General features: G+C 42.7%; 4 protein-coding genes across 6 annotated transcripts; 2 read left to right on the top strand and 2 right to left on the bottom strand.

The window, feature by feature from the left end:
* The first annotated feature begins 55,301 nt into the window (after positions 1 to 55,301).
* EEPD1 (endonuclease/exonuclease/phosphatase family domain containing 1) lies at positions 55,302 to 117,879 on the top strand. The gene is made up of 7 exons (XM_050330563.1): positions 55,302 to 56,402; positions 90,476 to 90,527; positions 106,216 to 106,326; positions 109,607 to 109,741; positions 111,002 to 111,134; positions 117,075 to 117,269; positions 117,376 to 117,879. The coding sequence occupies exons 1-7, from the start codon at positions 55,549 to 55,551 to the stop codon at positions 117,573 to 117,575; spliced, it is 1,680 nt and encodes a 559-aa protein (XP_050186520.1). The 5' UTR covers positions 55,302 to 55,548; the 3' UTR covers positions 117,576 to 117,879.
* Positions 117,880 to 118,014: 135 nt separating this feature from the next.
* On the top strand, positions 118,015 to 193,511 carry ANLN (anillin, actin binding protein). 3 transcript variants are annotated; one of them, XM_050330519.1, is made up of 25 exons: positions 118,015 to 119,602; positions 169,766 to 169,919; positions 170,295 to 170,564; positions 170,980 to 171,326; positions 172,018 to 172,237; positions 173,162 to 173,355; positions 173,495 to 173,602; positions 174,152 to 174,272; positions 175,163 to 175,279; positions 175,814 to 176,040; positions 176,577 to 176,725; positions 177,047 to 177,194; positions 177,815 to 177,950; positions 178,280 to 178,462; positions 180,169 to 180,295; positions 181,223 to 181,271; positions 181,351 to 181,407; positions 182,905 to 182,943; positions 183,321 to 183,342; positions 184,357 to 184,469; positions 186,115 to 186,168; positions 189,092 to 189,178; positions 190,716 to 190,823; positions 192,780 to 192,952; positions 193,339 to 193,511. In XM_050330519.1, exons 1-25 carry the CDS (start codon positions 119,585 to 119,587, stop codon positions 193,460 to 193,462), a joined length of 3,345 nt encoding a protein of 1,114 aa, XP_050186476.1. In that variant the 5' UTR covers positions 118,015 to 119,584; the 3' UTR covers positions 193,463 to 193,511. The 3 variants fall into 3 exon arrangements, with proteins under 3 accessions (XP_050186476.1, XP_050186485.1, XP_050186495.1); XM_050330528.1 differs by lacking the exon at positions 182,905 to 182,943; XM_050330538.1 differs by lacking the exon at positions 186,115 to 186,168.
* MATCAP2 (microtubule associated tyrosine carboxypeptidase 2) lies at positions 124,871 to 153,265 on the bottom strand. The gene is made up of 7 exons (XM_050330575.1): positions 153,052 to 153,265; positions 145,226 to 145,908; positions 136,252 to 136,395; positions 133,964 to 134,096; positions 132,458 to 132,763; positions 131,841 to 131,938; positions 124,871 to 128,026 (listed from the first exon to the last, which is right to left on the bottom strand). The coding sequence occupies exons 1-7, from the start codon at positions 153,074 to 153,076 to the stop codon at positions 127,865 to 127,867; spliced, it is 1,551 nt and encodes a 516-aa protein (XP_050186532.1). The 5' UTR covers positions 153,077 to 153,265; the 3' UTR covers positions 124,871 to 127,864.
* An 811-nt stretch (positions 193,512 to 194,322) lies between the features above and the next one.
* AOAH (acyloxyacyl hydrolase) lies at positions 194,323 to 275,965 on the bottom strand. Its single transcript, XM_050330552.1, has 22 exons — positions 275,791 to 275,965; positions 275,253 to 275,407; positions 263,540 to 263,635; positions 258,560 to 258,620; positions 257,355 to 257,454; positions 249,266 to 249,325; positions 243,577 to 243,647; positions 241,542 to 241,602; positions 240,964 to 241,034; positions 239,707 to 239,755; positions 239,259 to 239,307; positions 238,035 to 238,129; positions 229,967 to 230,058; positions 227,513 to 227,595; positions 221,178 to 221,214; positions 220,076 to 220,150; positions 213,709 to 213,881; positions 210,932 to 210,990; positions 210,792 to 210,851; positions 209,118 to 209,214; positions 205,255 to 205,331; positions 194,323 to 198,472 (listed from the first exon to the last, which is right to left on the bottom strand). Exons 1-22 carry the CDS (start codon positions 275,913 to 275,915, stop codon positions 198,344 to 198,346), a joined length of 1,875 nt encoding a protein of 624 aa, XP_050186509.1. The 5' UTR covers positions 275,916 to 275,965; the 3' UTR covers positions 194,323 to 198,343.
* Positions 275,966 to 287,638: the final 11,673 nt, after the last annotated feature.

Below are 287,638 nucleotides of genomic sequence, written 5' to 3'. Positions count from 1 at the left end.
TTGACATGAGCCAGCAAAGTGCACTGGCAGCCCAGAAAGGCAGTCATGTCCTGAGCTGCATCAAAAGCAGCGTGTCCAGCAGGGTAAGGGAGGGGATTCTGCCCCTCTACTCTACTCTGGTGAGACCCCACCTGGAGTACTGCATCCAGCTCTGGGCCCCCCAACACAGGAAGGACTTGGACCTGCTGGAGCAAGTCCAGAGGAGGCCATACAGATGACCAGAGGGCTGGAACACCTCCTGTGAAAACAGGCTGACATCACTGGGATGTTCAGCTTAGAGAAGACTCCATAGAGACCTTAAACCAGTCTTCTAGTACTTAAAGGGGCCTTACAAGAGAGCTGGAGAGGGACTTTTTACAAGGGTATGGAGTGATAGGGCAAGGGGGAGTAATGGTTTTAAAGTGACAGATGGAAGGTTTAGGTTGGATATTAGGAAGAAATCCTTTACCATGAGGGTGGTGAGGCACTGGAATAGGTTGCCCAGGGAAGTGATGGATGCCCCATCTCTGGAAGTGTTCAAGGCTGGATGGAGCTCTGAGCAACCTGGTCTAGTGAAAGGTGTCCCTGCCCATGGCAGAGGAGCTGGAACTAGAAGATCTTTCAAGTTCCTTCCAACCCAAACCATTCTCTGGTTCCTCACTAAGAGGTCAGCTTTACTTTATATGTGCTGACAGCATTCAGGCTTTTACCTGGCTAGGAAAGGCCTCTGTGTACTTTGGAAAGTCATCTAAATTGTAGTTTTCTTCAATTTTCCTTCTGGAAACACAGAAGTCTGTCCCCCTGCAGAACCAAAATTTTATTTTCTTGCAGGAGATGCAGGCAGGAGGAAGGGTCTTGGCAAAATGGATGGACCTGATTTGTCCAGCTTCAGTGACTGAGGGTCCTGACACCTGGCATGGTGTGAGCTCCCTTCCCTCTCTGCTGCTATTTCTGTTGGTTTAGACTCCACATGGGACCTACTGAACTCCCAGAAAACTAACCAAGAAAATAAGAGAGTAGCAGAGTAATTTCATTGTGTCTGGAAACCTTACAGAAAGTAAGTTCAGACTAAATCTCTGTAATTCCCAAGGCTTTGCATCTCCATTCCTGTGTGCCAGCGCCTGGTGGGGTTTCTCCCCTGTGCCCCCAGATGGATGTGGCCTAGTGCCCATGTGCTGCACCTTCCCAGCCACAGCCCCTGGTCTGCCTGCACAGCCCTGTCCCCAGTATCCTGACTGCATCACAGCTGATGCATCTTCCAGATAGTTGTAATTAATAGATCTTTCCCCGGAGGCATTTCACCGGGGGGAATAGCAATCCAACACTGCTGTTTCGTCAGCTCTGACTGCAGAGCAGCCCGGGCTCGTTTTACTCCATTTCTCATTGTTTGCCAAGCTCCTGTCTCACAGAAACGTCAGCCTTTTTGTTCCATCCTGCACAAAGAGTGCATACTCCAGTCCTCGACACTACAACCTAATTCTTTGAATTGCAAATAAGGGCAGCAGTTCCACACCTGTTCCTAGGGTGTTCAGGCTATGCGTGCTTAACAGTTCTTTAGAAATAATTTTGAAAGTCCCTTCTGCCTTGAATTTGCCTTTGGGTACCCAAGATTTGTCTGTTCCTGAGGGTTTGCACCTCGTACTAAGAGGCACCAGGGAAGAAGTGGCAGGTGATGACACACAGAGGCCACTCTGAAAGCTTTTTGGGTGATGTTTGCTTGCTGTAGGTGCCCACCTGATTTGCAAACCCGATTACAGTGAAGAAACTGCAGAGAAGAGAGTGTTGAATGGTGTGTAGTGTTTGCCAGCAGTACAGTGGAAGAGGATTTGCTGACACCTGAGTTATAAGCACACCAAAAAATCATCTTTTAGTCCCTGGAACATGCAGTACTCCCCCAAACCACACTTAATGGGCACAAAGGTTCAAATCATGGGAATGGCACAAACCACGAGGAACTGATGTCTGCCCCTATTTAAGCAGCAGGTGGCAACATCCTCTGCCTGATGAAATTCAACTGGGGTTTCATGAAGAATTTGTTTATCCTTCTCTTGGAGCAGGAGAAACCTCAGACTGTTTGAAACCTCTGCCTTTCTCAAGAGCACCTTGGCAGTGCCTCCAAAGGAAGGAGTGCTGTGGAAGTGCACCAGGGAAGCATCTTGACTTTAGTACTACAGTTCCTGTTCAGAGAAGGGGTTTTTTAACCCTGTTGGTCAAACGGCATTCACTGAGCATAAGCCCAAGTCAATCACTGGTGTGCAAAGGCACATGGGAATGCCTCCACGTATACTTACACTTTCCCTGCACAGTGGCTTTAGTAGGTTTGGGAAAGATACAGGAAAAAAGCTTTCCCTAAACACAAGGATGCGGACAGGTATATGTTTTAATGGCTTCTCAAATGGGCAATTGAGAAAAACGTCTTCCCATTCCCAGAATTTCCCTGCAGGGCAGCTAGGTGACCCCCAGGACTTTCCTCCTTATTGTCCTGCTCTTGTTTCTCCAGTCTCCTGCTTGAATTCCCCATGTCCATACCCTGATCCTCCAGCCCTGGCTTTTTCTTCTCCTGCTCCTACAGTGACCGATGTGTCTGTGGAAAAAGACCCCACAAGGCAGCCTCCTCCCCACCCATCCTGTTCTTATCCTTCACCCTCCCACTGTTCCTTCCTGCCATTCACCTCATCTCTCCTCTCCTCACTGTGCCTGCAACAGCTCCTTGTGCTGAGGGTTTTGTTGCTCCAGTGAGCAAGAGGATGACGAGGCAAAGCCACTCAGGAACTGCTGTGCTGGGCAAGCAGAGTTCAGCCCTCCTGAGCTCCTGTTCATGCCTGTGCTCCAGCTCTCCACCTTCTTCCTGCAGGTGTTGGGCACAGGGACTGCTCAGCTGTCCTGTCTGAGACTGGTTCTGGCCTGCAGGGAGAGGTGTCCTGATGCCGAGGTGGGGTGTAGCAGAGCCGTAGTCCCGTGCGTCCTGGATGCATCAGATGGCAAGCTGGGTATCCATCCTGAAGGACATTTTAAAGCATCTCTCCTGCTTACTCATGCTGACTTTAATGATGCATTATTTTTTCCTGTTGAAAGGGTGTTACTCTTGCTGCTGTTCTTTCTGGCTCCCGCTGCTAAATCTCAGCATCCTCCTGAAGTCTTGTGAGGGCCTTAGCGAGCTGCAAGCAAAACACTCTTAAATATGAATTCAGGCTCTAACTTGAAATATCCTGGCACCCCATGGATATCCTGGCTCTCTGGCTTTATCACAATCCTTGGGACCACAAACTCGTAACTGGTCCACAGCTGATAACTCAGGCATCTTTGAACCTCAGCTTCTGAAAAACCTTCTGTAGACCCACTGACACACCTCACTGTTTGTTTCTGTGAGCTTCATCCACCATAATGCTCGGTCTCAGACTGGTGGGATGGGGAAGGGCATTTGGGATTCATATCTAAGGGGTAAGACTGTAGCTAATATTTAAATGGGAGCTGCTTGAAGAAGCCTAAAATTATGATACTCCAGGCATGGGAGGATACAGGCAAAGGGCCCAGAGCCCACACAGTGTGGTTTAATGGTATGATTTCTAATTAATCAAAGAGAACACCAGTAATTTCTTCTATGTGCCGCCTTCGCCTTACATCTGAAGCATACTCAGTCTCCACTCTCCAGCTCTTCTTTTTGAAGGATAGTCCTGAGGGCCAGAGGCAAGGTCACATATTGTTTTAAAGACAGAAGAACTAAAAAATTAAGTGAGTTTATTATGGAGAAAGAAGCAGCCAGAAAATTAAGTCTGATCACGAGATCATGGTACAACAGAAGGCCTGTAACTCTGCAACTGTGCAGACAGTAAGTGCAGCCCAGAAATTCCTGGAAATTGTGAAAGAGACATACATCACGCTGTTTTAAGAGATACTAAAATATTTCTGTCCATAAAGACAGATGGTCAATAGTAGATGCCTGAAAGCCCAGGGAATTTCATTTGATTTGGGCGAGGAGGCCAGTTTATGAAGTCACAAAGTGACTGTAAGTAGTGAGGATCCCTGTGTGCATTGGCAATAGGCAAGCTTCCACTTTCTATTTCATCTTCTGCTCTTGTGTTTGTATTTCTGGCATGTGATTCATATTGCTCTTTTCCATTTGCCTCAAACTTTTCCTTTTAAAATCTGCTCTAATCATTGTTCTTCCTAAATTCCAGTTTTACTTGTCTTCCTGTCTTTCCATCTTTAGCGACAATCCCCAGCCACATGTGGCTACACGGAGAAAGCATGCAAACAAATGTTTCCATTTACTTAAAAATTTATTTTCATTAACATAAAAGGCAAGAACTTAACACCTGCTCCTTCTTACTTGATGATATCGATTCCTCTTCTGTGTGCTCTTCCTGCAAGAGAATTTGTAACCCATAGCCCTGTCTGGACGTGGTGGTCCCATTTGGCAGGAATCTGGAGGAGATGGATTGGGTCTGGATCTACAGGAGACAGCGTAACCCATGCAAGTCCACCTGAGGGCATGGAGAGAGCTGCCCACCACCTTTGCAAAACCTCTGTCTGTCACCTTTGGATTGTCCTGGAGGTCCCAGAAAATGGGAAAAGACAAATGTCACACCTCACTTCCAAAAAAACACTCAGAAGAACTGTATGTAATTCCACGAGGACAAATGCCAAGTGCTGCAAGGGGGAAGGACCGACTCCTGAGAGCAAAACTGGATATCTTGTGACTGAGAAATGAGGGATGTTGACACTGTTTAAAATGCTAATCAAGAGCAATGTCCTGTATGTCTTTATTCATGTGAGTTTTTGTAGAGACACTGTGTGTTTATGTACAGGACATAAAAAGCTGGCCCTGGTTTTGCACGGTAAGTGGGAATGTCCCTCAGCAGCTGGTTTTCCCCCTGGACTCGGCCTTGTCCCATGACTAAGCAGGGTTTCCTGAGCTCCTGGGTAACTCTCACTCAGCCTTTTTGGATAATGACTCCTTACTGGCAGTTTCTCTGTTTCCTGGGAATGTTTGCTCTTGTTTGCTCATGTTTGCTCCTGCAGTTCCTCCCATGGTGCTGCAATGGCTCACAGGTGACCGACCCAGCAGCTGGCCCTGGGGAGGGCAATGCCCTCTGGGGAGCCTGGGGCCATGGCTGGGATAGGACTATGGGATAAGTGAATGCTGTCTCCCTCTTCTCTGGGCCTCTGGAGCAGCCCTCAAGACCCTTGGCTAGAGGGAGAGCACAGATGTTCAAACGCACCCCCCCAGCATCCACAAGCTGCATATTGGGGTATTTACATCACAGTGTCTGAGTGGCACCTGTGCCCAGTTCCCACAGAAAGGCAGCTACATGGCCAGATGTTACAACTCCACTGACCTAATTCGGGATCAAGGGTCTGGCACCTGCCATTCCTGCCGCGTCTCCCAGCATCCAGGAGACAGGAGCAATCACCCCAGCTTCAGGCTGGGCTGTCCCTGGACACTGCTGCTGTGGCTGTGTGGTGCAGCAGCACCCAAATGTGCAGCCAGCAGGGTGTCCGCTGTGCTCCAGCCCGGGATGAGCGCCGGATGCTGGGTGCACGCCTCGGTTTTCCGGCGTGCTGAGCCGATTTGCTGCACTCTGTGATAGCGCGGCATGCTGGGTTTTCACTGAGGGCAGATTTCCCAGAAGAGGGATTTCTGTCAGGGATATTAAGTCCCCGCTGGTTCGAGCTGAGTGCTTCAAGCGGCTGTCACTGGTGTCTTAAAAATAGAGATATCCTTATTAATATATCCCAAAGACTGAAAAGGTCCTCGTTCTCCAGCCAAATATGTCATCACCCATGCACCAAGCGTCACCCTTCCTGCCACAGCCTTGCTTGAAGGCTTTGTCTTTGTCCAGAGGAGAGTCAGGAGGTTGCACCCTTTTCTTCAGGAGCATTGCTTTGTCAAAGAAGAGTTTGGGCTCATTGAAACCCCAGGGGTTTTCACAGACCTTGGCCTTATTTTGATGCCTCCCAAGAAAGCCAATGAGTTGCATCCCTGTGTTCCCCTGCACATCAGTCAGAGTGGGCTGGGGGCCAACCTGGCCAACCTGGGTCAGGCAGTACCTACAAAGAAGAAGGTGTACAGGCAAGAAGTTGATAAATAAGCCGTGCATAAAGTGCTACCCACCTTGGGCATGTAGTGACAGGACAAGGACGAATGGTTTTAAACTGACAGGTTTAGATTAGATATTAGGAAGAAATTCTTTGCTGAGAGGGGGGTGAGACACTAAACAGATTGCCCAGAGAAGTTATGGATGTCCCCATTGCTGGTAGTTGTTGCTCTGGCCAAATCCCAGTCTCAGTGATGTTTCTACCGCCTATGTGGGGAGTCAGCTGAAGGTACTTTTTCCTTCTTTTTTAAGTTGGGATGCTGCTCTCATGTGCCTCCTTTTTCGTCACCAGAGCAATTTATCTCCATCTAGATTTTCCAGGTTCATAAATGCTGGTGGATAAAAGCGCACCAAAGGCTTGGCCATGGATTGTCAGTGGAAGGTGTAGCAGCTTCCACATGTGTTCACATGCCTCTTCCAAGCATGTGAAACACCGCTCATTCCTGAATAGTGATGCTGGCTTACCACAGATCCTGTGGAGATTTTTTTTGCCTGAAACCTGACTCAGATGAGGAGAATGCACATGAGGGTCCCAGTGACTTCTCTAGGAGGTATTGGCCCTGCAGGGACCCCCGTAATTCTTTTTTTTCTCTGTCACACCAAGGGCAACAGCATGGGGACAGGTACACTGGGTTTGGAGTGCTGAGTGCAGGCAGAGGTCCAACCCCCTGCCTCTCATTTGCTGTTTTATCATCCAGCTCTGCATCTGGCACGTCCAATTCCAGGTATGAGGGCTCAGGCATGCATGAAAAAGGGCTCTGCACAGCCAGAGACCTGTGACCAGTCTTCACGTATTGTTTATCTGAAAAAAAACCCCACGATTTTGCATTATTGTTGTCCTTAACCCACATTTGCTGTCCCTCCTAATTCCTGCTGTTGTTTACAGAAGCACTGGGGGAGGGTTTCAAGCACACTGCTGTGGCTCTGACCCTGAAGACTAAACCCCACGGAGAAATGCTGTGGTTGGTTCAGCCGCAGTGTCCCGGGCTGGGCTGCTGGCAGCTGGAACTCGGCAATCCTGGCAGTGGGCCCAGCTGCTGTTCCCGGCTCATGGCAGCCACCAGCGACTAGCTCACACTGCGGAGGCACCAACTGTCCCTCCTGGAATGCTGAGGGCGGAAGGTAAAAATACCTCCTTAGTCACACACTTGTGAGATTCCTGGACGGAAGATGCTAAAAACAGCACAATGGTTTTGGACGAGCTGGGTTTCTTGGTAGTGCTGTCTGCAATTAGCCTTCCTCCTGGCTGTGCACTGAAATAGGGGTGTGGGGTTAGGGCTGGGGGAAAGCGGTGCCTCCCTGGGGTTGCATGCTGGAAGATGCACCACCAGTAGACCTGCCTTTTTCCAGCTTTCCTTTTGCCTTAATTAATCCAAGCAGAAGATCTTCACGGCCAAAAAAAAGGATGCCCTGAAATCATGAGGCTGGTTGGGAGGCAGAGCAGGGGAAGGGCTGGACCAGCCCCTGCTAGTCAAGGATACCAGGGCTTTATATGAGAAAGGGCATTTTAATAGTAAGAAGTGGTAAGTAAGAAACAGACTCACCCCATGCATATAACAAATGGAAATTCTGAAGGAAATAATATAGTGGGGGAAAAGCTGGTTTTTTTCTCCATGGGGTAAGGTGAGGAGAGGAATATCTACCTTCCCAGAGCTGCTCAACTTCCCTGAAGCAGCACAACAATTTGGGACCTCCCTATCCAGGAGATGCCTGGAGTGAGGAGGAACTTGCCCTGCCTGGGAGGAAAGATGCTCAGCAAACGCAAAGGCTGCACATTCCTGGAATGTTCCCTAAAACACAGAAAAACAAGGGATGCTATACCCATTATAGGCAAACAAGAGTAGAAGTTTAGGAAACTCTTTTACATGGGAAAGCCAGAGAGCTGTAGGATATCCTTGCTGTGGTATAAATTGCCTTTTGTAAACCACGAGTTTCATCCCTGTTTATTTCAGTTGTAAGTACTTTCTAAAAATACAAAAAATGAAGATGGCAGGAGAAGGAAAGCCAACCCCTGAAATAAAGCAAGGAGGGAAGAGAAGACAAGAGACTTGTTTGCTCCTATTCCAGTGAGTTGCAAGAGCTGTCTCAGGCAAACAGGCTGCCTGCAGCCTCAGCTCCTTTCCTCCCTCCCTCATGCCTGTGCTGGGGAGCTTGCAGGAACCTGGCTGCCAGGGCCTGGGTGTGACAGGGGGTGGGCACCTGCACTGAGGAGGATGAGCCCTGTAAATAGAGCAGAAACCCCTCTGTGCCCTTGGCATCGCTCAATCCCGGCTTCCTGCAAACGCTTCCTCTGGCTGCTCAGGGCCCTGCAGCAGCCGGGATGCTCCCCTGAATAAACACAGACAGATTTGGTGGATGCTCAGGCTGAAGCAGCTGGAGCGTGCTGAGACCTCAGAGGTTTGCATGTTGGCAAGAGGTGCTGCATCTTGCCAGTGCTGCCCCACACCAGTAATGGCTGTTGAAACCCTCAGTGATGCCAGGGCGTCTCCTGTGGTTTCTTCCTGAGGCCTGACATGGAGTGCGAAACAACGAGAAACATTGGAAGGCTGAGCTGTTAGTAGACAGCTTCTCATTAACTCCTGAAAGAAGAGTGTGGCCCTTTTCCCAGCCAAGGAAGGCAGCAGGGCTACAGTGAAGGGAAAAACATGATGAATGCCATGTCCTTGGCAACTCTGGATTTTGAGTTTCTACCTCAGGGAGGCAACAGCCTGTGAAAAACGCTTTTGAAAACCAGTTGCCAGATAACCACTGGATGAAGCAAGATGTAGCTTGGGTCACCAGTCTTTGGGCTGAGTACCGTGGCTGCTTTCCACTGCTGATGATCACCCAGCAGGCACGCAGCTCCCCTTCAGTGAGCTGTGGGAATAGAAGGTGCTGTGGCAGCATGCCCAGCTCCCGGCAGTGCTGCTCTCCATCACCTCCTCAGGGGCCAAGCTGCCCGTTCCTCATGCAGGGAAAAAGGTCTCTGTCTGGTGGAGGCAGCTGAGATACAGGGTGAGGGCATGAGAGCAGCACAGCCTTGCCCTGTGAGGTCTCTCAGCAGTGCTCCTGCATGTTATCTTAACTAGCATGCATGGACAGGGGAAGCCAAAGAACTTTAAAAATATCCATCTACCTGCTCTGCAATGTCAGCTGACTGCTCTCTGGGAACAGCTGCTGTGGAAAGCTGTCCATCCCAGGGAGCCGCTCTCGCAGTGCAGGCATGAGCCCAGCGGATGGGAAGTCACGGGAAGGAATAGTAAATTAGGAACCAGAACCCTTCCCATTTATTTTTAGCAGCAGCAGCGGCCAGTGGTGTTTACAGGAATTTCTTCTTCTTCCTCTGTGTTCCTGCTGACTTCCTTCTTGGTGATGTTACGGCCTCGGTCAGCGTGACATGCAATCAGATGCAAAGCAGTGAATAAGCCCTTGCCCGACCATGGGGAGGTGTGGGATGAGGGGCTCTGGCATGGCTACTGATGTGGGATGCTTCAGTCTTTTGTGTGCCCATGCTTAGACTGAATGTCTTAATCCTCAGTGATGTCGATCACAGCTTTCCTCAAGTCAGACCTTGCTTAGAGTTCAAATCATCCTCCTGAAACTAAAAAAAACGTCCCCAAATCTCCATCCCCACCTGCCTGTCAAAGTCACTGCACTGGTGGCAGGAGCTGCTTGTGCACTGCCCCTCAGGCACCAGTGGCAGGTGGCAGCAGGGGATGCTCCATGAGGATGCTCTCTTCAGGGAGAAGCGGGAAAGCAATTGCAATTTTATGATGTGTTGGGCCCTGCTGGGAGCCCCTCATGCTGCTCCAGATCATGCAATTTCATTACCGCTTATCAGCACATCCTGTTTAATTAGCCCACTTCTCAGCAGTGGGAAAGAGATAGTACTCCAAAGCCTTCTACATCAGCTTTCCTGATCTGAATGGGGCAGAGGCTCCATAAAACCTTTAGGCATGAGAGCTGCTAGGAAGCACACCAGGCAGCATCTCACAGCAGTTCCTGCTTCCCCTTCCCTGCAGGCAATAGCAAGCCTTGCCTTCCCTCTCTGCCTGTACCCCCTGCTTCCCCTCTCCCTTTCCGGAGGGGCCTTGTCCCAGTAGGAAACCCATGTACACCTGGTGCATTCTGGCTCAGGGCATCCAACCTCTCCTGGCACAGAGTTCTCAGCACTTTCCTGGAGCAATTACAGTGAGTTACTGCTGACCTCCATCAGCTGGGGCTTAATTCCCAGCAGCTGCCAGCTGTGGGGACAGGTTATAAAGGGGCCTGAAGGCCCTCTCCTAGGCAAGATGTAAAGAGTTTGGGATTGTTTTAGTGCCTTGGGCAAGTTTCTAGTCTGTCAAGCATGCTGTTGTATGGGGGACTTCAGAAGAGATGTTTCAGCATCCAAGAGCAGGGATGGCAGGTAATTCATGCTGCAGAGAGTGGGGGGCTGGGGGGGAGGGGAAGAGGGGGGAAGCTGAGGTTTTAAACAAGAAATGTTGCTTCCTGGTTTTATTTCTTGTAGACTAAGCCCTAAAATTTTAGATACCTCTGTTCTTGATTTAAGTGCTTTTTTTGTGAATGGTTTGGGCTGTAATCTGTTGCGTAAAAGCTCCTCACACAGCATGCTTTACCTCCTAAATGTGCCTGAGTGTTGGTATCCTTGCAATGGAAACTAAAACAGAAGCAGATTATGGGGTCTGGTGGTAAAATGAAGCATGAAGGGCTAAGGTTTTAAACACCCCGTGCCATGGAGCAGCTGGCTTGCAGCTCTGCAGGAACAAAAGGGTTTGTCTGGACAGCTATCAGGAGGGAGGGATGGTGTTGTGAGGTGCTTTGAGGCTTGCCTGCAAACCATTTCAGAAAGATGTAAAGGGCAACAATTTTCTGCCTGCAAAAGAGGCTGAAAGTAATTGTTCAGAAAACAGCCTTTGGAGATGAACAGGAGCCTAGGAACATAGTTTGGCTGCAGGAGCATTTGAAGAGGGTTTGGTAGCACTCCTGAGTGAGAGATGTGCAAGGAGCTGTGTACCTGGATATATATATTACATGCAGCTGAACTCAGGAAGCCACCAGTTCACCTGGACCCCTGGCCCAGCTGGTTCATGTGGTTATGCAAACTCCTGGTAGTTTTTCGTCTTCTGAAGGCTTCCTTATTTCTTTCTACTCATTAAATCAGAAAAAGAACAGCTTCCAGCACAGTGGTTTGAATGGTGAAGCGTGGGTGAGATTTTGGGGTGAGAGTGATCTGTGTTCTTTGCCTGTTATCTCTAGGTAGGTTGTACAGGGAAGGCATGATCATGTCTTTGCGCCATGCATTACATGACCCTTGTGTAAATCAGAGGGGGCACGCCTGCAGTGTTCAGCAGAAGACATTCTCTTACTGGTTTGAGCTCTTGGACACAAGAAATTGTGCTGTTGTTGATGTTTGTGATCTTTCAGTTACCAAGGTTTTTCACTTCCTAGGCTTGTGCACAGATCTAGACACTGTGTTTGGGTGATGGTTTTAGGATGCTTTTGGAACAGCAACAACTACCAGCTGCTTGTGGTGTTGTGGAGAGAGAGAAAAAATTCCTCTTTCCCAGCCTTTACGGAGAGAAAAGGGAACAACAGTTTGTCTTTTATTCAGACATTGCAATGGCAAAGCTTGCTGCTGCAGTAGGCAGTGCTCCTGTGCCCACCCACTGGGGAACGAGGGCATGTACAGGTTGTTTTGATGGGAGATACTGACCGGGGTACTGGCCCTTTGCTTGAAGTGGTTTGGGATCACTGTGTGGGAAGCTGCTACTGATTTGAGGTCAAGGCACTCCAAAAGCCCCCGTGCCAAGGTGAGTCACTTCTTGACCGAGCAGGCGATGAAATGAGCTGCCCTCGAACCTGGTCAGTGAGGCTGTGACCAAACATTGCCTCACCGGTTGTGCCCAGGGGACCTCCGCTGCTCCTGTCCTACAAACCTGGGCAGGGCTCCAGGTGACCCTGTGATCTGTTCTTAGAACCAATAACAGCAAAACAAGCTCCTGCCCCAAAAATTCTTGTCTGGGCAAGAACCAGAGTCTTTCCGCATCTGCCGTGCTCGCTGGCTCCTGCCATCTTGTCGCCTCTCTTGAGGACGAGCTGCACAGAGCTGCTTTCCAGAAAACACCGCCGTTTTGTAATTGTCTTTGGCAAGGGAGACAAGTTCTTTGCAGTTGTCTGAACTTTGCATTTGTTTAAGCAATTTACAGCCGTGTTGCTCAGAGGGGTCATTTGTGCAAAGCTGAATAGCTGCAAGGTTGGAGAATAAATGTCAGCCTCTCCACTCTTGCCTCCACCAGCTGTGGGTGATGCAAGATGAGCTTAGCTTCGCCCTGTTTAATGAGTCAGTGAACCCTGTATCTCTCCTGATCTATGGGATGACATCTAAAATGAAAGCTTATCTCCCAGGGCTGCCTGTTCCCCGGGCAGCAAGAGCCATGCCTCCATGCCTGCCCTGCAGCAGTGGGGAAAACAGAGAGCTTGGTCTTCTAATTCAAGGGAGGGAGAAGGTTGTGTCTACTAGCTCTGTAACAGTTAGTTTTTTATTCTAAATAAAGCTGCTTTGGAGATGGCAACAAACAGCACCATTGGACACTTGCAGGCAGGGGAGGCTTGTGCCAACGCCATGACCAGAGGATCTCTCTCCTTATTCCTCAGCCAAGGCTGATTCCTTCTGGGTCTTGTGACCTTCCTTGTCTCACCCAGCAGCCTTTAACACTGGAGGAAACCTCTCTATCCCATCCTCCAGGACAGTAATAAAACCTCTGCCAAGTGTGTAGGGATACTCTGATCAAGGGTTTTTCTGAGGCCTGTGGTGAGAGAAAAAGTGAAACATGTTTATCCATGAGATGGAAATATCAACTAGCACAGGATTGTGTTTACTCTTTATGTATGCATAATGTTGAGCACTTATATTACTTCCTAGAGGAGGCAGCTTTAGGACCAGTGAGGTGTCCTGCTGTTTCACCCCAAAAAGAGCTCAACAGCATCTCTCAGAGAATGCAGGCAAAAATTCTGTTTGCTTCCAGTTAATAACTTGCAGAGCCCTCATGAAAAGAAGGAACCACCTGAAGCTAGCAGATGCTACCAGGCAGTGATTCCCACAGCTCTGATGGTGCAATACAGCTTGCTGGCTAGCAAGAGACATGTTTGCCAGGTTGGCAGCCCCCGTGCACCCCAGCCCTCGCTGCAGACTCCAATCTGGGGGTTTATGCTCTGTGCCTGAAAAGTGAAAGACTTCCTGCTCTGAACATTGCCAGGCTGCTCAAACGATTTGCATGACAAGGGGATGTTGGGTTTCCCAAAAATATCTTCATTGCATCTCTTAGGTTTCATTTCCCTGTGGTGGCTGCTTTCGCAGACGCCTACACTTCCACATCCATATGCACACACGTTCTGCCTGCCGCAACAACAAGCATCCCAGCAGCCCAGGCTGTGTGAAAACTGGAGCCAGACCTCTTGCCTTCTGTTGGAGTAAGCCAGAATTTCTGTTTTGCATGGTGTCAGGTGGTGCTGCTCCTCTGTCCTGCTCGGGGACCCAAAACCTGTGGTGCACGGCAGGGGAGAAACAAACCCAAAGCCTATAAAACCCTCCCAGCCAGATGATGTTCTTTGCTCACAGTTCAGCTTTCTTTTTGGGTTTATGAAGCAGTGCAGCGGCAGCACCTTTATAGGCTCCTCTTTGTGCTGTCTGCAATGTTATGCCCTTTATGTTTTCAGGTTTCCCACATGAAGCAACACAAAAGCAGGGGAACAACTTCCTTATGGATGTGACAAAACACGATAGAAGCCGCACCCCTTTGCTCCTTGGAAGTGCCTGTGAGATGCCTGTGATGGGCAAAGAAGATTTTGGGAAGTGTTGCTGGCTTCTGTGGAATAGCCTTGACAGTGCTGGGAAGTGCACAGAGCTCCCCATGCCACCAATGGCAGGATCAGAACCTCCACTGTGACTCAGGGCTGTGGAAACAGCCCAAACCACTGTCTGGGTGGGAGCTCAGACTGCGCTGTGTCTTGCTGGAGCAAGAAAGAAACAAACCGAACACTCACCTCATTAAAAACCCCAGAAAAAGTCCCGGATTTTTTTCTAGCAAGACTGAAACCCCAATATGCAGAGCACAGCCCCAGCCTGGCTCACTGCCCAGCAGTGTATTAGCAGGCCCTGAACCAGCAGGAGAGCCCCACTTCCCCAGAGCATCCCTCGGTGCAGGTGAGAAGGTCCAGCCAGGCAGCCCTCCTGCAGTCTCCATACCACGTGCATGTATACCTGCAGCACCTCACTCCAGACCTCCAGCCTCCCATGTGCCACAGACAGGAACCCTTGGCTTTGCCAAAGAAAGGATGCTCTTGTAAGCTGGGGTTTCTGTTCCAGCCTTGATGGGGCTGGTGACTCATGGTCCTACTTTGGAAACTGTGACTGGATTAGCAGCTAGTTGTTCTTCTCCTTTGTCCTTTGTGCCTCATTTACCAATTTAGCCTCTAATCCGAGGTTTTCACTTTCTGTCCAGAGCCCTTTGTTCCTATCTTCCTGCTTTGGCTTTGCCTTGACAAATCTCACTTAGTTCTTTAATTTGTTGACTCACATTGTGCCCTTGGTCATTCCAGACAAAATCCAGTCTGGGGGCTTCCAGAAATGCTTCTGGGAAAAGAGAGAAAGAAGCTGGAGTGCACCTGTCCACCTCCAGCCCTGCGCAGGGACACGCACGCACCACCCCACAGGCAGTCCTGGCAGGGAGTGTGGGGCAGTGTATGTGGTGATGCGCTGGCAGGGCTCTCGGAAAGGCTGGTTTGATCATGTGGGCTTTACTAACAAGCACCACCAGGCTTGCTGTGCTGAGGAAAAATTGCTGGTTTTGCTCCCTCCTGCCCACCTTGACACCTCCTCTGTGGCAGTGGTGGTGAAAAGAACTGCCATCTAGTCCTTCAAATTTTCCTGTGTGTAAGGATATGGCAAAACCATGCTATGATGGGGAGGATGAATCAAGTATTTCTCAAGGGAGTATTGCAGCCCCTCTTCATGAGCAGAGCTGCTGGTGTCCAGCCAGCACCATGATGTGTGGTTTACTGATTGAGCAGAGTAGGAAAGGGAATGACATCCCAAAGTGCTACTTCAGAGAGGAAAAACTTGTATGATTTTAAGAGAATGCAAAAAAAAGTTAAAGGCAGTGATGCATCTGGTGGTCTGGTACCAACAGAGACAGCAGCAAGACCCAGTCCATGCTGTCCCCTCTCTCCAGGACCAAAGACTCCAGGTGCTGGGCCATGTTCCCCATCAAGCACTGAGGCAGGGAACATGGAAGTGGTTGCTCAGGACATCCTTAGTACTCTGGGGTTTGGCAGGAAGGTGCTTCCTACCTCCTACATACTCATGCTTGAGGTACCCTATAGTAAAGAGAGAATTGATACTAATGCAGTAACCTGGGAGGTTGTTGTCTTTAGTGTGAAGCAGAGTCAAGTCAGTGTTCAGCTGCAGCTGATGAATGAGCCGTTCATGAGATAAACACGCCATTTGGTGAGTAGCCAGAGCATTAGTTAGCATTTATGTAGGGAAAGTTCAGTCTTGCAGAAGTCGGTGCATGACTGGCATAACCAGAAGTGCAGGGACAGCTAGACCCCAAAAGCATAGCTGTTTGCCTTTGCCTGCAAGAGGTATTTTTCTGAGCACAGCTGGCAGAGTTTGGACGGCTTGTGCTTCCCAAGGGATTGGATCAGAAGCAGTGAGATCCTGGATTTGCAGACATGACAGGGAAGCAAAGGCCCTTCTAAGCTGACTAAAGCTCTGAGAGAAGCCAGATGCCCGTGGCAAGGTTGTGTTTCAGGAGTCCCTATTGCAAAAAACGTGCACTGTCTGAGAAGTAAGTTCGGAACTCACCAGACCCACCTATACTATCGCTGCCACTATGGTGATCCTCTGTAGTTCATAGCTGTGTGTAGCTCTGCAGCAGCAGAGCTCAGAGATGCTGCAGAAGGGGAGAGGAGCATTTCACACATGGGGAAGCCGAAGCAGGCAGGAATGCTGGTGCTCAAGGGTCACTAAACTCATCTCTCCCTTGTCTCTCTACTCCGCCGGATGGGCCCCTCTGCTGGCTGCCGCTCTAAAACCAGAGCAGCTGTTGCCTGTCATGGGAGCAGGAGAGCTGGGCAGGGTATTAATGCTTCTTAATTAACAGTCTGATTGTCCAAGTTTCTTTGCTGGCATTGAAATGTATTCCTCACATAGCTATGCTCTATGCATTGCAAAATGGCCACTGCTGCTATTTTTACATGTGTTTTCTGAACTGTTTTTCATTTTTCTGTGCATCTGTTCCTTGCATGATCTTGCTGGGTAGCCAGCGAGGGTGAAGTAAGAAAAGGGAAAACGCCGCAGTTTTCCATTTGGGCAGCTTTCTCCAAACGTTAAGAACCCCCCTGGAACTTTGGTCTTTTTGCTGTGTTTACGGTGGGCACCCCCCAAAATGGTGTCATCTTAAATCACTACTCTCTGTGAAACGTGAAGGCTAAGCTGTGGTGGTTGGCAGAGATGGCAGGCACAGTAACCAGTGCCAGCCTCCCTCCAGAGCCCCCACGGCGCCTCCGCATCTTCCACTTTCTCCTTGCTCTTCTCCGCCAACTGCTGCATGGAGAGGTAGAGGTGGGGGGAAGTGGATGTAGTCCATTTAATATTATCATCTCCTTGCTCAGAGCAGCTCTTCAGTGTACGGTTTGCTCTTGGCAAAAGGGAGAGCCGTGCCATGAAGGGCCTTTCTGCCCACGCACCACGATCCTGCGTGGTTGGAACCAGGTTTGTGCCGGGCAGGAGGTGCCACCTTGCAAAGCCCTGGAGCTGCTGCCCGTGGGGAAAAGCAACCCTAGGAGCAAGGCTGTGCTGCCTCTTTCTGTACAGAATGGCAAAACACAGGTGTCCCTCACTCTCTGATTTTTCTCCTTGTGAGGGATTTAGATATCTTGGGAACAAACAGTTCCCAATGTGATGGTGTTTTGTGGCTGGAATATCTTGACACCTTAGATGTATGAGTGAATCTAGCTGTTGCTCATTCTGTGCAAACATTTACCAGACAAATATTTTTGACTCAGGCTGCCTTCAGATATGGGTCATACCCAGGTCTCCTCTGTAGCCTGTGGAGAGATGTTCCTCCTGAACATAATTCCTGCTCAAAATCACACTCTGGTCTTTTTTTCTCTTCACAGATTATGACCTTTAATAATAATAATGACTAAACTCAACCTCTAACAAGAGTGATTAAATCATTGCCTTGGTCTCCTGGGATAGATTCAACCTCCATATGTCCAGGAGGTGCCCTTCAGTAATTCCATGCCAGTGACAGGCTGGTAGGAAGTCATTGCTGCAGAGGCTGTGGCACAGAGTGGGGCCTCTTGGCTCCTTTGGTGTGGGGTGGCAGAGACATCACTGTGCAGATAAAACTGTATGGCAAGAAAGACTGAAGAAGCTGGAGGTGGAGATAGGTCGTATGGCAGTAAACTGAAAATTTTTGGTAGGGTACAGGGAAGCTTTGTTTTTAGGTAGCAGTGATAATACCTGGAGAGAAAGCACTGGACTCTTCTGTGCAATTCTATTGCTGTCTGACATCTGATGGCGAGCTATTTCCTCATCCTGTATTGCCATCCAGGCTTGGACTTCCAGTTTAATACAGAAAAATACAGGAAACAATTCAGGGAACTTAAACAAAATGCTGAAAGGTGTCTTAGCATAGCTCTCATCTCAGGTAAGCCCAGAGATGGACTTTTCCCCTCTGCTCTACCTATTAGGGGTTTTTTTTCTGCTTCCTGTGGGCAGAACACCAGTGTGCTCAGGCTGCATTCTTCCCTTGTTTCTTCAGAGCTCTGCACATAGTCTGGCTTGCTCCCTTGAGACAAAAGGGCAAAGAATCTAAAGTTTCTCAGGCGCAGACCTTATACAGTGTCTGTCAGACTCAGCTTTTCCCTTCCTGGTATTTTATATGATATTAATGGGTTTGGGTTGGTTCACAAGCCAAAGCTTCCATCTAGGCTTTGGTCCCAGAGGAATTCGGCAGTTTAGCTTCTCCCTGCTTTGGAGAGAGGGAATAAATCCCCATCCTTTGAGTGCCATGCTGTGCAGAGTTCCCCATATTTGGGGGTGTTAAAACAGCTGGATAGCATATTTCTGAGCTCAAGGAAAGAGTTTGGAAAGCAGGAAGCATTGGCTGCTCCCACCAGAGTCAGGTGTGTAACTCCAGCTGACCTTCCAGGAGACAGTGTTAGGCCAATGCCCAGCAGTTTTGAAAAATCCCACTCCTTTAAAAGTGGCTTCATTGTGGGCTTCTCTGATCATCACAGAAAATAATTCAAGCCAAGACACTTCTACTGGTAGGAAACCAACCCAACTGTGAAACATCTAGAGCAGAAAGGAGAAAGGGGGAAACTCTGCTGCTTTGCAAGGAAGGCAGAGTTTTCCTGGGCTTTATTTAATTGGAGATGATTAATATTCCCCTGTTGCTATAGCTCCTCTGGGGCTATTCCTCTCTGCCATGATTTTCGTTCAGCATGTTTTTAACGCACTCTTTGCATATCTGCTATTCACATCTGAAAGCACCCCCTGCAACATATGAAAGGCAAGTGGAGGAGGAGGATGGAAAGTTAGGAGCACAGATGACTTTTCAGGATGCACTGAGAGGCTGTCTCTGGAGAAGACCTGCTGGCAGGTAGTGCTGGGAAGCTGGTTAAAGGCTGTGCCGTAAGCCAGCAGGCAGGGAGCTGGGAGGTTGGCAGGCATTTCAGCATGTCCCAGTTGACATCTGGTGCAGGGAATGAGTGGGAGGGGAGGAGGGGAAAAGGCAGCCTGATTTCTCAGAGTTAGCTGCCAGCTTCTTCACCTTCACCGCCTTGCCAGCTCCTAGAGTTCAAAGTCGTGAGGCAGCCCATCCTTTGCTTGAAACTGTGAGTTGCTATTATACCATGGAAACATCTTTATCTCCTCAGCAAAAAAGCAATATGAAATGCCTGGCTCTTTCTGTGGTGGTGGTAAAGGCATTTTTTTCAAGCGCTGTTCTGCAAGCAGGAGGGCCAGAAACACAGGGATGATGAGTAAGAGCTGATGCTCTCTCGCAGTGGTCATGAGGACCAAGCTCCCACTGCTGGGATGCTGCCCAGCAGAGAATCCAGGCAGTATGTGTTGCTTTGGTATATGGATCTTTCACACTTCCTATGGATTTCTTGTGTTTGGACGGCCCCAACCCAAAAGTCTGACATAGTAAAACTCCTGTCATGTACTCCTAGCTAAGCTGAGTGGGAGAAATGTGGCCTCACTTCTATACTAGTAACACCAGCACAAAATCTGACTGGGCTGTGGGGTTGTTTTTGTTAAAATTTATCTTTGCTATCAATGAAAGTTAAAGAGGATTGGGGTTCTCACGTGTTTAGATCTACCTACCCTGTTGTATTTTGTTTCTTAGCAGTAAACACTGGGGTTGGTCAATTATTCCTGCCTGCTGCAACCTCCTCATCTTACGTTTCTAGCACCTGTCAACTCAGACAAAATCTGTCAGCAGAAGTCCAAGTGCACTTCCTGACCTGCCAGCCCACCCAAAAACATCCTAGCCATCCCAGCTGGCTTTCCTCGACCTTCACACAGTGCTTGCCAGATCAGATAAATCTTTTTCTGATGATGAAGGGGCATCTATGTCTATATGGGGCATCTGTGCACACATTAAAATTCTTAGGAAAAAAAAACCCTAAACGTGTTGGTCAGTGGGAGAACAGATAATTCCAGGAACAGTCTAACATTGCAACACTTGCCATTTGGAAAAGGCATGAATGGTCAAATTTGTGACCCCAGCACAGGGTAGTTAACAGTGTCTTTTGGAACCTTTTCCTCTCTCTGCCTGCAGAGACAAGTCAGGAGGGCTCTCAAACCTCATGAGGAATCTGTGTCCCACCTGCACCTAAAATTTTTTTGATGTTACAGCTATTTCTCTATGGGTTTTTTCAGTCTTCGCCTCCTTCAATGTGTGCTGTGTTTTAGCAGATGCTTGTGTATTTTACAAGCCACCTTTGCATATGGAACCAAGCTGCAGACAATATAACAAAATCTGTTAGGCAGACCGTTATACCACTGGAGTATAAGGCAGCTTTAGAGAGGAGAGACAGCAAGAATATCTCAGTGATAAACCGCTTTTGTAAAGGATTTGCAGATATCTGTAAGAAAATCAGCAGTAGCCTTACCTTTGTCATCAGTTTCTGGACTGAAATACAGAGAGCAAAGACTTGATTCAGGATGATCATAGTTGTTGGTTGCATACTGAAAAACAAGCCTATTTGGTCATTCATTAACCAGAAAGAAGCAAACAAAACAGAAGATCGTTCATTCAAGAGGCAGTTTGTGCTTACTGAGTTGAAACAAATGTCCTTATTTGATTTTGTGAAGTAATTTTCTAAGCAATTAATTTCATCTTTAGCCCTGGTAGTTATGATATGCTGACAAATGTTTTTCTACAGCCCAGGTAATGGCAAATGACTTTTCCACAAAAACTCAGCTGGTCTTCTGGGAATTCTGTTTTGCGAAGAGATGACAGTTGAGTGAAATGGGCTTGCCCAAACCCTTTTTCCAGTTTTACCTTGGTTGGACACCATCACTGAAGACCAGAAATTTGATCATTGAAGTTTTAAGAATACCTGCAGACACACGAGCCTGTGGGGCAATGAGTCAGTTTAGTGTGGTTTTGCACCCATCAGAGCTGCCTGCTGCTACTCTTGTCACCCCTTTGAGATGTGAGAAAAGATTTGGGCATGGTTAACCTGTGTGTAACTCCTGCACGAATAAGAGTAAGGTCTTGGAATGCTGAAGCACTAGCGCACATTCATAGACCCAAGTCTTATTAGTCAAAATAGGTAAGGTTGTGTTTAATGTCAAGAATAGGCTCCAAGAAACATTCCTTTCTAAGAAAACTGATTAGGGACCTTTGGAAACCCAGAGTCCCTCTCTGCAGGGAGGCCACTGAAGTCCTCTTGATTTCAGTCATCATCATCACAGGCATCCTTGAATACATCCCCTCGTATTCAACTGTTGTGTTGGTTCAGGAAAACGCAAAGGGAAGAACACTTTTATTACTGAAGACCCATTGCAGGAGCTGTTGTGGGAAAGATGCTTACAGTGAGCACTGTGTGTTGTGTGAAGTTCATGGTTAAGGCAAGGAAAACGCTAGTTCTTGCAGGCCAGACACTGGTGCCACCTAAGGGATAGTGCCTTGTCACAGACTGTGACAGTCTGTATTGACTATATAACACCAGAGGCTTCCTGTAGATCACATCTCTGTCTTTTAAAGAGGATTACATGTGGACAACTTTTGACGGAGGAATGCAGAAAAGAAATCCTGGATCCAGTGCTAGCAGCATTTCTCTGTGCAAACTTTAATTTACTTGATTCTGGAAAACTGCTAGTGCTTTAACTGTTGCCTAGAAGCTGGCAAAGACAGTCCTTATGCCTGAGGGGTTTGCAGGATCCCTGCCTTTTTTTTTTTTTTTTTTTCTTTTTTAAGGAGAAAAATTTACAAATATTTCTTAAGTTTGTACCGATATGAGTAGCAGCAGTCAGACAAGTCTTGGTCTCTTGCTGACATTTTGTGGTGTGGAGTTACCTAAGGAATGGACCAGCCCCATGTCCACTAATCCTGCAAGTGCAGGCAACCGCTGAGAGCCAGCCAGGATGGATTTAATCCAATGGCATGATGAGATGAGGTAACATGGACAGTGAGGTTTGGGCTGAGGAACCCTTCCCTCACGGCTTGGCTCCAAATGTGTATCCCCCAGCTTTTGTCCCTGGACCCACTGACTACAACCATCGAGTCGCATGTCCCGATGTTTCCCCATGCCTGGGAAGCTGTAGTCAGACAATGATGGCTCAGTATGGGTAATGAAGATCTATTTTGGGGAAGCAGGTCAGATCTGAGTGTGAGCGTGTTGGTTCCCTGCGTGCGTCTGCCACGGCAGAGCTGTGGATGGGCTGACATTTCAGTGCATCCTGTTTACACCACAGCCCAGACAGCAGGAGAAGTATTTTTAAACAAAAATGCAGATTGCATTGTAATCGCTCTACGTTAAGGAAACAAACATTTTTGCGACAATGCAAAACCAAACATTTGCTCGAGATTTGGGATTCCTTTCCCTTAAGCTATCTGCAAAACATAAACTCTGACTTTTTCCCTTCTCTTCCACTGATTTCTTCACCACAGTCCTGTGGCATGTTAAATGGAGAAATGTTTGCCATAGGTAACAGTTTCACATTTTTGCATTTTATAGCATTCCAAGAATTTGATTGCTGAGCATTTTTTGTTTTGAAATGTCAGGCGCATCTGTCTGCATCAACTGGCTGCAGCTTGCACTGAGAGCAATGCCTGTATTTTGACAACATCTTTACACTGAAAGAGAGGGGAAAAAAAAAAACCAAAAAAAACAACAAAAAAAGGCACAGGCTAAAAATTATCCTGGCTGCTAAAAATACTGCAGACAGGAATAGAGAATTCACCATGCTGTTTTTCAGACTCACGTGTGCTTTGAGTTTATTATAGGATTAGAGCAGCCAAACTATGCTGAAGGCTGTGGTTGAGTTTCTATTATAAGTCTGCTTTTTGGCTTCTCCCCCAGACTGTAAAAGACCTCATAATGCTGCAAAATCCATAGGTAGGCAGCCTTCAGGATGAAGGTGTAGATATAAGGCAGTTGCTTTGCTTTCTCCAGCAGATTTTGAAGTGGGGTGCCTGGAGCAGCCTGGCTATTGTGAGCATTGCACCCTGGGCTGTGCCTTCCTGGTGGCTGCGGGACTGGGGATCCACTGCTGTTGGCCACCTTGGCTTGGAAAGAGCTTGCTGTCACTGTAATGAGGGATGGATTTTACCTGTCCCACGTTATGGCCCTCACTGTACAGAACCACGATGGCAGAAAACCTTGGCTAAAAACTGGGCTTTGTCCTACCAAAGTGTTTTGTCCTACCTTTGTCCTCCTCAAACTGCTGAAGAGGACTAAGAGGCAGGTGGGACAAAAAAGCTTTTTGTAGAAACACTTAATTGGGAAAGGAAGTCAGTGACAGTGTTTGACCAAAGGCATACAGCAAAATAACCCACCCAACCCACTGCTGCCTTTCCGCATGACAGGAATTTGAAAGAGTAAAAGTTTCAAGATGGCTTCCAAGCAGGGATTGATCCCCTTGAGGTGTTACATTGGGCTGATGCTGCCTCATCATCCTTCCTGCTTTCCCTTCCTTTTCTTTTATTTCTTTTTTTTTTTTTATAATGTAGTTTTATTATTCAACATGCAGAATACACTATTTTGCAGGAACTCAATCTATAAAAAGCAACAAGTACGTTGGAACCTTGCCTCTGCTGGGAGCAGCTCTGCCGCTCTGAGTTACCAAACTCCGTTTGCAGACTGTGTGCCGAGAAGGGCAGGAGCAACACCTGAGGGGACTAACCCAGATAATTTGAACAGCGCTGTCTCTTTTGCTGCCATCAACAAAGAATGGCTGCTGTGGGTCATTGCTGTAAAGAGGCAAGCGGGCAGATCATCAGCCATCAGCTTTCCAAGTGCTAAAACCTCACAAAGAGCCCAGCTCGTCACCTGTGCTCGCACCATTGCGCCTCTTGGTCAGGCCGCATCTGCGACGTACAGGGGTTTCGAAATACCTTGCAGCTGGTGGTAATGATAATAAGGCTAATAAATAGACTGGTTGCTTGTGAAATGATCATTTGTTCCAAAATAGTCTTTATTAATAGCCCAGGGATGGCAGTGGCCATCTGGGGCCTCAGCTATGCAAACTGTTACAAGAATTTGCTCAGGCTCTGCTTTGCTCTGTGGCTGATGTGGAGCTAAGGCTGCTGCTGGTTTAGACCTGGGTCAAATGGGTGCTAAAATTGGGAAATGTTTCCTTGGTGAAATCTATTTCCAGTCAAAACATCTATTTGTTGCTCTGCATATTTCATAACACGGTCACGAAAAGCAGGAAGGGGAATATTGACCCCTTGAGTACAATATGTCTGACTCTACGAGACTTACCCCCTTGAAGAACTTGGCCTGCTTTATTTCTTAATGACATTTTTGAGCTAATTAAAACCCTCCTGTGCAGATAAGCAAAAAGGAAAAGAAGAGGGAAAAAAAAAGGAAAGAAAGAAAGAAAAATCCCTCAAGTCTCCCCCAAAGGAGGAGGTCAAGCAATGCCATAAGCTTTGATGAATGTGCCCATTTGTCTCCTCCAGTGCGAGGCTATCCAGAGCCACGATATTTCCCTGATAAAAGTCAATAGCAAGTCCTAGACTCACAATGTGGTGTGCAGTTTTCCTGCTTTTCCTTTTTCCTTCTCCCATTTCCAGTTTAAGGATGAGACGGCCTGTAGCAATCCCCATGTCAGTACCAGCGATGTCAGCTGGTCTCATGCAGGCAAGGAACTGCAGAGCCATCCCAACAAGACCTGCTCTATCTGGGAGATAACTGGACCAAGGGACCAGCTCCTGGGAGAGGGCAGATCCATGCCCACACTTTAACTGTGGATGCAGGCACTATTAGCTACCCAAGCTACATATTAGCAACAGAACAGGGCCAGGACTGCTGTCTTCATACTTGATTCTCGTTTTCAGATGCAGATTCAGAAATGCAAGTCTGAGAGTCTGAGACCATGCCTTTTTGCCTCCCACTCACCCGGTGGTTCGGAACAGTGGCGTGTCGGGATGTGAGGGCCAGATGCTCCTGCAGGGTGCTTTGGCATATGTGACCCAGGCACCTGAGGAGGAAACCAAACCAGAAGCTTCCTCCACATGCATATCAAGACAGTCTGGCCCCATCTAGGGTGGCCCAGACCAATTCTCAGCCCTTGTGACAGGGACAGTCAATCTCAGCGACCAGACCAGACCTCATCTGAAATAAAACCTTTGAACTGCTTATAGTGCAGAGGCACAAGCTGCTTTGGTCCACCGCTCCATTCCTATCATGCTGAATTACTTGCTAATTATAGCCATGAGGCAGACCTTTTCCTCCTGCCCTGCTGAGCTATGCCAGCCCTCCTAGCGAGCCCCCTGGAAGGTTTACTGGTGCCTGTTACCATCAAGTGCCAGGGCTTCATCCTAGCACACAGCTGGCTCTGCCTGCACTCTGCCAGCAAGGGCCTGTTACATTTAAAGCTTGCCAAGTTTTAGTTTTAGAAGCAAAGGCTGAAGGTGTGCTGTCCTCCTACACACCCTGCTTCTCCCTGGCATGTGGCTTTTGTGGTGTCTGAAGAGAATCACAGGGAAGTGGTGGCAGAAGGGAAGACCACATATCCCCACCACTGGTGCAGGCTGGGGAACAGCAGAAATCCCATGGAAAGTGGGTCATGTGTGAGCAAATCCAGAGCTGTTTCATTGCACCCTCAGTGACCGTTTCGGGAGATATTAAGAGATGCAAGATTTTCTACAGCTGAAGTCAAAGCTGTCTGCCAATAATAGACATGTTCTTTCTCTTTAGTTCGCCCACGCAGGTTGATCTATGTTTTTTATTAAAAATTATGGAAGGCACTTTAAAGTTATAATGATTGAAAAAAAAATAATATAACTGTTCCTTCCGTATGTTGTTGTTGGATTTGGGGTTTTATTTGGCTCCACTGTATTTTTGGCTTGGCTTAGAAACTCCATGCTTGCCTGGTCTGTTTTTGCTGGCCTTTCTGTGAATATATGCTTTGTACACAGGGGGAAAATTAAGAGCAAAATGTAATTTTCCCTGGGGTTTCTGATAAAATATTTTTATTTTTTCCTTTCTCCTGTGGCTACTGCCCATGCCACAGGTGTGGGGAGCTGCTTTTGGGCACACAGCACCCCAGAGAGTTGTGTGCAAAGGGGTAGGAGAGGTGAACAGACAACAGCCTAGGCAGGGTAGAAGGGAATGAGAGACTAGGGAAAAAGGACAGACAGATGAAGCAAAAGGTAAGGAGATGTGGATAGGAGGATAAATAAAAGGGGAATCTGGAGCTGCATTCCATGCTTTTAAGGTGAGGCTAATGGAGGTGCCAAGTAGACAAATACATGCAGAGAACTATATTTAGAGACACCTACAGGTGCACACAGATAAAAATATCTCCTAAGAACTTATAAATGGTTTGAGCAAAATATAGCAGTGTATAGACACATCAAAACCAACAATTAACTTCTGAATTTGGTACTCCTCAGTACACGTATCAGTGCTGATCTATAAATCCAGCACAGATCCAACAGACCCACTGTTCTCAAAATAGCCTCTTATTTTGACCCTGTTACATAGTGTTTGCAAAAATCAGGAGGTAAAATACGATGTAGGTAAGTGAAGTAAATTGCATAGAAAGAGAGGTGAATGATGTCCTACAGGGCACTGCGCTGGAGGAAACTTGGTGCTTGCAATTCTTTATCTCTGGACACTGTGAAGATGAGGTCTCTAACTGCAATAAACACTTTGTAAGGGAAGGGCCCATTGGGACACCAGCTGGGCACTTTGGTCTTCGTCAATGACATCTGTTCTCTGGCTGCACACCTTGCTCACCTGAGCATCCCTAGTGCCCTTTAATTAGAAAAATTAGAATTACTTGGGGGGGGGGAATATCAAAAAAGGAAAATAATGTTCAGCTACCTACACTGAACACACTTTTCAGATATTTTCTGGTGTTTGCTGACAAGGAGTTATGCTGGAAAAAGGGGAAACAAGGAACTTCAGTACTGGTGTAGGGCATAAGACTCTGAAGGGATCCCTGCAGCAGAGGCAAAGGCATCCCTCGAGGGACAAGCATGCTACACTAAAGCAGACATCCATTTGTAATCAAACAACAGCAAATGCAGTAGGATTTGAGTCCTTTTCACAGGATCCAAGGAAACTCCCAAACCAGTACTAAACTACTCCTTAAAAATTAAATTCAAAAGTTTAATATTGTGTGTGTCATAGCAGAATGTTGGAACTGTGCCAGGGCCCTCAGCAAGCAGGCAAAAAAGACAGCTTATATCTTATAGCAAGTTCTGATCTGGGGGCAAAAAGTTATTGGCTTATGCAATGTCACCTGCAGAGAGTCATGAACCCCCTGAGAACTTTAATCCCAGTGAGTGCAGAGCGAGATGCTATGGGAAATGGAAAATTTTTCTGTAAGTTTTCCAGAAGTCCCACTTTCTGGATTATAGAATGTAATGTACCCTGGGGCCTTGGACTCTTGATTTTGACCAAATGGTCTCACACCAGTGCCTGAGGCAGGGGCTGGGGCTCAAGGGATGCCCCTCATCAAGCACCCCTGCAGACAGAGAAGTCAGTGGCTGAGGTATCATCTGCATTGTGGTGTGCACCACAAATTCCTTTGGGTTTGCTTTGTCAGCTTTGTTTCTTTGCAAAGAAACACTGCTATAAAGGACCTTTTGTCTTGTTTTGTTACAAACCTGAGTTCTGGTCCAATACCCATCCTCTGTAGAGAACAGTCCCAGTGCTTGGCTCATGCTTTTATCTCTTTACTGGCTGAAGGCAGGAGTAAAACACTGAAACTAGACTGGAAATCACAGGGTAGTCCTGACCCAACATCTGCCTGTTTATCACTGAGAAAACATAGAAGCACTTCAATTAAATATGAAAGCCCCCGGTCTCTGTAATCCAGTACTTTAAAACACTTTTATTTTTTTTTATAATTTTTTTTTTTTTTAATGCATGTCCACATCAATCGTTCCCACAGTTTTTGCTTTCTGCCCATGGATCAGCATTTCCCTTCTGGCTCAAAAGTCTGATAAGATGTCAAAAGCTGGGCTGCAGCCAGATAATCAGGTCACCAAGGCAAAATTCAATCAACTATTTTTTTGACCAGTGTCACCGTGGCCCGAACAGACCCTGGAGCCGCAGCTGCCTGGCAGCTCTTGTCTCCTGATAAGCTCAGGGCTGATCTGCACGCAGTTTTGGCACACATTTAACCATTTACATCTTGCTGTGTTCATGTGGGCGATGGGTTTGCCTTGTTCTCCCTGTGCCCAGGCCGGTGGCTGGCTGCCAGCATGGTCCCCATTTGTGTGTGCCCCATCTCCGGTGTGAGTGCCTATCAACAAGTCTAAGGATAGGGTATGCACAGGTGTTTTCTGGGTGGTTCATGGCTCTCATCTGCTCTGTCTTATGGATGACTGGGCTGTCCTTGGAGTCCTTGTGAACTGATGGGGTCTGTACCATTCGGTACCACGAGGTAATACAGCTTTTTCTTTGTTTTAAAGCTGCCACCTTCATGTAAAATCCAGGAAAAAAAAAGATAGTGAAGGGGCTGCAAGGATCTTGTGGCTCAACAGGTTTCAAAGTGATGCTTTCTTCTGCTGTCAGTGACCAAGTTTAGCTCTCCAGACTGGCCCTGTCAGGAAAATTAGCTTCTCCTGCTGGTGTCTAATCCAGAGCCAAAGCTGAAAGATGAGACAAGTTGATTTTCCACTGGGTGCGTCTTAATATTTCATTGCCAGCGTTGCACAAGCAGCACTTTCCCTGCATTATAAAATGGCATAAGAGGGATGCAGAATCCCAGAAACAGGCATTGTTAATTTACATCTTACAAGTGTTGTTTGTCAAATACAATCGCTGTAATTGCTTGCTTTCCATTTCTGAAATGTGCTAGCAATAAACTGAAAAAAATAATAGCATACACATATTTGGCAAGCTCTTTCCAAGGTTTTGTATCAGTCCACTGCTGGATTCAGTCATAGATGATTTGAATTTTTCATGCAACATCTTGCTTCTTAAAAATATCTCCTTTCAAAACCAAAACCCTCAAAATAATTTGTGAAAACCTTCAAGTTGTTTTAAATTTTATTCAAAAATTTTTCATGTAGTGTGAAATAGGATTTTTTTGGTAAATGAAAAATGTTGTGCTTGTTGAATTAAAACTTCTCCAGCATTTCTGGTTAAATGAATACATACTGAGCCAGAGCAAAATGGAATTATTTTTTCTTAACATCCTTCTCCACAGACACATTGGAATAAAATAGCCAGTTGGTGCCCAACTGCCCTGCTCATCACAGCTTGATCACTGTCCAGGCAGATACCATCCCAAATTAATTCTCATGGCACCCAGTGGCAAATACAGAAGACCAGAAGCCCATGATTATAGGACAGCTTTTCTAAGACTTGAGGATCTTTCACTTACACAAAACCCAGTGGCTGCTGGGATTCTCAAAAGCATTAAAACTTCTACTGAAATAAATGATACCATTGGGAATTGCACACTGGGCCATGTGGCTGTTCATCACAATTCCCTGAGTGTGTCTTGGAGGACATCAGAAGCATTACAGTCTGGTTATCCTTCTGCTTTCCCTCCTTAGGCAGTCTTTAAGTTTCTTTCCTAAAAACTGCTATTTTAAGTGAATGAAGCAGTTGTTGCTCATCCTAATTGATTTTAGCAGAACTTAACAGTGCTAATTAGCTCTCATACACCTCCTTCCTGTTTTTATCTGCTGCTGTTGAACACAGAGGAGAAGCCATCAAATGAAAACCCCACAACATGGTGGATTTCTCTGCTAAAACCTCTCCTGTGCAGCGAGGGGATTAATAGTAGGTGATGTTATTAGCTGTAAATCCAGGTCCCCAGGCTGGCTCCGCTTCAGTATGTGATTGAACATTCCCTCTTCCTGCTCAGTAATTTCTGTCTAATGCCACCCCACCCATTGCTGATCCTCTTTTATAACGGGGCCGTCAGTCACGGCAGATCTGGCCAGCGACCTGCAGGATGAGGAAGGCAGTGAGGGTGTTTGCTGGAGACGTGTAATTTCCCTCTGGAAAAGGGAGGGAGAAAGGGGAGGGCTGCAAACTTCCCCTCTAAGAAGTGCAGCTGCCCGGGAGAGAAAGTGGAGAGAAAACAAAATAAAAATAACATAGCAGCATTGCAAAATGCAGCAGTCCTGCAGAGACAGTCAGTTCTTGTTCAGCCTTCATTTGCTGATTGATATCACTGGTGCTTCCCTGATGGGATATTTCAGTTTACTACAGCTCTCTGTGTTCATAAGCCATGTGTTTCTTTACCATTTATCTTCTCAGATGTGGACACAGAGGCAATAAAAGGTGAAATGCCTTTGCTAAGGTCATGGAGCAGATGTAGGAATTGGGAACAGGTGTTTTCTCAGATACCTTCTCCTTTTAAGCAGGACAAGGCAATGAATTTTGACCAAGGCACTCCAGATGGTTTTAGTGGGGCCAACAGAGCACCTACAGCTGTGTTAGCTTCTTCTTATTTCCATTGTGCAGCTTTCTGAGACACTGAAAGAAAGGTAAGAGTAAGTACAGTCCCACAGACACAAAAAGGACTATCACGTGCATCTGGAAAATATAACCTTGGGCCAAATGTTGCAGGGCTTTCTGGTCCTCCCTCACCCTCATGCCAGGTAGGGGCCCCATACCCTGGGGGTTCTGGGCATGGGATGCATCCAGCATACACTAAAATACTCCAATGGACAGTTTGGGAGAGAAAAAGCTTTGAGATGGAAGGCTGATAAAAGTAGCAGTTTGCCACGTCAGGGTCTTGGTCCGTGAACTTAACCCTCATGTCATTTAGAAAGGCCCCTGTTTCAAGGGTGAAAAGTTTCCTGTGAGATCTTTTTGCTGCCAAAGTTTAGGGAGAAGGATCACTTCATCAGCCCAAATGGGGTAGTTTCTGCAGGAGGCTGCATCGCCTTCTTCCCGATTTCAGGCTGAGAGGGAGGGAAAAGCACCCCAACACCGGGGTGATCTGGGATGCCTTTCTGGCCAGCTGAATCACGAAATGCACCTTGGTATTTGCAGCTAGAAAATTACTGTTAAAATTTACCCAGCCGACTCACTGGATCAAACATCTTGGGTATGCAGCTACTGCTGCTTTGGCTTCAGGGCAGTTTTGTTGCTTTATTCAAGCAATGAATTGCACTCAAAGTCTGTATTTATTGTGTCCTTTTCTCCCAGATCCTATATGGTCCAAACGTTTTCATCCACTCACATTCCATAAGCTTTTCACTTTCTTCCTGGACCTTATTAAGAACATTTCTCAGGTTTCATCTTTGGAGGGAAGTGATGCACGTTGTTTGAATTCAAGGCCGACACATGGAATGTTTTTGTCCACTAGCAAAATTATGATGAAAAGAAGAAGAATGTGAAGAAATTCTCTTATCAGACTGACCTTTGCTGGCAGAGATTTGGAGTGACAGAGGCTGGAAGAACTGACCCCATGACTTTGACCAGCTAAGCTCAATGGCTTGAAATTAGACTTTTTGCACCCATTGGGGGAGTAAACTTGAGTGCAGTGAAGCCATCAAATACTTTTCAGCTCTGATGGGAAAGCAGCATTCAGGCATCTCATTAAGCACTGGGATATTTTTTGTGTAGTTTCTGTAAGGGAATCTGTAAAATCTAGTTCATGGATGCATGGGGCAGTACTCAGGAGATTAAAGATAAAAAAATTAGAGTAGTTTACTTGTCCTGTGTCTCTTGTGACTACAAAAATGTGCACAGGAGAGTGGGGAGAGAGTTGAAAAACTCACCCAGGGCTGGGGGGTTGATGCCGCAGCATCTGCCTCACAGTGTTGACATCAACGACCAAATTATTTTTCCCTCTTCTTGTCTGGCTGCTATAGTAGTACAAAGGGACCAATATCTGCCTTCATGTGGTTTCATAGAAAAAAAGAGCCGTAAAAACGTCAGCAGTTTAGGGGCTTTCCACCTTTTGGCACATTTCTGAATCTGGGCCTTGGAGTTGCGGAAGTGAGGAATCCATGGCTGGCAATCTTCACCTGCACATATTTTCAACTGGGCTATCCTTGATCCCTTCATGCTGTGCCTTGAGGTTAAGGTCTCCAGGCTGAACATAAGCAATTGGACAGCCTGGGGATCAAGTTTCCTTTAAAACAGTGTAAGCCATAAAGAGTTTAAAAAAAGAAAAATCTGCCAGATTGGGCAAAGGCAACAAAGATTTATAACTCACTGATTTATTCTTTTTAAAGTTTCTCTTTGTCCCTATGTTAAATATTTTCCCTTTCAGCCACTTTCACTGGTCTAGCACTGCCAAACAAAAGGAATAGGAGCACTCCAGGGAAATAACTGGCAATGTGGAGTCTTCCTTCACCTGACACATACTGAGCTTAAGAAGTAGTGACTTTCCATCATGGACCTCCTGGGTCTTTCAGCCAGGTTCAGAAACCCATGTAATGCTCCAAGAAGAATGCATGTCTGGAAGATATAAAGCAAGCTGTGGAAAAAAAAACGGGAGTGAGGTGGAAGATACCCAGCTTTCTATAATTGGAAGTCAGAGTATGTGTGCTCCCAGCAGCTGTGAGTAATTATATTTTAAGGGGAAAAAAAAGCAACCTAATGGGTTCCAGCCTGCCTATGGTGGCACCATGCTTTTGAACAGCCAGGGTACAAATCGCAGCAGCTCCAAAATTTCATTTACAACCCAGCGACCAGGAAATTAGCAGGATGTACTGAAGATGTACATGTTGCCACATGTTGCCAAAAGTGTCTACCCCCGCCCAGTGTACAACCACTGGAAAGGCTCCATTCATCTCTGGAGCGGGGACATTGGCAGCGCTTGCTGCTGCTGCCACTGCTGCAGCTCTGTACTTAACCCGTTCTCATATCTGGCATTAATGACTTCTAGGATAACTGTAGTGGTGTTGGGTTTCCCCCCCCACCCTTTTTTAAAGCAGGTTTTCTGTTCCCACTGGGACCTTCCATATCTTATCCGTTCAGGAGGCAATACTAACAAGAACAGGAGTAGTGTCTATTTTTGGGGAATGTCAATCAGGCAGGTTGAGGTGCCACTCACGGGGCCAGGTCTGCAGTGATCTCATGAGATCTATCATGCTTGATATGACTGTGAGTGTTGGGATGCTGAACAGCATTAGGAGCACAAGAGCTCTGAGGAACCAAACCCTAGCTACAGAGGAATGGCTCCGGGGTGTGGGGAGAAAGAAATTAAAAAATCCTGCTGAACAACTGCAAAAAAGTCAGTTCTGAATTTTATAACTCCACAAAACATAACCTTTTATGACATGATAAATTGCATTTGAGTAGGACTCCCGGGGCTGAAGCAGCAACAGGAGTCCTTGGGCACGCATAAAGGTGGCTGCAGGTTTTAGCCATGAGAACACCTTGGGTCATTAGAAAAGCAAGTAGGACTTGAGAGACAGTAGAGCACAAATGTTGTAGGGCTTGAAATTAAAAGGTATGCTTTTATCTAGGAAAGGGGTAAGCCCCGGGGAAATTAACTCTGTGAAAAGGAACGTATTTAGGACAATCAGTGCTGGGAGGGGATCTGGAGAGGAGAATTTCCTACCTGCCTAAATGAAATTTTATGTATTGACATCTGCCCAGGTAGACCCCTATTTCAGGCAACTGTTAGAGGCCAAACAGATCTTCCTTTTAACTTCAATTCTTTCATCAGAAACACAGGGCTCAACCAAAATATATTATAGAGAAAAAGATCTTTTGCATGGCAGAATTGAAGTAAAATGACTTCAATTTTTTATGCCCTATGTTTCTAAAAATATAGACGACTAATAGAAATCATAAAATATTCACAAAGTCAGTAATCCATGTTTACAGATAATGCTGAATTACATCCAAAGACATTTTTAAATGGGAATTTAATGGATGTCTTCGAACAGAATGAGAAGTTTCTTCTCAGTTCAGTCCTCAGAGAAGGAGCTTTAGGGAATTGCTGAAGTCCATCATCGTAGCTTTGCCAAAATCTACCATGTAATCCTGAACAGAACATCCCTCTGCATCCACAGAGCACCTTCCCTGTTAGGAGCTGGTTACCTACTTAGATGGTGTTGTACCATACTGGTGATTTTGGCAGCATGCTGATTTCCTGATATCCAGGAAGATAAAATAGCATTTTTTTCTTTTTTTTGGTGGATGAGAGGAGCTTTGTGCCAGGGAGTCACCGAAAGCTAGACTGTGGGTTTGGGAGAAAGAAGCAGGTCTGAGGTCCTCTCTCTCTCTATGTGGGCTGTGTGACCCTGGGATTGGTGCGAGATGGAAAGGGTTGTGATGCCAAAGGATCCCAAGCAGAGGGATGAGTACGGCTGGCTCTCCTGAAGCAAGTTCCATTTCAAAGCAGAAAACACTGACATGGTCTTGAAAAGCCTGGGGTTTGACATCCAGTTCTATTCCTGACCAGCTGAATATCTTAGGCAAGATATTTCACTCCCCCACAGCTCAGTTTTCCATCTGAAAAACCTACCTGCCTGAGTTTTGCATCCCGTGGTGGGGCTGAAGGACTGCCCAGAAGGTACGTGTGACTTGGGAGCAGGAAAGCAGCCGGCATTCCCCTGGGTCAGGAACACCTTGAGGAAGCAAGCTGGCCCAGGACTGCAGGTGTTCCTGGGGAATAGTCTCAGGAAGACTCTAAAAATAACATTAAAAAAAAAAAAAAGAAGTCTTCTATGGTGACAACATGGTTTCATTTGCTGCAGTCTCCCAAAACTCTGGTACTGAAAGTAGACATGGAGCAACACAGGGCTTTAGAAACTCAGTATGCTTTTTGAAGAGGTTTGCAAATCTACCTACATTTTGAAATGTTACATTAGGGTTTCTAGGGCGGTCCATTAGTCTAGATTAAAGCATGCTCTAGCTAGAGAACAGATGATGATCCAGGGATGAAGTAATCTTCCCTTTTCCTTCTGAGAGTCAATATATTTTCCACAAGGTGCAGGCTGTTAGGGGTTTATTAGGCTGTTTCTCTTTCCCCTCTCAGCTTCTAATTTCAAAATAATTTCTATATAGTTCGCTTCATAGTCTGACTACCATTTCCCCCCACATTATTTTCTTCCTGTTTACCTTTTTTTATTCCACATGTAGAAATGCATGAATCTAAGCCAAACTTTCCAATCCATAATACCTGAGGGGATCTGAAATGAGGTCAGAGAAATTCACCCATCCCTGTGAGATAATCCTACTTCTCTACAACATTGCTGGATGTACTGCAAATGCTGTAGGCTCTTGTTGGAGGAGGAGGCATGCTAACAGTACTGATGAGGGAACTGTGGATATGTTAAATGGAGACAGTCCACGCACAAGAAAATCAGCATCAGTCCTGCTTTGGCCATTCCTCTCTCTGGGAAGAATGCCTTGTTGGACTTCTCTGACTTCCTTGCAGTAAATCTGGAAAAGACATTGCTGTAGCAAACCAGTCAGCCAGGTCTTAATGGTTGTCACACTGCTGAATGCCAAGGTCATCCAGAAAGTCACCAGGGACAGTCAGGGAAAAGCAGATCTCAACACTTCAAAGGCACAGGCTGCCGCCGTTGGAGCTAGTTTCTCCTCTTCACGCTGGGCCTCAGCGCTTTCTGCCAAGCATGAAGGAAAATCTGCGAAGTGAGTTAAGATTTGCAGTTTCAGAACATGAAGAATAATTTCCTTCACGGTTGCCAGGGCAGGACCGAAGGCAAGGAGCTGGGCAGCACTGACTCCCCCACACCAAGGGCGGCAGCAGCAGGTGGTTACCCCTCTTGTTCCTTTGCAAGATAAGCCATTTCGATTCCTGATGCTGGGTGTTAAATCCCCCTGAAAACACGGTGCCAAAGGACAATTGCAGTATGCTAACAAGGTCCAATCCTTCACTTCAGAAAAAACGTGGCACTGAAGAGAACTTCACATTGCACTCATAGATATGTGCACTGGCTCAAACAGACCTTGATGCTGCAGACACACAGAGTTAGGGCTGAGGCTGTCTCAAGGAATCCTTGTAGTTTCTAAAAGCTTTCTGAAAGAGGCATTTCCATCCTCTTTTGCTCATCCCTCTTGATGACTCAGCCTGCTTAAGACAAGCTCAGCAGAAATCACTATCCCCTCTTCATCTTCTGGGTTATGCTTCCCCCATGGCCTCTTAGTTGGGCTGGTAGAGCTGCTTCCAAGGACATGGGTTACCCATTCATAACAGTGATGGGTGTTAAAAATAACATCCCAGAAAAGCCTCTGGGGAGAGGGAGGCCAATGGAAGATTTGGCTTTGAGGCTGATTATTATAAACCAGTTCTTATTCCCTCTTGGGAGCTGGAGAGGTCTCCCAGGCTTTTTTTTTCCACCCCTCAATTTTTCTTCATCTTTTTCTCCTTCCCCCACCAATTTGGATCTGGAGAGATAAGGCAGTTGCCATTTGACAGATCAAAAAGCCCTGATGCACCCCCAAAATTCACATTGTTCCCATCTGGGAGACATCAGTGAGATCAAATAGGAAGTTCCCCCTTCTTGCACAGTTCCCAAAACATCCTGTACTTCTGATAAGGGCCATCCTCATGAACAAGATAAACACATGGACAGTTTGAGACACTCGAGCAAAGTTTGCAGCTCCATACATGCAGCTAGTCTGGGTGAAACCAGAGATATTTTCCCCATTTTGGAGCTGATCTGTGGACCCTGATGCTCAGTCTCCTCTGGTGCACAGCCCTTCACAGGTCCAATCTCAGCACCTGGCTGATATGCTGGGCTCAGGCATGCACAGAGGTCACTGGAGCTTGTCAAAGGGTAACTTAAGTGACATAGACTTGAATGTCAAACAGAGGAAGGATGGTGGATTCCAACTGGTTGAAAAAGCAAGATTCTGGCACAGCCAGAGCAACACTGTTGCTCTGATGAGTTAAGTGGGAGTGCATGAGGCAGGAGGAGGAATATACAACTCTTCCCCAAGTAAGGAAAGCTCTCAAGCTCTGAAATGCAGTTCTGAGTCAAGTAGTGGAAGGATTAATCATTTTAGCTTTACAGCTGAGCTGAAGATATAATTCTAAACCAGTTTGGTCCGACATACCCTGGCTGAGGAAATTACATTCACCAAGTTTATACTTGCTTTTTTTAAATAGGAAGAGCTCTATTTACATACCAGCCAGCACCGTCCTTCATAATAGGAGGATAAAGCCACCTTTCTTTGACTCAAATCTTCATGGATCCATCAGCCAAAGAAGATCCCCTCAGCAAATGAACTGAGTGACACTTAGTCTTTCAAGGTGATCCAACTTCCCTGTGAAGCTGAATGGAGAACAAATGACACCCTCATGAGCCAGGGAATGCTGTGTGTGATGGACAAACATCCTGTGGTGGATGACAACTGTGTTTTCATGTCCAAGCAAAAGCCTTGAGGTTATGGGAGAGGACAGATGAGACATTGCAGTGAAACCACAGTGAGGAAGAGCTCTGTGCTCTCGCCCTCAGAGGTGTGCCACTGCGGTTGTACCTCTGGTCACAGCAAATCCACAAAGGCGACAGGTGATGTTCAGCCTAAAACACCACACCTCTGTGGAGCAGCCCAGGCTGACAGCTAATTTTTGCACCACGAAGAAGAAAGTTGGTCTCAGCCAGAAACTCCAGCCTTACGTGACTCTTTTGCACCGCCGATATTTCTGGTAGGAAGACTTGTACTCGTGGGATCTGTGTTTCTGCCTCCTACTTCCATTGCTACAGCAGAGAGCACCACAACCTGGTTTACAGTTCAAAGCATTTGCTCTGATGCAGTCTTGAGTCTTCACGGATTTGGGTGTTAAAGTGTTTCCAGTAATAGGTCACACCATGTTTGCAGGTTTTATTAACTTGGATAAAATATGATAAATCTTATTTAGCTTTCACAGTGTATGCACTCTGCAAATGCCAACTGATCTGGGTTTAAAAACAATCTAATGCTACAAAAAACAAAGGAAGATAATTATTTTTAGCTCTGATTCAATGCACAGCAGCAAGGCCCCTGTATATCATAATGAGGAGGGAGGAATGAGGAGGGAAAAACAGCCTTGGAGAAAAGAGGAAAAAAAAAAAGAGAAAGAAAAAAAAGGAGAAGATGAAACTTCTTAAACTATTATTGCCTCTGTAGTCTTCTTATCTTGAGCACAAGAAATAATTGAATTACTGTGCAGTAATTACTGGGCTAATGAGGGCAGACAGGCAATTGCAATATTCTCAGAGTTTTATTCCTTCCCTTTCCTGAAAATACTTAAAATAATTGGTAAACAAAGTGGGGTATTTATAAATACAGACAGACTATACATCCCAAACCGGTACAGCTAAGTAGGGATAGTGGAAAAAAAATTATTTGCCTAGGATTTGGAGACATTTCAAGGAAAAGCTTTCCTTGAAGAAATAGTGCTGTATACCATCAAACTTCACAGCTTGCTGTTAAACACCCAAGCTGCTTTAAAAACTCGACTTGAGGATGCTGAATATATAGTTTTAACTCTTAATGAGGTGCTAAGTGGCTCAGTAATTTATTTCCTTCCCAGGGGCTAATGATCATGTCAGAAGGGAAAGGGCAGCTATCAGCCTTGACATTTCAGTGATCCCCATCAGGACTGGAAGAATTATTACCACCTTGTGTGCCACAAGGCAATGAGCTCTCCTGATGTCAGCAGCACAGTGGATTTTTTTGTTTGTTTCGCTTCCTTATTCATGTTATAGCAGCCTCTGTTATTCCTAGCCAGGTCTAAACACTGCAGGCAGGATGACAAAGAAGTAGCCTGTGCTTGGGGAAGCTTGTCAGGCAATCTCAGGAAGATGAGGAGCTCCCACTGAAAGCCAAAGCCATGCCAGCTCATTAGTGCACTATGGGGAAAACATCTCCTAATGACGTGGGATGCTAGCTACTCTCTGCCTTTTTTAAGCATCAGGTTTTCTAACTCAGCACAGGTCATCTCTAATCACTGTGGGTTTTAAGCCTCGGCAGTCAGCTGCTTTTGAGCAGAGCCTCTCAGAGCAAAGCTGGGAGGAGTTTGCAAAGGCTTTCTTAGTACAGACCAGGCTGAAGTCAGGAGAAAGTAAATATTTCATTTTATTTTCGTTTGCCTTATGCTCTATGTAGTCTATTATGGCAAGCAGCAGAGTTTGTAGCCTTGTGTGGCTACAGAGTCTAGTCTAATTTTGCTGATGGAATTGCCTGTTCAGTGAGATAAGGCTAAATCTTAATGATTTCCATGACGAGGACAATACAAGAAGCCAGTCTGTCTGCAAGGTGGGAGGCACTACGAAAAAGTTACTACTTAAGCATACTAATAATGATAAAGTATAGACAAGCTCTTGTTCTTCTGGGGTAAAAATGAGCTGTGTGGGCTAGCACAGAATCATAGAATGGTTTGGGTTAGAAGGCACCTTAAAGATCATCTAATTCCAACCCTCTGCCATGGGCAGGGACACCTTCCACTTGGCCAGGTTGCTCAAAGCCCCATGCAATCTGACCTTGAACACTGCCAGGGCTGGGGCATCCACAACTTCTCTGGGAACCTCATACATGTTCAGCTTCAGCAGTAAGATAAAGTGATGGATGTATCTCATTATGCTGGCAAGTAACAATGCATGTGCTCTGAAGATGTGAGTTTGTGTATGGTCAGGTCTACAGGTGGGTTTTTTAAGGTGACTGTGGAAAAAAAAGCCAGCTGCCTCAGGCAGGAGCTTTCAGAAAGGTGAATATTTAGATAAAAAGTACATTGTATTGTTTTTTCTCTTCTTTTCCCCCCTCCTTCTTTCTTCCTCCCTCTTGCTCACATCTGCTCTTTGTAACCACTTTCCACAAAATTTTTAGTATGAAATATCGCTACAGTTCTTGTCTTACTATAAGGTAACTTTGGTGAGACTGGTGTTAGCTCCAGAGAAAGAAAAATGTGGCCTCCTGATTTCCCTGGGTAAGGTAGGCTTTCTCCATGCTGCATTGTTTGGCAGAGCCTCGTGTTTCAGCTCTCCCACAACATAATCCCTGTCTCAGTGAAGATGAGATCACAATAAAGGCTTGTCATAACTGTTGTCCAATTATGTTGGTCTGTAAAAACAGCTCCAAGTGAACAAAAATAGCTTTGACAGTGTGAATTACAGTGCTCAGTTTTATGACTAATTTCAATGCCTTGCTGTGATAGCTTAGTTGCTGTCAGAGTTAAGACTATACTATACCTTGGTAACAGATATGAAACTGGGATTTAGGCCCATCTTTGTCTTCGTGTGTTTTTGAAATGGACTTTGCCAGATGTCTTTTCCACCCTGCAGTCCAAGCTAGGAGGAGGTACAACATTTTTCCTGCTCTGTCATCGTGGCCGTTTTAAAGTTGTTATTTATTTATTTCAAACTGCCTGTCTCCCTGTTCTCACTGCCTTTTGTAGCTGTTTCGTAGAGCATCTTTTCCAGAGGACAGGACCAACAACTGCTGCTTTCATTGCTTGTCTTAAAGGATGCTGCTGAAAATCCCAGCTCCTGCAGCTCTGTAGGTCATGATGCTGAGGTCAAGCAGCCTCTTAGAAGCCAGGCAAATGGAAATTTCTGAAGAGGTCTTTTTCCAGCCAAAGAAACACAAAGGTGAACACAGGACCAGGAAGGGAATGGTTGTACAAAAAAAAAAAATAACCTCTGCTACAGAACTAGACTGAAGTTCTCCTTGTTTGTACTCCTACCCCTCACACTCTGCAGTACGGTTAGATGTGAGCAGCGTACTGCATAAATGTAGCTGAGGACTAATCCTGGCTACTTAGTCGTGGGGTTACAGGATGTGATCTTCCAGGGGTGTATTGCATTTTTAATTGGCTCTGCATTACTCGTTTGTACTCTGTCATTTGTCACACTGCAGGAGACCATTTTGCAGTGCCTGTGCTTTGTTCTGTTGCATGTCACCTCATCCAAAATTAAACTTCAAAATAGAATAAGTATTATCCTATCTGTTGAGCATTAAGTATTGAATAGGTGTTTTAGCAGAAGTTAGATGCTACAATTCATTCTGACATAGTGAAGGATAAAAGGGATAATAAGAAGCCCTTACATAGCTAAGCTTTTTATGAGGGAAGCCTTATGGTATATAATTTTATCTTGTTAATATATTAATCTAAGAGCCAGGTGGCCAAGATTTCATAGTTCAGAAATAAAACCATCATGAACAAGGGTTCAAATGCAATACATATCCAAAAGCCATTACAGTACAGTGAGGCTTAATTTTCATGTGCATACATGAATTCCTGTCTATCTGTCCTGGAAAAGTCGTGAGCTGGCAGGAGAGGGTACTGAAGGAAGAAAATATTTGCTTTGACTCTTGCAGTACAAATGCAGTGTCTGGATGATGTTTCTCAACATTCTTTTTTCTCAACATCAACATTTTTGTCCTGTCCAGCTTGACTTTACAGGATTGTCTGCATGTAGCAAATGTTCCAGGGGCAAGGAGAAAGCCTGGGACAGATCAGGCTCTGTGACTTCAGGCATGTCATTTAATTCCCTAGTTTTTTCAGTTGTAAAAAGAGGTTAATGGTTGTAACAAAGATGTTATGAGGAGACATTTCTATGATTTTTCCAGAGGCACTTAGATTAGAAAGACTGGGGAAAGGATCTCAGCAGATGACTTCCAATCCCACACTGTTAGTTTTCCACTTTTCAGACCTGCTTCTTTTGGATCATGGCAGAGCAAGTACCTCTGAGCTTTTTGTTCTGTGACCTGGGATTATCAGAATTCTCCAGGGAAATACCTTCACTGGTAGTTTTCCAAAAGGTTTCTTCCTTGCATGGCCTATCTTGGAAACAGAGGAGACCTACTTAGTATATCTGAACCTTGCTGTTAGAAGAAAGGAGAGGAGATAAAATGCTCTGTGTGATTGAGCATATTCAGATATTCAGTGTTCACTGACCATATTCAGAGATCCATCATCCCTTGCTTTATTTGCCTAAGCCCTCTGGCCACTGCCCTGCTTCCCACAGTCTGAGAAAGAACCATCAGGATTTTATGTATGGTAAGAAGACTCATCAAAGCTATACATTCACTGGCTGGCCCCACTCGAAGACATTTATGCTCAGATCTTCCAGGCAGATTAGTTTCATTATTATCCATTACTGTCAAACAATTTCTTAAGTGAAGAGACCAAAAACCTGAAATCTCACTAACAGAGAGAGGTTGAGGCCTCTCTCTTCTGCCAAGGCTCTCAGACTTGGGATCGTTACAAAGGCAGTAATCTGGGCACAGAAGTGAAGAGACAAAGCTCTGAGTGTTTAATGTCTTCATTAAAAATGAATATATTTTATGAACATTCTGTTCTATATGTAATTTCACTTTGCTATGAGATCCCAAAGTCTTGGCAATGTTAACCCCCTGGAGCATCACTCACCAAACAACACAAAGGCACAGGTTCTCCTGGACTTTCTAGGACTACTCAACTTATACTTTGAAGGAATCCTAACTAGTATTTGAGGGAATAATAATTAAAAAAACCCCACCAAGAACAAACACCACCTTCCCCAAACTATTCCTCAAAAAGAACCTTGAAAAATACTCTATGTGGCCTTTATGAAACAGATAACCAGTCTTCTGTACAGCTGCTGATTGGAGAAATCTCACGATTAAAAAAATGACAGCACAGAACTTTTTCCATTAGCAGGAACTGTCCCTGTGTACAGCTTCTGTATCCCCTCAGCTGGATGAACTGTCTATATGTGTAGTCTCTTCTCAGTCTGACAGATCACCAGTCTCCCAAAAGTACAAACACCTGAGCTACTATGGCTCAAGAAATGAGGTGCTGAACACGAGCAGCAGCTCTCCAGAGTTGCTCCTTGTGCAGACACAGCATTAGTTACCAAGTCAGCTTTGAGTGCATCTACTCCCTTGCTGCAAAAAGATTGAAGCTCCTCCTCAGACAACTGCTAAGGTTAAATGGAGCATGGCTGATAGCCCTGAGACCTCAGAAGGGCATGATCTGTTTTATTTCCATCACAATTTTCATTATGAAACAACATTCCAGGGAGCAAAATTAATTTGAAGTGGTAGTTAAGCTTGATTAGCTACGACTAGTTCAGAAAGCTGGAGGCTGGGTCATTTTAAGATTGAACACACTAAATGTTTATTTACGGTTTGGTATGAGGCAAAAATAATGGCGACAGTTCTTCACCAGGAATCCAAATCAAGCATTTAAACTTGTGTGCATCTCATCTGTCTCTATCCTGAGTTCCGATTTCCCCCCCACCCCTAGTCTTTTCCTGACATTTTAAAGCATTAAATGTTAATGTAATTAAGCGCTAATTTAACTGCATCCTCTAACAAACACAGCATGCATTTTTGTCATACTCAGAAAGTCTCACAGTAGTATAAGAGTTCAGTTTCCTCAAATTTTGTAGCCTCTATTTCCAAAAGTGATGCCAGGAACCAGTATGTGTGTCATCAGCATGTGATGTGGATGTAGCTGTGGACATTTTAAAGCTGAAAATGTCGCCAGTGTTCTATTGTCTCATCTGCACTGAGCCCTAGGCTATCCTATTAACGCAATTAATCACAATAAATACCATAAAAAATCAAAGATATTTATTTTAGATGTTAACAAATATAATGACCAGAAGCTAGTGAGGATTGTTTCATCCAGTACCAAGCAGAATCATAACATGACTTTAGCATTTGATAATACATTTGATTCTGTTTTCTTCTGAGGGATGGCAGATCCTGTTCACTGTGGGAGATGGAGATCCATCTGTGTTATTTCTCTTCTAGGCTATGGTCTCCAATGAAGAAAGGTTTCCTTTCCTGATGCACAGGTATCTGCCCCTTTCTATCCCAATGTGGGATATCCCACAATGACTATGCTCACATCATGGTGTCTGTGTTTGGAGAATTAAGGGAGAACATTCCTGTTGTCAATCACGGTAACTTTTGCAAAGTAGTTGGCTGAAGCTGGCTAATTTCTAGGACTTCTAAGCACACACATCCCCTTCACATAGTAATCATAGCAACAAAAAGCTCTCAAACTTTTTAGTAAGGAAATGTTCTATTGTTTCATTTTACTGTAATTAAAGCCTGCTCTTTGCATTAGAAAATCAAATTCCATTTACAAGATGAATAATTCCCTTGAGTTCTCTTTGCTTCCATTGTTCTGAAACGATCGAACTTCTCCCTATTTGGCAAGAGAAGCCCGACTGTTTTTCTTCTCTCTTAAAATTAACCCCATGTATCATGCAGAGTGATAGGAGAATAAAACCCCTGTGACGCTGCTGGTTGAAGGCTGCCTTTTTTCTCCTTCCCTAGAGAAGGTGCCTCTCCTTGTCTAGGAAGTCTCACTGCTGTACCATTTCAACAGAGCTTTGATTCAGGACTTGTGCATTTTACTTGTAGACTATTAACAAACCCCTATATCCATTCCTGCAGAATCAGAAACCAATCTTAATTATTTGGAGCAGATGGATGAGGATTTTTTGCTTGTTTCTTTTTTTTTTTTGGATCTAGCTTAGATCACATAACTTCTTTAACCATCAAAAATAACATACAAATGTCAGCTCCTTCATCAGTTTAAAATGGGATGGTTATCCCTGCAGATCTGCAAAAAGTGGGTATGAAACTACCAATGCCATACAACCCATCCTCTATTCCCTTCCAGTCCGTCTCATAGCTGTGCTGTCTGCAGCTTACCAAATCCCCACTAGCTCCTATTTACAAAGACAACAAGTCCAAGATCACCATTTTCTACAAAGCTGCTGCATAATTTGGAGTGAAGGGGAGATCAGCTAGTCTGACCTCCTGGTCAAAGTTGCTTGGGACCACATATAGTTGTGTTTCAAATACCTCCAAGGATGGCAATTCCTCAGCTTCTTTGGACTCTTTGTCCTTGGGCTGCACCACTCTCCTCAGGATATTTGTGGGGGAAAGATTGCTCAAAATTTTCTGCTGAAATTGAATACATTTCCACAGTTTAATGTTATGAAAATTAGATTTATTACCCTTAATAAATAAGCCATAGTTAATAGTGACAGATTTTCTCCTCTTGCACCCAGACATGAGGGATATTCTCCTCTATCTCAGCAATCCAAGCACTGAATTTGAATCTTAACACAACTTTAATATTTCAGAGGCATGGCCAAGGGTCTCTTGGTTGACAGGGAGAGCAAAAAACCCACAGCAGTGAGCTGGCAAAGCCTTATGAGCAGGAGATAAAAGAGGAGATAAAACTCTGAATATGCTGGGATGCTGAGAGAAACCCTTATGCCATCCCATGCTTCTTCAATAAGCTCAGCCTCTAATGCTGCTCCTCTGCCACTTCTAGCTCCAGGTCATAAATAGCTCCAAAGAGCAAGGGAGGATGCCAAGAGAAAGGTGAGTAGGTGGCACAGAAGGTGGGAAGCAAAGAAAATGGCTTCTCCTGGATAATTTGCTCATGGATATTTAACAGGTCTGACTATGAGCCACTTGTGATGGCAACATATGAGTCAGGGAGCTGTTAAATGAAATCATAGGCAAATTGGAAGACAGCATGGAGAGTACTGGATATCTTATCTTAACACTATAGATCAGTCAAACACTACAGATTTTTCAAGGCTTTTGGGAAAAAAAAAATCCATAAAAGCCTAGGGTTTGTTTTGCTATGAACAATGAGGTGGAAACAATTGTTTCTTGTCGGAAATGTCCAAAACTTTTACCAAGAGAGACTATCCTAATAAAGGAATTTTTGTTGTGATACTCCAATTTTGTAAGATTTTTTAAAAAGCTTAATTAGACATTTAAAATCAAGATTGTAGCTGACTTTTCACTGAGTGTTCAAGTTCTGGAAATTAAAATTACTTTATGCAATCTTTTTGAACATTTTGATTTAAAAATGTGAGTTAGAGAAAGCATTGTGAAATTCTTGGAACATGAGAGAGAGACCTGTCTTGATGTTTATATAACAAAGTGTTGGGTTTTATTTTTGTTTGTTTGTTTTGTTCTTTTGTTGTTGTTGTTGTTTTTTCCACACTTAGTTTAAGGTAGCACCAATTCTTGTCTTGCCTTTTTGCTTTCATGCACCACACCTAGCCTGATTTCCTGGGAATATGTAATCCTTCCTGCAATATGAGGGGAAGAATGTCCCTGCCACTGCTGAGGGACTTGTAAACACCTCAAAGTACTTGTCTCTGGGTACTTACTTTGGCTTATGAGTGGAATGTTTTTTCTGGGCAGTGCACCCCACATTGTACCTGCCACAGCCTCCACTCAGCAAACCCAAATGAAATTCAGAGCTTAATGAAGGACAAAATACAGTGCATTCCCTGATTCGAATGATTTCTTCTCTAACAAGGTTGCTTTCATGATTTGTTCTTGTGATACAGTTATCACTGTGGCTTAAACAATTACATAAATCCAAAAGGAATCTGAAAGTTTGAGTCACCTTATCTAAAAGTATTGAGGACAAAAGGATGCAGACAGAGCAAAACTTCTTCCCCATTTCTTTTCAGTCCACTGCAAAGACGATGAGAACCCTTGAGTGTTTGTCTTTGGTAGAATTAGCGCTTTCAGAACCAGATGGTATCAAGGTCAATTGATGTGAATACTATTTATTATCCCTGCCAATTTATAGAGTGCATGGCTCCTTATCTCAAACACACCCTGTGAAGGCCACATGCTGATACCCTTCCTCGAACTGGGCAATCCCTTACCCTTCAGCTAGTCATAATTACACTAGAGAGAGCTGGACTCAGTGAGGGCAGTGCAGATGGCAGATCCTTGTGCACGGCAGGCAGATGGTAGGCTCAGGTCCAAAGACCTCACAGAGCTGAGCCAGCAGCCGTTAGGAACCTGCAGACCCCCATTGATGTGACAGATATAATTCCTGCATCGAAGTTCTCTAAAATAAATGGAGACCATTCTGGGTTCTATTTTAACCTGTCTTTCTAAAACTCTACTGTCCTATGCTAGTAGGAGTAATGACTGCAAGCAGTGAAATGCAGTGGAAAAGATAAACAGTATGAGTGATGTCTTGTTTTGGTGAAAATCAGTCTCCCCATCCCTGCAGCGTGAAGGGGATAGTTCAGGTAAGTCATACCTGGCACATCTAACGGTCTAAGAGATGAAATATGTCTAGGCAACCTAATGACTTTGCTAAGGCATGCTGGATGTCAGGCAGGACAAGGGAACTGGCATATCCAAAAGAGGTACCTGACGTTACCTGACACTCTGAAACCCAAGGCACCAGCTCGTGAAACATCACCATGCAGTCAGCCCTGCGCTAAGTGTGGAGGGAGTTCACATCCAGTTTGGGATGGCAGTCCGATACAAACTGAAGGAGCAGTATTTTTCTTACAAGGGGCATTTGATTTCCACGGTTTGCATGTGTGCATGCATGAGAAACAGTCAGAGTCAGCAACCGGCACCTTTGGGACAGGACCTTAGTCAGCTCCAGTGAGTCATCTGTCCAACCATTTCCCTGAGTTTATTGACCCCACTGAATGTCCCCTCTTCCTTCTGTCCTGTGTTAAGGGTCATGCTGGTGGGATACCAGCATCCCCTGATGTCACTTGGTAGGTATCAGGATAGGGATGCCCAGCACCTCGCAGTGTCAGGTGACAAGAACGTCTCCTGAGTCATGGGAGAAGCACCCCATGTCCCATAATTGCAACTGCATAGGCTAAAGGAGACATGCTCCATGACTAATATGGGAAGAATGCGGCTCGTTTACTGGCTGGCAAGAGTGTGTGTGTGGGACATGGCTATATGTGGTGTGAAATCAGAATTAATCAACTGCATGCTTCGGGATACTAGGGAGAAGGATTAAAACCTGATTTCAGGATATGCAGTGAGATTGCTTTTGAAGTAGGAGGTGCTGGAGCCATTCTTAAACCACAGCAAAGTCTGAGAATCCATCACAGGAAAAACAGGCATCCCACAAAAATCAGAACAATGTTTGCTTAGAAATTACAGCCAACCAGTATCTGATGTGTTGTTTTCGAGGTGAGTCATGGTAACGAGCACACCAGGTGAACAGGAATGAATGTCCTGCAGAGCATGGGGAGCTCGTGCTGCTGACATAATGCAAAGGCTTGCATTAAATGGCAACAGCTATTTTGCCTCATGGCTTTTCAAACTTTGAAAAGCCTCTCCAAAGCACGTGTTATTTGGCTAGAACAGGGTTTGGAGATGTGGATGTGACCTCAGTCAAAATATCACACACAGTAAAAAGAACACTCCACATCTTATGTAATTTAAACTCTTATTTAGGAAGCAAACTCCTCACCCCAGGCTATGCAAGCTTTTTTCCTGTCCAGCTGTACTTCATAGTCCCTGTGTTTCCAATTATTAGAGTACATATTACTTGGCATAAGCAAGGACTAGGATCTAGCCTTAAACCAGTAAGCACTTCAGGGTTGTGGGGTTTGTTCTGGGAGAACTGTTTGGGTTTTGCAACTTGTACAACATCTGGCAGTAATTCACCAGTACTTTGGCATGGTGGTTCTAAGCATCATGTTCTTGACTGTAACTGTGTCATTGCATAGGTATTTTCCTAATCATGGTGTTGGGACTCATGGGATCAGTTAGAAACAAATTTTGGTCTCTACCTAATGGGCCACCCTCCTGCCTCACATTTACGTTTTCGAGCCTTTCCTCCCCCATCTGTGGCTCAGGTATTCCTCGATTTGAATGGATGCTGTGGATTTCTCCTCTCTAGGATTCTACCAAAACTCATCTTTTCAGTTTTGGAATGTCCCTCTGACCTGTGAACACTGTTTTGAATTTTGAGCCCACCTGCCCAAGTGCTTGCATGCTCCCTGGATCAGTGTCACCCACACATTTTGTGAGCGTATGCTCTTCCACACCCTCTGTCATTAGTCAGCTGCTGCTTAAGCCAGTTCCTTAAGCCAGTCACCCTTTCAAAGAAAAAAGTGAGTTTGTTTTTTTAAACACCTTATTTTCTTCCAAGAACTTAATATCCTTATTTGTGTACTTATTTATAACTAGGGTCTTTCCAGGGATCAAAGCTAGGTTTAATGGATCATTAATGGCCATTCATTTTTGGTTTTAAATAGCTCAGTGCTGTTCAATCCAGGTGCTTAGGGACTTGCTTGTCCTCCACTGGTCTAGTATTGCTCAGATGCTCTGCTGCCCATTCCCCCAGACACTGGCTGATCTGAGCTCACCTCTCTCCTCCAAGCAGCCCTCCTACAGGACCTGGTTCTAGAGGCAGAGCTCTTCACTCTCCTGATTTCCTTCCTCCTTTATGCTTTCATTTCAGCAAACCTGGCTGTCAGATGGAGAGCCATCCGAGTCACTTCCACCAACAGGGCAGGTCCGCCTGCTCGCGTAAATCAGCAGAGCAGCTTTTTGAATCATTCTGGGCATCCTTCCTCTGTCTTCACGGGAAGGTGTTGGATCAAACTATCAACAGAAGGTGTTGAAATAACTAGGCAACTTGCGCTCCTTCTCAGGGAGGCTCCTCAGAGAAGTTCAAAGTCCTCTGGGAGTGGTTGAGGCCATTAAACCATTTTAATTGTTGGTGCAGGACTTGAAATGTGAGAGACAAATTTCTCAGGAGAGTATTGCAGAGATGCTTATTTTTGCAATATGACATGTTTTGTGTGAAAAGTCTTAATCAAAACATTTACTGTCTCACAAACCAGTGACCTGACCCTCAACAGATCTCTAGAAGGCTTTATACTGAGGCTCTGTCCTCTGCAGGTCTCTGAGAATTTGGGGCTAAGGGAAAGTTTGACTCTACTTTGTGGTTTATTTTCTTCTTAGCAAGCAGAGGCTTATGCATGAAGAGACAAAGACAGGAAGCAAACTTGGCACAAGTAACCACAGAGAGACCTGACTGACCCCTGCTTACATCTGGGAAAATTAGGAGAACTCAGAGTCCAGTTTCTGCCTATCTGAATAATTTAAGGGTCTAAAGCACAATTGTTCATGTGAATGAGAAGTAGAGACGAATCTCTTTAGTTTCATAACAAAAGAAAACCAAACCAAAACAAACCAAAACAAAACAACCAAAAGCAAACCCCCCAAACAGCAGAGGTTGTAAGTAACATATGTCTGGGCAGAAATACATTGGCCGCTACAGTAATTGCAGAATCACCGAATTAAAAAGCTGTATGCACCAGTTAACTAATGGTCATGAAACACTTTGAAAAGTAAAAGGTAAACTTGAAATGGATTTTTTAAACATTTCTCTACAATTTGTTAACAAGAAAATTAATTATGGTAACCTGGTAACTACAAGGAAAGGATAAAATGACAAATAATGCCAAATGATAATTTATTCAGTGAAACAGCAGAATGATCAGGAGATAGGTCTCAACATTTATCATTATTTCTGGCACTACACACCAAGTTATAATGCTTTTGATACACCAATGTTTAGAAAAGACTAGTGAATCACACTCCCTGTGAAGCCTGTGTTTCACTACAAGTTATTGAGCTGACTTGCTTGCATTTTAAATCCCTATCTGCCACCAAGAGGCATCAGCTAAAGACCTCTGAAGGGTAAGAGGTCTATATATGAAAGGCAGTGTTTGAGAAGCTGGCAGTTCAACTGTTGAAACCAAAGCGCTGTGTGAAGTGCTGAAAGCTATTCTGAACAACCCTTTCCAGCATATTGGTTTATCTTTCCTCTTCTCCCGCTTGGCTCTCAAGGTGCCTAAAAATCTAATTGTCCGTACCTTTTTCACAAAAATCCACTTGATGCCTGCCTTTGGGTGGAACCACAGAAAGCTTGCCTAGGGTGAGAGCTTAGACACTTAGCTCAGAAGTCATCAGCTCTGACTCTCCCCGTGCCAGATTCACACAGTACTGATTTGTGGGCATTTTCACTAGAGGCTTGCCAGGCTAGGCCTCAAAGAAGATATCAGCTGCCACACAGGTCCACCACATCCCATGTTTCTTATCTGGGAAGTTCAGGAAATTAAACCACTCGAGGCTTGGAGCAGGCAAGCTTCTGTAAGTGTTGCCTTGATGACTCTGCCTGGGGTAAAGGAAGGACTAGATTTTTTAATTCTTTCCCAGCCTTGTGACCCAAGGGGTGTCTGAGTAATTAAGTGTCACCTCAGGTGTGCGAGATGAGAATCAAATACCCCCTGCTGCCTATGGAAGCTGGAAAATGCATCCCAAGCTCTGCTGGAGAACATCTTCTCTAGCTTGGGTTTCTCTTGTTTCCCTCTGGGATGAGCCATCCCACTGTGCACTGGTGAGCCAGCGGTTGAGAGATCTCCTGTGGGAGGGAGGGGTCAGGGTTTCAGACTCAACACCAACCAAAGTGGAGCCCTAATCAAGGTATGAGGATGAGTCACTTTTGCTCACTCTTCTGACTGTATTTCTCTGTAGGATGTGACACTCGTAACCTGGCAACACAGCACTGGTGACATCACTTTTTTTTTGCAACAAGTTTGGCAGTCATGTAAAATGCCTTACAGGAAAAAGAGCTCACACCATAGACATTTGATTCCTAAGAAAAAAGTCACGTGGTTGTGTGCTCTGCTACTCTGCTTCTCATCCCCTAGCCGTGGATTTTATTAGATTGTGGGCTAATTTCAGGCAGATTTGACAAAGGTTAAATGTCTCAAAAATACAGAGTTTCTAAAAGAGCCACAAATATTGACGGTCATCTAGAACAGAGCTATCTAGATTAGTGGCCCCATTGAGAGACTAATGGATATTCATTTTTATTCATATAGATCATAAAATCAACAAAGGAAAGAGACACCAGAAATCAGACTCTGTAAGTCCCACTGCTCATGAAATTGCTAACTCCTACTTGTTATTAGTTGTCTTCATAAAAGCTGCCTGTCTTCTGCCTCAGGCACCTGTTACAAGTGTTACTGAAGATGTCCTTGCAGAAGGAAAACAATTATTTTAATAGCTCCTTTAAATAAAAGCACAGGCACTGCAGTTAATCAGCTGCCTTTCTCGAGTCCTTGACCATTAAGAACCCAGTGCAGCAGGACTGAAAACGCAGTCCCTAGAGGTGTGACTGCCAAGCCCCCTGCCCCCAAAGGCTGTGAGAAGAGAGAGCTGGAAAAGGTGCTGCTATGACATGGTGAGCTGGTAGAAACTGCAATTTCTGCCTGAAGGCTGAAGGCAAACTCTGTGTGTTTCTGTTGAGCAACATCTCCTGGTTGCTCCTAGCCCTCATCATAGAACAGAGTTTATATGATTAGAGCTTCTGCACTATAGATGTGGATGTTGAAAAATATAAAAATAGATGAATAGATTTTTTTAAGACCATCTTAAAATGCTAAGAAGTTATGCCTTTATTGGCCTGCAAGCTGATTCTTTGCATGAAATAAGCCAATAGACCTTTCTCATCAGTATCTATCTGCTCCCACTCCATCATTACAGGTTCAAGCAATTCCATATCATTCTTAAACATTGTATTTGAAGGCTTGAAGTGCTGCAGAACCTGCTTTCTGATGGAAGAAGTTCAGTTTTGTTCTTTCCTCTCTGAAGAATTCCTGCAGGGAAGAGGAGTTCAAGACCTCCAGAGCTGGTAAGCAGGTGACACAACCTTACCCTTGCATTTCTTGTGTGCCTGGCTGCTTGTCCTGGTGCCACCCAACCATCCAGAAACCTGTTTCACTAGCTATTTGGGGGGACAGAGTGCGAGATGTTGAGTCTAGGAGTGGAGTTGATAGTGGCAAAGCAAGTCCAAGACCAACAAATGGCCACTGGACAGGAATAAAACCGTTGTTCCCCAGCTGCTCACTTTGTAACACTATCCAGTGAAACACAAAACCACTTTGCATGATGCATGAGGGCTGCTCCCAAGGGCCTTTTGCAAGTGTCCCCTCTCTCTCACTGCTGGAGCCTGCCTGGCCCTGTCTCCTCAGATTCACACCCTCAGAGCAGCAAAATTCAATTTTGCTGTCGCTGAGAGCTTTTTAAGCCAGCCCTGGCCAGCAGCCAGATGCAGGGAGTTGCAGATCCTGAGGAATAAACCATGCACGGCATCTCTGAGCCCTCTAACCTGTTGGGGCTGACAGAGATCCAGGAATACCCTATTTGTGACCCCTTGCTACGATAAGTGCCAAGCAGGCCATGAAGGATACCTGACAGCTGGTGAACACCAGCAGACCATGATCGATCTTTTCTTGAATAAATTTAAATACACTGAGCTCAGGATTGGATGAAAGACAAAATCTAGTATTTACCCAGGTTTCACAAGATTTATTTTCTGTTGCCTAAACTGTCTGTCAGTAATTTCAACATTAGTTTTTCAATCATTTACTGACTGAACCCCATTTTTAGCTTTCTCATGTTAATGGACTGCATAACTGATGTCAGGCCAGCTGATTAACCTTTTTTTTTTCTATTTTTTTTTCCTTTTGAACCTCTGAAAATATAAACCAAGCCTGTATTTTCACATCTTTGGGCGCTTCAGAGCTCAATAAGACTCTTGTAATTGTCGACAAAGAAAATAAGGGTAAAGAAAATAAGGGTAAATGGCTAATGGAATGATAACCCCCCCATTCTCCTCCTTGCAGTTCATATTAGCACGGGGTTATACCCAGGATTAGGTGATGGGACACTTGGTGCATCTCTCTGACCTCCACATCTCCAGTTGCATCTAGTTTCACAAGTTATTTTGGAGCTGCAGATTCAAGAAATGTTGAGTAGTTGCTGACAACAGAAAGTTCTGGATGAGAGGGATATCTGTTATTTTCTTTCTGGAGATGCTCCTGTCTTCTCTCTGTAACATGGAGAACCTAGTGCTACCTGTAATGTAGATGATGCCTCACCTGAATTTTGGTGCTTTTCAGCTTCAAAACTTATTTAATGAGCCTGGACCAATTCAAAACAACCTGCTGTAGAAAGCAAAAGAGTGTGTTCTCAATTGAGATAACAGCTTGTGGAGCTATTACCATAATAATGCCGCTTCAAAAAGAATACTTGTTTCAATGGTTAATTGTTTCCAGCTCTGTGCTGGTACCATCCCAGCAGGAATAGGCCCAGCATGACTTCTGCTGCATTGGCTGCTGTTATCGCAGTGCACAGAGCACTTTCCAGGAGACGTGGAAGCATTTAATCACCTAAGCAAGCACTTTCTCCACTCCAGCAGTCAGCAGAGAGCCAATACCCTAATGCAGCCAGTACCCATTCCCGTAATGACAATTTTCTAGCTCTATTGCTCAAGTGAACAGAAGAGAAATGTGTGATCTGCAGCAGAGTATCTAGTGCCAATGCTAAAGCACCAGTGCCCTGTGCAGTCTGAAAGCCTGGTGCAGCCTGGGCTGCACCTTGCGCACACAACGTTCTCCTTCACCAAGAAGATGAACGAGTTCAACTTTTTATTTCGGGTGGACCCAGATAATTTCCATTGAAAAATACATGTATAAGCCACTATTACAAGCTATTTCCATTTTCATTAGAGGGGCAACCAAGAGTCTTGACGTTGAAAATATATGTGTACCATCTTCTGTCCAGCTAAAAGAAATATATATTTATACTGTCAGCAGCAGGCAGCAGCAGGGAGTGTACCTGGCATCTGTAAGCATATGTTGCTCTTTCTTTCAGTTTTCCTCCCCCTTCCTTTCAATTACACCCACCGATTATATTTTGGATTCATTGACATTGCAGTCACTCCTGTGTGGGCACAGTCAAGCTAGTTTCAAATGAGCTAATTTGGCTACAGATAGCATTGCAGACAGCGCAGCATGGGACTGGATGCTGTAGAAGCTGGGTAAATAGTTCAGCAGCTACACCAACATGGATTGTGGTGGGCTGCTGAGGTTCCCAGGCCACAAACAAACTATATTAAAGCTCAGGCACATGGATGATACACAGTCATGATTTCAGTGCAGAATAAGGTTACTCTGGCTTGGAGAACAGCTAGGCACGCAGCAGACCAGGGTCCATGGGCTGAGGCAGACCCCGTATACAGACCTGGTATGTCCAAAAGCATCATTCTGCAGGGAGTTTTAGTTTGATGAGCACTCTCACAATTGCTTGAGATGTCAAAAAAAAAAAAAAGTAAAGAAAGAAAAAAGCAGACTTCACCCAGAGGTATGAAAGCATAGTGCCCTGTAAGAGCACAAAAAAGCCCGTTGAGATGACTGATGAGGCTTTCAGGAGTTTTGAAAACACACTTATTCCCTGCCACTGCCAGCTGCACGGAGGCAAGCCCAGGGAACTTCTGGGACAAGAATGCTGCAGGGAGCGCCTGAGCATCCGACACGTCGGCGTCCTTTCACCTGGAAAAGGGAAAAGCCTGCCTTTAGCGGCCAGGTGACAGCAGTGGGGACATTCTTAGTCCGCTGTGCCCAGGGGGCAGAACGCCCACGCATGAAAGAGAAGGTCAAGCCTCCTCCTCCTCGCCCCCCCGCCGGGGCTCGGCACGGAGCCGGGGCCAGCACCTCGCTGCAGGGAGCCCCGCCGGGGCAGCCGCCCCATTCCCACTGCCAGGGCCGGCCGGTCCCCGCCGTGCCTGGGCGGGGGCGGGCCCGGCAGACGCCCGGGGGGCGGAGGCGGCAGCGGCGGCCCCGCCTCGCCCGCTGAGGGGCGGGGGCTCCCGCCCAGCTACTACTACCGCCGGCGGGGCACGGGCAGTGGCAGCGGCCGCTGGGAGCGCCGGGGGACGGGGAGGCGGCGGGCGGGAAGCGGCTGCGGCGGCTTCTCTGGCGCCGGGGGAGCGGCGGTGCCTCCTGAGGAGAGCGGGAGGAGGAGGAGGAGGAAGGGCCGGGGGGGCCCCTCCGTGGGTCCGCTGATCGAGGGCGCGGTGCGGGGTCTGTCCGCAGGTGCCCCGCAGCCGCCCGGTCTGTCGCCGGCCTCCCGCGGAGGTCCATGAGCCGCGGGCGGGCAGCCCCGGCAGCGCCCCGCGCCCGCTCCCCCGGCTCCGGCAGCGGCCCGAGGCGGAGGCGGTGAGATGGGGGGCAGCCTGGGCTGCCACCGCTCCATCCCCCGCGACCCGGCCGACCTGTGCCACAGCCGCAAGTTCAGCGCGGCGTGCAACTTCAGCAACATCCTCGTCAACCAGGAGAGGCTCAACATCAACACGGCCACGGAGGAGGAGCTGATGACCCTCCCCGGGGTCACCCGGGTGGTGGCCCAGAACATCGTGGAGTACCGCGAGTACATCGGCGGCTTCAAGAAAGTGGAGGACCTGGCGCTGGTGAGTGGGGTGGGGGCGGCCAAGCTGGAGCAGGTGAAGTTCGAGATCTGCGTGAGCAGCAAGGGCAGCTCGGCGCAGCACTCGCCCAGCTCACTGCGCAAGGACCTGGCCTCTGAGCACCACCTCTCCGCCACAAAGATCAACATCAATACCGCCACCCCGGCACAGCTCATGAGCATCCGTGGCATCACTGAGAAGATCGCCAACAGCATCGTGGACTACCGTAAAGAGCACGGGCCCTTCAAAAGTATCGAGGACCTGGTGAGGATGGACTGCATCAATTCCTCCTTTCTGGACAAAATCAGGCATCAGATTTTCGCAGAGCGTTCCAGGCCCCCTTCGACAAACACCAATGGTGGCCTCAACTTCATGTCCAAGCCTCACCCCAGCCCTACTTCTCTAAGCCTCCAGAGTGAGGACTTGGACTTTCCTCCTGGGGGTCCAACCCAGATCATATCCACTCGCCCCTCTGTGGAGATGTTTGGGGGGGTGAGAGATGGCAGACCTGTTCTGAGGGTGGCCACTTGGAATCTGCAAAGCTGCTCCATTGAGAAAGCCAACAACCCAGGTGTGCGGGAGGTCGTGTGCATGACGCTGCTGGAGAACAGGTAAGAAGGCAGCACCTGATTTGCAGGCCCAGCTTCATGTAGGACTGTACATTGATACCTTTGATGTTTGGGCACTGTAGAGTCCTGTTGTGATCCTAGTGGGACTCATTCCTTCGTAGGATTACTAGATGTTTCCCACTTCTTGCATGGAACCCTGGTTGAATCATAATGCTGGGACTGTAGTGACTGTCCCTTGATAAGGCTGCTGTAATACTTGATAGGTAGCAGACCTTCTGAGGAGATATGTGTATACACATCTGTGCAGGGAGGAAGACTGCGCTGTTACAGTCGGGTAGGCCTGTTAATGGTTGATCAAGGATTGTTTCTCCAAGAGCCTTTTGAACAAGCCTTGGAGAACCGCCTTTCCTGCCAGAAGCTGGGTGGCAGTAGCAGGGCAAGGGCTGTGTGTAACAGGCGTGGAATGGCACAGCTCATCCTGCAAGGGTGACACAGCTTGTTAATGAGTGGTCATGGGGCATTTGCTGAGCTGGAGGGACTGCTCATCCTTGGGGAGGAAGACATAGGGCAGCTGCCTGGGGAGTCACTGCTGTCCCTGTGCCAGGTGGGCCCCTGATTGCACTGAGCCTGTGGGCATGGAGCAAGGTCTGTTGGTGGTGTGGCCAACTGGGGTGGTGCTTCTGGTGTTAATGAAAAGCTGAGAGTTTGCTTTTTGTTTTCTGTAATTGGGCAAGAGTGCTGGGGATGTCTGTCTTGCTAAACTTTGTGCTTGATCCAGCAATGTAAGAATGCAATAAGGATTTTGAAATAACTCCCACCCTTTCCTTTCCATGTGTCAAATCTGTCCCAGCTGATCTGGCATTTAGTTTACAGCATCAGTAAAGTAACTTTTCTCTCTGGCTGTCATTCAGACTTCCAGCTGGAAATGAATAGGGACAGGAGACTGTTGGACTTCTGCAAAAGGGATATTGTGGGGATGCGAAGTGCTGATGAACCATTAACTCTGGTGCACCGTGAGCTCTGTCCTTTTCCAATAATATGCTGAAATAATGACTCTCTGAATAATGCAGTTGCAGAGGTCAGGCATGCAAGAAGGATGGTGACAGTGATATGACATCCTGAGCTGCAGTACCGTGTTTGTGGTCAGGGATACCTCTGCTCTGCACTGCCTGCAAACATCTGTCATCTCACAGCCATCACTGTCTGATACCCAAAATGGAGATGACAGACCCGCAGGGGTATCGAGGTGTTATGCTGATGGCTTCAGCCTAACATTTTTCAGTATTCTGCTTCTCTAGGTCAGATATCCTCTACTTCCCCTTTCATTGCCACTCTTGGTTTGCTTTTTTGTGAACAGCTGGTTGGCTGGAGTGGACCTTAGGATGAAGTCTAGTGGGATTGGGCATCAGGGTGGGGGGCAGAGGCAGACAGACCTGCTGAGGAAAGAAACTCAGGCCTTCACTAGCCTCAGGATTATTGTAATAATCCAGTTTTGGAAGAAAAGTGACTGATTTATTTTTAATTATATCTATCTATCTATCTTAGGGATTTTTAAGGACCTTATCCAGTAAAGTGTTGTCTCTATTGCGACTTCAGCATTTTGGGGAAAGAAACTCAAACAAAGTAGTCCACCTATTACAAAAACTAGGCAGAGAGAATGCCTTCTAAAATAAATTTGCCTTAGCCAAAGCTGGCCCCAGCAGTGTGTTTTATTTTTGCTCTTAAACTGCACGGTGCTTTGTTTCATCCAGATTAGCAACCAGGCACTCAGTTGTGCTGGGTGCTGTGAAAGGTCTCCCTGATACTTTGAAGTGTCAAAGGAGCCTGATATAAGTACTTGTTTTTGTTTTGTTGCACGCATCTGTGTCATCAATCACACAGGGAGAGTACGATGCAATTGTTTGCTGTACTTGATCCGATTTGTGGTAATGTGAGAAGCTGGAAAGAAACGAGAGTAATGTGCATCCACAGACAAACCTGCAAAACTTTCCTGGGAAAATAAACGTGGGATCAGAAAAAATCGACATGATGCAGGAAAAAAGTATATGGTGGGAAAAGCCATACTCAGCACCTCAGAAAGGAATTTCCTCTAGCTTGTGCGAGCACTGCTGAGGTCAGTGGAGCTTTGCAGCTGTAAAATGGCCTTAGCTGAGGCCATAAACTGCCTTTTTTCAGTGTGTGAGCTTTGTGGTCTCCCTCCAGGCTTTGGTTCTATACCCTGGGAGCAGATAAAATGCCTTGCAAACTAATCTTTGCCCAGGTAGATCAGCTTCAGTAGTCAACTGGAGAAATTAATCTCTTGCTCCTGCAAATGAGAGTACACCACTGCACAGGGCTTACCAGCAATTTAGCCTCACAAAATCCATAAATCAAGTGCTCTGTGCGCTCAGTCCATTTCTCACATGTTCCTGAAGTCTCCAGCTATGACCCAAGCTGTTGCCCAGAGGATCTGAAGGCTGTTTGGCCTGACAGTAGGTAGATGCTCTCATGAGTTATGCTGATGGGCACCTGCTTGCTGATTACTTTGTGCACAGCTGCCCTCATGTACATAAGTAAGTGTGCTCCTTCATGCTGGTCCCTAATAGTCCAGGGTGGTGTCAGGTAGTCTGGGATGCTCTCAGGAGCTGGAGTACTGTCTTGTTGCAGAGCTTCTGTTGGAGGACCTGCCTCACCTAGCTTTTTGAGTTCAGAAATAAAGCACAGCAACTCAAGAAGAGTAGTAAAACTGTGAAAAGACCTATAAAGAATCTCAATTTTACATACTGAGGACTTTTATGCCAGTTAAAAGGCTGCTCTGGGGCTTGCTTTGGGGTTTGAATTTTGTTTGTTTATTTTTATTTCTGCTTGGTGTTTTGTTTGGTTTTGGTTTTTTTCATGACCACTTCAGAGCAAGTAGCTTTAAAACCCCTTTGGCTTTTTCTTTCAGGTATTAGCAACAGGGAAAAATACTGTGCATTTCCAGGTGAGGCTAGAAGATGAAGGTCCTCCTGTCTTCCAGCCCTTTATGTCCTTTTCAGTGAGGGAACAGTTGTGCAGAAAGAGGGCCAAACCTTCATTCAAAATAAACAACAAGAAAGAAAATGTCATATTGTAATCTGCTGAAGGGAGGAGAGAAAAAAAAAAAAAAAGGAAAGCAACCCAAAATCTTCACGCTTGTTACCAGAAGTGCTAAATTTCTGAAGAGCAGTGAAGGGAATGTATACTAAATCAGTAAGCATGACTACTACTGCTAAGCTATTTTGAAATTCATTACTGCAGTACAAAAATGAAATACAGCAAGGTCCTCACCCTCTTTTCTCATATTACAAGGATCTATGTTTATCACAATGTTTGAAGTGAAGGAGCGAGGTGTTTTCATTCAGAGGACTAGAGGGTAATTTTAGAAGAGCTTAACATGATGAACGAGGATGTGAGCGTGACACATAACTGGATTGAAGTATCAAATCTGGGTGGAATTTGCCCAAGCCTGTGGTGTTTCTTGTAGGTGTTGTTCAGCAAATCTGGGATTTATTGACAGGAGGGCAGAGTTGGTCTGGCTCAGGGGATGTAGATCATCCCCTCCAGCTGGCCTCTGTGTCCTCCGCATTTTTGGGCAGGATGAAGAAGTCAGCTGCTGCTTCTCACAAAAAAAAAAAAAAAAAAAAGGTAAGGATAGCATGATCAAAGGGCAAAGGCAACAAGTGTTTTTGTGGGGAGGATAAATAGCCCCACCACAGATGTTTCCTCTGGTCAAGGTAGGTGGAGGTACCCCAGGGCTGTTCTGCACCCCAAGTCCATAGGGAAGGGCACTCTTTCTACTCCTCACCTATACCTGCCTCAGGCCTGTCCCTCCTTGCCATAACCTAAGTTTGTGACTCCCACAACACCCTGTGACCTCTTTCTCTGACTGTTTAGTGTTGTAGTGCCAGCTGGGTGACCCTGTCAGGAAGCCTGATGCAGGCATGTGCGACACTGACACACAGGGCATCCTAAAGGTGCATCCTCTATTTGGACTGCTTGCTTGAAAGTTTGCTAGTAGCTGGAGGCAGCAATCAGCTGTGCACCTTTCCCAGCATGGTTTGCAGCAGAGGTTTTCCAACTGTTTTTTGTTGTGCTGTGTAATAGTGAGTGGTAACTTTGTGAGGGCCTCTTAGCTATATTTTGTTTTCTTTGCATTTGAGTAAATGAAAATTCATAGAGGGTTTGAAAGCCAGAACTTGCACTCTATCTAAAGGAGGGGGACCGTGTGTCAGGGCGATGGTGGGGTCCCAGGGTCCACAGAGCTCAGCTCTGTTTCCTTCTAGATGCCAAGCAGTTCAGGCTGCTCTTTTCCTCTGCTGCTTGCTTTGGTCAGCTTCTTGGTGCACTTATATATTCTAGATGCAACAGGTATATGTAATAAAGCCTTAACAGTTGTTGCAAAAACTGCAGAACCATAGAAGAGCCCAGGTTGAAAGTGACCTCAGAATATCTGGTCCCACCTTTCATGGGAAGGGAAGCCTAGATGAAATTATCTAGCACCATGTCCGGTCGCACCTTGAAAACCGCCAGCACTGGGGCTCTTCTGCATCCCTGGGAGGTTGGTCCAGTGATTGATTCTTTTCACTATAGAAGAATTATTTCTTGCATGCCTGCAGTGTAACAAATACCAGTGCCATTATAAGGCTTGTACTTAGCACTGATGATTTTTTTTGTTTCACCTTGGCTTAATTTTGTGGGCAGGAAACCTTAGGAATGTGTCAGCTCCTCTTTCTCCCCCAGCTTTGTAACTGGTTAGTGTTTTCACTTCAGTTAGATAGAAGCGTAGAGATCTCTCAAAGGGAAGAAATTAACCTCCATTTCTGTGTCTGAGACTTCAATCGGTGTTCCAGCTGGGGGTACAGTAGGTAAACTTCAGCCCAAAATTGCATTCTGGGTGGCAGTGGGTAGACAGGCAATCCCTGGGTAACCCTTGCTGTGCCACCATACTTAGAAGTTCCTCTTCCTAGACCTATCTACCCCAAGTCACCCTAAGCACATCATCTCATCACCTAATAAAATGACAAGCTTCTGAACCACCCTCTGAAGCAGCCTCTTCCTATTAAGAGATGAGGAAAAAATTCAACTTGTTCAGGTCCCTTCTCTAGGCACCGAAGGTGAGAGAACCACTTTCCCATCGCTCCCCTACAATAAATAGCAGAGTGGGTGTTTTGCTTTCCTCTTCAGTCTCTTAGTCTGGGCTGAAAGGTGGGGTTGCTACGAGGGGCAGTTCTTTACTACTGGGGCTTGATGCTTTGCTTGGGAAGGGTTTGTGGTGTGGTATCTTGCCTGATGGCTTGTAGCTGTGTTTTCCCATCAGGATGGCAGAAATGGATTACACCACCACCACCAAACAGACATCGTAGTAGTGTATCATAGTACTACTGATGGCTGTACTTGCATGCTTTGGAGACTGAGTACCAGGTTGTGTTTGTTATTTCTACTCTGTCGCTGCAGCTCTCAGTGGTTGGGCAAAGCCCCGAGGTGGGTCTAGTTTATGTCTCTTTCTTTATACAGCCACTTGGTTTTTCTCCATTGGGTTAAAACTAGGCTGGAGCCTTGCCAAAAACAATTCCCCTGCAAGAAAAGATCAGGAAAGAGGGCCTGGCTCGAGTAACCTGACCGTGCTAACAAGTCTTAAAGGGCAAAAGAACAAATACACCCTCTTCTCCTTATGTAATAGAAGGGAAATCCTGCCTCCTGCAACTTCAGAAAAAACTTGAGAAAAAAGGAATTGTTAGATGATATCATCTATGTGCACTCAACAAAGGGATTTTAAGGAGCAGCAGAAATAAAGATGCATGTAAAGCCACCATTAATTTGCACTTTCTAATACTTCCGGGGACAAAAGAAATGGGGTGATGGAAGAGCTGTTGTTTTTAGGGTTGGCTTTTTTGTTGTTTTTTTTGGCCTCCACCTGCATGAGACCAACAATATTTTACTTACTGGGCACTACTGGGAGACTTAAACTACCTTCTACATACTGGCATACTGGCAGGGGAAAGCAGCAGGATCTTCTCAGGTCATACCCTGAGTTATGTAGTTTTCCAGTGAATTGAAGCTCTACTGGTTTACTCCGTTTCAGGATTTGACTCATTTCTCTGTCTGTGTAAACCCACATGAAGACTGTGGAGCTCAATGCCAAAGAGCGTAACTATCTCCCTGGGGGTTAGGGCTCCTCTGCAGTACTGCACCCATCTTGGACGGGGGTTCCAGCTCCTCTCAAGACTGCTGCTGGGGGAACAGGTGATGTCAGTTTCAAATGAATAAAATAATACATTAATTAAATTCCATTTCCAAACCTCTGCTTCATATGGGTGCAGTACCGAGACCCTCTGTATGGGTATCACCTGCTCCTCTTGCAGGAGGATGTATGGTTGCAGAATATACTTTGCAACTCCTCAGTCTTTTCAGGAGAAATCAAAAGTAGTGGGTGCACTTACAGCAAGATCATGAAGGGTGTACTCCATCCCTGTATCCAGACTCTTGTGTCCATGGCATCTGGAGCCATGTACTCTGCAGGAGAACTCGGAGGTGAATGCACTGAGCTGTTTGATCCCTCTTGGTCTATAGCTGTGAATCTGGTGGGTTTGTCGCAGTCCCCACAGCTTTTCTTCCTCAGACATGGCCCAGACCCTTGAAATTACCCCTGAGTAGCCTTCCCAGGGATTTCCTGTTTTCAGTTGAGTCCTGGGCATCGTGTTAACTTTGAACAACTGCCTCACCCTATTCCTTGAACATTTGAGAGGCTTCATCTAACCAGTCATTTTTAGTTCATTTATAATTGAGAATGTGGCTGGAAGAATGGTATAGTTAAAGGCTGGCTTATCCGTATAAAATAAACCTAAGTTTTTTCCTCCTTTTTAAACTTATAACCATAACCCACCACTTTTACTTGTGCCATAAAGCTTGACTAAAATGAAACAGATTAGTAGGGGAAACATTGGTTCCTATATTACTATTTCTCCCAACATGCGTAATTGATACATCTGGCAGTACTTAATGGCCACATAGTTTCAGTCCAGGCCTGCTGGGCTATTCTGCTCACATATTTCATGTCACTGGATTCATGTTGCAGATCACAGGTATTTTGGTAAGCTAGAGCTGCCAGCTTACTCCTGCAGATCCTTTAAGGTTTGCTGTACTCCATGTGGCAGAGATTAAATGGGATGGCTGATTTATGGTAATAAATTGGTGAATTATTAAGTGATGCTGTACAGCCTGCTCCTGAATTGTGAGCAGAGGCCACAAGACTATAACCTCATCCTGCTTTTCAGAAAGCATGTGCTACATGACTGTAGAAGACAGATTAGGTAGCTACACATAGGGCTCCATCCTGTAAGCAGAAATGTTTAATGCTTTGTGATTTTTCTGTGATTTGGGAACTCGGGGTACAGCTGCAGGAAGGGTGGTTTTCTAGCTTTGTCTTTGAAAAGACTAACAGGACCATTCCTGGAGCCGAAAGATGCTGTTGCTGTTCTTACTAGGAAAGAAAGACCAAGGAACTACGAACATGGGAATTAAGTACTTTGAATTCCTGACAGGGTCCAAGCAGTGACTTGGTCAGTCCCTATTCACTAGAGGAAAAACACTGTCTCTGAAACCGAGTGCTGGTCTATCTTACTGTGAACACAGGTCTCCCCAGTTAAATGAGGACACTTGGGAGGCAATCTCATTTTTACAGATTTAGCTTCACGCTTCTTGATGGAGTTGGGCTTTGGCGTGTTTCCTACAGCTGCGTTGTTAGGAGGACCCTGCTTCTTCAGTCTCTAATTAGTGTTTCTCTGGGAGTCTTGCCCAAATCATGATTTCAAGGCTTGGCCGGATGAGCAGAGAGGAGGTGATAGGGCATAGATTACAGTGTGCATGTAACTTATTTTTAAGTCGCATTGTTCTGCATTGTGATGCAGGTGTAAGCTGACAGGCGGAGGCACGGAGTTCCTTACTGAAATAAGTACAGCATGCTGCAGTAATTTCTCAATGCTATTATATGTTGTGGTGATATAGACAAGAACTGTGGCACGTTATTAATAACAGTGCTTAAAAATAGGAACTCAGTAGCTTCTTCACTTCCAGATTTTTTTTGTTGTTGTTTTACAGAGGGTCTGTGCTTTGTTTGAATACTAGCTGGCAATTCCCACTGATTTATCGGAGTACGAAAGTGCACAGTGGCTTTGCTGAGGGAGGGTGAGACCTACTGGAGACATTCTTTCTCATCGTGGTCCTCTCCCTCATCTTGGACCTGCGTGATTCTCAGTGGCTTCTGAAATGCCCTATAAGGCATTGAGAGAATGGTGGGCATCATATCAACAGCAGATAAATACAAAGGGAATAGGAAGCTGTGGTAGAAAAGGATGTTTTCTGTGAATAAACTGTTTCATCTCACCCCTAGCGCACGCAGCACATATCTGTGTCCTGACCAAGCTGTGTGGCATTTTCAAATGGCACGAGTGTTTTTTAAACTGCTGGGTCACTGTCGGGGAGGCTGAGTGCTGCTGACCTCCTTTCCATCCCTGCTGCTGGGGGTTTGTGCAGGCAGGAACTCGGTGTCAACGCCAAGCTGTTATTTCCATTGCCTGTGGTAAAATTATTAGAGGCCAGTGAGTAAGAGGAATATATTTACCCTGATGTGCCTCACGTGTGTGCATGTTCTGCAAGTTCAACTGTGTATAAAAATACAATTAAAACCACAATTCCTATGGAAAAATGCATTTGGAACTAGATTGTCATCTGTGCTAAGGATGGCTGAGAATATTGTGGTTACTGAATGTACTGTGTTTGCGTTCAAAAATAATGGAATAAATGCAGCCTCCTTGTGCAGAGCAGATTGGAGTTCCTCTGACTGATGCTGTCTGAAAGGGAGCCTCATGGCTATGCAGGCTGTCTGTCTGTCTGTCCTGTCCCCATGTCTGTCACAGAGTGTGGGGGTATAGTTAAAGGGCACAGTAATGTCCTTCTTCTCTTTGTGGTGAACATCCCAATGGGCAAGGCTATACCTGAGAGCAGTTCGTGCCATTGGCTTGTACACATGGATGAAGAGGAGGAACTGGAAAATTTCCTTTTCCTTCTGCGTGGCTATTTTTTGCTCTGTTTTTATAGGCGTTTCAGGTAACGTGCTCGAGCTCCTGTGCGAATTTAGCTACAACAGCTGTCCAGGCCGTTCACAGCTGAACGGGTTTTTAATGGGTTACTGAACAGCTAATTGATCAGCTCTGCCTTTGCTGTGTGTGGCAGTGGCAGCAGCCTGCCTGCCCTAAATCCCTGGTGCTCTCCTCACGCCACCAGTCCCGCGCAACTGCCCTTCCCTTTGCTTCGCAGGGTGGTGGTGGTGGCATAAACCTCTCCGGGCTGCAGCGTAAAGAGGCTGTTGCTTTTGCCTTCAGACTTATCCTTTGACTCCCTGATATTTTTAGCTCTGTTGTTCCCCCTCCGCTTCCGTGCCGGCCTGTTGGTCGCAGTCCTGCGGGTGTGGAGGCGCAGGCGCTCGGCCGCTTGCTCCAGGCTCACTGGAGGTCACTGCCGGTCACTGCCCTCCCTCCCTCCCTCCCTCTCCCAGGCTTGGCTGGCACAAAGGTTAGTCACCTTCCCGCCGAACTGGAAGCAGTGAGCTGTTGGATACACCCGCTGGATGTTAACTTAAAAACCTTATATTTGGGTTCTTTATTTATTCTATTTAAACAAATGAGAGTTAAATGCGGTTCCATTTCAGCGCCACTGAATTGCAGGGCGTTGTGACAAAAGCAAGAGTCTTAATTTGGTATTGAAAAATGAACTGTAAAACAGGCAAGTTTTGCTTTTATACATGCAAGGCCAGTTCAACAGGTTTGCTGTCAAACCTACTGCTCATAACATTTAAAATGACTACCTTACTCCGCTTTTTTTTGTCCTTCTAGGCAGACAAAAGTATGGAAAAGTGTGAAACCCTGTCAGGGAGGATAGTCTTAGCTGGGAACAACCCATATTAGTTGTTTTAAAACTGTCTGCTTTTCTAACAGGACAGGAATTTTCCGGTGGTAATACCGTCTAAGCTAACATAGGCAGATGTGGCTCTTCCACTCAAGTCGGGACCACTCTGAGAGAAATCTTTAAATTGTTCCCCTCTTGTGATGTGTGGGGCTGACATGGTGAGGCACATACTAGCCCCACTGTACGTGGGAGAGAAAGCACACCGTGTCTGCAAGAGATTCTGCCCCATAAATAAAACACCAGAGCCACAGCTGAATTAAGTGCTAAAATAAATGTTACTGTCAGGAAAATGCTGCAGTGGTACCTGCCTACCCTTTGCAACCTTTATTCTGACCAGCCCAAGTTTTCCTATGGTTTTGGCAGCAATGGCAGTGCAATTTTTGGTTTATCTGTCTATATCTTCCTGCTTGTCCTTTGTACAGCTCTTTCCTTTATCTCTAGCTGTGTTTACAGTCCTCTTTCACAATCAGTGGAGACTGTGCTACCACCTCTGCCCGCTGTCCTCCGTGTTGGCTGCTCTGCTGGAAACACGGCACTGAGCAATGAGCAGCATGTGGCCTGGGTGAGGGCGAAGGGATTGGTACTGCTGGCAGACAGCACAGATATATTTCCAACGCATCCCAGAGGGATCTCTTGGTAAAGATTACCCTTTGGTTACCAAAAAAACCCCCCACTATATCTTGCTTTAATTGCTTCTGAGTTCTTTGGTGCAGAGCAGCACTGCAGAAAAGCAAGTCATGGCTTAAAGGACAAGATAAAGTTTCTGGGGCTGAGCAGTCCTCTGTCATCAGCTTGTGGATTTAAGAGATATTTGGACAATTTCCACTCAGAGCTGTTGTCAGTAAAAATTCTGAAAGCGTTGCTGGTGGATGGAAGCTGTGCAAAAGCCATCTCCAAGCATGTGGTGTTTCGCATTTCTTTTTTTAACTGAGAGCACTTGGACTTGGCTGTGGTTTGACTTGCTTCTCCATCCATTTCTGACTTTTTTTTAATGCATGTGTGTGTAGAATACAGTAGCTTTTTTGAAGATCTATGTGCAAGGATGGTGACCTTCTGTTTTGCCCAGATGTGCACTCAGATTTGGCAAAAAGAAACTGAAAGTTAGAAACTAGGTAGATATCTCATATATTGGTTGTGTGTAGGCTGAAAGGAAATTGCCTCTTAAACTTGCTTCTATCTTTGACCTTATCTTTGAAGCTTGCTCTTGCAACCTGAACGTGACCCCCTTCCATGTCCTCTTTCCAGTCCTACTGAACCTAAAGCTTTTCTCCAGCTTCACTTGACTTTTAAATTGTCTTGCACTTCCAGTTATTTCAAATGCTTCTTGATCAGGCCTTTGCCTTCACACCCTGAGGGTTGAATGACTTCAGTTTCCTTGGATCATCTGTGATACTTCCCCTAGGTCATTCTAACACTGTTTTCTTGCTCCAAGATGTGCTGCAGCATTTCTTTCTCCTCTGCTGAGGCCTCTTTTCAGACAGTTTGAATATCAGTACGTTTTAAGATATCTCAAGTTTTAGGCAAAACCTGCTTGAAAACTGCAGCTTTGCCTTTTATTTTAAGGGGGGTATTGGGAATTCTTGCAATTAGAGGAGGCTTCTGTACCACTGCTTTAAAGGAAAAAAGTATTTGTGTTTTTGATTTCTCTTCCTCGGAGGTATGAAAAACTCTGCAGAAAAACAACTTGTCAGCTTCCTGATGTGCATGACATGGAATTATTTTTAACTTCCTAGAGAAGTTGTTTGAAAGGGGTTTGTATGTGTGTTAGGCACTTGGCAGCACGAGCGCTCAGTATTTTTTTCCCTATCTGATTATGCTGTATGGGCGCGTGCTGCACCGACAGTTTACGATTCCTCTTCCATATGCATCTTATCTTCCCAAAGATAGTGTCTGGAGACATCAGCTCTGTGAGGAGAGACTGATGAATTTATATCAGAAGAATCTTTTTGTCTAGCAGCTCTTCAACACAGCACACTGTTCAGAATATCTCTTAAAAATAGAAAGTACTGGCGGAATATATCAGCTTTGTCACGGTGGTGCCGTTTATCATCAAGTGCCAACTTGATTTGGTTAATCCTTGGTATTTGTAGGAGAAAGCCTGAGTTGCCCATGCAAGGCTCCCTGTGCCCCAGTTTTTAAAGTACTTATCGGTATGTTTTGGGGGATTGTTTTGAAGTCTTAAGCCAGATCAGCACTAAGAGTGTGTACTCTCTAAATTCGTACCTAAGTGTGTTTGTCACTAGAAATGTAAGTATGATAGTCTAAAAACTGCAGTTCTTCTGGAGCAGAGATTTGCATGTGTATTTTTCTGCTGCAGCCCAATTTCATGTATTGGGGAGCATGAATTCACAATCCAAAAAAAGCACAGAGAGTGTTGCTTCTGTTTTTATTATTCCCTGTGCTTGGCTCAGGTTTCACCTCCCAGATCTACTCCTCAAAACTGGAATGTTCTTGCAAATGCTGTCAAATCTTGAAGCTTTTTCCCATTGAGTTGGTGGTTAAATTTTGAGCAGTTTGATTATTCCTTGTTTTCCTCTTCCTGAGTATTTCATCCAGTCAAGCACTCCTGCATGTTTCCCTGTCACCCTGTTTTTACGTCCTGTTTTCCTTACTGGCATTTTGCCTTGTGGGTGCAATGAACGGCAAGCTTGATATATTTTAGTGCCGTGTTATTGTCTATAGGTATTAAATCACTAGTTTGATTGTTTTTATAGATTGTTTCTATGGCACAAGTTTAGGAGGCAGTCACGCTAACAAAGTCTGTGTGAGGCATACCTCTTCAAATAATCTGAAATGCCTTCCACGGAGAAATGATTGCTTCATCCTCAGAATAATCAAGAAACAGGAATGGAATCAGTTTATAATATCAGGTTTATAATTTCTCCTCCATGGACTTTGTAGGCCTGCAAGCATGTAAGCACCATTAGGAAGAATTACTGGTAGCCTCTTTATGTTGCTTTATGTCCTCTGTTGAACCCAATAAAATTGTCACTGGGGCTCAACATTCAGTGTTCTTACTTCTGCTCCCTTTGGCTGTCTTGCCACCTTCACTGTTTCTCCACTGGTTTTGGGGGTTTATCACCTCTTCAAGCTTGAGAAGGTCTGTGGCAGGCTGGAGGAAGGCATGACATCACAGTGGCTGGCAGGGCATCAGAGTGAACCGATGGGGAGCATCTTCACGAGTATCCATGTGATCCTGCTTCATGCCCTGCATATAGTTTGTTAAGAGCTGCTTTATGTGCCTTGGAGCTTGTTACAACACATGCAAATCATATTGAAAGCTGTATGAGACATAATTTTGCACCACTGTGGGCATCCCATCAAGCACGATCTCCTCCTGTCATTCCTTTCCAACATAGAATTGCGTTTCAGCTCCAGTGTTTGGAGAACTCTGGGTCTCATTCCCATGAAAGTCTGGCATTTCTAAGACGGTTTAGTGCTGAAGCCCCTGACCTCAGTAAGGTTAAGGATCTGGATTACTCAATTAGCACCCAAAGCCAAGAAAGAAAAAGCTAAGCTCGAGCCACCATTCCCCACTTGGCCAGGGCCAGTCTGTGTGTGGGGTTCTGTAGTCCTCTTGCATCCTTATGCTGTAAAGGCCATTTTTATGTCCAGACGTCCCCAAGCCTGGCACACAGGAGTCCTCTGTGACTGGGAAGCTTTCAAAACTCCTTCCTGCGTGTCATTGTGTAGCTAGAAGCCGGGATTGCTTCCAGCTCACTAAAGACACTCCAGCATTGTTCCCTCCTAATCCCCTCCTCCTCACAGAGCATGGTTTTTCAGAAGGCTAGCATGTCCCCTTGTTGGCTTTCCACGCAGGGACATAAACAGCAGTTCGTGGGAATAACGTAACCCTGAATTAGCGATGAGCCAAGGTGGAGGGCGGCTATATGGTGTGATGGTGGTATGAGCCCTCGGCTCAATGGAGTGCTGCTGCTAGTGAGGATGCCTGGATAGCTGGGCTGGCTTTGTGGCGGGGCTTCATTTCCCTGCTTGCTGGCCCGCTGTCAAGAAGCATGAATGTTCAGGCCGGTGGGGCTGCTGGGTTTCAGCAGGAAGAAATGCCACCCCCCTCTCAACCTCGCTTGCAGTCGCTTGGGGTATGATTTGCTATTGGTTTGCCATTTCTCTTTGTGTGCTGGTAGCCAGGGGAAATAAAAGCAGGTTAATGGGACAGGGAGGAGGATGCTTTCTACTGAACTGGCCTTTTTTTTCCCCAAACACAGATTCAAGGGCAGAGTGAGAACAATGTAATGAATATATAGATATATTCAAATGTCTTTACAAGGACATCTTTTAGTCCAGGGATTTGACTCTGGAGGTTTGGATTGCATCATTTCTAAGACAGTGGCCTTGAGGTTAACTCACCTCCTACCTGAAGGTGCTGCTGCAGCAGCCCAGCTATCGACACGTTCACATGCCCAAGGAGAAAGAGCAAGTAAAGGATGAAAAAACTTTATTCCAGCTAAATTATGTTACCTCTTCCTGCCTTCTAGCAGGTCAGGAGCCCAGGTGAAATGAGGTACTTCTCCTGGTGCACCTGGCTGTGCTGCTGTTTGCTTAGCTGCCCCTTCTGATGTTACTAGCTGTGTGTGTTTGGAATGCTTAAGGAGATGATTTGAGGAGAGGGAAGCTGAGGTTGAATTAAAACTGTGGTCTGTGGCTCACAGAGGTGTGCTGGAGAAGCTCATACGCACAGTTTGATAGTTTAGGTTTTTTTCAGGGTTTCTCCTAATGATAAGAACCTGGAAACATCTATAACCATAAGCACCAGGCAGCATGGGTAGAATCCCTAAAGCAATGGTGTATAGATCTTGCAGCCTCCGTTTGCAGGGTCAGGATCTAACTTTAAAGTTTTGCCTGTTCTGAATGTTCAAAAATGGTGAAGATAGTTTCTAAAAAAAAATAGCAGAATTAATTTGGAACTACACTTACAAATTTTGCAGACTGTTGTGATCTGTAATCTCACGCTTTTTGCTTTCATCCCTCAGAGCCATGTCCTGTGGAAAATGCTGTGTTCCCTGGAGATAGGACAGCTAAAGCAGGTAGTTGGTAGGATGCCTCACAGCCAGATCCCACACTGGTAGGCATGATATTAGATTGGATATTAGGAAAAATTTCTTCACTAAAAGGGTTGCCAAGCATTGGAACAGGCTGCCAGGGGAAGTGGTTGAGTCACCAACCCTGGAGGTATTTAAAAGATGTGTAGATGTGGCATTTAGAGATGTGGTTTAGTGGTGGACTTGACAGTGTTAGGTTAATGGTTGGACCTGGTGATCTTTGAGGTCTTTTCCAACCTAAATTACTATATTATTCTATGGTTTGCCACTGCCTGCGCTGAGCTTTAGGTCGTGCAATGGTATGACTTAAAGTGCACAGCAGTTGGGAGGCACATTGCTGCACCTCCTCCAACTAACCCACATCCCTTTTGCCTCTCACATCCTGTAGACACGATGGGTGTTTCCCATCTTGAAAGGGTTTCAGAGCATTATTATGTTTTGGGATGGGGGTAGGGAGAGAGAAAAGCAAAAGGCCGGCACCCTGGCTCTGCTGACTTTAGGACATCAGGTGGTTTGCCTGCCACATGAGATTTCTTCAGTGCAGAGCTGGCAATGAGGTGGTTTGTGGTGGCATTGGCTAATTCATGACAGCAGTGTTTTACTGCTGGGGGGTGGCAGGGAGCAGATTGATCCCAACAAAGTGTTGGCTCACCTCCTGGTGTTACCAAACTTGCTTCGCACGCTGTCTTTGCGTCTGTGCATGCACACATCACCCCTGCTTGCTCATCAGAACAGGTTGTCTCTCCAGCTCTGGCTTTCTTACTGTGTGTCAGGGCAACGGGCATTTTCTTGGGTGCTTTATGACTGAGCAGAAACTCCACTCTTGTTACTGGATATGCACAGGGGTAAGGGCTTCTTACAAGGCTGGAAAAAAGCTGAGTTGTCTTTGTCTTTCACGAAATAGCGGCTGGTATCCAATAACCTGGTTTTCTTTATATAGGCAGAAGTTGTGCCATTGGCTGCTCACTGCCTGTGTGTGCCCACTCCTTCTGCGTGATCTGCAGACTTCAGCTGGTGCAAAGTTTTTAGTGATCCTCATTCTGCTCTTTGGGGCTCTGAGAAGAGAGCAACATCCTGCAATCCAGCCCAGGGCTCTCCCTTTGCAGTGAAAGGAGGAACTTCACTGCTGAGGATCTGCTCCAGTGATTGCTCAGCCTCTTTCTGTCCATTCTGACTACTAAATTCTGTAATTTTTTCCCCCTGAACTATTTGTGCTTTTCTCTGAAGAGGAGAAGGACAATTTCAAATTCTCCTTTCTGCTCCCTTCTTCTATTCTTCTTTTCTGGGAAAGCTGTCCTTAGCATTTTTCTCTGTGCTTGCATCATTAAGTGTTACATATGTTGTCATCTCCTCACCATGCTCTCCTAGAAGAGGAAGACATGAATGCAGACTCTTCTTGTTTGTAGCCTTTCTTTCTCAAGAGTACTGCTTCTTTCCTCATCCTCCTGTGTCACTACGTGGTCATTTGTACGTGTGGCAGTGTCCCAAGTGGGACCACGTGAGCTTGCAGTCATGGCCTCACTGGGCATCCTATGGACTGGGTAAGAGGTTGGCTTTGACCTGTGGTGTCACCCAGAGACCCGTCCTACCTGTCTGCTCCATTAGGAATCAATTTTTCTTTCCTCAAACTCCTTTCCACAAGGATGGTGCTGCTTCACAATGACCTTATTGGGGGTGAGATGACAAATTGTAATCTTGTGCTCAGCCTTTTTCTTCAGTGAAAGTGGTTGAATGCTGCCATACCTGCTTTCTTTTCATCATCTGTGACATGGCCAGTCTTTTCCTGAGTATTGGGGTTTCAGGTATTGGGAAAGGGGGTGTGATTTGTTATCATTTGCTTAGTATTTTACTGCTTAAACTAGTGGAAGACTGGTGAGCATCTAAGGGACTGTAGGCAGTTCTGTTGTAGATTAAGATTCAGGAAGCCGCAGGTGCCTGATTGGCATCATGTGTGAGAGCAGCCAGCCCACTGGGGAGACAGGTGCCTTCTGAGATGCTGTTCCATGGACTCCCTTTCATTAGGAGACAGGTGTGGAGGCTTTGCTTCTTGCTGGGTATCCTGGCCACCTTGTTGAAGTGATTAATGTGGCACTGTGTCTGGAAGCTTCAGTACCTGACTTGTGCTGAACAGCTGCATAAAACCGTTCTGCTTAGCCAAGGTGAATGGCAAGGGGAGTTAGTCAATGGCATCTGCCTCCAAACCCCTCTCTTTTCTGAGCCTTGAATTTAGTCATGGAGCAATACACAAGAAAACAAATAAAATCACCTTTTTGATGCATGTATGCTAGAGTTATGCACTATTAAAGGTTCAGTGAACGCTATTAACCTTTCTTACACTGCTAGGACTTGCAAAACATCAGTAACTTTTTTTTCCCTGCCCCTTACACCAGTACAGAGACTGTATGGTGTGTGTGCTATTTTTCTCTTTTCTCTGTAAAGCAAAAAAAAAAAGACGGGTTTTTTTTTTTTTGCTTAACCAAGGGAGATAAGAGAACTTCCTCTTATTAAATCCTGTGACAACGCAATCCCGACCACATATTATCCAAACCGAATTTAAGCACACAGAGACATCTGCCTTCGGCAATTTTTATTTTTATTAGTGAGAGAGAGAGAGAGAGTCAGTGTTTCTCCTCTTTAAATATGAATCCTAGTAACCCCTAAGATGTCTGGCTGGATCCCTGCCTGTGCAGGGTTACTTCAGTTCAGGGAATGCACACTGCCGCAGCTCGTGTCAAGCTGCATCCACTCGCAGGCAAAGCGCCTTAAATCTTTGCCCTGCGCACGCTGCATAGCACAAATAAGAAGATGGTGAGAATCATGTGTTTGACAAAATCTCCTTTCCGTGGCTCTTTGAAAAGCTTTAAAAAGATTTTTTTTTTTTTAAATCCCCAACAAGCTCACATCCTTTTAAATTTAGAAGGATTTGGGGTTTTGCTTTCAAGTTTACCTGTGCCCTCTCTAAAGGAAAACCTTTGGTGACAGAGCTGACATAGCAGAATCATGTTTATTTTCCCCTATTACACTTCTAGTGAGGCAGATGTGACAAGTCCTCCTTGCTTTAGACCTTAAATCTTTTTTATTTTGCTTAGAGGATAGCAGCAGGCTGGTTAAATAAAATTCCTGCATAGACACAGCCCTCTGGAATTTATGTAATGGTCATTTCTACAACTTTCGATAGTAACTGGTTACGTACCTGCATGCTGGCTGTGGAGTGTGACAGTTGTGACAGTTTGCAGGTGTCAGTGTTTAATGAGAGCTCTGTAATGAAATTAATGACCCTTCCCATCCTCCCAGCCTGTGTGATTTCTGAGGTGTTCTGCTTTTGGTTTGATTTTTTATTTATTTTTATTTATTTTTTAAATAGCATATGGCCATTTAAAATTAAGCTGTAGGTGTTCAGGGTTTGGGGATTTATTTGATGCCCTTTTGAGAAAGACATAGCCTAAGACTTCTGCTGCTTAAGGAGAGTCTTGCTGAGAAGAAGACTGTGACACTTCCTGTTGCTGTCCTGCGCTTCTAAACTAGCACTGGTCATCCACCGGGTTTTTGCTTCTACCTCCACCACCATGGTTAATCCTCCACAAACCAGGGTTTGCAAATTGTAATCAAAATTAGAGGGAGGAACTATTTGGCTAAATGGGGCGGGGGGAAAGGGGATGCTACAAAAATCAGAGCAATGATCCAAATAGCAAAGCGTAAAAGCTGAAGTAATGAATAATGTATTAATGCTCTCCTTAAATCAGAAGTAGGAGCCCTTTACACCATATAATTAGCACTTATATAATGTGTATGCTTTCTTGCACTGTAAAATGTCTAAATGAGGCACTGAAAAGTGAGGTGGTCTAAGAGAAGAAGGGACTGTAGCCACTCTGGTTCTGTCCCATATCCATCTCTGACACAGTGCTGGATAAGTACCATCACTTCTCTGCAGCTTCAGGCATATTGTGATTGCCAGTGAAGGGGCACATGTTTCTGAGATCCACCCGCTAGCTGCTTGTTACTCTTTCTCAGCACCCGGAGCTGATCCAGGTTAATCTGGGAGCTTCTTGTCTGCCAAGTAAATTGGCTTCACTTAAACAGCTGCTGAATGCAGCTCACTGAGCAGGAGTGGTGACTGCTCAAATCATGTTGTCTGCAGTTGCAAGAGACTGACAGACTATGATCTGGCTGCATGTGTTGGGAACATCACCACTTGCTGCCTCTCTAAAGCATATGGAGGTCCGCAGGGAATAGAAAATAAAGACACTAACTTTAAATTACACAGGCAGGAGAGCTGCTGCGTCGTGGGGATATGGCATGGGGAGAGGTTCCTTGGGTGCTCACCTCTGGCATTTGGTCAGTGCTGCTGCTCACTGAGGAAGACAGAGCCCTGCAATGCAGCCATCCCAGGAGGGTGGACGTGGCCAGCATGGTCGTGGTGCTAGCACTGGGAACAGGGTACCTGGGCAGTGCTGTTGTGTTTCAACGTGATGCTGTTTTGCCTGCCCTTGTTCAGCCGTGCCACGCTATTCCCTATGAAATCAAGTATCACCTGGAGACTGACACTACAGTGCTTTTGTTTGTTTGGTTGGTTTTTATTACTCTGACAAATGCAGTGGTTCTATTAGTCATAAAGTCACGACTGATGCCATTGAACTCGCAAGAATGGTCCCAGAAATGACATGGGGTCCTGGCTTTGTGGTTGTTCTGCCCATCCACCCAGAGGTTCAGGAGGCTCCACTTGGATAGCAGTCTTCTTGAGCTTCCACAGCACATGGACTTTTCCTTAAGACCGAGGAGAAACTGTGAGCTGCCATGCTCCTGTGCACAGTCCTCAGCTGCAGGGAAGCATTTACTGGGCAGGCCACTGTATGCAATGTTTTTGCAGACTTTGACTGAAAGATGGTTAATCTGCTTTTGTAACAGTGCCCGTTACTGCTAGTGACATAAGCTTCTGTGTGTGTGTACCCACACAACACTCTTGGTTTGAAACTTGTTATTACACATATAAGCAGTCCACAATTTAAAACTTTCAGTGATATCTTCCATGGCAGAAACTTTGGATTGTTCCTCTTCTGTAGGAGAAATAGATCATTTTGATGAGGTTCCTTAACTGATGAAGTTTGTCCTTATCTCAAAGTCATGAGATACTAGAACTAAGTGGCTGCTGTGATGAGCGAATGTAAAGTAACTCAAATGTGCTATTTTCTAAGTACATATTAGAACAAGGGAAAAAACCTTCTGTTGTGCTCGCTTCAAGAAAACTTTTAAGATGGCACACTAATAAAACCATGCCAGAAAATGTCACAGAAGTTAGGAGCTAGGCAGAAGCTCAAATAAAGGATTAGTCGCCCTCCGCCTCCCCCATTCCTGAGGTGTGACTGACACGACTGTGGTGGTGAGTGAGACATCTCTTCTTTAGTATTTTTCAGTTGAATGTTTCACAACAGTGAGTCATCTTCTGTGGAAGGCACGTCAATCTAAACAGCAGGTTACAGCCCTGGAAGCCTGGGAACCACCAAATAAGATGCATATATGGACAGTGGTGGCATCCTGTTAGGTGAGACGAGAGCAAGGGGGAAAGCAGAGAAGCTGTTTGCCTTCTTTACTATGTGCCTCACTCTGTCCTCTGAAGAATCTGGCACAATCTACTGTTGGGTGGGAGAAAGAAAACATTACTTAACCCACGTATCTAGTTGGATAAGCCTTTTCCTTTGTCAACAAAAACCATTGTGGCAGTATATATTTGCTACACAGGGTAATTATCCTTTACGATGGGTAATAACTTATTATGCTCTATAACAGTACGTAATTTGAGGGAGTGGCTGCTGTGGCAGATGGTAACCCTTCAGTCCTGAAGATCCTGAGGAAACTCGTCTGCATCAACAGAAGCCCATAGCCTAGCACTGCAGGTAAAACAGCCCCTTGCTTTAGTACAAGCGGGCAATTGGCTGGTTTGGAATCTTCAGAGCAGACATTAGAAGAAGCTCTCTCACTCAGAAGCTGGGGCAGCACTGGAAGATGTTGTCTCAAGGTGGTGGAGTCAGTGTTTTGTAGGTTTTCAAGACTCAGCTGGGTGAAGCTACCGCTGACACCTCACGATAATCCCGTGTTGAGGGCATTGTTGCATCCAGCAGTGATGTTTTCATCTTTTGACCAGCGTTCCTGTGTTTGTGGTTCTGTAGTACTACTGGAGACAGACATGCAGGATTTGATTGGTAGAGAATTCTACCACACACGGTCTCAAGGAATTTTCTGGGATGCAGTAGCAAAAGTGAATGGTAGCAGCCTGTGTAAACAGGCCATAGTCTGCTCGGCTATGTGTTTATATTGCATACTTTCTTTTTGAGTGGTCTCTCCCTTCTGCTTAGTATATCTCTGCTGGAAAGCTCTGCCGGCAAACTGAGCAGAGGCTGGTTCGAGCACAGCAGTTGGCTGGGAGAGTGCCGACTCAGCCAGTTTTTCTGACTTTGAGAACTGCGGACGGATTATATTTGCTCCCGGTTTAGAGTTACAGCTATGTGATGCATCCCCTGGACGTTTAAATCAAAACCTTTCCGTGTTACTCTGATACTCAGAGCAAAGGCTATATGCGGATGTGGCTTTTGGCTAACCAGGGGCTTAAGCTTCATGTAACCCTCATCACACTTCAAAGTCGTTATTAAAGTACAAAACAACTGGACTGATAGAAAGACCGTCTGGTCTGCTATTTGGGTTAAAGTTATATAAATGGCACTCCAAATGCCCCATAAGCTAAATTCCCTATTCTAATGCAGTATCATGTGATGATGTAGATGAAGCTGGTAGGATACTTTCGAAATTAGCTCTTGGAAAGGAGGCTTTTAAGTTCTTACCGTTATTTGGCAGGTAGTTTTCTTATCTAATTTGTGCTTTTTGCATGCTTTTACAGATGCAATTTCAGTATGGGCTGACTGTTATTTTCTGACTATAATATTCTCTTCATGTCTGGAAACCTGAGAGTGTAGCATCACTGTAAACAAAATTCTTTATGGCTTGACAGCAACACCACTTGAGAATAGCCTTACTGAGTTGTCTTCTGTGGCTTTACTGACATTTAAAGGCTTCAGTGCATGCAAGATGGAGGAGTGTCATCTTCTCTGGTATGTGAAACTTTTTCTGCCTTTGCTCCCTCTGGCCTGCTTCTTATCACAGTTTTCCGTTTCTTTGCTTCGCAGTTTGGACTGTGCAATTGACCTCAGTTTTAGGAGGATGAATGTTCCTATTCATTCAGAGCTTGGGTATCAAATTGTTCTGCTTTCAGTAATCTTTAGGTGGGCCAGCTGAGTGATAGTTTTGAGGAATTCTCATCTATTGTGACCTTCCCTTCACCATATGGTATAAATGCTATAAAGAGAGCAGCCCAGTTGTTGGCAGTGGGTCCTGACGCCATTCCTGTGTGTGATGCAGCAGATGGCTGTGCTGACTGACGCTCCACTCTGTTGACGTGCAAACTGGATAGTGTTAGGCTAGGCCTGTGCTGGAGACTTTTGTCAGAGTAGTAGTGCAACAGTGTTATCTTGTTAAACCCACACTTTCCACCTCCTCATGGTGACAAAACCTCAGTCACCTTGACAAAGTCTTTGGATGCCTGCCCCTTGCTCTTGCAGAGCACTGCGGTGTCAACGTCTTGCCACCAGCTTCCAAAGCTCCACTGTAAGAACAGGGGTGGGCTGGATTTTGCCCACAGAGTGGGAAGTTCTTAAAACGTGTGGTCTGTCTGCTAACACAGATTCTGCTTTGTTTTCTACCTGTTATAATGATGAACTTCATTTTAGCCTTTTTGTCGAAACGTCTTTGAGTTTGTAAAGCAAAATAAGCTGCTCATAAAAGAGCCGTGGAGAGGAGTACACTTGACCAAAGCACTGCTCTTGGTTTCTGTAGTGCTCTTTTCCCCTCATCACAATGCTTCTCACCAATTTCTTAGTGTCTCTCTGAGCAGTCATTGTGTATGTTTCTCTATTTTAATCCCTGTTGTTTAGCCTCCTCTGCTGCTTAAACAATTCCACTTTGGCACAAAGTCTTCTGCTGAAGATGCTCATATGAAATGCCCAATTGCTGTGGCGCTCTGCCAGCCTCTTCGAAGTAGGAGCCAACTCTTGAGGGTCAATCTCTTTGTTAAGAGTGTGCTGTGGAAAACTTTGAAGTTCTGTATCCAAATTCAGCCAGGAAGCTTCAATACTCTTTGCACAACACCAGGCTAAATACTACCGGTGCTCAGACATCACTAGCTGATCATGGTTGTACTACCATAAAACTGCAGAATTGCTCTTGAGCATGTGATTTACAGAACTTTAATTTCTTTTTACAAAGCTGACTTTCGTTGTATACCTTTGTAAGGTTTTTAACCGGATAAACTCATTTCTCTGAGATGAGGATGTGCATGTATGGCAAAGTAATATTGCATTAAGTTTCTGAGATTGAATGACAGGCTTTCACATAGGAGCTTGATTGTGCACTCTTCATGTACCTGACGGAGAAAGGGAAGCAGATTATTTTAAATCACTTTTTATTTCTTCCCAGTGTTTTGCAGGGACATAGAAGGAGAGTTTTCAAGTAGAGTTTCAAGCCTCCCAAGGCCCCATAATTTTATTGGTAGCTTTGTAATACATGGCAGAATAGTAGTGCAGTGGTGTGCCCTTTCCCAAACATGTCCATTTGATTTAATTAAGGACTACTCAGTTTTTCCATTGCTGTAGTAGGGCAGGACTGAGTAGGAGAAGGTGCTGTTTCTGGAATTAAGACACTTTACCCTAGCAAGGAATGATTCAGAAACTCCAGAAAAAGAGCCAAATGCCAGAGTCCGTGTACACTATAACATAATGCCTATATTTGGAAGCTCTAAGTCATCTTTGATTTTTATGACCTTCTAAATTTTTGTTTTCAGTCTTGGTCTCCTCCCTTGCTGGACAGATTTGAATAATTCAATGCGAGTTAAATAACTTGCCCATGTCCAGTTTTAATGACTCAGAAGAAATCAATGTTGCTGCAAACACAAAATTCTCTGTGAGACTCTCTCTTCCTACCAAATTATAAGGAAACAGGCATCCTTTAAAAGATTAAAAAATAAAAACCCAGTGACTGTGAACATTATACAGAGGATTTTGCCCAAGTTCAAAAGCACTGAATGTAAGATGAACTGTTTTGAAGAGACAGTATTGCTCTTAGCTAAATATAGTAAGAAATGACATATGGAAGAAGGAAAATACACTTTATCATTATATAAATTAAACTAAAACCCAACTTCTGCCCCCCCCCCTTTTTTTTTTAAATGCAGGCAACTGATTTTGGTTTGCTGTCTGTCAGAAGTGAGTTGCAACAACTCGTGTATTTTTTTGTGAGTCAATGTAACACACACCCCCTGCCACTTGCAGTAGTACTCTCTTCTGCTGCCTGAATTATCATGTAGCGAAGTGTTTGGCACAGGAGCAAGCAGTGAAGTGGGAGGTGGAAGTGGGAACAGAGAAGCCTCCTGGACTGTCACCCTGAGTTTTGAACGATGTTGTAAGTTAAACTGCATTGCCACTGCGTGTATCTGTTAGTCTCTGTTAGCAGATGTGTAGAGACAAGATTGCTCCGTTCAGTATAATTTAATATAGGTATTTGATTTGCTGCTTCTTTATTCATTAGGTTACTATTCTGTAGTCATTATGTTACTGGCAGTCCTGGGCCTTCTGTGGTTTCATCTCATGTGTTTGGGAATTTGGGGCATATTTTCAGCTGCAAGTCTATTTTAAACTCTCTTTTTAAATTAATAATTAAAAAAAAAAATCAGCAAATTACGGGTTAGAACAAATTGATCCTTTTGAGCCATTTGTCTAATTAACCTTTGCCTCTCAGGAATCAGGTTTGGTTCTGTTCAATCAAGTGCAATGTATCCCAGCTCTTAATAACCAGCATTTCTTCTGAGGACATTAGAAGTCTTCCCTGACTTTTACTTTTCTAACTGCTCCTACTCTCTTGGCATTGTGCCAGTTTGCAGAGACAGAATTGGAGAAGAACAGGGAAGAATAATAATGGGATATCAAGAGAAAAGGCCATAGGATGGCCTGTAACTTAGGCAAGTGTTTCTAAAAACTGCAGTTAGCACAGGGCTTGTGTTTTCTCCCGAATGGAGATGGGTTACAAATCTTTCTGAACGTAATAATGAGAGAAAGGACAGTATTTACATGCTCATTGCCTGCACACAGAGGATGACCCTTCTGTGACTTCCTCTAGTTTAAAAGTTCTAGGGGATCCTCAGAAAGACTTTATGCAAGTGGAAATGATGTCCCGTCTCCTTCCCCTTTACCTGAAAAAGGAAAGAATTAGGCCTGAGATGTGATCCTCTGTGTGGAGGAAGAGGTAAATAGGATGCTTCCCTGTTGCTCCTATTCCCCTCTCTATGGTAGAAACGCTCAGAATTTGCACGTGTCCTTGATAAACATCAGTGCCTCACAACTTGGAGGACACCTCTTCTTGGTAGATGGATAAGAATGATGTTTCTTTAGTGTCACAGGGATTGTGGAAGTTTTGAGCAGCTCCCTTTTTATTTTGCTGTGTGTGACCTTCTCTACTTACTGACGTAGTAAAAGTCTATGTGCACAGCATCATGGATTTCATCCATTTGGAAAGACCTTGTGTAGGGTGTTCCCAAGGAGGTGGTCAAGAAGGCTTCCAGGTCTCATTATATATGGGCATTCACATGCTTTCTGCAGCTGGTTGTGGTTTGAATTATTTTCTGAGCATGTCTTACTCCCTTACAGAGTGCTAGGAAGAAGTTGGCTGTTTTCGCAACCTCCCTCTTTGGTTTTGCTCTTGTGCATTGGGAATATACAATGCTCAGAGTTTATGAATCATCATCCTGTTCCTGCAGTGATATAGCTGTGCTGAAACCATAGCATTAGTTGAACATAAATCAGACCCTCAGTGCAAAGTTCATAGGTCAGCAAAAAGATGTCTTTGCTGTAGGCTTTGGAAAGAGAACAGCAAGGAGAGAGCATCCCTGAACCCAGGGAACCACTGAACTGGGAAAAGAAAGGAGCGAACTCTTTCAGTTGCCTCCTGCCTGCCAGCTTGGGTAATGCTGCTGTTGCCCCCCCTTCAACTCTCAGTAGTAACCATCCATAATTCATGTTTTCCCTCTTTTAGTTCCATTACAGTTTCCTTTCTCCCCGTGACAAATACTCAAATCACTCACATAATGCAATAGATCCGCGAATGCAAACATCAGAGGAAGAGTGTTTGTGTGGCCTGTGCTGTGCTGCCAATTTGCTTGATGGATTGCAGCTTCACTGCTCCTTCCATTTACTCCTGGTTCCCTTTCCAGCTGTAGTGCCTTGATCTACTTTTTGGTTTCAGACCACGCTGCAGGGAAATCAGTGATGATTAGACATCAAAGAATATACACTTTCATCTGAACGAGGAAGCTGCAAAAAAAGTAGCCCTAAATAAAATTTACCTCTGTCTATATGAATGTGTTTATAAAATTATATATAAAATTTATATTATCTATTTTATGTGCATCTAGAGTATAGATTATAAAAATACATTTCATATAATTATATACTAAGTAAATATATTTTTTTAAAGGAAATGCAGCTCTCTGATTTTATCATAATTTCTTCTTACTGTAGATACATTTTTTTTTCCTGAGAATCTTCCAATTCATATTGTTGTGTCATTAGCTGGCAGCTAGTCCCAAAGCAATATGGCATGATATTCCCATCCAAGTTCATCAGCTTACTTCATAAGCTCTCCAGTGGCTTCCAGCAGCTGTTAAGACGTGGCAGTGGACCCAATTTTTCCTTCCATTTAAGGAGTGATTGAGAAGATGCAGATGCTTTTATTGGAGAAGGAGAAACTGAATTTTTTTTTCCTTGTCAGACTTCACAGGGATAGATGGAGGAAGTTTATGAGGCTGAAAGTCATTAAACATGCTTTTTTTCCTTTCCTCCTTCTCCTTTTGTTTTTATGGGGGTGTGAGCAAACAGGGTCTAAGGGGTGAAAAGACAAGTTTGTAAATGGGATATGCCAGCAAAAATAAGGTGACTTTTCACAGTGCATGCATTGATGGATGTCTTAAAGGCTGCAAAGGGACCCCATTTAGGTCACCCGTTGCCCTGGTCAGTGTGGGCATCCCCAAAAAGGGAGCAGCACAGATCATTCTGCCCCAGGGTGTTCAGAGACTTGCTCTGCTGTCATCTCACCATGTTAAACATAGTCTGCCGTGCTGCTGGTGGGAGCACCTGCCTTTATGCAATGTAATCATCACTGGGGCAGACAGAGTCAGGAAACAAAGCCTTGAGTCTCATTAGGCATTAGCAGCAAGGGAAGAATTCCATCATCAGCTCTACATTCAAAACAAACACCCAAACAACAACAAAAAAATGCACAAACCCCACAACCCCCCCCTGCCCTTCCACATACTACCACCCCCTGCCTCTCCCCCTTCCACCCCTCCCCCATTTTTTAAGCCATAAGATCTATGTTTTCCTGTGTTTGTCCCTTTTGGGCTGGTACCTTTCCCCACCCTCCATGTGCTCCCCAAAGCAGCACATGCTTGATGGCTAAGCATCTGCCTGCGCTTAAAACGATTAAAAACCAGTTAATCACAGCCCTTAACCTCAGGCTGTCGGCAGCTGGCTGCATCAGGGACGCACCACAGCCCTCACAGTGAACACATACCCATGTTGGTAGCTTCCCCATCCTTATTGTTACTCACGCTGTCATCTGGCAAGTGCCAAAGGAAAACGAGGGGCTGTGGTGCAAATGATGATGAGTGTGCCCTTCCACCAGCAGAGCTGAAGACCAAGGTGAGGTATGGGGAGAGGAGCAAGCTGATGGGGAGGGCTCCCTTTCAGGTACCAGGTAACATTAGCACAGCTCAACTGCATTTTTTTTTTTCTGTTCTTCGTCCAACTCTCATATTTCATGCCCATCTCTTAGAGCGGAGTTGGTTTATAAATAAAGCCAGTTTGAAAGGTTTGCAAATATACTTTTAGCCTACAAATTTGATGACCCAAGTGGTCTTGTCTTGTTCTTTTTGTTAACTAACTCTAATTTGAGTCTCTCATCAAGCGCTTCAGTTATGTGTGTCCATCACACTCTGCTCTTGGATATGTAAGTCATCCATAAAACTTCACTATGGGCCATAATGTGGTTATGGGGTCTTATCTTAAGAACAAAGAGGAAAAGTTTGTTAACTAAAAGGGAGGGAGAAGGAAATTATTTAATGTTGTTCAAAATGATGCTTTGGGATTGAGCGATTTTTGCATGGGCTGTTTATAATAAAGTCTGTGAGTCAGATTTGGTACAGCTGTATGCTGAAGATGGAGACAGAAAACTAAGAGAAGTCAAATGGCATTTCTTGGTGATGTTAAATTTAGGCTTATGCAGTGGCTAATAGAAAGCATGAGGCTTTTGGGAAAACTCAGGCCTTGAGCAAAGATGTATAAGCTTGCAAAGCAAACCGAGACTAATCCACAGCTCGTGTTGCTGCTGGATGACACGTCTGGGTTGGTGATGTCTGGCAATGAGCCACATGCTGTACCAAACCCCAGGTGGAAGACAGGCAGCACTGATTGTCCAGGGAGCTCTGCTTTCAGGCCTAAGGAGGGAAAGAAAAGGAAAATGGGACTATTGCTGTCATGCCTGGAGACTCACCATGTGTGACCTGTTTTCAGGCTAAGAAGGCGTCCCAGGCACTGGGAGTGCCAGCTTCTAGCTGAGGTCTTGCTGCTCTACCTTGGCAGCTGCCCTGCATCCCTGCATCTTACAGCTTTTGTAGGACACCGCCGTGAGGCCAAGTGTTCGCTTAAACACTTTCTGACTCTCTGATCGCTGTGCTTATTGCTTCACATTTTCCTCACTTCCTCCTCTTTCCCTTTTAATCAAAATTACCAGGTTCTGCACTTGGTGGGAACGTCAGCTCCGTGCTGTGCTCAGCTCAGCAGGCACGGGTCACTGTGCTCATTGATGCAGGGCTCTGCTCTGGAGACCCTCTGTTGACGGTGGCGGCCAAGTGACCCGTGTCTGTACTGGCTGCAATTCTAATTCTGTGCAGGGGTGATCCAGAAACTGGCTGTAATTCTAAAACCTCTCTACCCCTAAAACACCCTCCTAGTTGGTTTTGGAGGAAGCAGCTTCTCTTCCTCAGGTGACGACCTCAGGTGCGTTCTGCGTGGATGGATCTAGAATCTGCCTTGTGCGGTGGCCTCAGTCCATTCCATCTGCCCTTGCTGCAGATCGCTTCGCTGGTTTGCAGGCAGATGATCCTGCAGTGGTTCTTAGGAGGGTCCCGACATTCCCTACTGCGAGAGCAGATGGGATTTTGTGGGCAATGTGGACTCAAGCTGGGAAGTGAAGCTCAGTGCAGATTAAATGTGATCGTGATGGCTCATGGTGAATAGGAATGCACAACCAGCAAGGGACCCATTGGCAAGTTTGCAGTGTTGCAAAAGATTTATGAAAAGACTTACATTATTCCTGGGTACGTGTGATTAGAGAGGGTAACCCAATGTTTTTAAGTTAGAAGGCTTTGAGGAAAGGATTGCAATGATACCCTGAGGCATAGAAGTGTGCTGTAGCTATAGGCATTTGCTCAGCACTGTGACTAATCTTCTGGAAACCAAAAGGAATTCCCTTAGAGGAGAATGCTGTGCATCACTCGCAGCCAAAAAAAGAGGGAGTCATGTGTTTCCTTGACAGCACATCATGTTTGCATATTTTTACTGCTGGAGGAGAGTCCTTCATCCTGATCACTTGCATGTTTTCAGGTATTTTGAGTGTGCCTGGGGTGACAGGATATTAATTTCAATAGCTTTGTTTAAATAGATCATGTAAGTAATTGAGCCCATTAGTATTTTTAGTAGGGTTTCAGGTTTAAGCAGGGCTGTTTTTGTCCAGTCAGTATAGTTACTCACATTACAGGTTTCTTTACCACTATATTTTAAAGCTGGTAGGTTAGAGCAGGCTCTCCAGGAAACAACAGGTTTATTTGGGAAATATGATTTTTCTATGACTTTATTCGTGAGTTAATGTTTGCATAACGTGGATGAGAGTGAAAGAATTTATGCCAAGGATATATGAAAAGAGCAAGGAAGTGTCATATTGAGGCAGCAAGAACTTGGGCTTCAGTATTGGCTTTTGGTAACTCTCCTTGCATTTTATTAGAGATTTGTTTGGGGTTTTTTTTAATTAGAGATCTTCCCTCCACCCCTTTCTCAGTCACTGAGATTTTATTCTCATCTACTTTGAAATCCTTGGTGAACACAAAAACTACAAACAGCAAATGAAGTTATGAGCTGCTCTCAGAGGTTGTAAGATTGCTATGTAATGCTTAAATAAGCAACCTGATTTCTTTCTGAAACACCAGACACCCAAAGCAGCAGCCTTAAAAGAAGCTGCATTTCCAAGCTGACATTGCATCAAGTAGCACATACTAATGTTACTTGGCATTGCTGGAAGAAGTAGCAGTAAATAACTGGTTATCAAAAGCAATTTTCTAGGTAGTGGACCATAATCCAGTGGGCAGAGACAGCATCTATGATGGTGCTTTAAGGAAAGAAGGATCTTGCAGCTGGTTGTATAAAGGCTGATATTTGGATTTGCTGATTCCTTTTGACCCAATAAAAATACCTGGTGTCACCTGAGGAGAAAAGAGTAAAGTACTGGGCAAACATTGATCTCTCAATTTTTAACAGTAGAGGAAGTCTTTTTCTCACCAGGAATAAAACCAGTGTTGCTGCAAATCATGTAACAACTTTGAATTGAGATTTGATTCTGGCCCTGCATATGCAGTACCTCTGCAGGATGTAAACCCTTCGTATGGGTTCTGCACCTCTGAACAAGAACACAGCATCTCCGTTTACATAGTGAAGTAAAGTAAAAAGATTCCTGCTCCCTGCTTCATTACTTGCTTCTGTGTGACCCTGTATACTTTGTTTTAATTAAATGCATACCTGTTGTAAAAGTTCTTGTGGGGCTTTACAGGTGTAAATGGGAAGGAAAGTAGGTTTGTACAGTAGGATGATGATCTCTAATGGAAATGGTACTTCCATTTGGGGCAGTCTGCTTGTTTCTTCTGAAGCTATTGAGTGTCAGATAAATCACAAATAACATTCTAGAAATAAATCAGTCAATTGGTAGAAGCATCCACAGCCTTGACTGATTTGATTAAGTAATCAAAAAGTCTCTAGCTTGAAAAAAGACAAAAGTAATTTGCATGACAAAACCCACACTGTTGTCCAGCTCACAGATGGGAACGGCAAAATGTTAGATTTTACTGTGTGCACACAGATTTGAAGCCGTCTTTGCAGCAGCCCAGCTAGCTGTGAGCATCCTGGGTGCTTCCATGTGTGTGTTAGCCCACCTCTGTCTCACCCAGCCTGCGTTTTTCCAAAGTGCAACAGATGGGTCATCAAAAATGAAGGGGTGACCACTGAATTCAGAGCCAGGTCTTGATTGTGGCTGCACTGCCACTGCCTGTGTTACTGGACTTTGTTCTCTAAGATGCATCAGACTAGGCTGCTTCTGAGTTGGACACAATACTGCGGTGTTCTTTAAATGGAGGTGCCTTCTTTGCCTGGTGCCCATCCCATCTTTATTTTGCATGCTGGCAGAATTGCAAGGAAAAATATGTTTTAAAAATACCTTGTACTGGCTTTGTACTTTCCCTCAGTGCCTTCCAAACGTTCAGCTGAACTTTTGTGTGCAGCCCAGTGTGTTCACCAAACAGTAGTACAAAGTTGCATATCCCCTGCTACTCTAGTGGCTGGGCTTTAATGGAATACCTTTTTCATTTTCCTGATTATCCCGTTGTTTTCTGAACCATCTCTACCCACTTTATCTTAGTAATAATAGCCTCTGCAGACTGGAAATCTATTGTCTGGGGCTATTTTATAATTCATTGGATGTAGGCTTTTTATGATGCCTTGAAGACATCTGTAAACTAGAAGTCCATTAAAGTGAAAGCACATTTGTGTTTAGGGGTTAGGCTGTGTGTTTCCACCTGCAGTGGAAAGCAGTAGAAGGACAGGACTACAGCAATGTTTTGCCAGCTGCTGTTGCAGGATGGATGTGCATACTTAACATATAAGGTGCCAGTGGATGTTCAAGAATTTTGCAATATTTCTCTGAAGTTTTGAAAGGCTAATAAAACTTTTTGTTGTATATCCTTTGGCAGACTTCTATGTTGACTATTCACACTGTCTTGAATATAAGCTTTTAACTATACTGTCTCTTTACTGTGTATGTCTACAGGGTGGTGAGATCATTTAAACAATATTTATATGCATCATTTCATTCTTCTATTGCCATGGAAATGCTTTTGTATCCCTGGGTAGAGGAAATTATCCTCTGGAGTCCAAGGATAATATATTAAGTGACTGTTTTTAAGACTGGGTAAGGAAAGTGAGCAGCTGGAGTTGCAATACAGGTCTACTTCACGGGTAAAAAGCTTGCCAGCTTTCTGTAAGCCTGGCTTGGGGCAGTGCAGCATGATGGCAGCTTCTGCCCTTGTGGGGGGAGGACTTAAGGGGATGATGCCAGGATAGGTGGGTTGAACCACCCTGGGACAGTGAGGTTCCTCTCTCATTTCATTAAACTGTATGGTGAATCTAAATGCAATTAGGCACCAATGTGGGGGAGTCCAGCTGGTTCTGGGCTCTCTGTAAGCTGAGAAATCCTAAAGATGGAACTTCTTACACCTGGCAGAGGGTTAACCAGGGACAGTAGGACTGTAACACAGAGTGGGTTTCCTGTTAGGAACGTCAGTCGTATTGTGTTAGGACATGTGTCTGTGTGTCCAATCATGAGCTGTTATGATAGTAGTAAACCAATGCTGTGTGTACATGTGTCACCCAGAACTGTATAAAGGTAGATGCACTGTTGCAATAAAAAAAGCTGGTATCCTGAAACCCATGTCGCCTCCTGCCTTGTCCGCGACACATCAAAGCTGTAGAGAGCTACATTTTAGGTGGGCTGAATCTCAGCTGTAAAGTAGAATCTCAGTCCTAAAGTAGATGCCCAGCTCTATAAGTAGAAGTGCTGTTGATCCCTTCTGCTCTCTGGCCAAGGCAGCTGCTGTGGGCACTCGATGGGAAGTGCCCAGTGATGGGGAGGTATGAGGTCTGGCCTTGCCAGTGCTGCACAGAGGGGAAGAATCCCCTCCTTTGACCTGCTGGCAGTGCTCTTCAGGTTCATTCCCCTCCTGTGAGCCCTTCAGCTTGACAGGGATGCAACAAAATCTTTTTCTGAAATTCCTTAGCATGAAAAAGATTGGACCTTCGCACTGCACAGGGACACGTGCAAGTAACTGAAGTTGAAGGTGGATGGATGATTTTGAATTACTCATTAAACTGACTATGAAAGATTAGATGTTATATAAGGTTCTTTTATATATCCTGATTTTGCTGTGATTTTGCCTGTCTTACAGGCCAAAATCCTGCTTGAGTAACTCTGATAATCTTTTTGAAGTGAATGAAATTCAGTGTGCAGGATTTAGCCCCTAGAGGTGAACTTAGAAAACATTCAATAGGTGAAGAAATTTGGGGTTGATCGGCAAAGGGCATTACAAGAATAACAACCATGGATTATCTCTCTACCCTACTTTCAAACAGTGATGCTCATTTCCCTCATCTCTCCCTCAAATTTCTTCAGCTGGGTTGTCTTAATTACTGTACCTCATATATAATACTGCAAATCCTTGGGAATGACTATCATAGGACTTGTAGAAACGTGTTGATACTGAAGAGTGAAGTTGACTAAAACCGATAGAATTGTCTAGAATATTCTTCCATGTTTGTCATTCAGAAGATCCTCTGGGTATTATTTTGGGGTATTAAAAAAAGTAGTGATTAATGCAGTTTCTCTCTGTGTCGAATTCAGATATGCTTGTAATTTGGAAACCAAGATACCTGTTTAGGATTGCTGATTCAAGGCAAACAAAGTAACACTGTCTCTGTTGCTTTGGTTTGTTATATTCTGAGCATGTCTTGTATCTCTTTATGAAGAGAGAAGATGAAAAGAGAGCTTCAGTTCTGCTGTTACTTGTGCTTCTGTAATACTTGCAATGGGGTGAATCATTCTTTTTTTCTCGCTGTTTTTTTCTTACAGTATCAAGCTTTTGGCTGTGCAGGAGCTGGTTGACAGAGAAGCGCTGGAAAAGGTATTTAAAAATATCTCTAATACAACCGTTGCAACACATTTAAGCTCTTAAAGCCCTCTGTGTTTGTCGTGCTTCCTAACTTCATGGAAAATCACACAGCGTAAAATAAGATGTCTTACTAGCTGCATAGTGCATGAAAGCAGAAGGGATATGTTTTGTCCAAGCCGACCATGTGTTTTTGGTGTTCTCTGACTGTACAACAAGCTTGGGGTAAGCAATGCTTAATAATAAGCAGTAAATAATAAAACCTGGTGTTGCTCCACAGCCAAGGTACTGCAAGTACAGCAGCACCCTGGAGGGCAGGTTTAGATCGGATATTGGGAAGAAATTCTTTACTATGAGGGTGGTAAGGCACTGAAACCGGTTTCCCAGAGAAACTGTGGATGCCCCAACCCTGGAGGTGTTCAAGGCCGGGTTGAATGGGGCTCTGCACAACCTGGTTTTGAAAAGCTAATATAACACTGTGCAAAGAAGACATGGTTCTCAACCACTCATTGTGCAAAACAGGTCAATATTCACAAATTTCCATCATTGGCAGCAGTTGGATTCTCTAGCACCTCACACCCTGTAGGCTTCTCACCATTCCATCGGACCGGTACCTCCCTTTGGCCCAATGCCTCCAAAAACATGGCCTGGTGAGGTCAAGTAACCTCAGCCTGGTGGGAATGGCTGTTTGAGGCATTGTCTGGAACTCTGCAGGAAGCTCTTCAGAAAGGCTCAGCCTCAGGAAAATGATCTTTCTAAATTGAGCTCTCTGAATATTTGATATCCTCTTTCATACAATGCCAAGCTTAATGAATTTAAAAGGCCATTTTAGCTCTCTGTAAAATAACAGGGTGGAATTATGTAAGTTCAAAGAAATTTGCTGTCTTTATTTTTTAAATACAGGAGAGGAAAAAGAACATAGACTAGAACAAAATCCCTTGTACAACCTGCTTGCAGAGTCAGATTTTGGGAACATGTACCGTCATGTTTTCTATTGTTACATCATTATTTATCAGCATTATGATGCTGGAATACATTATATTGTAGGCATACAGAATATTATTAAATGATAATATTTTAACATCCATTGTAAGATGATTTTTTTCTGGGTTTTGAAGGGAGGTTTTCTTTAAGAAGGCTACGAACCTAAAATAACCTAAAAGCGTTTTTCCTATAGGACACTTTCCAGTGTGTCATACATGGTTTTGAACTTTGGAAACTTTCTTATTTCTAAAATTTGATGCCCAGCATTGAAAGCGTTGTTATATATTTTGACACTTGCATGGAAACCCGGAGTGAGTAGAAGCCCACTGTTGAAGAGCAGTGCCTCCTTGAAAAAACCTACTGGGCACACTAGTGTTTGTGCTGCAGATGAGCTCCATTAAATCAAACCACATTGAGGCTGAGTGCATTTGTAGTGAGTCTCTGGAGAACCAGGGCCTTGAGACAGTGTCATAAAATTATCCGACCATGCATAACACAGATGGACTGTGGGATGAGGCACGTGAGGCAACAGACTGTTGGAGCAGGCTGCTTGAACCGTTGGGGTCTTGAGAAGATGGGAACCCTCTGTGGAAAGACTTTCCCCTTCGGGAGAGCCTTGCTCTGGTGTAGCAGAATACTGCTCTGCTTCAAAAGCTGCATGTCCTAGATTTGCTGGTTTCTTACTGCAAAAAGGTTTCATGCCAGTCTGACTATCTTAGATACTGAAGTGTCTTTAAATGTTTTTCCCACCTTGACCATTGAAAATAAACTGAACGCACAGTGAGGAGCTTTGTGCCATGCAAAGACTCTATTTGTTTAATTTCTTAAACCCTAATGTTTTGGCGAATTGTGCCAAAATGGCCCCTTTAAGCCAAAGATCTACCACACTTGGCGGCATTTATGCCTGGGGTTGCCAAGACAGAAGGTATGATTGCCAGGGTTTAATTACAGCTCCTCCTGGATTGGGACAGGTTTGACTGACCCTTGGATGCTGTTCATCAACTGGCTTGTTTTTCTGGGGAGCTGTGGGTGCCTGTAAACACCACAGATTGGGGTGCTGCTTGTGGAGCTGAACCCCAGCACCACACTTGTTAAGAGGAACAAGATAATAATAATTTATTTCAGCGAACTAGGTCACACAAGAAGAACAAGAGTGTTTACCTAGTGAAAGTTCTGGGTCAGAGATGGGCTTGTTTGTGTTTGTTTTGGCCATGGCCCATCAGACCCATCCCACCACAGACTCCCTGTGGGCGGTCTTACCAGCAGCTTAAAACGAAGCACATGCTTACCTGTATTTTATCTTGCCTTGAACCTTCAAATCGATCTGTTTGCTTCCCCCTGCCTCCTCCCTGAACTTGCCCCAGCTGCTGTGGGATCGCATTACTTGCATGCCTTCGATTCAGAAGGTTTGCTGCCATTTACCGAGGGCAGTAAAGAGCACAGATGGCAAGATGCCACAGGAGAGCTTGCAGTCAGGCCAGCCTCGTCCCCACGAGGGTTCAAGGCCACTCAGGCTTTACAAAGAAGTATCTCGGGCACGCAGGCTTGTTGATGCCAAGATCTGTATGAAACATCGCTTCCTCTTCCAGAAGCACCGCTCTGGGAGAGACTCCCAGAGACACTCTTGCCCCAGTGTGTTTTTGAGTACTTTGCTTGATCTAATTTTGGGAAATCCTTAATTGCAGATGAAGACTTCTACTTGGCAAATGTTAATTGTATTTATTTGGGGAAGGGGAAAAAATAATTCTCCCGAGGAACACGCTGTTTTTGTAGTTGAAAAATAAATCTGTTTGAGTAATTAGCAGATCGAACTGCCCAGCCAGGTGACATTTCACATCAGTTGCTGTTTTAGCATTTTAAATCTGTAGTCCTATTCCATAGGCAACAAGTACACTAAAACAATTGTTCTCATTTGTGCTTGATGCCAGTAGGTTGTGCAGGAAGAGTCATCCATCTTGTAAGAAAAATAAAAATATTCTTTGCATTCTGTCAAGTGTTCCTCCCTGCATCTCTCAGGTATTAACAGGGGCTCTTGAGCTTGTTTCTCCTTCAGAGGCAGGTTGTAGAGGAAAGTTAAATAATCTGTACAGTTTAGTGATCCCTTTTATAAGGTAAGCCTTCTTTGGGAACAAGCAACAATAACCCATTATTTTCCTATTTGTGTATTCATGAGTAAATGCATCTGCTGTAACTCAAGATGAGAAAGGACTGTCTACTTGACTCTAAAGACAGAGACATTTTTTGGCTTCTTATCCAGGAAATGTAAATCATGTGATTCTGAGCTGCAGTTTGTAAAGTGTGGAATTCATTTGCAAAGTGATGATTATTCTGCTTGAAGTTGGAAGTGATCTATCAGACTAGCTTGAGAGAAACACTGGGTGGGCTGAAGGATAATAGGAATTGGGGTAAGAAATTTGATTTTGTTTAGGGATGATCTTCTTGAAGTTGATCATAACTTGCAGCTTGAAAAGCAGGGCAACATAAATTTTACTTTTAAGGTCTGGCTGTGACAGTGATGACAAAGGGATCTATGTCCAAGAGGTCGGTGAAAAGAAAGTGAAAAGAACAAAGTAATTACCAGTAGGCTTGCACTGTCTGTACGGGAATTTTCACCTTCACTGGAGAAGTTTTGGAAGTCACAAATCAAGAGGGATTGAAGGTCTTTCACTGGTGCCTGTGGCTGTGAAGTACAGTGTACGTTCTCTGGGCACCAGAACAGGCAGTGAAGTACCTTCTATCCCTCTCAGCACAGGAAGGGGTCTCTTCTGCCTGCTGGCCAAATCTTGCTTGGTCATCCATTGTGCATCTCTGATGGAGATGATAGAATGAGAAAACTCTGATCAGCCTTCTCCCCCAGAGAGACTCCCTTGCCCCGTATAAAGAGTGACTGCTCTGTCTTCAAAGACTGCTCTTCTTCTTAAAAAAAAAAAAAAAATTACCTTGTTGCATAAAATGGAAAGCTTAGTACTGTAAGCAAGCAGTCTCTACAGTCTGTGCTCCTTTTTTGGCATTTCCCACCTCCCTTAGAAGTACTAATGACTGGAGTTGTCTCCCATGATGTGCAGTCACTCTCCTGCATTTCCTTGGCTGTAGGAATGTCTGTATTTGGGAGATATTTGCTAAACGCAGCCCTGTCCCATCACACAGAATTTTCATGCTGTGCCTGAGGAATCCATGAAGCACAACTGGTGTGATACCGAAGGGGTGGTGTTATTTTACTAAAAGAAATTTAACATGCCTGCCATTGATCAGAAGCACTTATGGCCTGAAGGGAAATGCATTGAGTACTGTTGCCCATTTTTACAGGGTAAGAAGGCACAGGAGATGAGGACAAAATGGAGTGCTTGTTCCTTTCTAGTGGCATTACTCTGATAGTACCATTTCAGCTGCAGTTAAAAACAGACTTGTAAAATGCTGAGCTGCACTGGGCATTCCCTGCTGTAACCGCCTTCTTTCTACACAGTACATGGAGAATTTTAACTAAAAATTTGCTTTTGTTTTCTTGATCCAGTGTACTGTTTCCTCCAGATATTATCAGAACATAAAAAGTGTGACGTCAATTGAGGTTCCAGAATTTCCAGTATGAAATGCATCTGCTGGAGGTTTTTATTTATCTTTTGTCTGCTTTTGAGTAGATTGAGCCAGATCAGTGTTTAATCATGATTAAGCCCATTGTAATCTCTGTTCTTTATAAAATCCCTCTCCAAGCAGAGCAGGTTGTTTATTTGTGAAAGGTTATCCCTAGGAGCTTTTCTGCATTTGAAAGAGAGGTGCTGTTTTCCATTTGCAGGGATAACATGGTTTCTTGCTTGCGTGGATATAAATATGGTTATATGTGCATTAGATGTGATTTTTGTTTTGTGTTGGTTTGTTGGGTTTTTTTTGGCTGAAGCAGACATGTACACCAGAGATGCAGTTGGTTCAGGACTGAGTCTTTGTGTGCGTATTTTTTATTGCCATAATCCTCCTGTACAGGGTGAGCCCCATCTTGCAATCTTGCTTTGCTTTGAGCTGATGGTTAAAAAAGACCATAAGGCAATTTACAATGAATGAATCAGTTGCTGTAAAGAAGTTATATTTGCTGCCTGTTCTTAGAACTATCCTTTTCAGAAACCAGCTGACCCCTTTGAAAACCAAGTACATTTGGCTGTCCTCTAGAGTCAGATAAGGAAACAGCAGTCTCACTTTCAGAGAACAGGAAAAGGAGATGTTGACTTGGCCATTGACTCAGTCGGGACCTTTGTTCAGCTTCTTCCAGCCCTGTCACTGCCTCATTTTTCTGCTCCCCATTTCTAGAGAGGACGGGTGGAGTCAAGTCTTTCACCATCCTCTTTGCCTAGTTCAGCTGGGATGGACTTCTGCATGATTCATCAGCTGGGGTAGGTCCTCCTGCCCTGTTGTTTCAAAGCCACCAAGGAGTCAATGATTAACCACTTAGAGTAAAAGGAGGTTATTCCAAATTGTCCAGCTGATTTAACTTTAATTCTTTTTCTCACTTTAGTCCCTATTACTCTGCTCTTTTGCTTTCCCACACCCTCCATTTTTCCCACTATCCCTTGTATTGCTTGTTTATCTGAATGCATGTAATACTCAGGAATGCAAAGTATTAATTTTTTTCAAACTTCATCCCCTGGGGTCACAAAAGCTAAGAGTGAAGGGAAGTACAGTTGTTATTGGGAAGGAATTAGTTTTGTCTGAGTAGAGCTGGAAATTATGTTGACAGGCTTTTTCAGTGTTATCCTATCTACTAAACTGACTTAGGCATCTGCAGCTATACAGTGTTTGCTTCTGGCCTTTCATATTTTTCTCCTTTCTGTCCTCTAGGAGGGATCTAGATGGCTAGAAGCGTAAGGAGATGTATTGGTGGACCTTACAGCTGTGGCCAGCTCCATGATGATTTCAGTAGGTTTCTGCAGGAGGACTTCTGACTATTTTGTCTTTTCAGGCCCCTCAGCTGCAAACTCTTTGTCACGTGGCTAGCAGCATTAGAAGCACAGGCTTTCATCTACTAGAATTTCTGGTGTCTTTGATCTTGGCTGGATCGCTTTTTCTCTTTAGTTGTATTACCTATCTATTTTCTCATGATCAGTGGACTTCAATGAACAAAACACTAGAAGCCATGCTGTACACACCACAGGGAGCTACAAAGAAAATTCTCTTAAAATTCTGTCCTTTATGAGGTGTCTTCTTCTCTAAAGCACAGGTGTGCCTCTCTGAACAGTAGTGGTATGGAGATTGTTTGCTATAATAGCTGGGCATTCTTTTGTAAGGTCTGGTCTTATCCCCAAACAAAAGCCAAGGTCACCCAATAGTGAAATCCTTCTCTACACTTCCAGAACAGGTAGAAACAAAAAAATATATGTTCCACAAGTGCTGGCAGGTATTAAGATTTGGTTGTGGGTTGTAGGAGTAATAGGAGTCCTTAGTCAGTCCTTTTTCCTGATTTTTTTTTCTTAGAAGATGACAAAAGGCAAAGCAAGTTCATAGAACAAGGCCAGTCCTGTAGCCTCTGTGGAGGGCATGCCAGTAAGGACAGACAGAAAACCATGTATTATTACTCATGCAAACTTATAAATAAAGCATGTGCTATTTCAGAGAGGAATCAGTGTCAAACTGGGTTCTTTAAATTAAGGGCTAGAGCTGGGAAAAAAAAAAAGAACAGGTGGATGAGATTTTTTTTTTAAAGGTGAGATAACACAGCCTAATGTTAGCAGCCTAGAAACGATCCTCCTGATAATAAGCATAAAAAAAAAAAAAAGAGTAATGGATTAAGAGGTGAGACCAATTTAAATAACTTCACAGAAAGTGGCACAGTGTTCTGTAGGCCGGTGTAATCAATGCCTGAAGGAAGAATAAATACTTGAGGCTGTCAATGGTTCTGAGTCACATTATGTGTTTCTTTCTTCCTTGTTTTTGTGTTCTTACCCATGGGAAAGAATGCTTGCTCTAAGTAGAGATGTAAATCAGCTAGGGAAAACAGTAATACTAACAGTAGGAAAGAAATGAAGCCAGAAAACACCCAACTCACTTGCCATCACCTCTAGAAATTAGTAAATTTTTATCATGGGAATAGAGAGAGACCTAGTTATTTTAAGTGCTTAAGCAGCTTTCCTTGATTAATAGCATACAAATATTGTGATTTACCTCTTCTCTTTCCGTTTTATTCGCTTTGCTTTTGTATTAGCACGTTTTTCCTGCCTTCCCTTCTCCTGTGGCTGAAGACAGCGTGCAGATCAGGAGATTCAGGTCATGGCAAATCGATAGATCTCACTGGTTGGTTTGTTTGGGCTGTTTTGAATTGGTGAACAAGAAACTATTTAATATCACTTTTGTATCTCGTGTTTCACAGGATGATTTTCTATTTGCTTTCCATATTAGGGTCTGGGTTCTGATAAACTCATTGTCACCTCATGTAGTCCTGGGTGGGTAAGGTTGTACTCACAGTGACGTTGTTTTAGACCGCACCAGAGAAATCAAATCTTGAGTTTCATGAGAAAAGAGTCATCCCAGGAATTAAACAAAAAACAAAAGAAAACAAAAACAACGGCAAAAAAAGAGGGGTTCCCAAGAAGCCACTGACTCCTGGTTGGCCAGTACATTACATCTAGTCCAAATTAGCACGTAGTTCAGGTCTCCGAACAACTGCTGCGTGGATGTTCGTGATTTTCATGATTCTGTGATTTTATCACACCTTCCCAGTTGAGCTGGGTACTGTTTTATGACAACGTAGTGGAAGTGTTTGAACTCAATCCCTCACCTCTCATAAAACCAGCCTGATGAAAAAGATAGCCTCATAGTCATTAGGGTTTCTTTTTACTCTTCCTTATATCACATCAGTCCTCTGGCGTGTCATTATAGCTGTTAATGATTATACTGCCTACATATGAAAAATAAAACACTCTTTTGAAAAGACTTCAAGAATAAATTGCAAAGATTTGTGCCCATCCTTCATGACCTCTTGAGCCTTAATTCCTGTGTTATGTTTAAAAACAAAAAGAACGTCCTCAAGAGTAGGAAAAGAAGTAGTCAGGAAATGTCTTCTGCCAGATGAGTCTGTCTCATGAAGTATAAGTTCAAAGCTCAGCTTGTGAATGGAAACGTGAGAAATTAAGAACCCACAAAACTTCTCCTACATGGAGGCCTGCCAAATATGGACATACTCTTCCATAGGGAAAGGGCAGCATAGACTTCCACCAAGTATCTATGAAGATACCTTCGCATTAAATGGCAAACTGTATGAAAGATAGTGAGCATTCCATTTTGACAATAGGTAGCTGAGCATCCCATAATTCTTTACTAGTGACCCGAGCACTTAAAATGTATTGAGGAGTTATTGCATTGCCTCTCTCAGTTGTTGTTTTGCTGCTCTGTACCTAAGGTTCTTCCCTGTCTTCCTTTTGAAGATCTATAAAAAGACATTATTTATATAAATAATCACTTTTGTTTAGGGTGAAGGTAGGAGAACAGGCCAGTGAATGACCTGCATTGTTGTCCCAGGAACACTAATTAAAGGAGAATTTTATGGGCTACAATCTGTTTTTTAATCATATATTCAAAACTCAAGAAAGTAATTTCCTCTTAGATATTACAAAGAATTAAACAGTTGGGTGGCTGTGGTGAGCTATAATTCATCTGGGAGGGCAGTGTAGAAACTCACTGCTAAGTTTTTCCAAAATAAGTACCCAAAAGGGAAAGCAAATAATGTGAGAGTGCAAACTTAGGCTCCTACCAGTCCCCAGCTGATCCTGTAAACCCTGACTTAAAAAAAACCAACAACCAAACCCACAAGTGATTTGATTCAAACAGGTTTGTATATGGAAACAAACCATTGCACACTTTTGATAACTGAGATAATGTCAAGCTTATCAGCATAATTATTTCCCGCACATTCATGAAGTACAATAGGTGAGTAACACAGCGGCGGCAGGAGAGAGGCGCGTGTCCAGCTGGATTCACATCCCTGGGCAGGTTCAACAGAGAGTCAAGCTCATGAAGTGGCTCAGAAACCTGATGTGGGAAACAATGCCTTTGGTTTGAAAAGCTTTCCAATCCTGCCAGGCATCGTTTAGCTGCTGCCAGACCGAGGGGTGCCTAAATGATGGGGTCCTCTGATGCTTTGCCAACCAGGGCCCCTCTGCAGACACAGAATTACACCCCCTCTAAAGCAGGCAGAGGGACTTGGACAACTTAGTTTCTACCCTATGTATAGTTAGGCTTGAAAAATGATCCTTGCTCGTTCTATCTCCTCTGAGAAGCTCAGTCCCAGAGGGTTTCCTTTCTTAAGTAAGCTTAGTAGTGTTTTTTGCAGCAAAGCTGGGAACTCAGGTCACCACAACACTGCTGGGTGGTGAAACTGCAGCATGGTAAGTGTTTACTCTGCAGTCCATAACGTGGTGCCTGGAGCAGTCATTTAGGAGCTGAGAGAGAATCTGATCTTCAGAGGAAAGAAATCCTTCCTCTGTGAGTGTCTGAATTACCGGTATGCTCTTTAATAAGCAGAAGCAGCACATTTTCTACAAAAACAAATGAGTTCATCTGGAGTTGAAGCCATAGGTGCCTTCAGATGGACCAAGCTTTGGGACCCCAGTTTGCATGCACATTATGCCAAGAAATGATCTTTGTATGTCCATAGCACACAAAAGTATGTAGAGATACTGACTGTACTTACAGGTACTGTATTATTTCTGAAGAAAGACAGTGTTGAATATTTGGCTTTGCTGAAGGGCTTTACCTTGATTTCACCTCTCACAAAGTTTATAGAGCTTTTTGAAGGATGCATTAGATAATGTTTGTGAAGAACGTGGAGGGTAGCAAGGATTTATTCAGTCATGAATCTGGATGTTTTGGTTTAGTTCTAGGAACAACAAACCAGTACATAAAGGTTGGGAAGGTATTGCCCGAGGTCTCAATGACCCAGTACAAACAGGACACACTAGCATGGCCAAAGGGGTAGATCAGCTTTCCATGAGTAAATCTGTGACTTTTGCCCTTTCAGTGGATTGGTTCCTTATCTTTTCTTTTTTTTTTCCATCCTAGAATTTTTCTCCTAAGCCTTATATTTTTTTATTATTATTATTTCTTCAGCTCTAACTCCGTTATAGACTTATGTACAATATGAAGAAGCAGAAAACCTTTTCTATCACAGATGTATACATATGGCTGAGAATGAAACTGATTCCCTGGCGGGGGGTTGTTCTCCTTTGAAAACATCCATAATTATCTGCCTATTAGACCCCCATCTGCCTGCCAAGTTTTATTTGTCCTTATATAATATCAACACTTGAACCACACAAACCATAAACATTATGCCGTCTTTAATGAAGTCTTCCTAGAAGGGACTAGTTTAATGGGCATGTGAAAAATCTTGTATCTTAACATAGCATCACTCGAACTTCCCCTCATGCTACTTTTATGGTTCCTCAGAAGAGAGTTTGTGAGTGCTTCCCCCATGGCAGTGGATTCATCTAGTTCTTGTGTGTGTATTTTTTTACTGTGTTGCAAACAGGAAAAGGATATGCTTGAAGGAAAGGCAAACAAGCAATAAAAGGCCTGAGACAACACTCCTGCCAGTGGGAAGTGGGATCCAATGCCGAGTCTCTGTTTCAATCTTTAACCACAATAACGCTTCCTTCCGTGCTGTTACCTTTGGTTATAGGAGAATCCAGATGTCACTGAAAGACCGGATGCTCCTCTGTGTCCCCTTCCTGAGTTGCTCCAGCCCGTGGGAAGTCAATTCAGTGTTATCTGGCTGCAGAAATGTGCTGAGCATCCTGGCCCTGCTGTGTCTGGCATCCCCTCTTGACTTGCCTTGTGCTGTCCTGTGTGTGCTTGCACCAGGATAACAGTCCTGAAGCCTCTGACCTTTCCCTACCCCTACCTCAGTAGCCACTTCCATAAAATTGAGCACCCACAAATCTTTCCACCCCTTAACTCCACCTATTCCGATTCCCAAATGTGACCTAACTCAACAGTCTGCTTCTGGAACATTGGTATCAAAACAGGAAGTTTTGCTTGAAAACCAAAGGTGTTGATTTCAGCTTCTCAGAGGTATTTGTAAGTGTTTCTGCTCCCAACTTTCTGAGTCAGGCTTCCTTAGGGTGCCCCAACTGTAGCTCTATCCTGTATGTGGTAGATTGATTTTGGATTATGGGTGGGTGTTCAAGTCTGCTTGAATGAGAAATAAAAGTCCAGTTGGATGAATAAAGAAAGGGTAATGTGCATTTAATTTTTAGTTTATACAGTACACAGGGATGGAGCAGAGAAGTCATGTATGCATTAAAAGATGGATTAAAAAAGAGCAGTGCTAGATGGCCTCATGAAGCCACTATTAATTTTGTTGTATATTCTATGGGAAATATATTAGACCATGTTTCAGGATGAGAGTTTTATTGGAGAGAGTTGGGGAGCTTCTCCTCGGGTGCCACTGCACAATTTAAATGGTATATCTTAGAGATCTTCTGTTTACCCTTTCCAGAAGCACCAAATCCATCACTGTGAGATGCTCTGTAGCACAGAACAGCCCTTGCCTTGGACTCCAAATTTCTTTTGCCATGGTGATGGGGAAATCTTTACTAATATGACACCTCCACCCAGCTGAGATGATAAAGAATTGATAGAAGTCACTTATTCTCCTCTGGTACTCATTAAACCTGCTCCCTCTAGTGCTAGCTAAAAGAAAAGTAACTGTGTATATGTGACATTTAGAAAGGGAATATTTATTTCCTAGTTCTCATCTCTCTTCTTCATTAAGAAGAATGAAAATCACCTTTGCTTTGGTGAAGCAGGTTGTTGTTTACCCTGACTGCAGTGCCCTTTTAGGCCTGAAAGCTTACATTTAATTTCTTTGAGTGCCTTTCTGAAGTTCAGGTGATGATTACTGCACCCGGATGAACAGTGCCATAACAACAGGCTCACCCTGGAAGTTCCTCACCTCCTCACTGCTGCTTCTGTCTTCACTCTTCTCACAGCTGCTGCTCTTATTCCAGGTCTGAAATGATTATTAAACCCTAAGACATTGTTTTCCTGGATCACATTTAGTTTCCTCAGGGTTTAGGAGCTTTTTGAGCAAAAGGTGCACCTCAACAGAAGTCGCTGACTCAGGGTGGTCCCGAGAGCTGGTATTACAGGAGTAACACTAATCAGGCACAGATGTTCAGCATGGAGTGGTGTCATCATCTGTCAAGGATGGCCCTGCTGCATAAAGGGAACTGGATGCACAAATAGCGCCCCAAAATAAAACACAGAGTAACCAGGGCATCCTGCAGAAGAGGTGGTGAGAGCTGCTTATGGGCTACTGCAGGGTGCTCGCTGGCAGCTCTCCTAGTGGGCAGTTACTGCACTTGAAGAGATCTAACTTTATGCACAAATTAGATGCTTTTGCTGTCAGTGTTTGCAGTGTCCTGGGGAGGCAGGTAGGTGTGTTAGGGAGTCTATAACTTCCTCATAATCTCCAGCATGTGCCAGCCCAGCATATGTTCTTTTATGCACTCCCAAATTAATTCAAGACCCCTTACCTTCCTCTCTCCAGTCCCTCCTCAAATGCGCATTTCTCCAGCTTCTCCAGCTGCCCTCTGTTCTTTTCCAGTATCAGTTATAAGTTCATTCTTGTACCTATCTCTGCTTCTGGACAGGATGGAAGGAATGGGTGCCAGCCCTTTATCAGAGTGGACAAAGAGCAGTTAATGTCTTTTGATCCTCCCTTCTTGGGAAAGTGATGTGTTGCTGATGAGCAAAAGCAATGGAGCTTGTCCCTGTTCCTGCAGTGGTGGCCCTTGTTGGCACCTTGCACGCCAAATGGGGGCAGTCATAGAGTCATAGACTCATTTTTGGTTGGAGAAGACCTTTAAGATCATTGAGTCCAATGGGCAGGTAGGTACCTGGCAGAAGGCGGTTTGACCTCTCACAAGCACAGGCTTAGAGTATGCCTCGGAGCCTGGTGCCGCCACGTTCCTGCTCCCTGCCTATCTGCCTATCCCACAAAAAACCAGCACCCAGCTGGAAGAGAAACTGCGGTGGCACAGCCGTAATACAGGGCATAAGTAAATAAGCCCTGGTACTGTGGGTCTTATGGTATGCGTGTGAGCTTTGACTCGGTATGTGTAGCATGTTGTGAAGAAGCTGATTAAATTTCATGAAAATTGCAGCCTGAAAGGCTCTAGAGAAAAACAAAACTAGAGCTTTTTTGTTTAAGAGGATTTGGGTAAAATAATAATAAAAAAAAATTGTTTTCATTTACTGAGATTTTAATTTTTATTTTTCTTTACCACCTGAAGAATTTCTTCTCAAAGGGATTGGCGTAGGTCTAACTTAGCTTTGCAAAGAGAAAAGGCTTTTTTTTTTTCAGTCTCATTGTGGGCTAGGAACTTGTCTGTATATTTTTACTGCATGAGGGAAAGCGTAATGTTGGTTGACGTTGGGTTTTGTGGGCAGAACAACATGATTTGAAAAATGCCCTTCTCACTTCAGCAAAAAAAACCCATTACCTCAGCAAGTATGCTGTCACAGCTTCAAAATCTGTAAGCCCTGGAAAATGGGCACAGACTGAAGTCAGCTGCTGTAGGCCAAGTTCTCCATTGCTGCAGCCATACCCAGAATGGGCTGATGGCCTTTTTTTCAGAACAAACCGTGTAATCTTATTTGTCATCTTTTTGTTTGCACAAAGTTAAGTCAAGGCCTTAAAAAAAATCAATTTGGAGGAAACAAACTATTCAAACTAGGCGACTGCAGGTGCTCTTTTTAATAAAGTGGTGGTTTCTGTAGGATTTATTCACTCCTGTCATATGCTTTGTGCTGGCTGGACTTTCTAGGCAGCTGCAACCCAGAGATAAGTTAACTCTTTTGTCAGGTTACAGTTGAACTCCTAATTTTTTTTTTTTTCTGATTTAAGTTATTTAAATGTTAAAAAAACTCATTCACCAAACTCACCCTGTTCAAAGACATCAGAGTGGCACCAGGAATGAGTAATTATTGCTACCGTGATTTATTGTGTTTGTTGGGGTAGCCCCTGGTGATCAGTTGAGAGCCAGGCTCTGTTCCCAGGCCATGCAAACACTCTGTGTGCCTCCTTGTTCTATAAATCCTCCCAGCCCCAGCACTACCTGAAGGTACATAACGGGCAACAACACGGTGTGTTAGTGTGGCATCTTGAATAAGAAGCCCCAGCAAGCCTCTGCACGTCAGAAAACTGTTTTAAAAGGTGTGCCACGTGTTTTTGCTTCCGCTGTGCAGCCAAAATAACTTTTGGCCTTCTGAAGCAAAAAAGGGTGGCTGGGTTGTGTGTACCTGAAAATCACTGCTTACAGCTTCAGCCTCCAGGATGCTGAACTTGCAGACAAGGCAGTCAGTGCAAAAGCAAGATTTTATTTTCATTTTTGAATCAAAACATAAACATGAAAATAACTATTCCATAATTTTACTGGTACCTATGTAGGAAATTCTTATATCCATGCAGCTCTGTAGCTCTTCAAACTGTGTTTAGGATGTCCCACAGCAAAGAGTCACTGTGTATACAAAGTTATTGTTTGCCTTGAAAATCCATCATTAAATTGCTGCTTGATCTGGAGTGACATTCTGGATACAAGATTTTGTCTTTCACTGTGAAAGCCTCTGCATTTCAGCACAGTTTCTCCGGTGTCAGAACAAAGTGATGCTCTTTCACTAGGGATGACTTTTAACTATCCCCTTTCCACGCAGCCAGAACCTGCAGCACAGCCAGGGTGTCTGATTGCTGCCTATCCCTGCTAGTTTCTAGGCTGAGCCTTTCTGGAGCCAATATCAGCTTTGCCAAGGAGTCTAGCTCCTCCTGTTAAGCTTTATTTTAAAAACTCCTGGCACAAAGTATTGCCTATTGTCCACATCAGTGAGTTCCAGATTCCAGAATTTCCAGGATGTTTTTTATTATTATTTATTTATTTATTTATTTATTTATTTATATGTCAATCTCAAGATGTTACTCAGGTGGGCTCAGGGGTTCTCCACGGTGTCCATAGTTACAGTATCCCTGATCTGCTGGGTATTAGGGTGCAGCCTCTAAAGGTCTGACCATGTGCTTTTACATGTAGTGGTGTGTGAGTGCTGTGGCTGTACAGCAGTGACCAGGAAGACAAATATCTCTGGGGAGCATGAGAGGGACGTGCTGGAACTGCGTGTGAGTGTGCAGCCCCTTCCCTCTTATATGGAAGTTCTCAAGCACATGTCCCTGGCATGAAGTCAGAGGAGCCTTAGCCCCTAAACACCAGCTACTGAGCTTGGCCTACACCCTTCCTCTTGTGTCATGCCGGTGGTTGCATTTTTGGAGTGGAGCCAGCAATGCTGTGGGGGCCTCCTGACCCCTGGGAGTATTCAGCAGCTGTTTGTGAAACCCTTGGCAGGGATGGGATATGGTGCAGTCAACATCTTTGAAAGCAGCACAGAGGCACCCCCTTTCCAATCACGTAGCTTTGGAGGGGAAGGAAAGGGTCTGAGGAAGAAACATTCTACTCACAGCATTTGCAATGAAGTTATTTTAATTTATATTTTTCTCCACATGGGGGGTGAGTCAGCCTGGGATGTGGCTCAGATAGACCACCTCCTTTGTGAGCCTTCAGGGAGGGCAGAGAGCACAACCTGTGCTCCATGGTGCCTCTTACCAATGCTTTATTACATGCTTTATTTTGAAAATTTTTAAAAACCCTATGAAGCTGATCTTTTTTTTTTTTCCCCCTCTTTTTTCTCTCTCTAGTTTTGTATGGAGCTGAACCAGCCGACGCTGCCAAACATCCGCAAGTGGAAGGGCCCTAGAGGATGTTGGAAGGGTGTTGTTTCCGAGAAACCCTCAGGCCAGCTACACAAGGTACATTAATCCCTAAGTCTGAACTTTGGCTTTGCTTTCTTTTCTTCCTCTAACTAAGGACATATTTTGAATGTTTAAGGCAGCACAATGTTGCAAATCCTCTTTGTCAAGGTTTGCACTTCTTGTTTTTTAAGCTGACTGTTCCTATAGCTTTCGATTTGACTTTGTGACTGATGTTTTGGAAGAACTGTGGTGTGCTTGTAAGGAAGAAGGTGTGTGTGTATTTGTGGGAGGTATGGTGGATAAAGGCAATACAGAAATACAGAAGAAAGGCTACACATTAGGGCAAGAAAAGAGCCCTCAGTTTTGCCCTTGTAGGCAGCAGTATTTATGAATTTTTTTGTGCTGATCACCTGAGGTTGTTCCCTGGTGCTGCACTGGATGGCATTTGTAAGGGCTCCCCATTTTCCTAGTCTGCAGAGGGGCCATGCAGCCTGCCATCCTCACCTGGAAAAGATTATCTCCCACGTTCTCCAGAGTGCTTTGCACAAGCATTAAAAATGCTGTGGACACCATTTGAAACCTGCACCATGCTGCACTGTGCTTTTCCATGCAGCATCTTCTGCTGTGGGAATATTCATATATAATGTAGAGAGGTACTAGTTTATATGGTGGTGGCAGCTGCACCTGCTGCCTTTGACAGTAGTCAAGATATAGCTGCATTGGGCTGGACATGACTAACAGTGCCCGGAAGCAGTCTCTCCCAAAGGAAATGTCCCTTTTTTTCCCTTTAAGGGAGCTAATGAGTTTTCAGAGCAAGGTCCTCCTTGAGCTCAAGCCTGTTGTTTGCTGAACAGGGTCATTCCCATGATGCAGTCATCAGAGTGGGGATGTTGTGGTGGGGTAGAAGTGGGAGCAGAGACCTGTTATGTAATAAGTGGTGCCTAGCAGTACATGGGGCTGTCTTGAACAAACTCTTTGATCTAGACTGATCTATTCTGAGCACCGCTGTTATTGTGGCTTCAGCTGTGTCCTGTAACCATGCTGCTTGGAATCCACATTTCCTTAATTTGGCTTTTCCAAATCAGGTTGCATCACTGTTCGCTGGTGGTTTTCGGTAGGTGCCCCTCTTTTTACTGCCCTTCTGAGTAAAACCCAAGAATGAAGGGGAAAAAGAAACTGGTCTCCACCTAAAACCCACCACCTGAGCAGCACAAGGACTGGACTGTAGCTACCACTAGAAAGGCATGGAGGGTCTGACTGTGTCCAAGGTTTAATACAATTCACACTTAATTGCAATGCACAGTGCAAATGCCCTTCAGGACATTTTTATTCCTGGCTGGAGTTTTCCTTTGGGATCTCTTGGTAGGCCAGATCATTAAAACTCTGAATATAAATAGTTGTGCAAAACTGTTTAAGTTGTTCCCTCCAATTTTTGGTTTTTTCCCAAGAATTATTAATAAATGTATCAGAATTTCTATGTTAAATCCAGAGTCTTCCATCAGTTCTTTCTGGAACTCTATTTCCAAAGATAAAAATGGCAGTTTTGACTATGGGCTGAGTAAATAAAAATTATCATTCCCCTCGGTTTACTGGTAGGGAAATAAGGATGAACGGTTCCCAAAATTATGAGAGAAATGTGTGGCCAAGCTAAGAATAGAAATTTAATCTACTGACTCTTTAGCTGCTTTAACAGAAGTCTGACTGTGCTGGAGAACCCTCCAAGAAACCAAAAAGTCTCTTCTAACACTGGGGCTGGTGAACGAGCTGGTCAGGTTTGAACACCATGTACACAAATGCAATGCCTTGAGGTAACACAGTGTAACCTCACGAACAGAGCATCTTGGCACAAACCAATCTCAGGAGGCTCTGCAAGGCTAAATAATGCAAAATAGTGGATGGTGCTTCAGGCTTGTGCTTCCATATACTCCAGGCATTTGGCCTTCAACCAGGCAATGACTTTTGACCACCATGCTGATGTGAAGTCTGGAGCCAGGAAATAGCAAACAGCTGTTGATAAGAGTTTTATTCTTCCACATCTTTTCCTGTAGCAGTTATCAGACCTTAGACTTCTGACTGGTGGAATAATTTTGTCAGTATTTAAGGGTTAGTTTTCAAAGGAGCTGCCAAAGAATTTTAGCCAACCTTAATACTTTCAAGGCTCCTGGGAAGTCAGTGGAGCAGTTAACACTTTTTTATTGCAGCTGAAATGGAGAAAACTCTTCCTTCCAATGGATTTAACTATGATTTGCTAAGGGAAGCGTGTTTGAATGGTGCCAAGGAAAATGGTGTCTGGGTAATGGGAGGAGAGGCTGAGAGGCTTTGAATTAGATACTGCTGCTGGTGCGACCAGGGTAGGCAGCTTTCTGAAAATGCCAATTCTTTGTCACAAAGTTATCAAAAAAAAACCCATGCAGGATGATAGAGCTGAAAGGAGCACAGAGCCGAGTGTGAAATGTTCAAGCTGGAAAAGAGACGGCAGAGATTGACAGGGCTGAGAGGTCTAGACCAGATTTCACGCCAAGAGACTGAAGGGGCCAAGGTATTTTTAGCTTGCAGGCGACAGAAGGCTGTGAGATGGTGTACGGCCTATGGAGAATTTCCGCAGCATTGTCTACTGCAAGTCCTAGCAGTCACCCAGTGAGACCACAAGGCACCGAGCTCATGGTTAGAAAAATAGTCCTATGGGTAAAGAACTACCTCACCTGCTCAGAGGAATCCAATGCTTTGCCTGTACTAGGAGGAAACAAGGATCACATCAGCCCAAACACACACCTGAGAGGCAGCATCTCTCACCCCTCTGGTGGTCCTGAACATGCCCTGCCTATACAAAATAAAACAGATTAATAAATCCTTGGCTGGACCGAGCAGTGCTAAAATTACCTGAGTGTCCAAAATTACCACTGTGCAGGTGTGAGGGGCTGTGAGTAGCATAGCAATGCATGTTTCAGCTTGGCATGCTCAGTTTTCAGTGGAGTCAGTGGAACTGCCCAGAAAGTGTTCCTCCCACATCTGGTGGAGGGTTTGGCTGGGGTGTGATAGAGAAGCGTTTCCACCTGTTCTCTGTGTCTCCCACTGATACAGCCTAGGATGCTATTCCTCCTTTACACACAGTGAGTTGGGCTGCCTTCAGCAGGCACCATGCCTACATATAAACCTGCATCATCTTCTACCACCTCTCCATATTTTGGGAGTGATGTGTGCCAATGCCAACAGAAATAGAAGTACTAGAAACTTGCAGGTGCAAGTTTCATCTGTGGGGCTGAATTTGGGCAGAGTGTTTTGGTTTTGCCTTCTTACGATTGGCTTTTCTTTTATCATTTTTTTTTTTTAATTCCAGGGAGTTGAATATTCTGGCTTCCTCTGGGATACAACAGCTGGCATTGAGCTGAAAGATGCCTCATCTCAGGAGAGCGCACAGACTAACGGCAACGGGAGGCACTCATATCCTCACCCGTATCTTGCACATTTCAAGGTAACTGCCACTGTGCCAGCCGACCCTTGCAGAGCTTTTATTAAAAAGAATTTGGGTAAGATGAAAAGAGACACAGACCTCTAACAGATAAAAATTTGCGTGAGCCTTTAACCGATGTCATCACTGTCCCATGGCTTGATTATGGACAGGTGCTTAGTGGACATACGGTAGTTCAACACAGTCAGTCCTTTCCCTTGGTCCTGTGACAGCAAGCTCGGCCACAAGGGAGCATTTGAGGATGTGAGGGTCAATGGATCTTCAATAGCATTCACAGCCACTGAGAGTCTGACAGAAGTCACCAGTCACCTTGTTCGGCTTTTACCAGATTAACACAGGCAGGATGAGGTGTGTATCCAGCAGCAGCCAGCCACAAGGCTGTTACTCTTGTCAGTGCCACAAAGAGAGATAAGTACAGGGAGAATGGAGATTGATTATATATATATGTATATACATGTGTGTGTGTATAAGGCACAGTGCTGCAGAGAGACTCAGGCTAGCCTATTTTATGTTGCTGTCGTACTGCAGAGTTTCCATTATAAAGCTTTTTCACTAGGCTGAATCCATCTAAAAGAATGTCATCTGTTTTGGAAACAGTTTTTGTACATAAGCTCGAGCAAACATACGAGCAGAGGGAGCCGATCTCTGCACAGGCTGTGATGGAGGAGTCCAGTTTGACATCTCTGGTGATGCTTTGAGAGAAGCATTGAGCAAATAATTATGAATAAATAAATTATTAGTAATTAAATAATTATGCAAATAGGTCAATACTAGGAGTAAGTATTACTTGTTCCAAGTGATTCCCAGAAGGTAAGAAGAAGATTGCAGAGAGCCAACAGCTCCTTTCAAGGTACATTAAGTTTCTTGGTTAGCCTCTGTGACAAACCAGGGCTAATCACAAGACAGGAGTAATTAGCCCCTATAATGACCATGACATTATTTGTAGCTTATTAATAACTGGTTTTACATAAACTGATTTTCATAAGCAGCTGACTTCTTTCTGCAACTGTGGTGGAAGGGAGCTGTTTGCTTATGCAAACCAGTTTCCCCAGAACTGAGAGGCTTTCAGGTTAAGGCAAACAAAGCTGCAAAATGCCTCCCTCCCCTTCCTCCATGATACAAGACACACAACATACATAGTAGAGGGAGTCCTAGTCCTCCAAATTTACAGCCGAAAGTACTGGGAGTAGGCACATGGTTTTGCTTTGTGACCTTCTGTGCCCCCTTCCTACATGGCATTGATTTCTCCTCCTTCCTCCCCAGGTTGGAATGAATGATCTAACGGTGGTTAACCTTCACCTGGCCTTGCCATCCTCGGCAGGAGAGAATACCGGGAAGAACCACGACAGCCACAAACTGGCAGCCTGTGCGCAGAGTTTGCAGGAGACTCTGAAAGGTAGGGCAGGTTTTTTTCCTGCCAGCTGTCACGTGCACACTGGCCTTTACCTAATTAAAAGGAATTTTAAAAAGAGTAAAATCTGCTTCTTTGAGCATTTCATAAATATCCTCATCAGCATCACAATTGTCTTTACCTACATTTGTATGATGCATTTGAATGATGCATAGCATGACAAATGTGCTTTTCCTTTTCTCCTTGTCTTATAGTCTTTCCTAATTAACACAAACAGCACAGGGAATCCTACTGGCTTTGACATAATTTTTTCAAATGAAGTTCCTTCTGATTTTATGCTACTGTAAGAGCAAGTTCTGCCAAAGGAAGAAAAAGACACTTGAGTTGAGACCCTATTTTAAATGCTTTGTGGAAATGACACCTAACTGATATCAGGACAAAGCTTAATATTTTTTTCCCCAAGAGAAATAGGTTTTATATATTTGCTTTTTGGACAATTGAAAGCTCTTTGGAAAACCCAGTGCAAATCAGGAGACAGCTGCTAATGAGAAAAGAGTGACACCAGAATGTAGATCTGAACTTGAGCAATGTAATAGGCAGTTGGATTTCTTTACCTCGTTCCTGCAAATTTGCTTCTTACTTTGAAGCTTGCAAATTATATTCAGTTTCCTATGAAGCAGAACAAAACATTTCAGATGTTGCTGATCTTCTTATAGGAATATAAAAATCTAGCCCTTTATTTACTGCTTAACAAAGATGTGAAAGAGTTGCAAGGTTGTACACGTGATGATTTTCAACTTGGCCCAGTTTAACAAGGCTGGTCACTTGGAATCGTTAATATCCCTCTTGTGTAACACCAGAGGTATTTGCAGTTTTCATGCGTGTTGTATTGTTGTTCCTTTCGAGCTGCAGAAGTCAGTCAGAGCTATTTTAAGTGCTACTGATTAAAGTATTTGTCCACTTACTTTAAAATTGGAAAGGATGAAGGTGAACAAAAGGATTGTTTGTTTAATCCCCAAAGGCTGAACTGAGACACAGATAAGTGTGTAGCTCTTCTGAAGTCAGTTGAGTTGCACTTCCACTCTGTCTAAATTTAGATTGTTGGCATTCTCTTTATTTCATGTTTTAATTTTCATATGGGAGGCTCATTACTGGAGCAAGCTTGTTCTTGGCTTACTCTCTCACAAAAGATGAGATTCAGATTCCTCCAAACCTGTGTGATGCAGGTGTGGTTTCCTAAACAAATGGGAGTGCACATGTGTTACTTTGAAGTACCCTGCCAAAATGAATGTCATGCTTAAAATTACTGCCACCCTTCAGTTTCTTCCAAATCACTCCACAAAATATGGGTAATAAGAACTTATTTGTCTGTGGGTACTGCAGTAAATTTGAGTTTCTGTTCCCATTTTGCTAACAGATGCCTGTTTAACTGTCCTTTCTTTTCATGAGGAGGCACGTGAGCATCTGAGGAATGTTGTTTACTGTTTACTAGCCACAGCCTCCTGTAATGCAGAACACTAATGTACCCATATTTCTCCATTAGAAAAGTGGGTCCTGATTCCTTTTTGCCCCTCTTTCTTCCCCTGCATTGGTACTGGAGAGACGTGGTGGCTGTTGGCTGCTCATAGCCTAACTCTTTGCAGCAGCCCTTCTGTCTTCTCTCAGGAATTCCACCACTTCGTCTTCAGTGTGGTGAGCATGGGCAGCACACAGGTGCTATTCTGAATGCAGTGGTTGGACCCAGGGCTCAGGGTATTGGATGGACTGAGAGCAGTCCTGAGGAGAGGAATTTGGGGGGATTGGTGGATGAGAAGCTGAACATGAGCCAGCAATGTGTTCTTGCAGCACAGAAAGCCAATCCCATCAAAAGACACATGGTCAAGGGAGGTGATTCTCCCCCTGTATTCTGCTCCCATATGACCCCATATGGAGCAGTGCATCCAGCTCTGGGAACCCCCAACAGAGGAAGGACATGGAGCTGTTGGAGCAAGCCCACAGGAGGGCCATGAAGATGGTCAGAGGGCTGACCAGACGGTCAGAGCATCTCTCCTATGAGGAAAGGCTGAGATAACTGTGGTTGTTCAGTCTGGAGAAGACTTTGGGGAGACCTTATAGCAGCTTTCCAGTACCTAGAGGGGGCCTACAAGAGAGCTGGAGAGAGACTTTTTGCAAGGACATGTAGGGGTAGGACAAGGGAGAATGGCCTTAAACTGAAAGAGGGTAGATTTATATTAGATTTTAGGAAGAAATTCTTTACTGTGAGAGTGGTGAGGCACAGGAACAGGTTGCCCAGAGACGTTGTGGATGCCCCATCCCTGGCAGCCTTCAAGGCCAGGCTGGATGGAGCTTTTAGCAACCTGATCTAGTGGAAGGTGTCCCTACCCATGGCAGGGGGGTTGGAAATAGGTGATCTTTAAGGTCCCTTCCAACCCAAACCATTCTATGACTCTGTGATCTTCTCCCACGTGGCTTGGCCATATTCCAAATGTTACCTATGCATCAGACACTAGGCTTACAAGACCTTTGAGAAGTGGTAGGGAGCCGCTTAGCAGGCAGTTTATGATCACATGCTTCTCAACATCTGCACCTCACTCTCTTCAGGAAGGATTTGGAGGTTTAAGGGTCTGTTTAATTCATGAGGCAAATCATTCGGGGCATGGAAAAATCAGGGAGAGTGTCCTACAGGTGTCCCTTTGGACTGCAGCAAAGCAAAGGAGGGTTTCACGGTTCCTGCAGGGAAGCAGATTTTCAACACTGCAGACTTTCTGCAGGCAGTGTCAGTCCCTCAGCTGATCGCATTGGCACACCAGAGCTCAGCCACTGCGGCACAGGGCTGAGTTAAGGCAGTGATTTGCTTTGCTGGCCAAGAGCCACCCGCAGGCACTGCTAAAATTCACTGGTGCTTCGGTGAGTTTGAAGATGCATTTGCAAACCTGAGGAGTTCTCTGTTGACAAGGACACGGTTGCTTTGGGCCCAGTGGGTCTGAATGTGTGTGGGAGCGCCACTGAGAGGTAATGAATGGGACACGTGCCTGGCTGCTGCGTGCTGTATGCCACCACATCCAACAGATGGAGGCTCTGGGTCTTTGTGGACAGTACAGTCTGTGTCAGTGGCTTTTGCAGCAAAAGATGGCTTGGTAGCAGAGCACCTGCTGCTCTGTCCTGTTGGAGGAGGAGGGGGACCAGATTGCATCGGCCGAGGAGCCTCTGGCTCCTGAGGAGAAGGAGAATCAAGCCCTGCCAGGTTTAAACTTGTTAACTCCAAAAGAGGAAAAAGCACAACACAGCACCAGTAGCATTGTCTCGATTTTCTTTTTTCCCCCCCATCTCATTGTAACTCTGGATATCATGACTGCAGTTTTTGATCAGTAATCATCCCTTGTTATGAGAAAGAGCGTGATTTCTTCTGGAACTTTTGCTGAGTTTGGCTGAGAGCCATTGAGGCTGATCTGTGAGACCCCTGAGAGCTGCAGCTGCTGTGGGCAGCGCTGCTCCCTCCCTCTGCTGAGAGACCCAGAGGTGTCCAGTTAGGCGCAGTCACGCACTCGGGAGGATCCAGGCGGGTTCACTTCCTTCCCTCCCGCTGTTTGATGTCTGTCAGGATCTTGGGAGGCAGACAAGACACGAAACCTGGCGTGCATTGACGTTGCTGTCGCAGGAGCTGGCAGAGGTAGGAGCAAGGCTGAGAGCGAGCCAGGACAGGGGGAAGTGAAGTTGGTGGTTGTCTAGAAAATTGGTGTTGCTTGCTCTTCCTTGCTTAGCACAGGGCTGCCTGATATATTCCCCACTGATTTGCAGCCTGGGGAGCCCCAGAAGCTCCTGAGAGAGGGGGACCAGAAGCAATCCTTTCTCTCCCCAATGGCAAATTGAGCTCCAGCCTCGTTAACATGCACCAGCCTATTCCTTCTGTCAACTTCACGCTGTGTAATGATTTTATGCTTAGTTATTCTGCATGCAAAAGCTTAAATAGGTGAAGAATATAGTGATTCCCTCCCTGGGCAGTTAGCTGCAGACTGACTTCTTACCTCCTTCTGAGCACACATCCAGGTGCTGGGTCTTTTAGCCTCTGCTGTTTCTGAACTGTCTGGAATGGAGCAGTCAGTTAAAATTTTCACTTGCGAGTATGGTGGTTTTTTTTAGTAGATTTTTCATGTGAGGGAAATAGGTTTGAAGATTTGCTAAAAGAAGTGAGTAGTACAGAACAGAATGGAATAGATTTTGTGCAGAATCAAGATACTGCTGTTCAGATCCCTGCCTCTCTGTCATTTTTAAATGTCCCCCAAGGATGTGCTCCAGAGATTTCTGTAATGGCCCTTTCCCACTTATAAGGCCAAGCTGAAAGCAGGGAAGGAGCTGAGTGCTGCCTGAGCCATTAAGCAAGTGTTAGTACTGAAGGACCAAGATGGTGCAGCTGCATTTCCAGCTTCCTGGTCCTGCCAAGCAAGAGATCTTGCAAGAGATTTTTGTGATGAGAGGCATGCAATAGCACCAGCTCACAGCAAGCACTGTCATCCCATTAAGCAAGCACTGATTTTTCTTTTAAGTTCTGAGTGGAGCTTAAAACAACTCAGGTTGAGATTCAGGTTTTTTGTTTCTTTCAAAGATGGGAAGACTGCTGTCAGGAAAACTTTATAGAATAATATTTAAGCTTCATGTTATTTACAATATGATTTGTGACTTGCAAAGGGTAGAGAAATCACAAATATTTTCACTATTGCCCCCCTGCATCTTCACAAACAGCATGTTTTGAAGCATTTGTAAGTCATATGCTATCAGTCTTGCTGCTTTCGTGCCCTTTCCCTATTCATCTTTCTTGCACTGCAAGACAGGAGTGGAATAAATTTTGTTGTTGAGCTTGTGCTCCCTCTCCTGGATAGCGACTTCTACAGCAATAGCACAAAATGAGGTTCATCCAAGTGCACTAAGTATGGTAGATCAACCTGCCTGTCCATCCCAGCCCCTCCCACACTTCACTCCCAGGAAGGAAAAAGCTTATAGGCTCTCCTAGTTTTGTTCTCTGAAGTCAGCTTTGGGATAGTTTTTTTGTGCACTTGTGCCTCTTTTTTAGCGTCTTTCTTGGCTTTTCCAGCACCAAGTTGTAACACAGCAGCATCTCGATCTAGGAAACCCACGACACTGTGGAACTAGGAAAGCACAAATAGTGGATATGAAATTAGGGTCAAGAGGTTTCCTTTCTCACTCATTAGGGTTGGAAATACAATGTAACAAATAATTTTCTGTTCACATGAAGACAGGATTGTTTTGCGAGCATTTTGAGTCATTGCTTGTGTTTCCTTGAAAATTGAGCCCTAGGCAAAAATCTGAAGTATTCCAAGTTGAGCACTATCCCTTCAGTCAGCCAGGCAAAGGAAAGCTGCTGTAGTCAGGGAATGTCTGAGCGGTTTCTCAGTATTTCTTCTGCCGTCAGGCTTGCAGGCTGCTCATCAGTCTAATTCCTTGGGATTTCTCAAATGCAGAGGTTAGAATGAGCACTGCACTTTTGAGACTCTGATACATACCAGCATAAGTCTGTGTCTTCCTGAGTTCCTCACTAAAGTGTCCTTGACTTTTACAGAAAATCTGTAAAAAGGCAATGTCAGGTCAAGTTAAAGCAAATATGTATTTCTTGCAGAGGAAAAAAATAAAAAAACACCTTACAAAGTCACAGATTCCTAAAAACCTCTAAGATAAGAACTGCTTGTCTTTGAGTTTGTCACTATCAAAAGACACCAATATAAATTGTATTATATTTAAAAACCAACATCAAACATGTACCAGGTGGTTTTATTGTCATGAAGAGAATGGCCATGAGTAAATAGCCAGTGAAAAAGGCTTTAAGCAGCATTTCTTTCAGGAGTTCAGAGTGCAGTCAGCTTTGCTATTCAGTATTTGTATTTTACCTCCTCCCATTTTTCCACTCTCCCTCTTGTACTTCAGTGATGGATGTCCATTCCTCCCATCCTTTTCTATTTTTCTGTTTTCTAGGGGAAAAAGATGTAATCATCCTCGGAGATTTTAACCAGGCCCCAGACAGCAGTGACCATGACATCCTGAGGAAGGAGAAGTTCCATCACCTGGTCCCTTCCAGCACCTTCACTAACATCAGCACAAAGAACCCACAAGGGTCCAAGTCGCTGGACAACATCTGGATCAGTCGGAGCTTGAAAAAGGTTTTCACAGGTACAGTTGCTTTTTAGTGAGGCTGTGTGACCTCTAGTTAGGTTAGCAGTTTGTGTCGAATTTGGGCAGTGTTACTTACCTTTTTCTCTGGTTCTTTTTGATGCAGGTCACTGGGCTGTTGTGAGAGAAGGGCTTACAAACCCATGGATCCCCGATAATTGGTCCTGGGGTGGGGTGGCTTCAGACCACTGCCCAGTGCTCGCTGAATTTTACCTGGAAAAGGACTGGAACAGGAAGGAGGTGACACGGAATGGGAATGGGGTGACGGTTGAAAGGAACGACTCCCACACTAAGCATGAACGATGACGTGAACTTGAGGGTGCCTCTTCTGCTACCTAGGGAGCAGTCAAAAGCTCTGCTCACTCACGGCTCTGTGGCAGAGCAGGACTGGCTTTCCCTCTCCCTCCTTCCTGCTCTCCTCCCTGCGCTTAGAAAGCATCAGCACTTCTTTTCAGTGGCCCTGGCTCTGTTCCCCTCCTGGACCATTGTGGACAGTGTCTCATGGCAGCAGAGCAATCTGCAACTTTTTCTGGGGACGCAGTGGACATTTCCACACCTGGAGATTTGGATGAGAATTGTACAGAAAATAAAATGTACTTTTAATACTGTACAGGATCTTGACTAAAATGCAGCTGAGCGGGGCTTTGCTGTGAGGGTGAGGTGGGTGTGATGGTTATTTTCCTTTGCCTCTTTGTAAATTGAGGTAATAAGAGAAGCCCCAAAAAGAGAGAGACAGTGGAAATTCTTGGCGGCTTGCAAATGCCTTGCAAAAGCTGCCAGAGCAGGTCCCTTTGTGACCTGAAGTGAGATCTGAGTGGTCCCCCCGCTCAACCTTCATTGCTGCATAAGCCTGGTCCAGTCACTGTGATGTGGAATCTAAATACAGTGTATGGTTATCATGCATATGGCAGGGATGGGGTCTGCTTCTAAGGAGGTTTGGTTCAGTCCTGGCTCGGGGACACTTCAGTCAGGACCCTGCCACAACAGCACTGGGAATGGAGCATTAAAATTGCCACCTACGTGATTTTTTTCAGTAACAATTAATAAACAATTCTAGTGACCCAGAAGGGAAACATACCAGGACTGGAAAAAGCAATTCAGCATCTGCAAGAGAAATTGGTGGAGTGTGAAAGGCGCTGAGCTGCCCACTGACCTTCTGCTCTGGGCTGTAGATGACCACACATTTTGCTGCTGAGCAGCAAGGGAAGTTCTCTGGCATGACTCATTGAGTTATAAAGGGAAAACTACTACTGCCAGCGATGCCAGAACAAAGGAGATTTAGTAACTGAGGGGTATAGAGTAAACAGTACCATATTCTTGCAGCATTTGAGATATCATCTCATTTCTAACAGCTCAATAGCCATAATAAACAACTCATTTCTCAACAACTAAATAAATTCACATACAAACACGCACAGTTCAACAGCTTTTCTGTCTGTATGCAAAACTAAATCCAGAACAAGGTGGAATAATCTGGAGGTGACTCTCAGACTGAGGGAAGTTTCATGGACGTTTCAAGACTAAAACCTCAGAGCATCAGACCAAAAAGGTATCTTTAGTTGCTTGCCATTCCCTGTTGAAAATGGGTGGTGCAGGCATTTGTCTCTGGTCATTAAAGAAGCCAGTGGGAGATCTTTGCTCCAGCTTTATTCTGGGTTCTTGCTGCTGCTTTGTCCTTTCCAGTCAGGCACAATTTTGCTGCCCTTAACTTGAGCAGCACCAGATCCCCCAAGAAACTCTCGCTGGATCACTGCAAAATACAGGTGAAGACACAATAGACTTGCCTTTGTCAAATAAATATCACATGAGGTGAGAGGCAGTAAAATTCCCAAAAATGCACTCACTCTCTTATATCAGCTAGTGTTAGGTAGGGTTTCCCTACTATAAATATATTTGGAGGCTGGAATGACTTTATAGATCTAGAAATAAAACTCAGAAGGGCCAGATCCCATTTGTTCTGCTGCAGATGTAAATAAATGCCGAGGCACCAAAGCCTAGAGAATGACCTGCAGCCTTCTGTGTGGGTGATTGTCTGCAAGCAGCAGTGCTCACAGGTGCAGTAAGAACCAATGAGTTGCCTATTAGCAAGGGCTGCTGGTGGGAAAACAGCGGAGTCACCTTCATAACCCACGTGTGAGCTGTAGGGAAGGTTAATGAGGCTGGTCTGTAGCCCGGAGGTTGCTCAGCCTAATGGAGAGCTCTGGAAAGGTGGTTATTTGGTGGATAAAAAGATGCCTTGGAGTAAGATGGGCCCTACAGAGTCAGAGGGAAGAAGATGGAGAAGTTGGATACCCACAGGTGGAGTTCTGCCTTGAATGGAGCATCTGTCTGAGGTATGTGCCTGGTTACTTCATGTTGGCAATCAGTAGTGCCTCACAATCTTGGTGGTTTCACTCTTGTTTAAACAGCTTGCTTTGCCTGCTTTTTGTGACATCCTTGGAGGAGGATGCGGTGGTTGTGAGCCTGATGGATATTGGAGTTCCCAAGAACATCTGTTGTGTTGTGGTTGTTCAGAAACTGAAGTCGTGGCTGTCTCCCTCCTGCAACTGCAGGCGCCAACCCAAATAGCAATTTTATTTCAAGATGTTTCTAATAGAAGCTGAGCTGGCCCAGATTTCTGCAGCTTTATTGCCCAGGCAGTGCCAAGGCTGGCAGCAGCAAAGGAGGTGGCACAGAACCAGTGAGCCTTTCCTGCAAAAGGCCAGATACAGGCTCTACACCTTACACATTTTGGGGTTTAACTTTTCTTAAGGCAATTCATCTTGCCTGCACACAGTGATGTTTGGTGGAGCTCTTCTTTGCCCACTGCATGTGGAGCCTGGCCACTTACTTACAAGGAAGTACTGCCTCTTTCCTCCTCCTGACACATGCCAGCCTCAGACCTCCCCTGGACAGGTGACGTGGTGGTGGCTGATGCACAGCACGTGGTCCCTGCAGTGTCCTGTGGGGCTTTTTAGAAGAACTTATTTGGCAAATGTCCATTTGGTCACTTGGCTTTGCAGTGTTGTTGCACTGCAGTTTTGCAAACCATCTAAAAAAATGGAGGTGTAATACAGGAGGAACAATTTGGAGAGCTGCTAAAAACCTCTGAGGAGCAAACATGACTAAATATATATCCTGGAGATGAACTTTCTAGAACCATGTTGTGGCAGAAGTGAGTGGAAGCTTAATCATAACCAACCTTGGTCTTGGCACTCTTGAGCCTTTGTGGGAGTCAGTACTCAGTGTTTCTAGAAAATTACAGAAATGGGTCAGCCCAGGGGATTTCATGGTTTTCCTGGATATCTAAATGCCTCCTTCTGGGATTGAGTTGATTTTTGATTTTAAAACTGCTGTCTTGAAGGAGCGTGCTGGCCATGGGCAGGAGCCTAAATGTGATAGGAAGCAAAGCTCCTAGGGACAGCAGCTGCTGTTCACCAGGAACGCTTAGGGTCATGAATTCAAACACTCAGAAATTAGGGGGAAATGTCCCATATTTAGCTCATGAGCATTTCATTAGCTGCAGGAAGCAAGGCAAAACCATGAAGGCATTTCCTGGCCTCTGCCTCCCCTTTCAGAGTTCACACTTTCATACGGAGTTTCTAGATGGGAAAAGCTTTGTAGGAAGGAGGCTTACATTCATCTGTGTTTCCAAAGGAAAACACAAAGTTCTTCCCCATGTGAGGAGTTACACTGGCTGTGAATAAGGGCTCTCGTGGGAAACACAGCTTGCAGCAGCTTTTTTTATCCCCAGAAGAGATGCAGCAGTGGGTCTGTGTGAACTTGCTGCCCTCAGGGTGACTTGAGGGCCTTGCCAGCAGGCTGCACAGCTCTCAGTCACCATTCAGCAGTTCGGGGTTGTGTCCCACGTTCTGCAGAGCAGGACACAACCACAGCTGCAGATGGAGCCCTCATCTGCTTACTGTTTTTTTTTAGGTTTTTGAGCCGTGAGTAACTCTGTTATCTGGAAGTAAGAAAGTTCCAGTGTAAAATCAAAGTAGCTAAAAGGACTTACTCCAGAGTACCCACAGGTTATGTGTACACTTAGGAAATACTGTGGGTGAATGACCCTTTGATGACCTGTCTTTCTGGCCATCTCATAACACTGCGTGATATGTTCCCAGGCTGAGGAATGTCCAAGTGTTATCTGTTTATCAGCTGTGTGAAAGGCCTCATTTAAAGAGAAAAAGAAATGGAATGTGCACAGACTTGAATTGCAGTGTTGCTCAAACTTTGTGTGAAGACACAAGGAGCACCAGCACCAGGCTCTCGGAGCACTTTCCCACCAGTTTGAAGGTTAATGGCCTTCAGGAAAGCTCTTCCTTCTCTAGACCATTGCTTGAGACCTCCTTAATCCCTTGGCACAGTGGTAGACGAGAGGGGCTGCCTTGCAGCTGAATGGTTACTTTCCCTGCTCCTGTTCCTATTGCTTGAAGTTATCAGCCTGCTCCCACAAGTTCACTCACATATGTGCCTGGCTGGGCACCTCAGTTCTCTTACATAGTCTCATTTGGGGGAACCTTAACCTGATTCCCTCAGCTGTAGGACTATTACTCCTTTTCCTCGTAATTTTGTGGTCATGTCACTCTTCCTCTTTGTACACGAGGCTTTCCCATCTGCTTTAAAGGGACCTCTCACCATGTCCTCATCCACCCAAGTGCTCCCTTGGGTCAATAAGGTGCTGGAGGGAGAAGCATTTTTGCTAGGTTTCCTCCTGCCTTCTGGCCTGTGCCTGGGGGGATGTATGGAGGCATCTGTGCAGACCCAAAGGGTGGCAATACTGGTCAGCTGATACACACAGTGCTTTTCCCTGTCTGTCACCTCTGGGACATGGAGAGTGGTACGCCCTGCTTGTAGCAGCGTACTCTGCATGTAGCAGCATGCTCTGCTTTATGCTCAGAATTCAGCCTGTCCCAGCAGGCTGGGGACCCGCAGTAGCTCCTTTCTGTCTGCAGCAGGAGGATGGTGATGTAACTGTCAGGGCTCCAGGTTGGAAACGTGTGACCAGAGCTACACTTTTTCACTTCAAAACAGAAGGAAAAGGATCTCTTTTGCTCTTACTACAGCTGGGCACCTGTGCAGGAGCCTCAAAGAATTGGGGAGGGTAGAGGAGATATGTGAGAGATTGCAAATGGGGGGATAGCAGGAGCATCGGCAACAAATCGGCAGGAATGGCATGGGGGTTCCCTGAAGTGACTCATGCCTAGGACATAGCTGCAACATGGGGGGTCCTAAGGAGAAGGGTGGAGAAATGTCTGACCAAGGATGCTGAGAGCTGGAAGAGTGTGGGGCTGAGAGGCTGGGAAAGGCAGAGGGATGGAGATGAGGGAGCAGATGGAGGAGTGAATCAACAGCTGGAGGCTTCTCCACATGGTCCTATGTGCTCGGTGACAAATCTTGCCCAAGCCTGGAAAAGCTTCTTTGCTGAAATCTGTAAAGGAAAATCAGAATTACAGGGGATCTCAGCTTTACAATAGTGCCAGGAGAGGAAGGGGAAGAGGTTGACTTACAGATCACCTGTGGATTTTTTGGTGGATGGGAGTGAATTGACTTACTTTCTAGGCTTGGAGATGCATGATGTGGTAGCGAATATATTCCTTAGATAAAAAGGAAGGTGAAGGACTAGGATTAAAAAAACACAGCCTGAAAGATGAGTGCTAGAGTCCAGGACAAAAGTCGAACAGGAGAAATAAGGCAGTAAGCTGGAGGAAAGAGCCTGACAAGTCTCTTGTTTGGGATGCGGCACAGGATGGAAATCAGGCCCTGATGTTTATACTTGAGACCCTCCAAGCGCCATTTTCTGGGTGTTGCTGGGACAGGAGCTGGACATGAGCCCAGCTCTGCTGTATCAGAGTAGCTGTGCAGGGGGCTGGTGTTGGCATGTGCTTCTCCAAAGCCCCCCAGCACCACACAGGCCAGTGGAAAAGGTCCCTGCAGGGAGGTGTCCGCCCTGCAGCATGACTGGAGTGTGGTGGCCTGGAGCCAGCCACTCCTGTTCACTGGCTGCATTTCTCCCACCACTGAGTTTTGTCGGTAATTTTTTTTTTTATTTTCAAAATTTTTTCTATTCAACCCAATCCTGCTCACTCATGTAAGCCCTATCTGTGTGGTCTCTATCCATGTTCTTGCCTGCTTCACATTGTGGCCAGTGTAGTTCTAACTTCAGCCTCAATTTCTTTGTTATCCAAAGAGCTGAAATAATGCTGTATTTCACCCTGTTGGTCCTTAGAAACTTCAGGAAAAGGTGCTTAAAGTGTCTAAGAGGCACTATGTGATTTGGGAAGATAAAAAAATATTTCAGCAGCACCGTAAGAAATTAATTTAGACAACTTTAATGGGAAGGTTGTGGCTATGCCTTGAAAGGTAATTCTGATGATATCTTTTCATTATTGAATCAATGTAAATGAATGGGCTTAAAATTCAATATCCAGATTTTCTGGATTTAATCTAATATAGACTTTCAGTTCATGAGAAGTCTGTAATTGTTCAGCAAAGCCAAAACAGATTCTCCCTTGTCTATTAAAGATACACGATCTCATTTTAAATTGCACACTAAAAAAAAATTGGTGTTAATGTATTATGAAAATTATTAAGACATTTTTAAATGAACATACCCTTAAAAAAACCAAAACAACCCCCAACCAACCATCAAAACAAAACAAAACCAGAACGAAGAATTGTTCCATGTGTTTCCTTTTCCCTTTCTCATGGCTTATACTGGGTCTCCCTCAGCTTCATCCTGACTTATGTGTTGTCAGATTTCCATCCTGGTTTCCAACATAAATGACTTCCATCTTTCTTTTCTTTCCAGGCAGGTAGGAGTAGAGAATCTTGGTGCTCAGGTTGCTTCTGGAACTGCTGGCAGGGCATCCAGCATCACAGGCCTGGCATTTGAGTGTAGCAAAAAAGCTTTCAGAGTTGCAGTAGTCCTGCAGGTAACCTGTAACAAATGTGAAATGTACTCAGTACTGAACTATCCCTGCCCAGCAGTGCTCAAGCACTGTGTTTCACCCTACTGACACTGTAGAAGGGCTGTCTGGGATACACTAAGCAAGGGAGAAGAGTGGTGATTTGGGAGCCTGTGGAGGGGACAGATTTCACTCTCTAGCGAGTGAGGGGGAATGTGGTGTGATAATATTTAGCAGTATTGCAAGACACATCAGCTAATGACTTTTAAAGCGTTTCCATTAGAAAGAACCTACAACCCTTAAATGTTGTCCTTACTTATACATGAGGGAGCTGAACCATAAGGAGACGACAGGGCTCCCTGGAGATAAGTAAGCACATTTTAAATGTGAGAGGATGGATGGCGCTGAGAAATGCATCACACAGCAAAGTGGCTCCAATGCTGCCTCAGATCATACCCTAGAAAAAGAGAGGGTAATTTCCTCACGAGCAGTAAGGTCTTCTGACTGAGCAGCAGGAGCCATACTAAATGTAAGGCTTCAGCAGACCCTTCATGACTCCAACCCCAAGTGATGTTTTTGAAAACCATGTCATAAAGGAACCTCTTCCATGCACAGCTTGGGATGTCCAACTTGCCATACAGCCGAGGCCATTGGAAGAGGGTAACGCTCTCACACAACACAATGTAACACTTCAGTACTCTCCTCTCTCAGTCATTCTTTCATTTGTCTTTATTTGTAGAAGTTGTATAAAATGCCTTTTAAAATTGGTCTGGTGAAACTGAGAGGCTTTTCCAACGTTGACCAGGTTTCTGTACAGGAATAATATAGGTATACAGCAAAGAAACCAAGCCAGACCTGCTAGGAAAGGCTGTCAACACATCATTGACATCATGGAACTATACAGTGACATGAGCTCTCGTGCACTGCTGTCCACACACTCTATCACAGAACTCCAGTATCACAACTTAGTAACCAGCCTCTTCACAGTGGAACACAAAAATTCAGAAAAATTTACAAAAGCTACACTTCAAAATTTGAAACACTTTTACAAAGGAGTAACTACAAATCTGACTCTGAAAACAGAAGCTGACAGCTTCACCTATTGCTACATATTGATATTGATCACTTCCAGACTTCAAACTTGCACCAGGCAAATCTATTTCTAGAAAAATGAAGAATGGAAGTTTAATGGCACCCACTGCTTTGAAAGAAAGGTGATGCAGGTCTTCAAGTAAAGCAAAAAAGGCCTGTAGTGTTTAGGGCTACAGAGTGGTAAAAGAGTCAAGTGGCTGTTGGACAAAGGGCTGTAGGAACGGCATTTTGTGGCAAAGTAGGGTGACTAGCACAGCCTCCTGGTTTTGAGGACACAGTATGCATATGCACTTAAGATTATAAGACACCACTACTGCGGGAGGAGGAAAAGCTCTTTGCTTACGTAGAAGTCTTTGGAGGAAGGCAGGGATCTCTCCTTTAAGAATGAAATCAGCTCAAAATTGTCCCTTTCGTAAAGGGCTGTCTCTTTTGCATAACTCTGGGTCAGAAAAGTGAGCCAGATTCTTCCATGCTGTAGCTCAAATGGTCTCTGCCCAGTTTACTCCAAAGACTTTTGACTGCAATCTTTGGCTCAACTTCAGCTGCGTGTGGCTTTCTTGCTGTTTCTGGCAAAGCAGCCAAAACCTGGAGCAGGTGGGTGACTGAGTGCAAGTGGGTCCTGTCAGGCTGCTGCAACACAGTTTCTACTCTACACAGCTCTAAAACAAAGCTGGGCAGGCGAAGTCACCAGTGATCAAACTAGACAGCCTGAAGGAGAGGAGGAGAGAAAATAGGGCTTTTATTTCAGCATACAGAGGCTGAAAGGCTTTCAGCTGCTGAACAATACTGACAACACAAAATTAAGGCTGTTGCAAGCAGTTCTTGGGCCCTGCCTCGAAAATAACTAAATTTTGTAAATTTGTGATTGTTGAATGCATTTTCTTTTTTTGAAGCAGTCAGCCAGCCAGCCAGCCACTGCGAACACACCTGCAATAGTATCTGAAAGGCAGCTACTTTTATGGGATTATTCATAAACCTTTCAGACCTCTTAGCCAACTGAGAGCTTTTTCCTCACAGATTTTCCTGGAGATCAGGAAATGTGTTCTCAAGACTTTACTGTCATGGCTGGTAATGTTGTGGGTGTAAAATAAGGTGGGAGTGTTATTCCATTTGTTTCTTTAAAGAACATAGGATACTATGGCTCAGATCCATGCAAATGTGGCATAGAGGAAACCTTGGCTCCATTTGCTCACCTTATCCCGTGCCAGACCTGTTACCAGTGGGCCAAAGCAGAGGGGTAAAAAAGGGCAGAAGCCCTGTCCAAGGCTCTCAATAGTTCCTGTGTAGCCTCTCCTCCCACAGCTGCTTCCCGGGAGTTCAGAGGAGCCCTGGTAAAATGCTGTCTCCTCAAACAAAACCCTTCGTCAGAATACTTTTAGGTGCAAACCTCAATTTGCCTTGACAATTCCATAATACTCTGGAATCAGAAAATGTAGTTTATGTATTAAGTCTTCCTGCATCACCTAAGCTATTCATCATGTGACTAGAGAAAGCCTTAGAGTAAGGAGTTTTCTCTTCTTGGTCCTGGATATAGCACCGAGTGTTAACACAGAGGTAAAGTTGCTTCAGAGTGGTGCAGCACTTCTGTTGGAACACAGGAATAGGGCACTTGTGAGTCTTCTTTTCCTCCCCCTGTCGCATCTTATTTCTTGAACAAGCTCTGCAAGGTCAAGGTTGCTGTAGCATGGAGGTACTGCTCAAAAATATGACTTGATCCTCTGTAGGCTCAGGTGACCCAGAGAAGAAGTGAGTGTTGCCCACTGTCCTGAATCATGACCCTGTGTTCCTGAATTTATTTAGAACACATAACTCATGAAATCACAGTTCTGCTTGATCCTTCTTCCAAAAAACTGCCATGTTGAACTTCCTAGACATGCTATGCTTGTCCTCAGAGGAGGCAGACCCTTTCCAGAATTCAGCTTCCTGAAACATGTACTTTACAGATAAAGAACAGTGTAACTTTTCGAGGGAATAAAGGGAAATAACTTTGCTACCTTCTTACGGTAATTGAAACAGTAATACCTATCTTTTTTTAAAATGCTTAATCTCTCACCAAAAAAACACCAAAAGGTTTTATAACACTGCAGAGCTCTGATCCTGTGGCACAAAGACCTGCTTCTGTGCACTGTTTTTAAACTTTCTGTTTTCATTGCAATGATGACTAAATGGGAAAGTTATGCAGACAGCAATGCAGCAATAGAACTGCTGTAGATTATGCTGTGAACTGTGAAAGCTATGACCAAAGATAAGGCAAACACAAGTTAACTAAAGGGGAATTTCTTTTCCTTCTCCTTTCTTCCACCTCTAAACCTGGGTGGGAAAAGACATTATATTACAAGAGAGCACCAAACACTATACCTAGCATACAAAACAGTATAAATGATTCGACAGATCACTGCAGAGGAATTTCTAAGCCAAATTTTTTTAAAAATGCACAATCCCTTTAAAAACTAATCAGTATACAATCACAATGCAAAAGGAACATAACGGAGCTTTTTCTGAATTCTACGTATTCTGGCCACCCTTCCGTCCCACTCCTCGTAAATCCATTCTTGCAAGCTCAGGGAAGTTCGGCTCTACATCTTCACAATGTAAGTCAAAGGTGGGCTACTACTGTTAATTTATGAGATCCTGGAGCTCCTCATCAGTCAGTTCGTTGACTTCCATGATCTTTTCCAAGTGCTCCATGTACCGGGCGTGGTCTTGCAAAAAGTGGGGCACCCTCATGTTCTCAATCACAGCTAATCCTTTCAGGCGATCCACGTCCTCATATGAGATCTGTAAGGAAGGACAGGGGTTAGTTTAGCAGTATGTTCCTGTTACTTCTCTGCTGCTGCTCTCAATTCTCTCTTGTAAATGAGAAGATATTTCAGAGCAGGGGAATTTAAAATCTTGAAGAAACCTTTGAAAACAGGACTAACTGTGTGCTTCAGTGGAAGATGCAAAAAAGTGTAATTTTAGCAAATGCCTGCATAATTCCTGGTTCTGTTTTTGATTCAATCAGTAAACAGAGTCATAAGAACCTGAATGAGAATGATCTACAGCAGCTGCAGGAATAGAGGGGGAGAGGATGGAGCACATGTGAGTCCTGGAGTCACTTCCCAAAGAGGTGGGAAAATTGACATGAGAATGGAAAAAACACTGTACCAAAGACTAAGGAACTAGAAAGGAAGTGCAGGACAGGCATGGAACAAGAAGTAGGCTTTGGGAAAGGCATGGTGCCAGCTGATCTGAACTCTGTTGTTTTCATTTTCACTACCAAATGTGCTTACGTAAAGCTAAATTAAAATCCACCTCTAGTAACTAACACCAGCATGAAGAACACTTAAACATCCAATTTTAGTTTTTTATTTTCCCCATTCAATAGCAGGGTGCAGATTGGCTTTGCCTTTTGGCGTCAGAGCTTAGTGAGTATAGGTGTCAAACTCTCAAACATTTTCCAGCTACTACAAGGCCAAATGCCTTTTTTTTTTGTAATGAAAACTGGTATTTTTTTCTTCATAGTCTTATGATTCTACAAGCTAGGATTAAAGTCACAGTAGCTCAAGGTGCTATGAACGGTGGTCCAGAATGGACAGAGGCTTTGGCTCTCCACAGGCTGCCCTGCCAGCACAGAACAGGACTCCTTGGGCAGCGATCCAGCGTGATGAAATTTGAGTGGTTGCTGCTTTGTCTACAAGCTGTGTGTTCTGGGCACCCTACAGACAGAAGCATATGTACTGGCAAAACCCACCAGTCTAGCTGTGCTTACTAACTGGCGAGTCCTATTTCATCATAGGAGGTTTGTGCCAGGTGGTTTAAGAGTGGAGCCTGCACCTTCCAACCTTTTTACCCCACATTTCTAAGGAGCTGAGCACTGTGCCGTCTGGGTTCCCTGGAAACAGCCTGCCTTCTTAGCAGGTGATGGTTTCTATTCAGAAAAGATTAAAGTGAGCGTGAAGGATTCACCAATGTGTAAGGGGCATGGAAGGGCTCTCTGGAAAGATAAGGCACTGGGATCCAGATTGCTAAACCTGATTCATAGGGACAGGTGCATCTCACTGATGATAATGGGAACAAAGTCTGCAAAGAGAAGGAATTCGCATCTGAGTACACGTGTGTGCGCTTTCCTAGTTGCAATGACAAGATACATCCCAGTTGAAAAAACAAACATACACCCGTGCCAAGGCTTACCCAAGTCACTAAGATACTGCTGTTTGAAGATAGTGTGGCATTACATCTGATTAACCTGTTTAAAGTGGATACAGAGAAGCTGTACAAAATCATACCATCTCCTCTCAGTCTGGAGAACTGAGAACAGTACCAAATGAGATTAAATTCTACCTCTTTTCCTCCTCATATATATCTTCAGGGGTTTCTGTTACTGCTGGAAGCAAGAAACATGTATCTGTGATCTGTGGTAGAGTTTGGATGGGATGTATTTCCCCAGTCCTTGAATTGCTAAAAAATGACGGAAGTTGACATCCTGAGAAGGTCAAAACACAATCTCATCCTATTGAAGAAACAAGTTGTCTTCCTTACCACATGTAATTAAAACCATTGTGCTAGATAAAAAAGACTGAGGCTAAAACCTATGCTCTTTGGAATATGTTCACGTGTTTCTTGGGTAACACAATAACAGGTGATATTTTGCTGCTTTTGCTTTTTAAAACTGGTAGTTGTGTTAGACTGAAGTGCACCCAAGATCTGCATTCTGTTTCTCCTCGGTATTACTTGCACGCGATTGCCCCATGAACGGTTTGCAGTGCTTCCCGTATTCGATTCTTTTCTGAAAAGTTTTAAAGCAACTCCTTTTAAAAAGCATCTTTTCTCAAGCTTCAAGTTTTTCCCTTAATCACTTCTAGGTACGTTGAACAGACTTCATGTGTCCCGTTCTCTATGCTCACAGAACCTGTCTTTTCTGAAAGTATATGGGGATATTGGAATGGGCCCAGTGAAGGGTCACTAAGATGATTAAGGCACTGGAGCATCTCTCCCATGAGGCAAGGCTGAGAGAGCTGGAAGTGTTCAGCCTGGAGAAAAGAAAGCTCAGGGGCATCTTTGTGCGTATAAACACCTGACAACATGGGAATTGGGCTACCCGCTGGCAGGGCAAGAGGCAATGGGCACCAGTTGAAATGCACAAAATTCTATTGGAACACAAAACATTTTTGTATGGTGAGGGTGGTAAAACACTGGCACCAGCCACTCAGGGTGGTTATGGAGTCACCATCAGTGGAAATATTCAAAGTCCAACTGGACATGGTCCAAGGCAAACTGCTCTAGCTGACCCTGCTTAAGCATGGGAGCTGGACTAGATGATGTTGAAAGGTCTCTGCAGACCTTGACTGATCTGTGACGCTGAGAGTAGGTACTGCTCTTACACGCGAATTTCCAGTTTGACTGCAGGAGATGTCTGCTGCAAAAACATTCAGAATAGCCTTTATGATCCCTTGATTTTAGAAGTTGTAAAGTCAAGCACTTATAAATTATCATATGCTAGAATTATATTACTTGTAATAGATGTAATTACTTGTAGACCCTTACTATGGATGCCATGCAATGTGGATCATAGTGGAATCTGTAATTATATAAGGAATGACTTATTATTTTTTTGAAGTGGTCTAACAATCCTCCAGACTCCCTGAAGAGAGACAGGCATGAGGCAGCACAGGAACAGTGTGTGTTTAGTAGTGTAGCAGGCGGAAGCTGTGTGGAGTTCAGCAGGCTTAAAGCAAAAGGAAATTTCAGAGAATAAGGACTTATTTGACAGTGCAATTTTATTTTCAGAGCTTTCTAACTTGATTCAGTTTCCTAAATAGCTTTTGCTTATCAATATGGATGTTTCTGACAGTAAAGGCAAAACTTACATGTGGACCAAAATCCTCTATCATAATATGCCCCTTCTCTTTATCACTCGTTTATTGCCAAGTAGGCAGAAATGTGGGTATAGCAGCTCTAAATGAAAGCTTAATGTCAATTCAACTCCCAGTTTATGTGAGTATGAGCCCTGCTTTATGAACTGTGGAAACTTAGCAACCCAAGGATTTGGTTCAGGAAGTGTGACAAAGTTTCTGCACTTCTTAGGACGATTTTGACAACAAACAAGCTGTGACAGTTAGAATGGACATAAAATATGTTCTGTGAATGTAGAGATACCGTGCATTCTGGGGAGAAAAACCACACCCTGGTTTTTGGAAAACAGGTGCCACCAGTAAGAGAAATTTGAGATGAAAACGGGATTTGCTAGAATCAAATGCCTAATTTTGTTTCCTGCTAAGACCACCACCTTATACAGTACCTGTCCTGCTTGGCCAAGCCAGTCTGTTGTGCTACAAGACAGGTAGTACCCTGTAAAGGGAGGAAAGTCTGAGAAATATGACCATAAAATCTTAATTGAGGAGATAAAATCATAAGCTAGGAATGAGGAGAATGGGGTAGAAGTTTTTAGGACCTCAAAATATTTGCAACTTGCACGGCCCAATTCAAAGTGCTGCACAGAGCTGAGATTTCCAGATCAAAGTAAAAGAGAGCACAATGACTCAGAGCTCGTTGCAGGCAGGCTTGCTGAAATGGTAAAACTGTACTCTTTGGGCATAATGAGTCCACTCACCTTTCCAAGGGCTGTCAGAAGATAGAAATCAATGGACTCCCTGTACCTCAGGATTCGGAGGATGCCATCCAAATACACCTGATCCTTATTGAAACAACCTGAAAGGAATGGAGATACATTTGACTCTATCAAGGTTTGCCCAAGGCATGTTCTCAGCAGCCATCATGAGCAGAACAATTTTATTTTTAAAAACTAGACATTTATATCTCTGACTTGGAAAACCTTTCCAAAAACTAACTAGAAGGCAAAAACCCACTAGCCAGAGAAAGAAATCAAACACAGACGATAGCGTCTGTGAATAACCACAGCAACATTGCATCTCTTGTAATAAATATGAAAGGAGGTCAAGCTGTGAGTAGGGACTTTTTCACAGTTTTGTATTTACATTCCACTTCCAGCAAAAAGAAATCCTGTACTGATTCAGCCTGAAAGTCTCACACATGTGCATTTTCGGCCTTGTTTTCCATAGCGGAATTCCTGACACCTCATCTCAGAAAGCGTGTAGTCCCATTTCTCCGTTTTGCAAAAGTTTTCCTGTGTGACATAATGAAGGAGCTCTGCAGCGTGTTCTGAACGCCTCCCTGAAGTACAAAAAAGAAGACAAATAGGGAACCCACCTGGCTGTGATGTGTCAGTCCACCCTCTCTTGGCTCGTACGCAGTAATCCCACCTAGTGTTGGGGTCTTTGACAAATTTCCCCACGTCCTGGAAAAGCCGACTGAAGGACATTTGGCTAGCCTGATACACGGTGTAGTAGAGCAGGGCAGCTCTCCAAAGAAAAGGGTCTTTGCGGAACAGGACGCTGTGAATGCTCGCCAGCCCCTCTTCTGTAGGGTTGATTGGTTTTAACCCATGTTTTCTACGTCCGTTCCGGTTGCACCAAGGCTGGCTGTTGTTGTTAAAACCACGAAAATAATGAGTTCCTGAAAGGAAAAAAAGGATTATGGCAATTCGAACGGTAGCATCTAATGATTAACACAAAATTATAAAATATATAAGGAGATGCCCATTTCAGAACTCTGAGCTTGGTAGGACTGGAATTGGGGAAAGTGACAACTTTAAACTTGTCTGCGACAGAGAATTTTGTCAGAGGTAGATACACCATGCAAATATTCACCTGCTGACTGCAAGTGAGACTTCTGAAAATGCCCAAGGAATACAACTATCAGGAAGACTTGACTTTCCAAGCCAGTGGAAAGGAATTCTCAAAAGTGTCTTACATGCTGAATGTCTCTGGCACAGGCTAGGCCTCGTGGTGACAAGACGGAAGGAAAATCAAAGTAAGGGGGCAGAAATGCTGCCTCCTGAAGGTGATTAAACAGCCCTACTGCAGCCTTGGAAGATGCTAGGTCCCCTTACAATGTGAGTAACAGTGGTTCAAGGCAATTGCAAGGATTATTCTTCAGTTGATATTCAGGCACTAGCCAAGTTTATGCATTTTAGATGTACTTAATTAAAACAGATGCGCAGAAAATTTTGTAGAAATTTTCCACAGGGCTGGGCCCGGCTTGTGCAATGCAAAACCAAGGCAGTCTTACAGCAGTTTAGGGATCACTGGGTAAATTCTTCCTGCCTAAAGCATTGCCTACATTTGCAAGCAATGCACCGTAACAAACACAGATTTGTAAAGTGAAATGGCTGGAGTTGAGGTTGAACGGTCAAACTATTTTTGTTTCCCTTTTTTTTTTTTTTAACTCCAGAGTATCTCTAAATTGCTCTCATGAGCAAAATGTCCCTGAGCAGTGACAGCACAGAAGGTATGCCCTGGAGCACTGCCTCTGGACTAGCATTATCTGAAAGGATTACACTTTGCCTACTCCAAGATTCCTTTGGCATATGAACCTCAGTGCAGTTAAGTGGGACTAGCTGGTAGACTTTCTTCAAAAGCTCGCTCTGGATCTGACCTAAAGTGCTAATGCACATAAACCCTAGGAATTCTTTTACTGCGTGCTGAAGTGATAAAAAGGTTTCTCTTTCCCCTTGGCACACCTAAAGCACAGGTTCTTTACACAGAGACGTTCCCTCCTTCTGTATGTATATGGTGCCTGGCCCATCATTGTGAAAGAATTAGGAATGCATGCAAGTACTCCCCTTTGCCTGAAGAACTGATGTCACGCTCATACCAATTTCGTGTCTCAGCATCCCTTCCAGCCAGTGCTCTCGTGCAGTGGAGATATTGATAGTGAGGGTGGGGCGGCCATTCACCACTGTCATTGAGGCTCGGGATAGCAGGTCCTCCGTGAGATGGACCACAATCTGAAGAGGAGAGAGTTCAGATAGCAAAGAGCTCTCTTCTCACTTCTGGTCCTGCTTTTTTCCTTTGTCCCTTCCATTATTTCATTTCTCTTTGGTCCCTTGCCCTTCGCAACTCTTCCTTGCTAGCAGCAGTCACCTGCGAGAGACCCTTCTTACTCCACTAAGTTTATCCTGCTCACCTGTGCTGCTGACAAAACCTCAGGCTTTAGTAGGATTCGGCAAGAGGGTTAAGATAGTCAAAATTTAACGAAAAATTTAATATAGTAACAGTGACTAGATTCAAGGCTCAGGGAGCAACTATAAGCAGAGTAAATTAGACAAAATTCCATTTTTTGAACCGTGTCTACTTATCTTAGTATTACTGAGAACTGAAAAATACTAGGTAAATGCACATAAATTGATATGGTATCTATATATCTAAGTGTCTGAAACCTTTTCAGTTGCAGTTCTAAAGCCACATGAATGGCAGGAGGGAGCATTGTGTATTTTGTTTCCTGTTACATGACGCGGACTTGAAATATTATGAAAATGCTGGTATTGTTTCATTTTGGTTTATACAGGAATATAAGTTCTTGCTTTCCTGCTTTCTCTTGCAAAACTGGTCATCAAAAGAAAAACTGTCAGAGAAGGAAATTAATGCATATTTATATAATATTTTGTTATTTGACTTCAAAAAGCCTTTTTAAACAGGTGACTCAGAGGGAGAAGGGAAACTCTCTTTGTTGAAGGCTAAGCACCTTTCCCTCTTCATGTAAAACCTAAAGAAACTACTGCTCAGAAGAGTACAAGGGAGAGTACTTAAAAGAAAGATGACTTTTTAGTGTCAAAAAAAACCCGAATGAGAGATCAAAGGCATTAATGTGACACTTCCCTGTATTCAAAATTCATCATTCAGCTTCAAGTTCAACAACAAACAGTCAGTCCTATAAAACTTATTTTTAAGAGGCAGAAAAAATAGGTAAATCCCAAAGCATTTAGATTTAAAGCACAGGTACCACTTAGCTTTATTGACATCTCTTCAGGTGGAGAGAATATTTTCATAATATTTTAGACCATACTAAACATGCTGTATTAATCTCATTTTTGCAGAAAAACTAAAGCACTTCATTAAAAAGGACATGGACTGCTGGATGAGCATGTAGGATCCTGCTTCCATGAGGTCAAACCAAGCCAAAAATGAACGCAAAGGGAGATAAAAGCCTAGCAAAGACCAAACATATAAATTTTTTTATGCTTGCCCTAAACTGTAGTTTATTAACCTGACTCTTAGAAACACAGGTAAAGTCTGGTTATCAGTGTCAGATCATAGGTCTCACAAAACTGTGTGATGAGTTTAACAGTTTCTCCTAATAATATTATATTTACCAATTAAACCTAGTTTCTGGGAAACTACTTTTTGTCTCTTGATCTCCCATTCCAGACTCCTCTTGCTCACTGCCAGTGACCTCACCCAAGTCTTGGACTGTGTCAGCTGGTGATTTCATTTGGAATAGTTCTCTTTTCAAACATTCGATTTCATCTTACTTTTCCAAGCAATGCCATGTAACTCCATCTAACTGGTCTTTTTAAATCCTGAATATAGGAAATAAGTTTTTTGCAAAGGGCTCTAACAAATTGGATGGTTAAAGCCAGGAAAAAACAGCACTCAAACCCACTCAACAAGCCAACCTCTTTGAGACATTTTTATTCACTTATGTCACTTTCATTTGTGTTGCTTCTTATAAATCAGTCTCTTGGGCTGGTGCTTATTTTTCTTGGCCTTTTCTTAACTCTTTCCTTTGGTGTAAATAATTTGATACAAGAGAACGGATGGCAGAACTGATGAATAAATGGAAATGTGCTAGTCTCCAAGTAGCTGAAAAAAGGAGGGAAGGAAGGGTGTCGTTCTTGGGTACTCCCAAAAGAAGTGAATTTAAGAACAAGCATATATGAATCAGGAAACAGGCTCAGAGAGATGGCTGAAGCATTCACAAGGAATTTGCATCGTTTCAATTGTTCAAACGTTAGAGTGGGTATAGCCATGAGAAAAATAAGATGTAAGGAATATTCTTGCAATTATGGAGGAAAGGTCTCCCAGATGGTCTCTGGGGTCTATCCATGTGTAATGTCTAAGTTCTACATAAATGTTTCTTTCCTGACCCAGTGCATTACTTACCTCACCAAGACAGCCTTCTTTCACCATGTATTTCCTGACACGATTCCAGATGCGACTTTTGGTCAGCAAGCTGCCTCCAGTGGCCTGTTCAAATTTTTCATAGCTTCCATATTTCTGCAATGTTCGCTCCATAATGTTAATGGACTATAAAATACAAAAGCATAGCAAATATCAGCGCAGTAAGATCCCCATGTCACATTGGCACATGTTTTCTTTCTCTCCCTCTCAATCTCTCTTTGTTTTTTAATTTTAAAATCTTTTTTCTTTTCTTAACTCATTGACAGTCACTATCAAGCTGTACTTATTTAACACAGGCTGACACCATCTGCAATGAAGTTATACCAGCTTCAGATGTACATTAATGCCAAAATACTAAAAAAAGGTTCTGATCAAATCATCTTAGACCCACATGCATCAGCATGACACAGATGATTATCAGTCTGGTGAAATAATACCCATTTCCTCTTTAATTTTGGGAATGTTGTACAACTGCCTTATAAAACAGATATAACAGGTCTCCAGACATTTGCAGTTTGTCAGCATGTTTCTTTTTAAGGTTTTCTAAAGAATTTTACAAAGATCAAATATTAGTGTCATCTCGTTTCATTTCTTGGTATTTTCTAATTTAGAAACACTGATCCACAATTAAGCAGATGTGTAACTATAATTTTAACGATAATACTTCAACCAAAAATGTCTCCTTATAACGAAATCCTCTGTACCATGGGTGTCTGTTTCAGAAAGGAGGAGAGAGAGCAGGAATTTTATTTGCAGAACTTTCATTTAAAATTCTCATTTAAACCACGATACATCTATATAGCCCCCCAAAATGAAGGAGGCATGTTTCATTAGACAAACAGAGTGGTATCAACAATTCTCTTATGTATTGCTGCTAGAAGCAGGTCCTTGTAGGTGGAAAGCTCAGCATGATGCCCATAACACTATCCGAACTCTGCATGTTGAAGATGTTACTGGTGGGGTGTGAAATGCTCATCCCCAGTAATCTGCTTTCCCGTATGTCATTTCACACCCTTAAAAGAAAATGTGGTATGGAATAGCCTCTTTCCCAGCAACAGTCCAGCTACAGAGAATAGCTTTTTTTCACAGATTTGATAACAGAAGCTCCTGATATTACCTTAAAAAATTAACGCTCTTTCTAAGAAAATACCACTAACAGTGAAGGTGGAAATCTTGCAGATTGAATCTCTGTTTACATTATACACTTATATCTGTGCAAGTCAGCTCATCCTGCCTTCAGCATGAAGCTGGCAAAATGCTTGTTTCCAGCTGTGTAATTCTGACATTGTCACGCTGACAATTGTCCACAAAAATTGGATTAATCTTTTATCTCTCACAGCTACTAACAATCCTACTTTAGTTTTTTTCAAGTTGAAACTAAGCAACCCCAAGTAATTTCTATTGAAACCCATAAATGACAGCTAGGCACACTCTTAAAGCCCAGTAGCTCTTTGATGAGAGAAATATCACTTACCTGAATGCCAAAAAAATATTGCACCTAATATTCAGTATTTCTTTGTCTGCCCCTAATACATCTTATTAAATTTCAAGGGCCTTCTGGTCAGATCTGGGTTTCTTCTTCAAGGGCGAAGAAAGTGTGTAATTTCCTACCATAGCACAGATTAAGCTAGCCCTCTCTGTTTTTTAAAGAGGCTGTATTTCTGGGGCATTAAGTAATCTGGAAGCAAAGAATCTACCTCCTGTGTCTCACTGCTGTGATCTCTGTTCCCACTGCACCCGAGTCTCCACAGTAAGGCTTTATTTATATGGGAGCAGAGGGCATACACCAGAGAGCACCGATAGCAAATCGGAAAGTGAGGGATGAACAGAAACCTGCCACTGGTTATTCAAAGTCTACACCACCAGTTCTTCAGGGACAGCCCAGCAGCACAGAACTTGGAAAAAAGTCAGCTTGTATGGCCTCATGAGAATGACTCTGGTAGAAACAGGCTCACCACAAAGCCACCAGGTGTTGTTACATGAACCATGTTTCCTTTCACTGCCTCCTGTGCAGCCAAAACTCTCTCACCACCGTGCTAACTCCAGCAGTAGGTCAGACTTGACAGGGACTTGCACTGGACCCACTGGGGCCCTGGTGACACTTGACTGGTTCCCAGGATGGGGCCCATCTGGGCATCTGTGCCCCTGCACCTAATGCACGAGTAATAAGCCACCGACAAAGAACACATCATCTTCTTTTTCCGGTCTTCATTTTAAGATCAGGCATCAGGATAACTGAAGAGAGATACTGGAAAAATAGGAATGCCGTGCCACCACCTGAGGCAAATGGTTTGGCTTTGCCTCTCCCCCGTTACAATACCACAGTGAGCACACAGAGTTGCTGTGCTGCGTGGTGTCCCCCAAACCCTCACTTTCTGAGACAGGTCTTTCTATCTTCAGATGTGTGGTTGTAGGGAACAGCAATTCCTCTCAAAAGTTTTAAATAATGTGACTTAAAACGCAGTGGATCCTGCAGGTGGAAAGGTTTGGCTTTCAATTCTCTGAGAGTTATTTACTGCAGGAACCGAGGGATGGATGTTATTTTCAAAAGCCACCAGGATTTGTTCCTTTCCTTTTTTAAGAGTTTTTAAGGCATCTTTCAGGAAGTACCTAGCACTCAGGCCACACTTCTCTACCAGCAAATCAAATAAGACCAGGATATTGGCTCAAGTGCTCTATCCATGAGCTGAATTGTTGGTAGGTTCCAAGGATCAGCACTGTCTTAGATGAACCAACATTCCACTCTCAGGCAACACTTGGCCATATCCAAAGGATCATGTGGTTGTTGGGTTCTCCAAAATAAGTGGGAACAAGGCCACTACATTTTTATGCCTATTGTGCCTCTCAGCAAACCAAACATCACATCCAGTTCAGTTTCATACCAAATGATGATAAAAAAGCTTTTCTGACATTGTGATAACAAAGCCTTTGGATGGAGAAGAACAGGCAAGTGAGATTCATAGGCTGAAGAAAGCCAATAAAGGTACCAAAAGATAGAAAGCAAGCTCAAAGAATTGCAAAGATACATTACAGACTTTATGAAAAGAGCAGGACAAATCTAGAGTGCTGATCACAGTTGAGTAGGGATGGATGAGAACAGGCTTGATGAAGCAGAGGACTGTCAAAACCATTTGAGAGCAAGGGGGCAGTTTCTTCTCAATGTGAAAATTCATAACAATAAGGATGTTTGAGAAGGGCTTGTAAACTGTATTAGCAATCCCATTCTGATGCTTTGATTTATAAATATATTAGTATTATGAGATGCAGTATTACATAGGTGGTGTTATCCCAGAGGACTCTCCTACATTTCTTAGAGTGCAGGTATTTTCTAAAACCACCTCACCATAACAAACAGTGAGAAAATGAGCATTGAACACCAAACACACATTAAACTTCCTGCTTGGCTGTCTGTAAAAGCAAACTCCCTGGAGCTGAGACCTCCGTGCTAAGGCAGAAAGCACAAGTTTGGGAGCAAGGAGGTCCAAGTTGTAGATAGATCCTCCTGAAGAAGCACAGAGACTCTCTGGCCTCTTCCACCTCAACCTGATGCAGTTTGCAGCTCCAAGGGGAAGGGTGGGATACTGAAGGGTGCTTCCTCTACTTTATGTGCCATATCCTGGCATTCCAGCCATGTCCAAATAGATGTTGCAAGTTTGAACCCATGCATGCTGAGGAAGTCATTAAGCTTAAGCCTCCTTTTTGCTGGACACATAATAAAAAATTACTAAGAAGGATGCTCACCCCTAACACCTTCCCTCTTGACTCTGTTTCAAGTGAAACAGAAGAAGTCTCGATAATTCTTTCCAAGTGGGCAGGTGTGGCTCTGGAAGCACTGAAACAACAGGGAGAGCCATCACAAACACACATTGCCATCAGCACACAAATCTCTGGAGAGTGGCAGATTGCCCCAGCACTGAGATAGTCCCCATTCCCAGCCTTTTGCTGGTTTTGACACTTCTTGCCACAACCACCTTACCTGGGGATGGTTCCTCGGGGAAAAGTTTTGGGAAATTTCTGGTTTCCAGGCACTCAATACAACACCAAGCCCTTCATTTGGTGTTCTGCACCCCTCTCCAAGATGAGATGACTCAGTCAGGTGTTGCAAGAACTTGCTGGGAAAGGGGAAAATCCAGACCAGCATGCCAGGTCCTGTCTATTCTAGCATCCAACTGTGAGCTTATTATTCAGCCTCTGAGCCAGCAGAATACTGATATTGCCACAGTTCCTAAAGCAGAATCTCAGGAACAGGTAAAAAAATGGAAGAAATGAAGAACTATGTGGCTGTGCCATGTTACTGGTTAAGAACAGTAATTCCTATTCTTTTTATTCTTAGTTAGCTAAAAGGTCTGCTTCAACCTCTCTTAACACTACCAAAGAGTACCAAAAAAAAGCAGCAGTCTCAGGGCAAGCCCCCTTGCACGGCAAACTCTACTGATGCTCAAGAAAGCAATGACACAGAAGCACTAACAAAAGCAAGACAAGGCTGTTTAATTGCCTGGTTTGGGCTGTAGTGGTGTTGGCTTTTTAAAACAAATTATTTACAGCCAAGTAGGTCTCCGAATCCCAGGTCACCCATACACAGAACGCAGCTTTAGTTACTTGAGAGGTCCTGTAGAAGAATGCACTGATAAGACACACTCATGAGTCATTTGAGGGGACCAAGTCAGAAAAGGGGCTCAGCCCCCTACATTCAAGTCAGCTCCTCCTACATTCAGAAGCAGCTCTGCTTCAGAAGGGTCACAGTCTCTGCTGAGATCTACAAGACAGACAAGGCTTGCAGACACCATTGCTTTCCTCCCTGCACAGCTTATTTGCTAGGGGAAATGATTATGTGCATGATTATGTAAACACTAAGAGGTTATCATCATGTTATCATGCATATAGGTGCATGATTATGTAAACACTAAGAGGTACCAAATTGAACTTGTTAGTTTTAATCAACAGCCATAAAATTTTGGGGTCAAGAGAAATGCAGGGAGGGAGGTAAGTGCAGGTTTTTGATGCTAGTCCACTCAGGCTGTAATAGTTTGAGTTTTATTCAGTGTTTACAGTGGCTTTTCTTTTCCATGCTTGTTCTTAGTGGGATAAAGAACATGTTTAAGTAATTTGGAGCTGTTAAAAATGCTTTTAATGGAAAACTTTTGGAGTACTTTGTAAGGAATTAAAAATTAATACTTGCTTGGTTTTTGTATGAGAGTGTGTTCCGCAATAAACCTATGCTCCTATTGTAGTATCACCAGGAGAGATCTATGGTCTCTTCCAGAGGAAGCCAGATGTTTGTCTTGGATCCTGGGAACTTGCGCTACTTGGATGGCCTGATAAAATTTGTGTTATATATTAGCATGCCTTATCCATAAATCTTAGTTAAGGAGAGAATTTGTTACTAGTAAAGAATGAAGTGTTTCACAATTAGGTGCTCTTTACAGACCGTGTCATGTTTTTGAATCTTCAACATGCCAAAGCTGTGACATCACTTGGACATAGCAAAGTGTTGAACTCAGTTTGAGAGTCATGTTGTTTAGCCTTCCAGCTCCACCTAACCTTTTTTTTTCAACATCTGATAAATTTGCTAATTGTAGGCTACTTGTATTATTGCCTTAATAGGTATGTCACACAAACACTTGCAATGTGGCATAACTGGTTTATTTATTAAGTCAAAACTGCTATATTTTTATGAGTGCAAGGGAAGAGGATGTACAACTCATTCATGGGGGATTGCTCATTCGACAAAATAGTGGTGGGGGGGGTTGTTTGTTTGTATTTCTTAAAAATATATATATAGAGAACTAGATTTCTTGCCTCCTTGTAAATTCAAAGATACAGGTCACTTGAAGTTGCAACTTGCTGATTTTGTTTCAGCAAACTGCAACTCTTAAGTCATCTGCTCTGCAACACTGGGAACAATTACTTTTAAGTAAGTATTGCCACCTCTAGCATCTGAGCAAAAATAACAAACAGCTAAAGCGTTAAGAAACTTAACAGTGAAGGACTTCGAGCACTGTAGTGACCTTGAAGCACTGCAATAAGAGAATTAATTTCTGAAATATCAGCTGTGTCAATCAATGTGAAAAGCTGCAAATCTGCAGGCTATTTTTTAATTCTCAAGTTTGCTTCCCTAAAGGCACATATTGTGAGACTCATGAAGAAGCTTATTATGAGGAAAACAACATAAAGCAGAAAGAGAGAAGTAAAGAAACAAAACAAAGTATGAGAAGAAAGACATTAAAATTAGTATTTTTAAAATGTATTAGTAACTCAAAAATGTTTTCTCTATGCCTGTGAGAAGTCAACCAATAAAACTATTGGGCTGTGCTCAAGTTTAAAATCTTTAAGTAGAGGCACAGGGACAAAGTAAGTGCTCACAAGCCTCTGTGTTCCTCATTCCAGCATTGCTGTGTTAATGGTTTGCAAAACCACAGTGTTCTTTGCCTTTAAAAAACCCAAATAAATGGGGCAGAGCGTGATTTGTCTTCCAGACATATTGCAGTAATGCTGTATTAACCAATTTCATAGATACACACAAAAGCAGAAAGGGTAATAAGAAAACACAATCTGTTTTAATGTCCTAGCAGGATATGCACAGCTGTGGGTAAAAGTATTTTTGAAATGATTAAAAATCCTCTAAAATTCTGAAATGTCAGGTTTTGAGTTCGTTTCACAGAAGTAACCTAAAAGCCCCCTATAAAAATGGTGAGTTCTCTCAGTAAAAACCTGGTTTTACAGCTTTTTATTCATAAAAGAGCAAGCACATGTAAGTTGCAGTGAGCACCTTTTGTAAAATAAAATGAGAATCATTCTGTTCGCAGATAGCAAAGCTTTCTAAAATAAGTACAACAATAAATAAAAGCCAAAACTGGTAAAACAAACAAACAAACAAAAACCCGAATTCATCCTCTTGCAGGATGACTGTGCACAGTTGTATTTTTACTTCAGACCCAATTCTTGATACTGTGAGTACTTTTTTCCAAGTGAAGTCATCTTTCCTGAACTGAACTTCCTATAAGATTTCTACGTGTTTCTTCTGACAAGTAAAATCGGCGTGGGGAAAAAAAATAGCAATGAGGAAAAGCAAGTGCTCCTACAATAGTTGCTGATTAAAATTTTGATTAGTGCTGCTTTTTCTGGATAGTGAATTTGCATGAAATTAAATTTAAATTTGCGTGGAGATGAAAATTTCTAAAGCTAGTTGTAGATAAAAAAGAGAGAGTGACACCTGCTGGGCTTGGAGCTGTGTTAAAGCTGCTGGTTTAGTAATTTTTAAGTGCAAGATATTTTTGTTCAGTATTTTTAGGAGATGAACTTTGAATAAATGCTCTTCTAGAGACTTAAACTAAATCTTGTGAAGCATTTTACCTCCTCATTGCTAATTTTCAGAAGTATCATGCTTCATTGTATATTAAATCCTTCACTGCTTTTATAAAGCTGTTACAAAGACTTTATTTTCCCAGGCTTTTTATGGACAGGGAAAAAGGCAGAGTTACAAATCAGATTAATATTGAGGAATTATTCATTATTAAAATATTCATCATTTAGGTGTAGGGTGTTTTTATTAAAAGAAGGGTAAACAAATGACAAGATTGATCCAGAAAATGAGCATGCATAAAATAACTTTTAAGGCTCTGCTAGACCACACTGAAAGGGATAATTTGTATTAAATTCAGTTTGGCAAATTAGTTATTGTTGACTTGCTGTAATCTGTGATTGATCTTGCTAATATTGCTATAAAAATCAACAGAAAACTTGTTAAAAAGCTCTAGTCAAGGAGCAGTTTTATTTGATGTCAGTATGATTTGGTTGGTTGTTTAGAAGAGTGGAAGATGGACTGTAAGAACAGAATGGCTGTTCTCAGAAAGAAAATAAATTTTTAATGAAAAGCAAGAAACTGAGTTTTTAAAATATACAGATATTTTCAATGTGAAAATGCAGACCAAGACCATCAATACAATGATTTAATGGGTATATAACACTTTCGTGCATTCTTGGATTCGAAAAAAACAAAGTCACTCTGTTCACAAGTCAAGTACCAGTTCTTAGATTCTATGGTATTTTAATTCATGTATCCTTTTCACCAGGAATTTTGGGAGCTTTTAAGTGAAATATTCATATCTCAAAGAAGTGAAGCTCCTGGAATGGCAGGATGTCTTCCAAAGTTAAGTATCACTTGAAACATAAGATTCTCCATTTAGAAAAACTTGTCAGACTTAAATAAGATACTTCTAAACCATTTAAAAATAGCAAAAGTGGGAAGAGTACTGCTTCTGCTATTTTATAGATAAGCAGCAGTTTTTGTCACTCAGGTCAAAGTTGAAAGCAAGGCTTTTGTTGTTGTTTGGGACTTTTTTGTGACTCAGGTAGGAAGCTGAGGCAGTTGGGAATGTCTGTAGCTATATTACCAGTGTGGCTGCATATTATGGAGGGGAAAAAAAAAAAAAAAGGAGGGGTTTGCCTTTTTAAATTTTACCTCTTTCTGGAATGGAATATGCATATCCTTTCTAAGTTGATTAAAACAAGGAGCATCAAAATACGCTTATCCAATAATGATGACCTCAAATAATTCCTATCCCCTCCCAATCCCTGTATCACCGAGCGGATTGGCAGAGTTTCCATGTTTCCACGCTACTTTATTCCTCTGCCTATTCGGGCACTGTATTTTTCCTGTACTAGATTCTGCTTCATTGCCTAAAAAACACTCTTGCTTTAAATTCTGTTTCATGTAAACCCAATTATAAGGAACTGTGCCTTTATCTCACAAAATACTGTAAATTCTAGGAAGGCTTTAATTTTTTAATAAAAAATATTTTATTTCAGTTTTACTATTGCATTCTCATCTTTGATGCATTTTTCAAACAGCAGGGGAGGATGATAAGGAGAAATGATGTCGTACAAACAAAGTCAAATACCATCTAGGTGTAGGAAGAAATAACCAGTGGAATAGGAGGGAAAAAAGGAACTATACCTGCTTAAGAAATCTGTCAGATGCATGGCTGTGCTTAGCTAACACATTTGGCAGAGCAGGGTTTTCATATTCAAATTGAGGATTATATGTGAAATCTGAGTTGAAGAATTTAATCTTCTCTTTCTCCACATTGGAGGGCTTGATTGCAGTTAGTAAACAGAGTTTTTGGCCAGACACATCGCCTTCTTTTCCTTTGCTTTTTGAGGACTGGGATTGCTTTGGCTTTGTCAGATTAAAATGCCTCTTAGTTCTACTTCTGGGTCGAGGTGGCAGTCCTGTGCTGCTCCCTGCAACTGAAATGCTGTTTGTAAACTTCACACTGGTAGCCACTGGGCTAGTGACGAGGATGGCGGGCTGTCTGTTTGTGCAGTACCACCCACTGCTGAGCAAGGGTAGCGGGGCTTTGACTTTGCGGTGCTCGCTGCTTCGCAGGGTGGTAGAACCCTTGGAGGTTTTCCTGTGCTTCTTGTGGTGAGCAGCTGCCTGCTTTGGGGCATAGTGTTTTTTCTCCTCCTTGCTCTGCAGAAGGACATTGTAGCTACTGGTTCCTGTCGTGAAAATGTCCTTAAGGATCCCAGAAGGTGGATGCTGGAGGCTGTTTTCGTTATTAATGTTCAGCTTATGTACTTCCAGACTCAGGATTGATTTCCTAGAAAGCTCTGTCTTAGGCCAGTGAAGTTTTTCTGCATTGAGGGGTGGGGGGGAGGGGAAGAAAAAAAAAAGAAAAAGATGAGGACAAATTTGATTGTTTCACACAGCGATACAAATCTTGAGGACTCAAAACTGCAAGACAAATAAAACACAACCTTGACTTTTAGACATAGGGGAGAATTGAGTGTGCATATCACTTTTGAACAATTAGACTGGGACTTGCAAGCATGAAATACTTGTTTAGCTGGATCTCCACGCACAACTACACTGTGGCTCAGAACTAAGTTGTTTAACACAAGGCTCTTTGGGATTTCATGCGTGTTTACTGTTACATTAACAAATGTTTGGTTTTGAGCAAAATCTGATTGGTCTTTATTGTGCAAGGAAGGCTTCCTGTATGGATAAAGAAAAACTTAAAAAATAGGAAACTGTATAGGAGTGTGTGAGCAGTATTTACAGTGAAGTCCCACGGGGATCTGTGCTGTGATATAAGCAGCCTGGTGCGATCTCATCTGCAAAATGTGATTCACAGAATTTACTCTCAGCAAAGGATGAGAACTTCGGAATGGGCCAGCCACTGTGAACAATTTACACCACCACACGAATAGTAATATAAGTTTAAAAGATGTCAGTTTCACGTGTTCAGTCTTAATACAGACAGTAAGCTGTACTTAAAGAGGAGAGAGAAGAAAGATCAGCTAGTTACGCTCCTGAAAAGCCTTAAGACAACACTGGTAATTTCATCTATTCAAAGCTGTTGTACAGTAACAACTGGCTTAACAATGTTTCTTCTCAAGTGTTCTCTTAAACTAACTAAATGCAAGAAGCAAACGAGGTTCTTTTAATGAATGAACCCTCCTTTCTTGCTCTGACCCCTGGCACAGCCTTCAGGGGGAGATGGGTCCCTGGTGCAGAGCAGCTGCATGGAAGGATCAGTGAGGATTAAAACTGCATTTAACATTTGTGTGACCTTGTTAGAGAGAAGCGACACTGCTTCGCTGGTTCTAATAGTTCCCTTCTCTTGACAACCAGCTCATCCTAGAACATCAGGTGAGGCAAAAGTAAGCTCTTGTGCCAATCTAACATCAAAAACTCGTGACAGCAAGCTTTCAGAGCTAAGTAGTACACTTGGCCAGTAATAAATGCATTTATATCCAGACAATTGCTCAACATCATAAGCCAGAATTCTCCTGAAAGTGTCACAAATGGTGATTGAGTGCTGAACACTCACTGGCAGGTTTCACATGCACATGGCTGATATCAATAATAAACCGTGCCACAGAGAAATGCTTTCTACTTCTGCACATAAAACGAAAGGATTCACAGAAGAGGAGATGTGGCTGGAGCTTGATTAAAGCCCGCAAAAGGGATTTGAGCTTCATCCGACAGTTATACATAGCTGAGCCATAATTACTTTACATACAGTAATTATACTCTGAATGGAACATTAGCAAGAGATCATTAAATGCCTCCAAGGGGAAAAAAAATGATGGTAGTTTAATTTCAGCTTTATTTTCACAGTAAAATTAAGTTTTGCTCCCAACATAAGCACCATGACAACGTATTTCATGCTGTTGGATCTCTGTCAGTTCCATGTCAACCTGTGTTCCTCAGTTCTCCTGAAGATGCTGTCTGAAAAAGCAAGAGGACAGAGGTCCTATTCACATGAACATGCAATGGGCAATCTGTGGCCTGGGCATTTCCTCCACCAGAAAGATAGAGATAGAAGATTATTCTCTTTCACAAAAGCTCACATATCTTATTCAAACTCAGTTCTGTTTCGTGGTAAGTTTGAGAATTCCCTTTCTATGCTTGGCACAGGAATGTGCTCCTTGGCATTCCTGTTCAAATTCTGTCAGATCGTTCTCATCACGTATGTGACAACCTGCCTACATGGTTTATCTTGCTTTACCATGAGCTGTCATGGTGAGAAAGCACAGTTCCCCATCACAAGGAAAACAACATCAAACTAACTACACAAAATGAGATACATTTTTTGGACAACAGAATGGGATGACCACTCTGGTACTTCTTGGCAAGTATTTGAGATTAACTTCAGACCGTACCAGCTATTACAGTATGAGAATCCTTACTTTCAAGAAGGGTAAATGAAAACCAAGGTTTCCAGAATGTCTGAATCCATATTAAATTTCTGAGCATGTGACTGGCATAGACAAAATTGAAGTTGGAAATTACACAGCCACTTCTTAAAATACAGACAAGGGAATAATATAACACTAATGGCATTAACACTTCACCTCCTCTGCTAACCAATTCATAAAAGTCACAAGGAGTAAAGAAGACTCGAATTGCTCCTACATAGGGAATAATTTGAGCTAATAACACACACGTATATAAGAAGTGATAAATAGAAAAGAAAAAAGCAGAAACTGAGTTCAAAGAAACAACTCAAAAGGACCTTAAATCATATCACTCTCCCTCCTCTTCCCCACGCTCTTGTGTCAATCTAACATCAAAAACTCGTGACAGCAAGCTTTCAGAGCTAAGTAGTACACTTGGCCAGTAATAAACGCATTTATATCTAGACAATTGCTCAACACCATAAGCCAGAATTCTCTTGAAAGTGTCACAAATGGTGATTGAGTGCTGAACACTCACTGGCAGGTTTCACATGCACATGGCTGATATCAAAAATAGTTGTCCCCAATTCTGTAGTTACTTTATATGCACAATCTTGTAGCAAAGCGATTTTTCAGCTGCCAAGCTAAGTGTGGCTGTCCTTAATTTCTCTCCAGCTAAAGAAGGATAATGTTCATGCCTATTTGTTCTGGAAGCCTAGAATCAACAGGTAATCCAGCAGATTTGAAATATCGTAATAGATAACACAGCAGCCATTTTCACAGAAGCTATTTAACTGGTTTTTTTTCTAAAATTCTGCGTAGATCCTCTGAACATCATTATTTTACCAAATAACTTAGAAAATAATACTTAAGACTATGTCAACATCATGTCTCAAAGCACCAAACTTAAAGTTCTTTCTCCAGTATGTTTGTTTAAGCTATAACAGATGTTTTAAACTCACATCTGTAAATCAGACAGCATCAACTAGAATAAGAATACAGTGTCTTCTAGGAAGCGTGACTTACATAGCTATATTCAAGAGTTGCCAAGGATTAGCAATGCCAGATGATTGAAATGGAGGTCTAGCATTCTGAATATTAAACCAATTAATTGCACAGCCTGCCTTCTGAAAACGTGATTCAGTGTCCCAAAAATTACTGAGATAACCCTTCTGTTATAAAATAGCCAGTCAGAGAATGGATTATCAACCTGGATTAATTACGTAGACAGCTTAGCAGTGATTTCCAGCTTTTAAATTCTGGATACCAATGGACAGATGTCTACAGGTTACTTCTAAATGGTATGAAAAAAGCAAATTGAAAATTACCATGCTATGGTATAACTCTATCCTGCTTATCATGCTACAGATCATATAGGTTTTATCTTTTGTATCTCATACACACGTGTTACTTGTGTTCTGAAAACACAAATCTGAATTTCCTGACTTTACATATTTGATTTTTTGCAGTAGAAAACTGTCAAAAGAATATAATCCCAAGCCTCCAGTTACCTTTGAGACCCTCTCTAAAAACATGACATTTATTTACAAAGATTTTCTTCATTGCTCTTGCTTCCAAACACTCAAAAGTCACAAAGCCCCAAGTCCTTCAACAAATAAAAAAACCCCTCATGATAAAACTAAGATAGCCTCTTCCTAAAACAGTTTCCATCATGTTTACTTCCATTTCATTATATTTTGTTCTTTTCTGCAACAAAATAGTAATAAAAATATAGGTCCTAGAGACCTATAGTGAAATTTCACCTAGGGTGAAATATCACGTGAAACAATCTGCCAGATTCAGAGTGCAAGGTGATGTACACACAAGCAAGGAAGGGGAAGAAGAGCTGACTGTCCCCATTTTGGCATAATCAGGGCACCAAAGGACAGAAACACCTTCTGTTAATGGCAACTTCATCCAGTTTGGGACAGAGTAGAGCTCTACCCCTCTTTAGAGTCACAGTGTTTGGCTTCTGCTACCCCGTAAGGTGGGCTAGCAGGGCAGCCATCCATCCAATGGCAACTCCCCTGTGTTTCTAAAGAATCTCACAAAAGAGCAGGTTGTGCCCCAAGTGCCACAAGTTCCTCATTGTTAAGGTATCTGTTGGAATTGGCCATACTGGACTTAATCCATCCTGCAGACACAAATGTACCATGTGTCGCAGAACAATTCAAAATAACACAGTATCGACTTGGCAAACAGCAGAGTTTTACCCCTGCCTGTGTAACTTCCATTCATGTAGCTATTCCAGTGTCACAGCAGTACTGGAAAGGGGATGGAGTCCAAGACCACTAACAGAGGATATGTGGGAACCACAAACCTCATTATAATTCTGCACTAATCAAACACTTTCCACGTGGAAGTTGCATTCCAGTCACTAGCCTTGAACTTTGTACCATTGCAAACGTTGTCTAACCTTGTCAGTGGTTATTTGTTAGGAAAAATATGTTCATTTTTATGTTATATTCAGGAGCTAGATTATATTATTTGTCTCCATCCTTTAGAAACTGATAAATTCAGCTAATCTTGTATTAAATTAATAATATGAGTGGTAAAATCTCACTAGATTTTAGATTTAGAAATTTCTAGACTTTGGAGAGTGTTGTATAAATACCTTCCTCTAGGCTGCAGGGCAGCTACTATTTAAGCAGCTTCTTAAATACCTGTTCCATAGGTGGAATGAGGTTAATGACAGGTATTTGTGGGCACAGATCCCTCTCTGCCCAGCTGGCGTTGCTCTAAAATAGTAGAGAGCTCCTGCAGTTTTCAAGCAGCTGTCACTCAGGTTATATTTGCACAACAGACAAATCCTTTCCAAAGTGCAAGTATGATTCTTAAGGTGCTTAGCAAAGATGTTCATGAAGCAGTTCCTCCTATCCTAGGAAGGTAATGGTCTGAGCTACTTTCAGTTCACCATTACCATGCTAGAATATGGTTGAATTTCTTTTTGCTCAGAATCAGAAATAATTTCCAATAGCTTGACTTGAATTTTCAAATTTATAGAAATGCAAATAACGTACGTGATTTGTCTACAAGTAATAAATGCTTAAGTTTGAAACAGAGATGAGAAGAAAATATACAGATGTGACAAGATTCCTCCTTTGACACACTATGTAAAGGTACAATTACATTAGAAAGAAAAATTTATCTTCAATATTCAGACAATTTGAATAGATTAACAACTGCCTGTAGTTTATGAACTCTATAGTTTATGAACTCTAGATTGTATGGTTGTGAGTGCAGAGGGCTGTAGAAAAAATATTCTGCAAAAAACAGGAAACATAAAATGTTGTATGTGAATCTGCAATGTTCCACTGCCTCTCAACGCCACAGGCTTGTTTGTGGCATAACAGAACCTGACTAGAATCCTATATTCTATTTCCTCACCACTATAAACACCTTTAATGTTTACAAACACTCCAGTTTTAAACAGAAGTTCTTAGGCAACTTGAACTAGACAGACTATAATATAATTCCGTCTATAATGAAAATGATTTAACAGTAGAATAAGTCAATGAGTTCCTGTAAAAAGACTGGCACTGAGTTATCTTCTAGTTTCACAAGCATCATAGTTATTAACTAGAGCCTGTATGATGTTGGGAACTTTGACATTTAACCTAAGACTTTTTTCCCCTCAAATATCCACCTATTTACTTTACTTCTGTAAAGGTGTTATCTGTCATTCAACTTTTAATTCTGAGCTTCAAAACCAAGGGCAAGTTTCAGCTATCGTAAAACTTGTACATCTGATTCATTAACTGCCACATTTACAGAACTGATTGGCATGATTTTGAACTCTGCAATTTGTATTTTCTTCTTTGAAAGTACAATGATATATAAGATATACCCTTTCAACCTTAAAAAAAAAAAAAAAAGTATGAACTGACTTGCCAGCAGTTTCTTGCATGCACATTTCTACACTGAAATATGGTATTATGTAACTGACTCCAAATTTGTGTTCTTCAAATTAAATTACATGAGCACAGTAATAATCAGTAAAAGTGAAGACTTGGCCCTAATGAAATCAAGTAGCAAACTCCCATTGATTTAATAGACTCAGGATATAAGGCACTGATTTATAAGCAGACTTGCACAGAATGAAACTCCCATCCAAGCAGATCTCCGGCTTGTTCTACTGCAGCACACGTGTGGTCAGGAATACTTGATGGAGGGATATGGACCCAAAACAACTGTCTTGCAAGAAATCTCTTCCTTTAAGATTGCAGCTGCTGTTGCACATCTCTAGAGCTGCTCTGACCGATCCCATGAACTTTATTTCTACTCCCAGTACCAGAAGCAAGATGCTAGTCATATCCATGCACAGATGGAACAGCAGATAAATTATGCAGAGCAAGAGTAGCTGTAAGAGATCTTAATTATGATTGTAACAGTACTGAATGAGGGCACACTAAGACACTTTCACCTCTTCTAGATAGATTTCCCCATGACAAAGAAACACTGGCTTGAGCAGCTGAAGTAACGACACGCGAAATTACATCAAATTCACGCAAGGAAAACATCCAAGTGAAAAATTTGTTTTGCGGCAGCAACTGTATTGTGGGTTTTCCTGCATTCCACTTGTACGCAGCATAGAACACAGTAGTTTTGTGTGGCGTCAAATACTTTTCCATATTATTGTTAAATAGTCATAATACAGATATTTGTATATGCATCCCAGAGGGATTTGTTAACTTCTCTGAAAACGCAGCACAGAGCAGAGCCAAAGAGTGACAGACACCGGCTATCATTAGTAATAGTTTTATTGGCATTCTTTCTTGCATCTTCTGTCCCTCTGCCCGGCGGAGCGGGTGTTACATCCACACTCCCCAGTGTCCCGGGATGGGTCAGGGCCCGCAGGACTCGCTCCGTACTCACACAGGGGGCTTCTGCAGCGCCGTCTCTCCTGGAGACAGGCAGGTGTGGAGCCCCTTCCCCATGGACCAGGGCACGCACCGAGAGCCCGCGGTGCCCGTCTGGGTGATGCTTTCCCGGGAGGGAGGGAGGATGGGCTGGCAGCCCGCCGGCTGCCCTCGGGCGCTGTAGGGAGCGAGACCCCTCTCAGCCGCTCCCGGGCGCGGCCGGGGCGGTACTCACCGGTGACACAGATGGACTCCAGCATGATGCTCCTCCGGGCAGCGCCGTGGCTCTGCCCCGCCGGCTTCCCCCTGCGCCGCGCGTTCCCGTCTCCTGGGCGGGCAGCCTTGAGGGAAGGCGGGCGGGGAGGCAGCGAGCGGCGCCGGGCACGGCGCGGGATGTGCCCACCTCGGTGCCTCCCCGGATCCAGGAGAGCGCGGCTGGCCCCGGGCCGGCAGGCGGGAGCCGCGCCGCCGGCGCCCCCGCCCGCCCCTGCACACTACATGTCCCGGCGTGCCCCGCGCACCCTGAGCGCTGGCGGGGGCGGGGCGCGGGCGCGCTGCACCCTGGGAGCTGTAGTGCAGCAGTATCCCACCCCGCCCACCGCTACTCCGGGATATCGCCGACGCAGCCCGCGTTATCCCACCGGCACGGCTGGATGCCAGGCGCCAGCAGCGTGGACTCCTGCATCATCCTTTGCAGGAGTCTAGCGAGCATAAGTTACGCTGACTCCAGCGTTGCAATCCTCTGATAGTTACCAACAACCACCGTCGACTCAACTGGTGATTGTTGGTGTGATTGGCAATTATCTGCTAGGCCTGAGGCAGGCACAGGAAGGACTGCATGAGACAAGGTGCTCATCAGGATTTGTGCCATCTCGGGAGATGTGTCTTATGCTCGGTGGTGTCTCATGCTAAAGAGAATGGAGGAATCGTATCAGGGCAACAGTTTGGGGCAGTAACTGATGGTTATTATACATTGATAAGTAATAAATAGAATTTACAGCTGAAGACAGACTTTATATTGCACCCTTCTGTTGGTTTGTGCAATCTGTTGCTTTGCTTGTGAAACCTTTCACTCTTTGAAATACAATCTGTGTGGTTTTAAATTGAGCATCAAATAGGAACAAGTTATTCTATCTTAGCAATCATGGTTGTGTAACCCATTAATGTAGGCATGGTGTAGGAAGACTGTACTCTTTGTGCAGACTTAAGGGCATTACTGAAGTCAGATTACACAACAATACATTTTACTGTGTTAATAATGCATTTACTTTTTTTTTTAGAAATGGTCAAAAGTTATTGGAAAAAGCAATTTAATTAAAAGTGACCTAACAGCACAATAGTGCTCACCATATATTATGTGAGTGTAGTGATCTGCCAGGCAGAGGAGAGCTGGGAAGTTGTGCACTGCTTTAGTTGGATATCTTAAATGTCTGCCACCTTCCCTCCCATCAATAAATCCATACCTTCAGTGCACTGTACACAGAGATTCCCTCCGTAGCATCGTACTATAAGATCTGGCTGTACTGTCATGTACTGGGGATGGAAATTCCATAGATCGCAGCTCGCTGATACTTTTGAGTATCAACCCCTTTCTGTGTCCTACCTGGAAAACTTTTACTGAGCTTCATGAATCCTTAGAGACACTTGCATGCAATTACACAACTGAGTGGACAATGCTCTGTCTGCTTTCATATCAGTCTTCATAGGCAATAATGAAAAACAAAAATTAGGGTTAAAAGCAGAGATTTTCATTTTATTTACTACTGCTTAACACACAGTCAAAGACAGGAACTCTTAAGACCAGCTGTGAAAAGACTGAGGTGTCATTTTTCTCAGTCTGCTAATGAGGAGGCAGTGCTGAAACTTAGCTGACAAATTTGATGTCCCTTTTAACTTGAATTCTTTGAAGAACAGAGAAGATATATGCTCTGTCAACATGTCTAAGTTTAACCTAAAATACCCTCTAAAGTGTTTTGCTAACAGTGGAGCATCTGGAACTTGCAGGCTTGTCTCCAAATCTCAAATTGCAGGAACTGAATAAACACTTTTAAATTTAGAGAGCCAAAGCTATCCCTAATGGGTAGAGTTTGCTTGTGATACATGGCAATTACAGAAAAAAAAAACCAACAAGACAATGGATCAGTTCAATCACTGCAAATCATCAGCACAGCTGATGAAGAAATTCTCTAGTATATAGTCAATGTATTGTATACCATAATTCCCCAATGGTTTTGCTGCGTAGACCCTAAATTCTACTCTCAGAGATGCTATTTTATATGTGCTTGGAAGCTATAGTAATGAAATTGGTAACTCTAGCTATTTTTGTGTATTTTACACATTTATCCCCTCTCCTTGCTCCATCCAGGGGATGCCTTCTTTCCATCTCTCTCATCTCTTGCCTACTTCTCCCTGGTGTCCCTGAGTCCTTTTTCACAGAGTGCTTGGGCAGTCAGTCTACCCTGAATCTGCTGTCTCCACATTTTTCTTTTCTTTTCCCGCCAGCCTTTTTCCTTTGCAGGATGGCCTGAAGGTTTTTTTAGGTCATGCTAGCTCCTGGCTCTAGCAAGAGGATGCCAAAGGCAGTAGCAGAAGGCACAGAGGAGGGATGCTAAAAGGCCACCTGTCTCTGCTTTCTGCTTTGTCTCTGAGCAAGCTTTGTCATGTTTGTTGGTTAAAAAAATAATGTGGAAAGCTCAGTCAAGAAAAACATTACTAAATATCTTAATATAACAAAAATTATATATATATACATATATATTTAATGTACCTCTAGGAGTTCTGACCTTGATGTCTTAGCTTGCAAGTCCGTCTGGAAGGACAGTGGGAAAAAGACAAGCTACTCTGTCAAGAAAACATTCCTGGAGGCAATCAGTGCAGCTGGCACTGATCACACTGTAGCGAGATAAGGGAACATGGGGACAAATGCTGAGGTTTGGATGAGCCACACTGTGGAATATACAGCTTAAATAACACAGCTCCACTATCCAAATAGATCTGTATCTTCGTATCACATATCCATCGTTAGACGACAGAATTAAAAGTGACATCTTGTATTTCAGTTTTAACATAGCATTACTTCCAGAGATAATTTCAGATCTACCTGGTCATGCCTTCAGAAATAATTTCATATTTACCAGTCAAAAATACTGCAGTGTCCTGCATGCAGAGGAGCATCTTTATAGAAATATTAGCATCAGTAAGCTCTGCAATGTGTACAGCCTGGAAGAGCAGTGACACATTTTATTGATCTCTATATCTGTCACAAGCTAACACTACAAAATTCCAACACAGATGCATATATAAATATATATGAGTATATGTGCATTTGGTTTTTAAATATGCATATACACACATATAGATAGATAGATAGACGCACACGTTTTAACATCAGTTTTATTTGGTTCCTCCGCTATACTCACACCATCTTTCTGCCACCTCTCTGTGACAAAAAAGAATCACTGATGTACTAGGAAAGCTGAGAATGACAGTCCTTAACTAACTCTGCATAATTTGGCACAGTTTCAGGTCCTTCAGAGTGGCAGGATCAGCCTTCTCTCCCTGCTTGATGACTCTTAGCTAGCTGGGTATCTTTTGACCAAACAATTTCATATAGCAGGTGACTCCAAATGACCATCCTTCCAGACGTATTCTTTCTCGAAACTCCTTCAGAAATGTCTGCCATTGCCTTTTGATTCCAGCTGGGTCCCACGTTTCTAGTACACAGCAAAGGCAGCACACACTTGTGGGAGCTTCTCACTCACAGACTTATTCAATGGGACTGCTATTCTAAGATGCACAACTTGATACAGCTCCAGTATTCAGATTGATTTATCCACTGAATTTGTTCATGCTTTATGCTAAGGAGGCTCAAAATCATAAACTCAACCCAACAAGGGCAAATAAAATGAAGACAAACCTTGCAGTGAAGTTCAGAGAAATAAAAGCAATGTACAATCCTTGCAATGTGATCCTACAAATGTAGCTGACTGTTATCCTTTATCATATGGGGAAAAAGTCTGAGATGTCTATTATACACTCACAAATGCACCTATACCTGCTAAGAAAAAATAAGGCTGCTTTCCTGTGGCAGAGAACCTGGTTATACAAATATAATAGTCACAGTAAAGCATGCACCTGCTTACAGTATGGACTGGTGGACTAATCCAGCCCTCTTGACCTTTCCTCCTCTAACCATCTGTCCACTTTTGCAGCAATGCTTTGTCACTACAGGGGTCCTTCTGAGAAAGGCGGGGTGTTGCCTTTGGCAGTGGCAGGCAGGACTGGCAGGCAGGACTGGCAGGCAGCCTGAGCACAAGTTGCTCGCTGAACCACAAACACCTGCAGATGAATCATAGGTACCTTGCTGTGGCAACACAAATACCAGGTCAGGCAGCACAGGGCTAATGACAATCTGCCCCTGTGCTGGTTTTGGCTGGGGTAGAGTTAGTTGTCTTCACAGTGGCTAGTCCGGGGCTGTGTTTTGGATTTGTGCTGAACACAAGGTTGATAATACAGAGATGTTTTGCTATTGCTGATCAGGGCTTGCACAGATCCAAGGCATTTTCTGTTTCTCGTACTGCCATGCTGACAAGGAAGTTAGGAGTGCATGGGAGGCTGGGAGGAGACACAGCTGGGACAGGTGTCCCAAACTGACCAGAGGGATATTCCAGATCATATGACATCATGCTCAGTATATAGAGTAGAAGAAAGGTTTGGAGTGATGGTGCTTCTCTTTCCAACTCACCATTACGCGTGATGGGGCCCTGCCCTCCTGGAGATGGCTGAACATCTGCCGGCCCATGGAAAGCAGTTAATTAATTCCTTGTTTTGCTTTGCTTGAGTACGTGGCTTTTGCTTTTCCTTTTAAATCGCCTTTATCCCAACCCGTGAGTTTTCAGGCTTTTACCCTTCTGACTCTCCCCTGATTCTGCTGGTGGTGGAGTGAGTGAATGGCTGTGTGGAGCTTGGTTGCTAGGTGGGGTTAAACCACGACAGCTCCAAAATAACGACAATTTTTAAATATTTGTACTTTGTCTTTGGGCTTTTTGAAGTTGGTGAACTCTTTCGTGGTGCTGGGATAATTTCAGTTGAAAAGCAAATGTTTTCATAGTAGTGCATTGTCCTTTTTGACTGATCAAGTGGGCACTTCACTTAACCAACCTGAGAAAAGCACAATGTTCCTCTTCCTGTTGCCATTCACTTCCTTATATCTTTCTCTTCCATTTTGTTTATTCGATCCCCTATTTTTTGCTAGTCCAGGCTATAAAACAGACTTACAAAGTGAAAGGGGGATCTCCAAGAAACACAAAATGCCACCTTAGCAGCTTTTTACAAGAAGAAACTTGTGCAGTTATGAGCACATGGTGTTTTAGAGAGAGAGCTCTCACCTGCATGCTGGGGCCAGCATGCTCTCCTAAAGCTGGAGCTCCAGCGCTGGGATCAGGGGACCCTTTGCAGTTGAAAACAGTGGGCAATGACCCAGTAGCTGTGGAAAGAGTGATGGTGTACTTCTTCATCAAAGCATTTTGTCATGGGATACCCAGATCCTCTCCTTAGGACTGGATCTATAGAGCTGAAGGGGCTTTGAGTGGCCTGGAGAAGATGGTCTGCTGGTAAGCCTTGTTTTTGAGGAGAAGCACTGGACTCAGTGAGGGGCAGAACCCAGGGTGTAAGCCCACATTCTTTTTCCAGTTTCCAAGTACATGCCTGGCACTGTTACTGAGCTTTACCTTGCAGGTTCCCTCATGGTTTGTGGGGTTAGATGGGGAGTAAATAAAACAGCTGAGGGTATTTTATTTACTCCATGGTGAATAATCCCTTTCAAGTGGTACCAGTGACAAATTCAGCTGATGGAAATCATGTTCAAGCTTGGGGAAAGCATAAGCCAAAACAGAGGTATTTTCAGACTTTATTCTCCTCTACCTCCTGTCTGGTTTTGGAGATTCCCTGCCAGCCAAAGCCTCTGGAGATGTAGAGAGACATGTTCAGAGCTCTAACAGTTCTCACCACACCACTGGAAGGATGAGGGAAGAATTTTTTAAAATAAACCTCCTGGCTATTTCCACTCCCTTTGCCTTCTTTCATGCTTTATTGCAAGGTGAGGCAGCCTTCTGTCACATCACACCCAAGCATCAGTGACACTGTGTTTGTACTACAGACTGTTAATTTATATTTTACTTCATTGGATGTTTCTGTCCCTCTCATTAATGAAGAACCACGATTTTCTTTTCATATTTCTTTAGTTAGCCTATTTTCCATGTCATAATAGTTTTTTAAGCAAAAGCAGACTGAAGTATTAGGGATATTTACTCATCTCTAACACACCCTCTAACACACAAATATATGTAATTTCTACTGAAGCTGAGATGACATGAGGGACCAATGTCCCTCATGGGTATGTGTGTGGAAAATATCATCACCGTTACATTTCAATTATGTTTACTTAAATTTCAGTAGAATTTCTCCCACTAAAAACATCTGCATCTTATTTCAGAAGTGTATCTTTCTTCCAAACGTTGAAAAAAGATATTTTCAAAGCAAGACACTGAGCAGGCTAAAATCCTGTCCAAGCAGCACCCTCTAGTGTAAACATGCTACTTTTGCAGAAACGATTTCATGATACTCTATGGTTGGTTTTTTTCCCAGGGGACTGACATAAAGAAAAAAACTACCATGTACTCATGCAAAACCCATTTCATATCCTCAGGTCTAAGCCATTTAATATCCTTAGGTCTTTCCCTGCGTAGCAAAGCATATAGGCTACAATTAATTTGAAGCATCTATTTTAGTTTTAAAAAACTTTCAGGTAATTTTGTAGGTAACATTCTTGGCTTTCATTATACATCATTTATTTTACGTGTGTCCTGTAGTTTCCTTTATTTATTTAAAATATGAGAACAAGATGGCAAGAACAAGGTCAGAAAATTATCAGCTGTTAAGCTTTCAGCCTACTGAGTCTTAAAAATAAAAAAAGAAATTAGAGCCAATAGAACACCTTTTTTGGTGAAAAATGTTTTTTTCAACAAGAATCTCCTAACTTTTCCATTGTTCAGAAAATTATTTGAAGGATATAAAATGCAATAGAATTTGGCTGGTGCAATTGCTGATGTGATTATGGTATTACTCCATTTGCATTATGCTGCAGAGTTGCAAGCAAGTCTCAGGTACTGCAAAGTAACATCCTGGTCTAAATTAACATAATGGCACTTAAGTGCTCTCATGCCCTTTGCTTCGTTTCAGGATTTTTATGTCAGCAAATGGTACATATGTACCATATGGATAAAGAAAGAAATTTTACTTTGAGACACAAAAGAAGGAAGTCTAATTCTCCTTCTCTTGGGAAAATCATTCAGGAGATCTAAATGAACAATCCTGAGAAACTTTCTGTGATTTAGAGATACAAATGCAATATTATGCTAAGAAAACTGAACACAATAAATCTTTTGAGAGTGCATGACAGGCAAATGTTTCTTAACTCCCACAGCCTTGTAAAAATGCAGAGTTCAACAACCCAGAGGATTTTTTTCTGAAACTGAGTCCTCTTGACAACTGTCTCTTGTTGTTAATGAAATATGAGTTTTGTCTCATTCGTTGTTTCACTACTTTTCCATTTTCATATATCCTCTTTCTTTTCCTCTGAGTTTCTTTGTTATTGCATCTTGTTATTTGCCATTTTTCACTCTTCTCTTTTTTTAATTGAATCATTAAGGCTGGAAAAAAAGACCTCTCTGATCACTGAGTCCAACCATTAACCCACAATGGTTTTGCTTTTCCTCCAGCTTCGATTTCTATGTGATTTTCCTCAGTCGCTCCTCATATGAGATGGTGCATTTCAGGTCTGACAGCAGTTAACACTAACCCATCCATGTCATCATACAGTAATTCATTGTAGAATATAAATGACAGTGGGCTTTTCCAACCTTTAATATAAAGAGTGTCTTCAGCAAGGCAGAGTTTTCTTAAGAACCTCCCAAAGGAAAACTGAGGGAAAAAATAAAATCACACAGTTTGAAATTAATTCCGTACATTTCTGAAAATGTACCATATATGTATATAATATAATGTACCATAATGCATAAATACATTAAAAGTGTCCATTTTAAAGGATTTTTCCCCAATCGCACTTGCCAAGGCAGAGTAATGATTGTGGTAAGATAAAGCACAGTGCCAGGCTTTAATGGCTATGGGGTCTCATATTCTTTTAGTCTGTTTGAGCCTGTTATGAATTTCCTATTTGAGCTACTAGGAGACAGACTTGTGTTCTGAGCATTGCTAATTTAAATCCATGTCACACACTGGGTTACTCACTCACAAAACCTGTCTTATTCCAGACATAAATATATTCCTTTACTGGATAATGTCAGCCTAACTTTCCTCTGTGATTATCACAGGAGCTGACAAAAGCAGGATAATCACCTTTGGCTTGTCACAGAGAACGTATCCTAAATTCTGCCCATCAAAGTGTTTCTGATTATGTTATATTTGCAACAGAAAATACAGATTAATACAAACTGCTGTGTTTTGACAGACTATGGACCAGCCCTTCTATTCATACCTTGGGGGTGAAATTGCCTTCTCCCAGGCCAAGTCTCTGTCATGCTAGCATATTCAAGAGGATCTGAGGGCACAATATGAGCCTCATTTCAGAATCACTGAAAGGATGGGTATTATATTCTTGCTGCTCTTCTGTAGTGCAGGATTCCCTTATACAGGGATCCTGGTGGGAGGGCTTGTGAAGAGGGGAATTTCTTACAGCCTGACTTCCTCTTAGACATCATTGAGCCATGGAGAGTCAAGACCTGCACCGTACATCCTCCAGGTTCCACTGGAGGCAAAAAGAAGTTGGGCTAGGGGAAAAGGATGTCTTCAAGAAGCTCTGAAAGAGCTATGTCCTCACCCCTTCCCCATGGTTAAACCCTTTTTTTCTTAAGTCAAGGGGAAGAATTAAGTCTAATGGGACTATAGTCCAGAAATAATGATGTGCGCCACTGTGTGCTAGACTATACACTTGCCTCTTCTTCCTGTGGAATACTATGCAATCATACTATTAAGTGTGAAATTAGTATCAGAATCATGACAGCTCTCCAGCTGATTAGTGAAGGAGTGGATTTTCTGGTAAAATACACCTTTTGAAAGTAAATCTACAAGGAATTCAAGGAATTTCTACAAGAGATACTACACTACTGTATTCTAATGCACTGTATTACCATGCAATACATTGAAGCTGCTTGCAAGGGCAAGAAGGGTGAGCATTGATTTTCACTTTGAGTTATTAAACTGTGAATAAAAGGAAATTACAAGTTGAAAAGCAGTAATTTTCTCTAAATGACTGAAATTTGTCTGCAACTCAAAGGAAGCATCTTGGTCATCTTTCCTTTGGAATCAGAATTGTGAACTCAGTTTCTCAGCAGAAAGACAGTTTTAGGAAATATTGTCTGAGGATTACAGAATGGAGCTACATAGTGGACTACACTGGGATCAGCATTTTTCAATATTTTATATTTATGATTGTATTGGTATTGTAAGGAAGCCAAATATATACTTTGGCCAGTGTTCTTATTAGTAAAAAAGTGCTCCACTCTCACTAAAGTGCTAGTGCAAACATCTTTAACTTTCTGAAGATGAAAATACACCCCTGAAAACAGTCAACATGCTTTAAAGCTTTTTGAAGGAGATCTTGGGAAAGTAAAAATGTTTTTCTTGCCATATTAAAAGACAAATGGCTGGCTCCTGGTTTCACATTCTCAATTCTCATAAAAACTGTGAGCCAGCAAAAACTGTTACTCAAGTACTTTGTATTGTGTTATTGTTACAGAAGGGATTACTTTTCATTAGCTTATTCCTGGCAAGAAGAAATCTTAAACCATATCACGCGGGGTGAGGAGACAGTTAAGGGTGTGTTTCATAATTTTTGAATGCAAAAGGCTGGCATAAATTATAACGCTGTTCAGCAGGCAGGGCTGGCTCATTGTTCTGCTGGGTTCACACGGCATTCCTTTCTTTCTCTCTCTTTTTCTTTATGCCTTCAGATTATGAAACTTCAGTTAATTTTTTTCCATAAGTTGCAAATAGTTTTATTAATTCATTAAGAAAAATATAACTCTAACTGAAAATTCCATTGCTATGGTCTGTACTGCTCACTGTTACACAGACAACAGATCTCATCATCATTTTATAGCACCATTCTTGAAAAAGACTGTCTTTCTTTGGCTCTTTGGAGTGCTAAAAGGGTAAGTATACTTACTACCCTCTGTTTTTCTGGAAGACAGATGTAACCCCTTGAGAAGATGAGAAACTATGTATTCTGCTTATTTCTAGCAAGGGCCCAGAGTCTGGATCAAAATGATAAAGAAATTATTGGTTCTGCAGAGAGCAAAAGGAAAGGACATTTGTCACATGCACACTGCATTGACATTTTAAGCAGTTATAGACTCCTAGGAATCTCCACTTTATTTTTCAGAATATACTTCATAGAAATATTTTTTACAAGAAATCTATTTTACAGAATAAGGCATGATTATTTCCTTCTTTTTTAATAATAAAAAGCAGATTACATTATTATGTACACGAACAGTGCAACTAACATTTTGGTCAGCCCCCCGGCTGAGCATCATATACTATGTCAGGTCATTTGAAAGACAACAGCAATGGATGGAACCACATTTGGAAATGCATCGAGAACAGATGGAGCTGCACTGTATAAATCTCACAGACCTACATGTAAAGCAGAAACCACGTTTAAACTGCAATAATTCTGTAATATTTAAAGGGGTCAAATTGTGCATGACTTTTCTTCCTTTGGGATGGGAGGAGAAATAAAAGATTAAATGGTAATTCTCTCTATTTTTTGCCAGAGAATTTGAGCTCCATATTAGCTATTTTGCCTTTTGGTATTTTCCTGCATTGATTCTCTACTGCTCCATTAAAAGAATATTTCTGTTATTTGCCAGTGAAAGCTATGCCTAGTTTCTCTTGAAAGAAATAAAGCCTGTCCTTTCTTAGCACTGTATAAGCTGGTTCATAGATTATGAATGAGTGACGAGTCCCATCTGGTAAGTCCCAGTTTTCTGCCTGGTGTGTGAACAAGTTCTGACGCTGGACCTCAGGCTGCTCCAACCCACGTTTATCTGAGAACAGTGCAGGGATGTTTGTTTCCCAGAGAGTCCAATCTTGAAGGTTTCTTCAGAAAAATGTTATTTATACTGTATTTTTAGATTTTGCTGCACACTGATGCCATGCTGTTTGCAAATAAGGCACTTGAAAAATTTTCTAATGAGGGATGATTACAAGATTTTTTGGTTTTGTTTAGCATGGCAAAGTAAAGACTGGGGGAGGAAATGACCACCGCCTATGAATAATCGAAGAGGCAAGAAGCACAGTACTAATGAAGACATGCATTCATTTTCATGCAAGGTAATGAACACCATTTCCTTACAAGCAAAAAGTAAAAGGGTTCCAATATGTATGGATAGACTGGAAATTTGACAAGGTTTATTCATTTGGGCAGTCAGGCCTATAGCAGACTCCTAAGGGGAACAGCGGAGATGACAAAACAAGCTGGATTTGTGATTGCATTCAATACATTTCTGGGAAGACAGTTCAAGATGTGCCTGGATAGCACCTGGTAAGTCTCTGCCAATTCCACGTCCACTTAGAAAGGTCTGCCAGCGAAATGGTGAAGGGGACAGTGGTAGGAACTGGTGGGCAAGGTTTCATGAGACCCACAGGCTGTAATGTGATGAAAAACACAAGAACCACGAGGAGCTGTGAGTTTCACAGCTGCACTGGGGTAAATATCCTCTCGATTTACTGAGTCACATTAAAATCACGTTTTCCATTGACATTTCCATGTCACTGCCAGGTGAAAAGTTAATCTTCCAATGAAAAAGGCTCAGGGCACACTCCTAAATGAGCACCTGCAGCAAGATGTGAGGTCAACGAGGCAGTGTTGCCCTACCTGCCTGTAAAGGAGATAAAAGCCTTTTCTTTAAGAGAACTCCACAGTTTGCACCCGGTGGGGCTGTCAGTGAAGAGAAGGAAGGGAAGGTGAGAGGACATAAATCTCAAGCTGCGTCAGCAGAGGTTTAGGTTGGACATTAGGAGGAATTTCTTCACAGAAAGTGTGACTAAAGATTGGAATGAGCTGCCCAGGGAGGTGGGAGGGTCACTGTCCCCGGAGGTGTTTAAGGAAAGACTGGACGCGGCACTTAAGTGCCCTCATCTAGTTGACAGGGTGGTGTTCGATCATAGGTTGGACTCGATGATCTGAGAGATCTTTTCCAACTTAATGGATCCCGCGATTCTGTGTGAGTGGGCGGCCATGGCTGCATGCACACCCTGCACGCCACACAAGAAAACCCTGGGCAGGGCGGCCGCAGGCAGGGGTCACACACAGCACCTGAAAGTGCACCACCCTAATCCAGGTATGCTCGCAGGGCGGAGAAAAAGATAAAACCCTCCCGGCGCGCCGCCCGGCCCTGCCCCCTCCGCTCCTCCAGGGCCGGGAGTTTCCGCGGCCCGCCGGGGGTGGGGCCGCGCCGGGCCGCCTGCCGCCGGACTGGATGGAGCTCCTGTCAATCAGCCCCTCTTCCCGTGGTGCCGCGGCGGGCGCTGAAATTCAAATCCCGGGAGCGGTTGGGGCGGAGGTTTGGCTGTGCTCGGGCGGCATCGGGAGCGGGCACTGCAAGGGCGGCCGCGATGGACCCGTTCACCCAGGTGAGGGCACGGCCCGGTCCCCGGGTCTTCAGCTAGGAAGGAGCCGCACCTGGGCCTTGATCCGGGGAAGGGGGCGAGTTGTCAGTGTCGGGGACAGAGGGCGGGGAAGGGGCTGGTGGGGGTCCGCAGGGAAGGGAATGCGGCTGGTGGGGGTCCGCAGGGAAAGGAAAGGAGCTGCTCTGGGGACGGCGCTCTAGGGGCGGGATATTTCCTCCCAGCTCGACTCCCGGCTGAGCCCTGTCAGCGCCCCTCGTCTCCCCTCGCCGTGCTCCGGGGCTTTGCGGGCTGGTGGCGACCCACTCCGCCGCCCCCGTCCGTCTCCTGCCGGTCCCTCCGCTCCTGCAGCCGCCCAGGCGTCAGGTCCCTGCCGGGAGAGGACAGAGGGGTGATTCACTCAAGGGTGTGCAGAGGAGAGGACCTTTCCCATCCCGGGCGTTTGCCTTTCGTGCTCAATCGGCAGATAAGATTTTCAGCTGGAGCGGAAGGGACCCTGTGAGCGAATGGGAGCGGTATTGACACATACTGTGCTGCCGTATCTAAAGGTCGGATGTCAAGTCTGCCCAAAGAAGCGACCATCTGAAAAAAAATGCGTCTTATTTGGCACTACTGCCACCTGCGATTGGTCGCTTTCATTGGCAGGCACAATTCCTCTTTTTTGTTAAAAAAAAAAAAGTAGTAGTCGGTTGTTAGGGTGGACTTGCCGTGTGTGTGCTTGAGTTTTACAGAGGCAAAACTGTAGGAAAATGAGTGGAGTTGACCAGCTTGATGAAGGTGGGAGGTTTCTTAAAGTTGCTGTGGTGTACTTAAAGTGTATTTCATGTGTCAGGGCTGTAAAGTCTTGAAGCTGTCTTGTGAATGTTTTGAGAAGTGTCCTAGTAAAAGCGGCCTTCAACCCACAGCCTGACTAAACAAAACTCGAATTACTTTAAAAAAAAAAATTCAGATCAGACACACTGATGAACTACTCTCTTATCTCTGCTCTCTTATCCCCTTGTAAACAATCTGTTTATCAAACTGGCATACTTAAAATAATTCGAGTGCCCCAAAAAGGTGACTGCACAGAGCTGATTTTAAAAGAAAGAACACAAGATGTTGATCTAAACAGCTTTACTAAATGTGTAATGCCAAGGCAGAACTACCCTACCTCCACAAAAAGTCTTGCTAAGTGTAAACATCTAAAACTTCCTTCCTTAATTGGTAGTGAGTGACATGATCCAGCTAGTCTTAAATAAACTCCAAGTCCGGACTACTGAACCAAGTTTAAAATGGTTTTGCATGCTGGGAGATATTCCAACCTCAACACGCCCTTTCTTGTACATAACTGACTTTGAAAAGCTATGACCAACTGCGAGGCGGCTCCCCTGAGTAAACTTCATTTTCAAGTGTTAACCAGTATTGCAGAGTGTCTTATCAAGAATGTTTCTGCTGTGGAGAACATTCCACTGTTGTGTAAAGATCTCACCAATATTAGCGTATTAGTGTTGAAGTTCAGTAATTTTCCTCAAAAAAGGTCCAGTGTAAAGAAACCTCTTAACCACTTATTTTGAAGTATTTATGTCCTGTGGTTTGTGTTGGGTTTGGTTTTTCTTTAATATAACCTTCCCTTAGCTAAACTATTTTCAGATAATCTTTGCCTGCAAATTATCGTGCTGTGTAACTTTCAGGGAACTGGTGAGGCGCTGCAAGTTGATTATGTAAAGCAGTATAATTCACAGTCACAGAATATTTGAGCCTTAATGGGCCAAAGCAGGCTGTTAATTCAGGGTACGTTTATCACTTTGCAGTAGCAAATTTTGGCTGGGTCTCAAAGAATTTAAGCTCAAATAAATCTTGCTCTAAAATTCAGTGGAATGCTTTCAAATTAGAGAGTTCTGAAATAATGTTTCTTTTTATTAATCTTGCAAGGAAAAACTAATAACCTTCTGAATCTCAACCAAATTATTAATACAAATCACACTGAGGAGATGGTACAGTGGGTACTTTTTCAGGATATTTTGTACTTTGAAGTAGTTATTAACATTCATAGAACAAACTATGGTTTCCTAGCGTGGAGGATGAGCACAGAGAAATAAGCAATGCAGTTCTTCAGGGAAAACTTGCAAACTTGAGGTTTGAAGTTAACTGTTCATTAAATGTCATGAACAAGTTTGCTCCCTTTGCTCTATTCTGCTAGTAAAGCAGAGTAGTTAGAACAAATTCTTATAATCATATATGGGCCCCAAGTATCTTCTCTAGTATGTACTTTAAAATACTGAATAACTGAGATAGCCCATTAACATTTGAAGTGGAAAGGCCTTTTCTGATTTTCAGAAGGTGCTTTTGTTACACAAGCAGTGATCCTCTGACTTTGACTTAGTAGTCCTCAAATTCCTTGATGTATTGAAATAAGTAGTGCTCTCAGGCATATGGTGAGATTCTTGGGGCTATCCTGTGCAGGGCCAGGAGCTGAACTTTGATGATCCCTGTGGGTCCCTTACAGCTCAGGATCTTAGGTGATTTTAGGCTTCTATGATACTTTGAGACTTTGTCATCAGAACACTTGGAGAATGTAGTTGTAGCAAATACCCTGCTGATGAACTCAAAGTTTCAAGTTCTGGAGAGTGGCTTACTCATTGTGTGTCATAGCAGCATTTGAATTATGGCAGTTGCATGGAAAATTTGAGATACAAAAAGCCAATAGGAGCTGGAGTTGAACAACAGAGGCGTGCATTCTTGGGAAGTGACATCCCTTTTGTAACAACTGAAACTCTATTTTACTGAACTAACAAAACAGAAAGGAATGTGACTCCATTTGAATAGAACTGAATACTGTTGTGGAAGATATATTCAACGTTGTGCAAGAACTGGTAAAAAAATATCCTAATGGCAATTTAAATTATGTGGGTATTACGTGCACCTTGGAGCTCTGCCTTTTATAAGTCGAAATAAGGAAATGTGACTTGTGGACGGAACTAGCATGGAACCTTCATTGAAGGCATTTCATATGTCTTTTTTTGTTTGTTTTGGTTTTGCTTGATTAGTTTGTTGTTGTTGTTTGATTTTTTTTCCTTTCAAAATCCTCCTCTTCTATGAAAATTAGAGAAGCTGTGATTTGCTTTCACAAAAAAACTGTTGAGATTGACATTCTGTTTGTCCTGTGTTGCCCTACAATGGAACATTGTTTAAGACTTCAGCCTTAGACAGCTAAAAATGTGAAATGTGTATTTAATTGCTGTGCAACAGGATGGATAATGGCTGGCACAGTTCTCACAATAATTTATGTGCCACCAAACAAGTGCAGTTTATATGCTTCCCTTTAAAGGCCATTAGTTCAATCGCACGTTTTCTTGTCTCAAAGAACCTTAAAACCTAGATCAAAGGAATAATTAAGTATCCTTTAGATGTGATCAAACTGAGTTAAAACGATTTATGAATGTTGTATTTAAAAAAAACACAACCAAACAAACCACAACATATTTTAAACTTGGGTGCTATAAGGAATTACTTTCTACTAGTGTGGAACATTTGCTAATACAACTATTTTGTATGGAATATGATCATAGTGCTCAAATTTCTAATAGGTAGGGAATGAAAGATAATGTTGTTAGGTAACTTAATTGGTATCTCTATATGTTCTGAATACAGATATCTCAATAAACAGGCTGTTTATCATAATATAACTAGTCATAACATCAGTCTATTCTTAAAATTAAGGCTTCAGGCAAAGCAATTCACCTTTTGATTTAGAAGGTGTAATAGCAACTATTTTTTTTAATATTGATAGCCACACATTTAATTTGTTAAATTCTTTTATGATCACTTGACAACCAGTTCACTGTTGTTTATTTTGTTAGAGGGTTAGTGCCAGTCAGGTGACTTGACCAGATGCTTTAGCAACCTGTCAAAAAAAACCGTACTAGCAAGACTTGACAGATCAAGACTGTCAGGTAGTGATTCAGTAAAAAAAACATAATTACTTTCAAACATTTCTGACTACTTCAGGCTCTAAATGAGCCCCTCTTTAATTTTGCCATTGCTTGTGTCTCTTTACCCTTTTTTCTTGGTTTTCTTTCAAAACCAAGCTAATGGGAGACACTAGTTGACTTTATGACTGGAAATTTGGAACCTGCTGGTTGGCTTCTGGTATTGTGGATCTTAGTATGTCCTATATAGAATTCTACCATTTTTTAATTTGAGTTGTTACTAGTTAATACACACTGCAATGTATAGTAACATGTGATCTGTTGACTGCTCAGAAACTCCTTGAAAGAACCCGTGCCAGGCGAGAGAACTTGCAGAAGAAAATGGCGGAGCGGCCCAAGATGGGAGCAAGACCCACAATGCAGACCAAGAGGGTCAGAGAGCCTTTGGTAGAAACTGGTAACCAGGCTCCTCGTCCTGATGAAGAAGGTATTTGGCAACAAGTTTAATAAAGATTGTCTTTTGATACAAGGCCTATCTTTTTCCCTAAGGGCAAGTGAGAATCCTGAGTGTGTATCTTAAACTAAACAGTGATGCATGCAGTTACCTGACCACTAAGACTAGCTCATGTTTAGCTTGACCTGAGAGCAGGTGCACCAAGGAATTAGTAAGCTATTCAGAAATAATTGCGTAAGGCCAAAGATAGTGCCTTGTGCTTAGTAGATCTGGGAAGGGCATTTTTTTGGGAGGCATATCAGGGTATTCAAAAATCATAACTTTATTGGCACTATAGTTTTGTATTGTCTCTGGAAATATTTTAGGTTGTTTGAGTACTAATTTGCTTGAATACTCTGACCTTTACAGTAAAACCTGATACAAAACCATCACCATCAAAGAGGCTCTGCCCTAATGATATAGAGTCTCAAACTTCTAGTTCGGAGAATGTACAGCCAGTTCTTTCAAGTTCAACAAGCCATGGCTCTCCTGAGATGACTTCAGAATTGCATGAAACTGCTTCTAACAGGGCTTCATCCGTTCAGCCTCTAAACACCAAGTCAGAAACTCCTGCAGCCCTTTCAGTCAAAACACGTATGCAGAAATTGGCAGAACAGCGGCGCTGCTGGGACAGCGAGGGTATGTTTCACTTACTAAGCAGTAGTGGTGTCTTTCGGTGTTTGTATTGATGATTGTTTGGTAGTAGAAGATAATTTTGTGTGTGTTAATGCTACTATTTTAATAAAGAATTTCTAATACAGCATTAGGGAAGGCCTAAAATATTGAAGCTGTTGACCACATCTTAATTTTATAATTTCCCCCACACACTAGTCTGATGCCTTGTTCCTTATAACAGTGACGTAAAACTAATAAACTGCTTGATTAAAAATGTTTAATTTACTTAGTCTCGATGCCTTCACGACTAGTAGTTTGATTCTGTTGTTGGCAGGAACACTAACTGTTGATTAAACTCAATACATTGTACAATGCAAAATATGTAAATATATCTCAATATATTTTATTAGCAAAATAAATGTGTTTTTCTTTTTTCCAGATCCCTCTGAATGTGTTTCTCTGTCTCCTCTCCAGTCAAAAGATCTATCTGTTTCTCCACCTAAGCAGACATCTAATGCCCTGGCAAGTGAAACCCCTATTGGGAGAAGAGGCCGTTTAGCTAACCTTGCTGCTACAATTGGTTCCTGGGAAGATGACCTAAGTCATCCATCTGCAAAGCAAAACAATGCACAAGAACAGCCTGGCACTACTTGTTTATCCAAATTGTCCACTACAAGTGGAGCATCTGCTAGAATCAATAGTAGCAGTGTAAAGCAGGAAGCTGCATCCTGTTCTCAAAGGCTTGTTGAGGCTTCTATTAATAAACCAGCAAACTCAAAGAGAGCGGTGAGTGTCTGATTTGGTTGCTGATTAAAAATTGATATGAGTATTGCAGGGTACAAATGTTAACACATAACTGTTTAATCTGAATTTAAAGATTTGGGTGTGAGCAATCTGTCTATTTACAACTTTCACTTTATTGCAATCCCACATGCTGTTTGTTTAATTGCAGACATGAAAACAGCTTAGAATTCTTTTGATTGAGACTTGAAGATGAGAGTACTTAAATGTTTTGTAAACGTTGGTATCGATGTAATTGATTGCCACTCTTGACCATCAGAAAGGAGCTTTTTACAGCGATACTGGGTTTCACTCTAACCTTATGTAGTTGATTGACTGAAATTGTAAATATTGTTGCTGTATGAAGGCTCAATCAGAATGATGAAATTGGTAGTACCAGACACCTATTGTTTGATTTATGCCATTTATGCAATGGCAATATCTGCGATCTTGTTTAGGGAAAGATGGGAAAATACCTGAAGTAGCTGGCAAGAGCACCTGGAATCAAATTCTGAAACAATTTGAAATACTGGATAAAAAAAAGAAAAGCTTAACATTTGTTCTCAGCTTTTTCTTTTGTTGATGGAATAGATATATTAGGTGATAGTAGGCTCTGCAGAATGCTTTCTTTTTTTTCCTCATCAGAGAATAAGAATGTAAGTCTCATCTTGATGTTTTTTCTTTTTCTCTTGTTCAGGATCCAAACAATTTTTTAACACAATCCTCAAGATCCACTGCTCCCCATTCTAACGAATCTGAAGTACAACTGCTAACAAAGAATCCCTGCAGTCCCAAGAAAACTCAGGAGCATACACAAACAGCAAAATCATCTTTGCCTCAACCAGTTCAGTCCAAAGAAGAGCCAGTCAAAGGAACACATGTGCAACTTGAATCTAAGGGTAAACCCACAACACCAGGTAATCTGTTTTTCAGCTTCAGTAGACGTTCACTCAAATAAGATTTGTGTTCTGTGTTGAAAATGACATATTACTTAGGAATTTAAGGTAACATACCAGATAATACCTATTTCCTGCTGTAACTTGATGAGTTAATCCTGATGAGTTCTTTGATTATCTTAAATCGTACAGCTTCCGTATTTTGCAGGGATATTTTTTGGCCACAGCTTTAGTAATTCTTAAGAGAAAAATCAGTTTAACTTTCTATGTAAAAATGTATCATAATAACATGTTAATTGAGATTATTCAAAGTCTATGTCAAGTTGTTGGGTACTACGCGTATCCAATCAATGTAATGTTAAGAGTCTGCATATGTTAAAGAAATCAAAGCTAGATGTCCCACAGATGCACTAACTTTGCATAGTGTCCTTCTTTCAATTGATAGCATTGATGTCAAAACAAGTGAGCATTCCCAGTTTTAAATTCAGCTGCTTATCGTGTCAGAAACTTGGACTAAGTGCTTGAACTCTTCAAAAAGCAAGTGTGTGTCTCTAGATATGCTGACAATAAAAAACAAAAGCTCAATAAAGTCCGGTGGATGCTGAACAACATATCTGCCATATTAGAATGCTCATTTTCATGAAAGATACAAGTGAAGCTTGTTGTAGAGGAAATGTTGAAAAAGCAAGCCAGTTTAAATAACTGTATCACATGTGGAGTGTAGTAAGAGAGGGACATATTTGCTCCGATTTGCTGCTTTATTAACTTCAGTGCTCTGTTGTGATTTGACCTTCAGGTTCAGTTTGTATAAAACATAATGGAGTAAGATGTGTAAAGGAGACAGCTTAATTGCTTCACTGAGAACCTTCATCAGGATGCAAATTGCAGTGATTTCTTTCTGTATTTTTGGGAATTTCTTTCAAGGCAAAACAATTCTTCTTGCAGGGGGATCAGGAATTAAGCCCTTCCTGGAACGCTTTGGGGAGCGCTGTCAAGAGCGTAGTACACGCAGCCCTGCTACAAATACTCCTGGGTGCAGAACACCTACTGTTACCCCAAACACAAGGACAATCCAGGAACGGCTTCTCAAACAAAATGAAAATTCCTCTACTGCCAGTTTAGCGCTTCAGCTTAAGCAGGTACGACTTGTGAGGTTCACAGCTTTGCATATAAAGATACGGGGAAGATTCTTAGTGTTCTGCACCTATCTGAGGATTTTGAAGTGTCGCAGCATCTTAAAGCTGTCACCTTTTCCTCCATTCCCCTTTATTTGCTTAGGAACGTGAAAGAGAACTTGCATGCCTTCGTGGCCGATTTGATAGGGGCAATCTGTGGAGCGTGGAGAAAAGTGACAGTTCAAAGAGGAAACTTCCAGAAGCTAAACCGGTAATGTGTTACCTGCATGAATCAAAATATGAGAGTCTGAATTGCTTTAATGTGTCCTGAATACAGGGATAGATGTGCAAATATAAAAGGTAAAAAAACATATGCTTTGAGAATGTCCAGGCTGTGCAAGACCACTTGTCAAGTGGCTTGTATGTTTATTAAGAAATTATTAGATTTCTTTTCTCCTCTTGCAAAATCAACTGAGACAAGTGATGCTGCTTTGAACCAACAAATTTATTTACTTTTGATGATATTAAGTGTGGGGGTATTTTTTGTATTCTGTAACTTCAAAAGCAGAAGAAAGCTCCTCACACAAACAACATTTAGTAATTCAGCTAAATTTTTTAAATAGATAGCGTACTGGATAGGCAACATCTTTTTCTTTCTGGCAGGTTTTCTTTGGTTTTTTTTTTGTTTGTTTGTTTTTGGTTTTTTGTTTGGTTTTTGTTTGGGTTTTTGTTGTTGTTTGTTTTGGGTTTTTTTTTGGTTTTTTTTTTTAGTTACTTTGAACATAATGTCCTGAATGTACTATGTTTTTGTTCTTGCCAGGAAAACCAATCTCAAGCTAGTCCAAAACGCCCTCCTAGTTCAGATGCTACTGCTTTTGGATCACCAGACAACACACCAGTAGGTGACGGGCCAGTAAAGTCTCCCAGTGTGGAATCTTCGGGTAAGACCTGTCACAGTTTCCGTGTTGCTGTTACTGGACAGAAGCATTGCACTTGACCTCCATGAGCAGATAAAGAGGCTCATAGCACTGATGTGTGGAACTGGACCTCTTATTTGTTTACTGATTTATCTACATCTTTTCATATGATAATAGCACTCTGCACTCCTGTACCACTTGAAAGGCTCACAAGGCAAGACTGTCTTTTTGTTTTTCAGTGGGTTTAGCTCTGTTTCATACTTTCATGTAGGTTAAGAGTAGGGAAGTGAATGAGAATTGTCAGTTACAGATTTAATCTATGCTGTATCTGAGAATTCAAATTTCCACAATAATCTAATGGGAAAGAACTCTTCCCTTGTCAGTATCCCTTTATGATATTAATTCTTATAATATGAGACATGAAAAGAATTCTGAGATGCTAATGATATCCTTTCTGTTGCTTACTGAGTGGAAGAATCTCTAGCTTTCCATACAAAAAGTGTGAACTTAGTTAATACTTCTTCTAGACCTTATGGGAAAACAGGCTGTTAAATGCGCTTCTAGAAAACCAGTATCATATCCTGCTATTGGATTGGGTTTGGGTGGGATGGTTTGTGTATTGGGTTTTTTGTTTGCCTTTTTTAAATTGTTCCTTTTTGCTCTTGAGCGACTGCATTCCGCTATGATTTCAACATTATTTCTTGTGATATCAGTTTTCTGTTCATAAGACAGAAGTCCAGATGTACAGGTTGTGGAGGTTATATGTTCTAATGCTTTTCTTTGACAGCCAGCTAACAGCAATACTTAATATAGTGGTCTTTTGTTATTAAAACTTCTAAAATTCAATAATTAAAAAAAAAAGTTCAAAGGCTAGACATAGTCTTCAGTTACTTCTTTTTTTATAAATCACTTAGATGCTTCTAAATCTGAAGAGACTGATAAACCCAGTCCTCTGAAGATCACTGAGTCAAAGAGCCCTGTAAAAGCGATGTCTGTCTCTGGACTTGAACAACTTGCCGAGAAACCAAAAGGTTTGTATTGAGTAGATGTATATTAATGCACTTAGCTCTCTGCTGCCACTTGTCTAAAACAGTGTTAATATCCTTCAAGTCTGAACAATGAATTCACCATACATACGCTGACCTCATGTGTGTTTTGTAATGAGGTTTATATAAAACAAGCAACTTCTTTTATCATAACCCTTCTCCCTTGACATTCAAGACTTCAAGGAATATTAAAAAGCTGATGTTAAGAGTCCATTGGGTAAGGTACTGTGGGTCTTGCAGTTAAGTTTCAGATGTATTGGAACTAAAAGGTTGAAAGTTGTCCAAGAGGCACAGCTTTTCATTCCCTCTGTATCGATTAAGGAGCATATATGAAAATAGCATTAAAAAATAATCATAGAAGTGTACTTTTGGATTCTATATGCCTGATTATAAGAAATGCTTTTTAATCAAGCTTGCTGGAAAAGCCAAAATAGTTTATCTGTTAATAGCACTTCACTCTCATTTAAGGGAAAGTTTAGTCTTGATGCTACTAATATGTTTTAAAATGTCACCCTTCAGGTGAAGTGTGCCAAGTCGAAATGAGTGTGGATGATGAGATGAACAGCTCAAAAGTGATAAATGAGATTTTTGAAATTCTTCAAGAGGATGGTCCAGACATAGAAAAGCTGAAGAAAGAAATGAGCATGAGCCTGGAAGGTGAAAGTGATGAGGATGAGCAGGAAGAGTCGCTGAATATTTCATCAATGTCTCTGTTAACCCCTCTAGTGGAATCTGTTGGTTCAGAGGTGAGAATTCTTATGAGGTGGGGAAGGACACACAGAGATGTGCAATTTGCTTGTGAGCAGTGACATTTTGTTCTATTAGGATACCTGAACAAATAGAGAATGACATTTTGCTAATGAAAGCATAATGAGGCAGTTATTTTCCTCTGAAAACAGTGTAACATATTGGATGCTCTGCTAAACAAATAGTTTTTTGCTAAATCAAGCTTGGGTATATAACTATTATTTGTACTGAACTTGCAATGGTAGACATGCATTCAGTGAAGTGGTTGCTGATGAAGATCTGAAGAGATGTAATTATGCAACTATACTGGCTTAGAAACTAAGGGTGATGTCTCATTGAGTTCAATAATCTGTTGGTGTCCTTAAAATAAAGAAATAAATTTACTTTGTGTCCTAGGAAATATTTGTAAAATTTCATCTGTTAAATAATATTAAGCACCCTGCAAGTTTATTGTTTACATGCAAAACAAGTAAAGGTGAGAGAAAACAGGTAATTGATAATGTGGACAGGTACTACAACCTTTTCTTTTCCCCAGGCCTTTGCTTCTTGTAAGTCAACTGGGGAAGGTAGCAGTACCAGTGATGTAAGTCTGAAGTCTGACAAGTTCCAAAGGACTAAAGTTCCCAGGGCAGAATCTGGAGACAGTATTGGCTCTATGTCAGAAGATCGCAACCTTCCATATAGGTAATAAACACAAACCTTATCCCTGATTCTGTAAGTGTACAAATTAAGACACTGGCTTTTTTAACTCTTCTAAGGACATGTACTGCTTTAACTACAACCAAAGCTTTTTTCCAGGATCTCAGACTTTGGTAAAGATTGTCTGAGCGTAGTCTTTTATGCTGCTTAAACTTAAAATGAGCTGATTGCATGCTTTTTTTTTAAAAACCAATTAGTCAAGTTGGAAAACATCAATATACAGTACATATGTATGTATGTATGTTAAAAAAAAAAAAAGGCTTGGCACACCTGTGAAACATTTCATGGGATTTCCTCTTTTAAAAGCATTGACGCGTACAGATCTCAGAGATTTAAAGAAACCGATCGTCCTTCAATAAAGCAAATCATTGTTCGCAAAGAAGATGTTGCTTCCAAGCTAGAAATGAAAAGGAATGGCCCATCTGACCAAGTCAATATCAAAAAAAAAATGCAGGTATCTAACATGCTTCGTAAAATCCTTTTTCTAATCTACTATTTCTGCATTTAATTTCCCTCATGAATCAACATACTGCTTAGAACTGCAAAATTAGGTTGTTTAACATAAATATTTAATGGTAGGAAATGATAGTGCATAGTTTGAACAGCTGATGCATCTCTTAGAAGGATCATGGTATAAAGAGAGAACAAGACATTGTTTTGAGAAGGAGACAGAGAATCTGCATCTTATCACTGCCTTTGAATTAGCCCATACTTTCAGTAGGCCATATTCTGATCTTGACTAGTGCCTTGTTCACCTACAGTGCTGAATTTCTGGTTAGCTGCTGCTTTCCTCGATTGAAGGGAAGACCAGGCTGCATGTGTAGCATACAAACATTTGAGTCCATATTTAAACTACCCCACCATGTTTAAATTGCCTCAGAGGTCAAAAAAAGTTGTACTGCAATATTCTTTTGCAGAAGTAACTGTAAATTGCAAAGTTTTTGTAGTTTACTAAGTGACCTGATCTTTTCTGAAGCATAGCCCCAAAAATGTTAATCTTGAGACATTTCCTTGTTTGAATGTAACACTAAATAACTCTTCTGGCTAATTATTTCTACTACTGGTTTGCCCTAGGAACTGAACAATGAGATCAACATGCAGCAGACAGTGATTTATCAAGCCAGTCAAGCTCTGAACTGCTGTTTTGATGAGGAACATGGAAAAGGGTCACAAGAAGAAGCAGAAGCAGAGAGACTGCTTCTCCTTGCAAGTAGGTTTTTAAACACAAGTTCAATTCTTTGTCATGAGCACTTTGTCAAGAACACTTTAGGAGGAACTCTGATAATACACACACTATACATAATTGTAGATATTTATAGTTCTTTACCTAGAAAACAGGAGAGGATATCTGTTTCATTTCAGATTCTTTTGTAGGCGAGAGGACATTCTTGGTACCTTTCTTGACCCTAATATTCATACTATTCTAGAAGATGATTAACATTTGTGTTGCATTTTATATGCTTATGGCAAAAAAAAAAAAAAAACGGTTCAAGTACTACTTTTTCCTCTGTTACAACTGTAATTAATTTCTCTATGCAGCTGAGAAGAGAACTGCTTTATTGGAAGAACTGAATAAACTGAAGAGTGAGGGACCTCCTAGTAAAAGAAATAAAAGTGCTTCTATGTCCCTTGAATTTGCTCCATCCAGGGGATCTGTTTCCATTTCAGAAATGCGTCTACCTCTAAAAGCAGACTTTGTATGCGGTACAGTTCAAAAGCCAGGTAAAGCTATCAGCTGAAAGCTTTTAACCCTTTTCTCTCCCTTCCCTCGTTCTCCCAGCATTTATTTCTTGTTCATTGTCCTTGGGCTTTTTTGTCTTCTATGTTGATGTTCTAAGAAATGTAATGACAATGATAATTTAGCAATTACTTTCAGTTCATCTACTTTTGACTAAGTTTTCAGTATTTTTCATGGTTGTCTGAGTTGCACTTTTTTATGGCTTGTGAGACTTAAGAAACTTATCAGGACTTTTCCATCCAGTCTTAAAGTTCTTTGTGGTTTTCTGTAATCTGTTGGAGAAGAAATAGAATTTTCTATCTCAGGCTGTCTTCTCTCTTGCTGTCTTGGAATTTTTTTGATGGATGCAAGTTTAATACTGAAGATCTTTACATAAATTCTGACCTTTGTGGCATTGTGACATGCTCATTAAGCCTCTGTTTTTTTCAATCCTTCTGTTAACATTGCAAAATACTTAAGATGATAGAATACTAGTATTTGTAAATTGTTATAGGTAATCAAGCTGTCAAAACGTGTATTTGTTTCTTCTTTTGTTCCAGAAGAATATCTAGTAATATCTCTCTGTAGGTTTAGAGACCCATCCTGGAATAAAGTAAATTTCTGGCATGTGGTTGTTTAAAGAACTGCAAGCCCATAATAACCAGTGCTATTTTATATAATACCACAAAATATGACTGTGCATGGACAGATTTCTGCTTCTTGCCTCACTAAAACTTGAGGACAAAAGTTACTGGACAAACATGTTACTGCTCCTGTTGCAGGAGACAATTCACCTCTGTTATAGGGAAACTTGTCTTTAGGTTACAAAAATATAAGTTTAATTTCTGTCAATAATTCTCAAAACTAAGTTTTCTAAAGAAACAACTATGAACTATTTGTCACAAAACCTTTTTTTTGAAGCATAAAACTTGCTATGCCTTGTGCACCAGAAGCTCTATTAATCACTTCATCTGAAGAGATGATCAAATATAAAGCATACAAATCAGTGCTTACTGGAGTTTACAGCAGTTGTTCTGAAAACTGTGACTTGTCCTATACAACAGAGCACTCAGACTGTTTGGGGTGTTTTGGTTTGTTTGTCAGTTTGTTTGTTTGTTTGTTTGCTTGATTTTTTTTTTATTTTTTTTTTAAAGTCTCATATTGCTGAACAGTAGACAAAGCAAGAGCATTGTGCAATTTGCTGCACAAACTCCAGATTATCTCCTGACACTCTGGAGATGTGTGCTTGTGGTGGTCTTGCTTGTTTTCCCCTTATGTGAAAGGTTAAGGAAACGAATTGTCTGGATAACCAGTTCCTTCATAGGACTGAAAAAAGCACGAGAATGGGCAGTAGCAAGAGCTGATGTGTGCTTGAGCTGACAGACCTAAACAGTGTAAGGAACTAAGATTAGCTGCTGAATCTGACTGAAAGTTCTTCTTCTCTCTTCTCACGCAAGGGTTAGTGTAGGTCTGGCCCGAGATGCCCCAGGCAATAATGTGATTTTTATGAATCCTATGGAGACAGTCCTACTAGTAAACACAGCAAAAAACAAAAAATTGTTTTAAGATTAAGTTTATAAGTAAGCCTTAACTGTAACCAAGTGTTTAATTAGGGTGAAACAGATGTATTTAATGGTAATTCAGTACTCTGGGATTTTTTAGATACTTTGAACTCCTCAGGCTAACAAAACTATCTGACATGTGTTTACAGACTCAGCAAATTACTACTATGTAATAATCCTGAGATCTGGAGCAGAAAACATAGTTGCGACTCCGTTAGCAAGTACTGCCAGTTCCCTGAATGGAGATGCTCTTACTTTTACTACAACATTTACTATGTAAGTATAAAGAGATCCTTTTTGAACCAGTTTCAACTCTGATGGTAGAGCAGGCAAAAAATGTTTAAAATCTTCATACAAGGATGTCATATTCTGCAAACAAATATGACGAGATTTTGTGGTATAGGCAGGTATTTCCTGCTTCAAGAAATAGCTGGAATGCACTTCTCTCAGAAGAGCAACCTAGACTTATTCTACATCCATCAGCCATTTTATTTCTTGCTTTTTGTACCTTCGTTATCTCCTGGAACACCTGCAAAGACAGATGGATTACTGTACCTGAAATGTGTTTTTACTCTTTTGCAGTGAATAACATTTTATATAGCAATTTGGTTTTAGTATCTGGAAAAAATAGTACTCTTACAACTAAAACTTTAAGCTCTCATACGTCATCTAAAAAGGTATTGCGAGTTCAAATGGCTGTTTGTTATCAGAAGTCTTCCAAAAGAAATAAACTCCCTTTTTCAAAGTCCAGTTGAACTGGAATTTTCACTTAAAGCTATTTACTCAGACCCAATCTGTTTCTAGAAGTGTGTCTACTGCAGGGTGCAATCCGAGAAATGGTAGATGTATTTGTTTTCCCTTTCCCTTTTGTTTTTTGAATTCTGCACTAGTAATACACTGAAGTCTTAAAAATAGCAATGCTTGCACTGAAGAGTACTATTGTAAAGGGAATGGATCTCAAACAGCCCTATTGCCCTGCAGGAGCAAACTAAGATTTACTAATAAGACTAAGCTATTAGTCATCACTATGACTAAGCTTCTCTGTAGAACCTAGCTGCTCCCTGGACAGTTTTAAAGAGCTGAAGGAAGGAAGAAATGAAGAGTAACTCAAAAAAACCCTCCAAAACCTCCACCACAAACCAAAAGAAAAACCTTTTTGCTTCAGTCTTTGTTTAACCTATTTTTCCCCTTCCTTCCTTTTAGGCATGATGTGTCAAATGACTTTGAAATAAATGTAGAAGTTTACAGTTTGGTATGTATCAGTTCCTGTGAAGAGGATGTATAAGGGAGAATAATGTGCTGTACTTTCTTAATACCTTCTATCCTTACAGGTACAGAGAAAAGAAGTTACCAGCACTGATAAAAGGAAGAAGGCAAATAAATCTAAGGTAAATGAAACATGAAAATCAGTATGTTAAGTTTCAACAGAAGGAAGACTGCAGTGTTCAGGGAGAACTGGCTAATAGTGTTAGACAATCTGTTGCTTGCTTTTTCTCTCCTTCTTTCTTGGAACATCTGCAATGCCAGATGGATTATGGAGACCTGCAGCAATTAGTGGATTGGACCTGCAGCACTTGGTTGAATCTGAAATATATTGGAGGGGAAGAAGAAGTTGTCTTATTAGTTCTGCAAAATGTTATGCTTTGCAGACTTATTTATTAGGTGTGGTGCTTCTGATAGTGATTTAGTGCCCTTATTCTCCCCTTTACTTAAACTGCGCCAGTCAATATGCCCTACCCTGGAGTTTGATTTGTCTTAAAGATTTTATTGATCAACTGAAAACTTTCTTTCTCCTTGGTGTTAAGTAAAACACTAGATGCTTGGTTTTTTAAAGCAAACATTGTTTTAGTAACTCATTGGACAAAATATTTCAGCTCGGATAGGGTGCAGGTATAAAGTACTTCATTAAGGATATGTAACCCTAAACAAACCAGTGACTTTCTGGAGGTGGTTTGTTTGGGTTTTTTTGTTGGTGGTTTGTTGGTTTGGTTTGGTTTGTTTTTTGAGGGGAGGGGGAGAAGAGAGGTGGGGTGTATTTTTCTTCTCATCGTTCCAATAGCTGGGCACACAGTGAGTAAATGACTTTAGGTCTGATTTCCTCCTTGTCAAGATACGTCACTTAGTAAAAACAAGAAACTTGAGTGTCTTTCAAAACATTTGGAATGAGGACTTAAATCCTGTCTCTGCAAACAAAAATAGGACAATTCTTTATTCTTTACTTCCATTTGGCACAGTGAAACCATGCTTCTACCTATCCTCTAACAGAAGTTTCAAGTCCAGGGTCTTATTCTCTCCTGCGCTGAAGCGTAGAGGAATTTTTACTTAAAACTGGTTGGTTTTGTGGATTAGCTGCTTATGTGGGGTTGCAGGTTTGCCAATGGTATCCTATATCTGCTTTTTGACAAGTTTCTTAGATTTTTCCTTCAGCTTCAAGTAAAGATGAGTACATAACTCCAGTTCATGTTTGATATACAATCTCATTTAAACTTTGAGATCTTAATTTGGAAATAATAGATAATGTATAACAATAGCACATGGAACATCTCTGTACTTTCATTGTTAACTTTCACCTTTAAATAAGCAAATGTAACTTTGAAGCCTCATGTAATGAAGTTAAAAGGCTTACTAAGATTGCTTTTTCAAACACATGCTGTTCATCCCAAGATAATGCATGCTTAAACTTCAGTAAAAATTTCTTTGACAGGTAGTATTCTTTCCACTGAAATACATTACATCCAGTCAAAACCCAAGATTTACTCATTACAATGAGTATCCATTCAAAGTTTATTTAGATAAACCTTCAGTAGTTTCACTGTTCAATTTTCACACTAACGTGGTGGACAAATTCAGTAGCAAATGCATTATCTTCTTGTATTCTTTTGTAGGTTATTACTCCAAAGAGATTACTAACATCTATTACCTCTGTAAGTATGAGTTTAACATTGTAACAAAATCTGGTTATAACCCCTTCTAAAGGCCATATTCTCACACTAAATAAGACTGTGCCCTTAGTAGGCTCTTTCTGTCCCTTAGTTAAAACTCTATCAACTGCCCAGTTTTTGACCAAATTCTTCAGTCATCAGCTCAAGAAATAGACATGAGCTCCAAACATGTAATGCTGGAAATATGCAGTTGCTACACATTTATTTGGACTTTCAAGTTTTTTTCTGTTTCTTTTTTTTTTTTTTTTAAGTATTTCAAATGTAGTTTTGTTCTAATCTAGTTTTGTCTTTTGTAAAAACTGTCAGAATTACTTTTCCATTAAGCCTTTATTTCTCTCTCTCTCTCTCTCTCTTTCTAGAAAAGCAACCTTCTTACTCCAGGTAAGGGAAGTTTAAACATCTTATGCCAAGATGAATAATCTACGCTTTCTGTCAAAACCAGTGTATAATACTTGACAATTTCAGAGTAATAAGAACCAAATTTGCCAGTCCAGAAACTTGTCCTGTGTTTATATCTGAGTTACCATAGCATATAATGGAAGAAATCTTTACAAAACCAAAACTAATATCTGGTATCAGAGACCCGTGGTTTGCATTCTTTTCCTGAAAATGTGAATTCAAACGAATTTTAAGATTTTAAGCTAGAGTCTGAGGTCAACAAAGTTTTACAGAATAACTTGAAAATACAAACAGATCCTGAAGTATTGCTTGTGTGTAGTGTTGTATACAGTAACACATTTAAACGTTTATGTATTTCTGACTCTTGAGAGGAGGGAAGAACAGCATCTCTGAGTGGTTTTCTAACTACATAAAAATGTGTTATACACTGGTATGACTAGAGTATGAGATACTTGAGCTGGCCTTGGTACAAATTGCAACAACAAGGAGCTCAAGAACTAACTCTGGTATGTCTACCATGCTACTGCAACTAGTAAGATTCCTGTGCCTGAGCTACAGTGTGTGTGTTTCTATTGCTAAAAATGCAAAAAAACCAGGTGTACAAATTCTAGAAGACTGCAGCATGTCACTTGAGAAGAAGTGAAGGGATTTAAAAGGTGTATTCTTACTGCAGTATGTGTGCGCTTTGTAGCATGCCCTAGTGTGCTCTCTGTCCCTCTGAGACTTCTTAAAACGCTTTTTCTCCTTTGTGGATACTTCAAGACTTCTTTCTGAAAGAAAAGATCTACTGGGGAGGAATGATGTGCATCAGGATTCTCTCTGAATGTCCTGCTGGGCTGCACTGCAAAGAGGGCTTCCCCTGGAGTACTGAGTAGGGCATGCATACAGCAGTACAAATAAAGCCTTTTTTTTTTCTTTTTTTTTTTATTCTTTAAGCCTTGCAACATCCTGATTGTGTGTTGTGTTGTGACTTCACTTTAACTTCTTTCTCCGCAGCCATGGCCAGTCCAGGTGGCCCCAATGCTATACGCAGTACTAATTTCATCCTTGTTGGATCCCACAAGCTATCGCTGTCTTCTGTAGGAAGTGCCAAATTTGCATTGGACAAGGTAATGGAAATTACTGGTTACTAATCCAAAGGTAATTGGATATTACTAGAAAAATGGATATGAGTCTGGGCATGCTGTTTTCAGGCGAAATTACCGTCCTAGAAATGAAACATATAAGTTTATAGATATGTTATTTATATATACATTAAAAATTTATGTTTAGTTATTACTTATATTTAATTTCATATGACTGAAGTGTAATTTGGAGATACAACAGAGAAAGACTTACATTACTATGCCAGATGCTCTTTCATTTCTGTTGCTCAGTGTAAGGTATGGTTATGCAAAGATAATGAAGGCATTTGTTTACTGATTTGCTTTCACTGACAAAAAATTGATGTATGCAGTTCACATCTCTGTACCTGGTCTTCGTATAGTTTGTTGCTCTTAGCCTTGCAGTTATCACTAAATAAGACATTTAGTGTGTTCTAATGATAATGAAGTATTTGAACTTTTCTTCGTTTAATTGACCTAAAAATTGCCATTTGTATATAGTTAGGATTATGAGTTTTTTCTTTCATATCCCAATTAAATTTGTAAAAGCAAATAATTTTAGTATTGAGTGAGCTATTATTGAGTTTTATCCCATTAGTTCCTTGTCTAAACAGAATGTTTATTGGCTTTTACTGTCAGAAGGTTAAAAAATACATTTTTACACTCATTATAATATCCTAACCTTGTAATATCTAATACCTAAAACCTATTTTAATAGTTGTGTATGCCAGCAGCTATCTTAAGCTAATTTAAATTAGTTAAAAAGTTACTACACTTTATGGTAGTACTAAATCACAGCTGTATCTATCCAAACAGCATCACTAGTATAATTTTTTCTTGGCTAATTAAGTCATATGTATTGATAGTATTTGCAATTATAGCTTCTGATGAGAGATGAGATAGCAAGAACTGGTAGTGTTTGTGCATAAGACTTAAAATATTGCAATAATACCAACTTACTGTTTAGAAGTTTTTTTACTTCTTGCAGATAGAAGCAGACTCTGTTACTGAGACAGTTGGCAGAACTTAACACTTGAATTGCACTGGTGTTACGGACTATGTGAATTTCAGAAGTAACAGCTTTGGTTCTTCAGCATAAGTGTTCCTGTTAACCAGAACTATGTGTAGAAATCTTTGTGTATGGCTTGCTTACTGGAAACTCATTCTTCTTGGAGTTAATGGAATCAGCTTTTGCAACCAGCAATTTGGGTTTGAACTTCTTCAGTTTATTCGGTGGGACAGGACACCGGACTAGGACTCCAGAACTGTAGCACAAGCACAAGGCTTAAATAGAATTTCAGGGAAACCACCACTTGGTTAATTTTTTGCAGGTGCAGTCCTAGTTATCTGACAGAAAGGGGAAATCTTGTTTGTCACTTGCACTTTGTCAAATTATCATGTCAGTAAATCTTCAGTTTCGACTTGACCTATGGCTGTACCAAACATCTGCTTTTTAGTTTGCTTCATGCACTTCTAGTAAAGAACAAACTACTGTCACAGTGGATTTTTTGTTTCATTCCTCTCTTTTATACATACTGTTAATATTCAGGGTAGGAAAGGACCAAAATAAACTCATGTATATCTGTGTCCTTTCTTCTTCTGGACTTTAACTTTACACTAATTGCATTGAGCATGTTTCTTTTTTCCCTAGATAAATTTTGAAGGGGAGGAAAAAGAACTCTTGGGCTATATGTTCCAGGACAAGGTTGCTATAATCCTTTAGTTCATAACTTAAAACAGGAAACTGCTTTCTAGTGCATGTTGCTTATCTCTGCGTGGCCTTTTTGCAATTTTTTTTTTGTTTGTTTCAAATTCTTCTAAGAAAATGCTTACAAAAATTTACTAACTAAAACACAAAATGTTAGGAGCCTGCATAATTCTCCCCCTTATTTTTCACAGTAATAAGCATGCTACTGGAACTGAAAGGTATTTAGGCTGCCTAGGGCTTTTCCTTAACTAGCATGTGCCTCTTGTCCTCCTAGGTCACTAGAGGAGGGATTTTTTTACTTCAAAACAAATTGATGTGTCTCTTAAAGATTGCTAGTCAAGAAATTTGGGCCAGCTTCTTTATGAACTGCAGAGAACATAGAATCAGCTACTCTGTTGATAAGAGAACCAGAGAAAAATGACTGGTGGCCTAAATGTTGGTTTAACTCAACTTGTTGCTGCTGAAGAAAATTAAAATCACCTTGGACATAGATATCTAATGTCTTATTCTAACCAGACCTTGTTCTGGCAAGACATAGCAAGACCTTTTTTTATAAGCAAAAAGTGATCATAAAGAACTGAAGTTTTAAAAATATTAAACATGTTAAAATGTGAGGTTTTTTTATTTGTACACAAATATGCACTTAAAATATTTTGCTTGGTGTATACATTTTTTGCTTTAGGAATTAATGTGAATTGATATGCTTAAAAGAAATCATTTGTCTTCAACATCTGAAAATAGTTTTATCTAGTTAATACTTTAATTGAATCTATCAGAAAAAAGTGTTTTAGATAAATTTATATGGTTTTGCTTAAAATTAAGCAAGTGATAATTTTAGTACTTATGTCCTATTTTTAATCAAGTCTCCTAAGATACCAATTTTTCAATTCTTGAATTATCTTGAGTACTTTTACAGATAATCTCCTATGACAGTAGGACAACTGCTTAAGGCAGAAACCTCCATGAGCACCAGAATTCAAGCTAGCCTAGCCATGGGTTTTAGTTTTCTCTTCATCTATCTGGATATTTGACAACTTGCTTTCTTTCCATCACCTCCACCCCTTTGAAAGTGATTGATTGATAAGTAGAATGTAATATTTTCTCATTATGTGTACAAGAGGGTATTTCAAGACCTGCTTTAGTAATTAGTAATGGTGTTGCAGGTTCTGCAAAACTGTACGTTCTGTTTGTTATACAGCCTCTTTGCTTTACTGTCACACAGCTCTTCACTGGTAAACTTCATAATCATTGACTAGATTATTCTGTCCTGAGATAAACCAGAAAGGAATGCAAAACCCATAAGCTTCAAGTGAGGAATGCCCAAATGTCCCTGAGGCCCCCATTCAGAAATGGATTTTACTGTGGTTTGCTACAATATGAGCCAGTGTTCTCTGATGTAACATGCAGGGTTATAGTTGTCTTTGCTGATAAAAAATCCAACTGATTTCTATTTTGTTGGAAAGTTTTACTATTTTTTTCTTTTCAGTTGGTCATGTAGACTTCCACCTGATGCTTAGAATTTTTCTGTGCTATACTGTAGGACCGAGTATGCTGTGAGAGTTGAGTAGATCTAACTGTAAAAATTATTTGATCACCTGCCTGTGCACACATGCATCACGTCTGGAAAGAAGCTGCAGGGGTCTACAATTCAAAGGCAATCGGTTTCTAGCCATAACACGTATTCTGGTGTTCTGCAGGGTTCACTGAGGCCTACAGATGTGCACTTTTAACTACTGCGGGTGATTCTTGTTCATCTTAAGTGCTAGCGGTATTTAATTCTATTTGATTGACATTGATTCTGTGGCTTTAAAAGCTACTTCATTGCAATGTACACATGTTGATTCCCTGGCAAGTGGTTCTTTCTTTGTGTTTGACTAGCACCATCAACTTGTCTGGTTTTTCTACTATGAGAAAACACTGTTTCTACTATATTTTTAAAATATTATTTATCTTATAATATGTAATAATATATAATTTATATTATTTTTAATAGTATTTTCTGATTTTTAAATTATTATTATCAGAAACATTCATGTTTCTGTTTCAGCTGGGGGTTTTTTTTTTGCAAGATTCTTAAACAACATTGCTTATTTAGATTAGCAACAAAATATGGTATGTAGAATGCCCTGCAGATCATAACTTGCTTGTTGTATTAGCAGTTTGTCTCTTAGCTTCCTTATGGGGAGTAATAAAAGAAGGGGTGTGATATCGTAGGAGTAGTCAGTGTAATGGGGTACTATGTGTGGGAAGGATTGGGAGAAGTCCAAAGGCAGACCTTGTTGCATGCTTCTTCTAAAAACTCTTTGGCTATCAAATAACTGTTTAACCAACCTCTAGTACAGTAGTTAAGCTGCTTTTTTTTCCTTTTCAGTGGCAGAAGATAGGACTTAGAACCCTTTCTGTTAAAAATTACTTAACACAGGTCTTTAACACCTTGAGTGCCAGTTGTGAAGAACTGTTTTCATTACTTTTCCCCCTTGCTAGTTTTTTTAATACAAAGGCTTATCTGAGTAGGCATTACTACATCAGTATCTGCTAAAAATACTTATGGTATCCAAGTACCGCTCCTGTTTAAGCTCACTTTGATATTTTCCAAACAACTTAATGTCAAACTGAGGCAGAAGCTTGTAGGGTGTGGACTGGTGCCTTCTGTTGTTTCTAACCATGCTTGGAGTGCCTGTTTTTATAGAGAGAATGCATGTTTGTCCATATGTCCTGAGCAAATTACTAAGCAAATAATTCTTAAATGACCTTGAAACAAAAAGTGATCATGACTGTCTTGCTTGAGACTGACTGCTGCTTTCTGGCTGAAGATGCTAGGAGCAAGACAGTGCTAACATCTTGGTGCAGGTGGCTTGCTTGGACCAGTAAGAGTTGGGAGGTGTCAAAAGTAAATGATTAATTGTTTTATTTTTTGCAGGTTCCCTTTCTGTCCCCTTTGGAAGGTCATATATATCTAAAATTGAAATGCCAAGTGGACTCCTTGGTGGAAGAAAAAGGGTTCTTGGTAAGGTATTCACTTGAAACTTCTCCCTTGGGAATAACAGGTCCTATTAAATGCAGTCACTTTTTTAACTTCGCATATGTATTTGAAACTTAAAAGTGGATTGATATTTTTTCCCCCTCTGAACCAGACCCCAAATGTTTCCTAGTTTATCTTCTAAACATGACTAAGTTAAAGCTACCTTTTAAGAATTTGTGTATCTCTCTTCTAAACACTGTTAATTTCTTAATTTAACTTAAGTTAGCCTTCTCTTGCTGTAATCTGTGATGCAAGATGAGATTTTAATCTCTGGCAGAAAATTTTACAAGTCATCTTGGTTTGGTGGGTTTTTTTTTTTAGTCTAGTAAAAACAAGATTGGGGTTTTTTTTCCACTGTGTTCACAGTCTTTGGAAATGACAAGGAAGTGACAGTACTTTTTTTCAAGAAACATCTTTAGCAGTTCTCTCTCTCTCTAAAACTGGACTTCAAAAATGCAGCCAGTACTTGAGCCTAAGAGATGGAACTGTTGAGATGTCCAGCAGATGGCAGTAAATGTGCTATGGAAATCCTTCAGCACAACATTAACGTTTGCTGTTATTGTGGTGTTTTCAGAAATCAGAATTTCTTAAGGCTCTTTCCAGACACTGCTTTCTGTCTCCTTTCCCTTCACTTAATTGAAGTTGAACAGATTTCATTAGATGCAAACATTTCTCATGCTTATGGTATTTGCTGTCCCATGTTTCTGCGTACTAATTTAAGAAAGTCCATATTTGCTTTGACTATACATACAATATGTAAAACTGGAAGAGTGGTGTACATGCATATTAAATTTGTCCAGAGTAAGGGTTTGGAAACTCCCTGCACCATTAAAAATCATAAACTGAATTGTGATGAGAGAAAAACACAACACACACTAATTAATTGGGAAATAAAAGTTCTGTACAAGTTCAAGGGCGATCAGGAGTAAAAGTCAGATACTAAACTTTCCATTCCAGTACTAAGGAAATGGGGCTTGAAATTGACAAAATCCTTCATCCAGTAAAAGAACTGCCAACATAACCATTTAAAAATCAATTTCTAATTTCTTTTAAACTGACTAGACTCCTGAGCGTGGCCTGTTGATTAGTCAAATATTTTGTAATTGTGAATTGTAAGTCAAAGATGACTTAAATATCTAATAATAATAAATTGTTACAGGTGTTTTGTGAACTATTCATACTGTATCTATAAGTAACCTTCCATTATCTGTAAATAACGGGAATGCTGGCCACCATCAACATGAAAACCTGGTAGTTTGAAACAGCAGTGATAGGTGCATTTTGAGCAAGAGGCTGCACACTTGAGAATGATAATGTGAGCCCATTTTCTATGCTATCTTGAAAATAAATATCCTGTGCTAATAGAAGGCTCTCCCTGTATAATTTTTTTCTTTCACTTTTGTTTACTCATATAACAGATTGTACTTGTAAAACCATTTTGGTAGCAAAATAGTGAAGTACAGATCAAGCTCAAGGTATAATGTTACCCCACTTTTAATTTTTTTATTATTTTTTTTTTAAGACAATGTTTGAAGATGTTAGTGGATTTGGAGCATGGCATAGGCGCTGGTGTGTGCTGTCTGGAAATTGTATCTCTTATTGGACATACCCAGATGATGAGAAACGAAAGGTAATGCTGCTTTATAGAGCTCAAGTCTAAAGTTCCGTAGTCCCTTACACAACTACCTGTTCATTTTTAAGGCTTAAAGCAGGTAAAGATGTTCAAAGTATTCAAGCTCATAAAGCTTCCTTGGAGAATGTAGGGGACTTGTCTTTATAAATCTGAACTAACTGGGCAAACCTAGAAGCTGACAACTCTGTCTAGTGAGAAAGGGAAAAAGTGAAGGAGGATCCATATTTAATTTCCCTTTTGGTCTTAAAGCTTTCCATTGTGCTTATCAAATGACTATATTTAATTGAATTTGATCACACTTGCACAGCTTAATAAGCAGACTGTATCTAGTTGCCTTAAGTTTTAGACAAAATATGACTAACAATATGATAAAGAATGACTGTGGGCAATCCTTCTATATTGCAGAAGCATAGCTGTAGTTAGGGACTATCTTATTTGCAGTTATTGTTGTCTCGCAGTTCCACATTATAGCTGGAACTGGTGCTTCGTGCTTCTCACGGAAACAAAGTTAATGTCTGGCTAATTAGACAAATCAGAGGTTCATCTGTCACTGAGATGAACCTTCCTGTCTCCTTAGCCTGTTCTCTCAGCATTTGCTAAAATATTTCCAGATCCTTGTAAGGATTGCTTTCAAGAGAGTTCTTCTGACTCACTAAAGTTATTTACCATTAAACACTTTCTTGTTTATTGGCAGAACACTTTCATTCCCAAACTCCATGGCAAACTGGTCTTTTTGGGTCTTCTATGCCAATCCAGATGCTTGAGTTTAGTTTCTTCCCTGCTAACAGAAGAAGACCATATGCTGATCGTTGACGTTGCCAAAATATATCAATGTACTTTCTTCCCATGCTAAAAGAGAGGGAAAAATCTCTGCCCACTGTAATAGAAGATAGGCAAAAATTAAATTAATTAAGCAAGAAAAAGGTTCCTATTCTTCTTTTGTCTACAAGAAAGGGGCTTTGGTTTGTTTTCCTGATTCTGTTCTTGAAAATCTTATAGACTTGTTTGACTATTGTTCTGAGAAAGACTCAGCTGTATTCTTATGTTATATCTACAGCAATATTAAACTTATTAAATGCCTCCCCTCAATCCTACTATATCTGTTCCATCATGCAGAGATAGGTGTAGCTCAGATATATCAGTATTAGGCCATGATTGCTTTAAATCACAAAATGCTTTTTTTCTAAAATAAATTTCCTATGGCTGTACATATATCGCCAACATGCAACTCTTTTCTTAATGTTCCTTGAAGTGGAGCCGTCTTCCTTTTTCCTGTAACTTGGGTTATTTTAACTGTCTATGAAACAGTGTAGTGAGCATGCCCAATAAACAGTAAACTCTTCTCCAAGCCAAGAGCAGCCTGTGGTGTTTCCCTGATGGGGTATTCTGTAGGTATGAAGAATCAGTGCCAAGGTCTGTAATTAACTTCAGGTGCACAGCTGAACTTCTCTCTATAGTCAGCATATACCTATATGTGACTGCCTTGAAATTTGGAAGGCTCTTCAAAGAGACCTATCTCATGACTACAGAGGGAGCTAAAGCAGCTGGACTCGGGACTTAGGTGTCTTAGTTGAATGTTTGCAGATGAATCCATATATTCTTTTATATAGGCTTTGACAAGAATGATGCAAGGATCCCTAAAGTGTGTGCTTTCTATAGGCTTTGACAGGATTTACTCTTATCAGTTTGGATTTTTTTACTAAGTTCTCTTGAAATTGAGAGTTAAAGCATTCTAAGGAATAAAGGCGAGGTACATCTTTCTGTAGCCTAAGCCTTTGGTAGGGGATAGATGTGTTAGTGGTATTGTATGTGACTGAGCAGAGCATGTTCCATTGCCTGTATGATCTTGCTTTCAGCTATGGCCCTAAAATGGCAAAAATTGTTGAAGCGTATGTTGTTCAGAATTAATCTTGATAGCAATATCCTTGACTGATGAACTAATTTCACTTTCAGCATCCTTTGGGACGGATAAACTTGGCTAACTGCACCAACCATCAGGTTGAACCTGCCAACAGGGAGTTCTGTGCCCGTCCCAACACTTTTGAACTAATAACTGTCAGACCTCAGAGGGAAGATGACCGAGAGACTCTGGTCAGCCAATGCAGAGACACACTCTGTGTTACAAAGTGAGTGCATAAAGTCATGGAGGTTGTGGGAGGCTATGGGATGTGTACAGGATAGTGTTTTACCTCACGTGATGGTTTCAGTAACACAGGAGCTTTACAACTTTGTCATATCAATGCTAAACTCATTTAAACGCTAAGATTTTTGAACGGCATTTGAAGTGTTTGGTTCATTTTTAGACCTATTTTGTCCTGTTCCATTTCAGTATTCTAAGAACAAGGGACTCCACTTTTCTAGAAGTGGAAATGCCAGGTGGCTTGGTAACAGGATTGTGGAATGTTTGACTTCGTTTTTTATCCCTGCTATTTGGGCTTCTATGGTTGATCAGTCTGACATTTTTCATAATAAGTGGAGGTGGAGAATAATCCACTGGGTTCTTTGCCTTTAGGAACTGGCTATCTGCTGATACTAAAGAAGAGCGTAACCTTTGGATGCAAAAGCTCAACCAAGTCCTCGTTGATCTTCGCATGTGGCAGCCTGATGCCTGCTACAAACCTGTTGGAAAGCTTTAAACTCTGGAAGGGAAATATGAAGAAAATATGCGAAAATCCTCATTAACTACACAAGAAAAGAACTGAAATGAAAATATGGGAAGTCCTCTGGGTCACTTATGCTTTAAATTTGAGAGAGTATTTAACATTATGCAGGACTGTGTTACGCAGTATTTTTATTTCACTTAAAAAATTTTAAAACTTTTTTACTTCCTAGCTTTTGAGTATGGTAGGAAGCAATAAGCAGCTTCTTAATATTTATGTAACTCCTTTTTTGGAAGTCTTCTAGCTAGGTACATTCTTTCCTTTAAACAACTAAATTATTTCAGGAAATCACACTTCAGGGCAGGAAGGGAGGGGCAAGCTAGTGAAAAACAAGCTTTCTAGATAACTCAGCTCCCTAAAAGAAACAATAGCTCTAAATACTCCAACAAGGATGCTGCTGAAGCACAAGATTTAATGTTGGAGGTTTGTTGGGGTATTTTGTAAGGATCAGATATGGAAGTTACTAGTCAATTTTATTCTACAACATGCAGTATAGATATTTCTTGCTTGTACAGTATCTTTGTGGTCAGAACAATAGAAATGCACAATATATTCATACTACTTTTGCAATTTCTTATACAAACCAGTATGGGTAAGTGCATGGCATGTACGCTGTGGGATTTTTAGGTGTGGAATTAAGTATGCAGTATATTGCACTTTGATAGAAATGAAAAGTCTTGAATATTTCTGTTAGGACTGCTATTTAAAAAAGAAAATCTAACAGAGAAATTTAGGTTTAGGGTTGTATACATCAGTATTTCCTGGGACTTGTGGTTTGTACAAGCTTGAATTCTCCATTTGAGAACCAGGAGTAGGTTAATAGGTTGTAAAAGTGCTTTTGGTTTTTGTTTGTTTTTTTTTTTTAAATATTAAGACTTTACAAAGCTGCTATGTACCAACTAATACTCCGCTGGCCGAAAGTACGGGTCTTCCTCCCCTTGACAGAGATGTGCGCAAATACATATAAAAGCAGTACTTGAGACCCACCAAAATGGCAAAATTTCTCAGTTAAAACTTGCAGTTTTCACAGCTTTTCACTGGGCTTAGTGAAATACCAGCTCACTACTTCACTACTGTAAATGCGGTAGCGGAATACTTAAAATTGCTACTGCTGTTACATATTCACACTCAAAACACTAAATTCTGTTAGCTTATGCTGTTTTCATCCTGCCACTTTTGTACTTGCTTTTAAATTGTTTTCTTTTTCTTTTATGTCTCTAAATATTTCCAAACTATGTATTGAGATTTATTTTATTCATTTAAAATAAAAAATAAAACACCTGCTTTTTTCATAGCATTTTCTATGCATTTGAAACACTAGTTTGTAGGCTAAAGAAGAAGTGCTAGGATCCACACAGTGTTTGAGAAAGGATTCTATTTTGTATGTGTATCACAAAATTTGACTTTGTTTGAGAAGATAATTTGAGGCATTGGAGGTAGCTAACACCAAATTTTGTAGTGGGAGGCCAGGTTGTCCATGTCCAGCAGTTCATCAGATATGAAGAGGAGAGATTGTTCTTTTCTCTAGTGACAGAGACAGGGCAGCAGAATAACAGAGTAACATGACCTGCACAGTGCAAGGGTAAATTTCATGCTGGATATATGGGAGGCTGTCTTCTTAGACTTCCAAGTTGATCTTAAAAATCATTAAATATAGAATTATCAAATGAGTCCACAGAAAGGTGCTACGAACAGGATTGGATGTATCCAAGGGAACAACCTGTTTTTATTTAGGTTGATTGGGCTATTATCCATCGTAGAAACCAATCTGTGTTTGTTCAATGGCCAAAAAGTAGTTATCCCTTATCAGAGAAAGGTAAAAAGTGTAACAGGTGCTGTAAATTAGAAAAGCTCACCTGTGTGCTGAGTTCTGGGCACAGGCTCTCAGTGGTGAGGACAAGGGCTACTGTAGCCAGCAGAAGCATGGGGTGCCAGCTTAGGGGCAAGCTTGCACTCACAGCTTTAGGGCCTTGCACTGCTGCGTGCCACCTCCTCCCATGCTCCTCTGCTCTTTTAAGGGTGAGCTGAGGATTTTGCAAAACAATGGTGACATTTTTTTTCCATGTTTGTAGCAGTTCCTTTTTAAAGGGGCCAGGCTGTGAGAATTCAGATAGCTTTAGGTAGCTTTGAATGTTCTATACCTCAAAAACAGTTCCTACTGTCTGATTTCAAACAAAGCTCTAAGTTTTGTAAAAACCATTTACAGAGCAAAGTCAAAAAAACCCTTTCAATTTGCAGTGTGTCGGACCCAGCCAGTGACATAATCCCTGCTGTATTCACATGCTCGGACTCCCCTCCAAAGAGACCTTGACAGATCATTCCTTCTAGAAATACGTATTGCTGTAAAGTTTGAATTGCACGGAACTATACTTGGCTTTCAGAGATAAACTTTTTGTTTCCTGTTTACTTCTCTCTTCCCCATGTATCTGTCATCTTCAACCAATCTAAGCACCAGGAGACAGTTAAACTAATGCAATAGACTAGAATTCGTAGTTCATTACTGCTTTAGCATAAGTAAGCTTTTTCAGCAGCATTTTTTTAAGCATAAGACATATATTTTTAGAGTGGTACTGGTAAGTGATTGATGGTTGGGGGGTGCAGATCTTCAGCTGTTTTTTGCATTTGAAATAATAAACACAGTGGTTGTAAAAGCTGATGGCACAATAGGCCCAAAATTCATCTTTATTCGCAGATAGTTACTGCATTGCAAATCAAGTTTCTGCATACAGCCCAATTTGGAGCTGCAGAGCTCAGCTCTAAAGTATGGGGGCACGTGTTTCGGTCAGTGCAACTCCAGCTGGAGGCAAGCCCATTCCTTGGTGTCCCTCAGAAACCCCATATCCAGCATGGAGCAATGGCACTGGGCAAACCTTGGAGCTTTGTTTTGTGGTTCAGCTATGGTTTCAGGTTTTTCTGAGAAGTTGTCACAGTTGTATAAAACCTGTTTTTTTTCCCCATTGTTTGGAAATTCAAGAAGTTCACTAATAAGAAAGTCTCTAAGTGAAAAACGCTTTGCTCTGGGCAACGAAGCTCATTTTAGCTGAGGAAATTTCAGTTTTACTAGTTTGTAAAACTCTTAATTGGTGTTATTAAGCCTCAAATGAAATACAATAATTTGCAATGAAATTGCCTTGAAAATTAGGCTTCTAAACAGGATTCCCTTCCCCCTTTTAACTGCTACACTTCTGTATGTTAGTGTAGAGGAAATCATCTGATATTCTGTAATTATTGCCGGTGCTGTAGTTGGTCTATAGTAAAACCATGTGGATGCACTTGTTTCTGTCCTTGTGTTATATTTAGTGAAACATAAGAGGCCTGAATAGGTAATAAAAAATAGAAGGTGTTCTACCTGGCCAGAGTGCATGGAATGTTACGTTGTTTGGAAAGAATTTGCACAGAAAACAGGGAGATTTCCTTCTAACTCTAAATATCCCCAGGCACGACTCTCTGGAGTTGAAACTACTTCTTGGGAGACTGGATATTTTGGTAAGATCTAAATGCCTTGAATGAATTGGGGCCTTATTAACAAGTATCATTCAATTAAGGAATGTATTCCCTTTTGGTTTCCTAAAGTAGGTGACGTGAATATTTACTTAAGTGTTAGATGTTCCTGTGGGATTACTGCTATCTTAATAAAAGACACGGCATTGACTGTGCTCTAAAAAAAGGCATAGGATCTAGCGAAGCAATAATGCACGCTTCAATCAAAAGAATATAAGCCAAGTCATCCTCTGCCTATTCAAAATGCTGAGCAGGTGCATCTCCTAGCGCCAGGCATCTCCTTTGGTTCGGACCACAGCCTGAGAGCTGCCTCACGGGTGGCACGGCCTCATACAAGGGATATGCTCAGAACAAAGAGCAGAGCTCAGGTCTACCTGAGCTTTGGCCAATCAGGGTGAGCTTCAGTCATGTCATGTTTAAGCTTTCTATTTACCAGATTTTTTTTCCACCTGTAATTAATGCCATTTTATGCTGTCTGATCCTTCCATCATCAGTAAGGTTGTGAATAGGGTAGAGCTGTCTCTAATTTTTAAATATTTATTTATATATTTTGTTAAGAACACGGATAAGCTGGTGAAAAAATACAGTAATTCTCAATGTTCAAATCCATCTATGAAGTAGAGCAGGTAAGGGCTGCCCAGTATTTTCAGTGGTTCCTGGGTCATGCCTGTAAAAGACGTAGGACTGGGCATATTATTTGTTAGGAAGCTAAAGAGCAAAGATATATTACAGGTTGAAAAAGCAACCTGTTTTCAATACATGAAGGGTTGTCAAGTTAGTATCTTATTAATGGGGGGAAGAGCACCTGTGCTCAGTCAGCCTGTGCTAATGCTGCCAGGCAAATCAAAATTGTAGTGCCTTGTTATTCCTGGCACGTTTTAATAAGCAAATAGCAGCTAAATAATGTATTGACAGTCAGGGGCAATTACATACACACAATTTATAGCAACATAATGAGTTTGAGGTTCCCCTCACTCCTTTTGGATCAGATTAACCATTGAAACAGTACAAATGGAAAGTCAAGTAATAATGTTTTGCAGGGGGGAAAAAATGAGGTAGGGCTAGAAGTTTGCTATATATAGAAAAAAAATCTATGGATTTGCAAATTGGTACAATAAATGGTCTAGCTGGCAGGTATCCTTTGATTTTTATTTTTGTAGCTCCACAGAAAAAGCATAGCCTACTTGTGCAGGTGAGATACAAACTGAAAAGAATGCTGTTGTTCTATGTCCGCTGCTACTGGCTCTGATAACTTCCCCTCCCCCTTTTTTAGTGTGTGTCTTTAATCATCTTGACTCGTGGAATGCACTGGGAAGCATCACCATAAATCACATTATGGCTCTGGCAGTTTGAAAGTCAGTGTCCACCTTGATCTTTGAATATAGCTTCAATCTGGTCATTGAATGGATTCTCCTTTCCAAGCACTTGAGGCCATTCATGTAGCGCCTTCTGCCAGGTAATGCTTGTTCCAAGGGCTGCAGCAATCTGCAAAAGCACAAATACCATCAATATCTCATGTCTCTATAATGTAGTTATTTCACGCCAGCATTTAGGAGACCTCACTGTAAAGAAGCCTCTATAGCCACATGGTGGACTGTAATCTCTAACCAAAGGAAATACCCTATTCCAGCTGCTTGACCAGAGCAAAATCCTTCTGAACAGTAAAAATACACTGAGGACTATATATCTGCACCTCCCTGACCAGTTGTTTGTCTAATGATAGTCTGTCTCTACCCACTTGCTGATGCCTATGCTGTCCAGTCCATAAACTGCTATTCAAGAGCCCTAAAGTCTGATTTTTATTTTTTCCCCTGTTGAACATTTTGAAAGTATGTCAAAAGAACTGCTTGGATTTAATGCATTGGACTATTGTAAGTCTAAAAGAATTCATGCTTCTAAATAACTCTGGTACTTCTAATAAATGTTCTCTCTGCTCTCCTGGAAGGAAACCACGCGTGGAGGAAAGAGGCCCAATTATATCCAGTTTCGAAACTACCTGGCTCTGATGCTCTAAGTTTGCACCTGCTGCTGGTTGTCTTCAGAGGTCTTTTCCCATGAGACCTGTAGAAATGCTATAATAGCATTTCTCCTCAATAGCAGTGTCGGTCCAATTTTCATCGAGGTTTTTGCCATGGAAGTTATGCACCGAAGAGAAACTGTATCTGCTGAATTGCCAGAGTAGCAGAAAGGGAGAGAGAGAACAGCCTGATTCTCCCTTAACCAAATTTTCCCAGGATGCTAAAGCATTTTGCTTTAACTCCTGACCTACAATTATATTTGGCTTATATGATAACTTTATTTTCAAACACAACCTTTTCAACACTGATATTGATTGCAATTACAAAGGCTAACAAAGTTGGTCTGGTTTTTTTTAAGGACTGAGATAGGTTAATGGGATCAAACTATTTGAATACTGTTGTTTTGGAGTTTGGGAAAAGACAGAAGAATTTTTATTCACTTTTTTTAAAATGTACTTTCGAAAGAAGCTGTAATGAGGAGCTAGGAGACAAGAACTTACTTTTATTTAGATCTTGTATACAAAAAGATATATTTATGGTATGGAAGCTTTTAGACTCTGGTCACTTGAGGTTTTGTTAAGCTAATGGAGGAATTGGAGCAGGGAAGAAGACTGTACAGTAGAGTTTTCTTCTGGTTTGCAGTTTCTAGTGACTAAACATTTATTCTGGGACACGCTGAGGCACATCCCTGTCAGAGTGGTCCCTCCTGTAGTCTCCAAACCTTCTTCACAAGTCCCTAAGCCTTCCATATATATTTTCAGCAGGATTGGTTGATTGGTTTTAAAAACCCTACTATCTTTGCATGGTACGCTCTTTGCAAATGTATCACCAGAGTTATGCTCTACACTGTTCAGACTACTGTTGACTGTAATTTTAGGTATATATGCTTAAACTACCCTAAATTATTACCTGAATCAGGTCCTGATGATTTCAATAATTTACTCTTGATGAGTAGTGTGGCACAGAGAAGGGTTTGTGATTCTGGAAACTGCATTTCTTACAGGTGTTTTTTTTTTTTAGATTCCAAAGTTCTAGTGCTGTGAGACATGCTGTAATTTGTATGGGTTTTGAAATGAATGTCTTTTATGAAGATGGCAAGCCCTAAGGAAGTTCTTTGAAGGAGATATTACCCATTCCTCACAGAGCTCTGGGTGACTGCAGCTGGGAGGCAGTTGTGTTACTCCAGCAGCTTCAGGCTATCTGTTTTCTCCTTCTGCACCAGACTGGTGATGGGCATGCCTCTCAGCAAAGTGTAAATACTCAGCTCATCTGATATGCACCACTTCAGCTTTTTCTCTTTATTTCTGGGTGGAATGTGCTTTGCTATGACTTAAGGAAGAAAAAGGGAGAAGCTAATCACACTCAAGCTGTGCTTTCCTGCCTGTACGCAAACATTAAGAATCTTCCAAGCGTCTCAGGTTCCAGTTTGTGACGCTCAGGGCTTTCACGTTCTCCCTGGTAACTTCGTAAAAGCAAGAAATGGAGCTGTTTGTTCAGGATCCTGTTGAAATTCATAGCCCTGTCATCCAAAGCAAGCAATAGGCTGTTCTAGAGGGAAGTGATGTCCTTGAAGCCATCTGGCATTCACAAGGATTTGCAGTGAAATTTTGTAGTAAGGAAGAGATGCTGAAGAAAATTGCTGGGCTCCCTCTCTAGTTACTGGGAAGCAAAAGTCGTATTTCTTCCAAGAACAACCAAGCTGGACTTTGGAGAATGGTGGCTCAAAGACAGCTCTAGAGGGAACTCGGGAGGACTGAGTGATGCATTTTGCTTTTAGGTGTCAAAAGTAAATGGTGTGAATTTCCTCCACCTCCATCCTGAGCTGGGTGTTTGGTAAAAAACTTTATGGAGGCAAATTTTAGCTTCGAGGCTTTAGTGGAATGCAATTATGCCAGTAATGAGTGTTTTGCTTGCAGCTTATTGTTTTGCAACTTAATAAAAGCATGCAGGAAACACCTTTACTGCGCAAGAAATTAGCAGAAAGGGAATGTGGTTCTGGCCCTGGCTAAACAAACAAGTACTTGGTGTTTATCCCTTCTTTCAAGGGTTTTTAAATATAAAATATTGTCTGAAGTGGGGACTATATGGGCTAGTTTTCCCTGCCTGAGTGCCTTTCTCCAAAGTAGAGAAACTGCACTAGCTCTAATGGGACAGGGTGAGTGTTGTCTTTTTTCTTATTTTCTTTTCCTTCACCCTGTAATTGTAGGTATGCAAGCTTCAGTTAGGAAGCTTCAATTCCCTCCCACATCCCTCTGGACTGTCTGGGCTGCTGGACAGTTGGATATACATGCTGACACCTACTTCTGCTGTGCTTATACCAGCAGATGATTTTTTAAAATTAAACAGACAGTAGATAACAGCAGGTGAATTCCAGGAGCTGAGAACTGACACCATCTTATTCCACCCACTGCTGTATCACAATGACTAGGGATCACTGTATACACTGCCAGCTCAACCATGGCAGAGAGGGGCACCGTGGTTCTTTTATCCCAAACTCCAAAGTTTCTCTGCATTGAAGGCAAGAGCTAAAGTATTTATGCTTTCCTTGGAGTGTTGCTCAATTCCAAAATTTGAGAATATTTGTCAGCTACTTTGAGGTCTACAGAGGGAAAATTCAGCAGAAATGCCCAGGCTAGGTCTTATCTCTTGTATGTATTTGTCAAGCTGTACATGAGGCATGGGGAGTAGCTGCTGAGATTAAAGTAAGAGCCTCTGTTCACTTCATGAGCTGCGTGGCATCAATCCTCTCCTGCTAGGTAGCATTATGTGGTAAAAAAGCCATACCTGGCCAGAGGCATTTGTGTTGGTATAAAGTAAAACTTTAAATAAAACTCATGTGAGGAGTGAGTGAATTGTTCATCATCTTCCTTAACCTTAATCTTACATACCACTCTGCTAACACTTCCCCTTCTTTTTATTGAGAGAGTCAATATTTTAGAGCACAGTGCTATGTTTCAGTCCAAATAGTGCTATGTTGATAACAGACTTCTGTACACTAACAGAGAAAGAAAAATGGTGAATATTTGGATAAGGTTAATTAATAAATCCTGGAAGGACAATTACTCACTCGAAGTGAGGCATATCTACAGCTGGCACCTTGACTGTAAGGGAAAATGTACCTATAAAAGCAGTAACTGTCATCCTAACAGCAGGAGGGGGAAATCATAACCACTGCAGGATGCCAGGTCCAGAGGGAGTGAAATAAGACAGCGCTTGGCTGGATCCTGCAGCTCAGCACTCTGGGGGCTGCATGTAGGTTTGCAGCTGCCCTTCAATGTCCTCTTATAACTTTCTTTTTGCTCAGGCAGAATTCCTTTAAAATGTATTTTTCCTGCCTTCAACTCTGTGCTACCTTGCAGCTGCAGGATGGGGGCAAGAGCCTGGATGAAAAGTTGTGATATGGTAAGCTTGATTCCCATGGTGGCTTGGTGCCAGGGGTTATAAGAAACCTCAGGCCAGCCTCAGGGTAAGACAGCAAAATGATGCAAAGACCTTTTCTGCTTCACTCCATAGTCTTTGTATGGCACAGTTTCCCCAGATGGCAGGGTTGGGAATGGGGTTTGTTTCATCATGCCTTTCACTGTCATTTCATTTGCCAAGTTTTCTCTAATTGCTTCCTTGCAAAAGGCCTGCAGCAAAAAATCCAGGCACACTTTCTCCGCATCCCCAGGCTGTGAGCTCATACTTTCATGCACCTATCTTCTGGTACTGTGTGGTAGACAGGCAGGAATTTCTGCTATGAAGGAGTCCCTCTTTGAACAGGAGGCTCTTTTGACTTGGCAAGGCTAAGCAAGGCACCGTATTGCTCCAACTGACTGGGTTGGAGTTTCTCATAGGTGTAAAACATGACAACTAAAGCATCTATTTTGCCTTTGAATTTCCCCCTGCGGCTCTCCTCCAGCTGAACTGACGGCACATTCAACAGAGAAGCTGCTGAAATGTCGGAATCCATCTATGCTTCCAATGCATACCCATTGAAGTGCTTCTCCACTGACTGCTCTTTCCCAGTGCGGAAAACATCGTTGCACTGCGTTGTGTGAGGATGGGGGGTGTGGGAGTCAACACATGCAGAGTGTTAGCTCACAACATAAGACTGCTCCATAAAATCCCCCCATACTTTTGAACAGGAGGCACTGCCAGTGGCTGGGCAGCATGGTGGGGTTTGCTTGCATGGCTTGGTCTTTCCGAGGTGGAAGGGAGCGTGCAGTCGGAAGTGTGGGGCAAGGCAGTGATGTCCTAGACAACAGCTTTCCCCAAACTGCTCTCAACATGGCACAGAGCTGGCACCATGCACCACAAAAACATCTCTGAGGAACGTCACTCCTCCTTCTCCTAGCTGTCACCCAGACCTGCACCGCTGGCCAGGGCAAGAATGCTGGGAGTGGAGCTGGACGGCACATTTCCCTCACAGCAGCAGGCAGCAAGAAACTTCCAGATCCACTGGTAAGTATAAAGGATGGAAAGAAGCCACTGCTGCTGTCAGGCAGAGCCCTCTAACAGAGCAGAAAAAAACAGCTCTGCTGTTGTTGCTATCCCACTCCATCTTGTCTGCTTCGGGCAATTTGTCTCCTTTGTAATTTAGCCCAGCCTATTTCTTGCTCCGAAGAGTCAAGATTGAAAGCATGGAAAACAGGAGTGGTCTTTGGTTTTGGGACCTGCCACCACCCCGTGTTGACTCTGTGGCTGGGTGTGACAGTGTTGTGGCCCTCCAGAGCCTGGCCCACTGCCAGGCTGTGCCCACTGGTGGGAGACCTCCCTCTTAAAGGCTGCACAGGGGTTTTCAGCTCACACAATTTTTCCCAGTATTGTATAGAGGAGATTGGCTGCTGCTTTGCTTTGCACACGTGTTTGAAATCTGCAGCTAGCATATAGAAAACCAAATGGCTTTGTTTTCAGCTGATTGCAGAACATGCTCTCTCCATGTGTTTTACAGGGTCAGAAAAAAACTAAACTATTTTGAAGTGAGTATGGTGGGAACCAGGCAACCTCACACTAAGTCATCAAATCCAAGCAAGGACTTAGAGCAGAGCAGCTGCTTCTCATTCCCTTTTGTTTACTTCTGTCTGTAAACCTTCTCCTGCCACCTGTCCTAGGAGGCCAAGCAAGCAGGAGAAAATTTACTAATATATAGCTGCTGAGCATAAGAAATTTAAATGCATAGCTTCTAAAAGAAAGCCTTGTTCCAGGTTGCAACAGGGAAACCCACAGTCCCAGAGGCTGCAGGGCAGGGACAGGGCTGGAGAGGACCTGTCTGGTCTCTGCAGTGCTGCATTTCTGTCCTGATCCTGCAAAATTCCTGTGGGTGTTTGGGAAGTCTGGTGGCCAGCCTAAGTGGCAAGGATCAGTTTTTGCACATTAAGACCTGTTTGGCCATGGTATCAGTCAATGAGGGGAAGAGGCAGAAGACTTTGCAGGAGCCAGAGTGCAGCTGCCTGAAACAGAGATGTCGGCTCTGGGGCTAGAGGCATCATTTAGACTGGCCAAAGAAGGCCAATGGCACCTTGGCTTGTATTAGCATTAGTATGGCCAGCAGGACCAGGGCAGTGATTGTCCCCTTGTACTCAGCTCTTGTGAGGCCACACCTCAAATCCTGTGTTCAGATTTGGGGCCCTCTTTACAAAAAAGACGTTTTGGTGCTGGAGCAACTCCAGAGAAGGGCAATGGAGCTGGGGAAGTGCCTGGAGCACAAGTCTTATGAGGAGTGGGTTAGGGAACTGAGGTCTTCTAGCCTGGAGGAAAGGAGGCTGAGGGGAGACCTTATCACTCTCTTATCACTCTCTACAACTACCTGAATGGAGGTCAAGGTCCTGATGAGGTAGGGGTTGGTCTCTTCTCCCACAGGACAATCAATAGGACAAGAGGGAATGGTCTCAAGTTGCACTGGGATGGGGTTAGATTGCATATTAGAAAAAATTTCCTCAGGGAAAGGGTTGCCAAGCAGTGGAACAGGCTGCCCAGGGAAGTGGTTGAGTCACCATCCCTGGAGGTATTTGAAAGACCCGTAGGTGTGATGCTTAGGGACATGGTTTAGTGGTGGACTCTGCAGTGTTAGGTTAACAGCTGGCCTCCATGATCTTAGAGGACTTTCCAACCCAAATGACTCTATGACTCTCTTTTAAGAGAGAAATACCCCAAACCTACACCCCTGTGGCATGCCAGCTGGGTGCCTGGCGCAGCAATGGGCACTGCCATCTCACACGCTCCCTCACCCTGCCTGCTCCCACCCGTCTCTTGGGGCCGGGTTTTTACCTGACTGGGGTGGAAGCCATCGACCGGTTCAATCAGCTGCCAGGGCTCACCTCCCATCTTGCGCCACTCCTCAGCCGCTGCAAACAACGTGAGCAGAGGGGTTATCACAGTGAGCACGTAGACGCCCTCCTGGAGATGCACCCTCCCCTCTGCTGCAAAGCACCGCTGGTATTTTCAAGCACACGACAGCTCTGCATGAAGATTATGATAATTCACATAAAGTTGTCAGAGCCAATAGCGTGTGCAATCCCCTCTCCTTGGGGCAGTATTTAAGACTTTATTGTTAATTTTTTTTTCTCTCTCTGCGATCTTTATGCAAGAAAGCGCTTTGAACATAAATGATCATAAAACAATTCGCTTTCCCTCCCAACTAAGATGGATGCTGTACCAAGTAAAGCTGTAAATTATTTAATACTGATTTAGTACTTTGCATTTCCCACGTTAGTTGCATCCTCAACAGTGCAAAAAAAAAAAAAAGGGATAAAGAAAACAGCGCTTTTTAGAGAAAAAGATGGCAACAATATTCACATGGGCTGAAGTCTGCAGGAACGACTGTCATTTTTGGTTACTTCTCTTCTGAGCAGTCTTTTTCTCAACTCCAACCAAATAACCTTTTGAATTACATAAGCGTGACATTCAATGCAAATGATGCTGTGCTATAAGCCCTGGAGCCATTAGAGAAGTAAAAAGCTTTCTCTGTTCAAAAGGGCTGTGAAGTGATCAAACATGGAACTAGTGGATACGGCATTAACAGACTGTAAATTCAATTATTCCTTTTATAATGACAGATTAAGAATTCTTAATAGCATTATGCAAGCATCCTGTCAGGAGCAAAATGTTCTCCATTCAAGCACCACAGTTTTGATCTAGATTAACCACTGCTTTTTGGACCCTGGCTATTGTGTCAAAAAGTGGTGTCTGGGTCCCCACGCTAACTCTGAATTCACAAAAAGGCAACATTTCTGCTTTGACTATAGAAACCCACTCGAGATGCTTCAGTCAGCACCCAAAGTAACCTGTTTCTAGACACAGGGTTTGGAGCTTTATTTCAGACTTGCAATATGTTGGGTTCAACACATATTCACCTTAGATTACACCACAGAGCACCCCTATAGATGAACAGAAGGAACTTGCCTAACTCCTTATATATATGATATTCTACACAGAGTAAGAGGCTTGTGTATTGTGTTTTACTTTGCAGAGGGACTACTACTGCAATGCCAGAAATAGAAAAGGGATAAGTAAGGGTTGTATCAAGATAGGTCAATTCAGGCTATTACACTCGACCTCCAAAAATCCTAGAGCAGTTGAGCAAATAACCATTAACTGAGTATGTCCAGAGTTTGTGTTAAAAATGACTGTTGCTTTGGCTAGACTAGACTAGAGTTTGCTCCCATCTGCACCAAGAAAAAGTCCAAAAAAACAACACGTATTCCGCCATTTATTACACTGCTTCTTAAAGGAATGACTAATTTCCAAGGGCAGCATGTGATCTTGAATGTCCATTTAAATCTAAGATAAATGCTAGTATACTCAAATATTACTTTGACAAAGCTGGGAGCTGCTACGTACATATGTGTATATATATACATGCCCAGGCCAGCCTGAAATCAATGTATGCATCACAGTGTGCAACCACTGCTAAATATTTGATGTCTGGAGAGTTTCATGGAGGATTTGTGCTTGCTTCAGAAAGAGACCACAAAAGTAGGTCAGCAGCCTTAGCTGGTTTTTGAGCACACTCACGATCTGACAGCTTTCCTGATGGCAAGCCCGAATTGTTGGCTCCAGGGCTGCAGGAAACTTTGCAAAGTGTCTTTCAAAGCTGATGTTTGTGTATGCATGTGTGATTTTGTTTACTTCATTTATTTAACACGATGTAATCAAGATCAGTAAATTATATAAAGATGTTTCTTTTTGTGAAAGCAAATAAATTACCTAAAGTCGGTAATTTAACTTATTAAAGTAATTTGCCTACCCAGCAGGTAGTTCATTTCAAATCCTAACGACTTGTTAAATATTAAGTAGCTGAGGCAAAAGCCACAAAGAGACTTGGACACCCTGAAACTCTGTACTGCAATAATGAACCTGGCAGTAAAGCCCACCTCTCTGAGAGGAACTTTTGGACAGAAAGACTTCCTCGCCTATCCCCACTTTTACCTCCTCCTTCTCCATATGGTCTTCATGGAGACCCAGAATCAGCTTCCTGAAGTGGGTCATGCAGGATAAAATAAGTTTGTGAATTTTGATAGGATTTGGCTGCAAAATGAGTTTTTAATAGTCTTAGGTGCCTTGGCAGCTTTGTGCTTTCTAGGACAGCCAGGCACTGATGGGGAGAGGTGTTAGAGATGTACACTTTAAAGTATTGACAGGGTGCTTCTGTCCCTTCATGGCCCCAGATTTAGCTGTCTGTGTGCTGGAATTTAAAATATAATAACCTGACAAAATTTTTCAATAAGGGCCAACACGGAACTTTCTGTGTGAATATAAAAACATGGAAATTCAGATCAAGTTGTTTTTTTTCCAATTATTATATAGTATTTTTGGAACATAAACATGCATGTTATTGGGGAGAGCTGCCAGGTAGCTAAGGCTGGAGCTCCTGCCCTGTGAACAGGGGCTGAGGGACAGGGACAATCCCTTCTGGGGAAGAGCCTATGAGGAGACAATGAGGACAGGGCTAATCTTTTCACAGCAGTGCACAGTAAGAGAGGGAGAGACAACGGGCAGAAGTTGAAACATGGGAGATCCAGTCTGAAAAAAAAAAGCCTTATCCCTACTTTCCCATCACTGTCTAACTACTTTAATATGTTGCCCAACTCAATCCCTCACTCCATGCTGGTTCTTATTTTTAAAAGGAGTATGTTTCTCCTAGTGATGAAGATGGGCTGATGTTGGGTGATGCCTCAAGCTGGACTCCAGTGCTTCTTGCAAGGGAAGCCAAGCCAAGAGGGATCCAGGGACAGATGTGGGACTGTCCCCAGTCCCACAGGGACGCTGTCTGCTTGTGCTCATGGTAACAACAAAAATATCCTGGTTTTTTAATTCAAGTGTCAGTTGCAGAAGAACGATTTAGGTAATACGCTTACCTAATGTCACTAAAGACCACAGAAGGACAAGTTTTGTAAGCTCTTCAAGTCAAAGTAGGTGTTTAAAGAAACATAGGAAAGAAGACAGTTATTCCTGGGAGAGGTGCTTCTACTTTTGAGAACAGTGAGTTAGGAGAGTGTAGCTGTGTTATTCAGGCAGAAAAGCAGACGATAAAAGTCCTCCTTCCTGAGGCACTGCTCGTCCAAGAGGAGACAATACGAAGCCTAGTCAGTGATGTAGTAAACTACAGCTCATGAAGACCACCTTCACCATTGCAGATATGCATCTCCAGCCTAGATGACCTGCTGTAAAAAGCCATGATCAAAAATATGACCAAATCTTATGGACCAATACAGGTTCAAGATTTCTTTTTTTCCCTCACCAGCCTGAAACTGCAGTGGACAAGCAGGAGGCATTTTTAGCAGAGGCATATCTGCTCTCCCTGTCCCCTTGCCATGCAAAAGAAAGTGGCCTGTCTGCTGTGCTTCACTGGGGTTGTGGGTGCTGGCAGCTGGGAGCAGCATGGACGTTGTAGTGCCTAGGCTGGTGGTGGGGTCTTGTCTCAGCAAAGGTCCATGGCTGCTCCAATCAGGGAAGATGAGAGATGGCATTAAATGTCCCCCCCTTGACCACAGCCCTACCAGCAGGGTCACCTAGGCTGGCTGGCTATTCTGCCCTTTTCCTGGAAGAGAGCTAAAATATGAGGACCATATTAGCAGCCTAACACTTGACTAAATGTTTTGTGACAAAGATAGGAAAAAAAAGCTGCTTACTTTGTCTCAGTGGGAAATCCATGTAGAAAATATCAAAGTTGGCAAATTTCTCAGATCTCGCTATTTCTTTCAGGACGTTGGAAAGTTGTAAAGCTCTCTGCAAAAAATCAAGTGATTTAATGACTCATCATTGCTATTCATCCCGCTTTGCATGGATTCAGCTTTCATCACTGAAGTACAGCCAGGAATTTGATAGCTAATGTTGCCCTTTCAGCTGGGGGAAAGGAGGTGAAATGGGGCTCTTCATCATAACAGGGACTTGCATGAGCACCACCAGCCTTTGGGCTACCCAGTTCATCATGCAACACATCCTTGCAGGTTACATTGAGGCCTCAGCTGATTTTGTAAGTTTAATACAGCATATGTTTATTTTACTGGAGACCTCTTTTAGTAGTATCCATAGGCTTATATAAATATTCTGAATTTCTCTATTTTGGAGGCCTCTTGATGAGTGGCAGCCCAGTAATTTTCATTTCTCTTAAAGAAACCCAAAACTTTTCTACAACAGAAATGTTCTGTTTTTGTATTATCCTTCCTGCTACTATGTTGTAGATGTTAATGTTTATCTATGCAGACCAAATTCTACCTTTACTTTCAGCAGAGTAAATTACCTCCATTGAGCGTCTGCCTAACTGATACATCCAATGTAATTTCTACAGCCATAACAGAGATCAGGATCTCCTAAATATTTAAATTGTGCAGTTTGGGTAATAACATAGACAATTAGTTTCAGACAGGGGCTCAGAAAGATTAATTCATACCCTGCAGGCATATGCATTGTTCATGGACAGAAGTTACATGTACTCTATATTCTGTATTGTTGGTACGAGTATATAAACTGTAATCCTACAAAGATTTAGGAATGTGCTTAATTGCCTACTCTGAAGCCAAGAGGGACAGGGAATAAAATGAAATACATATGTAAGCTTTGGTTAAATTAAGGCAACATTTTGTTGTTTAGTGAATGCAAATATGAATACAACTATACACAGAGATGATACCTTTGATAACATTTGGTTACTGGCTCTTTTACTTGACTGCAGAGGATTCCTGGGATTAAAGATCGGTTTGTACCATAAGAAAATAAGTGCCTGGTATTATGTGTCATTCGCTTCTGCAGCCAGATTTTTAAGGTGAGTTTTAAGACGTCTCTGTTCTGTCTGTTCCCATTCCTGCACTGATCCTGGATGCTCCCTGGTCACACCATCTGATGATTAAGTCCACAGAAATGTGTCTGAGGAAGATTAGCACAAATCCCAAATGAAAAAAGGGTAAGGCTCTTGCTCTCAGGACCTGCTCCCGTTGCCAGCAAAATCTATGTAGCCAGCTTGTCATACCAACAGCTAGTTGATTCACAAGTCTTTTCTTCCTTATCAGGTATGTCCTCTTCTTAAAGAACATGAACCTGAACAGTTTTGTCTCTGGGAGATCACATCCCTTGAGAATAAATTTGGGCAGCTGAGAGGTTATAACAGGAATACCTTTACGAATCTTTCACTTGAGCATGCTGCCTCCCAGAGCCTGAGAGGCATTTGAAAGGATGGGTGCGGATGTTTCCTCATTTTTTTTTCTCATCGTTGGAAGAAAAAAATGTATGCTGAGGTAATTTGGCTTATATCCTCAGACACAAGGACAAACTGAAATAGTATGTGCTGTAGCATTGTTGAGACTTACCTCTGAGGTCAAATTCCTGAGGGTCTCATTGGGGGTCAGCCAGCCGCTGCAGGGGCTCACCTGGGCAGGAGTGGGGAGAGGGACTTTAGTAGTGGGACAAGAGGAACAGGGGACTAGTAAGCTACAGCCAGACACCTTACCTGGAGGCAGTCAAGGAAAGAATAAATTTGACTGTATGTGACATCCTTGTTCAGCTGCCCTGCAAAGCACAGAAAGGGAAAGTTCATGTGCCTGATGGCCAAATGTATCTTCATTTTTCAGGTCTGTGCATCCCCATGCGTTACACCCCTGCGTGGGGAAAGGCACCCCAGGAGTGCCACCCCACCCTCAGGTTACCCTCCCACCACCAGAGCTGGGGTGCAATAGAGGTGGCACCAATGCTTTCCTCCTGCTAAGTGTCCACGTCTCCACAGAGTTGCTTTTGCTTCTCCTGCATCCCTCTCCTGCCTTTCATAGGTGATTTGTCTCACATGTGGGGTTAGTCATCACAGCCTATGTCAGTTTCTGAAGTGAGTGACTGATATTTCTTCCATTAACATCTCTCACCTGCTGCAGAAATGCAGGGTTTGCAAAGTAGAAGGATGCCTGTGTACACTTGCATTTACCTCACAGAGGTTAGCCTTAAAAGGGAGAAGCAATTTTGCTGTCATGGAGGGAACTGGATACATTTGTGTGGGTGAGGAAAATTCAAGCACCAAGTCAAACACCCAGCTGACATGCCCTAAAATTCACTGTGCTATACGATAGCCTGGCTTGATGAGAAAATTCTCAATTTTCTTGACCTTTTTGCATCTTTGGTAGCTATAGCTAAGATGAGAATTAAATGGCCACTCAGTTGTCTGAGTTTAAAGTGCACTGATCATTATGTCAAACTTTGATATTTATGCAGTACTGAAATATGAAATTTTTGTTGTTGTTTTAGGAACTGCAAAGTATAATCTCTCCCAAGTGAAATGGGCTCCTCAGGTTGCTTTACCGTGACTCCCTGATACAGACGTTACTCCTGCCTATCACACAGCTGCCCATCATCCAGCAGCACTATCAGCTGCCCAGGGAACAAATGAGGGGAAGTTCAAAGATCTAGTGTCACTCCTGGATATTAGGGATTTCCCAGACCCCTATAGCCTGAAGCACCAGGCCCTGGGATGGGCTGTCAGGGGGACCAGGGATTTGGCTTGAAAGCCAGACTGGTGTCTGGTCACGCCTGATGGACTGGCAGCCAAATGGGGAAACCTGCTCACAGCCCATCGGAGAATCTGCCAGAAGCGATCACTTGCTGCAAAACGTGTTGCTTAGGATTAATTGGGTCCCTTCAAGGCAAATCAGCCCCTCTGAAAAATTTCCAGCTGGTTTTATAGTTAATCACTCCTGTTTTGGCTGGTGCCAAAAAATGCTATGTGTTTTCTCTGATAATTAGATATCAAGTAGAGGAACCATCCCTGTGATAAACATGCACTCAAGGAAAGAAATGGGTTTATGTGACTAAAAAATAATTATCACAGATTTCCCTTGCTCTGAAGGGGGCAAGAGTTTCTCTTTTTTTAATTATTTTTATTTTTATTTTTTTCCCATTGGTAGTAGTATGGTACTTATTAGAGAAAAATATAACAAGGTATCAGGAAAAGAAATGGGAAAGGTGTGGACCCATTGGCAATGATTGGGGAATCTTGGGGAAACCATAGCACAGAGTCTGCTGACAGCTGTGGTTGCCAAAATCATCTGCATTTGTAATCTACCATTTTAATGATGTAATTTAGCTTCTCTCTTTCTTTGCTGATGAGAACAAAGATGAAAACAACTTCTTGCTTGTTAGATGGAAAAGAGATTCCTTTACACAAATACAAATAAGTACGTGCTTTTGGTCTAAAATTTGGCAGTGGAATGTCCATGATGGCATCTTGTACACACTCTTGACTGGAGAGCAAGGGACTTGCTTTATCTGTTTGCATAAAAACTTGCTTTGCTACCTGCATAAAGTATGTCACATTCTTTATACACTGCATGGTGGTATGAACTTGCAGAGAAGGGGTTCTGCAACCAGCTTCCATGCTTCCCCAACATCCCACATTCCCAGGGAAATGCTTCCATGCTGACCTCAGAGGCACAGCTATCAAAACTAACCAAGGATGGATGTCACAGTTCAGTGCAAATGAATGAAGCCCCCTAAGATGACATTTGTCCTTGCTGCTTGGCACAGGATGAAGCCAAGGAGCAAGTGGTCTGCTAATGGTCAGATGTACAGCTTCATTCACACCCTGAGATGACAGGCTCCCAAAGGCAGCCTGCAAATCTCTGGAAAAAAATGCCCCAAAGCTCTTTACAGCAACTACACTCTGAGGGAACGCCCCAAAACCTGCCTGCACATGGCGTGGGGTTTCAGCCATTACACCTGTAGGTAGTGTAGGAGGTGGCAGGCACCCAGGAGGAAAATTTATTTCTCTAGTATGTAACCAGTCTTTTGCAATTCCCTGACTTAATCTTCTGTCCTGGTACACATCCAGTTTTACCATAACATCCACCAGTCAGTGAATGGAGGTGTTAACTAAACGTCCAGCTCCAGCTGTATAAACAATCAGGATTAAGTGCAGGCAGGCTGTCCATGATTTTGGGCCAAGGCTGAGGCACAAAAGCTTGTTTCCACATCTACAGCATGTGTTGAGCCTGGTTTGGAGCTGAGTAGTTCTGCCTGGTGGGGGAACCAGGCAGGATAGGGATCTGTCCTGTCATGCAGTGGGGATGGTAAGAACTGTCATTCCTACTTCTGCTGCACAGCCAATATCTGACTCATGTTTCTCACATCTTCACCACTCTGCCAGGTTTGCTTGAAATTCTGAATAGATTCGTAAATAACTTAGGGAGCAAAGGCAACATGAGCAGACAGATAACCAGGAGGAACCCCGCAGCACCTCATATTTACCTAGAGGATGGTATCTGTCATGCAGGTTATCCCAGAGGAAGCGACCATCTACCAAGCCTGTTAAAATCACGTGGCTGCCGTTTGGAAGACGGGAGTCCAGGTATCGCAGGGCTTGCATCACGTTGGAGAGCATTTCTTTGGGTGTGGTCATGTGGGCCAGCGTGTCACGGTTCCTAAAGAAGAAGATGCCAACAGGACATTGTGTCAGGCAAAGCTGTGGCCTCAAAAAGTCACGTGAAACAGTGCCATTTTCTTTATTTGCTGCACTTCCACATTTAGTCAGATAAATAAAACCTTATAAAAACGATACCATGTGTTTTGGTTTCTCATTGTTATTACCAAAATCAGATGTGATACAGAAACCTCCCTCCCTTGGTGTAACCTATCTCTCTGCTAAAAACACAGATACGTTCCTTTTTTATGGAGCGGACTCCTGTTGTGGGTTAGCCCCAGTGGGCAGCTAAGCACTACACAGCTGCTCACTTGCTTCACTCCTGCTCCACCCAGGGAGACAGGGGAAGAAGAAAGAGAGAGTAAAAGCAAGAAAACTTAAGGGTCAAGATAAGAAAACCCCAAACAAACCAGTTATTGTTCAGTAAGGGAGGAAAAAGCAAGGAAAAGAAGGGATGCAAAGACCTCATCACCTCCTGGGTAGACCAACACCCGGCCAGTTGCTGAGCAAAAGAAGGTTAACCTCCCTAAAATACCCTCTTCTCCCATTTCATTGCTGACCATGATGTTACATGACATGGACTATCCCTTCAGTCAGTTTGGGTCATCATTCCTGCTGTGACCCCTCCCAACCACTTTTGCAGCCCCAATCTATTCATGGAGGGGGCAGAAGGAGGAACAGAGAGGGACCCAACGCTGTGCAAACACTAAACAGCAACAGTTAAAACATTATTGTGTTATGAGCATTGTTTTTATAAAAAAAAAAACAAAACCCACAGCACCATAGGAGCTGCTATGAAGAAAATTAACTCCATCCTAGCCAGGCCCAGCACACTTTCATAAAGAAAAAAGGCTTAGATTGCCTACTGGAATTATTTTATAGTTTGCAAATGAGTTAGGCTTTATTTACAGTGCAGAGAGGAGAATCAGAGCCATGAAGCTAACAATGACCACATGTTTTGTGGTTCACTGTCAGGCACAAACCTCTTCAAGCCAGAGTCCCAAGCTCAGGTTTATTCTTCCCCTCTTGCATTTAGCTGTAAATGCTGCAGGAGATGTGGGGGAAATGAAATCCTGAAGTTGAAATATGTTTCAATTTATATAAGGAAAACAAGCAAGCAAAACCACCCCAGGCTGCCTAGAGAACACGGCTCTAATTATGTTATTAAAAAACCCACTTTATTACAGAAAAAGTGTTCACCCATTTTCCCACTGAGAGCTATCACCACATTCTCGTGGAGCACATGCCTGTAACAGGGGCTGAAAGCAAGGGGGTGGTCACAGCTGTCCCATCCCAGCAAGAGAGGATCCATGGGTGTCTGGTATGGGGAGGAACCCCAGCTCCGTGACATCTCATTCTGGCAACACATGGGGGGCAGAGCAAGGCCCACTCTGGGCAAAGGTCTCTCTTTGCCTGGAGACGTGCCATTGCACTGTCTCAGCGTGAAGAGTCAGTGGGATGGAAACAAGGACACCACTGTATGTTTCCACAAACCCCAGGCACTCCAGGTTGGCCAAGGCTCCCTTGGGGCACACAAAGCAGAGCATGGAAATCTATTAAGTTGCCTTTTTTTGAATTGGAAAAGGAAATAAAGACATGCATTTGCAACACAAGCTTTCATAAGAGCCCCCAGACACAGCAGCAAGGGTACTGTAGTCGGGATTTGGAGCATATCAACATCTATGACCATGTATGGCATGGACCAAGTACCTTGGGAAGCCATCTCTTGTGATAGTTCTCATTCTGCCTCAGTGCTGTGGCTCAGCTGACCAAGGCATTCAGGGAGAAAAACTCAACACCTGCTGGGGACCTGATCGTGTTGCTCAGTAAGAAAGACAGGGGATGTCCTTCCAAGTAGGAAAATTGCACTAATGTTCACCCTCATTGCTTTAGTGGTTCCCACATTCTCTTCTTCCCACCTTAGCAGCCAGGAGGCTCCATCCAGGTCCTTTCCATGCGAGAGACCTTAAATCTCTTTCATGGCTTCCCATGGGTAACAGAAGGGCAAACCTGTACATGTAGTGCCTGGAAAACTGCTGGGACAGGGTCAGATTCCTTGTCAGTGAACCCCATAGAAGCAGGAGCTTTCCAAAGCATTGTTGTTCTGCCTCAAGGCATTAAAAATGTTTGGGCTCAGATGGGGGGAAAGGTGCTGAGTCCTGTGTGGGAGAACCGTGTTCCCTAACAAGGATTTGGGATTCTTCAGTGAGCTGTGTTTTGCACATAAAATAATAATTGGGTGAGTTTCCTGGACGCAGAAATTTATCTTAATGCAGCATGTGCTGCTGAAACATGTGAAACTTTTTGATTAGGAAGAACTGAAAAACAGCATTAAGATTCAGGTTTATCCTTGTGACAGCCACCCAAGCAAGCTACTTCTGAGATAAGACTGTGGTTTTGCCCTGAAATTACTTCATTTCGCCTACAGGTGTTGCAGCACTTGATTTCAAAATACTGCTCTGATGCAAGGCCTCTACCACAAGTAAACATGTCAGTGTAAGCCAAAATTAATAGGACATTCATAATTCCACTTTCTCTGTTGAAGTCATGAAGATATTTCAGTGCATTTCTTCACATTTCTTTTCTATGCCAGGTTATGAAATTAAAACCAAACAAGAAGAAAGCCATTTTATAGGCATATTAGATTTGGGCTCTGCCAGAAGGACTTCAAGGTGCCTGGCACCAGGGCCTGTGGTGGTACCATCACCTCATTCTCCTGCAGGGCAGCAGCCCATGAGAGCCTCTGCCCACCTGGGACCTTTGGAAGCTGATGTTGTCCACAGTTCATTGTGTCAGAGCACAGCAAGCAGACATCAATGTTAGGATTCCTGCTGCATTGGATCTGGGTATTTTAGGGAGCAATCCGTGACTCCCATAATACACAAGTACACAGTAGGATTACTGGATGTGCACAGAGCTCCTGGATATCCTAACATCATTGGCGCTCTAGCTGTGCACACAGATAGAACAGACAGCCTCATGCAATCTGTGCTAAGCTTTTCCAGCTCTCCTCTGTCACACAGACCTCCTCCAGTCCCTTATAACAGTGTCTGGCATAGTCCACACACAGCTCTCCACCCTCTTTCCGCAGTGTTTGTGAGCCTGGCCTGCCACATCCTACAGGGCAGCAACTCCCCCTCCCCCTAACCCCAACCCAAATAAATACTTCCCCAGCCAATGTTTCAGCCATCCATCTGCTTTCCAGCCACGTGCTGTTACATGCCCAGGGTTTGGGCCACTGGCACACAGGGCCAGCTGGGGTGTGACATGCCACACGCACACACTTGCACAGGGCACATGCACATACGTGCAGAGCTGGATCCACAGCGCAGCAGCTCAGCTCCAGCTCGCTGCAGAGAGGTGGGATGCCCACAGCACGAGGGCTAGAGGTGTTGCCTGATCACATACTACTTTTAGGGCTGGAGGGGTGCAGCAGCTCTTTGGTGCTGATACTCTTACAACAAGGGAGCATTATGCTCTTGCTGGCACTGGTGCCACTCTGTACAAATTCCTTTCCCAGTGGGTCTCTGCTCACCCTGCTTTGCTGCTGTCACCTTTCTGTTTGTTGCAGATGCAATAATTGTAGATCTGTGACAAAGAGGCTGGAGAAATGGGACCTCACCCCAAATGTAAGTAATATGTACATCAATAGCACAACATTTGAGATTTCTGTTGCTTATTATTTTCTTGTCTGATTTTTTTTTTGTTCTAGGTCTCTGTGTCCCACATTTACACCTCAGTGGGCTGAGAGATACCATTGCCATCTGTCTTTATTTTTCTAACCCCCCTGTTTGGACACCACAGCGTGGAGAGTACTGTGAATGTGTAACACAGGCTGCCAATTTCATTACCTTTTCCCTCTGCAAACACCCATATTATTCATTGCCCCACTCTTTGCATGGGGTAAAATACTCGCGTTTTAACAACTCTTTGGCTAAGAGCCGTGTCTCTGGTATGTTCAGCACACTGCTCTCTTTTGAAGGCAAGATGGAGGATAAGGCCAAGAAGGCTCAATTGCTGCAGTTTAAAGCTGTCCTTGAAGAGGTTTTTATTTGTCAAGCCCCAGGTTTGAAGTCAAGCCCATCAGATGCTCTGCATTTTCTGTAACCTCTGTAGCTACATCAGAGCCAGGGCAGCTACATACAGTGGCTGGGCACTGAAATCTCTGTCTGCTGTACATCCCCCTCAATGGGAACAGCACATTCTACAGAAGCTGCAGAATCTTTCCTTGCTGGAGGCACAGGGGTCACTAAAGCCTAACAGCCTCTTTTGATGCTGTGAATGTTTTGGAAGTAAACAGACAGAAAACAGTAGAGAGAATCTGAGCAGACAAAAGTGTCTCTGCCAGGTAATGGATGCTGGGATAAAAAGACAGCAGAATGTCAAGTAAGTAATAAATACTGTTCTGGAAGGTTTTGGAATGTACCAAATGGGTGAGGCAAGGTCAAAATGGTTTAAATTTCTGGAAAATTTCTTTTTACTTCTGGCAAGAGTAGAAAGCAGCGTTAGAGACATTGTAAGTGAAAGGAATAACCTGCAGAGTGAGGAATAAAGCAAAGGGAAAAGAGGGACTTTTAGCAAAGGCAGTGACACAGCAGAATTGAAATATGTGCACAAAAGAGCCGAGGCCAAGCCTTAGAGAAGACACATAGAAAATATCCATAGCAGGAGCCATGGACTTCAGCGAAGGTGCCTTTTTTTTTTTTTTTGAAAGAGGGTGGGGAGGGGCAGGGAGGAGAAGGGGACTTTATCACCCTGGTGGTGGATGAAATGATACCTCCATAAGCTTCTCAGTAAACAGATCCCCAGAACAGTCTTGTCAGCAAGTAGCAAGAGGCTTGTGACTGGTTTTCCCACCAAGTCAGAGAGTGATGGCTTTACTTTTGAGGATTTGTGTGTCCTTCCCATAACAGGTGCTGAGGGCAAATTTGGCGGTTTTGGGAAAGGGTGCAGAGAGAGCACGAGCATCAGACGGTGAAGATTTCATGGAGGTTATTTCCGTGTGCTGCCTGCATGTGGCTAGGGCAATCGTGATGTCAGGAAAGGACCTAAAAGGTGGCCCCTGTGGTACCATTTCTGCCCTGGCTGAGGGCTTCCAGGTGTTGCAGTGCAGCTGCAGGAAAGGCCCTGCCTGGCTTTTGGACACCCTCATCTGGAGAACAACACCTGACAAGCAAAGTTTCAGCCCATGAACTGCCTGATAAGAGAAGTTGTAGGATACCAAGCCTTGCCATTTTAATGGCCAAGTCTGACAGCCTGCGCAATAGCTCCAACTTCATTATACAACCTGCAGGTGAGAGTCTTCAGTAGCTTTAGAAGAAAACTCAGCTGAGTGTGTGGCATTTATTAAAATGAGTGTTTTGAAAGTCTCCATGTAAGTCAGATTTATTTCTTCAATGTACAAGAAAAGCTGAAGATTGGTCATGGTGAAAATAAGGTTGCACTAGCAACAGCACTCAGACCTTCTGCAAAACCAAAACTGCGGTATGTATGTCCCTGTGCATTTGCCTGGTTGCAAGGTGTTTTCTGCCTTCCCACACCCGGAGGAAGGGAAACATCCAACTAGTGACCTCTTGGTGTCCCCGTGACATTACCCATTCTGGGTAACGCCAGAACTATTTTGAAAGCTTCAGTTCATTCTCCTGCAGAGCTTATGACGCGAGTAAAGCCAGAAAGACAAAACACCTTGTCAGGAAAGCACAGCAAAGACTGCAGGCAGCGTGCAGCAGAGGCAGGGTAAAATGGACCTCGACAGGGGACGGTGTTGTGATTCTTCAGAAATGATAAACCAGTCACGCTCTCCCTCCTGACAGGAGGTGACACACTGGATAAGACAGATATACACACTTTTAAACTCTTCTTCTCCCCCGCCTGTTTTTGTTATTATTAATTTCCTCTGCTAAGTTAGAAATGGTTACTTCAGACATGCCATTGGTCACTTTATGACTGGCTCTAAAAGAAAGAAAAGAAAGAGAAGGTCCAAATGGGTACTGGTAGATGCCTATGACAAATACAGGTAAGGCAACAACCCGCACATTCAGCAGAAAATTAAGAAAGAAGGACAGACGAAAAGCAAAGAAAAATGCCATCATGGAGAAGCACAAAACAATGAGACACAAATGTCCAAGCACTCAGCAGTATTCCATAGAAGTCAAATTTATGCTACCATAAAAGTTCATTTAGTTTACACCTTACCCATTGCAGACATCATTCCCAATTGTAGCATAGATAACTATGGCTGGATTGTCCAACAGCTGGTTTCTGGCCAAGCTAAAAGATAAATATGCAGCTATATTAATGTGGAAATACACTCTCAGTGTCTGAGTCACACACCATGCTTGTGTGAGATCACATTTGGAAGTAGCCTGCTTGGATATGGCCAGTGCTGAAATGACTACATTCCTATGTTTGGGAGAGTTTGTGTTTCTTTTTTCTTGGATAGTTGGTTTTCCTTTTCACTTTAGTTTTATATTTTAGTAAAGTGTCTTAAACACATCTTTTTTCACATCTCTCTTTTGCCCCTAGTGGACTTGTCTTTTTCACTGCTTTTCCTGCCGATTTTCTATTTTCTTTGTATTATTCAGAGGCCAAATCAAGTAGTTTCATTGTGGGGCAAAGACATGAACCAAAATGGGATTTTTTTTAATTAGAGATGGGAGAGGAAGACTATGTTTGGCTGACAACTAAGTCTACGTGTAGAATTGAACTCAAGATCAAATCAGGATGTGGTTTGAAGCTCAGCGCTAGAGGGCAAGGATTCTTTACTACTTTTTTTTTTTCCAGAGGAGAAAGCAACAAAACCCCTTGACACGTGAACTAAAGTAAACTAAATCAAACCTGACTGACCCATAGCCCGCCCACATCATGTGAAAAGGAGAGCTGCTGCCTCTCACTATCCAGTAGATATGCAGTTATATCCATATGGAGATAACAGTGGACCTACCCATGTCTATCTACTTTGCTACACACACAGTTAAGGGGACACAAAGCACAGATGTATGGAAAGGCGTAGTCTCTTCCCTAAGATCACTGGAAATCACCACTGGTTTGACTGGGCCAAGTTCAAGGCCCTGGAGATGGTGCCATCCACACTTTAAAACAGTTTTTCTTCTGTTCATTAGTGTATATAATAAAGAAGAAACAGTCAGCACTTCAGAGCACAGGGGTCAAGGGAAGCTGTGCTTAGAACATTATTGTGGATAATATATTCTTTACAGGCCTTTGCTTGTTTCTTTCAGAGAAGTCTATCAATGCTTCCATACCCTGAGTTAGCACTTGAATCCCATTAAACACTCACCTTTTTATTAAATAGAGGAGGTTTCCAGAAGAACCACCTGATCACACAGAGTGGGAATAAGAGAATTAGTACAACATTGTCATAGCAGGGAAAAAAAAAATCAAACCAGAAAAATAACCAAAACCCAAAGTGCAAACCCCAACTTTACTGCACATTTCCAAAAATGTAGAAGCATTAAAAATAAAAATGGAACAAGAAGTAATCTCTGTAATCGTTTTAGGTGCTGGCATTAAGAACTTAAGCTAAATCCAGGGACTTGCTGCCTCTTACCTGAGCCTCACACTTCTGGTTGTATTAAATCAAATACTTTTAAGTGCTAGGTTGTTTTGATCTGGCTTTTAATCCAGATCTGGCAGCTTCTTCCCATCTGTTGAACATAGTAGTCTCTTGTAAACCAGCCAACCTGACTTGTCAACAGTCATTCTACTTTTAACTTTCCCTATAAATTGCAAAGGGAACTGTTCTCACTCTTCTGAGAGTAAGCGTCTCACAGCTATACCACACTGGGACTGATTCAAGTCCTAAACATAGACACCAAGTGCCATTTTTGACATCCCAGACTACCCAAGACACCTGCAGCAGGCCTGGCAGATACATCATAGGATGCATGAGAGGTTGTGCTCTTCTGGAAAGATAGCTGTAGATGGGAAAGCTACTGTAAAGCACCTAAATAGCTGTAGACATCAACATTTGCGTTTCTGCATTGCTCTCCTCACAAGTGTTGGACTTAAAAAAAGTAGTATTAGACCAGCTGCACTCCTCCCAAGAAGCTGTGCATTTCAATGGATTGGATGCAAATCTTTCCTGCTTGAGGAAAAGAGCTGGCTACACCTAAGCATCTGTGAGCATCGATAATCTTTCATTTATGTTTTGAATGAGAAAGGCATTCCTGTTTAGTAAAGTTTTTATGCATTAAACTTAGCAGCAGGTCTTTAAAGGCTGTGCATATACATCCCCAGCACACAAATCAAACTCCATCACCTGCTGTATAACTGTTAGCAAACAAGGAGCCAAAAAAGAATTTAGGCTTTGTTCAAGATGAGACGAAGGCTGTGATTACAAGAAGCTCACCACACAGCAGTGTAGAGAAGCATAAACTTCAGAGAAGCAGGCCCTACAAGTAGTACTTGCTTTTATTTTGTAGTATTATCACTCTCTCCTCTTTTCTCACTCCTTCTCCTCTTGTATTACGCTCCCTCTATTCTCAGCTCAGCTCTTCCCTGGTCTCTCTCTTCTTTTTTCTGCATTGTGCTTCTGAAGCTTGCTTTGAGCAGCAAATTCTGTCCTCCCCGCAGCTCTTGGGAGGAAACTTGTGGACAGAACATCATTAAATCCCTGCTGGATTGGTATGGGGGAAAGATCTAAGAGATAAACCCCTAAGGTAGCAATAATACACTTTGCATTTTAATAGTGGTGCCTTTGTTATTATCACTCACAGTGACGCCAACCACATATATCAAGGAATCCTTTATGTTTTATATAATCCAGTTCTTCCAAGCTAAAAATTAATATATCTGTCTGCTGTTTCTTTCCTGAGGGTTGCTGATTAAAAAATCCAACCCTTCTGTTGAGAAGTTCTTTTCAGTAGGAAAAAAGCCCCACAAAATCCTTAGAAAATATGGCTTGGAACTACCAGCAGTTTATTTTTTTCTGTTTAATAGCCCTTCTTTCAGCTAGAGTTGAACACCCCCTCTGAAAGCCATTCTATCACATGGCTCCCTGGACTGGGGCTGCAGTTCTAGCACAAATAAACTAGTGGGACCTCTAGAAATTAAAAATGTATTTACAAAAAAAAACCCAATAAGCTGTTTTTGGGTATATATTAACTCCACAAGCATAGTAGTTATAGGCAGCTCTGTGGAAAGCACTAGCACAGTTACAAATCAAAACATCTAGAAAATGAAGGGGTTTTTAGAAAACAGTTTTCATGGGTAAATTGGGTCTTTAAGGAAGCTTTTGTGATACAGGATGCAATCTGTGATAAAAACATTCAAGATACAAAAAGAGATGAGGTAGAACAGTTATTCTTATTCTTTTGAATGCCCTGGAAGCTCTCCCTGGATCTCTCCTGCCCTCCTATTTGTTGCTTTCCAAATATTTTCACACCAGTGGGGTTTTTTAGCTTTGGTTGAGGAATCAAGGTTGGGTTTCCTTCTGCTTGTGAGCAACTCTGAATTTCATAAACCTTGGAATACTTGAGCTGCACTGCTATATTTTCTTGTACTTAAACCTTGCATGGCTGACAAGGAGTGGCACTAAAGTGTCCTGAAAGAGCTGGGGTCCGGACAGCACCAAAAGTGCTGCGTGGACAAGAAGGCTTATTGACTTCCAATCTTTTGCTCCCTTATGTTGTAAAAGCAATTGGAAATATAATGGTGCAAAGAAAAAAGTATCTGGTGTTCCCCAAATGAACTTCAGATGGGCTAGAATTTCCAGAACAGATGAAGAAAAAAAAAAAAAGAATTATTATTTCTTAACCAGTTTTGAAGCCAGTGTGAGATAATTGGTGGTTGATGGCTCAGGGACCCATAGAGCATGTTAAAAAGGACTACTTTTTCTGGTCAAAGGCAAGAATCCCAAAGAGACAGATGAAACTGAAAATGGCAAAGGAACATAAAATGCTCATGCTTTGAAATAGCCTAGATTATCGAATTGTGCACTTCTGGAAAGGTTACATTATCTCACGCAAAACATGGATGACAATTGCAAGATCGTGCTGTAATTATTTAGAAATTCTGAGGGTATTTTTTTCCCCAAGTTTATCTAACCAATTCCACTGTCAGGATGTTTCTATCAAAACAAGGGATCTTCAGCAAGTGCTGGAGAACATTTAGAAGAACTTTCTAACTCCACACCTGAGCATTCATGCCAAGCCCTCACATCTGGAGATCCCACTCACCCAGTCAAAAACAGAAATGGCACATGGCTTATCAACCTGTGTAAAGCTGCTGGAAGGAAACACAACAAAACCACATTGAAAGTAGTGAACCAATAAAAATTATCTGCAGAAAACTGTTCAGCTAGTCACTCTGAAGGAAAACACCAGTTAGGACAGTGAGGTGCTTGTCATGCAACCACAAGCTGTACTTCCACAGTAGCGGCAGAATAGAACAGATTTGTTACGAATTATTAACTTATATTTCATATACCACACATTTTGTGGGATGCCTAGTGAGCAAAACTGGTCACCCAAAATGAATGTCAGCAGTTCTGATACGAGTATATTCACAGTCCATGGTTAACATACTGAGCTAAGGGGCACCCTCCCTGGTCCTGCCCCTCAGACAGATGCAGAGAAGGGAAGGGTCCACCATCTCCAGAGGATAATGGGATTTCTTAAGAAAGGGAAGGTAGAAATCCCACTAGCACAGAGGTTGGGGGAGCCTTTCTCCAGAGTGAAGATGCATGTCCTGAGAAGGTCAGTGGGGAATGTCCCTCTGTGCTGAGGTCTGACACAGTGCCATCCCTGGGCTCTAGCTCTTGGCTGCACATCTTGCCCAACAGATCATCCTCTCTAGTGACTCATCTTCTCATTGCATACATGTGGGGCTGGGAAGCATCATTTTTCAGAGGAAGGTTTAGTTGTCCTAAATGGGCTTAAGTCATGCTGGTGGCCAACATTTTACTTTATTGCCACTGAGAGCAGCTATTTAAATCCTTCCATTCAGGGAAACTATTAAACCGAATGAGGCAATAAAAGTGACCCTTTACAGTGTAGTGTCAGAGCGATGATTCAGAGAAGATACCGAGGGAAGACATTCTGAGATTTTTCTCTCACTTGTAATTTTTTCCCTTTTTAAAATTCCCTTCTCAATTTTCTTCAGAGTCTTTTGCCCTGTCATAGGCTCACCTCTTTTTATATCCTGCGGGTGTCTGTAGTGTAAGTGGAAAGGAGACATGTGGAGAGAAAAATGAACGATGCACACAGTGAGAGATCATTCAAAAAAAAAAAAAATCTATGAGGTAATTGGGAAAAGGAGGTGCAGGAAATAACACCCCCATTAATGTAAAGAGAACAGAACAAGGTAATTAGGCTATCAGGTACTGTGAGGAACTGGATAGAAATGAGAAGAACCACTGACACCTAGTCATCCATGACCATCTAGTTTGGCCCTTTTTTTTATTTTCTCATCACAAAGCACACCGGTGGGACTGCAAGAGCCACCAACTTTATCGCCCTGCATTTTACAGGCAAAAAAGTCAGAAACACCTGATTGATGACAACAAATGCATTTTAAAACGCTTTCACAGAAGACTCAAAGCCTCAGGAGCATCATGTGTGCCACAGAAAGGAGGAAGGCATATGAGAGGCATTGCCAGTGCCATTGGTGCTGGCACCAGAAGGCAATTTTTAGGGTGAAAATGCCCACCTGAGCCTGGAAGTGATTCTTGCATCATGCTACCTGTCTGTGCAATTTCTTCTGTCTGGTAAAATCAGGGAATCATTAGAGTTGGAAGGGACCTCTGAAGATCATTCAGTCCAACCCCCCTGCCAAGGCAGGGTCACCTAGAGCAGGTTACACGGGAACTTGTCCAGGCTGGTTTTGAATGTCTCCAGGAAGGGAGACTTCCACGATCTCCCTGGGCAACCTGTTGCAGTGCTCTGCCACCTTCATTGCAAAAAAGTTCTTCCTCATGTTGAGGTGGAACTTCATGTGTTTTAGTTTGTGGCCATTACTCCTTATCCTGTCACTGGACACCACTGAGAAGAGTCTGGCACCATCCTCTTGATGCATGACTTTGAGATATTTATATGTGTCTCTTTGTTGAAGGTAGGTGCTGAGGCAGAGCCTTTCTGATCCTAAATCTTGCAGGAAAATTCCAAAGATTTAACAAGTTTCTAAGTAGCTCTAGGGGCAGCAGTGCTCCTCACTTGCAGCCAACATGAATCATTTGTTGGAGAGGAAGAGCATCCCATAAAGCCAAATTATCTACCCGAGGAGAATAAATTTTCCCAAGTTGCTGCAGCCAGGTTTCTGAAGCATGAAAATTAATTAAATACAATGGAAACACAAAGGGATAATCACAGCATAATCAAGTGTCTTTTAAACCTGCTGTTGGGAATATCACTTAATCCAAGACACAAAAGCTAACATCCTAAACCTCAGTTTCTAAGGAAGATTACTGTCACGCCTTCACACAACCTCTTTGACAAATTTAATCCAAATCTGTCTTGAAACAACTCAGAGTTTCCTGTTTGCCCTCATTCCTCTGCTTTGAGGGTTACCCTAGGTTTTTGCTCCTTGTTAGTAATTTTTTTTTTTAATTTCCTCTCCAAACAGAGGTAGGATTAATGAAAACCCATGTGCTTGTACCAGAACTATCCTTCAGTTCAAACCACTCTTCCCACTCTGCGGTGTTTATAGCTCAAAGGGATTCAAAACCATAACACCTTTTAATTTTTGCTTTGCTCAAATGCCAGGGTGTCTTCAGAAGTCTCCATTGACCTAATTCTCTCCAAAGCCCTTTTCTGTATCTATACCCACCAAAGTCAGCCCTCCCTATACAAAAGGGGCCCAAATTCTGAGTTCTTATCGGTGACTTATATGAGGAAGGACTGTCTCCCTGTCTCTAGAGAAATGCTGTGTGTGATGCATCTTGCAACCTCCTTGGCCTCTTTCCAGTTGATCCTGCACTCCTGATGGTTTCTTGGAATTTCCCCTTGGACCCAAGTGCCTCTGTCCCTCCACCACCTCTGGCTGATGAGCCACTAGTTTGCAGGCAAATCTCATCACTAGTTCTGTCACAGATGTTTTGTACAATTACATTTGCTGCAATTCCTGTCACTGCTGTTCCCAAGCTCGTCTAAATTATTCCTGGGTAAGGATGTGTCCTGCTCTAGGATAGTTAATACTTTGCAGTTTTGAATCATTCACAGAAGCCATCAAGCATGTACCCTGGTCTTTGCTCTAAGGTCACCACTCCAAATGTTAAGCTGCATTAGCCTCAGGAGAGATGCACAAGGGACACAGATTCTCTCTCAAAGCCACTGCTCTTCCCTGCTTAGCTGTTTCCTTAGTTCTAGGTAAGTCAGGTCTTCTGTGTATTTATATGCATATATATATATATGTCAATGTTTTTTCATAGAAAGAAGATGTTATGCCAACCTCACAAAAAAAATTAATTAAACCCCTCCCTGCTCAGAGCCAGAAGAAAAGATGCTGAGTTAAATAAGTTCTGTTCTCTATGTTTTCCATAAGAAGTGCATGCAATTAGGAAGGGATTTCTCTTTGTTTCTGAAAGATGTTCGTTAATGCAGCATCAAGTATCAGCAGTAACAATGTCAAAAAAAGAAATCAACAAACAACAACAAAAAGTGAAAAAAATTAACATACCATTTTGGGAAATGTTCTGTAAGTCTCTGTGATTACAGCGATTTCTCTTGCGTAAACGTAGATACAGAGAGTCTGTCCAGCCTCTGAAATAAATTGAGAAAATGCAAACTGCTAAACTCATATGATATTGATGAAAATACGGCTGATATTAATAATGAAGTATGTTCTTGTCTCTAAACAACTCAGTACCCCAGTTACGTCTATACTTCTATTTCACCATCTGTCTTTTTTTGTGGTCATAAAGCTTTTTAATCTTGAACAGGGTTGCCTAAAACAAAGCCAAGATATCTTCTCAGAAACTATAAATTGATTTTTATATATATAAATATATATTTATATATATATAAAGAATATAAATTCTTTGACATTGTTCCATCTAGGAACAATGCTTTTATCCTGGTCTTTCAGATAATGTGTATAAAAGCCTTTTTATTATACATCATTTATCAAAACAATACTGTTGATTGTTCACAAATTGACTTTTCAATTGGCTGTTATGGAACAGTAAGTAAAAGAGAAGAAATATTGGCAGAGAAATCATTTCCCAACAACATAAATCTTGGACAGATTAATCTGAAAGCAGGTTATGCTTGATTGTGATTAGTTCTCTCCTTTACTTTGTACTGTTGAGAAAAACCAAAAAGCAAGTGAAAAGAATAGCAGCCCAAAGGTTGATAAGAAGACCAAGCTCCCAGTCACAAGTACCTGGTCGTCTCTATCTGGGCTGCTGATTTTCTGTTTGAACCGAGAAACCAAAGGAATCAGATAAATATCACGGCTTAAGAACAACAAACTTGCATGAAGGCAAAGATACAGAAGACAATCATTAGTTTTAAACTGGCAACAAGAAGTAACTACCTGCATAGAAAAACATCAGCCAATCACCATGCAATGGGCCATACAAGAAATGCTCAACCTCTTTGTTTTTCAGCAGAGAAGGTGGGCAGAGGAAGAGGAGCAAACACACCTTCTCATTCAGAGGATATTAGTTAAAAAGTGGTATCCCTGTTCGCCTATCAGGGGGTGGGAAAGATGGACACACACCACACCAGTTTGTATCTCTGCTTGGGCAGACTTGAAGTAACTGGCATCCTCCCACTGCACATTGCCAGCCAGGCTCCACCACACTTATTCTGGTGTGGGATTTTGAACTACTTCTCTTAAAGATACCTTGAAGCCCCAGACAGTTGTTTGATTTTTATTTCTTCCAGGAGTGAAAGAGATTAAAAACTGAACATTGGACCAAGGCTTGTCACTGACAGCTTCAGGGTCACTTCTAATCTCTGATCATTTGTGAACTTCAGATTCTTTGGAGCCCAGACAAATGCTGTGTATTGAGTGGCTGGACATTGTAATAGATTTTTAAAGGTCAGTTTTGCTATGGCTCTGATAGAGGAGGCTGCACAGATGTTCCCCGTTGGTTTGTTGAGTACTAAAGCCTCTTAAAGCAGACACTGTGTGAACGTAGCTGAGGCTGGGAGCCTGGATTTTTTACAGGGAGAAAAAAGGAAGCAAAAAGTGTGTGGTGCAACAGATATTTTTCCTGGAAAAGAATATAATTCTGCCAACTTTTTAATTCTGTTGGTAGAAACCCTGTTTAAGCTTTACTCATGCTTGGTTTGGCATTCAACTGTATTCCTGACCTATCTTACAGATATAAAATAAAAATTGTTTGAAATTCAGGTCCAACCAGATACTGCTGATGATTGTATCCTACAGTTCTGGCAGGATTCAAAGGCCTCTCTTAATGCTGACCAGACAGATGATTAATAAAATTATGATTTTTTTAACTTCACAGTTAAAACTGCCGGCACTTCAAGTGTTTGGATTTTATTTTCCTTCCTTTTTGGCAGAGACTTCTTTTTTTTCCCATCTATCCCTTCATCCTTCCCCATCCACATGAGCCAAAGTAACACAGCAAATTAGGTCACAGACTCTTCCAAATTCTCCTTTTGCTATTTCCCTCTAAATGTGTTAAAAAACAAAGGGGGTGGGGTGGGGAATAGAGAAAGATTTCCCCCTAAAAGGGAACACCATGAAATAATCCTGGGGTTACCATTAATTCCACTGTTTCAGCAGCAAAAAGGAAACATGAGGAAGAGGAAAAGATTAAGAAAAGAAAAAGGCAATGCTGATTTTTGTTAGTTTCAGCAATGCTTCCCTTCTCCCTTACCTAGAATTTTGTAAAAAACGAGATTTTCTCCTTCTAAATTTCAATTTGACCAGTTCTAAAACCTACCCCAAATTTCAGGAAGACCTGGTTATATACTTAAAAGATTTTTTAAAAACCCTAAATCCAGTATCAGTCTTGATTTCAGAAAGAGCAGAAGCAGAGCTGAACAGATTTTTTATCCTTCCTTTAAAGCACTGTCTTGTGGGTTTTTTTCCTTGCTGTGCTTTGAGGGACCTTGAGACTTGCTGTGACTTGGCCACCCTCCCTGTCGGTTGTCTTACCCGATGGTGGAATTCAGAAATCCAGTGATCTCTGAGAACTGGGGCCAGTCAAGCTCGTCGCTGAAAGCCATTGGGAGATTAGCAAATGATTTCTGAAAGAGAAGTTCTTAAATCAACAGAGTTTCACCCTCGCAGACAAAAAAATCCTTTTAGCAAATTTGAACACTTCTTAGTCGGAGCTTTAGCCAGACAGCAGCAATTGTAAATACAGCCAATAGCGGGAATTATGTACGCATATACTTAAAAAGTTGACTCTTGTAAGGCAGGCATATCAAAAGATGGAGGAAGGAGAAGCAGAAGAGATATCTGAATTGCAACTTCTGGCACCCTTTAATTCTGGAGGAGTCCAAAACTCCTCCTGATATGGAGCACGCAGTGCAGGTGCAGACCACCAAGGCAGCAGTTCTTTGCTCCAGCATCCATCCTGTTCAAAGGTGGGTCAGCCTCGGGCACAAGAAGAGATGACAGTGTGATGTCCCCAGAGCATACAGCAGAAGTATAATGTCAAATTCACTCAAAGCTCCCCTGTTCTCTCCAGCAGAATGAGCTGCAAGCATCCGATCCCCTAAAAACCTCTGCCTGGTCCTCAGTGCAAATTTTAGAGATGTCACTAAAGCAACAGAGTCAGAAAGGCCCCTGAGCATGACAGGGACCAGGGAGAAAAACACATCATGTGACATAACCTTCCTGGGAGATACATACATCCTTTTACCCTCCTCTGCTTTTGCTGATATTAGTCCCTAACACTTTTTAAAAGTGACTGCCTCTATGAAAACCTCCCTACAGATGCAAGCCATGTTGCACATTCAAAACACATTGCCCTCTTCCTTTCCACTTTGATTTCTGAATGTCCCCCAAAATCATGAAAGGTTAGAAAAATAGCCTTGATAAATTGTGCCACCCAAGAAGGATGAGAACATGGAGTAAATCTCCAGCATCTCCTAGTCTGGGATATGCTTGCAAAGACAAAAGTATAAATCCAGTGTGCTCATATGGGAAAAACTGCTGATGAAAAAGATAATAACCAAAAGAAGGTCAAAACATAATATCAGAGAACTTACAGGCTAGTTTAATCCATAAAATTTATTAGCTTCATTTTCTCTCCAAGTAATTGTGGGGTTTCCTTAAGACCTCAGTGCTATAACAACAAGCAGGTGGGTAATTCTTTATCCTGGAGGGTCAGAGGTAACTGAGCAGCCACAGAAGACCTATATCTTATGGTCCCTACCAAGTTCTCATTCCCAGAAAATTATTGTTAAGGCAAATGGGAGCTATACTAGGGTTGAGTATATGTCTGTGGATTTTGACTGTAAGAGGATGGAGGGAGATGCAGGGAAAGAGGAGGAAAGGTGAATAAAGGGGGGCTATGGAGGAAGAAATCCTGAAGCCAAGCTCTGAGCAGTCTAATGCACAGCAGATGCCAGTTTAAAGCATGTAACAGCACATTTGACCTACTTACAGTATATCTGCATTAGATACCAAGGTGAAAATGGGCATGTCTTAATTATCTTTCTGTTTGTTCTCTCTTTCTCTCTCTCTCACATATATATGTGTCCTTTAGTGTATCTGTATATACATACATACATAAAAATTATTAGTTTTTTTAGAGGTGGAGGGAACCTTCAAATCTGCCTTCTTCAAATGTGTTTTGTGTGCAAACAACCACTTAATCCAAGGGCACAGCTGTGAGTAGAAGTGGAGGGATACATTATGGCTTAGCCATTTACAATATTTCCCTCCTCATAGTTTTGCACTAAAGATGACAGAAATAGTCACTTAGCACAGAAAAAAACCCTCCATATATGATCTCTTATAAGCCACAGCATATGAGAGATATATCAGCATATCGTATAAAAAGAGGTAAAAATTACTAAATTTTTTTTTTTTTAAATCCTATGATTAATTTTCTCATTATTTCCTGTTGGCACTCTAAAACAATATCTTCATTGGACAAGTCCCAATAACTTTTCACTGTTTGGCTTATTTTTTCCCCCGCAAACTTAGTTCAAACATGAATTAGCCAGAACCTAATTGAGTTGCAAATTGGTTTGGAAAGGAACATTTGAGCTCAAAATTATAGTTGCATTTGAAAACTGTATATACATTTAGCATTGACACTGTTCCAACAAAGCACTTAAGGCCAGACTTTTGAAGATATTTCAGTTCCAAAGGGTGGAGACGAGTAGTTAATGGAAATTTCAGAATGCTGGACCTTAAACTCTGCAGCAATGTAGTTTGGAAAGTACAGTCTAACAGACTGTGTTTCTCTTAGTCTCAGATGCAAATGTGTCCTACTCTGGAGGTTAAACTATGTTGACCTTTAGCATAAAACTCTTTTGAGCGCAGACTTGTCTAAATATCATTCTCTAGACTATTCTGGCTGAGAAACCTACTTCAGCCTACGCATCAGATTTTAGCAGAGAATCAGTGGAAAGTTATTCCAGCCTAGCTTCAAATGCCATATTTTAGCCTCAAATGCTCTAGATGGGTCTCATTTCAATGAATATCCTCACATCCTAGATGTGTCCTGCCTTGAAATATGGGGCAGCCAAAGCCATGGTTGATGCTAAAGGCACAAACGCCAAGCTGTGCTTAAACAGAAGAAGGTTAGGGTTGCTATGGCAAGGGATTTTCAAAATCAGAACACAAAAGGGCACTAGAAACTTCACACTTATAGAAGTTTGTAGAAATGTCAGTCCTGGAAATTCTGAAATCTTTGAAACATCCCTTAATATTGTTCAAGTCCTTGTGAAAGTATTAAGTACCACAGACAACTTTCTTATTCTGAATATACAAATAAGCAAACCTTAACCCTCATGAGAAAAGCACAATATATTTTTTTAAAAGCACAAATAGTATTTCTATTCTGTAAAGCTACAAGGGGCAGAGGTTTGAAATTAGCAAAATTATTACCTTATTTCTCACAAAATGTGGCATCGTAGTCATCACAATACTATCTGGGAGAAACTTGCCTGCATTTCATTGGATTTAAAGGGAAGCTAGACAATGTTTTTAATAAGAATTTCACATGCCAAACTCTTGTTTTTCCTTGTTTCAGTGGAACAAGGATTCAAGACATCCTGAATCCATATTTAAAGAAATTATGAATTCTGCTAATAGGAAGTAAATACTTCCTATAATAAATATATAAATATAATAGTAAATACTACGAAACAGTTACTTTAATGAAACCTGAGAACCCCTGAGTTTTTGGGCAAATAGATATTCACTGGACTGCGGATAAATGCAGGATTTATTTTTCTCTTTATTCAGCATGAAACAGAGATCCAACAGTTTTAAAATTCCTCTTTCTAGAAAGGGTATTACTTCCAGCACATTTATAAATATATAGTGGTTTTATCGCAAAATAAAATTGTCTCTAAAATGAGAAATAAAAGTTGTTTCTATTCCAAACCTATAACAGAAAAATGCTGCATTTAGTAGCTATTTGGAAGTCAATTGCAAGCAGATGGACAGAGCAGCAGGAGCACAATATCCATTGCTAGACACACCAGTGTTTTCAATATTAGCTTTCCACAGAAACCATCCACCTCCAAAAAAACCTCACCGGTATTTCTTCTGCTTTACTAAACCTCATAAAGTGCGTGTCTACTGCATTACACGTCATTTTTTAGTGTACAAATTTTCAGGTCAAAGGAATGAACATTCAGCTCAGTTCTTGTTGAACCTTTTAAGTCTGGCAAACCCAGAAGCTATTGACACGCAGAAAGCCAAAATAAAGTTGACTCATCCCCCTTCTTACAGCTGTATAATTCTCTTCCTGTAAGGTACCTGTGACTTTCCCTAGTGCTACATAGAGAAGGGTGAGGAAGTACTTTTGTTGGGTTTCTTGGTTTGTTTGTTTGTTTTAACTGGGGAAATAACATGCCTGAGCTACAGCTTCCAAAGATGTGTCCACCTTATAATGGATATTTTCCACACCGAGTAATGTCTCCATATGCTCTTTGTGGGACGAACGTCCTCTGAGAGGTATGATAACTGCATATGTGCCTGGCTCCTAGTTAAAGGCTTTGGAAATATCACTGATATTTCCATATAAATATATGGAAATATAAACACAACTCCCCACTCTGATATAATGCATGCTTAAGCTTGGTGAAAGACAAAATGGGTGCCTGTAGCTGCATCGTTGTGTTTCCCCCCCTCAAACCAGCCTCCTTGGTGGATGTAGGAACATGATTCAGGTCTCCACATTTGGTCAGGCGAAAGAAAACAGAAAGACCAGGAAGGCGCCAGAGGACTTGGTATGGGAAAAGTGAATGATGCAACCTGATGCATTCCATGACATGGGACATATAACTAAAGCTTGCCCTCTGCACTGGATTACACTGGGGGTCATTACCCTGAGAGGCCATTGCTAGGAAGGCAGTAAATTCCTAATTAGACCAGGAAGTCCAAAATCCAGTATACAACGTCTTCCCAACAATGCTCTTCAATTCAGTGGCATGGGCATACGAATTCCAAAGCTCATTCAGCCCAAATGCTCATCTCATCACTCCTGTGTTAATCATCCAGCTACCCAAACAACATCCTGAGCCTGCTTCAGTGAGGAAATTTCTCATTCACATTCTCTTTCTTCCCTTACTCATCAAAACTAGTCCTTTGCACGGTAGACTCGTGCAGCATAATCGGGGAAAACCACCATTCTGCAGAGCCTCTTAATGAAATTTTCAGCATCTCTTCTGAAAAATTATTTCTGCACGTAATTAGCTTTAAAACTGGAATTCACAGCTGCCACTGATGTGGTGTTGATTAACAGATGGGGCCACAGCATTGTTACCAAGTGTAAATTTCACTTTATACTTGTATATGTAAACACTTGTATATGTAAAAATGTAAAAGGATAAATATAAATAAGAAATATGTGAAATGTATAAAGCATATAAAACGGATATGTAATAATATAGAAAAACATTAAAGTAATGAAAGAGTACACTTAATAAATCTGAATTAACAGGCGCACAACCTTTTCCCTGTACACATAACAAAAAAAACATGTACAGGGCAGGGGTGAGGAAGCCCTATTTGGAATTCCACGAAGAGGTTTAAGATTCTATTGAAATGGAAATTAAAGCTTTGAACTGACTATAGTATTGACTGTAGATATAACCATTTGGTAAACTAATATTTTTATGTGTATTATCAAAGAAATTTGGACAGAATCAAAGTGAATGTCTTGGGTTTGACAGTACAGGGGAACAACAGGCGCACAAAGCTGGTGTCTTCTCCTTTCTTCTCCAAGCCCTAACTTCATATTCTTTCTATGATCTCAAGTTAAAGATATTTTCTGTGAGATTAGTACACAGACTCTCTGCATTGTCTATGGTCACAAACCCATCCCTGGATGTGCTTAGAAAATCTCCTTGAGGAAAGCTTTTCATTGAAAAAGCATTGAAGCCAGTTAATTTGTTAATTAAACCTACATTTGCCAGTGGCATTTAATACAACACATCAAGAGACGACAGTATTGCACGTTCACAACCCCAAGGCAGTTGAATTGCTGCTATTGACATTCTAGACAGAGAAAGCAAGACAGAGACAACAGGCAAGAGGAAGAGGCAGTGATAAAGTCTGAATTAGCTCCGAAATGTTTTTGCTAGCACTTTTGTGCTCAAGTGTCAACTTTCTTATCCAAGGTGAGCTCCAAATTAAATAACATTTTACTTCTGCTAGAGTTTAATCACAGGTAATAGTTTCTTAATATGACTGAGCTCTCTGTATCTCTGCACTAATATTTAACTGCTGCATTTTTGCCAGATTGGGAGGAAAGCTTGCAAATAGTCCTAGAAAAGAATCTCTTCCTTCCTACCCCAGACCCTCTGTACCACATACACCATGGTGGCTGTGCAGTGCACTGCTGTAGAGCTCAGCCAGCTGTAGGAGGGCTGCATCTCCTGAAAGGGGATTAAGTCAGCCTTGCTTTGCCCTGGGTAGCTGTAACTGACTTTCCCAAGTTCCTCTATGCTACCAGTAAGTATACTGTGTCATACCCACGTCAGAGGTCTGTTTCACACTGCCCCCCTCAGGGTACCCAGCCTCTGAAGGTACACAAGGATATCTATACCATCCTCCTTCACCTTTCTCTACTAGCTCCAGTAAGTGGTATTTTAATGCATCCCTTTCTTACTGGACTCAGAACATATACCACAAGAGACATGTGGGACTGGCTCAAGGCAGCACTGGGTCTGCATGTGAAATCCAGGCTTCTTTTTTTACTCTACTCATACACTGTATTTACCTTCTCCAATTCCAGTGATGTGTTAACTTCCTTTTATTTTATATGCTGTCAGTGGAGTGACTACAAAAGACCAGTGAGGGAACACATCTCTCTTAGCCCTCCCTGCCCCAGTGCAGGGCACTAGCTCTAACCTGGAGGCACCCTTTCTGCAAAGGAAAGTAATCCACTTCTCCTTTTCCAACCAGTCCTCCACTTTTCCCACACTCTGGTCAGATGGAGCTGATTACTGGAAGTGTATATTTTTTGGGCCTTACACAGAGAGCACGAGTTCCTTTCCCATGCAAATTGTTCTACACCCATCAGACAATAACAAGGAGCCACCAAAACTCACTTTGTAATCTACACTCCAGCTCCCAGCCTTGAAGCTTCTACCTCGGCATGCCATTAACAGCCCTTGACCCATCCAGCTAGCGGACCAGCAAGCTTCAAGCAAGAGAAATGCTTTCTAAATTTTCATTACAGTGATAATATAATGCTCACATAGTCTAAAAGTCTTCTTGCCTACATGGCTCTGCTGCCAGCATTACTTCCAGAATCATCATCACCATCAGTATTATTATCATCTTCATTAGACGAGATAATCTCAGTTATCATTAGTTCTAATTTATTATGTTCCTCATCAGCTCTGTCATCAGTGTCATTTGTCTAATAGTTACTTATAAGCATTTAACAGAAAAAAACAACTCTTAATCTGCAACATTTAAATCAGCCCTGAGATCAAAAGTGAAAAAAATACGTGAAACTCTCAGACCTCCCACAGCACTGTAACTACCAACATTTTGGAATAAGAATTGTTCTCCAGAAAATATCCATACCCTTCTACAGAGGCCAGTGGAGGAGTAGCAGGTTTTCACCAGGAAAGGTGGGCAGTGATGATCTATCCGATCACCCCGGTACAGCAGACCCTTGTGCAGAGAAGGACAAGGCACAGTCCTCCCTGACTAGGGAGTGACAATATTTTGGGATAGGAAACAACAGTGAAGGCCAGGAGCACACCTGCACTTTTATCTCCACCCCACAATTGCAGTTTGCTGGAATGATCCTTTCCTCTCAATTATTTCATTATATGCCAGTGAACTGCAACAGACCAGGCTCAGCATAATTCACAGTCAGCTGCATTTTGTTGTTGTTTGAAAATGGGAAATGCTGGGATACTACCCAAAGATAGACATCAGTGTGTCAGTGATCTTTTACGGTCACAGAAACTCTTCCCTTAAGGGCAAGTCTATTATAAATCCTTGGATGACCCTCAAATAGCTGCAGATGTATTTGTTCAACAAGCCTCAAAGCCTGAACACTGGAGTTAACAGACCTATTTCATATATGCCACAGATGAGGGAAAACAACCCAGGGCACGTCATTTCAAAGCCAGATGCCTAAAACAAAAGTTCCCAGACTGTCAGCAGGGTCACTTCTGCAACACTCACACAGCAAGGAGCCATACCGACAAGCCTGCTAATGGCAGGACTGATCTCACAGACAGCACAGGTCTCCTTGAGCCGCAGGCACGTGCGTGGAAAGCCAGATGTCCTGGTTTGTGTTTCTGGCACAGCACGGGGCCACTGCAGCCAAATTCTTCCCTGACCCAATTGCACAGATGTCGGAGGAGCAGCAGTAGCACAGGGCTGCTTTTTTATCTTCGTAAGAGCAGATGCAGGAGGGGACGGATACACGTGAAACCATAACTGTAAATTCCAGTGCAATGAAGCATTTTGCACTTGTTTCCCATTGGCAACCTGTAGCACAGAGGAGAAAGCAAATGGCAACCAGTGGAGCAGTGTTTTTGGCAACCTGAATGTGATTCCTCACCGCTGACATCTCCGTGACGGTCATCCACTCGGGAGGGATGTGGAAGTGAGCGCCGGCCGAGTCTCCCAACAGCACAACCCCTCGTGAGCCTGCACCTAATCAATGCCTTTGGTTAGTCACATGAGCAGAAAGAGCAAACTGAAAAACTGAGCATGGAAAGCAATGCTTAAAGAGGAACAGCCGTGGCAGCTGAGGGAGTCACAGGGTGACTGGCTATACCGCTCTTCATGAGGCTTAAACGTTCAGACCCTGAAAGAGGATTTTCACTCCATCTGCAGCAAAAAATGTCTAGCAGGCATTTGCCACCAATCCTAGAGAAACAACTGGGAACTGGGCATGAAAAACAGGAAGAGGTCTTGCTAATCAGAAAAAATCCTAGTTATATTCAAATTGCATGTTATTTCAGCAGAGGTTTTGCTGTGCAGCCAATGTTTATTTTAACTATCCATAGAGTATGCATTAAAAAGTACTTAAACATTTAGGGAAATCGGATTACTCAGAAAATTGCTCAAAGCTCCTTATAACAGAACTGGGTGGTGGATGTGCTACTCGTACGAGTATTTCTGTTAGAACAATCTGTCTGGTTTATAATTAATGCTACTTAGCATTTGTAGATTGCCTTTCATCTAAAAATATTGAGAAGTCTTGCCAGGCAATGGTTCATTCCCAGGATACTGATTTAAATGTAAGGTGAGGTGCGTGGCAACTGCAGTCAGGGCTGTTTTGTGAGGTTGTTATTTGTGTGGTGTACACAGAGGCACCCAAACCCACCTCGCAGTTGGGGAGATCATCTGATGCCATCACTTCACCTCTTTTGGAGATCAGTTCATGTCATCACTTCACCCCTGTAAGTCCTTCTCCAGAAAAGGATCAACATGTATTTATGGCAACGAGTCAAACTGGACAAATGCTGATGTTAAAATGCTCCCCTAAATCCCAAGGCCATCCGTTTGGGTTAGGCTTCAGGCTCCGCAGAAGACGCAGAGGGGATAACTGTTTGCTGCTGTCCCTGATCTATGTATTCAACTTTGTAACTGAGATGACTTTTAACAGGAGATTACCAGCAGCTGGTGTTTTCACATTTCTTCTTTGCTCATGCTCAGGATAAGGAAAAAACAACAATTTTGCCATTTTGCCTTTCTCATGACATTGTAAAGCTTGTTGAAATGCCTTTCCCCTGCATTGTCAATGACATTGTTTATTGTATTAACGCTAAAGATTTACCTTTGCAGAATTTCTCCTCATAGGGAATTCCATCTTTTGGATCCACACCCTGTTGGAGGGGAGAGATGATAGTAGCTATCTAGCACCTCAAGAATGGCAGTGCAAAACAGAGGCTGAGAATTTAGTTCTTGAATGCTTGCCTGTAGGAAGCACTGCATCATAATAATGATGCTTTCCATTATATTATTTTAATATGTACATTTAAATTAATTATAATAACCATAATTTAAATAATCATAAGCATCAATAAACAAACTTCACTCATAACTGCTTCTCCTGTTTGCTTAGTTTTTAATAAATGGTTCTATTATTTGAAATATCAAAGGCAGCAAATAAATAAGAGTAATCCAAATCAGTTAATAAACCAAAATAAATAGAAAAGAAACATTTGCAGACTAATTCAAAAGGAGGAAAAAAGAGAGGCAGCAATCAAGAAGGTGCAACTTACCCATATGCCATTGCAGTTAGAGTCACTTTTCACATCCCAGTTATCAGGACTAAAACAGAGTTACAAAAGGATAAGCAGTGTTACAGACAATAAAGCAAAAGGGGTTTTTAAGGAAATTGGATCCTTAGTGTCATTTTTTTGCTATAAAGAATAAGAAGTAATTAGAAATTCCTTTCTGCATGGAAGGGTGGGGGTTTTCCTCCTTTGAATCCAGAAGAGGCAATTTTTCCCAACAAAATGCAATATTAATTTAAAGTTAATCCTGGAAGTTGCTGAATGAAACTTACCCTTTCAGGCTGTATATGCACTTAGCTGAAGTGAGTGGGGGTGATTTTTGGAAAAGACAGGCCTTTTTCCCTGCCCTTTTAAGTGTTCACTGAAATCCACCAAGCCCCTCACTCCAAATTCAGTGCAGGGTAATGAGGATTTGCTCTGGCCCATAACACAGTATGATTAGTGCAGGCCTCTCTTGTAGGAAAACTTCATCTGTTCAGTCTCTGAATACCCGTCTATCCAGGTCTCTGTTAGCCCATTTCTGCTGATGTAGGTGTGCTGCCCAGGATGACGGCACATGATTCTTCCAAGGCCATACCCTTAATCTCAGTTTATCTAATCACAAACTGGTTAATGTCTAGTCTATAAAACCAGTCCCGGTCAACAACTTCTTAGCAAAACCGTGGTAGAAGAGAGCTCTCTTTTTGAAAAGGTTAAATAACAAAAGCAAGGGAGAAGGCCAGACCAATAAGACTGGCTGTGCTCCCTGTTCCAGGTGTGCATGAAAGTCCGTGCTCAGGCAGCTGGGAGGTGTGCATCCAGAAGGTACTCACTTAGAAGGGTACATATTTAGCCCTACATTTCCACCAACATACCACGAGGATTGGATGCTGGAGGTCAGCAGCCAGCCACGAGCACCACTGTTTTGCACTCCCACCCTGCTGCTCCCTAAAATAGGCACAGCCTGCGTTAGCTCAAGTGGATTAAGGTTTGAAAGCCTCCGCAGCATGGTTTCCCTCCCCACATTTGGTGTGTCTGACCAACTTTGGCTGCAGACACTTCAGAGAAAGGAAAGAAACCTGTGCACTACCCCTGCAAACACGTCCCGCCCCTGATCTTGATCATCCCCTCGTCTCTATCACAGTGAAATTAAGCAACAAACAACGACGTGCTATCATAGAGTATGGCCAAAATAAAATCTGGAGCTCATTCTTCATGAAGTCACAATCATTATGAAGCCTTTAAAATAATTAAAAGCTTTACCGTCTGCCAGGGTACACAGTGGTGTTTTTGTCATTGCAGTCTCTGCCTCGCCAGTGATACCCCCTCAGTGTCTGAAGGTCAGGAGAAGCACACAGATAGGACAGTCATTATTAGTCTTGCAGTTTTAATTTAAAATATCTAAAATGAGAATCTAACTCAAGGTGTAAGAATAAAACCCACTAAACAGGTTGTATTCCAGAGTCCCTTTGCTAAGCTTTAATAAATGACACCTTGCATGCTTTGATGCAGAAACAAGACAAGTTGGCAACTTTTTTTTTTTTTTTAGTATGACTTTGCTTCACCTCTTATTAATTCAGTAAACAAACCACTCAGCAGCAGAGCAATTTGCTTCTGCAGGGAGCACAGCTTTATGTGTGCATCTCCCCAGGTGGCATAAATGAATGATTGCTTTTTCATCCAAGAAAAATCTCCACATTTTGTGATAAAATCCCCTCCATTCACTTCATTCCTATACCTATTTTCACATGAATGGATAAAGCATTGCAGAAAGTAGGAGGAATCCCATAGACATCCACATTATCAAGGGATTAGTGTACCAAAGGAAAGGCTTTGCTTACTGGGAAAGTACTAAATTTATCTCCATCAAAATCTTCAAAAGGCAGTTTATTTCTTATAACACTGTAAAAAACAAAAACAACAATCATAGTGTTAACATATGGAAGGGAACCTATTCAGAAGGTAAAAAACACAGTGAAGCAGAATACAGAATAGATAATAACTGGCATGTCATTCACTGCTCCATATTCTGTTTTAGCTCTGTGCTTGTACTTCAGCAAAATGATCCTGTCCAAAAGAACAAATTCTGATTTCTTTCAATATCTGCTGACTGAGCTCTGGAGGTGAAGCTGATGGAATCCTGTATAGCTGCAATGTCAAACCTGCGGTCTCTAAAACAAACTAGGACACCAAATCTATGGTAAAAGTGACTATAAATTTTTTTGGAAATAAATACTACACTCAATCCTTGCAGACCTTGCAAACCTCTCAGATATGAAATGCTAATGGAGGTCCTTCTCCCTGAGAAAGATTTGCAGAATGGGTCTCATGCTGATGGAGACTAACTGCCTAATTACATCTTTTTCTTTTTCATTGTGACTTTTGTTTCCAGTAATCCTACAGGTTTTAGCAGCATTAAACAGGTGTTAAAATGATGGTGTCAGCCCTGTGCCCCTTCCTTTCTAGCTTGGGCATGTGATTGCTTTCACATGGTGCTGCCCAAGCATGGTATTTCTCTTTGGCTATGGGACACTGCTTAGCTCACCTATATTGAGCAGCCTTTCATATCTAGCCCAGCAGGCAGCACTCTTAAAATTATATGCTAGTTAATCTTTCCTTGGAAAGTTTTCTTTCCAAGTTTTTCCAGACTCTTGGGTTTGTAAGAGATGTTGAACCTGGCTCAGGGAGCAAATAGATGCAATGGGTGTGGATTCCTCAAGCTCCACAAGCATCGGGGTAAGGAAAAATATAGAGGAGACTGGTGACACGCACTTGTGGATGTGATTGTTATCCTTATCGTGTCTGTAATCAATAATTCCCATGCACTGTTTGGGCTACTTCTTGGCAGTAAGGTTCATTTGCAAGGAACTGTCACAAATCCAGACCACTAAAAAAGTCCAATTGAAAACATTTTTTTTGCAGATACAGAAAGAGGAAAGTAAAAAACCAAAGAGAGTGCGAGAGAGGGTGCATGAGGGAGAGATCAGAAGAGTTGAACTCATTTGATTCAACATAAGATATACAATTTGATTCCCGCTTCCACTGTCTGAACTCACTGGGCTCGAACTCAGCTTACGTGTCCTGCCTAACATTTCAAAGGCACTTACAAGATAGTTCATGTCAATCAACCTATTCCCAATAAACTCCTGATATTTGCAGTTTCAATTAAATGAGCAGAAATAGTTGAGTTGGGTGAATAGGTGCCAAGTTAGTCTTGGTAGTTCACTCAGTCAAATATACAGCTGATAACACTGATGTAGATTTGCTTGACTCTTCCTCCAACTCATTGGATTCCATTTACAAATATGCTTTAGGAGTAATATCCCAGCTCACGTCCTTGGCCTTTCTCAGAAACTGATTCAAAGTCAGCACTGCCTTGAATGGTTTTTCTTGTTTGCCACCCACACGACTTTCTTAAACACCTGGAGATTCTTCTGCACTTCACAACTGATATTAAATTCATGCTCCTCACAGAGTTATATGGGTTCTGGTGGCCTTCCTATGCTGAGCCATGGGCACCACAACTGGGTGAACAAATGAAATGGAAAAGTCTCCTGGGCTTAGGAAATCTCAACAGAAAGGTGGTTCCCTCTTGGAAATGTCATATCTGTGAGTGTGCCACATATTTGACCTCTGGGACATGCTGAAAAAAAGCAAATATTTTAAGTACTGAAAAAATCACAGGGATCCCTAGGAAGAAACTTACTTACTTGTCTGATCTCTGTGTAACCTACCTCTATACTACCAAGACAATAGTTTTCTGCAGGAAACCAGCATAAATAAAGTGTGGGAAGCTTTGTTAACTAAGGATGACTTTTGAAAGAAGCAAATGTACCATAATCTGTTTGTGGTTAAGGACTGAAATTTTATACATACTATTTAATCTTCTCACACAGGTTAGCCAGAAGAGGAAATGTACAAATACTTGAGAACCCCATGAAGCTTTTCTGGAGAGGAAGAAAAATAAAAAAAAAAAGATGGGTGCATTAGTTCACAGAGGTAGTGTACCTTGGGATATTCAGTGTCAGTAGATTACAGAGTTAAACCATGTATTTGCCTAGAGACATCTAAAAACTCCAGTGACACCATTAAGGATTCTACATGCCAGAATATTTAGACAAATCAATTACTCTGGCTTTCAAAGACCTGTAAACTAGAAAGGAATAAAAAGTTCCTGTGAAACTGTCTCCTCTCATGTACCAAACTTACTTTCTCATTCTTTGATAAAAATTACTGTTCTCATGTTTGATAAACATGATGGCATGTGACACAGTGTGAAAACATTGTGAGCCATAAAGTTGATTTCTACATGCTCAGGGAGGAGTGGATAGGCCAACAACCCCAAAGAGAGGAGAAATAGGACAATCCAGAACGTGCACAGAATATCTTTGAATTTTTAATGAGATTTTACCTGGAAATCTTGTAACTATATTTTATATTGGCAAGACCTGGAAGCTGTAAAAGAAAGCTGCTGGAAAAACTTTCAGCATTAGTAGACCACTGCCATGAGCCAATCCAGTTCATGTTCCAGGCAGCCAGGAAGCTTCAGAAGCTGAAAGAGACTTTCCTAATGAACGGAAATATTGTGCTGCATCGGCAATGAATCCCACAAACACGCTACTCATGGCGCTTCACTGTAAGTTCAGGTGGTCTTTAAACACTGAGGGTGCTCAAGTGGTCTATAAATACAGAGGGCTACTCGGTGTACAGCCTAATTAACTGTATTCACTAAGGATACATTTATCGTGTAAATATGGAGCAGATGAGCAGATGGGCACGATCATAACTTTATGCAAAGAAGGGTAATTATTTATATAGACATAGCACTTAAGAGCTCTGTCCTTGGACCAACTGCCTTGTGTTACATACTTTATATACGCAGAAAAAAGAGTAAGGTATTCCTTGCCCTAAAGACATTGCAAACCAAATACAATGTAAAACTGAAGATAAAGGATGGATATAACTCAGGAGAGGACAACGAAAGGTTATTACTCACCATGAGGGGCAGTAACCCCAGTGTATAAAGCTCTGAGTGACAGAGGAGAACACTGAGGCAGCATTGCAGGGCAGGGAACCAGTGGGCCATGGTGTGTAGGGCATTGCCTTGCAGCTCCAGGGAAGGTGTTTGCTTGCACAGGTAACAAGGGGTGATGGAGATATGGGTATCACGCTGCCCAGAGCAGGAGGTCAGCCACAGCAATATGTCACAATCAGGATCTCAATGTGGAGAGGAGGGCTGGGGTAGTGAAGAGGGGATAGAGCCCCTGGTACAAAGATTGCAGCCAACATTTGCGGTGGTGGCTGAAATGACCAAGCAGCAAGATGAAGATGGAAAAGAGTGGTACCTTTTTCAGTTACCACTGAAAAGGAGCAGAAGGAGAGATCTGCAGTGGAGGTGGAGCTGTAATAGTGCACTTTCTGAAGGATGCAAAAGTGAAATCAAAGGAGAAAAAAAGGAGGAAAGTCAGGGAGATGAGACAAGAAACCCAAAAGAAACACACAAATTAATTCCCTTCAGCTCTGTCCAACACACTCAAATGACAAAGCTTGAGTCCCACTGGCTTGGGGGTGAGGAGGTGTTGGTGGAGTGAAAGGAGAAACCTGAACACAATCACAGAAGAAGGAGAGAGAGAGCCAAAACCAGTCAGGGAGTGGGGCCCTTTCATGAGCTGAAAGACCAACCGTGTCCTGCTGCTGTGACTTCACTTGCCATGTGGTCTTCCCTATCCCGCTGCACCTCTGTATTCAAGCTACTGGCTGCCTTGGGGCTATGTCCTTCAGCATGGCAGGGACACAGACCTCCCTTTTGCTTTCTGTCTATGTGTACATGTGTATGGTCAGGCAGGCAGAGAATGTGAGAGATGCACAAGCAGGATGCCAGCTTTTCTCAAAGAGATTTGAAAACCCATGTACACCTTCCTGGAAAGAGGAAAGAAACCACTTTTCCCACCTCCTTCATGCAGGACTAATCCTGCCTACAGAAGCACTAGAGGCTCTTAAAGCTTTCCATCAGGCTAAGATTTGCAGTCTTCATCTGAGTTGTCATGTTTTCACTTCAGCCTAAGTCACAGGATGCAAAACCTTTGAAGTTAAAGCACCTGGAGACAAAACTGCATCAGAAAGAAAAACTACAGGACTTGCAAGAAATAAATACAGAAATAAAATCTCCTTTCAGTCTGCTCACAGGCTGCACTTTAAGTCTACCCTTTGCTGTATGTAGAATAAAATTTTTCCTGCTTTTTTCTCAGCTAATCATTTCAAAATTGTTGCCAACTGGGTCTCTGTTAGTTTCAAAGAAAGACTATCCTGCAGTTCCAGAGACTGCCTAACTTTGGTGGGAATGGTTGTCTGTTGGTGACGTGGAATTGATGTGGGCAATGCTGAGGAGCTGCTGCAGCAGTATTTTGGAGCACAACAACCTCTGGCTCCCCAGCCTGTGCATCTTCACAGCAGGTGGGACAGTGAGGTCTGGAGGCAACGCTTTAGCTCTGCTTGGGGTGGTACAGGAGAGTGGTGTCTTGGGCTACTCTCAAAGGCATAAAGGAATACAGGTTTAAAAAAAAAAAAAAGAGAGAGAATCTTTGAGTGATATAGGTACTATAGGGTCCTTCCCAGCAGAGACAAGCTATGATTGCAGTATGAGTTTTCGAGAGAGGATGGACTACTTGCCCCTGTGTAACATGAGTGGGACACAGGAAAATTAGCTTATGCTCTTCTCTCACTGAATATTCCCTTTGGGCTCCCTCCATGGCTTCCCACTTCTCCCAGTGCCAGGCTGTGACTTGCAGGGACCTCACAGTCATGGCAGGGTTGTATGCATGGTGCCTGCTCTCACTAAATGCTACAGCCACAACCCTATTCACCATTTGTTCACCACTATTGCTCAAGGATGCCCCTTAGTATCTTCTCCACCCATAAGAAAAGTTAGCACTAGAGATGCTCACAGTGATTGATAACACTAATATTTTATTCATTGCCTGTTAATGTTCCCTAATGGCATTTCTGTAATTATTTTAATTGGTTTTACTAAAAAGAATAACAATGAGCCTCTAATGCTTGTTGGTGTTTGGTTTAAGCCAATCACTTGCAGATGGCTGACTCCTTTTAATGAATGGAGACATTTATTAGAATTTCTTGGGTTTGTAGCCACTTTCATTGCATCTCTACATTAGTCAAATATCTTTTCTTTTTCCCAAACTCACAATGATCTGCAGAAATTCCATAATTCCGTAATTCCGTAAATATGAAATCCTGGGATGCAGACAGAGCTCCCATTCTCATTACCAACCTCCATAATCACATGCCTTTTTTTATGGAGTCCCACACAGCTGCCAAGCCAAAATGGGGACAACTAACTTGCAAGAACTTTTTCAGAAGGCTTTTGCTCAACACACAATGGGGCAAAAGCAACCAAAACAGCAGATATGGGAAGAATGAACAGATATAATTTGATGTTTTGGTCCAGCATGAGCCAGAGCATAAAAGAGGCCAGGTGAATGTTTTTCTCTCTCTGCTGATGTGGATGCAGTGACGTCCTATGACAGATGGGGTTTTCTGGATCCTCTTCCTAAGCAGTGAGGGTTCCTCAGCTCTCTCTGCCATGTGTATCTGCACGTGCAGGTAAACAGACCATGATATGGCAGCATTCAGTCTGGGCAGGTGATTTTCTCACTATTTCATCACATGCTGCTACTCTGGGATACATGACTTATGCAAGCAGGATCCATACTGTGCTCTCTCCTAGAGATTCTCCTTTGTGTTTCTCACTGTATCGTTTTTCTGGATCTCAAAATAACTTTAATCTGTGTGAATGGGAAATTGAGGGATACAGTAATGCCTCTAGAAATGTTGTTATTTTTAATTTTCCAGGTTTAAAATAAGTTTACCCAGACTCATTACAGGGAGCACACTAGAAATAACCTCAGGAGAGGCTCAAGCAAGCACACGATACTTTTTTTAATTTGAGCTGATCTTGTGTTGTGCAGCTATGGAGGTTTAGAAATACATTGACTGGATAAACCCAACTATGAGTTTGCTGCTTCTAGGCACAGTCTACTTGTCCTTCCTGCTGGCAAATGGGCAGCTAGGAGCAGGAAAGGGCCAAGGGTGCTGTGATGGAGACTGAGAGAGGTATTGGGGCATGGAGCAGCTTTGAGGATACAGAGAGTAGAGGCAATATAGGAGAGCCTGTTGCACCCAAAGACTAATGCCAACCACGCCACCCTACCCAGGAGAGCCTGAAAGGATGTGGCATGCACTGCCTACAAAGGCCAGACGTGGCCATGAGAGGGATGCAGCCCAAGATGCCAAGGGTAGAAACCTCTGTGAGGGAGGGAAGGAGTCCTCTGTCCTGGGGGACAGCACTCCTGAGCCTGAAGCTGCTCTCTGGCTAACAGAGAGGACCTGCTTGACTCAGAGTGTCTCGCTGCAGGTGTTAAGAGGAGACTTGGTCCAAGGAGAGGGGATTAGGAGTTTAACGCAATTGGAGCAGAAATCTCAGGCCATCAGTAGCACAGCACGGAATAGGAAGGAAAATGAATAAGATCCTGCTGGTTGCTGTTCCGTGGGAGGTGAGACCTGTCTCTCCAGTGCTTTGTTTATTTCCCTGGCTTGGCAATTTGGCAATTGCCCAAAGGCTAATTAGGCACCTCAGTTTTCACTTTTGTGAGCAGCATCGCAGTAAGGAATCAGGAAGAAGCAATACCAATAATTTCTTCACAAACAGCTAAAACATTTGCTCTGCATTAAGTGCCTGAAGACAATTGGAAGTAAACTCTATGGCTGAGCTGACTCACCTAAGTGAACCCAGCAGAATAAAAGCTGTCCCTCCCTTCTCTGCTACCCTTTAGAGATCTTCTACAGATCTGAAAACTGTTAGAGGCAGAAAGATTTCAAATCCTAGTTTTCAAGTTTAACAGGCAAGGGCAGTCTCTCACAAATAAAGGAAAAATATGTAGAATTCACATTCAGACCATTGCTTGAGTTTCAGACAGCTCTAAAATGCACTCTCTGTGCTGTAAGACAGTGGCTCAGTTCATGAGGCACCCATTTACATACAGCTACAAGGGCAAGGCAGGGATGATAAGGGTCAAGGAAGAAGTACAAAAAAAGGAGGAGCAATAATAAACACTGAAAGAAGTTTGAAAGAAGGAAGGAAAAACACAGGGCAAGGCTGAGTGGGAAATTCCTGTGTTGGGCTAGTAAAAGCAAACATCTTGGTGAAGCTAAATTATGGAGCTCACAGATGAGACACTGACTGCTGCATGCATTTTAGACATAAATTTATGTCGTGGATGGATATGGACATAGATTGTTATCCCTTCTCTGCAAACAATCTGCGTTTTCATTAGGGTTTTTTTTTTTGCTCTCCCCATACTTTCATATTTCTTCTCTATTTCTCCCTCTCCTTCTTCCCAGTGTCAGCTGACAGAACAGATCCTGTGCCAGGTAGGAGTGAGTCAGCATTCAGTTCAGAAGGATTCACAGTCATACAAAATAAACAAGGACTCACTCATGATAAAATGCAAGTACAGTGTAAAACACCCTAATGCCATTGACTTCTTACCAGGTCCTTGGAAGTCTTCATAATTCTTCTTGCCTTTTTTATTGCAGTTCTCAGTCCTACCTAGGGGAGCAAGAACAAAATGAAAAACAACCAGATCAGCCTCACAGTATCCCACCAACTTTTCTTCTTATTTCCTACCTTTTTTTTCTATTTTAATATATCAGTCACAGCACAAAAATGATGTATGAGTCCACAAACTCCTCATCAGTTACTTTTTATTGGACTAACAATCAATTATCCAGTCACGATCTATGAAACTCCAGTTGCAGGAGTTCATTTATTTTGCTCCAGGGCATCATTTATTTCCTAAGGAAAAGTCCAGATCAGCCGAAATTCATATCCTGACTGCACTGTGTGAGCACAGAGGACAGACTTCTCTGGTCACTCCTCCTGAAGAACAAGTCATCCATTAGGTGGCTAAAAGAGGGTTATGCATGTAATGTCAGTCTGACTCACTGTGGAAGGGCACAGATTAAACATTTGCTCTTGCATGGATGAGTGTTACACTCAGCTGAGGTTCATCCCAGCAGGGGAACAGCTGGCATGCAGGAAGGTACAAAGCAGGGAATAGAATTTGGAAGGAAAATCTCCTGCCTAGGATCTAGGAAGGTTAGGATTTTATTCTGGAAATACCTGACGTGGAGGGTAAGTTCTTGCTGACAGTGGCAAGATAATTTTTCAGTTGTGTCCATGTCAACTTTTGCTGAAGAAGTATTTTGGGGCACCTCCAAACTGAGGATACTTACATCTACATAGAAAGGAAGAGTGAAAGAACCATTGCAAGAAAATACCTTGGAAAGGCATCATCAGTTTGGCCATCACGAGGCCAAGGGTTATCAAGAAGTCAACTGCAAGTGATGCCCAAATAATACCTCAAATCCCTTTACACACATGCTCCTCAAAGGAGGAAATGAAGTTTTGTGCAAGGGGCACCATCTATGAGTGTGGGTGACAGCCAGGGTCCAGCACTGCTGGAAGCAAGAGAACGGATGTGCCGTGTGTGATGCTGCAAGGCTGTGGTCAAATGAGCACTGATGGCTACTTGTCATGGCCAGGAACTGCCAAACACTGCCGTGGTCCTGCTCTCAAAGCATTCCTTGAGGCTTTGCCATTGCAAAAGCCTCAATCAACACATTTTTGCAGCCCCCCCGGTCCACTGCCCTGGGTTCTGCCTGGCTAAATGCTGAGCCATGGGGAGGAAGCAGGGGCTGTTTCTGCACCACGCTGCTAAGCATTGTCCCCAGCCTTAAGAAATTTGTCTTGCATCACAGCGCAGAAGGCCATACTGGTTCTTCTGCCACAAGGACTCTTCCCAGTCATGGAGGTGGGGAGATGCCCCAGATATGCTCATGCAGTCAAAAATATTTAACAAGAGTTCAGCAACTCTGATGAATAGTACTTTCTAAATTCAACCACATCTTCCCATAGGAAAGGAAGATCTCACAACTTTAATTTAGGGGGAAAAAAAAAAAGAGAAAAGACAGTCACAGGAGTCTGGAAGGTCAGGGTAACACCAGTGTGCTCCCCTCTGCTGTTCCATTTTCAGTTTAGGACAATATTCTTGTGATGACAATTCCCATATGCTGTTCTGCATTTATTAGGCCACCTTTGAAAACAGCCGTATCTGTGAGGCAGTAGCTATGTGATGCCCTCTGTCCTTCCCCTCAGCATTCAGAATGAAGAAGGCTGAAAACACAGCTTCTTTGTACTCTTTCAGAAGGAATAACTACTTATGTAGGGTTTGAGAATCAGTATAAAAACCACCCTAAAATAAAAAAAGGAGATAAAAATAAATGACTTGTGACAATGTTTCAAATGGAAAAGCAAATCTGGAGTATAACAAACATGTTAGCACCTAGTTTCTGCTCAAAATTGTTAGTGAGGACAAACTGTTCTGTCTGACAATGACCTGCCATCAGTCCCTCCTACAGCCCAGCCTAAGGACATAACTCCCAGCCTAACACCAACCAGGTTTATGTTTCTCTGGATAGAGGTACAGAAACTCAACATAGGGACAAAAAGTATGCTTCACCACGTGGTAGTATTAAAGCATTTGGAAAAAAAAGAAAATATCCCTCTAGTGATGGCACCTTACTGAACAGCGGGCATGCCAGCTTGGAATATTACAGCAGAATAAATTTGAATTTAAAGTAATCGTTATCAACAATTTTTTACTGGGCATAAAATTTAGCATGTCATTATAATTGATTTAGGCAGTGATCAAAGCAAATTAATTAACCGTGATATTCAAGGGTCAAAAATTTATAGCGAACAATCCCAGGGATACGGAAGAATAAGCATAAGCAGTAAGGAACAAGGACTTCTAAGTTGCTGGGGTTTAATATACATGTCACTTTAATATATGTAGTTAATATATGATTAATTCATGCTGTCTATGGTCTTATAAAAATCAGGGTATGTCACAAATAGATGAGAGACACCATGAACGAGCCAAGACATTGTTTTCTAGTTTCTTCCCCCTGGGCAACCGCTGTCCCCAAAACCAATCAAGCATCTTACATTTGTCATAGTTATGTTGCACGATAGCAGCTGCTGTCATTTCTGCAATAAAATAACTTGAGAGGCAGATGAGGAAAATGGCTTCAAATTGAGTATAATAGATGGAAAATTTCCAGAGAGGTAGGATTTATCACTCCCTTTCTGCTGGTCAGGGTGGGAGAGACCTTGCCTGCTCACAGCAGCAGCACATGAGAAATGCATGCTTCAGACAGCTACAGAAATATTGCACTCAGAAAGCACAAAACAAGGGAGGAAAGGCTGAATTGACCTTGCATGTAGAAAATTGCCTCTCTGAAGTGCTAAGTATGAGACCTCTCACTTCACAAGTTACTTCAGCCAAGACTTCAGGTTGGGCTGTGGAAGACTGGTAGCTGATACACCCACTCGGGAGAAAACACTCCTGGTTTCATGGGTCACTTGTAATCCCTCGCTGACACCAGCGTGTCAAGCCTGCCACTGAAGGCCATACAGCCCATACACTCCTGCTGCATCTTGGTTAGCAAGGAGCCTCCTTTCTTTCCCATGGCATGAGAACACCATCAAGGAGGGGGCTCCCTAGGCTCCAGCAGCTGATGGATGGGTGAAGTTGCAACCGCAGAGCAGAGGGTGTGCCGCAGTCCTGGGGAGCAGCCAGCACCACCTGCCCAAACTAGTGCAGCCCTGCCACCCCGGCACACCCACACCAGGGACAGGGATTGAGGCGGGGAGGTGGGGGCACTGGGATTTCATTCACTGCCTTCTTTCAATGCTTTCCACAGAGACCATGCGTTCCCAGCAATGATTGGTTTTTGGCAAACAGATGTATTCCTCATCATGAACAAATGCATGAACCAACTCTAATTCTCTCTCATTTATCACCCTCGTTAGCCAGCTCTTTCCCAGGAGAGTGGATATTTACAAAACTCTCCAAGTTTCCCTTCTAACTCATTTCATCATCCTTTTTACCAAGAGTACTGAGATACAAAAATTCTGCAAAATCTGTCAGCATTAAATGGCAGTGACAAAAGTGGGATTTGTTCACAAGCAACACTTCCTTGTCCTCACACTTTTGTCTGCCGCCCTCCCACCCCAAATGCCTCTGTACCTGAGAGTCACCTGAGACTTGTTTTCAGGGGTCCTGCCAGAGGCAGCTTCTACATCAGCATGATGTAACTGCATGCAGCACCCTGCAATTTCTGTGCTACCCTATTTCCTTTGGATTTATTTGGTAGAAAGTTGGGGTTGTGTGATTTGGCTTTTTGGTTGTGTTTTTTTTTTTTTGATTGGTGTAGGGTTAATTATTTTATATCATTTTATTTTCTGCTAGTGAAGAGGAACAGAGGAAATGCTGAGAAACAAGTGAAAGAGTAGAAACTAGTGCTCAAATTGTGCCTTATGCTACCACTTCTCTATTGGTAGTTTATTCAGAGCTCAGTTCTGACTGCAGGAGAAACAACTCACATTTTAGTGGATTTTACCCATTTCTAAAAAGAAAGGGTAAAAGGAGAACATCTTGCTCCACAGGACCTAGCCTGCCTCCCAGATGCTTGTTTTACTGCCTACGGTCTCAAAAAAAGGAAACAGGTCCCAGTCACAAGATCTACCTTTGACTGGTAGCCTGCTCGTACCAGGAACGCAGAAGAACTCCCACCCTGGAGTTTGGTTCTGCCTCACGTCCCAGGAAGTAACCCACATTTTTACTGAGAGAGAGGAATGAAAGCAAACAGCAGGAGTATTTTTATTTTATTAAACCCCAAGGGGTTTCTTTTTTCCATCCAGAACTGGTTGGCTCCTACTTTCTCAAAGAGCATGCTGGCCACAGTAACGTCCATGAGGGGGCTTTTTCCTCTTACAAAGTCAGTCAAAGACCTGATAGAGGGCACACGAACCAGCATGAGTGCTTGTGGAAATGATGGTTATTTTTGTAAGATAACGTAATAATAACATAGATATGTGTATTGCTGCCGATATGACTTCTGTCAAAATCCCATTGCAGCAAATTGCAAAATAGGCAGCCACAAGGTCTCTTATAATCTGGAGCAGAAAAGTGATGGGCAGAAGAGGCACCCTGAAAGGCAGAAAGAAGAGTACAAGCTTCTTCCAACACAGACTGTTTTAGAAATTGCCAGAGCAGGACTACAGTGCTGAAGTCCAGCCATTATTCTGGCCCCAACAAAATCAATTAAAGTATTGCAATTTAACTGAACAGGCCAGCTGGCTTAAAGCAATCTAGAGACAAGCTGAGAATAATCTCCTGCAAACCTGTTTGCTCCCAGGGCCAGAAGGAAAACTTGGTAGGCACTGTCTAAAACCCTTCACTCTATTTCAGGCCTTTTTGCTCACTAGAGGAACACCGCTGTATTACATGACCTAGTGCAGAAAGTCTTCCACCATGTGAGCAGATAAATATTTTTGGCTAAAACATTATCCAGTCAACCTAAAACACCTATCTTGGATGCCTCTACCACTGTCAGAGTTTTGGAATGATGCTGCAGTCCGTATTAGAATATCTGTTGTTGATGTGGCTTAAACCACAAGGCATATTACAGATGTAACTTAAAACACAAGACACAATAAAGCAGCTTTAGATACTGTCTAGTGTTCAGCTACCTTTAGTAAGCCTACGCTTCTGATCTGCCCTATGTTTTTGTCTCTACTTGAAGGAGTCCCTAGTGTTGCCACCCTCCTACTAAAGGGTAGAGGAGAACCTCTCACTGGGCAAGAAACCATGCAGTGGGAAAGCCTATGCATGTAAATCTACCTGCACTCCCATCTCTGATCCTCTATGAGCTACTGGCAGCAAGAAGGGGCTCAGAGGACCCCAGTACAAGTCACATCTGGTCACACAGCCCTGCTGGTGATCCAGGAGCCACAAAAGCCTCTTCTGTTCTTCCCTACCAACATCAGGGGTCTGCTCCTAAAGCTGCCCACCAGCAGAGCAGCTCACCTTGCCCAAGATCCCAAGGAAACACTGAAACAGAGCTGCCTTCGCCCTGGTTGGGTGTTCTCCTCCTCCAGTTCTGCACTGAGAGCACGGAGCTCTGTGCGAAAGGAGTAATATTTTTTATTCATAATTAGAGCAAAGTCTCCTAGAATAATCACAGAGTGCTAATGGCTTCAGGCAGCTTGGAAAAAAAAAAATTAATTTGGGCTAATTTGTCAGACACCAGGGAAATATGTAGTAGGATGCACGTATCATTTACATGGTTTGCAGTATCTCCACTAAGTAGTTTGCAAGGCCTCTGAAGCAGGGGTCCTTCCTTCCTCAAGACACAGAATCTCACTAAAACAACACCACAGAAACAGAAAAAAATAAACTACTGACTGAAAAATCAGCTACACATTGATGTTTTCCACCTTAAAGGCAATTAAAGCCTGAAAATTATACTGCCTTACAAGGACAGGTAACTATTTATTTTATTCCCTTTGCCAGTACAAATATGATACTAATTCTGGGAAAATGGGCATCCAAAAGTCTAAATGAATAAGCAAAGTACCTGAAAATCAATAGAGTTGAACAGAACAGTCATTAGTATTAAAGTCTTGTTCAAACACTCGGCAGGGGACTGCGCCAACATTTGGAGGCTCATAAAACTGAAGTGATCAATCAAATTACAAATGAAAGAAGCAAATGTGAGGTAAACTGCATTTTATGCATCTGTGTCTCTGATTGTATATTAATTTTTTTCACCCATAATTCATCTTTACTCAGTCTGACTTGTCACAGCTACTGTGGGCAATTTATCAACCACTTGAGCATGAACTTGAAGCACTGCTCTTCTCCTCCCATCTCCTCATGCTGTCTCAGGGCACCAGGAGAGCCAAAAAAGAAAAGAGCACAGTCAGTGTAAAAAAATCAGCTTTGTTGGCACAGTTCCCTTATTCCCTGATGAGAAACAAATACACCTTGACAGAAAGGGATCTAACTACCACTTGGAAGGGGAGAGGGTTTGCTTGAGCCACTCACTTGGAGGGATATTCTCCAGGCCACTCAAACAAGAGTCCAAATTTTGTTTTAAAAAACCAACCAGAAGCCCAACATGTTCAGTTGTTTTCCTTGCAGAGGGTGCACTCACTGAAGCTGTTGCTGGAGGTGGAAAGAGTCAACACCTCGGTGCTACACCTGCTCTGGGAGATGGTTTAAGAGCTAACCAAAGATCCTTTTCCTTCTGGCAATTGACAAAGAATTGCAAGACAGGTCTTCTAACTTCTGTACAGAAGTCACCTTGATTTAAACAGCCCCTCCCTCCAGACTTGTTAGCCTGGTTCACTATGTGGTCATGGAGACTCTATCCCTCTCTTTAAGTGCAGTTCATTGCCTGCATCTTCTTTCACTTAAAGAGGCACCTTGCATTTCTGACACTCAGTTTGAGATGTGGGATTTCTCATGGAACCTGTTTGATGAAGTTTGGGCAACATCCTGGTTGAGTCGAGTGAGTGTGGACCCCCTTTGCTGTTTCCAGTCTTCTTTCACCCCTGCCTGGTTGAACAACCATATATCTCTATGTGGGCACATCATGGAGCAGAGTAGTCATATGGGATGCACACCTGCCATAAAACAAATGTTACTGCCATTCTTGGAAGGTAAGTGTTTCTCCAGATCTCAATAATGCCAGAACTAAACCCATTGTGAAGAGGAACCACAGCTCATCCAAGCCCATAAAAAGACACTGACTGATTTCAATGACTATTGGATTAGACCCTGTGTGAAACATCAAACAAACAAACCAACCTTTAGGAATCAAACATGTCTTTCTCCATCCAGATGCAGGGAAAAAGATTTACAAAATAGATGCCTAAGCAAGCCACTCACATAGGCATCTATTTTTGCAAATCTTTTTCAACACTGCCAAACAACCACCATCACTCACAGGTCTTAGTGAGACTGGACATGCATGATAACTGGGAAGAGAAGAACCCCACAAATAAAAGAATCCCCAAACAAACAGTATATGTTTAGACACCTATGCAGATATGTATGCGTACGAGCATAGCAAAGGTCTAGGACATGCAATCACGGACATGCAAGTGTCATAGCAAGTAACTGTACATCAAAGAAGCGGTGGTAATTAAATGTTTCCAGCCTGAGGCAAAAGATTATGCACATTAGCTTAAAACCTCTTGCACTGCAGACTACTCCAAGTCTAATAGCCCTGCATTTGCAGCAGGTAACTTGTGCCTACACAGAGGCTGTCACTGCAGATCAGGCAATGTGGGCATCACTTGTCATGCCGTGGTAATGCAGTGGTATATATGATCTTCACCTGAGTATCTGGTTTGGGGTTATTTTACTGCTTAACAGTGAAGTCCAGAGAAAGAGAGATTTTATTTTCTCTACTCTTCTTTTCTGATCCAGACTGGTACAAGAAAATTTGGCCTTGTGACCCTCACACTACAACTATCCTGTTGAGGATGGTCCACACAGCTAATGCGTGCTATGTACTTTTCATTCTAAAAGTGTCCATGCTCAAAATGTTGAAGTTTATTTCCTAGACAATGCACGTACAGCGGAAGACACTGAACTGTTCAGTTCCAGCTTAAAAGACGTTCCACAATCAGTAGTTTTAAAAAAAGTGGAAAACCAACTCACCTTTGGAGGAGGGTAGAGATGACAAAGCGGTTGTCCTGGATCCTGTTTACACAGCTTCAAGGAATGGCAAACCACATCAGCATTCATTTCCCTGGCTATGCTGAAGGAAATGGTGCATAAACAAAGACCATTATGTTCTTCTGGGTGCTTGAAAGTAGAAGCTATTGCCATGGGAAGCCAGATCTCCCCAACACCCCACACAATAATCTTAGTTCCCTTCACTGTGGCCCATAATCACTGCTCAGTACAGTGTTGGGCTCTAATGATTTTCTGCCATGACATCCTACTCAGCATTTAAAATTGGATCCCAGGATGATGAAAAAACACCATGCTTTATATGCAGCACCTGAATCACATATATTATGACTGTTCTAGTTTTTTAATCAATCATAAGTCTGACAAAGACTTAAAGGTTAAAGTTAATGCATACGGAATTTGGTACATATGAATGTTCAATCATTAACTCCACAAAATAACCAGAAATCCTTCAAAGATCCTTAACCTTTAATCACCAAACATGAGTGCTAGGATTTTTTCTTTCTTTACAGGACACATCTCTGCATTAATCAGGAATTAAATGAAAATGTTTGATTATAGCACTTCTTAGTCCTGTAAACACTTTGCTGTCCCTTGACTAGTCTTAAAAACAAAAATAAAAGCTGTAGGGAGGAGGAAGGTTTAGCAAAAGCTCGGTTAATTAAACTAAGAACTTTCAAAGAGGAATAAAGTGACCTACATTTTATTTTTCTAATCACTTACATTAAATAGTAGGCTTTCCCCAAGAGTGTGAATCAAGGTCATGGCTGAGAGCATGTAAGGGCTGATAATTAGAAAGTCTGATTAAAGGTAGAATGGAAAGCAAGAGCCAAACAACATCAGTGTGATTCTATAGAACCTGTCTCATACACACAGGTTATTCAAATTCCTCCCTCAGTCAAATGAGCAGAATTTCAAAGGGTAATTACATCAGGTGGGCCTGATCTGAGATTTAAGTGGAATATCAAAATGGTTACTGGTGGCAGCCTGTGTTTATTCACTCAGGAATAGTTGTGCCAAATGCCAAACCAGAATCACTCTGAAACATCTCTGCTTTAATAATAACAATGGGATTTTAGGAGTGAAATCCTGCACTTCAATCTGACAGTACATCTGTACATGTCAAGAACAAACTAAGCAAAAATCTGAGAGGACACAGCGATACTTACAGTTCAGCTATGTGTGATCCATAAAGTTCAGCAAGTAAGTAACAGAAACCTTGCACTTTTTCTAGAAAACATAAGTTTTTTAAAGTAGTTGAGCATGATGAAACTGGTTTTATAGTAGTCAAAATACAGTAGTTGGTTCATTAAGGTGAAAGCTGATCTACTTTAGGAAAGGCATGTGACTCTGTGACCTCAGTGTAGCACCAAAAGATGGGAAAACCTGAATTTCTAACCTCACCTAAAACCCTTCTCTCACTTTAGGCAACACATGTGATAAAAACTAGAACAGATAATTACCGTTTGTTGAATGTTCTGAGTACGGCACCATGGAAAAGTCAGAAGAAATAATGCATGCCACAGAATCTCCTTAGAAGTTTAAACAAACAGCTCAGTAGGTTTGCAAGAAGAAGGAAAACAAATACGTAAATCAAAGAGCAGAAAGCGATGTTGGGCTAGAACTTCCTGGGAGCTTCTGGATTTGAGAGAATACGTTTTGTGTAGAGCAGGAGTTGTGCAGAAGTAACTTCATCCAAAAAATGATTTGACACTTTTTGTTTGGCTTCCTTTCACAGTCTGCTGTCATGTGCCTTTTTGAGATGCTGGCTCAGGTGGTTTTCTTTAATCTGGGTGAAGTATGCCCTCCATAAGACACTTCATCAGTGATTTCTTTGAGGCACTGTTATAAAAAAAGGTGGCCCCTGCCCCTGAGCAAAGACACTGTGGGAGAGATTGGGGTTTGAATCAAAAAGGGCATGATGGTAGCACTGGTCTGACAGCTCCCATGAAGGAAAACTCCCTGTTTCTTGGCCTGAACAGGCTACAGCTGATTAACTATGCAAAGGAGATGTCAGTCTTGTTTCAGCAGGGTTGGTGTTGTGAAATGTCAAAAGATGCGGGTACACATAAATGCTGTGACAACAAACTTGCAGCTCCTCAAATTCCTGAGAGTTGTCATTTTCTCTTGGACCTCCATTACTCAGAGAGACTTGGGGAAGAAAGCATAGAGTGTCCTCATCTTTCCCAAAGAAAAGCCATAGAAACCCCCAAAAGAGTCACTTCCCTCCAGCTTTGGGCTAAATATTCAATTTTAACCAGCTGGACATGGCCAGGGCTGGGGGCCTGCTGCATACAAGGTTTGCTCCGAGAAGGGTACAAAGCCTTGTGGCAATGACTCCACTGGTGGGCATGGATGTGTTCTCTCTGCCACAGCTGCTCTCCTGCCAGGACTGCAGGCACCCTGACTGGCAACCTGCGACTGTGAAAGGAGGACTAGGGCCAGGAAGGCATACCAGGGAACGAAGAGATAGTTTTACCAACACTCTCCTGCTCATATGGTGTTGCAGGCAGCTTCTGTAACTATGATAGCTGATTTTTCTTATCCCATGACAGGTGTTTTATTTCAATCAAGTTATTAGCTTCATTTCTTTGCCTCCTTTGCCACATAACTCCTCTCTGTTGGCTCTTTAGAAGCAATCTGCAAGTAAGAATTGGTCTCCCGACTAGAATTAGATTTTATTCTTGTTCACCTAAAAGGACATTGCAGACATCAATAACCCTGTGTTTGGTATCATAGCTGACTAGAACACCCTCTGATGAGGCTTGCCAGGCACCTTCCCCAACACCTCCCTGGTGTATCACGGGCGATGGTCTCAGGATTTTCCCAGACCAGCTGGTTTCCATGATGTTTCTGGCCCTGGAAGAGCCAGTTGGCTGCTGTTACCTGTACTGGTGGCTCTGAGGAGAGGAGAATTTGGCTGCCTGCCAGCTCTGGGGAGCTGATGTAGGGGTTTTGCTGGTCGCACTGATTTCTAGGTGCTGGTTTCCTTACGCGTATAGGAAGCTTGACATGTAATTACCCCATGGCATAACAAATGACAGGAGGTAAAAAGAATAGTAATAATGTTAAATTATGGTTGAGCACAAAGAGTCCTCTTGGAAGATTCAGATGCCATTCAGGCTTTAACTTCCAACAAAACAGACCAAAGCCACAGGCAGTGTTTACAGGACTCGCCCTAGGAACCAGCCTGCATTCATGTGTTAACAAAGGTCCAGCTCTGATAAAACACACAGGGAGAGGATATTGCAGAGAGAAACCTGTGAGAAAGAACATGTGCAAGTCAGAAGGGAGCGGAAAAGAGAGAGAGAAAAATGATGAATAACTGTGAATGTTCAGGGGCAAGAAAATTATGCCTTGGAGCTTTTTGGATTTTTTAACTTTTGTAGATTTTAGAAGTAGTTGTGTAGTAAATGAAGATTTTAATGTAGCTGTATTATATCCCTTACCCTGTAGCATAATAGTTACACATACCCAACCCTGTTACCCCATTTCATATCAATCCCTCTAAATTCCATTAATGTGTTTAGTCTTCTTTTCAAGGTAGAATTGTAGAAAAACACCTTAAGGCCTGGACCAGTGAAGATATCACACAGACACAGCGACCTTCAAGCCCATAACTTTAGAGGAACTCCAAGGACTGTACGTGCTGTGAAGAAGATGAAGATGAGGAGGAAGCGGTTCCAAACACCCCAAAACCTAATTCCCAAAGGGGTGTGTTGTGGGGCAGAACAGGGAGTGGACAGATCTGGGATTGAATGGACCTTATAAAATCATAGAACCACTGTCTGGGTGTGGGCATGTCATGTGTATTCCCCTGGCCTGAGGCATAATTAAAGGACCCAGTCTTTTTAGCTTATCTTATACACTAAGTTGTCCTGGAGTCTTTTTCTACACGGTCTCCTAAGGCAACAAAAAGAGCCTAAACCAAATTAAGTGCTGGAAAATTCAGAGAAAATATAGAGTATACTTGCTTTTGCCCTGTGTCAGGTGAAAGAGATCCCCTAAACTGCCTTGTTCTTACCTAAGTACAATCTGGAAGGTTTTCCTCTATATCTTGATAGTCCTAGAAACATGGATTCTGGCTGAATCCCAGAGGATAAATATTTGAAGAAAGATGCTATTATCATGTTGCCATTTGCACTTGAGTTCTAAGGTGTTTACAGAGCAGTGGCCAACACAGAAGCAGAGCGTGACTCAGAGGCAATGGTGGAGGCAAAGGGTCTCAAAGCACATTTCAGACACCTCAGTTTCATCAAGCAGACAGTCAGTATCCAGGTAAACACATATTCTTGCTAACATCTCCTAACACTGTAAATACTGCCCATTCCCTCAGACCTATCCTTTCTGTCTGCTCAAGAACACTAATGACACTACTGGTCTTATTTTCATAGTTTTATTGGCCACATTGCTTGAATCACACATATTGCAAATATTTCCGTGCAAATGAGGATATGGTTCCATTTTCTACATAGCCTAGGGGATTAAGTGCGATTGACAGGTACTGAATTTTTTTCTATCTTTTTCTCTGTTTTTTGTTTTGGAACATCATATAACTTTACTGAAGGCTTGGAATCATAATTATAGGAGGTCCTTAAAAAAACTTACATGAATTCTTATTCCCTTTTTGGCCCTAGGAAAACCACCCCTACCAGTAATTTGTTGTTGTTATTCTTGTGATTGATTATATGCATGTGCATAATAACAAAATTGTTTCTACAAGTGAAATGCATGACCTGCTTTATTAGGTTTGCTCCTCATGAGCATCCAAAGCTTTTCTACTGTTTCAAGCAGCAAGAAGAAGCTGTTGATTCTGCTGGCCTGCAGTGTTCACCCCCCAGGAGAGGATAAAGTGGGTTACACTGTAGGTCTCACACAATCTATAGGATTTTTCACTGCTTTCAAGTTCAGGGTCAGTTATTTTCTATTGGGTGTATCCATGCATCTCATAGAAGGTAACTGGATTATACAGATTCAACTAAAGGGATAATAGGATTTTATGTGTGTAAAGAATGGCAGCTGAAAAGAAATATCTTGACATGTCAGCAGAACAAGGTCCACTGAGGGAATCGTGAACACAGAGCTAGCATGTCATAATTTAAAGAAGAAAATTGTATTTTAATAGCAGGATCAGTGCTTCTAATTGTAACTTCATGGTTGTGTGCCTGTAATTTAAAACACGGAGGATATGACTTATGGAATAGAAATCAGATAAGCGTCATTCTATCAATGAATGAATCCTAGCAATTAGCTCCCTGCCCCATTCTTCATCAGGAAATCCTCGCTTGGAAAGGAGGAAATTAATATTCTACACATATCTCCTGTAAAACTAGGGTTTACAGAGCAAGATGGTTTCTCACAGATATAATCTGTGAAGTCCTACAAAAATTACTTTTTAATGAAGAATCCTAAGCCATCTTTTTTGCACTCCTAATGTTAAAAAGATATCATGAATGTGAGATCTAGTTACTTAAATAGTTATAGGATTGATCTGTGAGGCACAAAGCTATTCTGGCATTCAAACTGCTTTCTATTTAGGGGTGTGCACGTGGACAGCTAAGCTCCTTTGGGCAGACAAAATAAGGGGCAGAGAAAGGGGACTCTTACATATAATCATATGGAATAGCTATTGCTTTTGAAATTTGTATCACCAGTTACATTTCAACAGCTTTTCTGCCCATACCAAATGCTCACATCTTACACCTGTCAACCTCATCTCATTTTTAAAACTTTACAATGGCAGCTTCCTATATCCACTGGAAACATTTTCAGCTTCACAGTTGCTATGAAGACCCTTATCAACAAGAGGAGTAGTTGGGCATACAGTGAATCTATTCTTAAGCAGCTAACAAAGAGACAAAGGGGAGAAGAAGAAAGGAAAGAGGTCTGCATGTGTTGGCGCTCAGATACGTGTGGGCTTAACACAGCCCCATACACTCTAATTTTAGGGCAGAATCCCAGACCTGGAACCAAGCAAGGCCATGCCACTGACTTCCTGTAAATAGCAGCTTTGTATCTCCTAGCTACGCACATTTGAGATGCTGCACGAGAAGTGGATAAAGCCTTTTCAGACTTCGCATGAGAATTTTTAATTAACAGAGAAATAGAGCAGCACCAGCATAACATATGGCACATTACTTGGTACTTACCAGGTATGTAGTTGCACAGTCTCTCCACGGCTGCCTTTACTGTACTGTTGTGCCATTGTGCAAGTTGTTCAATTACAGACACCACAAGCACGCATCCTTCAAACAAACAAACAAACAAACAAACAAAAAGAGTGAATACGGTTATCTGTGAAGTGTGATGAAGTGCCCTGTGCCACAGAAGAATTTTAGGCATCGTTTGGCATTTCATCTCTTGAGATGCTCCACAGCAGGTAAGTGTTCAAGAGGAAAAAATGCCTGTGAATTTCTGTCTTAATTCAAACCCTGTAAGTTATCACAGAGAGGATGTGGATGCCAGGGGAACACACAGAACAGCCTGGCTTTTACTAAATGATGCTCCTGGAAAAATGTCTCCATTCTTTCAAGGCTGAAAATCAAGGAGTCTAGGGGATAGCCACTGTTACAAGTGCCTGCTTGGCCACTTGCTTTCTCATTATTTCTCACAAGAAAAACGTCACAGGTTTATACTTGATAGGAGTTTTATACCTCTCCACACAAGCCACACGGAGAGCTACCAAAACCAGAAAACAAATGGTTGTGACAGCCTACAAAAGAGACAGGTGTATGGGCTGACCATGACCAAAGCATCCATGGCATCATTTCTTAACAGACTTTACTCCGAAGCTCAGCAGTGCACAGCACACACAGGGTTGCTGGTCCCATGTGTTAAAGCCAAAATGTCTTCAGAGTTCATTCTGCTCTGCTTCTGCGGTTGGAAAGAAACCACTTCCTTTGACCTATGAAGCTGGTTATTTCTCATCACTAATCTGGGTATGAACAGCCTAGCTGCTTCTTGGACTTACCATGGCTGAGACTCACAAAACTGTACACTAGTGAAGCACTTCTTGAGGTGTGCAGCACTTTTCCTGCTGTTTTGGGGATTAAGCAGGTTCAGTGTAATCCCCACTGAACAGTCATTCAAAACCCACATGATGAGCATTCATTGCAAGTCAATTTTAAATTGCTGTAGGTCAGTATTGTGATTTCTCTGCAGTGGCTTGTTTTATGAGGAAGACAGCTTTGGTGATGCAAAGTCTGTAGTCAGACCTGGCAGGCAGACAGAGCGAGGTCCCTACATAGACTCAGAGCCTATGTAAGATAGGAGGGTATCCCAGGCAGACAGTAGACAAGGAGCCAGGATGCCAGCTTCCAGTGGCCTGGATAAAGATTTCTCTTTGAGATCCCTGTAGCTGAACCTGTTTCCCTCTCCTCTGCAAGAAATCTGAGCTCTCGGACTTGCTCCGACACAGTCTAGAAATGGAGGTGAGCTGCAGCAATTTGCTGTGGCTGCAGACTCACCTTTTCCAGAGCTCAAGAGCATTAATGTTCAGGTTTTCAGACTGGCACAACTCTTCAAAGGGAGCTTTTAAATTCCACCCAAGCACCTATGCTCTATTAAATCAAAGTGCTGTTTTTCCACATAAATAACTTTGATGCTTCTGTGGATCAAGTAGCAGGTAAAAGAGGAGGTAGTACAATTGAAACTCATTGTAAGACCTGTACTTTTGAGTCTTCTATTACTTCTTCTACCCCAAATACAGTAATCCAGTGGAAATTACAGTGAACTTGTCACCTCTTTTGCACGGATAAAAGCCCACTTCTCCATACTTATTAAATAAAATGCTCACTCAAGATCTTCTGCAGAATGATTTATAAAGCACGCTAAGAGCCAGTCAGACTAAAAGGATTGGAGATTAAATGGAGACAGATACTACCCAGGAAAAAACCTGAAGCAAGACATTCTTCCCTCTCCCCTTCACCCTTCCAAATAACCAGAAACTAGCTAGCCCAAGGAATTAACAGCTCATTAAAAAAACCCACAATAGCTCATTTAAAAAAAAAAAAAAAAAGAGTGGAATAATAATTTGCCAGAGTAGCATGGGCATAGCCATTACATAGCTTAGTTCCTATAAAACTGTATTATCAACACACATGTGCAACCCACAGACAACAAAAACTACCCTTCCCCTGACTTCTGTGTTTTATTTATGAGGCTCGAGGCTCAGAAAACTACCTAAATGATGACTTAACCACAAAAACACACATTCTCTCTGTGCCTTCCTTTCTACTCATAACAAGGTCAGGTGTTCATCTAACAATCTTGATGTCTAGAAGTCAAAGACAAAAAGGAGTCCAAGAAGAAAGACAAGATATTTTCCTGATATTTTCCAAAGTGCACAGCTTTTGCTGTTTCTCATTCTTTTGCACCATGAGCTTGAGGAATCTACAGAATCAGAATTGTTTAGGTTGGAGCTGACAGTCTCACCTACTGCAGCAGAGAGAAGTGTCTCTCATTTTGCCTGTGCTGTGCAATGCAGTGCTCCTGCACTTGCATTCAGGGTCTGCAGAAAAATGGTCTTATGGACAAACAGCTCAACATCCTAAACGTTGGGCTGAGGATAAAAATACCCTTGGTGTTTCCATTTTCTCTGCTATACAAGAAGACACTGAAGATGTGAGTTTCCATCTCGTGTTTGTCAAAGTACCACAGAGGGAGTGAGGAACAAAAAAGCTATTTTTGGTTCAGCTCTGCCAAACAGAAATAGAATTCTTAATCACAAACACAATCATGCGGGTAACACTACTCAAGGAGCAGTCTCTTGGCAATTAAATGAAAATTTTTCATATTGATTAAGTCAGATAGACACCTTTGTGTCTATTGAACCAGGCCCTAAGGGAGATCTGCTTCACACAAGGATTAACGGAGCCATCACTGAATTTGTGCAGTACTTAATGCAGTACCTCAGGCTACTAGAAGCTATATGAATACAAATAACAATAATAATAATAACCTGACTACTAGGGAAAAACCCACAGAGTTGAACTTCAGAATGTTTGCTCTCATAAATTCGTCTTCACTATCACAGAGAGGATGTTTCTGCTCATGCTATTATACCCTCCCCACCTCAGGTACCCACAGACCACACCTTGATTATTCAAACGCTCTCCTGGTCAAATGCATTTATTCCAGACAAAATGCTGCACCTTGTGGGACGAGCTGATAAAGAAAGTCTTGACTGATTTTCAGACGAGTCTAGCTGGGACATCCCCAGGCACATCTGCCCTGTTTTCCCTGTCTACCAGGGCTTTTACCAACTGCCCTTGGTCTACCTCTCTTTACTCCCCTTGGTCTGCTGACACCTCTTTATCACCTTGTCATGAGCTCTGCCAAAGACTTTCATTTAGAGTGATGTCACTAGGAGAAGCTTTTGGGCTGCAGATTCAAAATTACTTCGGGGAAGAGGCTGAACCCTGTTCGAAGGCAGGAGGAATGTCTAGGGGTCACTATGGTCCAACGAGCCCATCCCACCTAGATTCCCTTTTTTTTTTTTTAATATAAATATGCCCCTCCAGTAATTCAGATTTATCCTCTGGGAAAACCTATCTCTGCTGCTGGACTATAGATATAACTTCAAGAGGTCAGTGTTTATAAATTCAAGATCGTCCAGACCATCCTCGCTTCTACTACAAACCTGCTCTCTTTTTAATCCATTTTAATCCATTATATTATCTTCCTCTGAATTTAGTGTCAGGAAAACAACTGTTAACCAGTTATCCTAGCCTTTAATGGTTCTTAATTTTGCTGGCCAAAAATGGAAAATAATTAGTTAGCTGAAAAGTGCAGGGGGAAATCAGATGTCTTTGAGTGTAGAAATGTCACTGATTTAATTACTTATGATATGTGCACTAACATAAACTTCTAAGTCTTCTGGCATCAGTGGAAAAGTATGTCCTGATCTGGCCAGTCATTATCAACTATTGCTTGCTTTTAATTTATTTGATATTTAGATGTAATTTATATCTCATCATGAGCTGGGCACATATAAGCCAATGTAAATAGGTTTTGTCATTAAAAAAAGCTCTACATTTTTTTTATAGTTGCACATGATCTCCTTTAGAAACAGGTTTCAATAAATTGACTCTGCTGTCTCACTTCAATAATAGGTTTCAATACCCTGACAGGCTGAAGAATGTTTTCTCTGGAAGAACTTCATTGGCCTTGTAATATCTACCAGCCATTAGAAACTAGACTCTGGTATTAATAAAATGCCTGTCTCTTTTAGCAATAGTCTGTGCCATCTGCTATTAATTTCTGAAGAGATAAGACAAGTCCATAACCATTTTGCTCAGCAGCAGCAAGGTGAAAGCTTACACATCAGGAGGTACTTCTCTCCATGTATTTGAAAGTAGTGTGTAATAATAAAATGATATTTCCAATAAGTCTAGGAAAAAAAAAAACATACCCCAATAATAAAATCAAATCTAGAGAAATTAATTTCTTAGCTGTGAAGCCTCTAGCAGTTTGAGCAGACTATTTAACTTAATCCACTTCTGCTGCACAAGTTTGAAAGGCTCTATAATTAGAATTATACCTAGGGATGTCAAAAAGTGTCTGGATAGTGTAAGCTGCCTCTCAGAGTTTCAGATTTGTAGGTCTATTTATTGGAGTAAAACTCTGTTATATTGGATTTCTGACACCTGACACATCCTTCTTTGCCATCCTTTGCTTACGTTTCTGGGTACTGGACTTCTTTCTCACCCATCCAGCCATATCACTGTTCCTTAGCCATAAATTAAATGTACCCACAGAGCAAAAGGAGGATGTAAGTCCACAAAAGCAGCCTTGGACACAAATAGCTCTCTTCAAACCCTGCCAGCCAGCTCACTCCCAGTGAAGCAGGAGCTGGATGCAGCCTTGCTTGGTGAAGCGACAAACCTCTGCCTCAAAAATCTGTCTGCAGCAGCAAGCCTGTCTGTAAATGAACCCACCTATCACATTCCTGTCTTTATACAGAAGATGAAGGCTTTCCCAAAACACAGTCTTTGCCTCTTCCATTTATAGATGACCCCAAGCTCCAAAGCATCTCTTGAAGCCTACAAGTGAGGAGGCCCAAGAGCCTGTCCACAAAAGGCAGTATTGCTACTCCTCATGCAGATGGTGTTATACAGGTATAAAATCTCCTCTTTACAAATTAATCTAATCCAGTTCCAGTTCAACCTGGAACAAGATATTCTTGTTTGAAATAAGAGCATTCACATGAGGAGCTAATAAGAAGTAAGGTTTTCTCCTCTGAGATGGGGACATCCACGTGGGTGTTCTAGATGAAGGCAGACCATGCAAAGTTACAATACAGGAATGTTTTCTTTTTCATAGAATTATAGAATGGTTTGGGTTGGAAGGGACCTCAAAGATCATCTAGTTACACCACCTCTGCCATGGGCAGGGACACCTTCCACTAGACCAGCTTGCTCAAAGCCCCATCCAGCCCAGCCTTGAACACTGCCAGGGTTGAGTAATCCACAGCTTCTCTGGGCAACTTGTTCCAGCATCTCACTGACTATATTTTCCTTTCCTAATAGTTCCCAATACCCATTTTTCCTTCTTGCACTGCTTCTCAGCACTGAGCTGATACTTTCAAAGAATAGCCCTTTATAGCCTCAAGATTTCATTCCAGCTCAAATGAAATAACTGTACATGCAAAGTTTGGACAGTTTTCTTCCCATATACAGACAGAAGATTTGTGTCTTTGAAAGGTAATTTAGAAATGGATTGAGTGATAAAGTCTTTTAACTCAGATTTTGCTTTCTATTCCATTTACAGTGGTAATTTATTCTATAGAGATACTGAAGTGATGGAATATAATTAGAGGTATCCATTCAAATGTGTTGGCATCTACAAGACCCTTTCACTCTTAATTTGCTAAGTGTTATAAAATATCCCGGAAATACTAAATGGTACACTATTAACAAACCTGTCACTGGGCATTAAATTACGTGTAGTATATTGGCTAAAGATATTTTTAAAATATTAATAGCAATATAACAGTATTTTGAGTACATTTGTAACAAAATCAGTAACAAAACCAGCACACCCTGGAATACCAGTTATCATTTCTTTTGCACATGCAATAGCAGTGAGCCACCTCAGGCCCCCTAACTTTAGAGCTTTATTCAGTCATTGCTGTTTTGTTAAAACATCCATCAAGGACTCTGATAGAGCTATGACAGTACAGAAAATTCAGTTTCCATCGAGTGGAAGACACTAGTACCATACCTGCCAACAAAATGCATCCCTAGTGGTTCCTACGTTACACTGTAAAGAGCCCTATTTAAAAAATCTATAACCACAGGAATTTCCAATAGAAATGTTTTCTGTATTAATTAAGAGGAAAAAACCCCAATGTAAATATGTGTGCCATTAAAATACTTACCTTTTCCAAATAAAGAAAGGACACTGAAAATTTACTGAAGCCTGATTGCTGGCAGGGGAAGTTAATGTGAATGGGTAACTTTATCCTCGTCACAAAAGTTTGACCATTTTAGGACTCTGAACGCATCAAACTTGTTTCAGATATACAGTTCCTAAAACCAGTAAAAGTGATTGCCTTAAACATAAGCAGAAGTTCTCTCTGAGGGTTAACATATGAACAAGAGTGAGAGGCACATATGTGGCAATCAGCATCCAAATAGATCATCAATAAATAAGATTGTTAAAGAAAACTTATACTGAAGGCAAGCATAAGTAATGTAAAATGGACACGACTACCCATGTCTACAAATGCACACAGATGTGACTGTGTATTTACACACACATAGATGTAGATGTGTTGCTGTGATGAGCATACCTTTTTATTGTGATCAATAGATATATTTACATTTTACGGTCATAAACTTCCATAAGAGTTGGGGTGATTCTGGAAATGACATTTTTACCATCAGTTGCCAAATACTTGTTTTAGTATCTCTACTGCACTTTACTACTCCCATGCTTGTTCTTTTCTATCTAAAGTATAATCATAGGAAAAAAATGTTATGGCCAAATTTATTATTTATTGCTGACCAACAGGCCAAATTTTGCCACCGAACAAACTAAGCAATGCCGGTGAATTGAACAGAGGTGCTGCGGCTTGGCACCGGTTTAGCTGTAATCAAAGTCAATTCCCAGCCTTTCAGAGTAAAATACATTGTGGTGCTACATTGATATTGGGCATGGCCTTTTTACAGAACTCACTGAGCTGTAAATTATACGTTCTGTCATGGTGCCTCCCCAGACAATATCTGCACAGCCACTTTGTCTGAGCACAGTTGTTAAAAGCCTCCAGCTCCATTTGGCATGTTCCATTGTGTGAAGTTATCGGGAGCTCCGAACGCCACCAGTCCTGCTGCCACTCTGCGGGGCACATTTCATCCCTGCACTCATGCACAGCTAGACTGAGGCAAACTGTTGAGGACAATGACAACCACGCAAATCAACACAGGTAGAGGTCAGCGTTTTACGCTGCTGGTAGCTCAGAAACATCTGTTCCTTCAGTGTAATCAGAGGTAAAAATATGTTTCAAAAACATGCTTCTTCATACACTAGGAATTGTGTGCTCCTTGCTGAATGGAAGTGCTGACCTGCAAAGGTTGCTGAGAATGGCATTATATCGAGCACAAAGATGGGGAAATTTGCTTCCCTGGCTGCTGACCCACAGGATCTCTGCTCACTAGCAAAGAAGATGGACAGCATTGCTGTCTGGTTGTATTGAGCGCTCCCTGACTAATCACCTCACTCCAAAAAGGGCAACCAAACTTAATCGCCAATAGAGCAGGGCAGTTGGCTGCTGGGGAGAAAATAAATAAATGCTGCTATTTGCAAATGGTTCTTGCAGTCACAGCACCGAACACCGGAAGCACTATCCTGAAAGAAGTCCTCTTACCCAACCTCTGCTCTAGCAGTTGATCTATGCCATCTAGGCCATTCCAAAGGGACAGTCTAGACACAGCCTGTAAAAATCTCTAATGAGGTCTTCTACAGATTCCTCAGGAACTAATGACTGTGCTCACTTATTACTGCCCTTAGAAAATCTTCTTCCTAACCTGAATGTCCCCACTGGTACCCATTTCTGTTATTTCTTGCCATAGCTGTTATGAACCTTGAGAACGGATCACCCTTTTAATGTTTTCAAGGACAGACATGTTTTTCTCAAGTTTTTCTTCTCTAGACTGATTAACTCTAATTTATTCACTCTTTCTTTATAGCTTACGCTTGTTTTTCTCTGAAACCTCCTGTCACTCTGCATCATACTTGATGCACAGCCCCAAAAGGCAAGGCAGAAATTCCTCTGATGCTTTGTCAATGCTGAGAAAGGTAACGGGTTACTTCACATGTCTTGCCAGCTAACTTCTGTTCACACGTCTTGTTGCGTGCCTTGTGTGTGTGTGTGATTCATGACAGCATGCCATCGCTGTGCCTCCACAAGCCCAGATGATCTTCCCTAGGGATGCCATCCAGCTGGTTGGGCCTCATCTGCTACATGCCATGGACTATTTCTGCTGAAGTGCCTTCAGTGTTCCCATATCGAAATTACCTTTGCAGGTGCAAGTACTCCAAGTTGTCAAGATTGTTTTGAATTTAATTCTGCCCTTCATTGTACTTGTAAACCATTTCAGCCGTATATGAGCTGCTAATTTAATAACACAAATTCCATTATCTTGGCTAATGAAAATATGGAATGATAGTGTGTTCAAAAGAGAAGTCCAGGAAAGATGTAATTTTGTATATCCTTTTGCTTAGGGAGTGAGCCACTTGTAATTACTCTCTGAGCAAGGCTACCCACCAGTTTTGTCCTGCCCTGTAGAAGCTTAATCAATGTCACATCTCTCAGCCATAAGACTAGTGCTGAAGTAGTGCCAAAAGCCTTACTAAAGTTCAGCTATAATATCTACTGCTTCCTCCATGTCTACATGCCATTATACCCTTGGTAAAGAAAATTAGACTGATCTGACACTATTTTTGAAAGGTGCCTTTAAAATGCCTTATTATTTCAGGATTTTTCTAGGAATTGACATTTAACTAACTAAGCTACCATTCCCCAAATTTCTTCCTCAGTATGTTGCAGACAGATGAATACAGCAGTCCCCTTCTGTCTTTCAGTGTCTCCCCCACTTTCTGCACCCTCCAAGACAGTTTCTGCCTTTCCTGAGGTTGCTTCAGACACCTCTGGACAAAGTCAACCTTGCTAAAGACCATGACAGTTTGCAAAATCCCCTAAAGGGCTCTGTTGTAATTCAGGGTGGAAAGCAGTATGGAATAAAATCTTTAAAAATTAATAGAAAAATTTTTTTAAATACAGAGAAACAAAGAATGTGATCTCAGGTATGATGAAACATTAACACTATTGTCAGCAGTTACCAGTGTTATTGTACTGTCTTTGGGTACCTTAACATTAAGTAAAACTTTGCTTTCCCTGTGAAATGGGCAGTATTTTCCTCATTTGACTGATGGGAAAGCCAGAGACCTGGGTGTCTGAAGGGTTCATTCATGCTTAGTTTTTGAGAGAAAAATACAGAGAATCTCTTTCTCAGGATGCCACACTGAAACTGTTAGGCTGCTCTCAGCAAAAGATTTCTAGGTCTGATCCTGAGTAAACCTCTTAAGCCATACTGCCCATCAGTAACAAACAGATATAGGAAAGCCAGACCCAGGATACAGCTCCCAAATGAGTGCACAGAGCAAATCTCACTGACTTTACAGGAGGGAAAACAGCTTCATGGGTTCTTGAAGTCCCTTCCAACTCAGCATATTCTGGGATCCTATGATTCTATGTAGGAAAAATTACAAAAGCCCTTTTATCTACTGTGTGGAAAAACCAGAAGAATAGATCACATGCAGAGTGTGCAAAAGGCTAAGAGGAAGGCCCTGAGCTGATTTCACACCCACAAACAGGGTGGCATTTTTCCAGCCTGCGGAGACAGGAAACACTGATGGAGAAAACTGTCACATGCTGGTAAAGTTTTTCTCATGACAAGGCCAAAGGAAGGCCATTTATTTGGTTGTGGTTAGAAACTGCTATAGACCAACTGCTATGGAAGGGACATGGTAAGTGTTTTCAAGAGTTAGTTGAGAGAGCTAACAAATCAGTAAAAGCCCAGTGGCAGACATCTGGGCTAGTAGCCACCAGCCCTTCCTGCCAGGCCTGGCCCATGCACTTTTAACACTTGCCACACTTTGTTTTTGTCTTGCAGTTTACAGAGGTGGGCCACAGTCTGTTTTGGTCCTGAGTTGAGCTCACAAGGATGTTTTTAGCTGAAGGGGCACTTCAGAAAGAGAAACTGGTGTGAAAGGCAGTGTTTTTCCTGTTCCCTCACTGGAGACAGGAGCCAGGTAGATGTTCAGTGGTCCCAGCAATGGGGCAGATTCAGCTCTCATATCTTTAGGAGGGAAAAGAGGACCTTGCATAAGGCAACATCAATGCTATGTGCAGTCACTATAGGAATTTAGAACTTTGCTGGGTCAACAGGATGGAAAGGGCAGACAATGCTCACACCTAACATCTAAAAAACGCTAGTGTAAAGTGTTTAGTGTAACGGATGAGCATGGTCACTGCCTTTCCTGTGCCATCAAAATGGTAGCACCCTAAAGATCTCACCATTAATCAACACCACTTCCCCCTCGCTCTGGCAGCTGCTCAGTCACATCCTGCGCGGCTGCCAGTCAAAACAAGGCCAGTCCCTGACAGTCATTTCTGCTTTCCACCACTTGTTCTCATGCTCCGTCTGGTGGCTGAACTCCATCAGGGGCTGCACAAGCCTCACCACCCTGACTTCCACTTGGTTCCACTTTTGGTTCACCTTGCCTCTCTAGCCATCAAAACCTTCAGGGGCACTCTGTATGGCTCAGAAGTGAGGTAAAAATCTGGTTTTATCAAGCTTAAAAATATTATTTCTAATTTTATTCCTTGAGCCACAGGGAAAAGAATTGCTTCCTTCTGAAGGATGGAGAGTTGTGACAGGATTTATGTTTACAGTACAAAAAGTGCCCGTGCCCCGGGAAACTAAAAGAATCGCAGAATTATTTAGGCTGGAAAAGACCTCTAAAACCAATGAGTCCAACCAAAGACAAAATAAAGCATTTGACTGTAATGCATAAGACATACCCCTCATTTCACATTTGCACACACAAAAAACATGAGATCCCACATCTCTAGAGGTATACAGTCTCATGACAAGGGCATTTCTGATGCAGACATAGTCACAGTTTAAACTTACTGTGGTGTTACCATTCTTGCTTTGGTAATCCCTTAGCCAGCTATAGATCTTGTGGAGATCACCACAGTCTAACTAAAGTCACACTAGAGGGGTGTTGCCAACTTGCCTCACTTTAGTACAGGTCATGCACTCAAAAAAAGAAAAGGAAATGTGAGGAATCAGCCTTTACAACTTGGCTGTTCAGAGATGACCATCCAGACCACAAAGCACTCTGTCCCAAATATGGACCCACCACTCTTAAGAAGAGTTTCCAAGGCAGTGAAGTCAATGGGGAGACTTGGGCAAGTCTGAAGGAAACTGTGCCTTCCTGCAGTTAAGCAAAATGCATCGTGAACACTAACAGACACAAGGACCTCACAACATCCTTTTTCCATGTCCCAGACCTATAGACATTAAATCCAGCTTTTCAGATACCATTGCTTACAGAGCAAAAACATGAACTTTGGGAAGCAGCCACTGAAAAACAAAATCATAAAATAACTCCAGACCCCACGATGGCCTTGCAAAATCTTCAGTGACTGTTTCACCAAAGACTACAAGTATTTTGCAGTACAGCTGTTGAAACAGATAAAGGAGCGATTTATGATGTGCACAGCAATTCTCAGCTCGCCAGTGGAGTAACAAATGAACAAATCCAGCAGGCAAACAAAACCTGGATACATACCAACACAGGTCTGTCCTTTGTACAGCCCAATGGGGAGTGAAGGGGGTGGTCGTTCATTTTCATGGGGTAGAGCAGAGGAAGAGGCAGCCTTCGGCAGAAGCAAGAGCCAGAGGATGCAGAATAAATTAAGGAATGTTTGCCTAGGGCCCTTCATCCTAAGGAAGGAAAAAAGGAAGAAATCAGGCAGGAAGGGTGCATGTGGACGTGCTCCAAGAGCATTCTGCATTCCTACAGTTTGAGATGAAAGGAGACTTGCATGCCTCTGCAGCTGTAAGTGATGCAGATACCCAGGTAGGCATACAGACATCTGCCCTCTCACGAGGTGCATGGAGGATCCCCCCACTCCCACGTTGCAGGTGCTCCCCCAAGCCCTGTTCTTTGCACACCCCTCAGCCCCTCTCAGGCGCTGCCACCCACTAAACCCAGCAGGTCCCACACACTCAGGCACCCCATGAGCAGACTGGGATGACCCCATGGCCCGGGGCTGCTCTCCACACCCCCACGCGACCCCGCTGCCCCACGTGTAGATCTTCCCAACCTGCTGGCCTGGGAGGACCAAGAGGGTTGGATGAACAGCCCTGGCTCAGCGCTCCCGTGTCTCCTGCAGTAGCAGCGGATGAGTAACGACCTTGAACCGCAGTAGTTGCCGGAGCCACTCAGCATTAATAACGCAAGACACTCCCCTGAACAACTAGTGTTGCAAAAAGAAGAAAAAAAAAAGAAACCAACTTCACAAACCCTCCTCCCCCCGCACCGCTGCTCCTCTGCCCTCCTCTGCAGACAAGAAAAAGAAATATCTCTCCGGCTGCTTGTGTAAGATTTTCGACCAGGGTTTCCGTTTGGGAGGACTGGGTGCGAAAAATGAGAGGCTGCTCAAGCCAGAGCAGCAGGGGCAGAAGGGACGGGGCTGCCACGCTGGGGTTTTGCCAGGGCTTTAGTTCTGCTGGGACCGAGCCACGGGAATGGGAAACAGCTGCCAGTGTAAGAGCAGCACTGGGAGCAGAACCCCGGTTCTCATCAGCTTTGAGCACATTTGCTCGCAGCCCTCAGCTGCCTGGGAGGCTTGAGAAATCCTGAGCTGTTCCTACTTTGGCAGTCACAACAACCAAAGGTTTCCCTGATACTTTTTTTTTTTTCCCCAATCCCTCAGATAAGGCAGAAACCAGTTGTTCCCCAGCCTGAAGCAAAAGCAGGGAGTAAAACATTTTTAAATGACGTTGCTTCAGAGGTGGAACACGTCCAAACAGCTACATCCCAGACACTGTATGTCTTTTTGTATAACCCTGGGCAAGTCTTTTGCCCTCCCAGTGGGCCACGGGTACTTGTGTTTCCTTTCCACTCCTTGCCTGCCTCTCTCAGAAATGGACAGGCTGTTAACACAGGTTGCTAAAGGACAATGAGGAGCCTGCCTCATCTGGTATCCCTGCATGCTTCCCAGAAATAATTAAAGGAGACTCATAAATGGTGTTGTAAAAGGAAAACTAGCAGATCTATTAAAATTCCTGCCAATTCCTGCAGATCAACATGATCACATAGATATCAGATCCGCTTTAGTATTTAATGTGGTTTTTGCAAACCACTTCTTTCCTTGGGACTTTTTTAAAGACAGTCCCAGAAAGTTTACCTCAACTTTGATAAGCAGGATTTGCCTTTTGCTAATGATAATATAATCCAGTGGCTCTGGGGGAAAAAAAAAACCCAATAACTTAAAAATCTTCAATGTGAATACAAATCACTTCATATCTCCATTCTCTAAGTCAAACTACTGGCTTTCAAATATACACTTTTCTTTGAAAAAAAGGAGAGAATAATTAAACCCAAAATAGAGGCAATAGCTGTTGCCTGAGTTTTGCAGAACTCTTCCTGCTTATCATTCTCCCTATAGCTAGCAGTGCTGGTTTTCTTTTTTTTTCAATAGCACATAAACAAAAATCATAGTGCAAAGTACCCTATCCATATGCCAATCCTACTGAAATCTGCAGGATGTTTTTCTTAATGCTGTAAAAACTTGCTATAAAAAGACACTGTGCTATAGCGACTGCAGCTCCATTAAACCCTTTTTAACACACATATCACTTGGTTCCCAATGACACTTTGAAGTCCTTTAAAACCCTGCATATTGGCTCATGAGTGCTTGCTGCAAAAGCAGAGTGCTAATAATAGGCAGGAAAAATCTTCCTAGCAGAGAGGTCTTCAGAATGGTTTCTGCTTTATATCTGTTGCAAAACACAAATCTAAACAACAGCACTTATAAAATATACAGAGAGATCCCAAGCTGCTCCCAGGCATGTAAACCTCATGCAAAGCATGTAGCTGAGGCCCGTAATCGGCTCTGTTATTTTCTTTCACTTCAGGCTGCGGAAAGAGTGGTGAGACAACCCAGAATCGTGCGTAACACAGAGCTGGTTTTGCACTGTACCTTTTGCACTAGCCAAGCTCTTAAACCAATTAAAGAAAAACCCCAAAGCTTTTAAAATATGTGGTCTGTCCAGACAAATGAGGGATTTGCATGCTTAGATTTAGAGGCCAGCTGGGAAGGTGGCACCCCCTCAGTGTGAAATCTTTCTCCTTCCCACTCAAACCAGATACCAAGGCCTGTCTTTTGCCAAGCATATTTTATATTACTTCTAAGTCCCTAAGACACTGAGACCTAAAGCTGTCTTGGTACAGGAGTGAAAGAGTGTATGATGTTGCCTTTTAATTTTAGTAAGGGCATGGTTGATGTTCATGGGAGGTAAAAACCGCATTATTTCTGTCCCAGAGGAAGAGATTTGAAAATAAAAGCTTCTATTAGGTAGTGTACAACACCTGAGTCAGGGAAACAGACCTGGGACAGGGGTGACTCAGGAGATGCTACCTACTTAGAAATAAAGAGTATGACAGCAGGAGCAATGGGAGACCAGAGCTCTGCCCTCTGCAAAGCATCAGGGCAGAGAGGTGATGCCTGAGGTATTCCTTGCCCAAAAACATCTGGCAGAGTCACCCTACAGCTTGCAAGCATCTCTGTCTCCCCAGAGATGCTCTATTGTTTTTTTTCATGTGTTTTCAACCTGGGCTTGCAGCAGGTCCGGCCAAGAGGCAGAGTGCAGTTCAGGTGGGGACCGGGTGCTCAGGGCTGTGCTGCAACTCTGGGTACCTGGGTGGGTGTCCTGGTGGGGCTGGTCAAGCCTGTGCCCCAGAGCCCTGATACTTGCCTTTGGGGGACCATGAGAGCCAGGGAAGTGCAGGAATGAGCTCTATAGAAATGCTTCTGGAAGTCCCACTAAATACCTGCCTGAAGCATTACTCTCCTAAATAGCATTGGGAATGTAATCAACATTTTGTCTCTTTCTGGATCTCCATCAGTCACTTTTGAAGAGGAAGTGGGGACTGTGTAGGACCAGAGGTGTGCTGAGAACACCACCTCTTGCAGATGGGAAACCCTCAGTGCTCCAGCAATGACCAACCTCCACAGACACATGGGTCATTTGCACGCTGTTACGCAGAAGATGTGGGGTCAGTTGAATTTTTTCAAGGTTGAATTCGGGCCAGTGATAATGATATGTGCTGGCCCCACACACTGTTGCATCCTACCAAGGAAATGGGAGTGCCCACATCTCCCTCCATTCAGCACACAGATGAGGAGGGATGTATGTTGAATCCTCTGTAGGGTTTTAGTAAAATGCTTCTCTGAAGGAAAGTGATGTGGCTCTGCTATTTTCTCTCAGGATGCTATGGCACACTGAGGAGCTTGCTCATCTCATCCAGCTTGATCCAGTCTGTGTTTCTTGGGGAGTTTTACCACATGTGTGGGTCCACAGAGCTAAATGTCAGTTACCATATTCCCACATACAGGTCAGTAGCAAGTGTGACGTGTGGGGGACACACCGCATAAGAAAGGGCTTTGGTTGGGACTCCAGGGGTTAATGGACCGTGATGTGCCCCACTGGGTAACTCCCAACTCAAGGTCTCCAGCCACACCTTAAAGCCTCTCTCAATTAAAGCAGAGCTGAGAAAAACTGGCACGTGTGTGTGGTTGCAAAAAACGTGAGGCAAAGCAGGCAAAACCAAGCCTGATTTTCAATAAGGGCAGAGCAGACAGCGTCAGAGCACATGTATAACTAGTGAAGAAATACAATCACCTAGGCCAATCCCAGGAGGAGTGTGGTGGCTGGAATTTGAAGGACCCACAACACTCCTCTATTTCTTCTGCTTCCATATTTGTTCCTGACATGCAATGTACATTGGTTTGGGTGGTGGTGCCAAACAAGCTAGGGAACAGGTAAGGTTTCAGCCTCTAAATTTGCTGCTCCTGATAGAGAGACAATGGAACTGTGTTAGGGTTTCTGATTTCCTGAATAAGGTCTTAAACACAGTTTGAGAATTGCCCTTTCCCCATAGGGGATACCACGTGATTGCCACTAGAAGTGTGAAATGAGATACAAGGATGGAGTTATGCTAAACATTGCTTTCTGTAATGGGCTCCTAAAGACCTATTAATGTATACAGGAAACACATTGAAAAAAGCAATTGAAAAGAAAAAAGAATGGAAAATACTTCCAAGAAGCCCCAAAACAGGACAAGTAAGAATCAATATATCATCTGTCAGGATGAAGGATCATTTGATTGGGAAAAAAAGACATGAGATAGTCCTCTTACAAAAGGAGATCATCTGGCAGTGTATATTTATCTATCGTATTCTGTCCAAGTCACTGCACACAATATTGCACTTCTTTTTTTTTTTTTTTTTACTTTTTGGTTAGATTTCTGTAACATATTGATTTTTAAGATATATGCACTTCTTTCTCTTTGTGACATTCATGCATTCATTTTTATGATGATTAAATGTTATCTTGGAAGGCTTTCTCTCCCTCTCCTCTTTGACGTGCTGTTCAGTTCTTAAGGGAATAGACATAAGCCTTGTATTTTTGTGTCTGGAGAGATAAAACCTGCAGGAAGAAGCCTTTAGATCAAAGATCCTCTCAGTCTCTTTTCTTCCTTTTATTTTCAAAATGTTGTCCTTTGTGCCCTTTGACTCTGAAGTTCCCAGTGGTTTATTGCATTGGTTATTTTTCATTACTGCTCTCCAGATTTCTATGACTGTCATAATCATCTCTGCGGTTGCTGCATTACCACTGGCACGGATGAACATTTCCAGAGCCCCATGTGGATTTGAGACTGCACCACAGCCAACTGAGTCATTCCCTCTGCCCCAGTTTCCTTATCAGTTGCTGCTTGCAGTTCAAGTGATGCTTTCTGTTTCAGACATCTCATTGTCATTCAAAGCTGCGGGGAAAGCATTTAAACCAGTATTTTCTTACACTCATATCCAAAAATTTGTTCCGAGCTATTGCCAAGCTGTAGCTGAGATGATTAACCTTTATTCTACAACCTTTAATGAAATCATCCATCCCAGCTTGCAAGGGCTGTTGATACCTATGCTCTTAGAAATGCAAATCACTGACACAACTTACTTCAGTTTGGGTATAATAAATTGTGGGAACAAGACCCTTAGGGCTTTCAAACAGGGAACCCTTGAAAAATGCAGCTGTATCACCTTGCACACTTGTGCACAGCAGGTTATGCACCTCTGGGAAGATCCAGCTGTTAGGGTTGGCAAAAGGAGGTGACTGGATTTTCTACTGAAGATGGCTTTCTGCAAAGCAGAGATGAGTTGAACTAAATCCTCAAAGTGTATTTCTCACTACTGACTATGTGGAGCCCTACATGGTTTACTAGTAGACTTGGCAGTGGTGGGTTAATGGTTGAACTTGATGATCCTAAAGTGGTTTTCCAATAAATGATTCTATGACTTTGTGATTATTGGTGATGCAGAACATTTCCTTAGTGGATTAGTATTAGTGCAGAAAAACAGACCTGGCTGTTGTGTTCTTATTATGTGCAGATGACACTACAAACCCAGAAGTAATCTTATCAACATAGATTTTGTAGTTTGAGTTGTGTGGGCACAGCTGTGGGCCTTTTCAGATCTAAAGAAGACCTAATGCTTGCTCTTATCTAGACAAAAAAACCCTGGCAATTAAGGAGCAAGAGAGTGTAGCAATATTACAGAGAGAGGGCTAATTAGAAAGACCTGTTAAAGGCTTTAGATAAGAGAGTCACCCAGAGCCAGCTGTAAATAGAAGTCAGGAAGCCTGGGACAGACTCTATGCTGCCCTGCAGTTTGGGTACTAATTTAAATCCCAAAGAAGTAAGATCCAAGCATTATCAACTCAGTGTGATTATTGCTTCACCATAAATAGCTAGTAGCCTGCTAGGCAAGCCAAAATCCAGTCTACTGCATTGATCCCTGCAGCACTATCACTATTGCATCAGGTTTTTGTCAGAAATATAACCCCTTATCAGGCTCCTGGTTTAGTGCTGGTTGAAGCTGTGGCAGGGGATGGTGATGGGTAAGCTTGCCCCAGATGCTGTCAGATTATAAGTGCTTAAAAGGGGTTCATGACAACATTAAAGAAGAAGAAAAATAAATGTTTTGATTATGTTTTTCCCATTTGATCTTTCCTCCAGTAACGCTAATAAAATTAAGCTCAACAGCCTCTTGATCTTGACACAGAACATAGGTCAATAAAAGATAATTATTCCCAGTGTCTGGCCTAGGAAAAATTGTGGGGTTTTGCCTTTTCAATGAGATGTTTCACTGATTTGCTTTGATAATAAAAGACCTGCAGGTGAGCTGGACAGTTTCCATCAGCAAAATGGTCCTGCAGGGATAGCATCCATCAGCCATAGGTGACTATGCAAAGGCAGTGCATGATGATTTTTCAAATATTGACTAAGCAAGCCACTGGTCAGCCAGCCATGTACAGAGTTTTCATGCTCTATGGAGAGGTTGGGCTGTATAAAAGAACTCAAAGCACTTGGAGGACTACACATTCACTCCTTCAACAAGCTGAGGTTGAGGATACAGTCAGTGAAGTTTGCACCAATCTCACCGATAAACTAATCTTACACAGACAAGCCAAACTCAGGAATGAGGCCAGCCCTTTAGCACCTTACATTTCAGATCACAGAATCATAGAATCATTTAAGGTGCAAAGGACCTTTAAGATAATGAAGTCCAATCATTAACCCAGAATATCCAAATCCAGGACAAAACCATGGCTCTAAGCACCACATCTACATGTCTTTTAAATACCTCCAGGGATGGTGATTCAACCACTTCCTTGGGAAGCCTGTTCCAATGCTTGGCAAACCTTTCCATAAATAAATTTTTGCTAATATCCAAATTAAACCTCTGTTGTCCCAATTTATCTAGCTCTATTGCTGAAAATTCATGGAGATCTTATTTGCACTTTTGTGTCTTTTCACTTGTATCAGATATAATGCTGATGTCTGACATCACTGGTTTTATCTTGCATATATGAGAGAAGATAACATGGGCAGCTGGTTTTATCTACCACTGTTCATAACCACCTCACCATAAAGCAGAAACGTCCCTCTCCAAGATGGCTTTGTATTCAGAACACCTTTCATCCTTCTTTCTGCTTCCTTACCCTGCCTGGGCATCTCCCAGATTTATTTCTTTTCAGCTTCAGACTCAGAGATGTATTTTCATTTTTTTTCTGGCCCATTCCAGAAATTAGAGTAATAGGGAAAATACTCAGTTAAACACAATAGTGTTTGAGGGATGTGGTAAGGTGAGCAGCTGGGGTTTGATGTTAATCTGATGTGTTAATTCATCCCAGAAGATATTTGAACCTGGAGAAGGCAGGCATGATTCCCACCTTCACAATGAGGAATAGCCCCAGGAGAATCAAAATCAGCAGCACAAGGACCATCAAACTGTAAGTGAGGGAGAAAGCAGGTACCACATCACTTTTTCCCCCCCACTCAAGCTGTGTCCTGAACACAGGGTATTTCCGCCTGGTCTCTGGCCCCTCCACACATATTGGAGTCATTAAATCATCCATCAAGATGCCATCCTTTGTGCTTAGTGGGACGGCTGCCTGCCTCCCTCACTCATTATTGGCCTTCCACAGTCCTTTTCAGCCCATTCAATGAAATATAAATAGCATTTCAGATAAATGTTCACTCTCTTATAATACCTTTCTGACGTCTTTCTGCTCTTGCCCTGGATGCATAAAAAAGAGCTGTAATATATTTCAATGAGTTATTGAATCCTTTTTGAACCCTGATAGGTGCTCAGTAAAACGTTATTTAAATATGAGGGGTATAGGCATAGGCATGAGCAAAATCTACCCAACTAACTTGTTCAGACAAAATGAGCAACAATCTTCTGTCTTGCAAAACAATCTGTCTTCCAAGATGAAGGACTCCAAGTCTGCTGATGCTGGACCCATCTCCTTTTTCTGCACAAGTATGACCACAGCCACAAAAATGTATGGCTTAGGCTTTTCTGTCCCTTTTTTCATATTTTTTTTTAATTTTTAATTTGTACTTACATGAAGCTGCTGGACACCACAGGGATTCTCTTTTCTTTGCCTAAATAATATAGGTGATTGCTGTACAATCAGAGAATAAGAAGAAAGAGGAGGACTCAGGAATGTAACCCAGGTTTTACTGAAGTGTGACACAGAAGTAGTATCTCCCCCATCTTCTTGGCTTAGAGAACAAATTAACACTGGAGTATTTGTGGATTTTTTTCCTCCCTATTACTTGTTCGCCACCATTGATCATTTAACTTCAGCATTCATGTATTTTTAAAGCAACCAACATAAATTAGCAACAAAGCTTGAGGATGTTAAATAACATACAATAAAACTTCTTCCCCTCACTGGAGGAGTTTCTCAAAACGAAAAGATCTAAGTAAACATCTTGTTCTAACACTATACCCAGAAGATAACAAAGTGGGACCTGAGAGACTTTCACCCTCTGAACTACACCACCAGAGGGAAAAGGGAGCCTCTCCATCACTCCTGGAAAGATGACTAAGTTAAAATGCATTTTGGGGACCAAACAAAATGCGGTTCTCTCAGTCTCACAAAAATGGCAGACAGACACCCCAACAGCAAGTCTGTCATTCTTCAGTGACAGAGATCTCAGGGCTCTGAACTGAACACAAACGAGCCATCACTTTCAGCAGTGATCAGATGCCAAGAACTGTTTGTCAGGAAGCAGAAATGATAATAATTGTATAGCTGGGTATGCCCAAATCTATTCCATGCATATCGGAAACATCTCTATTTGCAGTCTCTGGGTGTGCTGCGTTCTGTGCAGCAGTGATGCTGCAGATCCCCAGCAGGGAGTCTGAATAATCTTGCCTCTGAGCGATACAGTGATTGTATTGTTGGTAAAAGTCCAGATAAAAGATAGCATGCAGGATAGGGAATTTCATTTTGTATTAGGAGCTGGGCAGGCAGCAGACCAAAGTTTGTTTCAGGGTGGGGCAGAAGTGGATCACAGCCTATAAAAGGATTTCCCATCAGAATGTCTGTGGGTAACACCAAGTAGGGTAAGCCTGAGAGCCCTAGCCAGGCTAATAAGTTATTTATGCAGCTATCCAGAGATATGGGTCTCTACATCTCACCAGTGTTTTTCTTGTACCCAAGCCTTTCCCCTTTTCACCCTCTGTAGCCAAATTCTTTGGAAGTCCTCCAGATTCAAGTCTTCTGTCCCATAACTCTGATGTGGAAACCATGAAAGTTGGCTAAGAAATTTTAATGATGCCATATGGCAAGTTTCTGGACATTTAACAATGAGGAAGTGACAAGAGGTAGGAGAGATACATAGAGTCATGTTGCTGTCCAAAAGTAACCATCTGGGTTTGGGTGTCTCAGTGTTTGGTTTTCTGTTTCCCCGATGACAGCTGGGTTTTGCCAAATGCTTAGCACTGACCTCCTGAAAATCAAATCCCAGTGAAGCCTTTCAAGATGAGCAGTCGAAACCCAGGAGCACAGCTGTGTCAAAAGTTGTGTAAAGAGATTAGGAACTATTGGATGCCAAATAGGTTGCCAAATTTTTTCTGAGATATAAAAGAAACTATTTCTTTTCCCCAAAGCTAGTGTCATTTCCAGCCCTTGAAAACTAAAGAACACTTGCCCTAGATGCATTTGGTGCATCATGCTATTTTAGGCAATAATTCATGATGCAAAATTCATAATTCATGTGTCTAGATAATTCCTTTGCTTTAATCCTACATCCAGTTTCTTTTGATGATTAGCAAAAATAACTACAGCCACTGCAGATGAAGGTAAGCTGTAACTTTTAACTAAAACTCTACCTATATTTATCAGGGCTTGTGTTTTCAGAGGTGACTCGATCCTGCTCCTGCCAAGAGTGCCAGCAGCTTCATGGGCTCCCAAGCCCCAACTGTGCCTGGACACAGCACCTGGAATGGTATCTATCCTTGGTGCTCCCCTGCCTGCCCGAGAAGGTTCCACCTCACTGAAGGGCTCCCTTAGCACAGTGGGCTTGTTTTCTTCAATGCTGATGGATGCTAAACAATTCTACCCAGGTTGCAAGAGGGAGGATGCTCTGTACCACCACAGATCCTCCACATTGAGCTGTAGATCTCAGAAGAGCATCAGGAGACAAAGTCAGAGGTGCATTCCTTTGCCCTAGAGATTAGGGCTGTTTGGCTTGTCTCCTACACACTGCTGTTGAGCTGCCATTCAGGGTCTCTCAAGGTGGTTTTTACTCCCCCTAGGGCAGATGGTGAGCAAGCAGGCCAAAGGAAAGCAGGCTGATAGAAAAGCTTATCTGATGGTGTGAGATTACAGTACCCAGGTGAAAATTAATCATTCACTTCCTCTCACCGAGATAAATCAGAACACAGGTGAATATGTGCTGTCTGAGGGGCTGTTTTGGATTTGCTATGGCAAGGGTAGCCAGCAAAATTTCACCCAAAAGATCTGTCAAATTTTAAAACACTGAATTGCTGAGATAAGACACAAGACTTAATTTACTAAATTTTGACTTGCTAATTGCCACTGCAGATAGAGTAAATATGTCATGGAATCTTTCCATTTTCACCTTTACTCTGGCCTTTGCTCTTCTTGGCCTATTGTAGTCACTTAGATGGTAACATTTGTCCTTCAGGGCATGAGTGGTGGGTCCTCAGCCTTTTCAGTGGTGCTTTCTGCCTTTCCACTCGAGCCATCCAGAGGCACTCATGTTTAGAGCTTCCCCTTGCATTTTAGCCCTCTCCTAAGGCATTTCTGAGAAAGCATAACCTCTCCAACAGAAGCCACTTACTATATTTGCCGGAGTGGTTCACATTCCCGGGATGCAGGTAGCTAAGGCTTTCATTATTCCTTAAAGCTCCTCACTTCTGTTTGGAGCACTTGGGACATACCAAGTGCTGTAACATAAAAATGTTTTTTCAGAATTTTCAGAGATGGGCAGTGAGACAGGCAGAATTACTCTCTGTTTTTGCTGAAAGAAAACTCCACCTATATGCATGCACACACAGCAGATCCATCCTGGCAGAAAAGAGTCCTATCTGGAAAGACATTTCTTCTATCACATTTACAGGGGAAAAAAAAAAAGAAGGAAGCACATTCTTTTTCCCCTTTACTAAAGAAAAAAGTATTTTATCTCTTAATTTATCTATCTGCAATATTTAATTTGAAGGCTTTCATGGGTTTTTTTTGGCATCTCTTCAATACAAGGAGAAAGAAAGATTCAATATAGCTTCCAAAGGACAATTAATCTTGAAAAACTTTCTTGTGCATTTCAAGGAACAAGTCTTCATCTTGAGGGGCTCGACAGGATTTCTCTTCAACTTTAAAAGTCAATTTTGGTTGTAATAACTAAATGTCATTTCCATGTACTTCTATCTATCTCACGTGATAGACGAATATAAACAAAAGTGTTAATTTACTTCATCCATTGTACTGAGGAATTCAAGGGGCACTTTGCTATCCATCCCAGAGCACAGCTGTTATGTGTGTTGCTCTGGTTCAGGGAGCTGGGCAGTGTGAGACCAGCTTCTCCAGTAAACATCTCTGACAAGGTTTGCTGGGTTTGCTCATGGGAGGATTGTATCCCAGGGTGGAAGAGGCAGGATACAGTCACTCCTGAAGGGAAGCTGTGCATGCAGGGGTGGAGACAACCTGCCTAGACATGGGCTCATGCCCACCAGCAGTGGAGAGGTTAAGCAGCAGAACAAGCCCTGGAGCTGTGATCTCAGCAGGACAAGGGCTTACTGTAACTGTTCATTTTAAAATATTGCCTGATTGTTTGAGTACTTTATTTTTTTGGTGATTCAGCTGTGAGTGGGAAAGGTGCCGTGACCCATTGAATGGCCTATCCATCACACATACTTGACCAAACTGTCTGGGGAGGGCAGGGACCCCCAAACCCTGGCTGCTGGCCCCACTTGTGTGTCCACTGCTTGACCCCTCAGCTTCCCAGGTCTAACCCAGCGTTGTAGTTCTGCCTGAAAGAGAGGAACAAGACCACAGTGTGAGACCCTGTCCATG

The sequence above is a fragment of the Myiozetetes cayanensis genome, unplaced genomic scaffold, assembly GCF_022539395.1.
Source record: "Myiozetetes cayanensis isolate MyiCay16 unplaced genomic scaffold, myiCay2020 scf1, whole genome shotgun sequence".
NCBI classification, from domain to species: Eukaryota; Metazoa; Chordata; class Aves; order Passeriformes; family Tyrannidae; genus Myiozetetes; species Myiozetetes cayanensis.
This window is presented reverse-complemented; position numbering and strand designations above follow the sequence as displayed.

Bases quoted from the DNA above. Each gene is read 5' to 3' on its own strand.
- EEPD1 (XM_050330563.1), top strand. From the start codon at position 55,549: ATGGGGGGCAGCCTGGGCTGCCACCGCTCCATCCCCCGCGACCCGGCC. The intron at 56,403-90,475 runs GTAAGAAGGCAG...TTTTTCTTACAG, and splicing joins ATGACGCTGCTGGAGAACAG to TATCAAGCTTTTGGCTGTGC. The intron at 106,327-109,606 runs GTACATTAATCC...TTTTAATTCCAG, and splicing joins CCTCAGGCCAGCTACACAAG to GGAGTTGAATATTCTGGCTT.
- ANLN (XM_050330519.1), top strand. The intron at 174,273-175,162 runs GTAAGACCTGTC...TAAATCACTTAG, and splicing joins TCCCAGTGTGGAATCTTCGG to ATGCTTCTAAATCTGAAGAG. The intron at 178,463-180,168 runs GTAAAGCTATCA...ATGTGTTTACAG, and splicing joins CGGTACAGTTCAAAAGCCAG to ACTCAGCAAATTACTACTAT.
- MATCAP2 (XM_050330575.1), bottom strand. From the start codon at position 153,076: ATGCTGGAGTCCATCTGTGTCACCG. The intron at 145,909-153,051 runs GTGAGTACCGCC...CCCTCAATGCAG, and splicing joins GGAGTCCATCTGTGTCACCG to AAAAACTTCACTGGCCTAAG. The intron at 132,764-133,963 runs GTATGAGCGTGA...TTTTCCTTTCAG, and splicing joins GATGCTGAGACACGAAATTG to GAACTCATTATTTTCGTGGT.
- AOAH (XM_050330552.1), bottom strand. From the start codon at position 275,915: ATGCTGAGTGGCTCCGGCAACTACTGCGGTTCAAGGTCGTTACTCATC. The intron at 258,621-263,539 runs GTAAGTACCAAG...TATGTTTTCTAG, and splicing joins ACTGTGCAACTACATACCTG to AAAAAGTGCAAGGTTTCTGT. The intron at 230,059-238,034 runs GTGAGGAATCAC...CTTCTCTTTCAG, and splicing joins CCGTCACGGAGATGTCAGCG to AAATCATTTGCTAATCTCCC.